General features: G+C 34.2%; 3 protein-coding genes across 9 annotated transcripts; all 3 read right to left on the bottom strand.

Moving 5' to 3' along the window:
* Window positions 1-27,498: 27,498 nt before the first annotated feature.
* On the bottom strand, window positions 27,499-106,450 carry Rhp (GTP-Rho-binding protein rhophilin). 5 transcript variants are annotated; one of them, XM_090115997.1, is made up of 15 exons: window positions 106,267-106,450; window positions 80,879-81,213; window positions 42,507-42,623; window positions 38,838-38,965; window positions 35,750-35,903; window positions 35,180-35,321; window positions 34,771-34,862; window positions 34,229-34,378; window positions 32,861-33,019; window positions 31,730-31,913; window positions 31,113-31,230; window positions 30,555-30,670; window positions 29,237-29,655; window positions 28,461-28,613; window positions 27,499-27,926 (listed from the first exon to the last, which is right to left on the bottom strand). In XM_090115997.1, exons 2-15 carry the CDS (start codon window positions 80,984-80,986, stop codon window positions 27,756-27,758), a joined length of 2,211 nt encoding a protein of 736 aa, XP_089972123.1. In that variant the 5' UTR covers window positions 80,987-81,213; window positions 106,267-106,450; the 3' UTR covers window positions 27,499-27,755. The 5 variants fall into 5 exon arrangements, with proteins under 5 accessions (XP_089972123.1, XP_089972124.1, XP_089972125.1 ...); XM_090115998.1 differs by lacking the exons at window positions 80,879-81,213; window positions 106,267-106,450 and adding exons at window positions 70,628-70,761; window positions 73,819-73,948; XM_090115999.1 differs by lacking the exons at window positions 80,879-81,213; window positions 106,267-106,450 and adding exons at window positions 70,628-70,760; window positions 73,816-73,939.
* A 1,000-nt stretch (window positions 106,451-107,450) lies between these two features.
* Window positions 107,451-112,587, bottom strand: LOC149897771 (uncharacterized). The gene is made up of 3 exons (XM_090116539.1): window positions 112,351-112,587; window positions 111,521-112,264; window positions 107,451-107,538 (listed from the first exon to the last, which is right to left on the bottom strand). Exons 2-3 carry the CDS (start codon window positions 112,189-112,191, stop codon window positions 107,451-107,453), a joined length of 759 nt encoding a protein of 252 aa, XP_089972665.1. The 5' UTR covers window positions 112,192-112,264; window positions 112,351-112,587.
* Window positions 112,588-113,516: 929 nt separating this feature from the next.
* Hasp (Hig-anchoring scaffold protein) lies at window positions 113,517-198,050 on the bottom strand. 3 transcript variants are annotated; one of them, XM_090116445.1, is made up of 31 exons: window positions 197,891-198,050; window positions 155,261-155,418; window positions 154,646-154,748; window positions 131,095-131,167; window positions 130,005-130,111; window positions 128,829-129,020; window positions 128,343-128,519; window positions 126,821-127,003; window positions 126,320-126,499; window positions 125,857-125,976; window positions 125,497-125,608; window positions 125,051-125,220; window positions 124,678-124,769; window positions 124,424-124,536; window positions 123,292-124,257; window positions 122,984-123,210; window positions 122,703-122,816; window positions 122,341-122,503; window positions 122,158-122,237; window positions 121,732-121,914; window positions 121,323-121,446; window positions 120,071-120,252; window positions 119,473-119,617; window positions 119,098-119,216; window positions 118,476-118,638; window positions 118,024-118,184; window positions 117,486-117,659; window positions 116,979-117,173; window positions 116,332-116,517; window positions 115,328-115,472; window positions 113,517-115,015 (listed from the first exon to the last, which is right to left on the bottom strand). In XM_090116445.1, exons 1-31 carry the CDS (start codon window positions 197,943-197,945, stop codon window positions 114,718-114,720), a joined length of 5,460 nt encoding a protein of 1,819 aa, XP_089972571.1. In that variant the 5' UTR covers window positions 197,946-198,050; the 3' UTR covers window positions 113,517-114,717. The 3 variants fall into 3 exon arrangements, with proteins under 3 accessions (XP_089972571.1, XP_089972572.1, XP_089972573.1); XM_090116446.1 differs by having other exon boundaries at window positions 116,347-116,517; XM_090116447.1 differs by having other exon boundaries at window positions 120,071-120,156.
* Window positions 198,051-215,543: the final 17,493 nt, after the last annotated feature.

Below are 215,543 nucleotides of genomic sequence, written 5' to 3'. Positions count from 1 at the left end.
TCTTTGGGATAAACTCGAAGCAACAGGAGTTGCTTACAGTGTAGCGCGTCTGTTGAGATTCTGGTACGGAAATCAAACAAATTATGTCAGATGGGGCGACTCCATGTCTAGCGGGTATAGGTTAGAATGTGGAGTACGTCAAGGAGGGCTAACCTCTCCGGACCTGTTCAATCTCTATATAGATGGTTTGATTGGCGAGCTCAGAGGAACCAGGGTTGGATGTCATCTTGGCGGCGTTTGCGTAAACAATCTAAGTTATGCCGACGACATGGTTCTGCTGAGCCCTTCAATTAAGGGTCTGAGAAAATTACTCTCAATATGTGAGAATTATGCTAATTCTCACGGCTTGAAGTATAACGCTTCAAAGACCGAATTGATGGTATTTAGATATGGACAGGGACCGGAGAGAATACCTGGGTTATTTTTGAATGGTTCTCCTGTTAAAATCGTGAGACAATTTAAATATTTGGGTCACAATTTAACGGGGGATCTAAAAGACGATTCAGACATAGAGAGAGAGCGCAGAGCCCTTGCAGTCCGAAGCAATATGCTGGCGAGAAGATTTGCCAGGTGCACTACCGACGTTAAAAATTGCTATTTAAAACATATTCTATGTGCATGTATACGTGTCAATTGTGGTGTAACTTCACAAATAAAGCGATTTCGTCATTGAGAGTGCAGTATAATAACGCATACAGACTCTTCATGAAACTGCCCAGGTACTGTAGTGCATCTGGCATGTTTTTTGAGACGGGGGTCTCGGATTTCAGGGCCATAATGCGATCTCGAATCGCAAGTTTTTGGGAAAGAATGAGACGCTCCAGTAATGGTGTTCTGGTGGCTGTCTGTAACTATTATGACAATCCTTTACTTCTTTACTGGTGCAATGCTCATGCATCACATTATGTAAGGGTGATCTATGAAGTCAAGGGAATATAAATGATGCTCTAATTGTTTTTAATTTTTAACTTGATTTTGTATACTTCCATTATATTATATTATTGTAACTTCCATATGGGAACACATGTCCTGAAATAAAACAATTTTATTTTTTTATTTTTATTTTAATCAGTCGCATCAACTAACGAGCGAATCAAAAAATACTTCAACTAACGAGTGCGTCTGAGACAATAAAATGTCTGTCAAATGCATATGTATGTCTTTTTTACACGCTTTTTATTAGCTTCACCTGTATGTTTGTATGTTTGTTTGTAACCGACTTCTTTGGGCGCGATTTTGACCCACTTTAAACGGCCAGATTTCGTTCAAATTCAAATCACAAACACGAACACGAACACGAACACACACAAATTCAAATTCAAATTCAAATTTGAACACGAACACGAACAAATTCAAATTCAAATTCAAATTTGAACACGAACACGAACAAATTCAAATTCAAATTGAAATCACAAACACGAACAGCGAACAGCGAACAGCGAACAGCGAACAGCGAACAGCGAACAGCGAACAGCGAACAGCGAACACCGAACAGCGAACAGCGAACAGCGAACAGCGAACACGAACAAATTCAAATTCAAATTCAAATTCAAATTTGAACACGAACAAATTCAAATTCGAATTCAAATTTGAACACGAACACGAACAAATTCAAATTCAAATTGAAATCACAAACACGAACAGAAAACAGCGAACAGCGAACAGCGAACACGAACACAAACTCTCAAATTACAAATTCAAATTCAAATTAAAATTCAAATTCAAATTCAAATTCAAATTCAAATTCAAATTCAAATTCAAATTTGAACACGAACACGAACAAATTCAAATTCAAATTCAAATTTGAACACGAACACGAACAAATTCAAATTCAAATTGAAATCACAAACACGAACACGAACAGCGAACAGCGAACAGCGAACAGCGAACAGCGAACGGCGAACGGCGAACAGCGAACAGCGAACAGCGAACAGCGAACAGCGAACAGCGAACAGCTAACAGCTAACAGCGAACAGCGAACAGCGAACAGCGAACAGCGAACAGCGAACAGCGAACAGCGAACAGCGAACAGCGAACAGCGAACAGCGAACAGCGAACAGCGAACAGCGAACAGCGAACAGCGAACAGCGAACAGCGAACAGCGAACAGCGAACAGCGAACAGCGAACAGCGAACAGCGAACAGCGAACACGAACAAATTCAAATTCAAATTCAAATTTGAACACGAACAAATTCAAATTTGAACACGAACACCAAATAGAAATCACAAACACGAACAGCAAACAGCGAACAGCGAACAGCGAACAGCGAACAGCGAACAGCGAACACGAACACAAACTCTCAAATTACAAATTCAAATTCAAATTCAAATTCAAATTCAAATTCAAATTCAAATTCAAATTCAAATTCAAATTCAAATTCAAATTCAAATTCAAATTCAAATTCAAATTCAAATTCAAATTCAAATTTGAACACGAACACGAACAAATTCAAATTCAAATTCAAATTTGAACACGAACAAATTCAAATTCAAATTCAAATTTGAACACGAACACGAACAAATTCAAATTCAAATTAAAATCACAAACACGAACAGCAAACAGCGAACAGCGAACAGCGAACAGCGAACAGCGAACAGCGAACAGCGAACAGCGAACAGCGAACAGCGAACAGCGAACAGCGAACAGCGAACAGCGAACAGCGAACAGCGAACAGCGAACAGCGAACAGCGAACAGCGAACAGCGAACAGCGAACAGCGAACAGCGAACAGCGAACAGCGAACAGCGAACAGCGAACAGCGAACAGCGAACAGCGAACAGCGAACAGCTAACAGCTAACAGCTAACAGCTAACAGCTAACAGCTAACAGCTAACAGCTAACAGCTAACAGCTAACAGCTAACAGCTAACAGCTAACAGCTAACAGCTAACAGCTAACAGCTAACAGCTAACAGCTAACAGCTAACAGCTAACAGCTAACAGCTAACAGCTAACAGCTAACAGCTAACAGCTAACAGCGAACAGCGAACAGCGAACAGCGAACAGCGAACAGCGAACAGCGAACAGCGAACAGCGAACAGCGAACACGAACACAAACTCTCAAATTACAAATTCAAATTCAAATTCAAATTCAAATTCAAATTCAAATTCAAATTCAAATTCAAATTCAAATTCAAATTCAAATTCAAATTCAAATTCAAATTCAAATTCAAATTCAAATTCAAATTCAAATTCAAATTCAAATTTGAACACGAACACGAACAAATTCAAATTCAAATTCAAATTTGAACACGAACAAATTCAAATTCAAATTCAAATTTGAACACGAACACGAACAAATTCAAATTCAAATTAAAATCACAAACACGAACAGCAAACAGCGAACAGCGAACAGCGAACAGCGAACAGCGAACAGCGAACAGCGAACAGCGAACAGCGAACAGCGAACAGCGAACAGCGAACAGCGAACAGCGAACAGCGAACAGCGAACAGCGAACAGCGAACAGCGAACAGCGAACAGCGAACAGCGAACAGCGAACAGCGAACAGCGAACAGCGAACAGCGAACAGCGAACAGCGAACAGCGAACAGCGAACAGCGAACAGCTAACAGCTAACAGCTAACAGCTAACAGCTAACAGCTAACAGCTAACAGCTAACAGCTAACAGCTAACAGCTAACAGCTAACAGCTAACAGCTAACAGCTAACAGCTAACAGCTAACAGCTAACAGCTAACAGCTAACAGCTAACAGCTAACAGCTAACAGCTAACAGCTAACAGCTAACAGCTAACAGCTAACAGCTAACAGCGAACAGCGAACAGCGAACAGCGAACAGCGAACAGCGAACAGCGAACAGCGAACAGCGAACAGCTAACAGCTAACAGCTAACAGCTAACAGCTAACAGCTAACAGCTAACAGCTAAAAGCTAACAGCTAACAGCTAACAGCTAACAGCTAACAGCTAACAGCTAACAGCTAACAGCTAACAGCTAACAGCTAACAGCTAACAGCTAACAGCTAACAGCTAACAGCTAACAGCTAACAGCTAACAGCTAACAGCTAACAGCTAACAGCTAACAGCTAACAGCTAACAGCTAACAGCTAACAGCTAACAGCTAACAGCTAACAGCTAACAGCTAACAGCTAACAGCTAACAGCTAACAGCTAACAGCGAACAGCGAACAGCGAACAGCGAACAGCGAACAGCGAACAGCGAACAGCGAACACGAACACAAACACAAACTCTCAAATTACAAATTCAAATTCAAATTCAAATTCAAATTCAAATTCAAATTCAAATTCAAATTCAAATTCAAATTCAAATTCAAATTCAAATTCAAATTTGAACACGAACACGAACAAATTCAAATTCAAATTCAAATTTGAACACGAACAAATTCAAATTCAAATTCAAATTTGAACACGAACACGAACAAATTCAAATTCAAATTGAAATCACAAACACGAACAGCAAACAGCGAACAGCGAACAGCGAACAGCGAACAGCGAACAGCGAACAGCGAACAGCGAACAGCGAACAGCGAACAGCTAACAGCTAACAGCTAACAGCTAACAGCTAACAGCTAACAGCTAAAAGCTAACAGCTAACAGCTAACAGCTAACAGCTAACAGCTAACAGCTAACAGCTAACAGCTAACAGCTAACAGCTAACAGCTAACAGCTAACAGCTAACAGCTAACAGCTAACAGCTAACAGCTAACAGCTAACAGCTAACAGCTAACAGCTAACAGCTAAAAGCTAACAGCTAACAGCTAACAGCTAACAGCTAACAGCTAACAGCTAACAGCTAACAGCTAACAGCTAACAGCTAACAGCTAACAGCTAACAGCTAACAGCTAACAGCTAACAGCTAACAGCTAACAGCTAACAGCTAACAGCTAACAGCTAACAGCTAACAGCTAACAGCTAACAGCTAACAGCTAACAGCTAACAGCTAACAGCTAACAGCGAACAGCGAACAGCGAACAGCGAACAGCGAACAGCGAACAGCGAACAGCGAACAGCTAACAGCTAACAGCTAACAGCTAACAGCTAACAGCTAACAGCTAACAGCTAACAGCTAACAGCTAACAGCTAACAGCGAACAGCGAACAGCGAACAGCGAACAGCGAACAGCGAACAGCGAACAGCGAACAGCGAACAGCGAACAGCGAACAGCGAACACGAACAAATTCAAATTCAAATTCAAATTCAAATTCAAATTCAAATTCAAATTCAAATTCAAATTCAAATTCAAATTCAAATTCAAATTCAAATTCAAATTTGAACACGAACACGAACAAATTCAAATTCAAATTCAAATTTGAACACGAACAAATTCAAATTCAAATTCAAATTTGAACACGAACACGAACAAATTCAAATTCAAATTGAAATCACAAACACGAACAGCAAACAGCGAACAGCGAACAGCGAACAGCGAACAGCGAACAGCGAACAGCGAACAGCGAACAGCGAACAGCGAACAGCGAACAGCGAACAGCGAACAGCGAACAGCGAACAGCGAACAGCGAACACGAACAAATTCAAATTCAAATTCAAATTTGAACACGAACAAATTCAAATTTGAACACGAACACCAAATAGAAATCACAAACACGAACAGCAAACAGCGAACAGCGAACAGCGAACAGCGAACAGCGAACAGCGAACAGCGAACAGCGAACAGCGAACAGCGAACACGAACAAATTCAAATTCAAATTCAAATTTGAACACGAACAAATTCAAATTTGAACACGAACACCAAATAGAAATCACAAACAGCGAACAGCGAACAGCGAACAGCGAACAGCGAACAGCGAACAGCGAACAGCGAACAGCGAACAGCGAACAGCGAACAGCGAACAAATTCAAATTTGAACACGAACACCAAATAGAAATCACAAACACGAACAGCAAACAGCGAACAGCGAACAGCGAACAGCGAACAGCGAACAGCAAACAGCGAACAGCGAACAGCGAACAGCGAACAGCGAACAGCGAACAGCGAACAGCGAACAGCGAACAGCGAACAGCGAACAGCGAACAGCGAACAGCGAACAGCGAACAGCGAACAGCGAACAGCGAACAGCGAACAGCGAACAGCGAACAGCGAACAGCGAACAGCGAACAGCGAACAGCGAACACGAACAAATTCAAATTCAAATTCAAATTTGAACACGAACAAATTCAAATTCGAATTCAAATTTGAACACGAACATCAAATTGAAATCACAAACACGAACAGCAAACAGCGAACAGCGAACAGCGAACACGAACACAAACTCTCAAATTACAAATTCAAATTCAAATTCAAATTCAAATTCAAATTCAAATTCAAATTCAAATTCAAATTCAAATTCAAATTCAAATTCAAATTCAAATTCAAATTCAAATTCAAATTCAAATTTGAACACGAACACGAACAAATTCAAATTCAAATTCAAATTTGAACACGAACAAATTCAAATTCAAATTCAAATTTGAACACGAACACGAACAAATTCAAATTCAAATTGAAATCACAAACACGAACAGCAAACAGCGAACAGCGAACAGCGAACAGCGAACAGCGAACAGCGAACAGCGAACAGCGAACAGCGAACAGCGAACAGCGAACAGCGAACAGCGAACAGCGAACAGCGAACAGCGAACAGCGAACACGAACAAATTCAAATTCAAATTCAAATTTGAACACGAACAAATTCAAATTTGAACACGAACACCAAATAGAAATCACAAACACGAACAGCAAACAGCGAACAGCGAACAGCGAACAGCGAACAGCGAACAGCGAACAGCGAACAGCGAACAGCGAACAGCGAACACGAACAAATTCAAATTCAAATTCAAATTTGAACACGAACAAATTCAAATTTGAACACGAACACCAAATAGAAATCACAAACACGAACAGCAAACAGCGAACAGCGAACAGCGAACAGCGAACACGAACACAAACTCTCAAATTACAAATTCAAATTCAAATTCAAATTCAAATTCAAATTCAAATTCAAATTCAAATTCAAATTCAAATTCAAATTCAAATTCAAATTCAAATTCAAATTCAAATTCAAATTTGAACACGAACACGAACAAATTCAAATTCAAATTCAAATTTGAACACGAACAAATTCAAATTCAAATTCAAATTTGAACACGAACACGAACAAATTCAAATTCAAATTGAAATCACAAACACGAACAGCAAACAGCGAACAGCGAACAGCGAACAGCGAACAGCGAACAGCGAACAGCGAACAGCGAACAGCGAACAGCGAACAGCGAACAGCGAACAGCGAACAGCGAACAGCGAACAGCGAACAGCGAACAGCGAACACGAACAAATTCAAATTCAAATTCAAATTTGAACACGAACAAATTCAAATTTGAACACGAACACCAAATAGAAATCACAAACACGAACAGCAAACAGCGAACAGCGAACAGCGAACAGCGAACAGCGAACAGCGAACAGCGAACAGCGAACAGCGAACAGCGAACACGAACAAATTCAAATTCAAATTCAAATTTGAACACGAACAAATTCAAATTTGAACACGAACACCAAATAGAAATCACAAACACGAACAGCAAACAGCGAACAGCGAACAGCGAACAGCGAACACGAACACAAACTCTCAAATTACAAATTCAAATTCAAATTCAAATTCAAATTCAAATTCAAATTCAAATTCAAATTCAAATTCAAATTCAAATTCAAATTCAAATTCAAATTCAAATTCAAATTCAAATTTGAACACGAACACGAACAAATTCAAATTCAAATTCAAATTTGAACACGAACAAATTCAAATTCAAATTCAAATTTGAACACGAACACGAACAAATTCTAATTCAAATTGAAATCACAAACAGCAAACAGCGAACAGCGAACAGCGAACAGCGAACAGCGAACAGCGAACAGCGAACAGCGAACAGCGAACAGCGAACAGCGAACAGCGAACAGCGAACAGCGAACAGCGAACAGCGAACAGCGAACAGCGAACAGCGAACAGCGAACAGCGAACAGCGAACAGCGAACAGCGAACAGCGAACAGCGAACAGCGAACAGCTAACAGCTAACAGCTAACAGCTAACAGCTAACAGCTAACAGCTAACAGCTAACAGCTAACAGCTAACAGCTAACAGCTAACAGCTAACAGCTAACAGCTAACAGCTAACAGCTAACAGCTAACAGCTAACAGCTAACAGCTAACAGCTAACAGCTAACAGCTAACAGCTAACAGCTAACAGCTAACAGCTAACAGCTAACAGCTAACAGCTAACAGCTAACAGCTAACAGCTAACAGCTAACAGCTAACAGCTAACAGCTAACAGCTAACAGCTAACAGCTAACAGCTAACAGCTAACAGCTAACAGCTAACAGCTAACAGCTAAAAGCTAAAAGCTAACAGCTAACAGCTAACAGCTAACAGCTAACAGCTAACAGCTAACAGCTAACAGCTAACAGCTAACAGCTAACAGCTAACAGCTAACAGCTAACAGCTAACAGCTAACAGCTAACAGCTAACAGCTAACAGCTAACAGCTAACAGCTAACAGCTAACAGCTAACAGCTAACAGCTAACAGCTAACAGCTAACAGCTAACAGCGAACAGCGAACAGCGAACAGCGAACAGCGAACAGCGAACAGCGAACAGCGAACAGCGAACAGCGAACAGCGAACAGCGAACAGCGAACAGCGAACAGCGAACAGCGAACAGCGAACAGCGAACAGCGAACAGCGAACAGCGAACAGCGAACAGCGAACAGCGAACAGCGAACAGCGAACAGCGAACAGCGAACAGCGAACAGCGAACAGCGAACAGCGAACAGCGAACAGCGAACAGCTAACAGCTAACAGCTAACAGCTAACAGCTAACAGCTAACAGCTAACAGCTAACAGCTAACAGCTAACAGCTAACAGCTAACAGCTAACAGCTAACAGCTAACAGCTAACAGCTAACAGCTAACAGCTAACAGCTAACAGCTAACAGCTAACAGCTAACAGCTAACAGCTAACAGCTAACAGCTAACAGCTAACAGCTAACAGCTAACAGCTAACAGCTAACAGCTAACAGCTAACAGCTAACAGCTAACAGCTAACAGCTAACAGCTAACAGCTAACAGCTAACAGCTAACAGCTAACAGCTAACAGCTAACAGCTAACAGCTAACAGCTAACAGCTAACAGCTAACAGCTAACAGCTAACAGCTAACAGCTAACAGCTAACAGCTAACAGCTAACAGCTAACAGCTAACAGCTAACAGCTAACAGCTAACAGCTAACAGCTAACAGCTAACAGCTAACAGCTAACAGCTAACAGCTAACAGCTAACAGCTAACAGCTAACAGCTAACAGCTAACAGCTAACAGCTAACAGCTAACAGCTAACAGCTAACAGCTAACAGCTAACAGCTAACAGCTAACAGCTAACAGCTAACAGCTAACAGCTAACAGCTAACAGCTAACAGCTAACAGCTAACAGCTAACAGCTAACAGCTAACAGCTAACAGCTAACAGCTAACAGCTAACAGCTAACAGCTAACAGCTAACAGCTAACAGCTAACAGCTAACAGCTAACAGCTAACAGCTAACAGCTAACAGCTAACAGCTAACAGCTAACAGCTAACAGCTAACAGCTAACAGCTAACAGCTAACAGCTAACAGCTAACAGCTAACAGCTAACAGCTAACAGCTAACAGCTAACAGCTAACAGCTAACAGCTAACAGCTAACAGCTAACAGCTAACAGCTAACAGCTAACAGCTAACAGCTAACAGCTAACAGCTAACAGCTAACAGCTAACAGCTAACAGCTAACAGCTAACAGCTAACAGCTAACAGCTAACAGCTAACAGCTAACAGCTAACAGCTAACAGCTAACAGCTAACAGCTAACAGCTAACAGCTAACAGCTAACAGCTAACAGCTAACAGCTAACAGCTAACAGCTAACAGCTAACAGCTAACAGCGAACAGCGAACAGCGAACAGCGAACAGCGAACAGCGAACAGCGAACAGCGAACAGCGAACAGCGAACAGCGAACAGCGAACAGCGAACAGCGAACAGCGAACAGCGAACAGCGAACAGCGAACAGCGAACACGAACAAATTCAAATTCAAATTCAAATTTGAACACGAACAAATTCAAATTTGAACACGAACACCAAATAGAAATCACAAACACGAACAGCAAACAGCGAACAGCGAACAGCGAACAGCGAACAGCGAACACGAACACAAACTCTCAAATTACAAATTCAAATTCAAATTCAAATTCAAATTCAAATTCAAATTCAAATTCAAATTCAAATTCAAATTCAAATTCAAATTCAAATTCAAATTCAAATTCAAATTCAAATTCAAATTCAAATTTGAACACGAACACGAACAAATTCAAATTCAAATTCAAATTTGAACACGAACACGAACAAATTCAAATTCAAATTCAAATTTGAACACGAACACGAACAAATTCTAATTCAAATTGAAATCACAAACACGAACAGCAAACAGCGAACAGCGAACAGCGAACAGCGAACAGCGAACAGCGAACAGCGAACAGCGAACAGCGAACAGCGAACAGCGAACAGCGAACAGCGAACAGCGAACAGCGAACAGCGAACAGCGAACAGCGAACAGCGAACAGCGAACAGCGAACAGCGAACAGCGAACAGCGAACAGCGAACAGCGAACAGCGAACAGCGAACAGCGAACAGCGAACAGCGAACAGCGAACAGCGAACACGAACAAATTCAAATTCAAATTCAAATTTGAACACGAACAAATTCAAATTTGAACACGAACACCAAATAGAAATCACAAACACGAACAGCAAACAGCGAACAGCGAACAGCGAACAGCGAACACGAACACAAACTCTCAAATTACAAATTCAAATTCAAATTCAAATTCAAATTCAAATTCAAATTCAAATTCAAATTCAAATTCAAATTCAAATTCAAATTCAAATTCAAATTCAAATTCAAATTCAAATTCAAATTCAAATTCAAATTCAAATTCAAATTCAAATTCAAATTCAAATTCAAATTTGAACACGAACACGAAGAAATTCTAATTCAAATTGAAATCACAAACAGCAAACAGCGAACAGCGAACAGCGAACAGCGAACAGCGAACAGCGAACAGCGAACAGCGAACAGCGAACAGCGAACAGCGAACAGCGAACAGCGAACAGCGAACAGCGAACAGCGAACAGCGAACAGCGAACAGCGAACAGCGAACAGCGAACAGCGAACAGCTAACAGCTAACAGCTAACAGCTAACAGCTAACAGCTAACAGCTAACAGCTAACAGCTAACAGCTAACAGCTAACAGCTAACAGCTAACAGCTAACAGCTAACAGCTAACAGCTAACAGCTAACAGCTAACAGCTAACAGCTAACAGCTAACAGCTAACAGCGAACAGCTAACAGCTAACAGCTAACAGCTAACAGCTAACAGCTAACAGCTAACAGCTAACAGCTAACAGCTAACAGCTAACAGCTAACAGCTAACAGCTAACAGCTAACAGCTAACAGCTAACAGCTAACAGCTAACAGCTAACAGCTAACAGCTAACAGCTAACAGCTAACAGCTAACAGCTAACAGCTAACAGCTAACAGCTAACAGCTAACAGCTAACAGCTAACAGCTAACAGCTAACAGCTAACAGCTAACAGCTAACAGCTAACAGCTAACAGCTAACAGCTAACAGCTAACAGCTAACAGCTAACAGCTAACAGCTAACAGCTAACAGCTAACAGCTAACAGCTAACAGCTAACAGCTAACAGCTAACAGCTAACAGCTAACAGCTAACAGCTAACAGCTAACAGCGAACAGCGAACAGCGAACAGCGAACAGCGAACAGCGAACAGCGAACAGCGAACAGCGAACAGCGAACAGCGAACAGCGAACAGCGAACAGCGAACAGCGAACAGCGAACAGCGAACAGCGAACAGCGAACAGCGAACAGCGAACAGCGAACAGCGAACAGCGAACAGCGAACAGCGAACAGCGAACAGCGAACAGCGAACAAATTCAAATTTGAACACGAACACCAAATAGAAATCACAAACACGAACAGCAAACAGCGAACAGCGAACAGCGAACAGCGAACAGCGAACAGCGAACAGCGAACAGCGAACAGCGAACAGCGAACAGCGAACAGCGAACAGCGAACAGCGAACAGCGAACAGCGAACAGCGAACAGCGAACAGCGAACAGCGAACAGCGAACAGCGAACAGCGAACAGCGAACAGCGAACAGCGAACAGCGAACAGCGAACAGCGAACAGCGAACAGCGAACAGCGAACAGCGAACACGAACAAATTCAAATTCAAATTCAAATTTGAACACGAACAAATTCAAATTCGAATTCAAATTTGAACACGAACATCAAATTGAAATCACAAACACGAACAGCAAACAGCGAACAGCGAACAGCGAACACGAACACAAACTCTCAAATTACAAATTCAAATTCAAATTCAAATTCAAATTCAAATTCAAATTCAAATTCAAATTCAAATTCAAATTCAAATTCAAATTCAAATTCAAATTCAAATTCAAATTCAAATTCAAATTTGAACACGAACACGAACAAATTCAAATTCAAATTCAAATTTGAACACGAACAAATTCAAATTCAAATTCAAATTTGAACACGAACACGAACAAATTCAAATTCAAATTGAAATCACAAACACGAACAGCAAACAGCGAACAGCGAACAGCGAACAGCGAACAGCGAACAGCGAACAGCGAACAGCGAACAGCGAACAGCGAACAGCGAACAGCGAACAGCGAACAGCGAACAGCGAACAGCGAACAGCGAACAGCGAACACGAACAAATTCAAATTCAAATTCAAATTTGAACACGAACAAATTCAAATTCGAATTCAAATTTGAACACGAACATCAAATTGAAATCACAAACACGAACAGCAAACAGCGAACAGCGAACAGCGAACACGAACACAAACTCTCAAATTACAAATTCAAATTCAAATTCAAATTCAAATTCAAATTCAAATTCAAATTCAAATTCAAATTCAAATTCAAATTTGAACACGAACACGAACAAATTCAAATTCAAATTCAAATTTGAACACGAACAAATTCAAATTCAAATTCAAATTTGAACACGAACACGAACAAATTCAAATTCAAATTGAAATCACAAACACGAACAGCAAACAGCGAACAGCGAACAGCGAACAGCGAACAGCGAACAGCGAACAGCGAACAGCGAACAGCGAACAGCGAACAGCGAACAGCGAACAGCGAACAGCGAACAGCGAACAGCGAACAGCGAACAGCGAACACGAACAAATTCAAATTCAAATTCAAATTTGAACACGAACAAATTCAAATTTGAACACGAACACCAAATAGAAATCACAAACACGAACAGCAAACAGCGAACAGCGAACAGCGAACAGCGAACAGCGAACAGCGAACAGCGAACAGCGAACAGCGAACAGCGAACACGAACAAATTCAAATTCAAATTCAAATTTGAACACGAACAAATTCAAATTTGAACACGAACACCAAATAGAAATCACAAACACGAACAGCAAACAGCGAACAGCGAACAGCGAACAGCGAACACGAACACAAACTCTCAAATTACAAATTCAAATTCAAATTCAAATTCAAATTCAAATTCAAATTCAAATTCAAATTCAAATTCAAATTCAAATTCAAATTCAAATTCAAATTCAAATTCAAATTCAAATTTGAACACGAACACGAACAAATTCAAATTCAAATTCAAATTTGAACACGAACAAATTCAAATTCAAATTCAAATTTGAACACGAACACGAACAAATTCAAATTCAAATTGAAATCACAAACACGAACAGCAAACAGCGAACAGCGAACAGCGAACAGCGAACAGCGAACAGCGAACAGCGAACAGCGAACAGCGAACAGCGAACAGCGAACAGCGAACAGCGAACAGCGAACAGCGAACAGCGAACAGCGAACAGCGAACAGCGAACACGAACAAATTCAAATTCAAATTCAAATTTGAACACGAACAAATTCAAATTTGAACACGAACACCAAATAGAAATCACAAACACGAACAGCAAACAGCGAACAGCGAACAGCGAACAGCGAACAGCGAACAGCGAACAGCGAACAGCGAACAGCGAACAGCGAACACGAACTCAAATTCAAATTCAAATTCAAATTCAAATTCAAATTCAAATTCAAATTCAAATTCAAATTCAAATTCAAATTCAAATTCAAATTCAAATTTGAACACGAACACGAAGAAATTCTAATTCAAATTGAAATCACAAACAGCAAACAGCGAACAGCGAACAGCGAACAGCGAACAGCGAACAGCGAACAGCGAACAGCGAACAGCGAACAGCGAACAGCGAACAGCGAACAGCGAACAGCGAACAGCGAACAGCGAACAGCGAACAGCGAACAGCGAACAGCGAACAGCGAACAGCGAACAGCGAACAGCTAACAGCTAACAGCTAACAGCTAACAGCTAACAGCTAACAGCTAACAGCTAACAGCTAACAGCTAACAGCTAACAGCTAACAGCTAACAGCTAACAGCTAACAGCTAACAGCTAACAGCTAACAGCTAACAGCTAACAGCTAACAGCTAACAGCTAACAGCTAACAGCTAACAGCTAACAGCTAACAGCTAACAGCTAACAGCTAACAGCTAACAGCGAACAGCGAACAGCGAACAGCGAACAGCGAACAGCGAACAGCGAACAGCGAACAGCGAACAGCGAACAGCGAACACGAACAAATTCAAATTCAAATTCAAATTTGAACACGAACAAATTCAAATTTGAACACGAACACCAAATAGAAATCACAAACACGAACAGCAAACAGCAAACAGCGAACAGCGAACAGCGAACACGAACACAAACTCTCAAATAACAAATTCAAATTCAAATTCAAATTCAAATTCAAATTCAAATTCAAATTCAAATTCAAATTCAAATTCAAATTCAAATTCAAATTCAAATTCAAATTCAAATTCAAATTCAAATTCAAATTCAAATTCAAATTTGAACACGAACACGAACAAATTCAAATTCAAATTCAAATTTGAACACGAACAAATTCAAATTCAAATTCAAATTTGAACACGAACACGAACAAATTCAAATTCAAATTGAAATCACAAACACGAACAGCAAACAGCGAACAGCGAACAGCGAACAGCGAACAGCGAACAGCGAACAGCGAACAGCGAACAGCGAACAGCGAACAGCGAACAGCGAACAGCGAACAGCGAACAGCGAACAGCGAACAGCGAACAGCGAACAGCGAACAGCGAACAGCTAACAGCTAACAGCTAACAGCTAACAGCTAACAGCTAACAGCTAACAGCTAACAGCTAAAAGCTAACAGCTAACAGCTAACAGCTAACAGCTAACAGCTAACAGCTAACAGCTAACAGCTAACAGCTAACAGCTAACAGCTAACAGCTAACAGCTAACAGCTAACAGCTAACAGCTAACAGCTAACAGCTAACAGCTAACAGCTAACAGCTAACAGCTAACAGCTAACAGCTAACAGCTAACAGCGAACAGCGAACAGCGAACAGCGAAAAGCGAACAGCGAACAGCGAACAGCGAACAGCGAACAGCGAACAGCGAACACGAACAAATTCAAATTCAAATTCAAATTTGAACACGAACAAATTCAAATTTGAACACGAACACCAAATAGAAATCACAAACACGAACAGCAAACAGCGAACAGCGAACAGCGAACAGCGAACAGCGAACACGAACACAAACTCTCAAATTACAAATTCAAATTCAAATTCAAATTCAAATTCAAATTCAAATTCAAATTCAAATTCAAATTTGAACACGAACACGAACAAATTCAAATTCAAATTCAAATTTGAACACGAACACGAACAAATTCTCATTCAAATTGAAATCACAAACACGAACAGCAAACAGCGAACAGCGAACAGCGAACAGCGAACAGCGAACAGCGAACAGCGAACAGCGAACAGCGAACAGCGAACAGCGAACAGCGAACAGCGAACAGCGAACAGCGAACAGCGAACAGCGAACAGCGAACAGCGAACAGCGAACAGCGAACAGCGAACAGCGAACAGCGAACAGCGAACAGCGAACAGCGAACAGCTAACAGCTAACAGCTAACAGCTAACAGCTAACAGCTAACAGCTAACAGCTAACAGCTAACAGCTAACAGCTAACAGCTAACAGCTAACAGCTAACAGCTAACAGCTAACAGCTAACAGCTAACAGCTAACAGCTAACAGCTAACAGCTAACAGCTAACAGCTAACAGCTAACAGCTAACAGCTAACAGCTAACAGCTAACAGCTAACAGCTAACAGCTAACAGCTAACAGCTAACAGCTAACAGCTAACAGCTAACAGCTAACAGCTAACAGCTAACAGCTAACAGCTAACAGCGAACAGCGAACAGCGAACAGCGAACAGCGAACAGCGAACAGCGAACAGCGAACAGCGAACAGCGAACAGCGAACAGCGAACAGCGAACAGCGAACAGCGAACAGCGAACAGCGAACACGAACAAATTCAAATTCAAATTCAAATTTGAACACGAACAAATTCAAATTTGAACACGAACACCAAATAGAAATCACAAACACGAACAGCAAACAGCGAACAGCGAACAGCGAACAGCGAACAGCGAACACGAACACAAACTCTCAAATTACAAATTCAAATTCAAATTCAAATTCAAATTCAAATTCAAATTCAAATTCAAATTCAAATTCAAATTCAAATTCAAATTCAAATTCAAATTCAAATTCAAATTCAAATTCAAATTCAAATTCAAATTCAAATTCAAATTCAAATTCAAATTCAAATTCAAATTTGAACACGAACACGAACAAATTCAAATTCAAATTCAAATTTGAACACGAACAAATTCAAATTCAAATTCAAATTTGAACACGAACACGAACAAATTCAAATTCAAATTGAAATCACAAACACGAACAGCAAACAGCGAACAGCGAACAGCGAACAGCGAACAGCGAACAGCGAACAGCGAACAGCGAACAGCGAACAGCGAACAGCGAACAGCGAACAGCGAACAGCGAACAGCGAACAGCGAACACGAACAAATTCAAATTCAAATTCAAATTTGAACACGAACAAATTCAAATTTGAACACGAACACCAAATAGAAATCACAAACACGAACAGCAAACAGCGAACAGCGAACAGCGAACAGCGAACAGCGAACACGAACACAAACTCTCAAATTACAAATTCAAATTCAAATTCAAATTCAAATTCAAATTCAAATTCAAATTCAAATTCAAATTTGAACACGAACACGAACAAATTCAAATTCAAATTCAAATTTGAACACGAACACGAACAAATTCTCATTCAAATTGAAATCACAAACACGAACAGCAAACAGCGAACAGCGAACAGCGAACAGCGAACAGCGAACAGCGAACAGCGAACAGCGAACAGCGAACAGCGAACAGCGAACAGCGAACAGCGAACAGCGAACAGCGAACAGCGAACAGCGAACAGCGAACAGCGAACAGCGAACAGCGAACAGCGAACAGCGAACAGCGAACAGCGAACACGAACAAATTCAAATTCAAATTCAAATTTGAACACGAACAAATTCAAATTTGAACACGAACACCAAATAGAAATCACAAACACGAACAGCAAACAGCGAACAGCGAACAGCGAACAGCGAACAGCGAACACGAACACAAACTCTCAAATTACAAATTCAAATTCAAATTCAAATTCAAATTCAAATTCAAATTCAAATTCAAATTCAAATTCAAATTCAAATTCAAATTCAAATTCAAATTCAAATTCAAATTTGAACACGAACACGAACAAATTCAAATTCAAATTGAAATCACAAACACGAACAGCAAACAGCGAACAGCGAACAGCGAACAGCGAACAGCGAACAGCGAACAGCGAACAGCGAACAGCGAACAGCGAACAGCGAACAGCGAACAGCGAACAGCGAACAGCGAACAGCGAACAGCGAACAGCGAACAGCGAACAGCGAACAGCGAACAGCGAACAGCGAACAGCGAACAGCGAACAGCGAACAGCGAACAGCGAACATCGAACAGCGAACAGCGAACAGCGAACAGCGAACAGCGAACAGCGAACAGCGAACAGCGAACAGCGAACAGCGAACAGCGAACAGCAAACAGCGAACAAATTCAAATTTGAACACGAACACCAAATAGAAATCACAAACACGAACAGCAAACAGCGAACAGCGAACAGCGAACAGCGAACAGCGAACACGAACACAAACTCTCAAATTACAAATTCAAATTCAAATTCAAATTCAAATTCAAATTCAAATTCAAATTCAAATTCAAATTCAAATTCAAATTTGAACACGAACACGAACAAATTCAAATTCAAATTCAAATTTGAACACGAACAAATTCAAATTCAAATTCAAATTTGAACACGAACACGAACAAATTCAAATTCAAATTGAAATCACAAACACGAACAGCAAACAGCGAACAGCGAACAGCGAACAGCGAACAGCGAACAGCGAACAGCGAACAGCGAACAGCTAACAGCTAACAGCTAACAGCTAACAGCTAACAGCTAACAGCTAAAAGCTAACAGCTAACAGCTAACAGCTAACAGCTTACAGCTAACAGCTAACAGCTAACAGCTAACAGCTAACAGCTAACAGCTAACAGCTAACAGCTAACAGCTAACAGCTAACAGCTAACAGCTAACAGCTAACAGCTAACAGCTAACAGCTAACAGCTAACAGCTAACAGCTAACAGCTAACAGCTAACAGCTAACAGCTAACAGCTAACAGCTAACAGCTAACAGCTAACAGCTAACAGCTAACAGCTAACAGCTAACAGCTAACAGCTAACAGCTAACAGCTAACAGCTAACAGCTAACAGCTAACAGCTAACAGCTAACAGCTAACAGCTAACAGCGAACAGCGAACAGCGAACAGCGAACAGCGAACAGCGAACAGCGAACAGCGAACAGCGAACAGCTAACAGCTAACAGCTAACAGCTAACAGCTAACAGCTAACAGCTAACAGCTAAAAGCTAACAGCTAACAGCTAACAGCTAACAGCTAACAGCTAACAGCTAACAGCTAACAGCTAACAGCTAACAGCTAACAGCTAACAGCTAACAGCTAACAGCGAACAGCGAACAGCGAACAGCGAACAGCGAACAGCGAACAGCGAACAGCGAACAGCGAACAGCGAACAGCGAACAGCGAACAGCGAACACGAACAAATTCAAATTCAAATTCAAATTTGAACACGAACAAATTCAAATTTGAACACGAACACCAAATAGAAATCACAAACACGAACAGCAAACAGCGAACAGCGAACAGCGAACAGCGAACAGCGAACACGAACACAAACTCTCAAATTACAAATTCAAATTCAAATTCAAATTCAAATTCAAATTCAAATTCAAATTCAAATTCAAATTCAAATTCAAATTTAAATTCAAATTCAAATTCAAATTCAAATTCAAATTTGAACACGAACACGAACAAATTCAAATTCAAATTCAAATTTGAACACGAACACGAACAAATTCTAATTCAAATTGAAATCACAAACACGAACAGCAAACAGCGAACAGCGAACAGCGAACAGCGAACAGCGAACAGCGAACAGCGAACAGCGAACAGCGAACAGCGAACAGCGAACAGCGAACAGCGAACAGCGAACAGCGAACAGCGAACAGCGAACAGCGAACAGCGAACAGCGAACAGCGAACAGCGAACAGCGAACAGCGAACAGCGAACAGCGAACACGAACAAATTCAAATTCAAATTCAAATTTGAACACGAACAAATTCAAATTTGAACACGAACACCAAATAGAAATCACAAACACGAACAGCAAACAGCGAACAGCGAACAGCGAACAGCGAACACGAACACAAACTCTCAAATTACAAATTCAAATTCAAATTCAAATTCAAATTCAAATTCAAATTCAAATTCAAATTCAAATTCAAATTCAAATTCAAATTCAAATTCAAATTCAAATTCAAATTCAAATTCAAATTCAAATTCAAATTCAAATTCAAATTCAAATTCAAATTCAAATTCAAATTCAAATTCAAATTCAAATTTGAACACGAACAAATTCAAATTCAAATTCAAATTTGAACACGAACACGAACAAATTCTAATTCAAATTGAAATCACAAACAGCAAACAGCGAACAGCGAACAGCGAACAGCGAACAGCGAACAGCGAACAGCGAACAGCGAACAGCGAACAGCGAACAGCGAACAGCGAACAGCGAACAGCGAACAGCGAACAGCGAACAGCGAACAGCGAACAGCGAACAGCGAACAGCGAACAGCGAACAGCGAACAGCGAACAGCGAACAGCGAACAGCGAACAGCGAACAGCGAACAGCTAACAGCTAACAGCTAACAGCTAACAGCTAACAGCTAACAGCTAACAGCTAACAGCTAACAGCTAACAGCTAACAGCTAACAGCTAACAGCTAACAGCTAACAGCTAACAGCTAACAGCTAACAGCTAACAGCTAACAGCTAACAGCTAACAGCTAACAGCTAACAGCTAACAGCTAACAGCTAACAGCTAACAGCTAACAGCTAACAGCTAACAGCTAACAGCTAACAGCTAACAGCTAACAGCTAACAGCTAACAGCTAACAGCTAACAGCTAACAGCTAACAGCTAACAGCTAACAGCTAACAGCTAACAGCTAACAGCTAACAGCTAACAGCTAACAGCTAACAGCTAACAGCTAACAGCTAACAGCTAACAGCTAACAGCTAACAGCTAACAGCTAACAGCTAACAGCTAACAGCTAACAGCTAACAGCTAACAGCTAACAGCTAACAGCTAACAGCTAACAGCTAACAGCTAACAGCTAACAGCTAACAGCTAACAGCTAACAGCTAACAGCTAACAGCTAACAGCTAACAGCTAACAGCTAACAGCTAACAGCTAACAGCTAACAGCTAACAGCTAACAGCTAACAGCTAACAGCTAACAGCGAACAGCGAACAGCGAACAGCGAACAGCGAACAGCGAACAGCGAACAGCGAACAGCGAACAGCGAACAGCGAACAGCGAACAGCGAACAGCGAACAGCGAACAGCGAACAGCGAACAGCGAACAGCGAACAGCGAACAGCGAACAGCGAACAGCGAACAAATTCAAATTTGAACACGAACACCAAATAGAAATCACAAACACGAACAGCAAACAGCGAACAGCGAACAGCGAACAGCGAACAGCGAACAGCGAACAGCGAACAGCGAACAGCGAACAGCGAACAGCGAACAGCGAACAGCGAACAGCGAACAGCGAACAGCGAACAGCGAACAGCGAACAGCGAACAGCGAACAGCGAACAGCGAACAGCGAACAGCGAACAGCGAACAGCGAACAGCGAACACGAACAAATTCAAATTCAAATTCAAATTTGAACACGAATAAATTCAATTTCGAATTCAAATTTGAACACGAACATCAAATTGAAATCACAAACACGAACAGCAAACAGCGAACAGCGAACAGCGAACAGCGAACACGAACACAAACTCTCAAATTACAAATTCAAATTCAAATTCAAATTCAAATTCAAATTCAAATTCAAATTCAAATTCAAATTCAAATTCAAATTCAAATTCAAATTCAAATTCAAATTCAAATTCAAATTTGAACACGAACACGAACAAATTCAAATTCAAATTCAAATTTGAACACGAACACGAACAAATTCAAATTCAAATTCAAATTTGAACACGAACACGAACAAATTCTAATTCAAATTGAAATCACAAACACGAACAGCAAACAGCGAACAGCGAACAGCGAACAGCGAACAGCGAACAGCGAACAGCGAACAGCGAACAGCGAACAGCGAACAGCGAACAGCGAACAGCGAACAGCGAACAGCGAACAGCGAACAGCGAACAGCGAACAGCGAACAGCGAACAGCGAACAGCGAACAGCGAACAGCGAACAGCTAACAGCTAACAGCTAACAGCTAACAGCTAACAGCTAACAGCTACACAACAGCTAACAGCTAACAGCTAACAGCTAACAGCTAACAGCTAACAGCTAACAGCTAACAGCTAACAGCTAACAGCTAACAGCTAACAGCTAACAGCTAACAGCTAACAGCTAACAGCTAACAGCTAACAGCTAACAGCTAACAGCTAACAGCTAACAGCTAACAGCTAACAGCTAACAGCTAACAGCTAACAGCTAACAGCTAACAGCTAACAGCTAACAGCTAACAGCTAACAGCTAACAGCTAACAGCTAACAGCTAACAGCTAACAGCTAACAGCTAACAGCTAACAGCTAACAGCTAACAGCTAACAGCTAACAGCTAACAGCTAACAGCTAACAGCTAACAGCTAACAGCTAACAGCTAACAGCTAACAGCTAACAGCTAACAGCTAACAGCTAACAGCTAACAGCTAACAGCTAACAGCTAACAGCTAACAGCTAACAGCTAACAGCTAACAGCTAACAGCTAACAGCTAACAGCTAACAGCTAACAGCTAACAGCTAACAGCTAACAGCTAACAGCTAACAGCTAACAGCTAACAGCTAACAGCTAACAGCTAACAGCTAACAGCTAACAGCTAACAGCTAACAGCTAACAGCTAACAGCTAACAGCTAACAGCTAACAGCTAACAGCTAACAGCTAACAGCTAACAGCTAACAGCTAACAGCTAACAGCGAACAGCGAACAGCGAACAGCGAACAGCGAACAGCGAACAGCGAACAGCGAACAGCGAACAGCGAACAGAACAGCGAACAGCGAACAGCGAACAGCTAACAGCTAACAGCTAACAGCTAACAGCTAACAGCTAACAGCTAACAGCTAACAGCTAACAGCTAACAGCTAACAGCTAACAGCTAACAGCTAACAGCTAACAGCTAACAGCTAACAGCTAACAGCTAACAGCTAACAGCTAACAGCTAACAGCTAACAGCTAACAGCTAACAGCTAACAGCTAACAGCTAACAGCTAACAGCTAACAGCTAACAGCTAACAGCTAACAGCTAACAGCTAACAGCTAACAGCTAACAGCTAACAGCTAACAGCTAACAGCTAACAGCTAACAGCTAACAGCTAACAGCTTACAGCTAACAGCTAACAGCTAACAGCTAACAGCTAACAGCTAACAGCTAACAGCTAACAGCTAACAGCTAACAGCTAACAGCGAACAGCGAACAGCGAACAGCGAACAGCGAACAGCGAACAGCGAACAGCGAACAGCGAACAGCGAACAGCGAACAGCGAACAGCGAACAGCGAACAGCTAACAGCTAACAGCTAACAGCTAACAGCTAACAGCTAACAGCGAACAGCGAACAGCGAATTCAAATTCAAATTCAAATTCAAATTCAAATTCAAATTTGAACACGAACACGAACAAATTCAAATTCAAATTCAAATTTGAACACGAACAAATTCAAATTCAAATTCAAATTTGAACACGAACACGAACAAATTCTAATTCAAATTGAAACCACAAACACGAACAGCAAACAGCGAACAGCGAACAGCGAACAGCGAACAGCGAACAGCGAACAGCGAACAGCGAACAGCGAACAGAACAGCGAACAGCGAACAGCGAACAGCGAACAGCGAACAGCGAACAGCTAACAGCTAACAGCTAACAGCTAACAGCTAACAGCTAACAGCTAACAGCTAACAGCTAACAGCTAACAGCTAACAGCTAACAGCTAACAGCTAACAGCTAACAGCTAACAGCTAACAGCTAACAGCTAACAGCTAACAGCTAACAGCTAACAGCTAACAGCTAACAGCTAACAGCTAACAGCTAACAGCTAACAGCTAACAGCTAACAGCTAACAGCTAACAGCTAACAGCTAACAGCTAACAGCTAACAGCTAACAGCTAACAGCTAACAGCTAACAGCTAACAGCTAACAGCTAACAGCTAACAGCTAACAGCTAACAGCTAACAGCTAACAGCTAACAGCTTACAGCTAACAGCGAACAGCGAACAGCGAACAGCGAACAGCGAACAGCGAACAAATTCAAATTCAAATTCAAATTCAAATTCAAATTCAAATTCAAATTCAAATTCGAACACGAACAAATTCAAATTCGAATTCAAATTTGAACACGAACACCAAATCGAAATCACAAACACGAACAGCAAACAGCGAACAGCGAACAGCGAACAGCGAACAGCGAACACGAACACAAACTCTCAAATTACAAATTCAAATTCAAATTCAAATTCAAATTCAAATTCAAATTCAAATTCAAATTCAAATTCAAATTTGAACACGAACACGAACAAATTCAAATTCAAATTGAAATCACAAACACGAACAGCAAACAGCGAACAGCGAACAGCTAACAGCGAACAGCGAACAGCGAACAGCGAACACGAACACAAACTCTCAAATTACAAATTCAAATTCAAATTCAAATTCAAATTCAAATTCAAATTTAAATTCAAAGGTGAACACGAACACGAACAAATTCAAATTCAAATTCAAATTTGAACACGAACACGAACAAATTCAAATTCAAATTGAAATCACAAACACGAACACGAACAGCGAACAGCGAACAGCGAACACAAACTCTCAAATTACAAATTCAAATTCAAATTCAAATTCTACTAACTAACTAACTTTTAAGATAACTTTTAAGTACATATTTTAATACAAAGGTACTAAAAATAAATATGGACATGGACGCCATTAGTTAAAGTGTCATCTTGGGAGTTTTTTAAGAAATCTCCTTATTGCTTAGACTATGTTTGTGTTTTCAGTTTTCCAAGTAACCCGAACATAAAAGAAAAATGGATCGATGCAACGGGACATAAAGATTGATTGATTGACAGTTTCATTGCTTTCTTTCGATGGCCTCTCTAGTACGTGTACATGGTAACTCAATGGGCATATGTAAGAAAAAGCTAAAACACATTAGTTTACTTGTTAGAATATTAAAAGGTTTATAACTTTATTTTATCATTCCTCTGTCTATGGTAATTATCATTTTTCTGTCTTGAATCGATTTAGATTACGATTCATTTATTTGACTACCTCTTAGACATAGATCTAGTTTGATCTGATTTCTTTCGATTTACTTCGATGGGATAGGACGATACTAGAATCGCCGCGCGAGTGGCGTCCTAATCGATTTAGCGTAAAATGAAATTACCATCACTAAAAAGCGCTCGTGACGTCATAACGCGTCAAGGTCAGTACAAAAAATATGACACGCTTGGTTTTCACACAAATCGCCGTACTTGCGTTGTCTACTTAATACATGTCTGTGGGTTAGACTAATAAACAACGCACGAGCCGAGCGAGCAAAGCGAGCGTGCCGCGGCAGTGGCCGGCGAGTGCCAGAAGCGAATCGCTATTTAAAAAAGAAACATTTTTAATAATATAGTAGGATATATAAAATATATAGTTATGTATCGGATTTTAGACGCATTTTTTCTTCAATAAAATTCAATTCATGAAATGCGACCATTTCACGAAATGATCTATCATTTCATGAAATGAGCAAATCTACGATATGAACACGACATACATAGGTATCAAGTATAGACTTGACTCTTGTGTTGATAATTATGTAGGTAAAACAATGAGTACAGAGACATAATGAGACATAGTGAACGCACGAATAGCGCAAGATACAAGTTGTGACTAACAGGTTGCAATGCAGAACCCTACCCGTCTCTCTAGATATTTACTTATTTCTAAAACCTAGTTAAGTGCATCAACTATTTTAAAACCTTATTTAATGTCTGTGTCCGGAGACTTGCTAGATTTTTGTATTGGTTAAAATGATTTAATTTGAAGTGGTCACAAAGAGTTACGAGTGTATGGTACCAACACTTACTAGGAGCTTAAATATTATTACACATACAGCTGCAGCTGGTGTTTTTGGTGTCTTTTTAATATTGTTACAACTGAGGTATCTATTGTTTGAAGCGGTTAATGATATTTTTAGGTGTCATATGTCTACTTACTACATTTACTGCGACATACTGAATGAAAAGGATCATTGGTTATATTTATATTAAATTATTGTATGACCTAACTTATAGAGAAAAAATATTTCGTCTCTTGCAGATTCAGGATGAAGAAAGGGAATTAGGTAAATGAATAAAAAGCAGAACAATTTCTTTTAACAATCTTTATTTACCACAAAAATTTATACAGTGATAATTTATACAATTCTCAGTATACTTCATAATATATTACAACGATATACACTTAAATTAAATATAAGTAGTGTTTTTTGGGTGCGATCAATGCTTTACAAAAATAAAACTTTAATATCGATCACATCCAAAACATATTACATTCCATTAATATTTTTAAAATAACAAAACAAATAAAACCATATTTCTCTTAAAATTTAAATTGATATGTGAACAAACTGGACATACTGGACACAGCTATTAGAAAAATAAGTGTAAAAAAAAAAATACAAGCGCGCATTTTTTTTACATTTTATTGCATAGACAACGTAAAAGGACTAAGAAAGTTTTGGAAGAAGGGTATTTGTAAGGATTGTAGAAACAATAAATTAAAATAATATTGCAATCCTAGAATAGCTGTGTCCAGTAAAAATAATAAATAAAATATAGACTGCCTCGCAAAACAATAAATTCGTTTTTCGGCAACTGTGCACGTCTTAAATGAAATAAAGATGCGACAGTTGAAAATGAAAAAGAGAAATTTTATAAATTCATACCATTTAAAAACAACTACCTAGATATTAAAAATAACATAAGAATATTAAGTACAACGTGTTTCATTATAAAGCAAAAATAATAGGCGATTATTTCTTACGTTAAATAACCGACTTTGGATTTTCATAGCCATTTCAATTTCTAAACGATCTTTTTAACAAAACATTAATTATACCAATCACAGAAGTTAATTAACCATTTATAAATAAAATACAATTTTATTACACACATTCCAAAGCTGGCTCAGTTCTTAGGAATATAGTAAAAATTTTAACAAATTAATAATTATTGTATACATTATCCTTTTATATGTAGACATTTTATGTAAAGAACTAATATACATACATTAGAAATTTGTAATTACATTTCAAACGTAAATTTTTATTATATTTGGATTCTTCCTTTATTTCTGAAAGATAACAATAAACTATATTATATTTATACAATTGTTTTGGTTACTTAAGCTTAGTATTATAATATTCTATGGAGAATATTAAATTCCAACGATTTTTTACAAGTTATGTCTTAATCTATGTTACCGTAACGTTACAACAAAATTTATACAATATATTTCGAATTATTAAATTCTGATTTCAATAACATCTACTTACTTCATTAGTTTATTCCGAGCAGTTTTAACATAATCATGAAAAAAAAAAACATATTTCATAGATTTGATATTTATGTATCTCAAAAAATATATTTTTGTTGTATTAAAATATTCCCGCCAATTCTCATATGTGACAACATTTTTTAACACAAAATTCCCGCCAACTCAACAGTCACTTGACAGTTGACAGTAAAAATTGACAACCTACATTTTTTTATCCCGCCAGCTGAACTGTCACTTGACAGCAAAAACATCAATTATATTAAATTCCCGCCAAAAACTCTCACTTGACAGAAACAAAAATCGACACATATTTTTTTTATTCCCGCCAACTATCACTTGACAGCTACATTTTTAATCCCGCTGTCACTAGCCAGCAATAAAAGACGACACAGTTTTTTTTTTAATTTATTTCTATCTGAATATGACATTAGTGTGCTGGTCCCTCGCGGAGTGTCGTCTGAAGGGGTTCCAGGAGGGCAGGCGCTTGGAGCGATTTGTGGCTGCGGTTGAACCGCTTGATGTGGAGGCCGCGGATACTGAGCCGTTGGTTGAACTGGACTGTCTGCTGGTGTCGGGGGACGCCTGATAAAAATAAATAGCTCAAAATCCCACAAAATGAATTGAAGTATCTTGGAGAATGAAGATAGGGATTAGATTACGTCTTATAGATAAAAATATAATGTTTATTAGCCTCCAAAATACACAAAATTTGTAGGCATATTAGTAGATTTAGGAACCGTTCATTTATTTATTTAAGAATCGCCAATATAAAGGACACAGGGATTAGATTAGAAATATAAATAAAATAAACACAGATTTCAGAAGGAATGTGTTGATATCAACATTAAGCGTATACGACATTCTATACAAATGCTTGTTTTTCGATATGACTGAACCAATTTCAAAAAAGCAACATACCTATATGAAGAAAACATAGGTCTGAAAAGTTAATAAAAGACATTCGAAGATACTGTAGTTATTGGAACGCGACGGTTTAAAATTTTCAGAAAGCAAACATTGTATTTTTTACTAAAATATGTCCCATTTTTTTGCTGAATTTATGTATAAAAATTGGCGAATAATACACCATAAAACTGTATAAAAAAAACACAATACCTTAACAGCATTCTTATCCATAGGCGTAGCTAGCCGCAAAGTGAGCGAATCCTCCGCTTGTTGTATCAATTGAACAACTTCCTCATGTGAACTCCACTTTACATCCTTATCCCCTATTGAGATTATGAAGTCGCCTTCTCGCATGCCGGCCATCTGAAGAAAATAATGATAAAATTATCAATAAAATAAATAAATAAATATTTCAGGACAATTTTCACACACGGCACGATCTGATCCCATACTAAGCTTTCGCTTGTGTTATGGAAACCAGATGGCTGATAAACATACATATATAATTTTAAATAAATATAAAGATAATTAACACCCAGACACAGAGCAAACATCTATCAATAAATACACACAGACATATTAATAGAGATTTTACTATCAATATAAACTGAATTAAAATAAATAAAACAAAATAAATATTTACAAACGAAATATAAAAACTTGGTATTTCATTTTAAAACAAGTAAGGTGATATAAATTTGAAATGAGAAAAATGAGGGTAACAGCACAATAAAGAGCGTTTACTTTACATCTTAATATATATAAATCTCGTGTCACAATGTTTGTCCTCAATGGACTCCTAAACCACTTAACCGATTATAATAAAATTCGCACACCATGTGCAGTTCGATCCAACTTGAGAGATAGGATAGTTTAAACATGTAGGTACCACGGGCGAAGCCGGGGCGGACCGCTAGTATTGTCTATATTCATATCTTGATTTCAAAACTTCTTATGTATATTTTTACAATTAAAAATATACTCACATCAGCCAACGAATTGGGTTCCACCGCCGCTATAACAACCGGAGCTCCCCCCCTCACAGAGAACCCGAACCCCTCCTCACTAACATTATATTCACTCGCAACCCGCCTCAACTCCCTCCTCCCCTTATATTCCATAATCTTTGGATAATCCTCAAAACCATTGATATATACGCCATTTTTTTTCGTCACTTCGTAGTCCTCTCTATTATAGTAAGTACTATTATCTTCAGATCGATCGCGTTTTTTTTGTCTGTCTGTTCGTCTGCGTTCTGTGTGTTTTTGTAGTTGTAGTAAACGAGGGGCCGACCAATGTCGTTTAGCTGAGAATATAGCTATGGGACCGAGGGTTTTGAATAGATCGTCCACTCGGTGGAGGGAGAAATCCGGGGGGGTCAGCGCCAGTTGGAACTTTGAAGCCGCTGTAAAGATAAGGTTTGATTTAGCGTTTAGGTTATTAAGTAATGAAAAATGTAGGTGGTGGGTGGTGTAATGAGATTGGTTGAATTTATTTATTTATATTCCTTATAGTACATATACGAAACAGAAATAAGCAGCTACACTATAATTAGATACAATTTAAACACACGGCACATACGTACTAAAAGGCGGTCTTATTGCAAAGCAATCTCTTCATGAAAGATATATGTAGTGTGATATTTTTCATGCGACGTGTGTTTGTATTCTACTGTGTAATGTATATTATGTACTCGTGCAATGTACATGTACTCATGTAATGTATATGTACTCGTGTCATGTAAATGTATTCATGTAATGTAAATATACTCATGTAATGTATGTGTACTCGTGTAATGTATATGTACTCATGCAATGTATATGTACTCATGTAATGTAAATGTAGTCGTGTAATGTATATGTACTCATTCAATGTATATGTACTCATGCAATGTATATGTACTCATGTAATGTAAATGTACTCATGTAATGTATATGTACTCATGCAATGTATATGTACTCATGTAATGTATGTGTACTCGTGTAATGTAAATGTACTCGTGTAATGTATATGTACTCATGCAATGTATATGTACTCATGCAATGTATATGTACTCATGTAATGTATATGTACTCATGCAATGTATATGTACTCATGTAATGTAAATGTACTCATGCAATGTAAATGTACTCATGTAATGTACATGTACTCGTGTAATGTAAATGTACTCGTGTAATGAAAATGTATTCGTGTAATGTAAATGTACTCGTGTAATGTAAATGTACTAGTGTAATGTAAATGTACTCGTGTAATGTAAATGTACTAGTGTAATGTAAATGTACTCGTGTAATGTACTGCACTCACGCAGTATGTCGGGCACGTCGAGCAGCTCCGCGAAGTCGGGCTCGTGCTTGTCGCGCGCGGCTCGCTCTCTGTGTGCGCACACCACTAGCGCTAGCGCTTCTTTATCGCGGAGTTCACTGTATAAATATATAAAGGAATTTAAATTAATATGTTGTTTTTTTGACATTTATGGTATAACCACAAAACAATTTAAACACAGTCGAACTTTAAATCTGTCAAATATGTTATGACGATTCAAAAGTGCTTCTAGAAAATGTCTAATTGAACAAATAAATGTTCAAATCGGACCAGTAGTTCCCGAGATTGGCGCGTTCAAACAAACAAACTCTTCACCTTTATAATACATATTATCAAAAAAATGTTGTGTGGTTTTATGAAACCACGGTAAAAGTGAAACTGTTCGAACGGTTCCGAACACTGCTTTGTGTAGCGCATGTCGCGTGCCGAGTAGGTATACCTACTCGGCAGCCGCGATACACGCGACATGCGCTACACAGACCAAAAAGTTTGATACGATGTAATAAAAGTTTCACTTTAAAAAATAAAAATCCCACTTACCGGCACATCCTCTGCAATCGCAACGCTTCGTCATACAAAGCTAATGCTTCAGCCGTGTGTGCTCGACCTAATGCCACGTGGTCTATGTCCTCGTCGTACTTGAATGTTGAGAGGGAACCTGTAATGGTTTGTATTTATTAATTTTTGTGTTTTTTTTTTGGAGGAATAACAGCTTATTGGATGGTTTCGAGTTATAATATCATAAATTTATTGTGTGCGTGTGTTTGTGCACCTCCTCAAGAGTAAAAATATGCGGTAAGCAATGTACTTATCACATTAGATAACTGTTAATCTGAAATTAATAATAAAAACAACATATAATAAATAAACACAGTACATTGTAGGCATAAATTTCGAATTAACTATTTATTTTTGTCTCAAGTGAGGGTAGTTGTAGGTATATAGCAATTCTGGTGGTGGTCGCGTGTTAGAGTCCCATCCCACAATATTATTTCCCACTAAATATTTGTCACACGTGAGTGTAGCCGTATATTTGTTTTTTTTTTGTCACAAGTGAGGGTAGTTGTATTTTTTTTGTCGAAAGTGAAGGTAGCCCTAATTTTTTTTGCAATTTTTTGTTTTTTTTTGTCACAAATGAGGGTAGTCGTATATAATACCGTTCTGATTGCAGTCAGTCGCATACAGTGCAGCCAGGCGGTCACGTGCAAGGCTCGGAGTGTTTGCATGTAAGAGTCCAGTCCCACAGTACTGATGGGCTAATGCTTTGTAGAATTCTGACTTCACGTGAACGAGGGACACCCAGGAGTAGGGCACGTAGTTGAATACGCCGTCTGTTTGCATCTGCAAGTAATATTTTCGTTAATGTCGGGAGGTTTTAAATACTATTAAATACGTAATATTTTAATTAAATACGAGCTGGCAAAGCGCAGTTCATTCATAGCAGCGACTCAGTGGCCAGTGCCCTCTCTATCCGCTCGAATCCACGTAATTCATATATAATTATTAGTAGCGTTAAACGCGACCTATTTACACTGACCGCTGAAGTAAAATGTACATCATACAAAGATTAATGCTCTGAAAATGAGGTAACTCACAATTAAATAATGAGCTCTTTATTAATTGGAAATCTGTACCTTATAAAATGTACTCTATTTTAAGAAGTTGTAAAATTGGACTTTACATTTTAAAATTGTCTTTAAATTAAATAAATAGTAAACGTTACTTTCTCTTCAATTGTACGTAGTGTATTGTAATTGTAGTAGTTCTGTTGCAGCACAGCTCTCAATTTGGCAACGACTTTTGTAATTGGAAATTTTCTCTAAATTGCATGAACTCTATAATATTTTAAGTTTATTTCATCTGTAGAATCTTTTTTATATTACCCTTACCTTATCATACAGCTGTCTATAAGTATGTGCAAGTTGTGCACTCTCCTGTGCTAAGTCAAGGCACATGTGCCAATCGTCATTCGTCACGTAACTCCCTTCTGGAAAAGGCTCTATGAACATATAGAGCTCTAGATTACCCTTACCTTATGATAGAGCAGGCGCCAGATGGCTCTCTTATCTTGTAGAGCTGGTATATAAATCTCATCTTATCACAGAGCTGTAGCTCTATCAACATACAGAACTCTACATTACACTCAGATAGCTCTATTACTACATAGAGCTCTACATTACACTCACCTTATCATAGAGTTGGTAGACGGCGACTCTATCAACATACAGAGCTCGATTATACCAGGTAACAAAATAATGCCTTCTCTCCTAGAGCTCTATAACCCTTACCTTATCATACAGCTGTCTATAAGTATGTGCAAGCTGTGCACTCTCCTGTGCTAAGTCGAGGCACATGTGCAAATCGTCACGTAATTCTCTATCACGGCCACTACAAGCTTCACGAGCTTGTAGTTGTAGCTTCTCGAAGAGACATTCGCGGGCTTGTGCCTGCAAATGATTATAAGATTGAATTAATGAATAAATAATAATTATGCATACTATATAGGACATGATTTAAAACTAAACAGTATTATCTAAATCTATTTGTACATAGAACGGCGTGTATAACGGTAGAATGGTAGAGCTGTAGAGTGATAGAGCGGTAGAGCGATAACGCGGTAAGTGATATAGTGGTGAAGACTGAAGTTATCATGTATGTGTGTGTGTAGAGCGGCGTGTAGAGCGGGTGAGCGGCAGGGCGGGATAGCGGTAGGGCGGGAGAGCAGTAGGGCGGGATAGCGGTAGGGCGGGAGAGCAGTAGGGCGGGATAGCGGTAGGGCGGGAGAGCAGAAGGGCGGGATAGCGGTAGGGCGGGAGAGCAGTAGGGCGGGATAGCGGTAGGGCGGGAGAGCTGTAGGGCGGGATAGCGGTAGGGCGGGAGAGCAGTAGGGCGGGATAGCGGTAGGGCGGGTATGAGTAGGGCGGGATAGCGGGAAAGCGGTTTAGCGGTAGGGCGGGATAGCGGTAGGGCGGGATAGCGGGAAAGCGGTTTAGCGGTAGGGCGGGATAGCGGGAAAGCGGTTTAGCGGTAGGGCCGGATAGCGGGAAAGCGGTTTACGGTTAGGGCGGGAGAGCGGGAGGACGGGAGAGCGGTGTATGTGTGTATATAGAGCGGAAGAGCGGTGTATGTGTGTATATAGAGCGGTGTATGTGCGTATATAGAGCGGTAGAGCGGTGAATGTGCGTATATAGAGCGGTAGAGCGGTGTATGTGTGTATATAGGACGGTAGAGCGGTGTATGTGTGTATATAGAGCGGTAGAGCGGTGTATGTGCGTATATAGAGCGGTAGAGCGGTGAATGTGCGTATATAGAGCAGTAGAGCGGTGTATGTGTGTATATAGAGCGGTAGAGCGGTGTATGTGCGTATATAGAGCGGTAGAGCGGTGAATATGCGTATATAGAGCGGTAGAGCGGTGTATGTGTGTATATAGGACGGTAGAGCGGTGTATGTGTGTATATAGAGCGGTAGAGCGGTGTATGTGTGTATATAGAGCGGTAGAGCGGTGTATGTGTGTATATAGAGCGGTAGAGCGGTGTATGTGTGTATATAGAGCGGTAGAGCGGTGTATGTGTGTATATAGAGCGGTAGAGCGGTGTATGTGTGTATATAGAGCGGTAGAGCGGTGTATGTGTGTATATAGAGCGGTAGAGCTCACAGTCATGAGCGTGCCGAGCACGAGCAGCGTGTGCGCGGCGAGGTCGACGGAGGGCGCGTTGGTGAAGTTCTCGTGTATGTAGCGCAGTGTGCCCGCTGCTCGGAGCAGAGCGTCCACTGCTCCGTCCAGACCAGCGCACGTTTGACGGTCCTGGGACAAACATTAAAACGTTGTAATTGACGTTACTTGACCAGAATAGCAACTGTTTCCCTCGACCAAGCCATGCCTATACAGACCGAACTGCTTTGCGCTGCAATTGCATTTGATTGACTCGCAACACAGCTCGATCTACGTGGATCAGCCTAATATTAGGTTTAATATGTGTATGGTAAGTTTTGAGCACCTTTTCACTATGACAAATTTAAAAAAGGATGGAAAAAAATTATTTGACGAAATAGTGTGACACAAAAAATGTTAATGTATTTGATACAGCAGTGGCAACAGTCAGTATTGAACAGTGTTTAGATATAAATTAAAATTTTACAAATTAACTGCATTTTTAAACTAAATGTTCTAGTGTGATACAATAAAACATTAAATACCTGTTTAGCTCCAATCTGTGTGTATATTCCTGCAATGTTGAAAAGTACGCATGCTTTTTCAAATGCCACCGTCCTCTGACATGAGGGTACTCCTGAAAAAAGATTATATTTTGTTATCAAAATGCCTAAGGTTTAGGTTGCCGTCATACTATGTAAAACAAAAAGAAACATATTCATTTCATAAACTCGAATAGAAAACAAAATTTTAAAAGGACATAATAAAAGTTGGATACATAATACGGTAATAACGGACATCTTTCTTATTTTGAATATGGGTAAACTTTTCCGTTTCTTACATAATTAGGACATCCTCAATAATTCCTAATTGAATATGGGGAATTATTACCGCTATATCAATCAAAAAATTTACTGTAAATAAATCGCATTTTAAATCCGTTATAACCATTACCTGTCAAAGAGTCGAACCACTCGAAGTAAACGCCCAGAGATCTATCAGGCGGGAAGAACCGCCTCTCGATATAGTACAGCTGGTTGTAGTATTTGAAAAGTAGAGCTACACCCGCTGTTGAACGGACTGGGGTTCTTATAGCCTGGAAATTTATTTTATGTAAGTAGGTTCTTTTTACAGGAATCTCGCTGATTTACATTGAAGTAAAATAAATGAAGTCCCTCATGTAACAACAATCTGTAGTATAAGGGATGTAACGGTAGCTCTCAACAATTCTGAACTTTTTATTATATTACTATAATAACTATAATAATGACGAAACAGATGAACAACAACTTTAAATAAATCGATAGAATGTACATATTATTAAATTGAATAAATTGAATTGAAATAATAACTAAAGTACTAAAGCACACTAAAATAATGTAAATAATTCATTAACAACAGGTTAATTAGTTTTCCAAATAACTTGAGCTTTTATGTTTAAAATTTCTATAACCAAACCTCGAAATCAGAACTGAGATGTTTTAACCCATTCCCTCTTAAAATACAAACAGATTTCTCATATACCTGTCTCATATCCATAAAATCCGAGATGGCATCTTCATAAGTAGCTGCATCTTCACTATAATGTTCTAAAATGAAGTCTTTAAACGGCTCCCTGAAGTCCACTTCTTTTGTCTCCTTCAAGCCTAGAGGTATCATTGGCATGACGCATTCTTTGCTGTGAAGAAAGTGGTGTTTATTTATTTGTTATTGTAGGGGTAAAAACGAAATAATTATCAATTATTTGATCAAAATATATGGATGTTTCAAAGGAATATTTTAGGATTATATTAGAGAATCTTAACATAAAATATTATGTATCTTCACCGTGTGTGACGCGCGTCATCAAAAATAATATTGTGTAAATAGCTGAACAAGTATTAGGAATATATGCTATGTATATTATTACCCCGTATTTTAATACAACGGATAAAGTTTCTGACAGTTTCAATTTCTCAAAACTTTTAACTTCAGTTGTAACAGAATTCCCAAATCTTGCATGTCTTGCAATCTTGTGGACTTCTTCTTCCACGCTCATAGCAATGTTTAAGACTAACTTCAATTTAGATAGAAAACAAACTTAACCACCCCAATTAAAGGTCAGACCAGCCTATAACAGCTTGACAATACTGCAATCTTAAAAATATAACACCTTCATTACCAACATTACATTACCATGAATCACAAATCCTATTACATAAAGACCACATTGCCCCTAAGTTGTTACGGCACATTACGTTAAGGGAATTTAATAAAAACAAACCCTGTTCCAAGTACCTATTACATGAGCATTGCTCGGTTTTTGCGACAATTACTTTTAACAGCCGCTTCAAATTGCTTAAATTACATAAATACGGTGTAATATCTTAGTGGTTCACACGAAATAGGTAGAAAGTTTGTAGTGGTATGTATCTTGGGGTTTTCAAAGGGTTTTCCCAATTTGCCAATAAGCTATAACGATAATTTTGCCCAACACTATCTTCTAAACTAATAAAAGCCCTTATACATAGAAACTGGGCAGAAAAGTACATAAATAAATCACTGCATTCAATGAAAATAAGGTTTGAAAAATTGAAATATGAAAATGCCGTGTCTGTCTGACCAATTTTACAACAATAGGCAGTAGAAAAATAAAAGTTCCATCACTTGGTTGCCTAGAAGAGATCGCTGTATTATCGATAAGGCCGCCTTTTTGTACGTATTTCTATTGTTTGTGTTTTTGTTATTATTTTGTTACTGGTGCAAATGAAGTGGTCATTCATTCATTCATTCATCACTTACTGTGTTCCCGCTACGGGATTGAACCCGTCCTCTGGCTCAAACCACTGAGCCTCAGGATCATGGAGGAAAATAGAACCCCATTATTCTACAATGTATCTTATTGACACTATAACAGTGATTATCCACGGTGTAATATAATTGACGGCAAGTAAAGGACATCCACAATTACCTTTAATGGCAGGATTATTTATGTTTGAGCATGGTACAATCATTATCTAGGTGGATGTTTCTCAAACTGTATTAGTTCAGTTTAAATATCAGGATACATTTATACATGACTAGTTTTCTGTCCGCAGATTCGCTTTCTATTGGAATGAGTTAAATAACAAATATAATGCTTTTTAGGGTTCCGTACCGAAAACGGAACCCTATTACTGAGACTTCGTTGTCTGTCTGTCTCCAGGCTGATAAACCGTGATAGCTAGAAAGTTGAAATTTTCACAAATAATGTATATTTCTGTTGCCGCTATAAAAACATAGAAGGTACGGAACACTTCGTGCGCGAGTCCGACTCGCACTTGGCCGGTTTTTTTATCGTTCTTTGGTTTAAATATTGATTATTATTTATTTGTTATTAATTTATTGGCGTATTATACACGATTAAGATGCATTTAGAATCAAACTAATTATAATAAATCAAATGTGGCGGAAAGATGCACATAAAATTCTAATTTATTTTAGTATTAACATAATACACTCTGAAACTGGAAATGTTTTAGAACGTTTTAGTTTACAATTTTGTTAATAAATCAAGATCATTATAAAATATTCAAAATTCTGAACTAGAAATTAATTTTTATTAATATAATAAATATGAAGGATTAATAGTTATAAAATACTATCTGAGTTAGGTTAATAGGTTTCACCAGAACAAAACCATGGGAAAATCTTACATCTTTCAATATTTTAGGTGTTGATATTTGAAAAAAGAAAACATTTAATTATCCTGCCTTATTTTGATTCCAAATTACATTCTAAACTTAAATAAGTCCAGACGTTCCAGAGATTAGCCGGAACAAACAAACAGACAGACGAAAATTTGAAAAATTACTATTTTGGTACATAATATATACCGTGTATACATCCATATGCATTTTGTAAAAGGCGGTTAATATATTTTAATTTTACAAACAGACACTCCAATTTTCTTTATATACATATATGTATAGATTGAGAAGCGATGTCTTAAATTACACATCATCGTGTCAAACAGGTCGTGTTTGATATGAAATGAACTACAATATGTGGTTTATTTAATTTTACGGCTTCTTTAAGAAATTACTATGCTATTACTTTGTTTTATTTTTTATTTTTTCTTTCTGGACGCTGATTGGTGGATGAAATTATATGTATTTGTATGTTTGTTATCGTGGTTAGCTGGGTTTCTGAATTTTTTGTTTTTACCTAATTATATGAGGTGCTTTTGGATTGTTGATTATAGGGTAATTCCTATAATATTAATTTAACACGTAATTGGTAATTTTTGAGATAAATACGATTGCTATTATCAAACATGAACCTATTCAAAATTGTCTCGTTGATTCAAAAACCTGTATTTTTCTATTGGTCAAATAATTTTTGAATTTGGTTAAATAGTTATATGTCCTAAAAAAATATTTTAATTTTATAGCATTTAAATGCTTCATACATTTTTAAAGAATTATAGCAAAAATTCGATTGTCGTCACCCCAGAATGGCAAAAGACGCGGGTTCGAACTTCGAATCCCATCTCGTGATCGCATTTTTTTATTCTTAAAAATATATAATATTGGTACCTAAAAAAAAAATGTTATAGGTACTTTTAATAATACTAGTATTTCTAAATACGTACCTATCGTTTTGGTATAATTCCACAGATGAGTTCAACTCAGCCAGTTGCTCCTTCAGCAGCTGTAAGTTTGAGTTCACGAAGCTAAGCTCCAAGGCGACTGTCTCACGCAGTTTTCTGTTCGTTGTTGCCTGCAAGTGAAAATTATTATTATAACTGCAATGCAGTATGTACAAAAAATTGTATAGGTGATATACAAATTAATTGGTTTTGCATTTAATGGCTCTTTGTCGTAATTTGAATACGCATATTTTAAATTGTAATAAAATATAATACATATTAACATATGTAGGTCACTATATAATTGGTTTTCTAGCCGGTCCTATTTTTTATCGAAATTGAGATATAATATCCTATCTTTTAATTTAGAAAAAACTGTACACAGTCTGCAAAATTTAATTAAAAGCGGTTCAGTAGTTTAGGAGATCTTAGTGGACAAATCACAAACATCGTGACAAAATTTATTAAGATAATATCTAGGGAAGTCTTATTTAAAAACCACTAAAAGTTAAGTATCGAAAGTCACAAAAAAAAAAATATTAATTTTAAAAAGATTCAGATTGTTCACCATCAATTGGATACGGTTTTCACCGTTTTATCGCTTGAAATATAAGTTAATCGGGACTATATTTTGTTTCTCTTGTTTTGTTGGGTCATCTAATAATCTTCTTATATATAAAAATGAATCGCAAAATGTGTTGGTAAGCGCATAACTCGAGAACGGCTGAACCGATTTCGATAATTCTTTTTTTATTATATTCCTTGAAGTACGAGGATGGTTTTTGTGTAGAGAAAACGTAAATATGTACCACGGGCGAAGCCGGGGCGGACCGCTAGTCTTATATAAAAATGAATCGCAAAATGTGTTGGTAAGCGCATAACTCGAGAACGGCTGAACCGATTTCGATAATTCTTTTTTCATTATATTCCTTGAAGTACCAGGATGGTTCTTATGTAGAGAAAACGTAAACATGTACCACGGGCGAAGCCGGGGCGGACCGCTAGTCTTATATATAAAAATGAATCGCAAAATGTGTTGGTAAGCGCATATAACTCGAGAACGGCTGAACCGATTTTGATAATTCCTTTTTTATTATATTCCTTGAAGTACGAGGATGGTTCTTATGTAGAGAAAACGTAAATATGTACCACGGGCGAAGCCGGGGCGGACCGCTAGTGTAAAATACATATAATGTATCTGAAAAGACATTATATTTTACAATTGACAAACAAACATACAGGTGAAGCACTATAAGCGTGTTAAAAACGTGACTAATATAAGAAAGTTTAAAGTTTCATGTCAACCGTTGTAACTTAGGTTCAAGTTACGCCATAATGACTTATTTCCTGTATATAGCTAGCCAAGTGTGACCCGCCGTGCTCTGACCTATGACCTTCACTTGTCATGGACTCATGAGGGGGACATCTTGAACCTAGTCTTAAGTGTCTTTTAATATAACAAGAACTAGCTCTTCCCCGCGGTTTCACCCGCATTGCTCCGCTCCTGTTGGTCTTAGCGTGATATATAGCCTTCCTAGATAAATGGGCTATCCAACACCGAAAGAATTTTTCAAATCGGACCAGTAGTTTTAGCGGGTTCAAACAAACAAACGAACAAACAAACTCTTCAGCTTTATAATATTAGCTGTGATATTAGTATAGAGGTAGATAAGATGCAACAATATCTTTGGATGGAACATGGTAATTGATACTTTATGTTTTCAGAAGTATTTCGTTTTATTAATACCTACAGTTTGCTTGAGATTATCTTTGAAGATTCTTAATTCAATGTAGTATTTTATTTAGATTGCAACAGTTTTTATTGTCTCGTGTCGGTAGTAAGTAATTATAACAATGTAAGCAGTGTAAACATTTTAAATATATTAATTTGTACATTCAATTTCAAAACAATACTGATTTATAGAGCAGGCTCCAAGGAGATGTTCGTTTGCAAAAATAGCGGACCTAAATCTGACTTCTGATATATATTGTATCGATCCCAGACATCCTATAGACAGATGTTGCTAACCAGTTTTGTGGTCCCCCTCTCCCCACCCCGGTAATTAAATATGGCATACAAAGAAAAAAATAAAAATTTCCAAAACATGCCGTGTGGGGTATCAAATGAAAGAGCTTATTGAGTAGATCACGAATTTTTACACGAATTTCACTGTACGAACTATTGAATCGTAAACAATGGACTATTGTTAATTATTTAAAATAATAATTTAAAAAATATATTGATGAGTTTTCAATCTATAGTGGTTTAAAGTTAACTAAAAAATGGATCATTTTCGTAAATTTTCTAAAAAATCTTAGAGAAACTGTAAGAAATGTTATAGTATGCTATATATTCGTGATCTACTCAATAAGCTCTTTCATTTGATGGGCATGTTTTGGAAATTTTTATTTTTTTCTTTGTATGCCATATTTAATTATCGGGGTGGGGAGAGGGGGACCACAGAACTGGTTGGCAACATCTGTCTATAGGATGTCTGGGATCTATACAATATATATCAGAAGTCAGATTTAGGTCCGCTATTTTTGCAAACGAAACTCCACTGAGAGTCCGGTCTATTATGTAGTTTTAATAATATAAATCAAAATATAATAAATAGTGATAGTGCCAAGTAATAAATAGACTAGAAAATCGATTGGTCCAAAATAAAAATGTTAAGGTTCTAATAGCCGCGAAAAATTAATGCAAGAGACGCCATGACTGAAGAAATTTTCGTCACAAATAATTGGATGGAGTCATTATTTTAAACGAAGCCATTTTCTATTTCATCGATTAATGTCGCAATTTAGAAGTAATTAATCTGTATTTTATAATATTTAAGATATTTTATAACTTTATGAAATAGTTATTCATGAATTCGTTTGTAATAACTAAGTTTTTATCGCAACAGGTGTGATATTTTTCGTTACATTGAGAAAAGTATATGAGGAGGGAAAAAATTAAAGGGTTAATTAAAGAGGTGGCATGCTAACTGTGTATACAGGGTGTCCCACTGTTGGTATACTACGCTCATAGGAGGTTATAGTTTTGCATACGCTGAGTACGTAAAAAATGCTTATAAAATTCCAGACGCATTTTTTTTCAAATAGATGAATTCTTAAAACTCTATGTGTACACCCCTAACAGGCAACCCGCCCATTTTTGCCACCAGCACGTAAGCTATCGTTTAAGATTCTATTTTCATAGACAAAATTCTCACATTAGAGACGTTTTTCTCGTCATATACCGCTGTATATGACGGCTGCGCGAAGCTAGAGCAGAAAGCATGGATTTTCAGGAAAAATTTAGCAAAAATTTTTTGACGTAATTTTGTTGTTTAAGTATGTGTTTTTTTACGTGATCGGTGTATGCAAAACTACAAGTCCCTTCGCGCTTAGTATACCAATAGTGGGACACCCTGTATAGAGAAAAGCTTTAAGCTCTAAACCTACGTGTTGCCCACAAGGCAAAAATAAGAGGGTTATAATCAGAGGACATAACATCCTAATAAAAATTAAATTACTAAGACAATTACATGGCCTTTGCTCTTATTACTAACAAGATTCTCAGCGTCGGTCCATAGCCGCAGTATTATTGATTACACAGTTCAAAGGTATTGGTACTTTAGATTTATGCAGCGTGACGTCACATGACCTTTAATCCTTATTCCTTACCTTAAATAAATTCTCAGCGCCAGCCCTCAAGCGCAGTTCCTTATTAATCTCCTGGTTGAGTTGGCAGCGGCGAGTCTGCAGCCGGCCGCGGCACGTCGCGATGCGCGGGTCGGAGCCCTGGGGACAAAGCAAATTATTGGTTATTTATGAGTTACAAATAATTGAGTAAGACAGGAAACCTACAGGAGCAGCGAATATAGGTTATTTGAGTTTATTCAATACTTATACGTTACCAGTCAATGAATTTAAGTTGTTAGGCAATCGTTTCTATTTGATAATCTTTCTGATACTTTTCATAATATTAATTTATGCTTGTATTGTAGAACTCTGTGGCTTATAAATTACCTATAAACTGTGAAAAGGCGTGAAAAATATGTAGGTAAGTATAATCATTTTGTAACTATACAAATGGCTATAGTTAATGGATTGTTCTGTTTAATTGTTTTCAATTAATTCTACATAAATGTTTTTTCATTTTCATTTTCAATTAATAACCTAATAAATTGTACCTGCCCTATAAACTTAATTTGATTTTACCACACCATGTCATCACAGAGATGAACATCGATGCGCACGCGCCGGTCGCATACCGACGTCGCAATTCGATCTACTTTCACTGTTTCATACATTTTCATGCGATTATGACGATATTGACAAATTGCAATGAGACGCAATTGGACGAGTTATGTAGTTTCTATCTATAAGTTCTCGATAGTGTTATTACGATTTACTAGTGTTACTTATTTCAACGTTTCTTCCACGCATCGCCATCATACATATTATTAAAGATGTTTTTTTGTACAATGCAGAGCGTTAGATAAGGGTATGAAACAAAAATTCGGTTTAGCTTTAGACGTAACTAGCTGTTCTCTGCGATTTTGTCAGCAGTGCTCCGCTCCTGTTAGTCTTAGCGTGATGATATATAGCTTATAGCCTTCCTTGATAAATCTAACACCGAAAGAATTTTCCAAATCGGACCGGTAGTTCCCGAGATTAGCGTGTTCAAACAAACAAACTATTCAGCTTTATAAAAATTCTTACATTACATTGAGTCCTTGAATGTGAATAATATACGATTTTAACACTTTCACGTGATTAACAAATAAGTAGGTAATTATAACCTATAATTAGAGATCTAAAACAATGAACTGATTTTCAAGAAATAAAATTATATCTAGCAAAACGCTGATTGCACGATTTTTGTGTACAAAAATTTACTTAGTTATAAATTAAATTCTTTTAAAATCAAAATTTAGAAAAAATAAAACTATTCTAAGTCCATCATTATGTACGTATGTCATCTATTTAACACATTCTTTGATATTATAGCCATTACGCAAAGCCGGGGGCATCATCTCGTTGTAATTAATTACGGGCTATTCCACGATATTTAACAACACTTAAATATTGCTACAACACAATTATAGTATAAACTATATTTTAACAAAATATATGCATTAATAACAAATGTTTCATTTTATATCATACACATAGGTTTGATATAAGTGAAGCCGCGGGCAAAGTCTTGTGATAATTGATTATTTCATTACGCAATGTATGGAGAAAATATACATATCTCATACCTAATTATTATGTATATTTTACTTTACCTGTTTCCTGTGGTTTCATCCGCAAATAAAGCTATGGACAAAGACTTTCATTCCCTATTTAAGCTTTTTAGGTGTTAATATTAATATTACTATGTTTGAGGCTGGCTCTTGAGCTTTTTTCATTTTAATTTTTATTCAATTCGGTGCACAGATAAAAAGACGAACTTTTGCATTTAAAATATTAGTTAACTTATAGGTATGCCTTGGTCAAGAGCTGTTGCTATTATGGTGGTAATATACCTTGAACCAAATTGTTATTTGCAACGTCGATCGCGGTCGATAACATTAATTTTAATAGTGTAATTGTATGTGTTTCTTATTGTTTGAAATAGTTTGATGTCAAAATTTAAAGAAAAGGTTTGATAAAGATACTTTGGCTGAGAAGAGGATTTTTAATAGAGCTTAAATAGAATCAAATATACATCTTACTAGATATGCGGCCGCGGCCTCGCCCAAGTTTTCCAAGAAAATCCGCACAGTTCCCGTTCCTGTGGTATATAGCCTGGATATATATCCTGGATAAAAGCCTATGTCTTATTCTGAATCTTCCGCTATCTACATATCAAATTTCATTGTTATCGGTTCAGTAGTGTTTGCGTGAAATAGTATCGTGAAAAACATTCTCATTTATAATATTAGTAGGAATTTTAGTACGAGATAACCAAATCTGTTGAAATTTGTCATTTCTAGTTATTTTCTATCCGTATATTATAAACTTAAGCATAATCTGTCAAGTTATTAGGCTAGGGTTACTAAATAATATTATAAGAGAGCATAAAACTTTATTACAGCCTTATTACAACTTTATTTCAGCTTTATAATTGTTTCTGTTCAATTAATAATTCACGTACTACGTGAATATAAATAAAATTAAGTTGAAACTTTATAGTAATTTAAAAAGAAGTTTATGTTAAATACTCATTGATATTCTTGTCATGCACAATGCCGAGGTTTTTGTATTGTGCGGTTTCTTCTAAGGAATTATATTACTTACTTTATAACATTTAAGTTTTTATTACGGAAATATAAAGAGGGAAGTGTAATCCATACTAATACATATTACAAACTAGATTTCCGCCCGCGGCTTTGCCCTCGTTTGCAAAGGAAAACCCGCATAGTTCCCGTTCCCGTGGGATTTCCGGGATAAAAACTATCCTATGTGTTAATCCAAGTTACCATCTATATGTGTGCTAAATTTCATTGAAATCGGTTCAGTAGTTTTTACGTGAAAGAGTAACAAACATCCATACATCCATCCTTACAAACTTTCGCCTTTATAATATTTATTAGATTAGATGCTGTATATGGACGTATGGTATGTATTCGTTTTCACGGCTAAACCGGGTGGTTCAGGTATTGGAAATGAAAATGATTGATTTTGTTTACTTAAAATCTAATTTTAATATATATTTAATTGTGAAATTAACTGTTGATATGTCTGCCTGTCCTTCTTGTGTGTCGTACGCCACTGGCATTTCTTCTTATTCCCCTACTATAAAATGATTTTAAGCTTTTGCATAACTTCTACCGCGGGCCTTGAGCGCGGGGACCAAATCGAGAAATTCCGTAACGAAAAAACCTCACGCTCCCCACTCCGACGGACACGGAGGTGTGGCCGAATTTATAAAGCCGAAGAGTTTGTTTGTTTGTTTGTTTGAGCGCGCTAATCTCAGGATCTACTGGTCCGATTTGAAAAATTCGGTGTTAGATAGCTCATTTATCGAGGAAGGCTATAGGCACGCCACGCGGGTAAAACCGCGAAGCGCAGCTAGTCAATAACATTACTCCATAAACACCACTAACACAATTAACAAATAGAAACCGCATTACAATCAAAAGAATCTGTTTTGCATAGTACAATAAATTACAACGCATATAATTTACGGAGCATGTCGATTGCGACACGACATGTAGGTATGTATGCTATTGGGCATTGATTGCTTCATGACTTTGATTTTTGTATCTATTAGAGTATTAGAGCGAAAATCAGCCAATATATGGTTTTTTCTAGTGTTTAATTTTACGTGAGCATTATACATTTAGAAAATAAAGATTTTAACCGATTTTAAACGAGATTTATTAGCACACTTTGCAGCGAGCGTGGTCTCCCCGTGACAAAGTGTGCGAAATGTCGGGTATATATACCTAGGTATCCATACTAATATTATAAATGCGAAAGTAACTCTGTCTGTCTGTCTGTTACTCAATCACGCCTGAACTACTGAACCAATTTGCATGAAATTTGGTATAGATATATTTTGATACCCGAGAAAGGACATAGGATAGGTTTTATCCCGGAAATCCTACGAGAACGGGTTTTTCTCTGAAAACGCGGGCGAAGCCGCGGGCGGAAAGCTAGTAATGAATAAATCGCGTTTAGAATCCAATGTATGGTTGCTGTATGCAGAATTGAAAAGGTAGGAAATCTCTTAGATAGTTACATAAAGGTATAGGAATTTCTGCGAGTAAAATTGGTAGGATCGTCGGACACTAAAAAACTAAAATTCGTCATCATTGATCTCTTTTTACGTTACGATGCCACTGATGCCAGTGTATAGAACACTATGATTCTTATGTAAAAATAAGAAGAATGTAAAACGTTACATTATAACAGTTGAAGTATTATAATTAGTTACCCATATATTTCTAGACAATGCTATATTTAACTAAACGCCATGCTTACCTACCTGCCCTACAAACTGCAACACAAATGACAAAATTCTATTTCACATACTTCGATGTGTCATGTATTCATGTATGATGTAAGGGAAGACGAGAAAAAATGCAACAATAAGCAACAATAAGCAAAATGTGTTATGCCAATAAAGTTCAAGCTCAGAAACTCGAGTAGTCTATTTTGAGAAGCGTTATCGATCATATCACAACACTATTGTTCTCTGAACGTGATTTGAATCCTATGCCGTAGTTCACATGATTCTTATTGGTTCTTGTTAGCACTACACTATTTGTACCCCGCGGTTTTACCGGCATTGCTCCGCTCCTGTTGTTCTAAGAGTGATAAATGGACTATCTAACATCGAAAGAATTTTGCAAATCGGACCAGTAGTTCCTGAGATTAGCACGTTCAAACAAACTTTTCAGCTTTATAATATTATAGTTTAGATCTATCCCTATATCCCTATGTATGCTTAAATCTTTAAAACTATGCAACGGATTTTGATGCGGTTTTTTTTAATAGAGTGATTCTCGAGGAAGATTTTATTAGTGGTGGACAAAGCAGGAAAGCCGCAGGTGGAAAGCTAGTATTGCATTCTAATACGATTCTAATACTTTAGAACAAAAATTTTCAGGATTAATAGGTTTACGGTGATAAAAGGTAAAACTATGTTATGGCGATTCATAAGTGCTTCTACAAGAGGTCTTATTGAATAAATAAATGTTCGAGTTTAAGTTTATCATGTTATTGCACGCCTCATAAGCGAAGCGTTGAGGTGGGTACTACTGTCACTTCGCGCAAAACATCTGATTTTTCAAACTTAAAATGTCTTTATGTATCATACATTGCACTTGTAAGATAATACATACACACACATATTAAGAAAAAACACTATTTTTAACGTTTATGATATTTTTGATGTCATTTTTGTTATTTAAACTAGTTAAAAAACAGTTTAAAAAAGTTCTGTCTTGGACGTCCGTGTGTCTGTATGTGCGGATCCTTTTTCTTGTTAACACGATAGCGACCGAAATACTTTACTAATCGAGTCTTTTTTTTTCTCTTACGCTTGAGTATGCTCAGGAATAGAACCCTTTCATTTTTCAGGGTCTGATTCGATGTGGTTTAATTGTTATTAAATAAACAAAAATAATAATTATTTAAAAAAAATTATGAGGCGTGCACTTTTGGATTTTCCAAACTATTTAATTGTAGACCTATGTTTAGAATCGGTTAAGTAGATTTCCAAAATTGTACGGTTGTATAACAATTTTAACCATTATATCAACGATGTAATTAATTTATGTAACACAAAATTAATGCCAGGCACGTGAAAAAGAAACCTACATACAAATATAAATTACACTCTATTAATAAATTGAATTAATGCAAATTACATAAAAATATTGCACATTTTGTACCCGCATATTTTTCAAAGCACGCCTACATTTAAAGGATAATATTAACTTTGTTTGAGCGTATCATTAAAAAAGAATTTCGCTAAGGTATGGAAAATAAAGAAATGTAATTTGCCATTCGCCCGTGGCGGTACTTATTTTAAATGGCCCTAATGAGCCATTGCGTAACTCGGAACGTCCTTAAAAAAAAGTTGAAATGACAGTTGACACTTGACTCGAGCTGTCACAATGACAGATATAAATGGCGGCAATTTCGTTTTATTGCGGTTTTACCTCAGGGTTTTATGTTCGTGTAATATGTTATAGTTTTTTATTTATAAACATAAAACGTTTTTGGCGTGGAATTGTAAATATTATTTAAAAGAGAATCGGTTGTTTCTGTTATCGTGAATTTGAAAAATAAACATTTATGATAGGTAGTCTTCGTGGAATGACGTACCTAGTTGATTGGAATGATAGAATCGCATCAAGATGCATTATTAAGTTGTATATACTAAACTAGCGGTCCGCCCCGGCTTCGCCCGTGGTAGGTACATATTTACGTTTTCTCTACATAAAAACCATCCTCGTACTTCAAGGAATATAATAAAAAAAGAATTATCGAAATCGGTTCAGCCGTTCTCGAGTTATGCGCTTACCAACACATTTTGCGATTCATTTTTATATATAAGAGAAGAAGATGTGTAAAACTGGTATACTTCTGAATGAGGTTATTTTACCGTTTATTGAAACAAAAATATTTTATGTGACTTCTTACCATGACGTTCAAAAATATAACGCATACAAATCCTTACATTTACGGCAAGTTTTACATAAATCAAATTACATGTAATTAATATCCATGTTTTCTTTTCTTTTCGAGAAATTAAGAGTCCATTAAAACTTTTACAAATATTGATGTTAAAATCACTTGCACATTAATATTTTTCATCAAAACTGTCAAGTTACGCAAATAAATGACGTCTTCGCGCCAAAAGTAATAAATTACAGATAATATATGGTGAGAATAGATAACGGCACACGAGCCATAGATAAAAAATAGAACGAAATGTTTCGCGGTCGTGAGTCGTGACTAGCCCGTTAATTTAATCGCGATAACGTGTTATTTAATAAACATAGTTTTAATCTTGTCTGATTTTGTTTGATACTTTCACGATGGCGTATTTCATAATAAGTTGATGATACGTTTTTTGTTAATTACGGGATTAACCCTAGTCACGCTCTCAGCTGTTTAAAAAATAGTTATTATAGGTAATATTACAATCTGCACACAGTTTAGCAATTTCACAGTTACCTAGTTTTCCTTTTTGCGGTATGACCATCTTAATATGTTTCCATAGCTCATGTATAACCTACGTTCCTGTAAAGTTTCATCCAAATCGGTCCAATAGTTTTTACGTGAAAGTAACATCAATAAAATCCATAATATTTACTTTCAAACTTTCGCGTTTATTTTGTACTAGCTTTCCGCCCGCGGCTTCGTCCGCGTTTTCAAAGAAAAACCCGTTCCCGTAGGATTTCCGGGATAAAACCTATCCTATGTCCTTTCTCGGGTATCAAAATATCTCTATACCAAATTTCATGCAAATTGGTTCAGTAGTTAAGGTGTGATTGAGTAACAGACAGACAGACAGACAGAGTTACTTTCGCATTTATAATATTAGTATGGATTTTAATTTCACTTTATATCATTGTTAGGCATAAACTAGTTTAATCATACCTTACCTCGTTATTTGTGTGGACCGTAAACATTTACCCATAGGCCACACCTCAAGTTGAAGGTACAATTGTCATGCAGTGAGGCATCGTATTTTCTCTTCTTTAGAAATTTACCAACATTCGAATGTACTAGTATTCCATCTGAATTATTTATTCTGTCAATTTAATGTGCTAATATGGATAGCTGTTTGCAATATTGATGCGAACAGACAGACGAAAGTAAACGTGATTAAGAGAATTTATTTTGTATAGGAAACAAATGAAAGTGAAGTAAAACTAATTCGAACATTTGTAAGTATGTTTAGGTACATTACTACATAGCATGTTATTTGGACTTCTTTAATCGACTTGATAAAGGAGGAATGAATGAATTTATAGGACAGTTGTCGCATACCTATATCATAAATTGGACCATACCTAACGCAAAAGGACATTAATTATTATCTACTTACGTGATTTTTTCGTGTCGATAATTACGATAGAGGAATTAACGAATAACTTAATATTTTAAATAGAAAGAAAGAAACATTGAGAAAATCTCTTCATTTCTATATTATAACAAATAAGATAGTAATAAAAAGTTCTACAACACTAAAAAAAAGTATGTTTAAACTTAACACCGATGCACTAATGTCTTAAATTCACAATCGTACGTAGATACTAGAAATGCTCACAAATGATCACAATAGTTTTCTTATTTAGAGCCAATAACTCGTAGTGCACTTTACATAATATACCGTAACGCGGAAAACAATTTCTTCGGCCACTAATTGTTGCTAGCCATAGCTGCTGAGCCTAACGGGATTTGAACTCCGCGCATGACTTCGTTTGTAAAGTAAAGGGTAAAATACTTGATACATATAGTAGAGTACAAACTCAAACATTTATTAGGTAACTAGCGGTCCGCCCCGGCTTCGCCCGTGGTACATGTTTACGTTTTCTCTACATAAGAACCATCCTCGTACTTCAAGGAATATAATAAAAAAAGAATTATCGAAATCGGTTCAGCCGTTCTCGAGTTATGCGCTTACCAACACATTTTGCGATTCATCACTACATAGTATAAAACAAAGTCGCTTTCCCTGTCCCTATGTCCCTATGTCCCTATGTCCCTTTGTAGGGGAGACCGGGGATGGTTGACTAACTTTTGACTTAAGCTCGTATATCTCTGATGTTTAACTGTATATAACAAAAATAGCAGTTGATACAGATAGAAGAACTATTCAGGTACCTAAATTACTAATCTTTAACCTATATATTTATCATTATAATATTTATTTAGTCGATTTTCTAAACCCCTGACGCTTGGTCAACCTACCCCATGTCCGGGGTAAGTTGACTATAGGCATGGGGTAGGTTGACCTAGGCAGTAATTAGTGTAAATAAAGAGGATTAGTATAAAATAAAACATTAAAATGTACTAAATGATAGAAACTTTTTATTTAATTATAAACAAACTTAAATTTGAGATCCATTCTCGGTTAATAAAGAACTTTATTAAAGGTAAAAGGTAGTTTGTGGATACAATGAGGGGGAATGACAAAACTGTAATCCCATTGTTTTTGAAATAATCCAGCACCTCGATTGATAAATGTGAGTCGTGGTTGTCCAAGAGCAGAAGAATAGGCTTTTCTTTACTGGGTTTCACGTGTTTCACAAAATGCTTTGCGTACTTTATGAAATTTTCTTCTTTCATCCACTCAGATGGGTTAGCGTCATCTTCTGAACCTATAGGACCCGCCTTAAGAAAATGCTCCTTGAAATGTACTCTTGGAAAAACAAAAAACGGGGGAACCATGTTGCCGAGAGCTGAAATTGCTACTGCAATTGTCACTAAAGTGCCTCTTTCAGCCGAAGTCATTTTACCCAAATTTTTAATACCCCGGCGAGCTATGACTCTATTAGGCACATGGACTGTTGTAAGTCCCATCTCATCAACATTCCAAATATCACCTGGGCTTAGATTTAATCGTTCGTAAACTGTTTTCAAGTTAACAAAGAACTCACTTACATTTTGTTTGTTGAACGACGTAGCTCTAGACAGGCTTGTAGGTTGAGGTGATCTTATTGATAACGAGGGATGACGTTTTAAGAAATTACCAAGCCAATCTTCGCCAGCCATTAATTTTGTATTCCAAGATTCAGGTACAGTTTTATCATTCTTTTTTGCGTATTCAAATGCAAACTTGCGTGTCTCATACGATGTTAATCCATAATAAATGTCAGCAGCCGTCTTCAAATAAGCTACCAGTTTATTTTCTTCGTCATCGCTAAATACCTGCCTATTTTTTATGTACACCGCCGTGTCCAGGGTCAAATCAGCTTTCCCGAGGTTCGGATATTGTTCTAGCTTTTGTTTATGTTTATTTTAGTCACATAACGATGCAACGTTTTGTATGGAATTTGGTATTTCTTTAATGTGGCGTTGATGCTATTATTATCGAAGATTACTGCGTGGCAAGCTCTTTCTATGATATCTTTTGGTACATCACCCCTTTCAGATTTTCTTTTGTACGTCCTCATTTTCTGTAAAGATACAACTGTAATTTAGTATGTGAGAGAAGACTATAATAGTGTTTACATTGATGATGCACATTAGCCCACACAATTCTTTAAATAAATGATAAAATGTTATACTTATTATAAAGGGGTTGGTTGTCCAATTAGTCTACCTACCCCGAACAAAATTAGTCAACCAACCCCTGACGCCATTTTGAATTTCATCTGCGTATCATATGCAAACTCTGGCACTAACATAGAAGCAATACTGTGTAATATAGAATAAAATTATCATATTTACATTTGACATAACAACAGCATTGTTTCTAATAGATCCAAAGACACAATAACAAAAAAAGTACGAACGAAAAAAGTTACTTACCGAGACCAAAAATACAACATGTGATGCCACTCACGAACGCCACGCGACTGCGGCGGTTCACTTCACACAAGTTAGCGGGTCGTAGGGAGGCATCGTCGCTCGTGATTGGTTGATGAAAAACACGTGATGGTGGCGAGTTATTGTTGTTTAGTCTACCTGCCCATATAGCCAACCATCCCCGGTCTCCCCTACGCTTAAATCTTTGAAACTACGCAACGGATTTTGATGCGGTTTTTTTTAATAGATAGAGTGATTCAAGAGGAAGGTTTATATGTATAATAAGATCCATTAAGTAGTGGAGAAGTACTGTTATTTTTGAGGTTTCTAATGTGATGTCGTAAAAAATTACATTTATTCCGCTTACATTGCAAACGCAGGCTGAACCCTACGAGTTTTATCAAAATAATGTACTAAGTACATATTATACACATTGAAAAGGTCTACAGAAAAGTCCGCGATGGTATATGTCTATCTCTTATGGATAACCCACAATAACTTTTTTTTGTCATTTACTTTTTACGACAAATAATGGCTAATTTTCGAAGCGATTTTAACCAATACAACATTAATCCTTAAGCAATTAAATACCATGGATACATTGTTCATTTAATATAGATCTATATGGCCCTTTACACCGCATGATTTAAGTGAATATTTTCGAAGATATTACAGATTTAAAAATTGCGGGACGTAGCGTTTGCGGCCGCCCGGCTATGTTTTTATACCCGTGCGAATTGCGATGCCGGAGCGGGCCGCTATATTTTTATACCTATACAACGTTCACAATTTTTCTGTAGTGTATTTAGTATCAGCATTGCACCCGTGCGAAGCCGGGGCGGGTCGCTAGTTTTTATATATAAGAAGATTCAAATAGACTTTGTTTAGAAGCGCTTTTGAATCGTCAAAATACAGAAGAATAATAATTTACCACCGATTCGGAAAGCAGTTTCAAAAAGAGAAGAAGCGGCAAGAAACTTCGCATACATTGGGTAGTATATAACTGCATATTATAAAAACTCCTCGTGATAATCTGGAAAACTACTGCACCGATTTATTTTGATTCTGTTTTCACCAATGTTTAGCGAGCTTTTTTGTTGAGTGTGTTATTGTCGGGAGGAGGATTTTATTAAAGAATTTTGCGCCAAAAGTTTATATAATTGATTGGTTCTTAACCAATCAATTATATAAACTTCAGGCTTTGTGGCAGGTCGCGCGAAGACTGGACAACGTCTGGCGAATCAGCATTTGATTTTATTGTAAACTAGCAGTCCGCCCCGGCTTCGCCCGTGGTACATATTTACGTTTTCTCTACGTAAGAACCATCTTCGTACTTCAAGGAATATAACTAATAAAAAAAGAATCAACGAAATCGGTTCAGCCGTTCTCAAGTTATGCGCTTACCTTTTGGGGGAGTTACGCTTGCATTTTGGGATTCATTTTTATATTATAGAAGATAGATGATTTTACAGATCTTACTCCATAAAATGTTATTTTCTTCTTAAATTGTGTAAAAGATCGTGTTTGATTTAGAAATATGATTTGAATGTTTATATTTCCAAGCTAACTAGGCTCTTACATATCTACTTATAACATTTTTGGTACAATGGAAATAAACACTTCACTATTTGAAATAAAACAATGTAATCTAAATTGATGTAATCATTAGTAAAACATTACGTCATTGTATATCTTACACTAGCTGCTCCGCGCGGTTTCACCCCCGTGGCTCCACTCCTGTTGCCCGTAGCGTGATGAAATATAGCCCATAACCTTCTTCGATAAATGGGCTATCTAACACCGAAAGAATTTTTCAAATCGGACCAGTAGTTCCCGAGATTAGTGCGTTCAAACAAACAAACAAACAAACAAACAAACAAACAAACTCTTCAGCTTTATAATATTAGTATAGATGTTGGATGCATTTGGTTAAGACAAATCTAATACATTTTACTCATTTGGTGAATTAACATGTAAGAAGTCACGAGTGTTTATAATTAAATTAATAATGATTAAAAGTATTAAATGAGGTGAAATTCAGCGTAAAATTAACTTTTAAATACCTAGACCGTAAAAAATTAGGTTATCGTTAAAATATTGAAACATATTGCTTGTCAAATCCAATTAAAGATAAGCGGACATAAACGTACGGAAACTTTATAAATCTAGGTATACTAGTATTATAAAGCTGAAGAGTTTGTTTGTTTGAACGCGCTAATCTCAGGAACTACTGGTCCGATTTGAAAAAAATCTGTCGGGGTTAGATAGCCCATTTATCGAGGAAGGTTATAATAGGCTATATATCATCACGCTAAGACCAATAGGAGCGGAGCAATGCGGGTAAAACCGCGGGGCACAGCTAGTATACCTATAATAATATATACCTATAAAAGTATTTTTATATTTACGAATATCAAGTTGCTATATCCTAGTTTTTACTGAACCAATGTTGCTGTTAACAAATAAATGAATATACAAATCAATAAAATAACTCGCAAAGTAAATGCATGAAAATTTATTTAAGTAGGTAATGTTTTCTTGGCAGAGAATTGCGTGTCCAATTATTATTATTACTATGGAAACAAATAACAGGATATTTATTACTAGCTTGACCCGCGGCTTCGCCCGCTTTGTCTAAAACCTAATAAATTATATACTAAAACCTTCCTCTTGAATCACTCTATCTAGTAAAGAAACCGTTTCAAAATCCGTTACGTTGTTTTAAAGATTTAGGCATACATAGGGACATAGGGAAAGAGAAAGCGACTTTGTTTTATACTATGTAGTGATTTACCACAGAAGTTTGTAGAGTAAGGCACATTTCATAGTAAATTCATTCCTTGATTTATTTTCTTAACGGATAAGTAGGTGTTCTGCTTTTTGTGCCCAACAGACTGGGACTTTATTTTGACTTTGGAAATTTTCTAGCGAAAATAAAACTTTTAAGTAAAATAGACGATGATTTTTGTGAGAAATGGCTGTCATATCATAACATAAAATGATCACAACGGAGGGCAATGCTGCTATAAAATTAACATAATAATATTATATTAAACACAGATTTCCGCCCGCGGCTTCGCCCGCGTTTTCAAAGGAAAACCCGCATAGTTCCCGTTCCCGTGGGATTTCCGGGATAAAACCTATCCTATGTGTTAATCCAAGTTACCCTCTATATGTGTGCTAAATTTCATTGTAATCGGTTCAGTAGTTTTTACGTGAAAGAGTAACAAACATCCATACATCCATACATCCTTACAAACTTTCGCCTTTATAATATTAATAGGATAGCTTTGTATTATGTTTAAACTTTCTTTTCAACGTCAAATCAAGTTTATGTAACCAGATGACTCATTATTTTTATCAGGAAATGTACATAAAATACTAAATTTGAGCTAGTTGACCTCTCATTAGTGTCTGATTCAAAACCCGCTTCGACTGTTATCGCATACATGGTGTGATCCGCGGTTTTACCCGCATTACTCCGCTTCTATTTGTCTTAGAGTGATGATGTATCGCCTAAAGCCTTCCTGGATAAATGCGCTATCACACTAAAATATTTTTTTAAATCTCCGTTTTATTCTAAGTCAGGTCAAACCACCAAGTAACTTAATTTTTTGTTAATCTTTATTGTTATAAGGCTTTCTTACGTAGGTACTCTTACAAGATTAATTTACTCTTAGTTTTAAACTAATTTAAAAAATTTGAAAAATCCAAAAGTGCACGCCTCATAATTTTTTTTTAATAAATATTTATTAATTATTATTTTTGTTTATTTAATAACAATTAAACCACATCGAATCAGACCCTGAAAAATGAAAGGGTTCTATTCCTGAGCATACTCAAGCGTAAGAGAAAAAAAAAGACTCGATTAGTAAAGTATTTCGGTCGCTATCGTGTTAACAAGAAAAAGGATCCGCACATACAGACACACGGACGTCCAAGACAGAACTTTTTTAAACTGTTTTTTAACTAGTTTAAATAACAAAAATGACATCAAAAATATCATGAACGTTAAAAATAGTGTTTTTTCTTAATATGTGTGTGTATGTATTATCTTACAAGTGCAATGTATGATACATAAAGACATTTTAAGTTTGAAAAATCAGATGTTTTGCGCGAAGTGACAGTAGTACCCACCTCAACGCTTCGCTTATGAGGCGTGCAAAAGGAGGTTTCATTTTAGTGGATCTGTTGTGTGCTCATTCATTTCATAGATTTCTGCGTCAACCGTACACCGATTTTTCTTAATGTTTCAACTGAATTATATTTCATTGTTTTACCAAATCAAGGTTGTCTTACATTTGAAAGTTTTACATCTCGTAACATATAATACTAAATCGATGTGCGTGTTACAAAATCTATTGTTTGCGGCAAGTTGCGTAGAAGTTAGATTATTTGTCTGTTGTTTCCGATACACTTGACTATTTCTTAACTATTTTTCTTATGAATTTGATAGGACGTTTTCTTTTAAAGGGCTATGGGAGGGTTCTGTGTGATCAAGGTTTGGGAAAGCTTATGTAATATACAAGAAAATATTTAAGCAGCATAGCATCAATTCAATCAATCAAGATTGATTGCACGTTTTGTAATAAAGCGGGCTACTCAGTACTCACTACTCACACACCTGCCGCAGGGACAATCTCGGTTGCACGGCGGTCGGAGCAATTTCAGCTGTTCTCTGAATTGCCTCTGTGAGTAGGTATGTGAATAGCCCGCATTGTTTTATTTTGATAATACCTATATATAACAAACGGAATACTTTCAGTTTCATGAATTTTTTTTTAAATTAAAGTGTGTCAGTTTTTCTAAAATATAGAGTTGTTGCAAATATAGATGCAGTTACAGTCTTTGCACTACATGTTATATAATAGATATTGTGTGGAGAAATAAATCTTATTAAGTTATTATGTTCATATCACTGCACTGCATAAAAATATTTCGTTTACTCACTGTTTTTTACTATATTACTTATACCTAAGTCTCAACTAAATGTTCACATAATTGTTAGAGAAATGAGTAAATTCTTTCTTATTATATTTTCGTTAGGTATCAAGGAATATTGGGTTAAGATATAGTCCATTTAAGTTCATAAGTAAATAGATATAACAGTTAATAAATATATTATAGAAAATACTTTGTATACTTATACCTATTTTAAGGCCATAGAGAGTGGTAGTTACGAACATAAACACCATGACAAGATGTTTTTAATTAGATATCTATAGACTAGACCTTTCACTGCGGTAATTACGTCTTCCCTTGTTAGTAAAACGCGATTCGACACGAATCAGAACTTGTTAGAAATATTCCTGATATAGTCGCAGAGCTGGTGGATAAAGCTTAGGTTGTGTGATGAACATCGATGTTTGCTGTGTCTGGGTGTTAATTATCTGCATAAATATTTATTGAAGTGAAACTTCTTTATCGGGGTTGGAAAAAATTTAGTGTTACATTTTTTCGTTACACGTGACATTTTTCCGTTACGCGCCATCTTGTTTTTATCCCTACCACGCGTGATTCGACGAATTTCTGTTAAGTTGCATATAGTAAATTATTTTTTGAAAAATAAGGTCATAAAGAAGTTTCACTTCTTACGTGTGTACACTAGTACACGCACGCATTTTTATTTAAAAATTATATATGTATGTTTATCACTCATTTGGTTTCCATAACACAAGCCAAGACTAAGTATGGGATCAATTCGTGAAGTTTTTCAAAAAAAATGTCCTGAATATATCTTTTCTTCAATAAATTTATATCGGAATTTGACTGGGGGCACGGTAGTGCCTTCGCCAAGTCGAGCAAAAAAGGCCAATATTTCTATCATTCAGTGAAATCTGTAAAAATATCTATAACGAAATGATGTGATTATTTTTTTATTAGGTACCTATAATTATTTACACTCATAAAGTTGTCATCAGCTCTCAAACTAATACCTTGCAGTACTCCAGTACTTTCTAAAGTACGACTGCCTTAAATGTACATTTCTCGACTTTCCCCGCGAATCTAATTACGGGCCGCATTTTAATTGTATGCAAGTATTTAAATTTGCTTTCTTAATGAAGAATCACTTTGAAAGTTATCTTGATTTAAAGATGGTGATGTTAAGATTTAAATATAATGTGTCAAAACTCACCATTTTGTGAGCGTGTGCATACGTGTCAGAAGTGAAACTTCTTTAGCATGATTCACAGATACCAAAATCGTCACCTGATTCCATGACGGGACATAGGAATTTTACTCTTAACTCAAACTCTAAAGATGTTTTTCACTTCAATTAAATAAATCCATAATATAGTATAAAATATAGCCTGTTACTGTAAAGCAAAACTTTGTATTGATACAATATTTTTGTTAAAAATATGTCTTCATCTACATTCTAGTTCTACAAGGTATATTATTAAATATAAATATTATAAAGGCGAAAGTTTGTAAGGATGTATGGATGTAGGGATGTATGGATGTATGGATGTTTGTTACTCTTTCACGTAAAAACTAATGAACCGATTACAATGAAATTTAGCACACATATAGAGGGTAACTTGGATTAACACATAGGATAGTTTTTATCCCGGAAATCCCACGGGAACGGGAACTATGCGGGTTTTCCTTTGCAAACGCGGGCGAAGCCGCGGGCGGAAATCTAGTTAAATATAAATATGTTATTTCATCCATATGTTATGTGCTCATATTATAGTGTACATAGTTATTTCACCTCTTAACTATCGTAACAAACTTAGATTAATTATAATATTATAACAATTTTAACTTTCAACACGTTTACGTTTGTTGCGTAAAAATGTATTTAAAAATTAATTTGTTTTAGCGGGAAATCAACAAATTAGATGAACATATTTCACATACAAATCCTAATAAGAAAAAAATGTAAAAACGATTTGAATAAAATTTGATAAACGTATAAGAATAAGCGATTTTCGCCCGCGGCTTAGCCCGCTTTTTCAAAGAAAAACCCGCATAGTTCCTGTTCCTGTCTTATTCTGGGTCTTCAGCTATCTACATTTTAAGGTTCAGTAGTATTTGCGTGAAAGAGTAACAAACATCCATCCATAATAAACTTTAGCATTTATATTATTAGTAGGATTTGTAACGAAAACTACTACATTCAAAATTGTGTCATGGCAGTGTGTATGAACGTACTGTGTAGTATAGTCACATCATAACACAACCATAAGTACTACTACTTATGGTTGTGTTACCTTACTTTCCTATAAACATATGCAAATGTGTGCGTGTGCATAAAATAAACAGTTTTGTAATTATTATGTTACGATTACAAATAACATGCCAGCAGTTACAACATATAAAGGTCAGTTAGCGAAATCGGAACGTTTTAATATTTATTTAATGCAACCAGTTGCATGATTTAAAAAGTAAAACCTCCCTTGACCACCGCGTTTTTATTATCTGTGGAATTGTGTCAAAGTATTTACTATCCGTGCTTTTACCCGCCCAAAAACAAAAGCTATAGTCCTAGATTGTTGTAACCTGGCCTATATGTTTCTGAATTCAGATATTCTGTAGATATTATTAAGGATACAATAAATAACACTAGATATAATCTATACTTAATATTATAAAGCTGAAGAGTTTGCTTGTTTTAACGCGCTAATCTCAGGAACTACTGGTCCGATTTGAAATTTTTTTTAGGTGTTAGATAGCCCATTCATCGAGGAAGGTTATAGGCTATATATCATCACGCTAAGACCAACAGGAGCGAGGGACGCGGGTAAAACCGCGGAGCGCAGCTAGTAAATAATATGTATCGTTATCAGATCAGATTATTTCAGCCATTTTGCGTAACTGAGTCAACATCGTCGTAGTAATTACGATAAAATTCGGAGTAACTTTTACATAATAGTTATATTTTGATCTTATATTTATGTGTTAATTGGCGGTTTTTAATTAATTACATTGACTTCGTTGATGTTTGGTAATATGTCGATGGTTTCAATTTCAATCTGCCCATTCTATCTCATTTTTAAGTATATTAACTCCTCCTGTATATAACTAAAACTATACTTAAAGCTTAGGGTGCTTTCCCACTAATAATGTGCGAGGAATGTGTTTGTAAAGAACCAATCATATCTCTTCATTTAATTTGAAGTTTGAAGCGAGCGTTTGAAGCGACACTATTGGTTATTTACAAACACATATCTCGCTACACATCCTCGCACTTTATTGGTGGAAAAGCACTTTTTTGAAAGAATATAGTCTGGACACTTTTGGGTGGTCTTCAAATAAACAGCGTAAATAATAAATCCAAAACTTTTATGCAATACTTATATCCGTTTGTACTCTGATGGCTGCTGAACACGAATCGATCATCGAATAGAAATCGATGTTTCGTAATATCGATATCCGATTAGTAATTGGACATGAACATTGAGTTTTATGGAGGCAAATAAATGTGGTTATTGTTTGATTTTCATATTTTTATGTCTTCCAAAATTTGGTTATTGGTATCTTTGTTTTGTTTTACGTAATATCTTTGGAAGAATTGGAGATTCTAGATAGTTTTATACAATGTGAAATTAGCATAGCTTAGTTCTAGACCTTGATAAAAGACTTAATAGCATCTACAAATAATTCGAAAAGATTTGATATGATTTATGATCTAAAACAAAACACATGTGCAGAAATAATCTGAAATGAATACCTATAACTAAACGAACCAAAGTTTCAGCAATTACTTACATAATAATGTAACTCGAAGCTTATACAGTTTTGAAAGACAGACATTTAATCATAACGTAATGTTTGTGGTGTAACTTGACTGGGAAGTAAAGTGTAGGAAATGTTGCCACAGTATAAGAAAGTATTGCAATTCAAAATTATAACTATTTCTCGACAGTATAATTATTATATACAGTATATTTATTAGTAGTTTTAGTTTCGAGATATTTTGAAATAGCAGTTACGAATTAGGAAATATTGAGAAAATGTATGTTATGTCTTGAAGTTAACGGTGTAACATTTAATTTTAGTACTCCGTCAACTTGCCTTTCTCTGCGTTTAAGTTTTCATAATGTCGAATTAAATTTATCTAATGAATAAAATTGAGATAATTGTACAAATGTAAGTAGAACATGAGATAACTCTAAACTCTTGTCTATAAACGTTCAGCAGTATTTTTTCTTGTATCATGATTGCTTTGAAGAATAACGGCCTTCATAGTAGGTACTTATACAATAAATTGATACTTACATAAAATATGCATAAAAATATATAAATTAAAGAACACTTATTATACAGCAGACTGAAGAAGAACCTAGATATTATTTATAATATTAATATGGATGCTGTATTATTATCCAATTTAAATTCGCATTAGACTCTGAAATTATACTTATTACTGTAATTTATATGAGTTTTTATTTAGAACCAAGTCAGGTGACCTAGAAATGATTATAATTTTCTAGCGATCTCTGTCATTATTTTATTAAGCTATTTTTATAAGATTTTTTACTGCAGTTAATCATATACTTTAAAGCATTATTAATCTCGCGTTTAGCTCTTCTAGTCCCCTTAAAGACTACATTTATTATTCAATTAAACTTAATCATAGGTTCTGCTAATCCCTATATTCTATTTTAAATTTGATAATATGTAATACCTGCATGAGATTGAATATTATGAATTTTTAAAACTTAAACACTTCTATGATATTTACTTTAAATATAATTGATTCTACGCTACATCTAGAAGACACCGGTAGTGCTTTTATATTTTGGTTAATCTTTGAAAGAAGTCATTAAAACGTTAATAAATGGCTTAAAACAATGGAAAATGAAAGGAATCTTAACTAATATATTTCCTGCGCTTGACAGTTTATCTGAACACGGGAAGTATGTAGTCACAATTTTAAAATATAGGCCTATTTCGACTATTTTCGGTCCAAAAACCAGGAAAAACTAGTTTATTTCATGAACAATAGCAAGAATGTGATTAGATAACTTGTTATGAAATAGATCATTATATGATTACGGGAAATGCACACCATATAGACAGTCATAAGCACTGACTATTGAACAATGTTTCTATAATAGTGTAGTATTATGTGACAAGGCTTAACGTTGATGGTAAAGTAATCCAGCTTTTTATAGAGTTACGCATTATTTCTCTTTGATTTTTCTTATGCAAGTGTTACGAATAGAAAAATACTTCCAGTAAGGATGTGAAGTCTTCCTCTATATAGTGGGTATTTACTATAAGTAGAGTTTAAAGCAAGTAATTCATTATATTATTGGTAATTAATTCCGAAACAATGATCACTGTGGACGACTTCATGAGAAGATTAGATTTAAATATTTGTACGGGGTTGACAGCTTGATAATATATTCTGATTCGCTAAGGTATTTGTCAGTTAAAATGACAAATAATGTATGAAAATTTACGGAAAAATGAAGCCGTGGCACAGAATCCATACTAATATTATAAATGCGAAAGTAACTCTGTCTGTCTGTCCGTTACTCAATCACGCCTAAACTACTGAACCAATTTGCATGAAATTTGGTATGGAGATATTTTGATACCCGAGAAAGGACATAGGCTATCTTTTATTGCGAAATATGTACCACGGGCGAAGCCGGGGCGGACCACTAGTACTTAATATAGTAGCTAACGCTAGCCGTGGGTTATGTCGCATTCCTACCGACCAAAACCCCACTGTGTTCTGTCCAGCCATTTCAATGAGCCACGAGTGCTGGTAGAATTCGTCCGCGATCTCATCAGAAGAAATATACATACCTATGAGTATGTAGTATGTACACATATTCACAAAATATAACCGTTAGCGGTTATTAAATATAAGATAGTTCATTCCAATTACCTTCGCCATATCCGGGCAGATTTACGAAAGAGTATGTTGATCCGTGAAGGCTGCTAGGTTCAAGTAATGTATGATACATTGCGTGTTATGTACGTGAGTATGTAAAACATAACCTAGCTAAGACGCAATGTATGCCGTATAGTATCTACGTATAGTTAATTTGTAGTTTAATATTTGAGTTCGAGTAATGTATAACTGTGTGGTTTGTAGGCGAGTATGTAAAATAAAGCATACCTAGCAAGCAATGTATGTCATACATTGATATGATTATACGGTTGGTTTACAAATATCATCGTATATAATAAATAATAATGATAATGGTTAAGAAATTCGTATTGTTATGAATGCACAGTTACTTATTTTAAGCAATTGCAAATTGGTATTCCTTTTGCATGCACAATTTTCGATTAAACACTGAATATAGTATTTTTATGTATACATAGATAGACAGGTATGTATGTAATAGAATACATATCACAAGTTTATGTAAACTTTGGGAACATTAAATACCATCAAAATAAGTTCAGTAGTTAAGAAGGTAACTAGACCAACCACTGACACAGATTTTTATAAATGACAAAATTTTTGACGTTATCTATGGATGAACTTTTCATGCTTTTGGTAGCCCTAAAATGGCTGTAATAAAAACGATGTAGTAATAATTACAAATCGAGTGTACCTAAAGGCCTTGTTTTAAGTTTTTGAAAGTATATATGAAAAGATAATTTATTACACACTTGTTTTCTTGTATTAAGCCCAAGTAGATATTAAATTAAATTAGCAAATTGCAACGGGATATAAAATCCAATTTATTTTATGTTCGTTGAAAACTAATAGCAATATTACATACATGTTATTACATATTATAAGAAAGTTGTCTGAATAGAAATAAATTTATTGTACTTTTGTACTAAATATACTACAAAATAACAGAATTTTTGTAAATATAGGAACTCAACTAGGAAAATAATTTTAATAATCCATAAAACCGCAAATACTAGATACATATTATTATCTGTAGTAAAATGATAAAGAAGACTTTGGTTGCTTGAACGCGCTAATCTCAGGAACCACGGGTCCGATTTGAAAATCTATTGCAGTGTTAGATAGCCCATTTGTCGAGGAAGGCTGTATCATCACGCTAAGACCAATAGGAGTAATGCGGGTAAAACCGCGGGGCACAGCTATATATGTAAGCTACTTTTACAATCCCGTTTTAACAAGATGCCATATACGGATGCCAATCCACTCCAAAAACCACGCAACAGATTTTGAAGTTATGAACATTCTGTAGATAATTTATTATTATGAGGTTAAAGTATTTGGTGAGGTTAATATATTCATTTGGTTTAAATTTGAATGTTTAAATAATAAGCCGTGCTTTGGAAAATTTATGGTGGTTTTAAATGCACCTATGTAACGCTTGAGTGAATATCTATAGTTTTTGAAGTGAAAAGCTCTTCAGTCGCTTTGAACACTTTTTGATAGGAGAAAATGTTATTGTGGGTTCGCGTTAATATATAATTTATAAATAATAATAAGAATAAGAATAAAATACATGTATTAGAATCACCAAAGTACCATCACCACATAAAAAAAAAACAATAACAAAAGCACTCTTAAAAACTATAGAAAATAACAGAGATAAAAAATTAAGAGCTAAAAATCTAATATAAATATTTGCGTGGCGACTGGTGAGTTGGTGACCTAAAGGGTAAGCGTTACCAACATGCGTGAAATTTCGTAACCTTAAGCACGAAATTTCACACCTTCGTATTTTACTTAGTTTACGTAGCTCTTACTTAAGTTACTTAAGTTAACTATGGGTATATATAAGTCTTCATTTCTCCATAGGTACTTCATGAAAACTTATATAACTTAGACTTCAATAAGCATTCATAGAACTTCTTATGTCTTTATACAAGAGCACATAAGCTGCAGTCATAGAATTTCTTACTTTTTTATTAAAGAGCACAGATAACACAAATAGTTTGGAAAATCCAAAAGTGCACGCCTCATAATTTTTTTTTAATAATTATTTATTAATTATTATTTTTGTTTATTTAATAACAATTAAACCACATCGAATCAGACCCTGAAAAATGAAAGGGTTCTATTCCTGAGCATACTCAAGCGAAAGAGAACAAAATAACCATGAAAATGACACCCATGACGAAAATATGTAAAATTTTCGTCAGCGCCATCTTGGATTTTAGTTTTGACCTCATATTGGTTAATAGCTACCCCAATAACCATGAAAATGACACCCATGACGAAAATGTGTAAAATTTTCGTCGGCGCCATCTTGAATTTTAATTTTGACCTCATATTGTTTAATAGCTACCCCAAAAACCATGAAAATGACACCCATGACGAAAAGATGTAAATTTTTTGTCGGCGCCATCTTGGATTTTAGTTTTGACCTCATATTCGTTAATAGCTACCCCAAAAACCATGAAAATGACACCCATCACGAAAAAAAGTCAAATTTTCATCAGCGCCATCTTGGATTATAGTTTTGACCTCATATTCGTTAATAGCTACCCCAAAAACCATGAAAATGACACCCATGACGAAAAGATTTCAAATTTTCGTCGGCGCCATCTTGGATTTTAGTTTTGACCTCATATTGGTTAATAGCTACCCCAAAAACCACCCACATTTGCAAATGTGTTTGCTACTTAGGAAAAGTTCAGATTTAAAGATATAAGTAGGTAATGTGACGAATTTAATTTATTTCATTCCGACTGTTTCTCGGAATAACATACATTTACTAAGAATTGCATACAATGCCGGTTTTAATATATTGCCGGTAACATAATATTATGTATGATAATAATTCTTAAAAAAGTATTTTATACATTTCTTAAAAAGCTTCGATATTGTATACAATAATACAATTCATATTCAAATTGTTGTAAAATAGTCACACTTTTTTAAGTTGGTTGAATACACTAAAATACTTATAAGGATCGTACCTACTAATAAAAGTAACAAAATGAATTTTTAAAGTTCCCAGTAATCTTCTGGAATCAATTTCAATAAAAATATAAAAATTCACTTCAAAAAAAAAAAAAAAAACATCCGAGTTTTTTTTTGTTTATTTAATAACAATTAAACCACATCGAATCAGACCCTGAAAAATGAAAGGGTTCTATTCCTGAGCATACTCAAGCGTAAGAGAAAAAAAAAGACTCGATTAGTAAAGTATTTCGGTCGCTATCGTGTTAACAAGAAAAAGGATCCGCACATACAGACACACGGACGTCCAAGACAGAACTTTTTTAAACTGTTTTTTAACTAGTTTAAATAACAAAAATGACATCAAAAATATCATGAACGTTAAAAATAGTGTTTTTTCTTAATATGTGTGTGTATGTATTATCTTACAAGTGCAATGTATGATACATAAAGACATTTTAAGTTTGAAAAATCAGATGTTTTGCGCGAAGCGACAGTAGTACCCACCTCAACGCTTCGCTTATGAGGCGTGCAAAATGTTAAAACAAACAGACAAAGTGGATCCCACGGCCGGTTCCATTGACACCGATTCTGTTAACGGAACGCTTCCGATGATTTGGCTATTAAATATAACGTGTTTGATTCATTTGGTTTTTAATTATTATTAACTAGCTTCCGCCCACGACTTTGTACGTGCATCCCCGTTTTTCCCCGTTCCCGCAAGAATTTTGGGAAATCCTTTCTTAGCGGATGCCTACGTCCTAACATCTACCTGCATGCCAAATTTCAGCCCGATACGTCCAGTGGTTTGGGCTGTGCGTTGATAGATCACTATTTATTTATTTTTATTTATTTATAATTCTTTATTGAACAAAATATGAGAAAACAATAGTATGCAAAAAGAAGTAGAAATACAAAAGCATAATTTGCCCAAAAGGCGGCCTTATTGCTAAACAGCAATCTCTACCAGGCAACCTGGCAGGAGAGGAAATGCAAGAAGATATCAGTCACCTTTGAGTTTTATATCTTATATATAAAATTCTCGTGTCACAATGTTAGTCTGCATACTCCTCCGAAACGGGTGGACCGATTCTCATGAAATTTTCTGTGCATATCGGGTAAGTCTGAGAATCGGCCAACATCTATTTTTCATATGTACCACGGGCGAAGCCGGGGCGGACCGCTAGTATATGTATAGATGTATAGACTAGCTAGAACCCACGGCGGCACTCGCCTGGTACCGGAATAAAAAGTAACTTACGTTTTAATCAAGACTATATATTTCTATCTATCTCTACATCACAAACAGATCATCCTTTTTTGCCTTTGCCTTTGTTTTATACAAACATACATACACGAATGCTAGCAAACTTTAAAATATTATAGCAGGAATAAGCTACTCTTGCCGAATCCGCCTGAAAATATTTTATTGTAAGTTTTTCAGTTATATAGCTTCTCGATGTTCAGTTTAATAATTAAGTTTTTTTTTTTAATTTTATTTAAGAGACTCAGGAAGTCGTGAAACCTTTAATCATTTATTTAGGTTTAATGCAAACAATGTTGCGTAGATTTTGGGATTCATGATGTAGTGAAGGTCCCAGGTTTTAGATCATGGATGGTTGGAATACGTAAGATATGTATGATAAACACTTATAGCATACTAGCTTTCCGCCCGCGGCTTCGCCCGCGTTTTCAAAGAAAAACCCGTTCCCGTAGGATTTCCGGGATAAAACCTATCCTATGTCCTTTCTCGGATATCAAAATATCTCTATACCAAATTTCATGCAAATTGGTTCAGTAGTTAAGGCGTGATTGAGTAACAGACAGACAGACAGAGTTACTTTCGCATTTATAATATTAGTATGGATTATAGCTAATTAATACTTTAAATTCCGCTTACGCAATAGTACCTATACCTAATGATACAAAAAGTTAATATATTTCCGCCAATGGTATAACAAGTCCGGACTCGGAGCTGGACTATAAATCGATTGAGTCGTTATTATGCAATGGAGAACGACGACCCGGACAGAGGATGCGTGGAGTCAACGGGGTTTTTAAGTGCGATTTTTTTTGGATCGTGTTGCTTGTTACTTTTTGAGTTACGAAATTATTTGTTGAGTGAATGCTTAAATTGATGCAATTGAAGATACATACCTAAAAAGATAATACGGGTAAAGAAGTGAAAGAACGTATAAAATTAACTGTGCATTAATTAAATGATGTGCTATATATTACGTGTATTATACTCATACACAAGGCGAAAAATATTAATTAAAATAACTCGAGAGGTGTTAAGGGCACCCGGATGGAACGAAGGTAGTTACTAAAATAACTTGCTTTCTATGGGATACAGACTTAGGCCCTGCGCAGACGACAGACTATCCGTGACGCACTTTTTAGTCTGTGAAAATAGAACCTATGAAATTATATGCAGTAGCGCTCACGACGCGCAAAAAGTCCGGCACACAAAAAATCCGTGTAATTCGGGCAGAACGCACCGCGCCGCGGCGCGCCGCTCCGCACAAAAAGTGTGTGAAAAGAATTGAACGTTTGCTTCAACGCGCGCTAACGCAGACTACGGCGCACACTTTAGTCGGCAATCTGCATTTGCTAGGGGTGGACGTAACGACGAAGATGTGCGTCGTGTGCGTTGAGTCTGTGAAAAATCCGCTACCGACTTTTTGCGCGCCATGCAGACTTTTTGTGCGCCGCAGACTCGATCGCACAAAAAGTGTGCCGTCTGCGCAGGGCCTTAGGGAGACAGACAGACAAACACACACACGCCGCACGGCTTACAACTATGGCAAAAAGTGCAGTCGTTACAACTTTTGATTTTAATTCCGTTTAGCCCCCTTTCGCAAGGTGCGATAACGAACTTTGTTCACATAACAGCGACTCCACAGTTTTCCGCAAAGTTCATTGCCTGTAATCTATTTATTTACGTACAGGGAAGGAACCTCGCGCCTGCGGTGTCACTGCAACTGGTTTACTCTGATTCAGGAATAAACGCACGCGCAATTAAAAGTGCCTACTTATGTGATTTTACGTTGAGAAAATGTTATTAAATTATTTTAGTTTTTTCATTTGAAATTGTAAAAATCGTAATAAAAATAATAAGTACCTTCCCTGCCCTGTTAATAAAACAGGAGGCACCAGAGTTCAAATAAAAAAACAATCATCAATATCTGCTCACCCAGTCGAAAGTTCAGAGGTACCAAACCCAAAAATACATTTGTATTGACAACCTTTTTTTGAAGTCGATGGAAAAAAGTTTAAAAACAACAACATATTGCATCATACTAGAACCCGATATTATATAATATTACAGATGCTATTTACTACTATCTAATACATAAAAGTGGCCCATTGATGGAAAATTTAGTATAGATTAGTCGTAAACAGCGGTGGCACACATTTTAATGATGTGCTCGTAAAATCCATAAAAAATTGTTGATTCCAGTTATTTACAGCAAAATACATTTGAATGTAGAACGTTTATTTATTTTTTTTAATTATAAGATAAAAAAAATACGTAAATAAGGAAAAAGAATTCTTTTTTCGGCTTTACTTTCGATAAATCCGTGAGTTTTCAACCGATTTAGGTTATTTTTTATGCCTTTAAGAGAATAATTGTCATTTTAGTCACATTATTAAACAATTTGGAATAGTAGCACACACCCCAGGAAGGCCAGTGACCTTTTTCTGTAGAAAATATTTATTTACCAATAATATGTTGCAATGTTTGTACCTACCCACAGACGTACCTATAGATCGACATTTGACTTGTTTTAAATAAGTCTTACTCGAAATACTTGTAGTAGACGTGTCAGAAGTGAAACTTCTTTTGGCAAGACTCAAAGATACCAGAATCGTTGCCTTACTCCATGACGTGACGGTATTGCCATGACGCGACCTTGAAATTTTACCGTCAACGCGCCTATAGAAGTTTCACTTCAAAAATTAAATATATTTTTAATTTAAGTTATAACTTATAACTAAAACTTACCATAATCAAAGAGGACATTTTCATGATGTTTTCGTTAGTCACCATCACAAGTTACACTCGTTTATTGCACTTCCATAAAAACTATAGAGTCGATTTGTGTGTCATTTATTCGTGTTTATAAGTCAATATAATACCTAAAGAAATAAGAAAGATTTAAAAATAAGATTTTGCATTTTTTTTACTTATATTTTTCACGGTTTTTAAACGACACATATATAATTGTTTTTATTTCGTATTCATAGGAATTTAATTGAAGAATTTAATTTATTTATTGTACACTTTTAGGGTTTTATGTTTTTTTTTTGTTTGTTTTAAGGCAATATTGTTTCGATGTATCATGTATTAGCGTGGTGATATATTTTATCGAGAAAAATTTAAAAAATATCTTGTACTTTGAATTATATTTCTTATTTGAATAAGTCAATAAATTTAACTTAAATCATCAAATTTACAAACTCGTAGGAAAGTTTCTTCACTTTTTAGAATAAGTACGCGGGTTAAGCAACGGTAAGCACGGTCACTTTAAGGATGTACTGCAATTCGGTTTCGATTGTTAGAAGCCGATAAAACCAAACAAATAATTATAAACCAAAGGGTGCAAGGGGAAAGGTTTGTGCTAGATACTAACCAATCTTTAACCAAAGGTTTAAAATTTAAATGTTTGTGGTCTGCTAAGGCTTTGAAAACATCAAACACCGTCATTAAATAAAGAACCGTTAACACCATCTCGAAAGTGTTACCAATAAAAACAAAACGTAAGAGGCACTTCGAAAAGAAAGTGTTTTCTCTGAACGCCTGAAGCGAAAAAACGACCAATTTGATGTTGTAATGTAGGTTGTTAATGCATCGAGTTAGAACCTGGGCTTACCATCTTAAAGCAGTATTATTTCCAGTGCAGTAAAATAGGTTGTCTAACGCCATTATAGTGCTGCTCTGGAAATAATACTGCTATACGACATCATGGTAACCCCCTGTGTGGGAACGCGACTTAATTTAAACCTCGGTTTTATGGGATATCTTATAAAAACGTAGATTATAGTTAAGGGCGGTTTCAGTGCCTATGGATATTATGCTCTGTTTAGCTTATCTGTCCTTGTCTATTATATTAAAATGGTGATTTGAATTTCCTAGCAGAATTTTAAATCAGTCAGAATGATGGCCTTTAATCTGTTTCAAGACTATTGCCTTCGAGTTGCAATCTCGTGGTTAACAGTACGCCAGATTGAACTGTTATCAAGATAATATTGCTACAAAATAGATAATAGGAATTATATAAAAAATTGCAATGCCCTGTCGCCCAATAGTATCTAGACGAACAGTAGCTATCATTTCATAATCTTCTTTACGGAATTTATAAAATGATTCAGAATTTTTTTCATCCATCGTATTTTTTTTATGTGAGCCAGAAGGGCTTCTACATCTTGAAGGTTCACCCTGGTAGCGACATGCGGGCGGGCGTCCCCCCTTGACGGGGATCTCGAACAGGAGGCCGGAAGGGCCCTAGTCGGACGGGATATCTATCTTAGCATACGTGCTAACTTACGCATTATTATAAGGCAAGATTATCTAAGGTAATTTGTTGAGCTTGTTGAAGTTACTTATATTAATTATAATGTAATATTATTAATGGTGTTTAAACATCTAGTACCCATTAACGAGTGAGTGGTTTTGTATGTTTGCTTGCTTTTTAATCAGGACTGTTAGTTAGTCTATCATTTCTCTTGAATCTTTGTGGTAGATTTAACATTAATAAAATGAATTTTGCATACAAAGAGATATTGTGAAGTCCAAACTGGGTTTCTAAGTATTACGTTATTGTATCATATCATAAATAATATTGACCATAAATTCTATTCTATAGCGGGACAGAAAATGCTCAAAAAAATGAGAATGAATGTGCCTATAGGTACCTATACTTATTCTCATCAAAAGTCGAAGTTAATTATTACATTTATTTTATTAAATTTTTAGATATTAATTTTAATATATTAAATACACAGGAAACTCTGTGTGATTGGAGAGTCAGATGTTTCAACTCTTTCGGAATATCTATAAATTCAATTTTATACCTATGTTTGGATCTATAGATAAGTGTTGATCTAAATTTCCGGTTACCATGAGTGAAACCGCGTGTTTCGGTTAGTGAATATAGGAATGTCATAAACCGCGACCGTAGTCTTGCGAAAGTTAAATAACGACCAATATGTATTGTCCAAAAGCTCGAGTCATTGGTCAGTAAGAAAGTATGAAAAGTGATGAATAATATGACCTTTTTCTTAACATTTTACTGCTTTTTATCCAAACAATAAATTACTTTTACCAGATTGGATAATACTTTCGTTTTAAAGTTGTTGCGTAATTCATCAGAATGAATGAAATTTTGATTAATGGGTAGGTAGATTTTATATGCATTAAAAAGGCGGGTATCTTTTTGTAATTTTAAGTAATTTTTATTTGAGAACTAGTTTTCGAAATTTTATTTGCGTGTTTTCGGAAATTTTCGGATAAAATAGATTTATTTATTTATTTATTTATTTATTTAAATACAAAACCATTCCTACCATTACAGTTTACCCAATGCGATAGGGAGGTCAAATTTACAATACAATTTTTCATTAATACAAAAAGAAAAAAAAAAATTACATTAATTAAGATTATAATAAACAACCGCTACAATTATGTTTGAAATTCTAGTCAAATATTATAATGATGATATTTGACTAGAATATTTAATATTGTTAACTGTAAAGGTTATAAATAACTTCCTAATATGTTATACTAAATTAATTCTACATTCTATTTATAGATATTATGTTAAATAGATACGACTAAATATTGTTATTTCAAATTCAAAAGGGCAGTGGAGCGTTGAAGTCTTTTACTAGAAATCAATTCTTGGTTATTTCCTGTAGTTTTTATGTTATTTATTCTATTAATTAAAGTTATATATTTATTTATGAATGAATTTACCTAGTGCAAAAAATTCGTTTTCACACCGTATGTGGAATTATTTTATATTATATTAAAACTGAAAAAACCTATTGAGAAAGCTTATTATTTCAAAATTTTGTTTAGGGTTATTTTTTTTTGACCGAATTTCATTTCCACTTTATTTTCCTTCAAGTGTATTTATTGTATTGATTTTTTTATGAATTTTGTTTTTTACAAAAAGCATCAAAAAACACAATTACCACAAGAAATCACAAATCACAGACACAAACAATCACTTCACAAATAATAATAATATTATTTATATAAATCCGATGCGCGTGCGCTGAGCGTCGCGTCCGCGCGGGAATGTGGCTTCCAACTGTGGTGCGTTTACCGTGACTTGATTAAGGCGAAGCTGTTTGAACTTTGAAGCGCTTTGAAATTAACGTATGAGCTTTTTATGGAAGTTTTGATGGACGGAATTTCGGAAACCAAGATAGGCTATAGAGCATAAGTATGATCTCCGACATTATATTTTGTATTTATGCGCGTAATTGGTTTATCAACTGATAATGATTCTGTATCCTATGTATTCATGTAAACTCAATCTCAAACTCAAACATTTATTTATTCAATTAGACTTCTTATAGAAGCACTTTTGAAACGTCATTACATATTTTTACCCGACTACGGCAAAGCAAAAGGAGGGTTATGATTTTGACAGGCTATGTATGTATGTATGTATGTTCATCTGTTCCCTCGTAACTTCTAAACTACTTATCAGAATTCGACAAATGACATATCATTAGAAGCGTCTTAATTGTCCGCTGGTTATAGGCTATATGGGGTTTCACAAAATCTAATGTGGCGCCTTCTAGCGGACAAAACATACAGAGTAAAAAATAAAGTTAAGATAAATATGCCGTGTTTGGTATCATTTGAAAGCTTTTTACTTGCACATTTTGAATATATATATATTACTAGCATTTGCTTGTGACTTTACCTGTATTCATGGGCTGATTGCATATAATTCACATCTTTTCGTTCATAGCTTCTTTATTAGTTCATCAATTTAACTTTTGTTTTATACTTTTTCAGCGTCGTTTTTTGTCGTAGTTGGGTTTTAGTTGTTTTACTTTTTATCTTGTTAACATTTACCACCGTTTCTGAAATCAGTATCTACGGAGAATAAACGACAAGAAACTCCATAGTTGCTCTTGATGAATTTCATAAGATAATGTTAAGCTATTGCATAGCTTCTATCGCGGGCCTTGAGCGCGGGGACCGAATCTAGAAATTCCCTAACGAAAAAAACCTCACGCTCCCCACTCCGACGGGCACGGAGGTGTGGCTTGAAGGCATGCTATGCAATAGCTTTACCGCGGCAGTCCCCGAGTGCCACACGTCTTTTTTATCTTATTAATCATCAGTAAATCCATGAGGCAGTATTATAGACATTGAAATATTCAACAGAAACATAGAAATTACATAGTACTTACACTTACAAACAATTAACTTAGATAAACAATACTTAATCTATACATATAATAAATCTGTAGAAGGGTCAATTCTGTACATTGAAAATATTGAAAAAATAAATAGCAGGGGGTGTTACTGGATCGATACCAAACCCAAATATGTATGTGATTAAAAAAATTTTTGTCTGTCTGTCTGTCTGTCTGTCTGTATGTGAAGGCATCACGTAAAAACTAACGGTTCGATTTCGATGAAACTTGGTATAGTTATACCTTATTATCCTGGGCATAAAATACGATACTTTTTATCCCGGATAAATACGTAGAAATAAATAAATCTTAATTTTTCCGCGCGGACGGAGTCGCGGGCGGAAGCTAGTATTTTATAAATATGTACTATTGCATTTTTAAAACACAGTTACACATTTATTAAATTAATTATCCTTCCTATAATAGAATATTCCTTTCTTGCATATTACAACGAAATCACTGCGAAATATTATCCGCGCGGATATTTCACCAACCAAGTTGCGGTACTTCCCCTTAAAGCACTGAACACGGAAGCCGCGCGCCCATCTGACCGATACGACCGCTCCTGCGTCGAGCGTAGAACTTTGTAGGGAACATAGATTTGTTACAGAAAGAAAGAAAGAAAGATTGGTGAATATATCAGAAGATACAATATGATAACAAATAGGTACGTTTAGTGTGTACAAATTAGAATTAAGTAAAAACTAAATGTATAAATAATAATTACGATATATAGGTTTGTACCAGAGTGAAATTAAGTTTATTCTAAAATTATGCAACTAAAGAGCATAATAACATAGAATTGTTACATAATATTTTAAACTAGTGTTAAATTACTTAAAATAAAATAATTATTATTTACATAAAGTTATATTAAATTACTGTACCTATATATTTAACGTAACGTTGTATTTATTTAACGGATGTGTAGGTATAATTTAATTCGATCGAATAATACATAAATTCCAATCGATATAATGCTTGTGAATATTTAAATGGAAAATTTTATGCGCCTACTAGAATTACTTAGCAAAGTTTAGTTTAAATGAATTGCTGTTATATTTTTGTAAGGCGGATAAGTTTTCATTGCTTCCTACTACATAATATTAGTAATAACGTAGTTACTATTTAGTTATCTAATAACAATAATACTTAAACTTAAAAAATGTGAACTATTAAAATTCTTACAATACCTCAAGTTGATATCGATTGATACAGGTTATTTTTTGTTGGTTTTATCCCGGTAAAACCATGGCGATGCCGGGTCAGCGACTTGTTAATATTGAATAGTTTTTAAAAAATAAAAACAATAAATACAGTGTATTTTCATACGTTAACACGTTAGAACACACCGTACACACCAATAAGTTGAAAAGAAAAATATAATTTATTAAAATTGTATTTATTTATACAGCATTAGGTAGATACCAATAAATGATAATAACAAAAGACCTCGCGGCCGACCTCAATGTACCTCAGATGGGAATGCGATGCCATTTGCATATTATTGTATAGCTTTATCTTTACAATGAAAATTTAATATTGGTAGAGACCCGACTTTACCTACGTTGTGTTTGTTGCGTAAAATATATGTTAAAAATTTGTATCTGAGAAAATAATAAGTTATGGAAATATTTTGAAATAACCGATAGTAAAAGTTTAATCGGTCCCAAAAACTAAGGTTTTCATAATATTCCTACATATGCAAATGGAATAAGATGCATAAAGATTGTTTTTTTATTATGATTACAGGTTTATGTAATTTTTTGTTTTATATGTATAGGTAAACCTCTCCTAAACAAAACAAAAATCACACTGAAATTTCTAATTACATTGGGAGTCACGATGCCACACAGATTACAGATAACAATTTTTCGTATTATTTAACCAAAATTAAAACTTATTACCGCTACACAGTCCCCTTCCATCATACCACAAAAAGCACAGCTTTAAAACCTTTCAATTATGCCATATTATAGCACTTTTGGCCAATCTGGGCGTAATTACTGCGTTCCTGCCTAAACACGCCACTAACTTAAAAACATCAATTTGTCATAAAAGGATGCAATGGAATTTAAATCACATGTACTTGTATATAGAATGATAATTTGATTGATCAATAATGACGTTTATACACCGATGGGATAATAAGCTTTATGTTGGTTACTTAGGGTATAAATTTGTGTGGACATGTGTGTCGGTTAGGATGGTATGGCATTTCAGGGTACAGGTAGGCTTGGCGCTTGCAAAACTCGATTGAGGTCAACTTAAATGAATTTACGAATGAATGAGTGAGTTCAAAAACCTTGTAGAGTAGGTGTGTATAGATGCTGCATATTTAATAAGTATTTATTATAAATTAATGTGCAAAAATAAAGTTTAGGACCCTTGCCTATACCTCCCCATTTTTATTTGAAGAAAGGTTCATTTTTGTGTTAGAAATTGTTCTCTAGTGATATTGCAAGATTGGTGCCATAGAATAATTAAAGAATAGGTTCTTCCTATTTTTTAAGAGATATCGAATTATAATATCGATGTATATTGTACAAATATTTAATAGTATTTATAAGCACAAGGAAAATAATTTATAAACTACCAAAGCTTACGTATCTCAAAAAGAAAACTCCTGAAGCGTCACAAATTTCCTAACAAAAATACAGAGTAGGTAGACAATCTACCAGACGGTATAAAAAATTTAATTTGAAAAGTCTCTACATTTATTTACTCTGTGTAAGTGCTACGAATTATCTCAAACGGGGCACGGAGCAAAAAATACGATTACATCAGACAGCAGTCTGAACTTTTTGAAGTCACCGTACTGGTGGAGTAGTTGTGTGCCGTGGCGTCGCTTGGGTTTAGTAATTTTTTGCAGATTGTATGCGATTATTAAATCAATAATTACGATGCTGCTTGTTCATAAATTTTCCTTATAAAGTGACAATTTTTAAAATTACTCTATATCGCTGGTTTTAAATCGATTGATAAAACTTGTATAAGTTTACATTTCGGAAAGTTCCATATAAATAAATAAGCAGAAGTTTACAAGAATAGAAAAGTTTTAAATTCGAGATTTTTCATTTAATTTCGTTACACAGTTGCCGATCTTTTGATATAGATTTAAAATTATCTGATCTGCTCTTCGGAATTGAGAATCATCCAGCAAATTATTAAATCACATGGGTAAATGGTAAATTTCTTGATCTAGATATTCTGGATACTGAAGAGCCTTTTTTGATAAATTATTATGGGCATTGCAATTTCAAAGAATGCACTTTTCTAACAAAAAAATTGCAAGTGAAAGTATCGATGATATTTCGTAAGAATTTAACAGCCTCGTTAATGTAATGTGGGAAAAATAACTTTCTAGCGGATAGACAATGGTAACACAGACTCGTTAAACGCCGTGGCGCAAGCTTATAGTTGTATGTGGAGCGTTGTATGGTACTTATAGGTAATTTTGGTGTTCAAATGGACCAGATGGACTGTATTAAATTTATCACCATTTAATAATATTATAAGGGCCAGATAATCAATATTAAAAACTAGCTGTGCCCCGCGGTTTCACCCGCATTGCTCCGCTCCTGTTGGTCTTAGCGAGATGACATTAGCCTATAGCCTTCCTCGATAAATGGGCTATCTAACACCGAAATAATTTTTGAAATCGGACCAGTAGTTCCTGAGCGTTCAAACAAACAATGTCTAATTATTCACATAATATGTATTAAAATGTAATCTTTGATTGTCTGTGACCTTAATTAATATTTGGAAATTGAACTAAGCCACACGTTATAAATTAGAAATAAGGCTTTTAAATTGAGTTTTTACTGATTATCTACTCAAATAAAAGAAATTAGCATATTATTTTATTTTACCTTAGAAATACGTTTAAATTAAATATTTATAGATGACCAACCATGTGGGATTATGGGATAAAACAACATTCATTTCCGTTTCCTCAAAATCAACAAACCACTTTCTTAGATCCTAGAAGGTAGTGTAGAAAAACTAGTATATGTGTTTCCTGTCTTGACAGGTAGCCATAGTGTTCCTGTAGTGAAGAAAGTTAAAAAATGGCGGGAAATACTTTCTTCCTATGTTGTATAATTACTATGGTTTCAGACGAAGTTAACAAGTATTTAGTACATATTTATTATATCCTTACTTCCTAACTAATATGTATTACATATAAACTAATGGTCCGCCCCGGCCTCGCCCGTGATACATACCTCGCCCGTGATCCTCGTACTTCAAGGAATATTATAAAAAAATAATTAACGAAATCGGTTCAGTTGTTCTCGAGATTTGCGCTTAGCAACACATTTGGCGATTCCTTTTTTTGGAAGTAAGTAGTAACGAAATTGTGCTCGAACGGTAAAGGAAAGCATCGTGAGGATACCGATTACCGACATGTCGAAGAATCAAAAATTCGACGACATGTGACTTCTGCCGGCCCGCACTTGGCCAGTGTGGTGGATTATGGCCTGTACCCTCTTAGGTGGCCCGTGTCCCAACGGGAACGTATATGGGCTGATGATGTGTGCTTGTTTGTCTTTCTTTCAAGTCACAACGGATGATGATTTATGTACCTAACTGTTTAGTGAGCAAGCTAGAGAGTGACATGGCCCATGGGATACTTTTGATATATTGATTTTTTTTGACCATGCGGATAAAACTACTATCTATATAGCTGCTGAATGAGTTTTATTTCTCAGTACATATATAAATAGATTAAATGTTATCTAATATTTTATCAAATCTAAACGTTAACAAATATATGCGTTATCTAGATACTTTCCCACGATTCTTATCATTACTTCTATTTATATAAATTCACATCAACAATAATATTTAGATTTTTTTTTAATTTTAGCGCGTTTTTTTAGCTTCATAAGTATGTTTGTATGCGACCGACTCCCTTAGACTGGATTTTCACCTAGGTTCTTTAAACGGACAGATTTATTTTAAACTTTGTACACTTATGATCACAAAACAATAATTTCATGAGTTTATCTTACTACAGCGTACTTTTTAGGTTTTTTTAATCATTTGTCAATTAGCATAAATGTAGGTTTTTGCAGGTTGATGGAGTATTTAAATTGGTCCAGTACTTTTTGAGTCTATTCCTGACAAACATTTTAAAGTACAAATCAACTTTTTAATATTAGCATGATACTTATAGCTATATATACTGGCGGTCCGCCCCGGCTTCGCCCGTGGTACATATATGAAAAATAGATGTTGGCCGATTCTCAGACTTACCCGATATGCACAGAAAATTTCATGAGAATCGGTCCACCCGTTTCGGAGGAGTATGCAGACTAACATTGTGACACGAGAATTTTATATATAAGAGAATATCAATGTAGATTAACTTAAGAATCAAATATGTACATGTAAATAATTATATTATAACAATACAATCGCGGCACACAGACCTACATGCATTTACTGGGAAATTGCACAACTGAAGATATGATGTCGTGACAAACGGACATGTTTCATATCTTTCTTGTAAATCAAATGTTACCTAGTACCCTAGTAATATTGTTGATGAGTTTGGATGTTTGATTCTCGATTGTGTAGAAACGGCTGAACTGATTTAGATGAAAGCACAGAATGCAATTTGACAGTACCTACCTACATATCCTAGATATTTTTTACTGGTGTTAAAAAATCAAAATGTAGGTACCTTATTATGAATAATCATTTACTACTAAATGATTAGTCATAAGGGAACAATTTCAGAGATAACTTTAGTAAGTATATATTTGCATCTTTTAGTATGATAAAAAATGTATATCACAGCAATACATACCCGTATAAAAGGATTCCTCTTTGGCAAGTCATGGTCAACTTCGTCCCTCGAGCTGTCGTCAGCTGAGTTCACCCGAACGCAGGTCTTATGTATGGTTGGCTCACCCATACTCTGACATTATACACACACACGCACAATACACTAATAACTGTCAAACGAATTTGTTTTTAACTAAAAAGTTTTCATAACACTATTTAAAAATAGATTTTTTTTTCAAACTGGCACACAACACATTTTTTTTTTCAAACTGACAGCACACAGCACAGACTATAAAATCGAACACTTTTAAAATGAAGCGAAAGAAAGAGGTTGCACTATCGCCGCTCCGTTATTATCTGAAACAAAAAAGTTGAAACAGTTACAGTGAATGAGTTATGTTTGTATTATAATGATCTCATTGGCTTGTATCGCTATCTGATTAAATGGGTAAGAAATTGTTTAGTAATTGAGCTATGAAGGTGACTGATAAGTGGCGGCCTAATTAACAGTTTCATAATAACTTCTATTCAATTTATTCACTTGATAAAAGTTATGGTTATGTTTTAATCAAATTATTGTTATTGTTCAGTAATATTTATTTTCTGAAAATTTGCAGGTAAAGTCAATGCGCTATAAGAATTTATTGCACCACTAATGAAGAACCAGTTAATTTATGAGTCATATGTAGTATGAATAAGTTCCTGCAGCCCTTACTCAGCCTTATTTACGACATAATATACGACACAGGTAAGCAAAGAAGCAGACGCGTCATCTAAATGTGTAAGCGAGTCATCCTAAATTTATCAACGGTTGGTATGGTTTTACAAAATCGGATGTTTTAAAGCGTATGGTTTTTTATTATTTTTTTGTTATCAGGTTTTGTTCAATACTACAGAAAATAAGATTTCCGATTTTGAAAAAAAATTATATCTACCTATATACCGGCCGAATTGATAACCTCCTCCTTTTTTTTTAAGGCGGTTAAAAACGAGAAAGTCGGTAATCACTAAACACATACATGTACTGCAGAGTGTAAATGTCCAATTTCATATACATATAGTAAGTATCTACAAGTATTCTTTAATTTCTAAGGTTAGTCATACAAATAAATTAATTATCTACCAACATGATCAAATTAAAATTGTTTTAGGTTCTCTAGTACCTAAGACTATCGTATTATAGAAATGTACAATAACATATGATTATAAAAAACAGCAAGTGATATTTAATAATGATCAGTAAGAGGGTGGTAATAATAATAACACGTCACACTGCGTGCGCGCATGTTGGAGAAAAGTGTTGCAGGAAGTAGGGGAAAGTTGGCAAATTGAATGGTGACTGGGAAATATTAAATAATACGTATAAAGATATTTTAAATGCTTCAGTTTTTACTGACTTTGGTTGAGCCAACTTTCAAGTGTTCCTTTTGTATTTTATAAATAATAGTGATTAAGCTTGAAAATCGTGTTTATTTTAAACAAATACTAAATAATGAATAATTTGCATAAATTACAATTTAAAACATAATTATGTTTGTTTACCTTCTTTAAGTTAATTCATCAAAAAAAAAAAATGAGTTGCATCGAAAATGTCGTATCTCATAAGCATAGCAAAATAAAATTCAGAGAGTGAATTTATGAGAAGCCCGTATTCAAAAGTTACGTAATTAAAACACCAAACCACCAAAAAAACTCATTACTCCCTCCTTTATAAAATAGTTAGCTAAATTTGAACTTAAATTAAACAACACACAACAAAGCATTCAATGTTCATTGCAGGAAACCCCACAGGATATTTATCAAATCAATCACATTGTCACTTTATGAGGAAGCCGGTTGTATCAATATTTTGTTTTGTTTACGTATCGTTGCGAATGGGATTACGATCTGGTTGATAATGCCAGTAATTAATAATGGTAAGTCATTTATTTTTACGTATTTTTTTTAAATACCGCAACTGTAACACACACAAATTTATATAACCTGTTCCTAAGTAAATGTATGGATAGATATTACATCATATTATCTTTATACTTTCTGCTTCCTGTTTCAAATCTATAACATATCTTTCTATCTATAGTTATCTATATATATAATTAAAAATCGTACACACACGTCACACATTTGTTATGTGTTGTTTATTGTACCTAAATATAAATCACAGATACACACATCCTTGTTTTCTAGGATTTTAAAATGTCAATTTCCAAACACAACTGTAGCATCATGCTCCAATTCCTTTAACTTCCAGCGAGGCCGGTCCGTTCAAGGTTGGAATTAGTCGTAATGTTGTTATGTTCTATTCAATTACAGATATCTACTGTTCCTTAAAACCTGTGAACTAATCTATAATACTGGCCCGAGTTGGTTAAAACGTTTGATCTATAATACTAGCTCTGAAACTCTCTAGACTGGGTTCTAGTTGACTAAAAGGTTAACAAAATGATTGTGTAGCTAAGATTTGACCTGGGATCGAAACAATCAATACAAATATTATAAAGCTGAAGAGTTTGTTTGTTTGTTTGAACGCGCTAATCTCAGTAATTCTTTCGGTGTTGGATAGCTCATTCATCGAGGAAGGCTATATGCTATATATCATCGCGCTAAGACCAACAGAAGCGGAGCCACGCGGGTGAAACCGCGGAGCGCAGCTAGTATAAAATATAGCAGATAAATCAGTCAGGAAGAATGTAGATATCTTTGGGAATATGATTGTTTTGAATATCGGTCCAGTAGTTTCATTCAAAAAACAAACGAACATAGAAAATATTTCTTATGAATTATAGAGCTCGGGTCTATAGAATATTGAATAAACTTTACGTAAATCCAATGCACTCTTTTTATACATTCGAAATTAAACAGTTATAATTTTTAACCGACTTCATCATAGACATAGATAATTCTTGATCCGAGGCCATAGATATCAAAATTATGCGCTTCAAAAAACTTATAGTCTAGACATGATCTGCGCCCCTAGACAAGTGGCTTTCTATTAGCGTAAAGTTCAATAGAATAGATTATGAATGTATGAGATTGACGTAATCAATCGTCGTCGTCGTCGTAATCAAACGTCAATCTCATACATTCATAATCTATTCTATTGAACTTTACGCTAATAGAAAGCCACTTGTCTAGGGGGGCTGTGCAGTTTTGAAAATCAAGGCTCAACTCAAACGTTTACTTACCGAATTAGACTTCTAAAAGTGCTTCTGAATGGATATAAAGTAGTTTACTATTTACTACCACAGAGTAGTTTGATTTGAGATAGGTATGTACGATTATTCTGTGAATAGAGTAATTAGACCTAACATGAGCACTGTGAAGTGAGAGTGATAAGTAAAATTAAGTATTTACGCTCTGTATATTTTTACTCTATAGGTATTATTATATGTACTAGCATGGACTAATAAAAAAATATGAAGAATAGATGAATATATTGAGTATATTTGTCTATGGTACTAGTAATCATTTTAGTTTTTGAATCGAATTGCGGATCTTCCTTATCTATAATTTTGTACTAATATAGAAAGGTAAAGCTAAAAATAAAATTCACTTAATGAGAAAGACTATTGAATTATTATATGTTACTCATAATTATATTAACATTTAATTAATTTGTTTTTGATTATGCTCATAACAATTAAATACTTTTAGCGTGATATTCATTTAAATGAAAACTGTCTAGCACTCGAATTTCTCTTTGTCTTATGTAATTAAACTAAAAAGTAGTTACATAATCGTGAAAATAAAGTTTGTCTGTAAAAATCTTTAAACCTACTACTGTTTTAATCATAAGAAATAAAAATCACTATCTTGGCATTGGGTTCGATTCCAAGTAAAAAAAAAATGTCAACACAGAAGGCTGATCACCTATTTGCCCGTAATAAAAATGGATAAGTTAAACATATTAATGTTAATGAGCGACGCTCGTCAAATCAACATTCAGCCTAGCCATTCAATGAAGGCGCTAGTCATTCAATCAAATGGCAATTTCGAACAGATGACTGCGACATATGCATCTGCCTCTGCCCATACCCCACAAGGGGACACGGTACTTCACATTAAGAAAATTGGTACTTAACTTATTAGACGACTTCAAAAAAAGGAGGAGGTTCTCAATTCAACTTGAAAAGTATATGACTCGAGCGTTAATTTAATATACTTTAAAGTAAGGTACAAAAGTAGGAAGTAGGTATCAGTTTTGTTTTTGCGGTACATTTTAAGTTCAATACAAAAAATATCTTCATGAAATCGTGACTTCAATGTTAATTAATTTCATATTAGAATCAAAGTATTAATTGAATATATTGTTTCGGCTTCTAGCGATTTGATAGCAATATATCTATAATTATAGTTATGAGATACTGTCCATTTAAATTAAATAGAAAATTTATAACTTAGATACAACTAACTACAAACTAACACAATTGATAAAAATACTATTCAAAAATATATGGTTTATTAATTAGATTTGAAATAATCTCTGTAACAAATAAACTATAATAAAAATTAACCGATGGATTTCATACGTAGGTATGTCTTTCGCTTTTTGGTTTAAAACTTCGAAATTACCCGATTTTTTTTAGATAGGTAACTGCAAAAATTATTTTAGAACTAGATTTCCGCCCGCGGCTTCGCCCGCGTTTGCAAAGGAAAACCCGCATAGTTCCCGTTCCCCTGGGATTTCCGGGATAAAAACTATCCTATGTGTTAATCCAAGTTACCCTCTATAAGTGTGCTAAATTTCATTGTAATCGGTTCAGTAGTTTTTACGTGAAAGAGTAACAAACATCCATACATCCATACAAACTTTCGCCTTTATAATAGTATTAAGATTAAGATATTAGATATAGATGGAAATAAAATTAAGCATAATAACAAATTTTAAGGCATAATGTTTTCAGATACCTATACCTATTTCGTCTAATAAATTGTATTAGTCATCGATCGATTTATATGTTGAGCGAGAAGGCCATATAATCACAAGGCTGATCATTTTCCCGTATTCCTTATCTTTGGGACTTTCCGTTGGTAGAATATTAATTGCTTCCAAATTGGTGTGACGCAGTTTAATGATGCCTTCTATTAGGTTTATATATACTTTATAATCACATTACCGATTAGGAATTTAGTTCGTAGTGTTAGAATCTGGTTTTAAAGCGCGTCACACACGTTGAAGATACTATAATATTTTATCTTAAGATACTGTAATATTTTATATTACAGTATCTTAAGGTATCCGGTATCAGCGTTCTGACCATCATTTTTCTTTTTGTCCCCTGAAGACCCCTGTAGAACCGCCATCCTGTTACAAATGACCCGAAATTTTGTGGGTCAGGGGTCTTAGTACGCAATGACAAAAAGAAAAATGATGGTCAGAACGCTGCTACCGGATACCTTAAGATACTGTAATATAAAATATTACAGTATCTTAAGATAAAATATTATAGTATCTTCACCGTGTGTGACGCGCTTTACATATTGAATTATGTAAATTAAGAGAGTAGCGTTATATTTTTCGGTGCATGTGACCAGTTATTTGGATATAAGAAGTCGTATTTTTGCAGTTTTTGGGTAGGATCGGTCTTTTTTGCTTTTAAGTAATTTGACAAAAATAAAAATGATAGTAATGCTAACTGCTTACTAATTTAAAGTATCAAAATCCAGTATCTCTAAAATAATATGAAAATATCTTAGGGTAGGGTTACTTAGTTTAAACGATAATTAAAGGCAAATCTTAACCAATCACATGATACTACCATAAGCTACAGAGCGGGGTAATAGCCGGTTAAATAATAAATTATTCCACTGCCATCTCAGGAAGTGTGAATTAATATTCATAAATGGAGAAGTTACATGGATGTAAAGCTGTGGATGGACATTGGGCAGGTACCATTTTTGTGTGTTTGATTTTACGCGAGTACTTATTCTATCTATCATTTTGATATTAAAAAGTTTTGTACGAATTAAAATGCGATTTTTTCCTTATATTAATTTTCCAGATATTTCGAAAACTTTACAGCGAGCGTAGTCACGGCGAGACTGGATGTTGGAATGCTTTGACTTTTGAATACGTTACTACTTAATAATATGTATCGATAAACGCACACTATTGCGGTTATATACCTAATAAATAAGTTGATCCGTAAAATACTATTCTTTCTTCGCGATGTTTCAGTACAAGTTAGGTTCTGGAATTTTACAATTTCCTTATATTTTTTATGGTCAATTTTGATGCAATAGATACTGATTGATGTAGAGTACTTTTATCTTATTTCCCCACTATAAAAAAAAAAAAAAAAAGAGTACTTTTATCTTGGTGAAATATTTCATTCCGTTGGGTATTTCCTTTGGCCACGCGGGCGGAAAGCTAGATGTTAGTAATATTTTCAGTGTCACATCCAGTTCTCTATAACCTATGTAGAACGGTATCTGATTGTACGTATGTATGTATGTATGTAGCACGATTCGTTCCAGCTAACTGGCGATAGCGGTTGATAATAGACGCGTGGTCGATCCCGGAATGTTATTTCAATTCTGCATATTATGCCAGTTATTTATCATTTTATGGCTTTGAAAGTTACGTTGACCTTTGGAAGTTCGGTTGAAACATTTGGATCGATTTTTACTAAGTATATATAGCTAATTATTTAATCATGGCTTGAGTCTTGATGTTTATTATGTGCTGCAACAGTGTGTGGATTCTCTCGCATTGTATACGAATAAATTAAAAACTAAACGCTTGCCGTGGCTTCGCCCGGGTTTACAAAGGTTAAAATTTTTAAAAATAACCTAGAAACTATGTTACTCGGTAGAGATGGAGCTTACTTAAATGTTTGTTTAAAATAAGTAGAGCAGTTTTTGAGTGAAATTGTTAAATAAATAAATAATCATTCCTTTTTTTAATATTTAGGTATAGTAGGTGTAGGGTAGGTAGGTGTTTAAAAGTTTAGACTTAAATACACTAACAATATTAAAATATCCATGATTATGCAAACACCAATCGGGTTTTATAACTGTCGACTTATTTTTAGAATCAATCTGCTTGTAATGAAGCAGATTTATTATAGGAATTGATGCATAGGTATCGTAATATATATAAAACTAGCTTTCCACCCGCAGCTTCGCCCGCGCAGTCAAAGAAAAACCCGCATAGTTCCCTTTCCCGTGGGATTTCCGGGATAAAACCTATCCTATTTCCCGGGGTAAAAAGTAGCCTATGTCCTTTCTCGGGTATCAAAATATCTCTATACCAAATTTCATGCAAATTGGTTCTGTAGTTAAGGCGTGATTGAGTAACAGACAGACAGACAGAGTTACTTTCGCATTTATAATATTAGTATAGATATTGAAGTATACTTTAAAATTTGCCGATTCACATCATAGACTCTTGTTTCTAACTTAAAGATAACTTTAATCATACCTAATATATTCCATTTTTAAGCCACAGGCTGAACCAAGGACCTTAACTAAAAAAGTCGTTTTCCCGAAAATTCAAACGAAGGAAATTTTCCGAATAAAACATTTTCCCGACGATGAAAATCACTGTTTAAAAACCTTGTTACTCTTTAAAGAAATGAAATGCAGCTCATTTATTTTGGCATGTTATTTTCAGTACGCAAAAACTGTTATCTTCAAAAAGCCAATTTCCTGTTACCCGAATTGATGTTTTTATCCAACACAAAGCCTTCGTAATAACCTTGAGCTAAATGTATTATTTATTCTTTTGTTTATAGTGTTTAGATACTAATTGTCTATGATTTAAGTAAGTAGGCAGACTTTGGGTGTATAATAAATTAATAATCACATTCTTACACCTTCGTAATAACATTGTTTAAATATAATTTATTGAATACTAGCGGTCCGCCCCGGCTTCGCATACTTATATTAACGTTTTCTCTACATAAAAACCATCCTCGTACTTCAAGGAATATAATAAAAAAGAATTATCGAAATCGGTTCAGCCGTTCTCGAGTTATGCGCTTACCAACACATTTTGCGATTCATTTTTATATACATATATAAGAAGATTATCTAAAAATATTTATAATGTTAATAGAATAATTAGAATTCTCTTTGTTATTCTAAACTAAGCATGAAGGTGAGCACTTAATAACACCGTAGACTCCGCAAAATTGATGAATCCCTGAGAAATAAAGATTTCTGAATTAAAATAATAACTGAAATTTTCTTTTGATGTGTTAATAATATTATACAGTATTTTATGAAATACTTGAAAGTACATTTTCACGATCACGATACCTACCTAAAATACACATGATGTTCTTTGACTTTATGTCTGTCTGTATGTTATGGTTAATTTCCGGAAGGACCTATTTTGTCAGAACCTTCTGATGCAAACTTGGGACAACATTTTGTAAAACAAATTTTAACATTGGTGTCGTGGTGGAGGTTGTGAGAGCTGGTCGAAGCTAATTTAAGAATGAAGCATCGTATGAATAAAGTACGATTTTGATTTTTGTTTGCTTGTTTATAAAGGTTATTCTAACATTATCATTACATCTTCACTAAATGCTATATTTTATTTGCATTCCGGTTCAAAGCAGTGCAATGCTAGTTTTGTAGGTATGTAATATGTATAAAAAAAAATATATATTCAAAATTCAAATTAAAAAAATACAGTAACCTAACCTAAATATCATACAATAACGGTTTACCCCAATGAAACAGTTTCCATTCGACATTAATATAATTTATCATTATTGAATTATGCACTTTTATGCGATAAGAAATTGTTTGAGCGATCACCTGTGACTGGACAGTTATGTGCGAGCGAGATAGTTGCACGGGTGCAAGCGGGATGGATAGAGTGGTGGTGGAATAGGGTTGTCGAATGGAGTTTTAAAATTTTTAATTAATGTATCGATTTTATACTAAACGACTAATGCAGTAGGTTGGTAAGAAATATAATATTTAAGAAGTAAATTTAATTGTATATTCAACATCTAATGTAGGTAGTGGACTATATTGTACTAGATTTCCGCCCGCGGCTTCGCCCGCGTTTTCAAAGGAAAACCCGTTCCCGTGGGATTTCCGGGATAAAACCTATCCTATGTGTTAATCCAAGTTACCCTCTATATGTGTGCTAAATTTCATTGTAATCGGTTCAGTAGTTTTTACGTGAAAGAGTAACAAACATCCATACATCCATACAAACTTTCGCCTTTTTTAATAGTATTAAGATACTTATGCTGAATTAAAAAGGATGATTTTTTATACATACAATATCTATAACAATAAGTTGAATGCATAATGCAAAAGAAATCACCTAGAGAATCAATTCTTAATTTTTTTACGGGATCGAGTTAAAGATCTACGTACAATGTAGGTACATGGTAAAATCTCTTTTTTATTAGTTTCTATGTTAATAAATTGTTTTTTTCTGACCGACACTTTCATTTGTAGATTGTGCACGTAACTGTTATTACTATTTGTACAAGCTTAGGTACTTTATTGTGCCCTATTATTATCCATAATCACAATGTTTATTGGCAACTGCGCAATTAAAATTTGCTGGCGTTTGATTTAACGTTATTTAGTAATAAAAGACTTGACGACGTATAAAACAATTATATTATTTAAACTGACGTTTAATTAACCTGTCGGCTGTCTGTCTGTATCCACGCTTGTTATGAATTAGGTGTTAAGAAACGTCGATGTAAATAATATCTAAAAAATATATTTCAAATCGGTAAAGTAAAAAATTGGACTTATTTTGTAAATACTTTCACAAGTAGAAAGTTACTATTGCCGAGAAAATGGATTTTTTAAGTTTTTTAAAGTAATAATCGCGATTAAAACCCGTCGAGATTTTATTTTTGAGCGATGAAGTTTTTAAATAGAGTAAAGTCACTGAGACTTTTGTTAATTGAAGTGAAACTTCTTTATCGGGGTTGGAAAAAAATTTAGTGTAACATTTTTTCGTTACGCGTGACATTTTTCCGTTTTATAAATATATAAATTCTGTAAAGTTGCATATAGTAAATTATTTTTTGGAAAATAAGGTCATAAAGAAGTTTCACTTCTTACGTGTGTACACTAGTTCACGCACACATTTTTTTTAACCCAAAAAATGTCTTATTTAAACCTAGGAAGGTTTAAAAATACAACTTGTTCGATGTCACAAAAACATTAAGTTCAGTCTGCATAGTCAAGTTAACGTATATTCAACTTTTAAAATAATTGAAAAGTTACTTCAAAATAAGTGTACAATTCTAACTGTAGATCACACATGTTCTTCGATATCTATATTATAACATAATTTAAAACTTTAATTCATTTAAGATTAATTAAATTGTAACTTTATATAATCCTTATAAAACGTATTACAACCTTCGTTAGCGTTTACAAATACGCTGCAATTTGCACTTTATTATTATTATGGGTATAAAAGAAGTTTTATAAATGGCCCTTTTCCATTCTCCACACCCCTACGAATGTATGACGCATAGCACGTATGCCCGCTTCCTGTATTTCTATGGTGTCCTGGTACTCACGGGAGCTTATGCGCGCTTCATTGGACATAATAAAGGGTTTTTAACAGTTTAAAACGGAAGGAAATCACAAAAAATCTGCGCTTAGATTCTACGGGATACAGGACGTTATTAATCTTTTTTGAAGGTCTTCTACAAAACTTTATTAAAAATATTCTATGTCTATATGCTAGACAAAAGCTTCTGTATTACTTATTATAGGATGTATTTTATATGTTTCAATCCCAATTAAAAGCGTACTCAAAGAAGGGGCTGTATTTATTACTAAAAACTGCAAGTTTCGATCAATATTGGTTTAGTTTTTAACGCTTCAGTATAATAACTAAACGGAAAATTATAAAAAAACGTCTCGGTCTGGCAGATTATGAATGTCTGATCACGTACTTGTGACGAAAATCTATCAGTGAACCCCTCGTTTGGACGGTGAATTCGAATGTAAATTGTTACGTGTTTCCTGAGGTCAAATAATATCGATTTTGTCTATAAACTATAAAGTACAATGGGGAAATGTCTTAAACACATAAAAAAGAGCGTGTGTGCCCGTGTCAAAAGTGAAACTTCTTTGGCAAGATTCAAACTAACTCCATGACGTGACGGTATTGCCATAACGCTACCGCTTGAAATTTTACTCTCAACGCGCCTAAATAAGTTTCACTCCAAAAAATTTAAATTACAAATATGAAATAATTGTAACGTATCTGATAGCCTTTATTAGGCACCTTAATACATAAAAAAACGACTTCCTAAAAAGAGAAGGTTCTCAACATTGTTGTTAGGGACAAAATATATGGCATAGTACATTTTTGAATATTTATAACACCTGAGATGGTACTCGCAGCACTTAATTTTTATGATGCCTCATAACAGTTTAATGGCAGCCATTTTGTCTGTATGTAATTTATGAGGACATTTTTATTCTGGCATTGTAATGTTTATTGTTTCGTTATACGTTTATTGGATCGAGTTTATTTTTATAAAGCGATTAAATTGCTAATTTTATAAGGCGTCGTTTTAAGAGCATCTGATGTCTGAAGAAAATAACTTTACCTACTACACAGCTTTACTACAATGACTCTCATGAAATAAATTCTCGACGTGTATAAAATCACTATTCAGACAGTTCAATGAAGTTATTCGAAATTAAACTAACATTTCTTATAATTGCCCGTATTTGACAGTTTACAGGTGAAATTTTAATATTATCATGTAATAGGTATAGACTACAAGCCCGCATAGGACAAAAATATGGGTCAAATGAACCACCAGGGGACATATCTAGAACGATAGCAGAGCAAAAAATAATAAGATTCATCACTATGCCGTCACTTGTAAGCTGTCCAACTGAGTGCAGATGAAAATTGAAAAGTACAGGTAGACTCGGTAAATTTTGGTCATATATTTTTGTACGGCATTCTTAACCATCGATAGATCCATTAAAAATAATAAGAAACCGCTCAGTGCCGTACAAAAATGGTGGTCCACCAAGTCGGAATTTTTATTTAATTTCCGAGAGTTACCGGGGGTAAATTTGGTCATTTGACCATGTACGGCATCTGTGTCATACTATTGCTATACTGCTTTTAATCCATTATTCCGCAACGCCGTACAAAAATCATGGGGACAAGGGGAAAAAATCGAGAGTTGCAATCCCCTCTCTTTCCCCACTCCAGGGGGTCATTTGACTAAGTACGGCTTCGGTTCCAAAACATTATCTAGCACTCAAAAGTACTATTAAAAGCAATGCCGTCAAAAAATAATTGTTCTTTAAAATGTATACCAATAATCATCTTAATTTCATCGAATTCTTGATATAAAGAGCTGTAAGGTCATTTGACCCTGTACGGGAACTTTTTTTTTAACATGATATTGTAAAATTCAATTGTTGTATAGTATTGCCGTTCAAAAGAAACCGTTCTAAAAAAAGTTATAGAGAAATGCAAAACCAGAAATTTTGTTAAAGTTTAAACATCGTAGATTAATGAAATATAATAGTTTTCTACACTTTATTCGTTGTTTTAAATAGTATTAACATAGATAAATTAGGAAAAAACGATGCCGTACATTTTTGTGCAGACCACATCTTTTAGGCTGATGAAAGCGACGAAAGCTACAATTTTAAGGGTGCTTTATGGCCATTTGATACAGTACGGCAGTAACATATTTTTACCCAACTACGGCAAAGCAAAAGGAGGGTTATGGTTGTTTACAGGTCATGTATGTATGTTCATCTATTCCCTCGTAACTTCTAAACTACTTATCAGAATTCGACAAATGACATATCATTAGAAGCGTCTGAATTGTTCACTGGATAACCAGCGACCAGCTAGCTAAAGGCTATATGGGGTTTCACAAAATCTAATGTGGCGCCCTCTAGCGGACAAAACATACAGAGTAAAAAAATAAAGTTAAGATAAATATGCAGTGTTTGGTATCATTTGGAAGCGCTTTACTTGTACATTTTGAATATGTATATATTACTAGCATTTGCTTGTGACTTTACCTGTATTCATGGGCTGATTGCATATAATTCACATCTTTTCGTTCATAGCTTTTTTATTAGTTCATCAATTTAACGGAGTCCATTCCACCTGACTCCGACTTTCCAAGGTGATAATTAACCACCTCGAGCTTCTTAATATTAATGTATATTTATATTTTATTATCAAAATATAAAGCAAACATTTCGTTATATGGATTTTTTTCTTTTTCAGATTTTTCCCCTTTGAACCAACGAAAATGTACGGCACATGAAAAAATATTATCTATGCATAAAATACTTTAAAAATAAATTTATTTCGTGTTGTGTCAAATGACCCCCTGGAGTGGGGAAAGAGAGGGGATTACAACTCTCGATTTTTTCCCCTTGTCCCCATGATTTTTGTACGGCGTTGAGGAATAATGGATTAAAAGCAGTATAGCAATAGTATGACACAGATGCCGTACATGGTCAAATGACCAAATTTACCCCCGGTAACTCTCGGAAATTAAATAAAAATTCCGACTTGGTGGACCACCATTTTTGTACGGCACTGAGCGGTTTCTTATTATTTTTAATGGATCTATCGATGGTTAAGAATGCCGTACAAAAATATATGACCAAAATTTACCGAGTCTACCTGTACTTTTCAATTCTCATCTGCACTCAGTTGGACAGCTTACAAGTGACGGCATAGTGATGAATCTTATTATTTTTTGCTCTGCTATCGTTCTAGATATGTCCCCTGGTGGTTCATTTGACCCATATTTTTGTCCTATGCGGGCTTGTAGTCTAGTACGGTGAAAAATCGGCCCTAAAACATTATCCTTATTCGAAACTGCTATGTATATTGTTCTAATCGCTTATCAAATCAAACTTGGCTGAACCATAATTTTCCTGTTGGATGGAAAATGGAAGTGCTTCTGGTTGCATCAAGATGATTTCCTGTAGATTGTAATTCCAATCTGTGAAGCTGAAGGATATACCTAGGTCAGGTGCATTGCGTGATAAATTGATATTTTCAATTTAATTTTACTGCAAATCCATTCGTAAGCACTCACGAGCTTTTGATTGAAGTCAGTGATCTTTACCACTATAGCTATGTCAACTGCTTCATATTTTTACGCGATATCATACCTAGAACTCACTTCAATTTTGATATTTTAACCCATTGAGCCCCGAACGGCCAGATCCGACCGCGACACAATAGATTTTTAATTGTGCCTGTGATTCCGGGGCCTGATGGATTAATAGCACTATCAACTATGTTATTTATAGAATATATTTGATAATTTATGATGTGTTAATATGTTGTAGTACCTAGTCCAGTAAAGTGACCCCAGGCTCCCAAGATAATAATAACTGTTACTCATATCATGTAAGTATGTACCTACTTCAATTTTCAAAAATCATTTAACTAAAATTATTTAACTTATCTACACAAATACAATAAAAACAACTGTAGGTATTATTTCATTGTAATGAGGCATTTCGTACCATCATGTACGGAAAGTGGTAATTTCGTTCAACAACAAAGTCAAGGTTATGCGACATTACTTAGTTTACATAGCAGTTATGTAAGTACTGATCTGAATATATTTAGTTCTCGACACGTGTTTATAATTGAGAATTTGCGATAAATACATAAACAATAATGACTATTGCGCAGTATTGTTCTAAGCAACTTTTTTGTTTTTTTCAACTACCCACATTTTCTTTTCATGTTACACTTACTATAAGACCTTGTACTATGTCTGTAGTTTATCATTCGTTTTTAAAAGCAGTAACGAAACTTGCATATTTATAAGTGGCGATGCGATCAATACAACAAAATTTCGTAACATCGTAACATCCTGCTAGCAGACATATACATATATTGTAGGTAGGAATGTAGTATGTACTTTGAAATTTTATTATTCATTTAAATTATATTACTTACATCCAAATTCAGACGTTATCGGCTAGCGATTACAAACACGGCGTGAAGAGGAAACACCAAGGTCACAGCAAGGTCGGTGCGCTGGCCGTGACCAAGGCGCTCTTCTTATTACCTAGGAACTTCCCGTAACGTTGCCCGTTGGGATGGCTGATACAGGACTAAGGTTTGTACTTTGTTTAAGGATAGGGTTAGTTATTATAGCATAGACAAATATAAATGGTTATAGTATCCTAATATTATAAATGCGAAAGTAACTCTGTCTGTCTGTCTCTTCTTCACACTACTGAAGTGGAAAGCTTGTATGTTCCTTGCGGATATGATAATTTTGTTTAGCTGGGATATTATGTTTCTGCGTTTGGCTGTTTGTGTGGTCTTTAGCCAAGTAGAATGGACATATACTTTTGTTTGAGCACGCTTTTCTTTTTCAGCAAGTAGACTTACTAGTAAGTAAGTTTATTCAACACAAACTACTACTTTACGCTTTAAGCTCCTTTAAGTATCACTTCTAAATCATCATAATGCATAAAAATTACTTTGAGTAACCGGTTTTGTTGCTGCAGTTTTTAGCAAGTAGACTTGTCAACTTATATTCAAGCTCAAACTGTTAGTTATTGAACTGGACACCTTTTGGTAACGGTTTTGAATCATAATGCATAGACTTTTCCGCCGGTTCGGAAAGCAGCTAGCAAGAAATTCTGTACTTACACATTTGAAATAATATCCATTTGTTTATTGTAGCGTATAGGCTTATAATACAACGGAAAGTAAACTAAATACAGATTAAAGTAACGAATGAGAACGAAAGGCTTCGGTAATAATTGTAGAACAATTGAATGGCTTCAACAATTATCCCCTTGGCACCGAATGGAATACGTAGAAATACGTTAGTTCTATATAATTCAGAATCTACTTAACGCTATGGTTAAGTAGATTAAATTATTAGTATGTTTATTGGAAGGCTTTGTTTGTGTTAGTGTGTGTGCGCCGTGCGGTTATTGGGACGTCCTTTTATTAGGAAATATAGGTCTTTCAGTCTTCTTCACGACTCGACCACCGAACCGATTTTGATAAAAGTTTTATACCGGAAATCCCACTGGAACGGGTACTACGATGGTTTTTACTGAGATAGTTACGCAGGCGGAAATGTAGTAAGATAGGTATGCAAGGTAATATATTTGTTTGTCCCATTTGAGGCTAGGAATTTAAATAAATTCTGTTAACACAACATAATAGAATTTTTTTATTTAATGTGCCTGAAATAAGTAAACCGAGGTTTTTGTGTAATAAAGGATCTTGAAATGTGTGGTTTATATGTTGACTATGGTATGTTTTTTTTTATTACAGGAAGGCAATTAATGGCGGTCTAAATTACAGATATATTTAAGTGTCTAGAAAACATAACAATATGTTACGCTTCGTCGGTATTTACGAGGCTTGGATGGTGAGTATATAATATTATGTATGCGAATAATTACATTCGTTTATATTACCAGCAACATTTTCTTATGCTCATGTGATACTTGCATACAAAATAGGTTGTAGACGATCAAATAAATTCGTTGCGTATGGGCAAGATAAATAACTGTTAATTGGCACATTATTTGAAGCAATTATTGTATCGAATAAAATTGTTTACCTATATTTTTAAATCTAGATCTAACAAACAGACCATAACTTCTAGTCTACTAAGCTTCTAATATTTTATTTTTATTTCGAGTTATCTAAATATTTTTAGCCGCCAACATAAAAATTAAAAACTATACTGAACTATATTTACCTATAAATTACTAGTAGTGGGTTAACTTAACTTATTAATTAGCTAGGTATATAGTTAATACTTATGCTAACAAGATTATTTTTTATAGTTTTACATATACATATTAGTACAATCGTATTTAGGTCTTCAAACACAAATGGCAAATACACTTTTATGTGAATTCTAGCAAGTTATAAAAACATGATTTCACCTTGATGCGGACACGTGAATTGCAAATGACTGATTGAGTTAAATTATAAGCAAGAAAAACTATGAAAATTCATACATTAGCAGGAAAATTGTGTCGCATAGCGCACGGTATAGGAAACGTGATGGATGTTATGATAGGCGCAACTGCGCAAGTGTAATAATGTAGTTATTTGTAAGACTATTTGATTTAAAATAATGGTAGGTATGTTTGTGAAGGTAGTAAGTAGGTACCTATTCTAAGTAAGTAAGCATGGAAACTCAATTATTTTTAGTAGGTAGGTAATGTAAAGTTTTACATGTTTCATGTTATTAATTCTTTCTACTAGGTACCCCCGATTACGAATTATAAACTTGTAAGTAGTTAGTAGGTACCTATTTTAGGAGGTATTAAAAATAAATAAAATAAATATTTTCAGGACAATTTTTCACACACGGCACGATTTGATCCCATACTAAGCTTTCGCTTGTGTTATGGAAACCAGATGACTGATAAACATACATATAAGTATATAATTTTAAATAAATACTTAAATATAGATATTCAACACCCGGACACATTATCAAACGCCAAACATCTATGTTCATCACACAAATATTTGCCTCGGGTGGGAATCGAACCCACGACCTCTGACTTGGAAGTAGGGCATGCACCCGGGTTTACCCGGTTCCGAAAAACCCGGGTAAACCCGGGTTTTTTGATGATCTTGAGAACCGGGTCTGAATAGTATGAAACCCGGTTCTCCCGGTTCCGACCAAAATATTAAAATATAAAGTATTATTTATATTTTGCTGCATTATTTTAACAAATTTATTGTATCTGGCAACGTCAGACTCACGTGCATCGCGAATTTTCGTGCCACGCCTCAAACGTGGCTCCGATTGGTTGTCTAACCTTAGATGCTATAAGTTTCCTACGGTTGTATTACCAAAAAAAATTAGGCTTCGAAAATGACAAAAATTAGGCTACAGAAATATTTTTATTAGATTTCTCGTGAATTTGAAAAGCTGTTAATTTTACTGATTCATATTTAATGATCCAGTCATGTTTTTGTTTTTGGTATCAAGCTGAAATTTATATCGAATACTCAAGTCTTCGGTCCCTTTTATGTGAAAAAGTCGAACTCACAAGCCAACGCATCAAAAGATACAGCCGTAAATGCTGAAAATTTTCGAAAATTTCGACATTCGCATGGGACTCAAAACCTACAGCTGGGTACTTTTCATGTTTTTATGTGATATTATGATAACAAGAGCGCCGAGACAACCGTCAAAACGCTAAGGCGCGGGACATATACAAGCGGCGCGGCGCGCATCGGGCGCACCGCGGGCGCGCCTGCCGGCGCGCCTCGGGCGCGCTGCCGGCGCGCCTCGGGCGCGATGCTGGCGCGCCTCGGGCGCGCTGTTGGCGTCCGAAAATGATATTTATATAGAGTGGTTAAATGCATTTTCTTCATGCATAATTTAGTAAAATTATGTTTTTTGTGCTAAAAGAGTTTAACATTAATTTGAAAGTAACGATTTTGTTTTGATAATTCCTTGTAAGTAAATAGCGAGGATAACCCCACGATTGCAAATATATCTTTGTTGGAAATGTTGGAATTTACTTGGAAAATTTTATAGTACTTTTAAAGTAATTTTAAAGTAGTACTGGTGTAATGATGGAAGAAAAGAAGGTTAAAATAACACAAAATTTATATTGTACTAGCGGTCCGCCCCGGCTTCGCCCGTGGTACATATTTCGCAATAAAAGGTAGCCTATGTTCTTTCTCAGGGTCTAAAGATTATCTGTGCCAAATGTCATCAAAATCGGTCCAGTAGTTTATGCGTGAAAACCATACATACATACAAACCTTTCCTCTTTTATTTATAATATTAGTATAGATAAAATATGGTTTTCAAACACAGGTTTACATTTAAACCATATAAATCTTATCATTAAAATCTCAGTTCAAAAGTATTTACAGTACTGATCATTCCACAATATTATTACAATTACAAATAAATAAAAAACACAATCAAAATCAGGATTATCTTTATTTCTGACATTGTAAATACATGGGAACTTTCATTATGCTCTTCTTCATTTTCACTTTCCCTACTGCCATCACCTGTGTAAATCATTTCATCGATTAATTCAATTCACCTTTAAAAATAAAACGAAGAAGGGTATGTAATAGCAGCTCTATATAATTCCACACAGAGAGAACACATTTTTGACTGACAGGCTACCGTCTCCTACCACCCGATTTGTTTTTGATTGTGTATGACCGTGAATTGACCTCTATTTGGATGCGATGGGGGAAGCGCGCCTGCGGTACGCCTGCGGTACGCCCGCGGCGCAACCGTGGCGTGCCGCCTCGTCGCCTTTCCAAAATTCTTTCATACAAAATGTATAAGAAGGACGTGGTGCAAAACAGATTCAAGAGGTGCGCTTATGGCACGCCCGCGCCCGCGCCGCTTGTGTTTGACCCGCGCCTAAGGAATAGAATATGCTATCGATACAAATTGACATAAGCGTATGATGTTTTGCCTAAGGATTCGGTCACACTACCAACGACGACGACGACCACGAACAAAATTTTCATCCAGTCGAAATTAAATAAATTGTGCAAAACACAATTAAAAAAATTTTTTCGAGATCAATGGATAAAAAAATAGTTAGGTTTTTCGTAGAAACGGTAGCTCCTAGAAAAAAATGTATTTAATGTTTTTTATAGATAACTAGCGGTCCGCCCCGGCTTCGCTCGTGGTAGATATTTCGCAATAAAAGGTAGCCTATGTTCTTTCTCAGGGTCTAAAGATTATCTGTGCCAAATTTCATCAAAATCGGTCCAGTAGTTTATGCGTGAAAACCATACATACATACATACACACATACATACAAACCTTTCCTCTTTATAATATTAGTATAGATTTTATGATGTACAATTTTGGTTCTAGGTGATTGTATGATAAACTTGCCGTCTCGGCGAAAATCGCAAAAAAAAACTATTTTTTTATTAATTGACCTCGAATTAATTTTTTTCCGAGTACCGTAATGACGGGAGATTTAAATATTTTATTTTGAGTAAATTTTGGCAAGATTTAAATTTTGGTCGTGGTCGTCATCGTCGTTGGTAGTGTGACCGAACCATTACCAAAATATCATGAGCTTAATGCTTATGTCAATAATTAGCGTTAGCAATTGCTATTCCTCGCCCCTCGGCGATACTAAGGGCTAGGTACTTTTATAAGACTGATAAATAAAGAGAAGTATTGAAATTTTGTTTCTTTATTAATTTTATAAAATAAGCCGCGTAAAATAAAGGCCTATCAGGTACTTTTACAGTTACTTTTGTTTAATTTCGTATTTTTTCCGAAGTATTATAAAAGAACCGGGTAACCCGGTTCTACCCGGTTCTGAGCTCGATTTGGAACCGGGTTTCAAAAACTTGGAACCGGATCCGGTTCTGCATGCCCTACTTGGAAGGCAGGGCCACTACCAACCAAGCCAATCGGTCAGTCTATTCTAGGATAATTTGGTTTTTATCAATTATTGATTTTACAGTAAGCAGATCGTCGATCGATCGACCTATACCTATTTTGAGAAATCGATAAAAAGCCTTGTAAAGAATATAAGTAATAAGAAAATAAAACTACCTAGGTACCTACCTAGTTCACGTAAGTTTTCTCATAGGATTCAACTTATTATTCAGTTGTCTCCTAGGTTGATATATTATACATGGTGTACCAAAAAGTAGTGATGAACGGAAGCTGAGAGGTAGAGGACCTAGAGGGCTATCCGAATCACCCCCATGTATGTTATGCGATTTTTCGTATTTTCGGAGTTATGACGATTTTTTCAATTTTTCACCGATCGCCGAGTACGATGATATTTTCACTCATGCTGACGTCAATGATTGCGGAAGATGCTTGATTTTTTTTGTGTGCTAAGCTGAAAGATAGGCCAATTCAGTATGGTAACATTTACTATCGTTAGATCTTTGAATGGAATAAAAAAAACAATTAAATGGCAAGAAAGATAAAATTACCCAGTATGTTCACCACTTCAAGGGCCCGTAAAAAAATAAAATCACATAAAAAAAAATTTCCGTTTGACTTTTAAAAACTTGCTCTATCTATCAGATAGCTACCCTGAAAATTTCATTTTATTATTCAGAAGGCTTCAATCGAAAAATTTAAATCTAAATGTGGTAAGTGCAAAAATTGAATTAACAATATGATGATCATTAAAACCAATAAATAGGTGTTTAATTACCAGAAATTTTTAAAATAACCCCGCTGTTGCTCAATGCAAGTGCGACATCACCGTAAAAAGTTGTCTTTTAAATGTCTGAATGCCCTTTTATCATTTTTAATGGTTTCTTCTGTTACTATGAATTTCCGGGTTATTTCGTCTAAATTGTGGCATTCTCTCAAGTAGCCGAAGTCTTTTTAATATTCCCATTGAAACAAATCAATGGGGTTTAGGTCGAGGGACCGTGGAGGCCAGGCTTTAAGGCAGGCTTCACCGGCGCATGCGCAGGCTGCAACGACCAATCCATCTTTCAGGGTATCTTGGCCTGGCCTGCACGGTCCCCGGACATAAACCCTATTGATTATTTTCCGTGGGGATACTACAAAGACGAGAGACTGCCACAATTTGGACGAAATAACCCGGAAATTCATAGTAGCAGAAGAAACCATTAAAAATGATAAAAGGGCATTCAGACATTTAAAAGACTACTTTTTACGGTGATGTCGCACTTGCATTGAGCAACAGCGGGGTTATTTTAAAAATTTCTGGTAATTAAACACCTATTTATTGGTTTTAATGATCATCATGTTAATTCAATTTTTGCACTTACCACATTTAGATTCAAATTTTTCGATTGAAGCCTTCTGAATAATAAAATGAAATTTTCAGGGTAGCTATCTGATAGATAGAGCAAGTTTTTAAAAGTCAAACGGAAAACTTTTTTTATGTGATTTTATTTTTTTACGGGCCCTTGAAGTGGTGAACATACTGGGTAATTTTATCTTTCTTGCCATTTCATTCTTTTTTTTATTCCATTCAAAGATCTAACGATAGTAAATGTTACCATACTGAATTGGCCTATCTTTCAGCTTAGCACACAAAAAAAATCAAGCATCTTCCGCAATCATTGACGTCAGCATGAGTGAAAATATCATCGTACTCGGCGATAGGTGAAAAATTGAAAAAATCGTCATAACTCCGAAAATACGAAAAATCGCATTACATACATGGGGGTGATTCGGATAGCCCTCTAGGTCCTCTACCTCTCAGCTTCCGTTCATCACTACTTTTTGGTACACCCTGTATACCTATTACGATTTAAGATTATTTTGTATCAATAGTTCCTCTTTATAAGTAATAATTAGGGATGTAACGATACATGATTTTGCCGATACGATACCGATATTTTTAGTAATGTATCGGCGATACCGATACCGATACCGATATCGATGGCTTGGTAGAAAAATAAATATGTAGTGAATTATGCATAAAAAGTTACCAACATTTAATAGAGACAACTGTTAATCGTATTCTTTTAAATAAAAATGCCAAATCAAAAAACAACAAAACCATTTATTTTAGTATTATTATTTTACGAAGTCAGTTAAACTTTAAGTAATACACATACAATCAGTACCTAATAAAAGTTTACTATTCTGCCATCCTTTAACTAGAAAGCCGTTAAGCCCACGAAGTGAGTTTCGAGTAAATGGCAAAAAACACGGAAATCGTTATTTCTTAAAAATTATGACACTTACAATAATTATTGTGAGATACATCGATCGACATTTAATTATATATAAATATTAGTTTTTACCCAGAAACTGTTATAATTTATTTTTAAATTCACTTTTTCTCGTTTAGTTCAGCATATAATCTGAAAATTTTAACTATTTACTGGACAAGCGTAACCATAGCGACTTTTTAGCTAAGTAATTTAGTATTTTTATTTTCATTTTGTGATTTATTTTATTTAGTAATAAAATGCTTACCTAAAACGTCGTTAAGCTACTATAACTACTTTTAAGCTATGACTTTCGTTTTAATTTAAATTTCAAAAACTTTATAATCAGCGTTTAAGGGTTTTTGGATGCTTTTGTACTATGATTCTATATAGTTGTACTAAATTTTAATCTTACTAATGTTAAAAATTTGCTGCTGTCTGAGGCTTTGCTCTCGGGAATTACATCCTCTAGGTCAACCAATGGAAAGGAAAAGGATCAAAAGCTTTTAGGTTTAAGTATTAAGGATTTAAACACTATCTAAATTAATGGTTTTAGCGTCTTATTGTGAGTAACAAGTATTTTAAACTCTTTTACTAAATTACTATTTTAAGTTTTCGATAAAATTAACCTTTATTTCTCGTCATGTTCACGTTTATTTCATTACAGTGGCTCATTAAGGGGTTAAGATTGAGATAAATCTTCTCGCTTTTCTTTTTTGGAACCGTATATTCATTTAGAATTGCAATTTTAACGTTATTATATAAATATTCTTCTGCGAAGCCATCATACGAGTCACGGATATGTGAGTACATATAGAACCACAAACAATGTAAACATAAATCGTTTCCTGAAAAAAAAAATTAAGACTTGTGCACAAGGTTTTTGAAAAAATACACCCTGGTTTCAATAGGGCTTCAAGCTCTTACATGTGGGATGCTCTTAATAAATAATGTAGAACCGCTTATCAAATGATTAGAAGACTCTTTCATCCACATTCAGAAAATATAATATACCAGAATATGTGGAAAATAGCAGGAGGTAGAAAACTTTTTATTTGCTACAATGTAAAAAATACAAATCTTAATAATCTAATACATATAAAGATAAGAAAAAATAGCAATAGTTGCAAAATGGACTCCCCGTCAGCGGGTCAAAGGTAGTGTACTCCTAACAATTTTTGTATCACCATCTCTAGTACATTGCTTGACAGTCGATTACTAATTCCACCCAAGGGGTAAATTACATAATTAATAAATAGTTTTAAAAATTAAATAGTACAGACTGTCTTTCTTCTCTTTCTCGGTTACAGAGACAAATCAGAGTCTAAACAGAGAAGTACGATTGAAAGTTCGCACTGTCGTAACCATTACCTACCAAATTTTCGTAACTTTGACTTGTTATATTTTCCGTAATTTAGCTGCTAGATTGTTTAAAACTTAGTAAACCTGATCAGAAACAATACGTTTTGTAAAAGAAAATCAAAAACAATCGGTACTCTGCTTGGGAGCGACATTATTTCATCATCACTCTCATCCCCAAAACTGATGCATCACCAGAATCGGATAACTGCCTTTTAGCTAAAAAATGAGGGTTAGCTGCTTTGTAGCTAAGCAAAAAAGTGTTATTAGAATTTTTCCTAAATAAAATTATTTAACTAAAAAAGCGTTAAGGGCGAGTAACTGCAAATAAGGTAAGGATTTACATTGGAATCGTTATATGAAAGCATATCATATTTAAAAACGTTATCACGTTAAAAATTAAAAAAATTCAAAATTATTTATTTCTTTCCTTTACATAAACAAATTTGTGATTGGAACACTCCTAGTAAGCAAATAAAATGCTTGTGTCAGGAGGTTCCGCTCTTCCTTAAAAAAATATCGGTATCGGTTGATTTATTATCGGCGATACCGATATATCGGCTTGCCGATATATCGGCCGATATATCGGCATCGGTATCGGTATCGTTACATCCCTAGTAATAATAATTATTGCGACCAACTTTTAACCCGTGATTCTGTGTGTCTATTTAAAAGCTGTCGAACGAAAAGAAATGCCGAGCGTTTGTAGGTAAGTTGACAAGTGACAACCGCGCCGTTTGTAATTAGGAAAATTAGATATACAATTTGTCTGCGACATAGGTACCTACGTACGTAGGTTACAGGTATGTATTAAAAGTATAAAAAGGTAGGTACGCACTACGCACGTCTACTTCAATTTACTAATAGGTAGGTATATGCCTAGAAAAAAATACATCCAGTACCCAGCTGCTACTGTTTGGATAATTGTGTAACTAGGTAGGTACCTATTATTATTATTTTAATTTTATAATGTCGGTGTAATGTAATGTACGGAATGTACCTAGGTATGTGGTGTGACCTTAAAAGTTAAATAACTTTGTAGTTTGTACCTACCTAATCGTTATTAAATATCATTGTACCTACATAACTAAAATGCTAAAATTATCAAATATGAAATAGGTAGGTAATGAAGTTTTATCGTCTAAGCACTAAAACAATTCATTCCCATTCAGTCACATCGAATATACTTAACCTTAAATTATGAAACGTATTAGAAGTGTATTTAGAAAACTAGCACAAAAACACGACTTAAATTGCTGCATTGTTTCAACAAGATACAAAAACTATTATCGTTATAAATGTCATCTGTCGGCTTACCGAAACTAGTGAACGCAAAAAGGTGTATTAAAACAAAGCAAAAGAATGTTATCTTAATTAGAACTAACGTGTAAGTTATGAGTTAACGATCAACCTACCTTCGTTGTTACATATTATTTATTCCAAAAACACACACAATTCAACTAACACCAAAGTTATTTATTCTTCTCAAAAAACAAAACACTACTTTTATCTGTATCAATTTTTCGCGGTTTATTAATTTCCGTCGAAAAACTTTTGGCGCCAAAACAAAATACGCGTTCCGTGCATAGAAGAGCGCGCGTTGAACTGAGGCATTCCAATTTAGTTCGTTTGACGTTTCTGAACGCAACGGTGCATTGGCTCCGTAGCATTCGATTTGTAAGTTAACCATTGCGGCTTTGTTTGGACAATCAAAAATACTACGCAAGCAAAGCTAGCGATGTATGTTGAAGTAGTATAATAGTCATGTTTGTGTTGTGTATTGAATTGAAATTGAATTTGTGATTGACAGGAACGTAAGTAGAATGCGCACGAGCTGTGTTGGAGACCGAAGCCCATGGTAACGATGGCATTAGAAAGAAATAGTGCATTGTTAACTCGAAAATGTAGGAACCGCCCACAATCCTACGAGTTCCGTATAATATGATTTTGTATGCCTTTGTTAGGGTTCCGTAGCCAAAATGGCAAAAACGGAACCCTTATAGTTTCGTCATGTCCGTCTGTCCGTCTGTCCGTCTGTCCGTCTGTCACAGCCGATTTACTCGGAAACTATAAGTACTACAGTGATGAAATTTGATGGGAATATGTGTTGTATGAACCGCTACAAAAATATGACACTAAATAGTAAAAAAAAGAATTGGGGGTGGGGCCCCCCATACATGTAACTGAGGGATGAAATTTTTTTTTTCGATGTACATACCCGTGTGGGGTATCAATGGAAAGGTCTTTTAAAATGATATAAAGTTTTCTAAAAAACATTTTTCTTAAAGTGAACGGTTTTTGAGATATCAGCTCTCAAAGTCGTAAAAAGTATGTCCCCCCCCCTCTATTTTTATAACTACGGGGTATAAAATTCTAAAAAAAATAGAGGTGATGCATGCTAATTAACTCTTTCAACGATTTTTGGTTTGATCAAAGTATCTCTTATAGTTTTTGAGATAGGTTGATTTAACTGTAATTTATTATATTTGCTGCTACGGAACCCTTTGTGCGCGAGCCCGACTCGCACTTGGCCGGTTTTTTTTTATGAATATACATTCTTGTTCACTAGGTCAAGTATTTTTATAATACATTTTTATTATTAATACAATTTAAGTATAATATTTAATTTGTTTACACTATATTTATGTAATGGTGAATTATAGAAACAAAAAACCAAAGTTGTTGCTCTGTAACAAGAGATTTATTTTTATTTTCACAAAACACAATTATTTTACAATTAAACATTTAATACAAGTTATACTTAATTACTAACCTGTAACAAGAGAAACAACATTAAAAGCTATTGCTTCAAATAATGTTTGCTCTTAAATATTTCTTTATAAAATAAACCACGTTGCTTAATCACTTTAAAAAACCAGAGAGTATAAATTTTAAGGAATGAACCATAACGAGCAGAGCTGTCACCACAGATTAAATACTTTAAAATTAATAAATGTAAAAGACAATGTTATTCAAAATGCAATGAAGTAGGGAAAGAGCTTCATTTCATTTTACATCTCCCCCCCTAAAATGTTATACAGCTAAATAATAGAATGACATATTATGTAGTTATTTAATAGAATGATAATGCTATTTAGACAGTGGTATAAGCTTGGTAATGTGAAACAAGTTAGATTCAAATTTTTTGTAACCCGTATTTACTTTATAAATAGAGTTAGATAATTTTTCCAAAATTTCATAAGGTCCAATCTTTAATTCGTCAAGTTTTTTCCTGTTTAACCGATTGCCATTTTCCACATAGACAAAGTCTCCTGCTTTCAATTGAATATTTTTTCTATTTTTGTCGAATTGTTGCTTATTATAATTATGTGATTTGATAGTTCTCTCCAAAGCGATCTTCCTATCTTGTAATAAATCATTTTGTGTTTTATGTTCTCTCAATTCGTCAGGTAACATATTAATAACTCTTCCTTCCATTAAATATATTGGTGAAAATCCGGTCACAGTGTGTTCAGTTTCATTATATTTCCGGGTACATTCATGGGCAATAGTTGTCCATGCTACTTTATCGTTCTTTTCATTTATTTTACACCTTATCCTGTTCACTAACGTTTGGTTTAAGCGTTCATTTATTCCATTTGAAAACGGTGCATTTACTGCGGTAAAGACAATAGGTATGTTTTCTTGTTTTAAGAAATTTTTGAACTCTTTAGAATTTATTCCTGGGTATTGATCTGATAGGATCATCCCAATTTTATTTTCAGGAGTAATTTTTTTTACAAGTTTTATAAAATCATTTCCGCTTTGAGTTTTTGATGTCAATATGTAAGCATACCTAGTGAAATGGTCAATTAAAAGATGTAAATAGGTCTTAGTAGAGCGAGAGCCCCCAAATCCACCAATGGTATCTATTGAGACTATTTCAAAGGGATACGAAGCGGGACCCAGATGAGACATTAGTCCATATTTAAATTTAGTTCTGGATTTATTTTTAATGCATATTTCACAATTATCACATATTTGTTTAATATTATGTATTAAATTTTTTGCTGTATAATATGGTTTGATTTTATTTTCTGTTTGTGTTCTTCCTATATGACAATATGTATGGTGTATGTTTTTTATTAATTTTTTACTAAATTCTTCGGTGAGTATAATTTTCTCTTTTTTTCCTATTTTTTTTAAATATATTTTATCTTTTAATATAAGTTTATTTTTATATAGTCTTATACTTTCATTGTTCTCTTGATCATTCTTGATGTCTTCTATATTAATAAAATTTACTGTTTTCAAAATTTCATCCTGATTTATATGTGGTTCTAATACAGGGTTTCTGCTTAAACTGTCTGCTTCTAAATTATTCTTTCCCGGTGAGTATATAATTTCAAAGTTAAATTGTGATAAGTAATATGTAAGATCTCCAAGTTCTTCATCCGTTCTTGCCTTTATATTCATTTTTTCTAACGGTTTATGATCTGTAAACACTTTAAATTTTTTTCCTATGAGCCAATGTTGCCAGTATTTTACGGCTTCTTTAATCGCTAAACATTCAAGATAAATAGCTTTTTTCCGTTTTTGACTTTCATTTAATTTTCTCGAAAAATAGGCGCATGGCTTTTCTTCTCCATTTTCTTGGAGTTGTTTCAAAATAGCTCCTATACCTTGTATGCTTGCATCTGTATAAATATGTATGGGTAAATTTGGATCAAATATTTCTAAAATAGGTTTCATGCAAAGCAATTTTTTTATGGTATCAAAAGTTTCTTGACATTTTTCTGTCCAATAAAATTTTTGATCTTTCCTTAATAAATTATGGATTGGATCTAGCATGATAGATATATTTGGTATATATTTACCATAGAAATTTATTTTTCCTAAAAACTGTCGAATGTTTTTCTTCGTTTTTGGAATCGGAAAATCTTTTATAGCTATTAAATTGTCCTTGAGTGGAGAAACTGTGTTATTTCTTATTATGTGACCTAGATACTTCACAGAATCCTGAGCAAAAGTACATTTAGAGAATTTTAATCTAAAGCCCTCCTTTGAAATAGCTTCTAATAATAATGATAAATGTTTAATGTGTTCAGCGAATGTCTGTGAAAAAACTAAAATGTCATCAATAAAATTTACTGTAAAATTGGATAGTTGATGTTTTCTAATAATGCTAGTTAGTATTCTTTGGAAAATTGCAGGAGAAGTTTTTAAACCAAATGGTAGACAGGTCCATTGAAAGTGATTTTCCTGAGTAACAAACGCTGTTTTTTTCCTGTCTTCCACTTTTAAAGGAATAGACCAGAATGCAGAATTTATATCTAATGTAGAGAAAAATTTACAATTTCTTGTTTTAACCATTAAATCCTCTATAAGCGGAAATGGTTGAGACTGAGGAACCACTATTTTATTGAGATCCCTGAAATCTATGCATAATCTAGACTTTCGGCCTTCTTCTTTTTTGTAGGCTAATGTTACAGGGGCCGCAAAAGGACTATAAGATTCTTCAATTAGGTTTTTCTCTAACAATTTTGAAACTTGTTTTTCTATTTCTTTTTTATCCTCAAAATTGCACCTATATGGCCTCTTGCTACAATATGTGTCGACTAGTAAATCTATATGTGCTTCATAGCCCTGCACTGAACCTACATCATATTTATCTTTTGCAAATAGTGTTTCATATTTGCTAATTAAATCATCTATTTCTGACCGTTGCTGAATGTTCAAGTGATTCACTGAGATATTAAAGTTTTTGACTTCTATGTGTTCATTAAAGTTTACTTTATATTTATTATTCATAAAAAAATTATTTGTTACTTCCCTATCCTTGTTTACATCCATGAAATATTGTTTGTTTTGAATCTTATCCCCTGTTGAGTCAGAAACATTCTTGTTTATTTGACTTATCTTGTCAATTGATTTTTGTGTAATCTCTAAATTTTCATTTTGAATCAGTTGAAAAGATTTAATGCAATCCAATCCAATCAAAAAATCATATTCAAAATTTTGTTCATCTATGACAAACACAGGTATATTTTTTTCCATTTCAAATATTTTAATTTTTAATGTTACTATTCCTGTTGACTTTTTTACACCATTAATCGTCCTTAAATTTGCCTGACAACTGCTGTGGTTGTTGGGGTTATTTTTTTTTGCTAATAATCTTGAATTAATTAAACTTACATTTGAACCTGAATCATAAACCCCTAATGTTTCCACAGAATCATTTATTATTAACTTAATTTTGATTAATGGTGGAATTAACAGTTTTTTGGATCTATTTCATTTAGACTTAATTCTAATTCAGAATTGTTAACACTTCTAATAAGTTCTTTTTTTGAGCGATCACCGTCTTTATTTTTGTACCAACATACCGATTCAGAATGATAACGAGTAGCTTTCTTTTCTTTCTCACAGATCCGACATGGTCGGTCTTTTAAATTATCTTCTTTAATTTTTTTCGGGTCGACTCCCTTTTTATCTAAAATTTTCTTATTTATTAAATGTTCTAAGCCCCGAATACTATTAAACAAATCCTCAGTCTCTTTCAATTGATTTCTATCAATTTTATCAGCAATAAAATTAGGTAACCCAATTACAATTAAATCAATTAAAGTAGGTTTATCTATTAATTTGTTTATCTCTAATAAAAGTCTTTCCTTCTTTAGAGCATATTCTAACAATGAGCCCTGCCTATATTTAAACAAAAAAGCATACCTTATTGGTGTCCAGCCCTTGGTCGCATAAGTTTCACAAAAGTTTTTTTTCCAAATATACCATTTTGAACTTATTGTATATTTTATAAGCATAGAATTATACCAATCTTGACATGAGTCGTCCAAAAATAACCTAAACACTTGAATCTTCTGAATATCTTCATCGATGCCTATACGAGTACACTCAGCTTCAAAGATGTCCATCCACTGTGTTACACTTGATGTTCTTTTTGTGAATTTTTCTATTACAAACTTTTCAGATATTGATTTCAAATTAAACTGTTTAGAATCTTTCTTCAATTCCGAGAAATTTTCCAAAATTCTTGTAAGAACTTCTGTTGAAGGTTCATTCGTAAATACCTGCTGTTGTGCTTTTTCTTCCAGAAAATACCCTTTAAATTGCATGTTTCCATCTTCGTCCATATAAGCATCATGTAACTCGGGTGTTAGTGCAATCCATACGTGTCTTTTTTCGTGCCTTCTTTGCAGCGTGGCTTTTAATTTTTGAAAATGTTGGGTTTTTATTACCACGTCGTGTAATCTCACCGGTTGAAATTGTTCCGGAATGAGGAAAGTGTGGTTATCAGCGTCCATAATTGAGGTTATGCATATTACATTTGTTTTTGGATCCTCGCTTTGTTTTACGGTAAATTCGAATTTTAATTTCTCCATTGTTTAAATATTAGCTTTGTTAATGTTGTTTTGTAATGGTGAATTATAGAAACAAAAAACCAAAGTTGTTGCTCTGTAACAAGAGATTTATTTTTATTTTCACAAAACACAATTATTTTACAATTAAACATTTAATACAAGTTATACTTAATTACTAACCTGTAACAAGAGAAACAACATTAAAAGCTATTGCTTCAAATAATGTTTGCTCTTAAATATTTCTTTATAAAATAAACCACGTTGCTTAATCACTTTAAAAAACCAGAGAGTATAAATTTTAAGGAATGAACCATAACGAGCAGAGCTGTCACCACAGATTAAATACTTTAAAATTAATAAATGTAAAAGACAATGTTATTCAAAATGCAATGAAGTAGGGAAAGAGCTTCATTTCATTTTACATTTATTTAACGGTTTACGTTCTGTTATATTGTTTAAATTAGAATAAATGGATTTGGTAATATTTTTAAACGGTATTATTTTTAAACGTTGTTCGAGTACAAAAAATATCCAAGAAAAATATCAATCTTTTGAAAAAGAAAATAGAATTAAAAACTTCGCAATTCGAAATCCAAAAAAACAACTTTCTCCCACGTTATTTTATTAAAAAAATTTTTTATACATTTTAAGAATAAGGCTCTTTTTAAATTTAATTTAATCCTCATTACTTACGTACGTAGTTTTCTAGCATTTATTTAAAAAATTAAAATAAAATAAATCTGTATTCTTTGAACTGGCTTAGGCCTACATAAAAGCAATAAAAAAATACCTTCGAATAGGAACAATTATACAGTACCGTCTAGGTACAGATAGTAAAAAGTGTTTTTTTTTTAACTGAACATTGCAGACGAAATCCGAAATTATAAGGAATATTCAAAAATATGTACATACAGTACAAACGAAAGCATCATCAGATTACAAAAAAATCAATATTCTTAGCCAGATATCAAAACAGTTGATTAAAAAAATCTTATTAAGTGTACACCAATCGACTATATCTAAGTACTTATTACTTTTTTATGTAAAATAGTTTCATGTATAACGGCATTGTTTGAAATTTATTTATTCAAATTAAGTATACAAGATTGGAATGCTCTTAAGTTTCAACCAATTTGGGTTATCAATTTTAACCTATGAGTTGTGTATACAGTGTGTGTGTTTATATTGTTTGTATTTATTTGCTTTTTTGTTACATGTATATTACATATTATATCTGTGGTTACAACTAAGTTCTGTTGCTGATCTGAAAACCAAAAATTACTTAAGTAACTAAAAGTTTAAAGAACTCCTACATGAAAAAGGAAAAAGGTAATAAAAACAACATATTCGATTCCTTATTCGTTTATTCACAATAATATCAGCACAATAAATAAGTTAGTTTAACAAGAAAAAAATGTATCTTGCTATTTCTTAATCATATAGGATATGAATAAATTTGATATGCATGATAAATCGACTCAAGGAAAGGGGAATTCCATTATTTTTACATAGCTTAATTGTAATATTACGAAAAAGTAAACACAAACGAATAAATAAATAAACACAGATAATTAATTTAACATTTAAAAAATGGCGCGTAATTCGACTGACATAATTATTATTTTATTTTTTCCGCGCGGTGTTACCAGTATTTGCGTACTTATTACAAACTTAAAAATAATAACATTTCATTTTATGATAATTAACTATTAAGTAAGTACGGATTTTAAACAATTTCTCCTATATCTATACTAGTAATAATAATATCATGGATATTGACTGAGAAAATTAAGTGGATCGGTACATATGATGTTAGATAGTTCATATTTTAAATAAAAATTAAACAATAAAGATTGATTTGTGATAATTGTTCTTGAGCCGATTAGATAACAGATAAAAATTTCCAAAATTTTGAGCAAACTATTAGATATAACAATTTAAATACTAATTTACCTAATAATTAGGTTACAATATATAACTACGTAATATAATTTATTGGACTATTTTAATACTTAAATAATTAGAGAGTTATCCTATTTCTTTGGCGTATATTTACATTTTATGTAAATTATATAAATAATTGGTACCAAAGGAAATAGTTATTTATTGGATCGTACTAATGTAGCTTATTTAAATAAATTATACTATTAATTTTTATAATATAAAAAAAAACCCTCTGCGTTCTATTTTAATAAATAATCGATAAGTTTCAAAGTCTTATATTATCAAATCCTTACAAATATAACAAAAATAAAATTTCTACTTCATTTAATAAATACTGTATACACTTATAAGTAAATATTTATTCTTGGTTAAGTTAATAAATAAATTTTCAATTAAAAACGCCTGCAAGACTTTAAAAGCAAGAACGTTTAAACAATGGTTGCTCAAACTATTTAGGCATATTTCTTTATTACTTAGGAAACTTCGATGCTGTATTACAGCTATAAAGAAAATTCATCACTATGACACTTCGTATTTTATGGACACGACGATTTTCTATCAATAGAATTTAAATATCAAATCCAAAATATGTGTGAACGATAATTATCTTCCAGTTTCTCGCCTCAATATCCTGTTGACTCTGAAAATTCTATTTTTTATTGTTTCTAAAGGTGATCTGCGTAAAAATCGTGTAGCTGCAACACGCGTCATGGCCGCGTTGATACTTTCTTTTGTCAAAATGGCGGGTGTTTCGAATTTGGATCGAGCTGTGGAGAAGATGGCGCCGCGGCCGTCAGACAACATGGCGTCGATGTCGCCGTTCAACATTGCGATGGAGTCGGATGAAGTGTAGTTTGAAATTGGAGTGCACAGCGGTATTGCGTTGGACCATTTTCTGTTCCTAAAACAAGACAAATTGTAAATGAGGTTAGTTATTTATTCATACTTAAAGTTGAGTAGATTTTATTGTACCAGTTTTATTGACCAGATCAAGTGTTTTCATAATGGTAGTCGTATTATGCGATCCTTTATTTTTTACGGTCCGACTTGGTGAAATTTAATAGTAATTTAATTTTACGAATGTTTGCATGCTTAATTTCGCCAGGAAACTATATTTATTGACATCTCTCTTGTACCATATTTAAGCAAATAAAAGATGAATAAATGTATCTTTTTTATTTTAGTTCATATTTATTCCACAAAGTATACTTACTTCAAACACCTCAGCATTGGCGCTCCTTTGATCCTATATCCAGGCTCGCAAGTGAACGATACAGTTTCACCAATCTTGTAGTAGAACTTTACAGATGACATCCGACCCGATATGGTCGTACCCGGGTAGGTACATGCTTGAGCACCTGTTCAAATAGTTCAGTCTTAGTATTTTTTATATTCGAAAATGAGGAAAAATGTAAAAATGTATCGTGAAAATTGTAAAGTATGGTATGGAGTTTACGTTTAACAATGAAAATGAAACAGTAGATTAAGGTTTTAAGTAGAGCGGGTGTTTTATAACTTAATATTTTAAAGCTTTTAAATGCGATTTATAATACTATTTCATAAAAAGTTAGTTATAAGAATAGTGTTAAGTGTAGAAATGAAAAGAGGTGTAGATTTGTACATTTTCATCTTGACAAAATACAAATATTTAAGAAACAGACATACACAAAGAACTGAATAAACGTGCGTTTTTTGTCAGTCGTCATCTTTATAAATATTTTATTAAAGGATATTTCAAAGTTAAGTACATTAAGCGTCAAAAGCAGAGTTTGCAGTTTTTCTTATTGCATGGAGTCCGATACCACAAATATGAAAATTGTTTTCGAAATTATACAGTTAAACGTTGCAGGTAAAGAAGGATAGAACAAAGACCAGTACATAAGGAAGATGAAATTGTGAGATAAAGAAAGAAAAGCTTTAGGTAATATATTTTTATAAAGCGTTAATAGAAAGCTCGTCCGTTAATCACGTGATAAAAATGATCGTTTCGTACCATCTCATAAATATCTGGTTAAAATTATAATAATTTCCCGGCAGCATATTTTATTGTCCGTTTGCGATAAACTAAAAGATTACTGAACAGTTTTCAACAAAAAAAAGAAGTGAAGTTTTTCATTTAAGAAATCTTATGTTCAAAACTACGAAGTAGCTACGTTATCGATCAATTTCCACCACGTGACCAACACACACACGTACCTTCAGCGAAGCGGTACTTACTGTTATTATACTTACAAGTGGGGGGCTTGTCACTCCACCTGCCGCTATCCTGGCAGACGAGGATCGGCCGGCCGTGCAGCGTGTGCTCCGGGTTGCAGTGGAACTGGAGCACGTCGCCCGCGCGGTACGGCGCTCGGCCGAGCACGTAGCCCGATGCGGGGGGAGGCAGTGCAGGGCATGATACTTCTATATAAGAGATTATACCGTTTTTGTAGCTTCTCTATTGATAGGTTCACACAAAGTGGGCAGATTCGTGAAGCAATAGCTACGCGAACGAAGCATTGGTGGCTGGCCAATGCTTCGCGGGACGGCTCTATGTCTATAGGGTCTTATTAGAATTATTATCTTGCATGACCATGGCGTACATGTACTGCGAAGCGCAAAGTCTTCAAAGTTTAATAATTTAGTGACTCTAGAGTGAAATGGAAATACAGTGTTATGGCGGCTCCACGTTAGTGCCGCGAAGCTCCGTGGACGGACGTGAATGTAGCCAGTTTTCGCGGTGATCACGTGTTCCCCGTCCAGAGTCGATATTTTATCCCGCGATAATAGATTCGCGCCTCCTCCATTCATCCAACGACACATGACACCATTGAAATTAGCAGCTATCCAATCTAAATAGCGGCGTATCGTGTGTGCATACATACCTCTGCACACGGGGAACGGCTTGGCCCAGTCAGCGGCTGGCAGGCACACGGTCTCCGCGGGCCCGCTGAGCGCCCAGCCCGCGGGGCAGGAGAACGCCGCGCGCCCGCCCACGCCGCGCGACACTACAGACACGCGCGGACGTTTCTCGCCGTCGTTTAGTGGTGTGTCGTGTGTCACTTCGCCGCATTCTACACCTGTAAGTGCGTTAATTTTAATGTATTTTCAAAAAGAAAAATCTTTTTTTAGTAAAGTGTTTTTATAGCAAAGTTGCACCAAGTGAAACTTGCCATGACTATTCTGACTGTGTAAGGAAAATGCATTTATAAAATCAAGTTAAAATGTACGCTGGTTTGGTTATAATGATAAAGATTGTTGTAGTATGCAATATCATAATATTTACAGCTTTAACAAAATTAAAAATTCAACGTACCTATCTAAAAATGTCGTAATTTTGCGTAGGGCGCAATTCTATTTATGCCACTAAATAACAAATCCTTTTCACTTACTCTCACAAACAGGTAACGGCGCGCTCCAGTTGCCCGAAGCTCGACAGTACAAAGTGGAAGCTCCCAGCAGAGCGTTCCCATTGGCGCAGGAGAACGTGATCTCGCTGCCCAGCTGCGTGTCCAGACTGCTGGGGACGAGTCCGCGACGGATGCGAAGCGGTGGACAATGAACATCTGGAATAGGAAACAGGTGACTTGTTAGTTAGTTAGTAGTAGTAAACAGTGAAGTTCAACTAGCAAGGAAGCAACGTCATTAGCTGTAGTGTCCACTGTATTTGTAACAACTTCGCTTTTCTTCTTTCATTTAATTTATTTTAGGATGCAAGCTTCAGGCATTTGAATTCTAATTCTGATCGACATAGTATTTTTTCTTGATAGAGAATTCGAATCACAAATATTTCACTAAATACTGATGGGTTAACCTAACATTTTTGAAATAAAATAAATCTCAGATATCTTTCGCCTCTTCCTCTGTACCAAGACTTACAATAAATTATCTTAACTTTACGTACAACCCTATATGCATTATGTTACCTACCTTCAACAATAATTTCCACTTGATGGCTCTGTCTAGCAGGTGTCTCACATCGGTAAATCCCCGAGTCCTCCTTCTCCGCGTTCATGATGCTCAACCTGTACTCTAGCTGACTGTCCCGTCCTGGGTCTGTTGTCCATCCTTCTGTGTATTTTCTTTCGGGACTACGTTGAAGGAAAATAAAGAAAGAGATCATACCCATCATCATCACCATCTGGTACCACATAATACGTGAAAGGGACTCGTGAATCTACTTTGATCTATTCTTTTATCAGATCTCTGATTATTTTAACTTTTAAGCATTTGAAAATTTTATATTAGATAACAATTAGGGACCACTGGTTCTAAATTATCATCGTCAGCCGTGTATGAAAGAGCAGATCCGTCAAACTATCGATTGCATCAGGAAAATTCGTATTTATAATAGTAGTAGAATACAACTAGATGCCACTCACTCTGGATTATTATGTGTAACGTTCCATTTCGGGTTGCCAAACCTCCTCATCCACAAACACTCCATGTGCAGAACAGCCCCAGGATACACTAACAGCTTTCCATCATTGGTCTGTGCTATCGGCCCTTGCGAGTGTCTGAAGAGAATTGTTGGTGGTTTCTCCACTGAAATAAATGATAATGTTGATTTAAAAGAGAAACTATGGAGTTTCTTGCCGATTCTTCTCTCATAGATACTGCTTTCCGAATCGGTGGTAAATGTTAAAAATATGTATTGACGTTTCAAAAGTGCTTCTCGAAGAAGTCTAATTGAATAAATAAATGTTTGAGTTTGAGTTTGAAAGTAATAAACTATCCTTTGTAAACATTATACTCAGTGTTATATTCGAAGAATTCGCTCAAAAAATAATTTATTTGCATCACTTTATGAAAAAGAGTCCGTAATTACAAATTAGCTTTAAAATACACTAGATCATCTAATCTTTACAAGGTCTGTATTTTATATAATTTTTAAATTGCTAGCGTACCCAATGCCATTCCAAGAAATACAAGCGTGATTGATTAAATCCAGACGTATTTACATTTAAAATAACTAACAGAACTATTTGTTTTCATAATACTAACTGGCGTAATCATTTTCCTGGTTCAGCCCAAAGCAGGTCGGTTTCACTCCATCCCACGTGCCACCTATACATCGCCTAGTCTGTGATCCTGTCATCGCATATTTTCCAATATCACTGCATCTGTTGATGAAAGTATAAATTGCAACAATGAATTTTCAAAGTATAAATCGTATCTACCCATTTGGCCAGATTCTACTGTACAAGCTGTACCTAGTAGTTAGGGAATAGATGGCATCATATTAAATGCCCAAACAAATATTTACCTCATAAGAAGTAGGATTCACCACCTATGTTTTGTAAAAGCCTAATTAAGATTCTTATAGAAGAATAAATTCGGGTCTTTAGTCAAAAATAAAACGCTTTTTTCGGCCTTTACCTTGACACAATCGTAGATCCGGATGGAAATTCAACAGTTTCAGTAATCTCCAAATCGTTAAAGAACGACACAACATGCGGTTCTTCGTTACGGAAGGTGCACGTATTGTTATTTTTCAATTCTTCACTTTGAGCATCCAGTTCCTCTGTAATAAGATTGTCAAGTTATTTATATGTTTCAACGTAGGTTTTTATTGCGCACTTCTCTGGATAAGTAAATTTTCTTCTTTTTTTTATCTTGGTATGGATAAGCGACTAGTTAATTTATTTTTAGAAAATTACTTAATTATAAAAACATAGCTAAAATCGCAATGGAAAACCACAAACAGAAATGTATAAATTTATTTTGAACTAGCGGTCCGCCCCGGCTTCGCCCGTGGTACATATTTACGTTTTCTCTACATAAGAACCATCCTCGTACTTCAAGGAATATAATAAAAAAAGAATTATCGAAATCGGTTCAGCCGTTCTCGAGTTATACGCTTACCAACACATTTTGCGATTCATTTTTATATATAAGAAATGACATGCAATAAGTTATTGCGATATAAGTTAGCCTGTCCAATCACCTATTTTATTTGTACGAGTATCATACTTACCACAATTAAAGCTTTTTCCAACCCAGTTCCCATTCTCGCATATGATCTTCCACGTAGTCTTCTCACCCATAATGGACGCAATGCAACTGAAGGTAATTTTAATACCGTGAGGATATGTATCGGATATATCATAGGTTTCGTTCACCTCAGTCCCGTCCCTATAGATCAATGTCCCCTGAACCCTACAATAATTAACAAATTTTATAGCTTGAGTATTTACCTCCAAATCATAATAAAAAACCTTTAGGATAAACGAACGTTTCTCGTAAAATTATTTACAGCATGCACTACCACACTCGCAAAAAATTGCAACGTAAAGTAAGCTCGGCCAAGACAGAAAGGAAAAAGCCAAAACTGTCCCGTTACAATATTTGATCTAAGCCCTGCCTTCTGAGGATTTTGAAATCGTTTCAAGTGAAACTAAATAGAAAGATTAATCGAAGAAAATCAGAGAATAATCACCGGATCCGGCGATGTTGATGAAGATGACTGCATTGACGTAGAACTACTTTTATCGAAGGTTTCTACCAAATTCGTATGGAATTAGCTATGCTACAACTTCTTCTTTTCTATTTTATTTATTCGATGAAATAAGTTCCCATTTAATAAGATGTCAGGTAACTGTGGTTCTACGTCGATGACGTGATGGCATAGGTAACCTACGCCCCATCCAATCTTTGATGATCTAGGATTTTTAATGATTAGAAAGATGATAAACTTTATAAAAGCAAAAGTCCGAACCTAGAAGGCTCTCACCAGGGCTTGGCATCCCTGAACGCCTGTGTTCCCTTCAGTCTTTCCAGCCAGCAAATAAGAAACGCAGACTTTGCAAAAACATTATTTTTTGTTGCTTCCCATGTTCCTGGGGTACATTTACAAGCAAAGTGCACCCACATAGATACTCTGAGTGAGACACTATGAGCGCAATTTGCTTTTGCTTAGCGTTAAGTCCGCAAAATAAAACATGAACAAAATTGGGTGAACTCAAAACCAGGGTATTCCAATCGTCAATAACCACACATTTTAATATAATTTTGATTCATTTGTTTGGATATAATAAACAAAATGAACACCAAAGCTACAATGAAAGCGAGTTTACAATATTGACATAGCTAAAGAATCTTTTCAGAAGATTTATAATTCACAATGTTACAAAGAATTTTCTAAAGTTTGAGTTGAAAAGATTCCTTGACTGTTGCATATTTTAATTTCATCCAACACACCCCTTATAATTTTTTTGGAAATTTTATACCTCTCAGGTGGTGCACAAGGAATAGCTCCTTCTTGTAAATCTGGTTCCAGTTCAGAAATATCTTCTCTAACTATATCTGAACCACTCTGGAAATTTGATCGTATCCATGGCCGTGTTACATTTACTGTAAAAGAACATTTAAATGAATATTCCTTTGCCTGCTTACATGGAATCATCAATCAATAACTAAGTAAAACCTATTCCCTCTAAACTAGATAACATAATATAAAGAACAAACATATAGTTAAGAATAAATATTATAGAGACGAAATGGTTACGAAACATGATAGTCATACAATAAACAACATTTTATACAACATTTTTCCATTGTACACACTGTTTAGAATACATGAACCCCTTGAATTATAGACATACAAGTACATCAACTACATAATAGAATACAATTTACCTAAAGGTCTACAAAACTCATGTACAGTCGGTTGTAACCTTCCCAGATGGCAGTTCAAAGTGGCTGGTGGAGACCGACCAGCTTCGCAGGCAATATCCACTGATGATGCGTGTGCGACCGTGAGACCAGCGCGGTAACCAGCTTCGTAGGTGGCTCCAGTGAGTTGAGGCAGTTCGCAGGGTGCTGGAAGGGGTATAGATGGTGAGGATATTTGGAACATATTTCAATTATCAGATAATATAGACCACGTTTAATCTCTTGTTTCAGGTTTAGTAAATGTTAATATGTATATTTAGTAGAATCTAGTCAGATTTTAAAAATTAATTTTATGATGCATATATTTACAAGATACAAAGTTTAATTATTCTAAATATACAGAGTTAAGTCCTGTTTAAGATAAGGTCTATAACGTAGAAATTGTATAACCTGCTACACATTCAGGCATACTTGTGACTGCCCACTCGCCAAGCCAACATCGTAAATTTGTGGGTCCTTGCACATTATATCTAAAACAATAAAACCATATTAATCATTAACCAATTAATTTAGGATAAGAATAACGTCAAAATTTTTTTAATTGTCAATTATTAATATCGATGAAAAACTTACCCATATTCACAAGAAAAATGCACAATTTGTCCATTAGGAACCGGATCTGTTTCATTCAATTCTCTTTCATCATCTCTATTAGGTCCTGCGATAAGACTCCCTAGGTTTCCATTTGGTGACATCGTGTATATCCCGTATTCAGTTGAAGGCACGTGACAAGGTACTGTAAAAAAAAGCTCATATTTTTCTCCAATATTCGAACAATTTTAATAATTGGAAAAGATCCAGAGGAAGAATAGTGTTATGTGTTTGAATTCATTGCGTCTTCTATAAAATGCTCAAGTGCTGGACTGGCTTACTGGATCTGTTTGAATGCAAGGGTCATGCAAGTTCTTTTCATTCGTTGTATTTAAATTACTCACGGACTTCGCAAACTGGTTTCTCCGGCTTCCACCTTCCTCGAACACATTTGGCTGTAGCGTTTGCTTCTAGGTTCAATCCGTAGCCCTTGCCACAAGCTACTCTGACTATTGTGCCTGAAATCATGTTTTAACTTGCCATGTTAACGCAATTAGGAATAAATTTTATTCTTTTCCAAAATTAAACAAAAAAAAAAAAGTTCAAAAGTAGCTGGAATAATTATATTGTCGTTAAGGCAGTTAGAATTTAACACTTATTATTTTAAAGATTTGTTTTAACTTACCGGAACTAAAAGTGTTATTTGGGTCACGGCCATATTTAACAATTTCAACGTTAATATATGGTTCACTCTCTATTGGTTCGCAAGGACTTTTCGGTCGTCCTTTCTTACCACCTTTTTCATTTGATGTTTTATTACCTTCAACACTATCTGAACTTTCTATACTAGCACCTTTCTCGTCGCTTTTGCTATCAACTTGTTGACGATTTTTACCTTTACCTTCTCGACCCCTATTATAAGATGCATTTATTTTAGTATTATTTGTAAAGAAAATATAATCATTTTATTGGTATCAAAGAAATGTTACTCACGTTTTTGGAACAGTGGCTGTAGTTTGGTTTAGTCTGTCTGTTTTTCGACTAGTTCTTTTTTCTCTCTTATCCAATATATTTACAAATTCAGTTGAATTTGTACCAGTATGCTGTAAAGGAATTACCACTTTTTCCTTTTCGTGACTTTCATTAGATTTTATATTTCGTGAACTAGTTTCTAACGGAATAACTTTAAGCAAATATTCATCTATTTCACTTGATGGTATTACTCCCTGAGTTGGTGTTATAGATACACTATGAGTTTCATATTCTTCATAGTTAATATTTCGTTTTTTTCTTGACTTAGCCTTTGGTGTTTCTGTTATTATTTCTAAATTACTCCCACCTGTTTCAATTGCCGTATCATTTTTATCAGTCTTTATACTTAAAAACCTCTTTCGCCGTTTATCCACGTATCTTTCGAAATATTGGTGTTTTAATTTATTTATATTATCTGCGACTTCGTTACTTGGATCTAGATCATGATCGGGGAAAAGACCACCTTTTAAAATTGTTAGGTTGGAATCATCAAATTCTGCCGATTCACCGTAGTCAGAAGCATCTTCGTGGTGTACTATTTCGTCGTCTTCTGGTTCATAAACAGGTTGATAGGAATAAAACTTATGTGCTATAGGCTCACCATGAACATTGTATACTGTATAAACTGCAGTCGGTAAATTCCCATCATCTGGACCTTCTGGTTCTAGCATGTCTTCATCGAAATCGAGATCAAACTTCTTCATTAGTTTGAAATTTGCATGCCGTAAAGTAGGTTTTTCTGTGTTATGATTGTATTTCTCGTACAATTGATCCATGCTTTCTTGAGATCCATCTGCGAATGCTTGTTTGCGTAGGTTACTGTAATATTGTCGAAGGTATGCAGAACGTCTGTGACGAACTTCTGTATCTGAAATGGAGCGTCTTCTACGGCTCCAACGTATTCGTGGATGTCTAAATAGGGTACATCTGGAAATGTATAGAATTAGTTGGTTACTTTATCGATGTCAGAATATAAAAAATGTCGTGTAGCATGATTAGAACCGTTGAGTTTCAATACATAACTGATAGGGGTACTGTAGTTCAACGCAAAAAATATAATAAAATAATTATTTATCATGCAGTTCTTACTAACTTAGGTAATTCTCTGGGACTCCAATGCCCTCCTACACAGGTCGCGCCAGGTGGTCCTTCAGAGAGCACATACCCTTTATCACATTCGTACATGATTTGCTTGTTGTTTACTACCTAAAATTATTTAACTGTTGCATCAATGACGAACAATTTAGGAATTTCTTAACAATTAATATGCACTTTTGTAGAAATTGTAATATTGAATGAAAATTGAGTTGAGACAATATTATAAAGTGCTTGAATATTCAAACTAACCTTTTTGACATAAGGGCGATAGTCGTACAAGCCCATGTTGCCGACAAGAAGAACTTTGCCGTTTTCAACGTAACCAGGAAACGGACAGAACACTGAAAAAAATAATTGGATGAATTATGGTGACGATTACTGTCTCCTAAAAAAAGGTCAATAACGCCTCAATAAATTATTAAATTAGATCGCTAGTGTATATGTAATTTTTCTTTAGAGTGTAGCCTTTTATTAAGTATCTTATTACTTGAAACAACTATTAGTGAAAAAATGGGTTTCAATTACACTATCCTCTGTATCGTGTTTTTAGCTTAGGAAAAATATCGCTTCGGTTTAGTTTTAATCCTGATAATATCAATAACATTATGATTATTTTACTCACATTCTTCACATTTCGGTGTCTCCCCACTCCAAGTTCCAAATGAACACACAACTATAGGGTTTCCTTTTAGTTCAAATCCGTCTTTACATCTAAATCGAGCCTTCATCCCATGTTCTGTTTTTGGCGCTATCACCATTCCGTGTCTGGGAAATTTGGGCATTTTCTTGCATCTGAAAAAATGCACAGTTTAAAATTTGCTCCGTAAGATGCTTGTTCCGTTACTATAATTAATATTAAATAAATTAATATAAAGTTTAGCAATCTGTACATCAACCTATAGATAGGAATCAAATTTTTTCCATCTCCTAAGGTAAGTATAGATGATTTTTATTTTTATTATATTATATTCTTTCCATTCATTTGTATAGTAAACTACATTTTACTAATGAAGAAGGTAAGTAAGCATGCATTTTGAACTAAAATTTTTAAGGATATTTTAATTTTACCTAGCTGGTTGACATCGCGGAATTTGTGTCCAAGTACCATTGTTACATGTAATCGCTGCATTCATTGATGGAAATTCATAGTCCTTTTCGCATTCCACTACTATCATTTCACCTAGAAACCGAAGATTATTTTATTATTAACATAAACTTTTTGTTGTAGTCTTCAACCTAGCCTTGTTAGTAAGAAAAAACAATATCATCCATATAGGTAAGTATCGTTTTATTTCTTTTGTTTTGTCGTACATCAACAATTTAAACTAAGCACTTCTTGCATTTAAAGAATAACGAATAATAACTGTCTGACTGACTATTAATGACGAATTAGTATAACTTTAGTGTATTCTACTGTTTCATACTAACCATGTTGTACCATAGTGGAACTTCCAACTATCTGCGTGTGATCTTGTGTATCATTCTCACTGGTTTTATTTTCCATTAAGACTACTCTGCCTTGAGATACGTGTGGAACCACGCAGGGTGCTGAAAGTGAAACAGATTTCCATGATTAAGTTGTAATAACTTATGACTAGTGATAGTAGGTAGGTATATTATGCCAGTTATTTCCTAATAAATATTATGATTTTAACTTGTTTTACGAAAATTTAATTTCAAAAGGAAAATTAGTTTTGCGAAGTTTCATCACTGTTGTAATAAATTAAACGAAATTAATTTAACAGGTTTACAGTTCAATCTTCGAATACGTTTCCAAAGTTCCAGTGGGAGTTAAAATGACGTAGTTTTATCTGAATCATAGTTAATATTAAAACAATTTTGTTCATTTCTATAACTTACAACAGAGAAAGAAATGTTTAACAATGTATACCTAAACACATCGGTAACGGGTGACTCCAAGTTCCATCGCTCTGGCATATAGCAGAGCCGTTTCCTTCCATTCGCATGCCATCCTGGCATCGGAAGATGATGGACGCTCCTAACCCAGTACCAGAGGATATGTTCTCCAGCCAACCGTTCCATAGCTGTCCCGGGTGACCGCAGTTTATTTCTGAAATGTTTCGCAGTTATAGTATAGTTGGGTGCTTTCAATTATTATGTAATACTTACTGTGAATATGAATAAAAGCTTGCAGTAACAATAATTGCGTATTCAGTGATCTAAATATTTGCTCCGTTTGTAATTGATTTATTTAATTCCAAAAAAATTAAAAAGAAACAGCCATCTTAGTCCTGCTCGACGAAAAATTTCCAATTTTTAAACATGTTAACGACGCTTCTTTAGTTGTTTAGGAATAGGAAGATACTACAGTAAATATATCAATACATACATATTTAATATCCATAAATATTTAATTAAATATCTGGTTTACCTTTACAAAGCGGTTGCGTCCCAGACCACTTCTTATCAGCACCACAGCGTCTCGTAGAGTCCCCCACCAGCCGGTACCCATACTTGCATTCGTAAGATACCACAGAGTTATACGCGCAAGACGTGTACACAGCCTTCCCGTGGCGCGGCGCCTCGGGCGGAGGGCACTGCACCTGCGTCACCACTAGATGGCGACACGCGTCGCGTTAACACTACTTCTCAATAGATGGCGCTTTAGCAAAAAGCTGTTACACTTCAAAAGAACAAAAAGCCGTAATAAAGGAATAACTTTGAAATAAACAGGATTAAAATTGTAATATAAATTTTGTCATGCATGATTAAAAAAACATGCGTATTAAATAAAAAACAGATTATTTGTATCACCTTTATTTCACTACAACAGTAAACACTTCGGATATGAGAGATAAAATTACATAAATTCTTGCATCGACAACTCCAAAACTACGAATTTAATCTACATAATACTATTTTTTAGGCGAGAGGCAGTTAAAAATCGTTAAATTTTACCATGGCCATAATTCATTTTGAATGACACTAGTATTAGAATTTTTAATTTTTAACAAATCTATAGACTCAACAACTACATTATGTAATGATTGATTCAAACTGTCCCCTTCTCTCCTTCTGTTCAGCAGCAGGAAAGGAGAAAAAAGAAGGTTTAAAAAATTATTATTAAACACAATATTCTTTTGGATATCCCACTTATGATTGGAATACCTTTATCATACGAATAAAAAAATAAGAAAAATAAGACATCATTGACAAAAATGTAGAAGATGTTTATTAAACAGACGATAACCTAATATTTAAAAAGATACACAGTATTAATCTTCATGTTAAATTCAACTATATTGCAGACGTTATAAATAGTAATCAAGTACCATAAAACAAAGTCAAGGTATTCAAATCAGTGGGAAGTCCCGATCAATTGCGTCATGACAATGATATTGCTGATGATAGCCATGATAAGAAAGGAAGCGCCATGCCAACTAGTCACCGAAAACATGTAGATTTAATTTGAAAACCATGCAACATTCCAAATGATACACATTGAAATCGGCAACTACATTGTCACGAAGCAATGCCAAATAATCAATTCCGATTTAATGATGAGCCAGCAAATGAATTTGCGCTATTCCCAATTATTGTTGTTTCTTAAACAATAGCAATAAGACCAGCTTTCATGCATGTTATTATTTCTGATGGTTATTATTCAATATTCGTTCAGTCTTTTGATCATAGCTAAATTTTTATGTATTCCAAATTCAAACTAACCATTTTATCGATTCAGAATAATTCCAGTATTTTTTTTTCTTTGTATTTTACGAAAGCATTTTCTGTACTGTTAGTATCTCTAATTGTTTAATCATTTAAAGTTAAATTGCTAGATTACTATTTGATCCAAGAATAACTTCCAAAGGACGATCAAGTCTACCCCATCATTCCGCCAAAGCAGCTACGCTGGACTCATCACTAAATCTGTCATCATCAGGGATACTCACGGACACAAGTGGGCAGTTCCTTCGGCGCCCAGGCCCCGTCCGCTTGGCAGTAGCGCTCCGCTTTGCCGACGAGCTCGAAGCCCTGGCCGCATTGGACTACGGCTCGACAGCCGAAGGTGTGGCAGTCAGCTGTCACCCACCCATGGGGAACGTCGCCTGGCTCGCCGCAGGAGCGCGCTGTGGAAGTTAATAAATGGAAAATATTATTTCAAAGATGTTTTATATGGTATAGCATTCAAGTTTTGGTCGAAATTAGGTTCAGATTGAATTTCTTCGTATGTAATAAATTTTATAATGCGGAGGAGCTGGCTGAAGGCTTAAGCTTTAATTATATTCATCATTGATTCAATGGAAAATTACATTATTCATTAATATTGTATTAAATGATAGAGTCGTAATGTGATATATCTTATGCACCGACATTTTAATGTTTTATATGTTTTATTTATCTTATCCTGTAATTATTGCAAACTACAAAATACTCACGCTCGCAAGTAATATCAGGCCCGTACCACGACGCCTGGCCATCAATGGCCAAGCACTTGGCCCTCGGGAAGCCATTGGTGACATAACCAGTGTGACAGTTGTACTGCACTGTGGCGTCCAGATCGAAGGTCGCCTGTTCTGGGAGAGCGGAGTGGCGCGCGTGCTCTATTGTTGGTGGTTGGAGGCAGTAGACTAGAAGAGATAGTACAATAAGAAAGGGTAGGTGTAAAAAGACGACACAGTGTGGGTCGGAGGCAGTAGACTAAAGGGACAATATTAAATATAGTATAATAAGTCAGGGAAGGTTTGTTTAAAAAGTTGGTAGTGTGGGATTTCGTGGCAGTCAAGTGGCAGTAGACACTAAGGAAAATATATAGTAAATAAGTCAAGGTTTTTTTAAAAAGAGACAGAAGGGAAGTCGGTGGCAGCGGACTATATAAAAAAACTATAATTCTGCTAATAAGTAGAGATAGAGAAAATACTGGGATCACTCAAAAGAAGGCATTGCAGATAAACTTAATAATTCTATCACTGCTCTACGTAGAGCAAGACAATTTATAAAAAACTCATATATTTAGTATATTCAATTATATTAGTATATTCAAATATAGATTAAACTAATAATAATCATATAATTTTACTGAAGGTTGAAGTTCGCTACATATGAGGAAAGATTTCAACTTTCCAGGGTAACCATAAAACAAAAGCACCTGATTATTCTAACTCATTTTCTAACTGTAATTACGCTTAACCTAATTATGAGTGCGTCATTTCCGTGATCCGTCGTTAGATTGACATTTGACATTATAGATACACCTACTCGTGTGTATATTGGAACATTACACAATAGAGATATGAATTTATATCTACGAGAATGATAGTTATTTTTAGGTCTTTTAAAGCTTTCACGAGTAAAACTTTGAATCGATTTTAATGATCTATTGTTAACAAAATAAGGAAAAAAATAGCGTGATATTCTAAATATTATAGAAAGTATATTAGTTACTACTGAATACTCAATTAATTATATTATAATAGAAATAGTGGTGGTATATTAGAAGAACGAATTATTGCTTAAAGCTTAATCGTATAAGAAATTATTTTTTTGTCATAACCTGAAGTTGGTGTACTAAAGTTTTAAAATTAATAGTTATTCTACTAAAACACTAAACTTACTGTTCTCTTTGCAAGCCGGTGGCTGTCCAGCCCACTTGCCATCCGCCTGGCAGTTCCTGCTCTGCAGACCGACCACGTGGTAGCCGTGCGGACAGGAATATACTGCCCTGGGAATTATAAGTGATATAAGTTAAGGTCTATAAAATTATAAATAATAAGTGATAAGTGATATAACTCATATAAGTAAAGGTCTATAAAATATGGAAGCGCTTTGGTAGATGAGAAAAAATATATTGTGTTTTGTAGAATTTATTAATATCATAGTCCGGAATGAAACACAATTGCACGCCTCATAAGCGAAGCGTTGAGGTGGGTACTACTGTCACTTCGCGCAAAACATCTGATTTTTCAAACTTAAAATGTCTTTATGTATCATACATTGCACTTGTAAGATAATACATACACACACATATTAAGAAAAAACACTATTTTTAACGTTCATGATATTTTTGATGTCATTTTTGTTATTTAAACTAGTTAAAAAACAGTTTAAAAAAGTTCTGTCTTGGACGTCCGTGTGTCTGTATGTGCGGATCCTTTTTCTTGTTAACACGATAGCGACCGAAATACTTTACTAATCGAGTCTTTTTTTTTCTCTTACGCTTGAGTATGCTCAGGAATAGAACCCTTTCATTTTTCAGGGTCTGATTCGATGTGGTTTAATTGTTATTAAATAAACAAAAATAATAATTAATAAATATTTATTAAAAAAAAATTATGAGGCGTGCACTTTTGGATTTTCCAAATTTTTTACTATTTTATTGCTTAAAAATATTGGGAATGAAACAATAGAAGAATTCCTATAATAGTTGTTATTTTAGCGTCAAACGTCAGCAGCATCATGTTCATTATTATGTAACGGTGTATTTACATCAAACGAGCGAATGCTCATTCTAACACCACTATGTCAAATTCTTTTAGTATAAACAGGCGTAGACCATTCTTTCGTTGTTCTTATACTGAACAACACTGAATACAAGTTTTCGTTTACATAAAAGATCACGAAATAATGCTCTTACTCTAGCTCTATCTAAGGAAAAACTAAATTCACGTATATGTTTTCAAGAAAACCAAATAATTAGAAACTCACTTGTCTCCAAACAAACGGCCGGTGAGCGACACTTTTCCGATCTCCGGCTGCTCCAGCTCAGGACATTCGCGATCTGTAGCAAGTAGAAACTTATTGAGATAGAAAATAAGTTTTAAAGACGAAGTTTTGAAACTATGCTTTGATATATATTATCACATAGCGCCTTGAAGTTCGAGCAGAAGTTTCAAATTGTAACTATCTACTTCTGTTCTCTTAAAAATTGATTTAGAAAATTTTGATAATATTACGTAATGAATTTTAAGTTTATATTATTATGTAAGCTTTGTATGATGCCTTGCCTCTACTCTTACTCTTCGGGATTACCTAATAGGTAGATGAATGCCCTTATTGTCCAGAATAAAATTAGATATATAGGTATTTATGTAAAATATTTTGGCCAAACATCTAATCTGACACATATAATATACATTTTTATGAACAAATCAATTAGATTGAAATCAAGCGCCTTTCAAGTAGGTACAAGCGCTATAAAACCACACGTTTAACATAATACCATTTCAAAGGTTAAACCAAAACATAATCACACTAAATACCACACCATCAAATATAACAAACGCACCCAAAAGGTGTGATATTTGTCCAACCTCAAAAAGTTAAATTAAAACGCGTGGAGGCAAACCGAATTGGAATTAATTTTCCAGTTATTAATAAATGCTATTGTTCCCACTTCACAGCCTGAAAAGTTCACGTTCAATTTGTTTGCAGAAAAAGGCTGTCTTTTATAAAATTGGTACGAATTATAGGGTAATATTTGTAAAATAAACTAGCTGTGCTCCGCGGTTTTGCCCGCAGTGCTTCGCTCCTGATGAGATGATATAATATAGCCTATTATAGCCTTCCTGGATGAATGGGCTATATCCAACACCGAAATAATTTTTCAAATCGGACCAGTAGTTCCCGAGATTAACGCGTTCAAACAAACAAATAAACAAACTCTTCAGCTTTATAATATTAGTTTAGATTTGAATAAGTAGTGTTGTAATATGAAGGTATTGAATATGATATCATTAATTTGAATAATAAAGTTCCAAGATGGATCTCCATTAAGTAGGTATAATATTCGCAGTCATATTTGCCTATGTGGATAATTTTTTGATTCTGTTTCAGCATCATCATCGTCGCCATAATCATCAATAACAAGTGAAGCAGATGGCAGATCAAATTTTAACGAAGGCTGATTTAGACGGATTAGCTGAAAGCCCCGCCCTTCGTCCGATTATATTTCTTTATCTTAATGGTTATTGGAATAATTATAAGACCATAATTAATTCATCATATCATAATAATTGAATAGGAATTGTGTATGTATGTAAGTTTGTAGTTTTGCACAACAACCGCAAAAGACAAACTCAAGAAAGTTCTAAAATAACCTAATTAGGAGTAACGTATCTAAGTAAATGTTAAGAGCCTCTTGAAACATTGCACAAGGGCTACGGAGCAATATAATTGAATATTTAAACAATCTCATTGTACCTACGTAATAAAATAAAAGGGTTAGCAACCCTACCTCACTTGAACAACTTCGGATCTTCCGAGTTGTCCAAAAGTTTTCAGGAAATTGCAGCTAAATAATATTTTCTACGTGAAACATAAAATGATCCAACTTTACTTATTCAGAGTGAATCAGAACTGTGTGAAATTGAATTATTTTATTCATATTAAATTTTGTTCTTTCGTTAAATGGAAACTTTCCAATTAAAATAAGGAAACTGGAAAAAGGAACTTCCTTGTTCAAATTAATGGTAGCCTGGAAGAGATTGCTGCCTAGCGATAAGGTCGCCATTTGTACATTCTTGCATCTGTTTGTTTTTGTTTCTTTGTATTTTATATGTAAATCTTGTGTGTGTGTGTGTGAGTGCAATAGTATTTTCTATCTATCAATCTAAACTGAAGGTTTATGTAATTTAGTGCCATATCACACTAGCGGATTGCGAGCGGTTTCAAAGCGGAGCGGGTGCGCAACGAATACGTTGCGGGCGCGCAACGAACACGCCGCGGTTGCGCAGCGAATTCGTTGCGGACGCGTCATTTTGTATACTCTCGCACAAAAGCCAGCCCTTCCGCCTTGCCTAACTTCCATTCAATATTTCCATCGTTTCTGTAGCACTCAATTTTTTAACCGTACTGTGGAAATGCACTTACTTAACAGTTAACTAAAGATGTAATAACAACTGGAGTTGTTAAAAAAAGGTGCTATAAAATTGAATTACTAGGACTTTTAGAATGTACCATACATTCCAAAAGTATGTAACGACTGACCAGTATAATCTCTCCCATAGCAACGTATGTTATAAAGAGATTTTGTGAACCTAATTATGAGCAAAGTGATAGTGAGTTGCTGGTTGCTTGATAAAATTTTCTATTCACTGCTATTTATCTAATAATAAGATAGCCCTGTTTTAGTTAAGGAGCTTTAACATTTATTTCACTAATGAACTTTCTTAATGAGCAATTAAGTTATCTGATTGCATTTCGACCAAGATTTAATAGATAAAACAATACCCTAAACATTAACATGTTATGAAACTCGTAAAAAATAATGATCTCATAATTATTATACTATCACAAGTTATAAGTAACAACCAGCACGGATTCCATTTTGTTAATGAGTGTACATGACTGCGACGTAAACGTTGCGCATCTGCCACGCGTCCGCAACGAATTCGCTGCGCAACCGCAACGTATTCGTTGCGCACCCGCTCCGCTTTGAAACCGCTCGCAATCCGCTAGTGTGATATGTCACTAAGACTAACAGGAGCGAAGCCACACGAGTGAAACCGCGGAGCGCAGCTAGTCAATACATAATACGTTGGAACTTTTCAACCCTCTAGAGAAAACTTTCTGACAATGACACGGATAAATTGCCCAAAGCGTTGAAAGTATAAATTTAATATGAAACTTAAATAACCATTATCATCAGTCTCGTTTGTAATGTCTGATCTAATACGGGTATAATTGAAAACTCTAGATGTACTAACTACTAAGTAATGTGTATAGTACTTTAGGGTATTTGCGAATGTAGGTCAATTTGGAAAATTTGTGAATTCCATAAATTGTTTGACATAATAAAGATACAACATACATGTAGTATACACAATACACATGTATCATAATATTATAACACTGGCTGTGCCTCCCGGCCTCGCCTAGCATACAACTATTGAAGATCGATCGTACCAACTCAGAAACCTTCGTAGGCTCATACACAACATTGCTGAAAATCATCACATGATCAAATGCATAGTTTACGATTTTATAAAGGACAAACAGACAAATTTTCATTTCTAGATATTGGAATTACCAGGCCATTCAAATTTATTCTAAACCATTTCGCTACATCTTTCTTCTTATATATAAAATTCTCGTGTCACAATGTCAGTCTGCATACTCCTCCGAAACGGGTGGACCGATTCTCATGAAATTTTCTGTGCATATCGGGTAAGTCTGAGAATCGGCCAACATCTATTTTTCATATGTACCACGGGCGAAGCACGGGGCGGACCGCTAGTTTTTTTATAAATTGTATTAAATCTTATTATCTCGTCAAACTTAAAATGGAACATTACAAAGCGGATTCTAACTAATTAAAATTAATTAGAAAACTCATTTGAGAGTGAAGTATACTGTATATTTTATTCTCTTAAAAAGTTCTTTGAAAAGTATGTAATTAACAATATATATGTCACGGCTAAAGGTAGGTGAGAACATAAACTTAAGATTAGCCGGCTAAACTTAGGTTTATTTTCGACGAGGTGTTAATGTTAGTTTGTTCTATCTTTAGCCGGCTAAACTTAAGTGTAACCGCAGGCCCGTGGCTAAAAATGTCGGGGTGGGTAGATTTGGTTAGCGCCGGGCCGGTGGAGGGCTTGAGGGGCCCGCACAGTGCCAGAAAACACTCGCCCTGTTCCTTACATGTATTATAGTAACCAAATCTACCCACCCCGACTCAGGGCAGAAAGCTGGTGGCTAGGTTAGGTTAGGTTAGAACTCTTAAGACCCGCACGAGCCGAGCGAGCGCAGCGAGCGTGCTGCGGCAGCAGCCGGCGAAGTGCCAGAAAACACTCGCCCTGTTCCTTACATGTATTATAGTAACCAAATCTACCCACCCCGACATTTTTAGCCACGGGCCTGCGGTTACACTTAAGTTTAGCCGGCTAAAGATAGAACAAACTAACATTAACACCTCGTCGAAAATAAACCTAAGTTTAGCCGGCTAATCTTAAGTTTATGTTCTCACCTACCTTTAGCCGTAACATATACACTTTATACTTGTGTTGAAGATGAATGTTAATTAAAGTTTTTAATCAAAATGAATATACGTATATTCCAAGCTTTAGGTACTACCTACATAATATCAGCTCGATTACGGATTAAGTATACAGGGTGTCCCACTATTGGTATACTAAGCGCGAAGGGACTTGTACTTTTGCATACACTGATCATGTAAAAAATACTTAAACAACAAAATTACGTCAAAAATTTTTTGCTAATTTTTTCCTGAAAATTCATGTTTTCTTCTCTAGCTTCGCGCAGCCGGCATATGCCGCTTCTCTAATTTGTGAGCATTTTGTCTATGAAAACATAATCTTAATCGATAGCTCACGTGCTGGTGGCAAAGTTGGGCGGGTTGCTTGTTATGGGTGTACTCAGAGTTTTAAGAATTCATCTATTTGAAAAAAAAATGCGTCTGGAATTTTATAAGTATTTTTTACGTACTCAGCGTATGCAAAACTATAACCTCCTTGGGGCTTAGTATACCAACAGTGGGACACCCTGTATAATAGGTATAAATAATTAATTATAATGCTTTTAATATGAAAGTAACTCCGTCTTTCTGTTTGTTACGTTCATGTAAAAACAGTGGAATAAACTCAAACTCAAACATTCATTTATTCAATTAGACTAATATTTAGTAGCACTTTCGAATCGTCATTACATAAGTATTTTTAACATTTACCACCGATTCGGAAAGCAGTATCTATGGAGAAGAATCGGCAAGAAACTCCATAGTTGCTCTTTTAAAATCATGTCAATATTACATAATATAATTTGGAAAATCCAAAAGTGCACGCCTCATAATTTTTTTTTAATAAATATTTATTAATTATTATTTTTGTTTATTTAATAACAATTAAACCACATCGAATCAGACCCTGAAAAATGAAAGGGTTCTATTCCTGAGCATACTCAAGCGTAAGAGAAAAAAAAAGACTCGATTAGTAAAGTATTTCGGTCGCTATCGTGTTAACAAGAAAAAGGATCCGCACATACAGACACACGGACGTCCAAGACAGAACTTTTTTAAACTGTTTTTTAACTAGTTTAAATAACAAAAATGACATCAAAAATATCATGAACGTTAAAAATAGTGTTTTTTCTTAATATGTGTGTGTATGTATTATCTTACAAGTGCAATGTATGATACATAAAGACATTTTAAGTTTGAAAAATCAGATGTTTTGCGCGAAGTGACAGTAGTACCCACCTCAACGCTTCGCTTATGAGGCGTGCAATATATAACTTATATCTAACTACATAGATACTAATAGATTTTCATAAAAAAGATATATAGATATTCATAAAAAAGATATACATCACACAACTAAATTTTTCGTGTAAATGACCAAGTTTTAAATAGAGACGAGAAACTTTGAACTATTTTATATTTTTATTATTTTTTTCGATGTCAAAGTAAACAAATACGAGAAATTTCAAGACGAAAATAAATCCAGTAAAATTTAAAAGTTGTATATTATAGTAAAGTCGGATCAGAAGTTCGCGAACTCACATCGAGAGAGTTTCAAAAACTTTTATTGGAAGATGGAATCGAGACGTTTACTCCAACTTAGTTCAACTGTAGTATGTCAAGTTAACTTTTAGTGATTTATTGGCAGTATGGACTGCTATTTTCGTATGTTATTTTTGTAGCAATACGTTTTTAGAACGGTTTTATGTTGAAAGATTTGCTGATCATTACGTGTGGGGAAAAAATTTCATTATCATTTACCACAAAATAAGATAAGTACTACTCCGTTTTTAACACGCAGAATTATTACTATTTCTGTATTCAGGATAATATTTACACACACGGCACGATCTGATTCCATACTAAGCTTTCGCTTGTGTTATGGAAACCAGATGGCTGATAAACATACATATATATGATTTTTAAATAAATACTTACTTATATAGATAATTAACACCCAGACTCAAAGCAAACATCTGTGTTCATCACACAAATATTTGCCCCGGGTGGGAATCGAACCCACGACCTCTGGCTTGGAAGGCAGGGTCACTACCAACCAAGCCAACCGGTCAGTCATGTAAATTTTAAGTACCTAACTATCAAGTGTTATTAAAAGTTTAAACTAGGGTTTGCTTTTACAACATTCTTAAGATTTAATGAATTTTTAAAAACTATCTAATCTAACCATTAATAGGGGATGAAAGCTTTTTCCCTCAATTTTATTCTCATGAAAGCACGGAGCACAATTATTCAAATAATCGTGAAAAATATGTTTTCGTTTACATTTTTACATTTTCGTTTATATATGTGAAGAGATCATCCAATACGACGAATGAAAAGCGAAGTAAGGGCGTGCCATACACTTCACAATAGCATGTTTATAACAGCGTTGCCGAGTAAAAAGCTCACTCTCAAAGAGAGAAGCGTGAACAATGAGTAATATAATATCTAGGGTAAGCCTGTCTAGGTAATTAGGTCGTCTATAGTAACGAGATAGTCGGTAATTAGATGTCGCCCGCATGTGCTTCATTAGTACTAACAATGTTTCATTTCAATTAAGTTTTATATTATTTTTATATTAGGTAAAGGCGTATTATATACAATTTTTAACTGAATTTTAAGACATTTCTCATAGACTTGTTTCTGTATGCTAGATTGGGCAACATAGCTGATGATTCGCCTCATAGAATGCGATCACAACCACCACTCACCGCATTTCTTCTCAAAAAAGGTTTTGCATAATAGTTTTCTTTGTGTTTGATGTTTTATTTTAAGGCATAACAACAAAAAGCCTTACTTTCGTCTTGTATGTTATATTCGACAGACAATAATATTATGATATTATTTCTTCGCTATTATCACACAATATAATTATACCTAATATTATAATATGTGTGATAATACAATAAGCTACTAAGATAGCTTCACATTAACTCTTACGCAACGTAAAATTAATAACAATTGAAATTATTTCTAAAATTGTTTCATCAGTAGGAATTAGGAAACTAGAATCCTAATTGGCATGTGCTATTTGTGTGTTTAAAGTCGGATAGAGCCGGGGTAAATAGCTAGGAATTATTACAAGAATAAAATGGTTTTAAGTTTAAAAATGCGATAATAATCATAGCTTTAAATCTGACTTTTTAAGTTATACTTAGAACAATAGAACTATTCCTCGCAGTAAATTAACTGCCATTGTCCGAAACTTTGGAAGTCGTTTTATCGCGGCGTAAATTTCAGAAATCCTTCCTTTTCTTTGTTAGAGTTATTTATTGTTTCAATATTATCGCTTGCTTTACCTATGACTTGTTCTGTTTTGCACAATTGCTGTTTTGTAAAATATTGCATAACTTACATTAATTTATGGGTGAGAAATCATTTTTGTGCTTTTTGAAACAAAGGTTTCATGTTTTTTTTTCGTTTTAGATATAACTAAACTTATTTATTTATTACAGTTTATTGCACAAACTAAGTAGAACAAAACAATAATGAACACAAAAATGAATAGTTCGTCTATTATAAAAAAGGCTTCGTGTGTACAAGAGGATGCCTTATTGCTAGACAGCAATCTCTACCGGGAAACTTAGTAGAATTTAGGAAAGGTATTAAGGTTAAGCTAAAAATAATAATTTTGGTGATATTGCTTTGAAAATGTAGCGTGCATTGCTACCAGATATTAAATAGTTAATTAATTTCTACACTCTTTGAGCCAGTTGAAGTCAATTTTAGGAAATATAATGAAAATGTTCTGAGAAATATTTTGTCCTCGAAAAACAGCTCAAAAGGTTAGAAAGGCTGAAATTGGGAGATGGAATTTTGTTCGACATTATAATTTTACAATATAAACGAAATTGAAGTGTCTGTCTGTGATTTCAAATAGTTTTTTTCTAAGCTAGTCTCATGCTGCTGTAACGATTTTTATGAGACTTTTCCACGAAGATAGATAATTTTATTTAAATTATTAGATGAATTTTATGAAATATTTCGCCGGATTTTTGCGAGATAATAATTGTTGTTTTCGCAAGGCTTATTAATCTAATGGCTTAACAGATTTTAATGGGATTTTTACCAAAGATAAAGAATGTAATGTCATTTTAGTTAATAGATTAGTTTTCTTTAATTACACACGGATAAAGATTAATGCGAAATAAGTCCGTCTTAGCAACTTTATGTCACCTAATTCCCAACCTATAAAAAATAAAGATATCCAAAAACATTTCACTTGTATTACCGTTTTGTAAGAACCGGGTAATCATTGAAAAACGATAGAACATCAGGCCCATAATATATTTCAGATGAAGTGGACCCTTGAAGGGTTCAATCAGAGTTACAAATGGAAGATGTCGGACCCAAGTTATTGATAGCTCTATTTATATGAAAAAACTAATAAACTAGTATATTTATTTTAGCCTGACCTTATTTGGATCGCTTATTTAATTTTGTGTTTGGCAAACGTTTTTATTTGGTGAACTAAACGTGATCTAAATCGTAACTACGTAAAATAATAATTTTAAATTGAATCCTAGCTGTGCAGTTTTTTTTGTATATTATATTTCTATAGTTTATTAATCTGATACATAAGCTACATCACTGCTTAGTATCGGTCAATTAAGGAAAGCTGGCATGTTCACAGTACTCACACTTATGCAATTTCACTTACAGTATGTTCAAAAATAAATGCGACTCTAGTTTCATTTTAGACTTGAATTGTAAAATGGGTGCGTTGTAGATAAATATATATGCAAATATAATTACATACTTATGAAAGCTCTCATAATTTACCTGTAAAATTATAATTTAAAAGTAACTCAATTGATGAAGTTAATTATTTATTCTAATAATAATCAATTGGATAAAAGTATTAATAATCATTCAATTATCAAATAATAATTAAATTTCAGGTCATAAAAACAATACAAATAACACGTGCGCTTACTCCCAACACACGGATGGTTGTTTTTGATAATGATTTAAATAACGGGCGTTTTTTTAATAATGTGATAACTCTAATTATTAATTAGTAATTTGATTTTTGAAAAAAAAAATTCCGATTTTAGTCAAAATTTATATTTTTCTAACAAGATCCTTATCATTGAAAAATTGACATTTCTAATGAAAATGAACAAAAAATTAAATGATTTTATTAAATACTGTAAAATAGTCTATAATTCTTCCATTTACTGTATCACAAAATTCTTCATAGATTTTTAGATATTCGTACTACACCAATTACATCACCCTGTATTTATAAACAATTGCAAAATATGACACATACATAGGCCGGGAGATACTGACACAAAATTTCGGGTCATTTGTAACAGAATGGCGGTTCTACAGAGGTCTTATTACGCAATGACTAAAAGAAAAATGATGGTCAGAACTCAGAACGCTGGTACCGGTGGACTAGTCGCGTGGGCGTTAGTCGAACTCGTCGGATAAATAGCGAAAGTCAAACGATTTGTAACACAAAAATTTTAGAATTCACCGATAGCCCATAAAAAAGATGTAGGCGGTAGTGTCATGCCATACTTTTCCGGTGTAACTTACAGCCCCCCATACCGACGCGATGCGTTGATTAAAAAAAAAAACAATTCAAACATTTGTACCAGGCTAACTTTTGCACAGGTAATCATCATCGTGCAGGCATTTACGAAAATCGCCATGCCATACTTTTCGGACGATTCCAAATGGCCACCATACCGCCGAAAATCTGCAAAAAAAAATTTTTTTCGCCAAACAATTTGTACCAGTATTGCATTTGGATTTTTGGAGAGTATTTGATAAAATGTGACCATTATTATATTTGCCATACTTCTAGTAGGGTCCCCCTAAAGTGCTGCCATACTTGAAAATTAATTTATTCGTCACGTTTCAAAAATACGACTGTACAATACGTAAAATAATTTTTTACAGTATGGGATCATTATATTCTGTTTGTTTGTATACAATTCTACCTAGAAAAAAATATCTCAGATTGCAAACATGGGGCGGATGATTGTAAGCCAAAACGTAAAAAAAAATGAAAAGAATTGGCGATTTGTACCAGTACGGCATTTTTGGAAAGTATATGATGCAACGTGACCATTATTATATTTGCCATACTTTTAATAGAGGGAAAAAATAGTGCCATACTGCTACAAATCGTTCAAACTACGAATAAAATCTTACAATAAGAAAAAAATCTTATACACATTCGCCACCTCTCACAGGTATGGCATTATCACACTTCTATTTATAATCATTCAGGAGTTGTTGAAAAAAAAATGTAGGGTGGTACAAATCGTTTGGCGAGAAAAAAAAATTCAAAAATTTGCAGATTTTCCGCGGTATGGCGACCATTTAGAATCGTCCGAAAAGTATGGCATGGCGATTTTAGTAAATGGCTGCACGACGATGGTTACCTGTGCAAAAGTGAGCCCGGTACAAATGGTTGAATTGTTTTTTTTAAATCAACGCATTCACGTCGGTATGGCGGACTGTAAGTCACATCGTAACTGTATGGCATGACACTACCGCCTACATCTTTTTTAAGGGCTATCGGTAAATTCTAAAATTTTTGTGTTACAAATCGTTGGACTTTCGCTATTTATCCGACGAGTGTGACTAACGCCCACGCGACTAGTCCGCCGGTACCAGCGTTCTGACCATCATTTTTCTTTTTGTCATTGCGTACTAAGACCCCTCTAGACCGCCATCCTGTTACAAATGACCCGAAATTTTGTGTCAGTATCTCCCGGCCTAACATGTGCAATGTGTAAATGTGTTGACGTTCCAGCTCTTCTTAATATACCTATATCATTACGATTCCTTCAGTAGTTTTCGTGCGAAAGAGTAACTAACATACATCCATACATTCTTATTTAAACTTTCGAATTTTTACTATCCTACAATAATATAATATGGATAGGATTCCAATTATTGTCAAAATTAAACCGAAGAAAATATATAAAACTTCTGCTATCAATAAGTTTTATCTGCCTAGACTACACTTGCAGTAAAAACATTAGTTTAAAATTCGTTTTCAAATTCTAAAATACTCGGGTATAGTAAAACGCGAGAAAACAAAGGTCGTGTTCAGTCTGGCGAGTGCTGGAAATTTTGCTCCACTGGTCTTAATTTTTGTTTTATTAGCTTCAATGATGGATGATTTACAAGGTAAAAGTATAAAAATTGGAAAAAAATAATGGCAAATACGACAAGGATAATATTGATGTGGTTATTTGATTGTTCTTTTATTAACATTTCAGTCTATTTCATAAAACATAGAGCTTACTATGACGTACCTTTAATAATATTCTTCATTATTTGATCTATCAAGAGATCATTCCTCAGACATCTAACATTATGGATATTGCATACAGCATAATATTTTTTATTTGTACTAAATAATTCCTAATATCTTTGTAAAAAAAGGTAGCAGAAGTTTCTTACACAGTCGCTTCTTATTTGTGTTCGGTTTTCCTTCCTCCTACCTACGTATATTTTACATGTCAATATTCCCTTCCTCCTCTGTACCTACATAGGTATATTATATACGTCAATATAACGCAAATATTCTAATACATTTAGAATGGTTTCCAACACCATTGAAACCTCAAATACGCATGAATATTAAAATTAGAGCATATCAAACGCGGGCCGCTTACAAGACGGGCCGGTATGAATAATTCAAGTTGATATCATTTAAAATTATGATCCAGTATTATAAATGGTTCACGAAACTTCAGTGTTGATAACGTTGTGTTTAGTTTGCTTTGATAGTATACAGGGTGTCCCACTGTTGGTATACTAAGCTCGAAGGAGGTTATAGTTTGGCATACGCAGAGTACGTAAAAAATACTTATAAAATTCCAGACGCATTTTTTTTTTCAAATAGATGAATTCTTAAAACTCTATATGTACACCCATAACAAGCAACCCGCCCAACTTTGCCACCAGCACGTGAGCTATCGTTTAAGATTATGTTTTCATAGACAAAATGCTCACATTAGAGAAGCGGTATATGCCGCGCGAAGCTAGAGAAGAAAACATGTATTTTCAGGAAAAATTTACCAAAAATTTTTTGACGTAATTTTGTTGTTTAAGTATTTTTTACGTGATCAGTGTATGCAAAACTACAAGTCCCTTCGCGCTTAGTATAACAACAGTGGGACACCCTGTATATATAGAACTTTTAGGGTGCTTTTCAACCAATAATGTGCGAGGATGTGTAGTGAGGAATGTGTTTGTAAATAACCAATAGTATCGCTTCAAACGCTAAACGCTTCCAACTTCAAACTAAATGAAACGATATGATTGGTTTCTATGATGATGATGATATAATTTTATTTAAAGATTTACAATTTTGGGAACAAAAATGCGTAGGCCGTAACGAGGTGTGTTATTTATAAATTAATCACTAAGTTTTGGGTTAAAGTCCACGCGATTCTGTCTTTTTATGCTTGTGAGGCAAAATGTACGCTTTAAAATACATAATAATGTAATATGTACCAGTCTGTTAAGCCTTCTATTGTCAGCCAGAAAGCATACTTTCATATCACTTTACCAGTAGACAGTTGAATACCTAAAATATGTACTTACATTACAATAAACATCGTTGTTTCATATGAAATTTTCAGTACCTCGATAGTGGTAATATTATAACACCGCCCCTGTTTCACTAGTCCATTAATAAGATGTTTTAAGTGCTTAAAATTTATCCTATGAAACCATTGAGGTATTATTACTACGTATAGAGAGGACACCACGAACAAAATCTGTGCGACAATCGCGGCGGTACGGGGCGCGCGTGGGGCGGCTAGTTAGTCAGGTACGTAAAGCTGGCGATGAAAAATTAGCGAAATTAAAAAAAAACAACACCAGAATTTGTTGCTTATTTGTTGCTAATTAGTTGCTATAATGACGATTTTGTTGCTCAACCCGTTCGCTGAAAATCAGCAACAGTTCTAGCTTAACGTTAAGGTAGCGTGAAGAAATCGGAAAAAGGGATGGATCGTTGCAAAAATGCAGGTGAATTTGTTGCTAATTTGTTGCTGCATAAAAACAGTGAAAATTTTGAATTTTTTTCATTGGCGCCAAAAATAACACTGGCCACGTCAACTTAATTGTCGATTTTCGGTAGTGAAACATAAAAAAAAATTTGTTGCTCCTCACATCGTTCACTGGCACAGTGTGCAGAGCCAGCAACAAAATAGAAAACGGAAGTAGAGTTAATTTTGAAACCGGTTTGCTAGAAATTCGTCCACGCCAGCTTAACTGTCGATTTTCGGTAGTTAAACATAAAAAAAAAATTTGTTGCTCCTCACATCGTTCACTGGCACAGTGTACAGAGCCAGCAACAAAATAGAAACCGGAAGTAGAGTTAATTTTGAAACCGGTTTGCTAGAAATTCGTCAATTTATTAACTCTACTTCCGATTTCTATTTTGTTGCTGGCTCTGTACACTGTGCCAGTGAACGATGTGAGGAGCAACAATTTTTTTTTTATGTTTCACTACCGAAAACCGACAGTTAAGCTGGCGTGGACGATTTTCTAGCACACCGGTTTCAAAATTAACTCTACTTCCGGTTTCTATTTTGTTGCTGGCTCTGCACACTGTGCCAGTGAACGATGTGAGGAGCAACAAATTTTTTTTTTTGTTTCACTACCGAAAATCGACAGTTAAGCTGGCGTGGACGATTTTCTAGCAAACCGGTTTCAAAATTAACTCTACTTCCGGTTTCTATTTTGTTGCTGGCTCTGCACACTGTGCCAGTGAACGATGTGAGGAGCAACAAATTTTTTTTTATGTTTCACTACCGAAAATCGACAGTTAAGCTGGCGTGGACGATTTTCTAGCAAACCGGTTTCAAAATTAACTCTACTTCCGGTTTCTATTTTGTTGCTGGCTCTGTACACTGTGCCAGTGAACGATGTGAGGAGCAACAAATTTTTATTTTATGTTTCACTACCGAAAATCGACAGTTAAGCTGGCGTGGACGATTTTCTAGCAAACCGGTTTCAAAATTAACTCTACTTTCGGTTTCTATTTTGTTGCTGGCTCTGCACACTGTGCCAGTGAACGATGTGAGGAGCAACAAATTTTTTTTTTATGTTTCACTACCGAAAATCGACAGTTGAGCTGGAGTGGACGATTTTCTAGCAAACCGGTTTCAAAATTAACTCTACTTCCGGTTTTTATTTTGTTGCTGGCTCTGCACACTGTGCCAGTGAACGATGTGAGGAGCAACAATTTTTTTTTTTGTGTTTCACTACCGAAAATCGACAGTTAAGCTGGCGTGGACAATTTTCTAGCAAACCGGTTTCAAAATTAACTCTACTTCCGGTTTCTATTTTGTTGCTGGCTCTGCACACTGTGCCAGTGAACGATGTGAGGAGCAACAATTTTTTTTTTGTGTTTCACTACCGAAAATCGACAGTTAAGCTGGCGTGGACAATTTTCTAGCAAACCGGTTTCAAAATTAACTCTACTTCCGGTTTCTATTTTGTTGCTGGCTCTGCACACTGTGCCAGTGAACGATGTGAGGAGCAACAATTTTTTTTTTTATGTTTCACTACCGAAAATCGACAGTTAAGCTGGCGTGGACGATTTTCTAGCAAACCGGTTTCAAAATTAACTCTACTTCCGGTTTCTATTTTGTTGCTGGCTCTGTACACTGTGCCAGTGAACGATGTGAGGAGCAACAAATTTTTTTTTTATGTTTCACTACCGAAAATCGACAGTTCAGCTGGCGTGGACGATTTTCTAGCAAACCGGTTTCAAAATTAACTCTACTTCCGGTTTCTATTTTGTTGCTGGCTCTGCACACTGTGCCAGTGAACGATGTGAGGAGCAACAAATTTTTTTTTATGTTTCACTACTGAAAATCGACAGTTAAGCTGGCGTGGACGATTTTCTAGCAAACCGGTTTCAAAATTAACTCTATTTCCGGTTTCTATTTTGTTGCTGGCTCTGCACACAATGCCAGTGAACGATGTGAGGAGCAACAAATTTTTTTTTATGTTTCACTACCGAAAATCGACAGTTAAGCTGGCGTGGACGATTTTCTAGCAAACCGGTTTCAAAATTAACTCTACTTCCGGTTTCTATTTTGTTGCTGGCTCTGTACACTGTGCCAGTGAACGATGTGAGGAGCAACAAATTTTTATTTTATGTTTCACTACCGAAAATCGACAGTTAAGCTGGCGTGGACGATTTTCTAGCAAACCGGTTTCAAAATTAACTCTACTTCCGGTTTCTATTTTGTTGCTGGCTCTGCACACTGTGCCAGTGAACGATGTGAGGAGCAACAAATTTTTTTTTTATGTTTCACTACCGAAAATCGACAGTTAAGCTGGCGTGGACGATTTTCTAGCAAACCGGTTTCAAAATTAACTCTACTTTCGGTTTCTATTTTGTTGCTGCATCTGCACACTGTGCCAGTGAACGATGTGAGGAGCAACAAATTTTTTTTTATGTTTCACTACCGAAAATCGACAATTAAGTTGACGTGGCCAGTGTTATTTTTGGCGCCAATGAAAAAAATTCAAAATTTTCACTGTTTTTATGCAGCAACAAATTAGCAACAAATTCACCTGCATTTTTGCAACGATCCATCCCTTTTTCCGATTTCTTCACGCTACCTTAACGTTAAGCTAGAACTGTTGCTGATTTTCAGCGAACGGGTTGAGCAACAAAATCGTCATTATAGCAACTAATTAGCAACAAATAAGCAACAAATTCTGGTGTTGTTTTTTTTTAATTTCGCTAATTTTTCATCGCCAGCTTTACGTACCTTAGTTAGTCATAGATATATAAGCGATGTTTGAGACGCTTGGCTGTAACTCGTGTTACAAATTGTGTAGTAGCGATGCTCTCTAGTAAGTAGTACATAGTAACTCAATGTATGAAACCTAAACTTAAATTGTGTATCTAGTAAATTACATTCGTCATTCTTTTAATGTAATAAATTTAGTGTTTGAATTTGATAATTTATTGGCTTACATCCCTAAGGATCCACTTGATTCCCTGAAAATCTCTTACTAATAAGAATACCTACTTACTAATAAGAGATAATTACTATACGTAGGTATGAAACCTAAACTTAAATTGTGTATCTAGTAAATTACATCTCTAAGTATCCACTTGATTCTCTTAAAATTTCTTAGTAATAAGAATAGACGTATATTCTTCCTCTTCCACTATAACGAGAAATTGTTAAAGTTTCAAACTTTTACCACTTAGTGAAATCTTCAAACAGAACTTGTAACAAACCGCAGGTTTTAAAAGGAGGATTTTTTTGAATTATGCGAAAGCGCGATCTCATACAAAATTTATAAGATGGCGGCATGAATGTCGGCAGAATGATCATTACTATGCTGTGGGTCATCATTTTATACCAAGTGTATGAAAACCTTGACATTATAGCGGTTTCAGGATGTAGGTTAGGGTATGGAGATTTTAAGATGAAAAAAATGTATATAAAATCTTATATATAAAATTCTCGTGTCACAATGTTAGTCTGCATACTCCTCCGAAACGGGTGGACCGATTCTCATGAAATTTTCTGTGCATATCGGGTAAGTCTGAGAATCGGCCAACATCTATTTTTCATATGTACCACGGGCGAAGCCGGAGCGGACCGCTAGTACTTTTATAAATTAGAGATTTTTAACCGACTGTGAAGTGTGCGAAACGTCGGGAAAATAATATAACGAACAAATCGCGTTTAAAATTCGTAAAAAAATCTTTAATTTCTAAATGTATAATACTCGCGTAAAATAAAACACTAGAAAATACTTATTTGATTAAAGCTTTACTCCTGTACAATCTTCTTAATATATATAAATCTCGTGTCACAATGTTTGTCCTCAATGGACTCCTAAACCACTTAACCGATTATAATAAAATTCGCACACCATGTGTAGTTCGATCCAACTTGAGAGATAGGATATGTTTTATCCCGGAAATCGGGGTTGCGGAATGCGGGGTTTTCTCTGAAAACGCGGGCGAAGCCGCGGGCGGAAAGCTAGTTTCCTATATATTTTATTATCCTTTATCATATAAGAATTTTATTTTATTATATAATATAGGAATTGGTTAGCTACAATAAATTTTAGAGCCTACTTATGATGTACATTAATTCAATATATTGTACCCATTTTCCAACTAGACACGTCATTTCTAAGTTAAGGTCTGTTTAATTTCAACAAAAAAAAAATATATATATATATGGAAAAATCTAACAAACGGAAGGACACATTTATTAAAATTCTTATGTATACTATAACATTGCATCTATATATATCCACTGAAAACAGCATAATCGACATAAAAACTTGTATGAAATGACCTTTATTCTACCCCACTTTCCCCCTAAATGTCAAATCTCTAAACCACGGATTTATAACCGTTTCAAATGTTAATTTATTCCGAGTGTCAGTGTCCTACAAATGGACGAAAAGCAGCAATCTAATTTATTTTAGATGTAATAACGTTACGTTTTTTATTGAAAAGGCAAATCGAAGTCCGAGTTGTATCCAACCTAAGCTTAATAAATTCGAAGAAGCTTAGATTCATAGATTCTTGATTCTCCTATTTTATAAGAATATGCATTCTAAATTAATTTTCCACCACGCATTTTAAATTTGTTTTTTTTTTATGTTATGGGGAGGCAAACGAGCGGACGCACTGCCTGGTGGTAAGCAGGTTGCGTCGCCCATAGACCATAACAGAGGTTATGGTTGTTGCCTACCAGGATTAAGGGATTTGGAAGGAATTAGGGAAAAAGGGGCGAAGATGGGAGGGATTTCGGATAGGGGAGGAGAGGAAGGGTAGGGGATAGGAAGGGATGTGGGCCTCCGGCTAAAATCATATTCATATTCATGCATAGATAGATAGAGTATTAAGAACAGCTTATGCATTTTTCAGAAGTGTATTTAGTATTGCAGTTTGTAAGAAAATTAATGTGTGATAAATGAGGCTACTTTTGTAATAAAAAAATCTAGTAGTATAGTATCTCATGTATAACATACATTCATTCAAAAAGCTCTTAGTATGTTTTTATTTACGACTTAAGTTTAATTAAACACGAATATCATCAAAGTTGTTTCATACGAAATTAGAACTATATTCTAATCTATGAATTTTTTACAGAAACACACACAAAATAGCAGTCTTTTCATGTTTCAATGGGCTGCTGGCAATGGGCTAGCTAAATAAACAGGTAAGGTCGAGAGGGTCAGTGTGGGCCATGGCTGCGGTCGTGAAGGTTGAGCGTCGCTCGCTCGGGTCTCCATTTGGATGGGTGAAGGGATGCTGTGTTAAAATATGTGTTATGTATTTAGGATTATCATCTTGTAAATACTGATAATATAAATAAAGATTGTTTGTTTATGTTCATTTTGATTTATTTAAAAAGTCCTTTGTGTTAATTTATTGCAAGTGTTAATTTATTAAACACCATTCATAAAGCATAATAATCCTTTAGTATAAAATTATGATCGATAGGTATCCCAATATTTTAACAGGATGATGATAATTTGCTGCATTGTAGACGTAGATAATAATATCATTCGTAAGTATTTAGTCTCCGAACTTCAATAAATTTCACATCTTATTAAAGCGCTTTACTATTCTCGTTTTCCATTTTCGCTGAATACGTCTGACGATTCATTAAAATTCCAGAGCTCTTCGGAACTTGATGAAAATTGGCACAAAGGCAAAAAACTCTTCAAAGTAGACACATTTTATTGATCAATTAGAGCTCCCATCCATTACAAGTTATGAGATCTTTTATTAGAAGCTCCGAGTGGCTTTATGATTCTATAAAACTGGAGATATTGCCAAACAGCCTTGTGGAGTCAGTGTTAATGTGGGGCCCTTATTTTATTACTTTGTGTATTCATAAAACAAATCTATAAGATTAATCTGAAATCACGTATGAAAGATGTGTAAATGTTAGAATGCAGGTTTTAGAATATAAAAATATGAGAATGCGTTGCGATTCTGTAGCGTCGTCTGTTCCTTTAGGTATATCAGAAAATCTGATATGAATAGTTTTACAGCGGTGAATTTACTCTACGCGAACCAAGCTCATGCTTACTCTGCTTATTTATTTAGTTTTATGCTATGTATAATAGCTCTTGAACTGGACTATCACTTAACGTTATGTCCACAGATTTTTATATGATGTGACCCCTAGAGTGAAAAAATTCATAAAATCATACCTGTTTTACTTATCAATTGTCTTTATGTAGAAATTATTATTAACACAAAAAAATTTATAGATTTTAGTCAGACAAGAATATTATTTGTAACTCAACCTTATTCCCAAACAAAATAACTCATGTCCTACGCAATTCCTTTACAAATATCTCGTTTGAAGAATACATCCCTGGGGCCCCATAATCCTAAATACGCGCCTGTCTACAGACAGACGTGCGAATCGTTATCTATTAGTTTTCCACAACACGTGAATCGGGTCAAATGTAACGCACAAATGTAATGTAACACACGCTCACGTAACTTAGAGATTTCTGTTTTCTTGTGATATTGACTGGTGCCTCTTCACTTGTATGTTTATACTTGGAAAATGGTATAGTCACATATATAACTAGCTGTGCTCCGCGGTTTTACCCGCATTGCTCCGTTCATAATGGTGTTAGCGTGATGATACATAGCCTTATAGCCTTCCTCGATAAATGGGCTATCTAACACTGAAAGAATTTTTCAAATCAGACCTCTAGTTTCTGAGATTACCTCTAGTTTCAACCAAACAAACAAACTCTTCAGCTTTATAATATTAGTATAGATACTAGGTTTAGATTGAAAGACGAAGCTCTAGTATGGTTGATAGTCACTACAAAGTCGCTTTCTCTGTCCCTATTTCCCTATGTCCCTTTGTATGCTTAAATCTTTAAAACTACGCAACGGATTTTGATGCGGTTTTTTTTAATAGATAGAATGATTCAAGAGGAAGGTTTTAGTATATAATTTATTAGGTTTTAGACAAAGTGGGCGAAGCCGCGGGCGGTAAGCTAGTACGTTAATAAGACTTCTGTACGTAAAAGTATAAGTTTATAGCCAGCAGTATGGCTACAATGTATTAGGTTTTATACCTGAATTTTATAAGTATTACATTCATAATTTTTTCACATCATATGCGCACTTATACTTTGTTTATCTTCACGATATTTTGGGTTTGATTTTTAGTTGTTTAATGAGATTATGACAGTTTTAATTTGTGAAAAATCGGATGTAAACTGTATAATAGAAGTGTAGATATTTTTTTATACGTTGCATTTATCAAAAACGCTTTTATTCTTTCATAATTTATCTCATCAAGCTTTGCTTGGTAATTATTTGATTTGCTAAGCGCAACGCTCTATATTAAATGCTCAATTAATTATTAAGCTTCGCATAGCACATTAATATTCTTTATATGATAAACTAAACATAATTTTATTGCACATAGGATAAATAATCTTATGAGGTTGAGGTCAATTAATAATAGGAACCAGATAAATTTGCCGGCGTTGTAAAAAGAAAATCCATGGAAGGCGACTTTTAGGCCGCGGTAAACTATATCCCGACAAAAAAATCATACTTATCATAAAATCATTCCGTCGCAACTTGAAAGAAAGACAAACATACAAAGATACTTTCCCATTTTATATATTATAGTAAGAGTGAAGATTTTCCATGTAGAGTATCATAAAAGGATTATAGACTACAAGCCCACATATGAAAAAAATATGGGTCAAATGAACCACCACGGGACATATCTAGTACGAAAGAAGAGCAAAAAATAATAAGATTCATCACTATGCCGTCACTTGTAAGCTGTCCAACTGAGTGCAGATGAGAATTGAAAAGTACAGGTAGACTCGGTAAATTTTGGTCATATATTTTTGTACGGCATTCTTAACCATCGATAGATCCATTAAAAATAATAAGAAACCGCTCAGTGCCGTACAAAAATGTTGGTCCACCAAGTCGGAATTTTAATTTAATTTCCGAGAGTTACCGGGGGTAAATTTGGTCATTTGACCATGTACGGCATCTGTGTCATACTATTGCTATACTGCTTTTAATCCATTATTCCGCAACGCCGTACAAAAATCATGGGGACAAGAGGAAAAAATCGAGAGTTGTAATCCCCTCTCTTTCCCCACTCCAGGTGGTTCATTTGACCCATATTTTTTACATATGCGGGCTTGTAGTCTATTAGTATTCTCTCGATAATTCGGCCAGGCGATAAGCTCCTTGCTTCAAGGCGATGTAAGTCTGCTACGAAAACGACTTGAATACTTGAATAGATAGTTGCATGGACTGGAATAGTCTTGGGAATATCCTGCTTCAACTATTACCATAGATAATATAATACTAACTATTACTAAGCTAGATGCAATAAGGGAAACTTTGATAGGATGGATGGATGTGTAATAAGCCAGGATATGGATGAAATCTATATCTTATCTTTATATTAAAATGAATCGCAAAATGTGTTGGTAAGCGCATAACTTGAGAACGGCTGAACCGATTTCGATAATTCTTTTTTTATTATATTCCTTGAAGTACGAGGATGGTTCTTATGTAAAGAAAACGTAAATATGTACCACGGGCGAAGCCGGGGCGGACCGCTAGTTTACTATAGATATGTATATTTGTATTTTACTTTACGTATGTAGAGACGAAGATATTTTGATTATATTTTCTGGTATGTGTCACATATTATTCACTTTTTGCGAAGCAGTACCATCTTTATAGTTATAATAGTTTAATGTAATGGGTACATATTTCAAAGGCTCTTATGACTCCAATAAAATAAGTTCAAAGCTAGAATTGTTTGTAGGACAGCAGGTACACAATAGGTACATAATATATTATTTGCCTTTTGTCTAATAGGTATGTCCTATTTTCTTTGTTGTCTCAGGTAAAAGATTTACATTGAGATTCATCCAATCGTAGATATGTACCTAAGCTGAAATAGAACGTACTAATAGTAAATTTTTGGATAAAGGTGACCTTTTTTTTTTTTTTTTTTTTATAGTGGGGAAATCTTCTTAGATACCCCCGGCTCCCGGGGATGGAGCCGTGGTTATGTCGGATTTCTACCGACTAAAACCCCACTCTGTTCCATCGCGCTGCTTTGGACGGGACTGCGGGAACGGTTACGACTCTACCGCGTGTCCCGCCCAGCAGATGCCCGTTTCCAGGCCCACCACTAGAACCCCCCTCGCTGGTGGCTGCTGGAACGAAGGCTTACGCCACCAACGCGCAGACAATGGATCTTTCCCCGCTCCATCATCCGCGTTCCCCCGAACCCCCGACCCCATCACCGTCCGGCCGGAGGGTGCACGCCGGAAGGTCCTCCGATGTGTGAAATACACGTCGGGGGACCCTCCGGCGCACTTTTATAGAGATTACCTCGCAGCCCCCACCTCACCAGAGGTGGCGGCCCTCGGTCCGGCCCCACGGACCGGATTACGAGTTGGCAGACGGCCGTTTTACAGCGGCCGCCGCCCCACACCTCTCTGCAGGAGTCTCCGCGCGTCATCACAATGACGCGTCGGGATCCCGTCCTCCGCTGCACGGCGTGGCTTGCTATACCAGCGAGCCCGCCGCGCCGCGACCTCTGGCCGCCATCCACCGCCGCATAAAAGCCGGCTCCTCTCTGGCCCACAAACAGGACCTCTGCCGTCGGGTCAGTCGAGGCTTCCCAACCCCAACCGCCGATCAGCGCCACCTTTGCCTAGTGGACACGGGGTCCGCCAAGCCACGACCTCTGGCCGCCATCCCACGCCGCACACAGCGGCCGCTGGGCCACACCTAGCCCTGGCCGTCGGGCCGGTCGAATCTCCCCGACTCTAAACCAGCCGTTCAGCCCCTCGCTGGTCCAATTTCGCTTCACTCAGAGGGCCATAACTCTGAGCTACTGAGCCCCTCCGCCGCGACAAGGCCTGGACCGTTGGGGGGGGATAAAGGTGACCTGGCTTTGGTTATTTTTCGGTATTGTGTAATTCTTCTTTGTGATACAAAGAAGAGCCGGCGATAAACTCCGTAGTTGCTCCTTTGAGGTCATGTCTATTTTACATTTTAATTTTACATAATATAAAGTACATATTATAATAATGATGCCAAAGAACTGTCCTATGGTTCTTATGCGACAACATTTCTTGGATTTTCATACATGGAGAAAATATAGAGAGGTCTCATTATAGATAACTTTTTCAATTGTTCTTTGTCTAAAAAATATTAATTCTAATAAAATTAAGGTTTTATTGAATAAATAAGATTCTAACCTGGCTTGATGCATGACATGCCACATGCTCCATCGCACAAGCATTTCTTCTTCTTACTTTTGCAATCTTCATCTGATGAACACTTCCGAAGACATTTCTGGCCCTGGGAAATATTTAAATTATGTATTTATGGTTTAAAATATATTCATTCTAGATGTTTTCAATATCTAGAATGAAAACTCATCGTAAATGTATGAAACTTAGATATTAGAATTTATTGTGTAAAACGTTTTGTTTTTTTTTTTTTGCAAATATTTCAACATAGTTTTTCAGTATAGGTAGGAAATTTTGTTAAATAATCCTTAACCCACATAAATAAAACTGCTAGTCGCTTTTTGTAATGTTAAATTAAATTTTAATATTTAATCATTAAACGGAACCCTATAATCCATTCTAATATTATAAATGCGAAAGTACTGTACTCTGTCTGTCTGTCTGTTACTCAATCACGCCTGAACAACTGAACCAATTTGCATGAAATTTGGTATAGAGATATTTTGATACCCGAGAAAGGACATAGGATAGGTTTTATCCCGGAAATCCTACGGGAACGGGTTTTTCTCTGAAAACGCGGGCGAAGCCGCGGGCGGAAAGCTAGTATACATATATACTTACTAATAAAGTAGCCTGCTCTTCATCTCTAGGGCACTGTGCAGAGGGAGAATTCCGCGGGTTCTTATAGATCCGACCGTCGTCGTCAGCGTCCGCACGACTCGGTGTGGTGTCATCCTCGTCGTCGTCGTCGTCTGTCGTGGGGGAGGGGAGGGCGGATACTGGAAAAAGAGACTTTAGTTTAGAATTTGATGATTTTAATTAAAACGTGTATTATTAAGGATGAATATTTTACGTAATAACATTTAATATTACTCTACACCTCTCCATTAATACATATAACCTCCATCTCTATTTAATACTACCTATAAAATATATATTTAAAAGTAACTTTGTATGTAACTTTTACGCCTAAACTATAGGAAAGGACGTAGTCACTAGTTTTTTTTCTGACACTACTATTAATTATTCTCTGTCAAAAACAATAATTTTAAACAAGTGAATAACGAAATGAAAATATGTAGAGCTGTCGCGCGATAGCCAGAAATGTACGCGAGTGAAGCGTGTAAATTGTACCTATGGATAATACGTACATAATCTATATATATAAAAATGAAACCCGTTTTCCTTGGTCGCGGCATCACGCGTGAACGGGTGGACAGATTTCGATAATTCTTTTTTATTATATTCCTTGAGTGGAGTGGAGAGAATCGAGTTTCTTGCCGGTTCTTCTCCATAGATACTGCTTTCCGAATCGGTGGTAAATGTAAAAATATGTATTGACGTTTCAAAAGTGCTTCTCGAAGAAGTCTAATTGAATAAATAAATGTTTGAGTTTGAGTTTGAAGTACGAGGATGGTTCTTATGTAGAGAAAACGTAAATATGTACCACGGGCGAAGCCGGGGCGGACCGCTAGTACTATACATAATGTATATAATTAATGTATAATTACGGTTGTATAGACTGTAGTTATAATACCTGAGGGGGACAGAAATCATGCCCTTAAATTCTTGTTTACTTTTGAAATTCAATGAACCTTCAGTTAAATGGTTTATCTTGTAGTAAAATGAGTAGGCCTAAATCATTGAAAGAAAGAAGAAAAAAGAGTGATGTATTTTTATGAAGTTTCTGTGTATTCGGCGCATCTAATAATAATTAAAGAGGAGAAAAATAAATATAAAGAGATAAATAATAATAATATAGGTCGTAAACTATTTTATACCCCTAAGTGATAAGGGTGTAAAACCTGCTACGTCAGCGGTCAGCAAGTAAATCTCTAATAGTTAATAACTTGCTACGAGCCGGGTTGATCATAAATACAATAATTTATCGTTTGGCAGGACACAGAAAACCACTCTAAAACTCGTAAAGTTAACTAAGTAATAAGTTTATGTGAATTAACAAGAACAAAGAGTTAAAATAAAATTTTGTGTGCATTTGTACATATGTAGGTTAATCGGCTATTCAATTAATAGCCTACCCTCTTCATTAAATCGCGTCAATCAACTTAAAATTGAGTAAATAAAGTAAGACCACATAAAATAGGTTTAGAGACATTTATTTCAAAAAATATTTTACAATTCACTTATTCTAATGTTTTAACATGACAAAAAAAAGATATTTATTGCGGGTGAGTGTGCGGGTAAATATGTTATAATACTTCCACTTTTCTAATTTTATTACTATCTACCTTTAACAATGTTATGGAACCAATTTATCTTCCTTCACACTCAAACTCAAACATTATTCAATTAGACTTCTTCTAGAAGCACTTTAGAATCGTCATTACATATTTTTAACATTTACCACCGATTCGGAAAGCAGTATCTATGGAGAAGAACCGGCAGGAAACTCCAGAGTTGCTCTTTCTTCAAGATCAGCTTAAAAGCAAGCATAAAATACATTATTCCTTTATTCAGATATATGGTTCCTTTGCACTATTAAGGCTTAATACATAATTAATAGACGCTCTTAGCTCTATTGTTATTTAAGTCTAGACGAGGTTGTGTACGGCTTCTGTCTTCAGTAATATTTCAGAGTTGCTAGGTTCCTTGATTGAATCATGTCGTAGAAATTTGATTAATTTTGTCAAAATTTGGTTGTGTGTGTTGTATAATACATAAATATAGTACCTATAAAACATGTTGCTATCATATTTTTATTGATACAATAATTAAACTTATTATTGTAATGAGATATCGATATATTATATTCATTAAGTAGGTACCTATATTCATAAGAACAGAAATCCGGCATTAAACCTAAAGATGAAAATTTTATTCTAGAACTTTGTAAATGCCTTACTTATGATTAATAATTTGTAAAATATAATATAACTAGCTTTCCACCCGCGGCATCGCCCGCACAAAAGAAAGAAAAACCCGCATAGTTCCCGTTCCCGTGGGATTTCCGGGATAAAACCTATCCTATGTCCTTTCTCGGGTATCAAAATATCTCTATACCAAATTTCATGCAAATTGGTTCAGTATTTAAGGCGTGATTGAGTAACAGACAGACAGACAGAGTTACTTTCGCATTTATAATATTAAGTATGGATGTAAGTAAGAGATGTTTCATTTGAAATGCATTTAATTAGCAAGCAAAGCCACGTGTAAAAGCTAGTATAATGGAATTAATTAGGGCACAAATGTTGTCATATTAGAATTGATCAATAAAAAGATGTGCTGCGTCGACATGCATTTGATAAGGTTGCGATATTTGTGTCGAAATAAGCGATTAATTAAAAATTATTAATTATATGTTTACAAATTTTGGTACCTACAGCTAATTTCTAAAGCTTTTAGGTATATGCTTTGAAACATTTAGATAATAGAGATGAACTCTAGCTCTTATAAAAGTTTGGTTTTCATATCTTTTCGGTACAATAATATATTTAAGATTAATTTGTCACATAATAAATGTTAATAGGCTTCATTCCCCTTGGCGAACGTAACTGTAGAAAGTATCTTAACTGCTGCTCTATTCAGAAAAATAGAGCTTTTAAACTGTCTTTTTCATTGAAGTCTAAACTTCCATAGTAAATCTCCATCCATGCAGTAGAAATAAATAAAGCGTGATGCCCATACACTTAACAAATATTCTTAAAGCCTAAGACATATTTTATGTTTAATACAAATAATATAAAATCGCGTCGCTCATCACACAATCATAAGTGGAGTGTGCGAACCACTTTTACCCGGAAGGCGATATCGTCACGCTATTCAGACTAGATAGGAAAACTATGTGTATTTATAGCTTTATCATATGGTATATAAATATAATGGTATATTTAATAAAAATTATTTAAATATTTGAACTTTTTTGTTATGTAAAGCAAATTTTGTTTAACAGAAAATTAAAAGAAAAACTGATAATTTCGATCAGATTAACAGATTTAAATAAACAACAGAGAAGTTTTATAATAACAGATGCAAAAAATTGACAACTTTAAAAAAGAAGCAACCTCCCCACATTCACTTTTAATCAACTTTTAATTAATGTTAAAACAAATATGATACTAAGGGCCGATTTTTCAATGCTTGGATAAAAGTTACACGATAATATTAAAATGTCACGTAAACTGTCAAATACGGGCAATTAGAATACGTTTTTAAAATGGTAGTTTTATACATTATTCGACGAATAAGTTTTATCCAAGCATTGAAAAATCGGCCCTAAATTAAACACCTGTTTTCATGCTGTGAAAAATAATGGTGAGCATAACGTTCGAACCAAAGGAGTCTTAATTAAAAGATAAATATAAAAAGGAATGGAAACTAATAATGCCGGATAATACTTTTTACTTATTCTTCAGTTATAATTTCGCCAACGCAGCTACCCACAGAGTCAATTTAAGCTATTTTTAAACATCAGCAATAACGAAGAAGGTAGATATATTAAAATTGCTAGCAAGATTGATTTTCTAGAAGTTTATCGAATATTATATTTTTACATACGACTTTTCACACATTACTTTTATAACGTTTATCAACTAGCTTTCCGCCCGCGGCTTCGGCCGCTTTGTGTTAAAATCTAAAACCTTCAAGTATTGATTACTGGAACACATTTACATACACGCAGAATATCTTGAATTAAATAATCCTATTTTTAATACTATATAACATTGTAATATATTGTAATAACTTTTATAATATTATGTACAAACGTCGCAGACGACATCTAGTTATGAATAAATAAATAAATAAATAAATATTATAGGACATTATTACACAAATCGACCTAGTCCCACAGTAAGCTCAATTAAGGCTTGTGTTGTGGGTACTAGGTGACGATAAATATAATATTTAATAAATACATATATACATAATAACACCCAGACCCAAGAACAAATAATTGAGTTCATCACACAAATATTTGCCCTGACCGGGGATCGAACCCGGGACCGTCGGCTCAGTAGGCAGTTGCTTTACCACTGCGCCAACCGCGTCTACCACCATACTACCACCATAGTTATTAAACCTCTTATTCACCCGAGATTTTCATCTGAGAAACAAAGCGAAACACGATTTATTATATTTGCTCCGTACCTTAAATATTTGTGTGAGAAACTTTTAATATTGTACAGATTCACAAACTTTATTTATTCATAAGACTTCTTTCTCATAGTTCTAAAATCATAGCGAATTTGTAATATAAAAATGAATCGCAAAATTAAGCGCATAACTCGAGTACGGCTGAACCTATTTCGTTAATTTTTTTTTATAATATTCCTTGAAGTAAGTTCTTGGAGAGAAAATGATAAACATGTACCACGGGCGAAGCCGGGGCGGACCGCTAGTGAGGTATAAAAATTGATAGAGTTAGAATTGTTGCCAACTTATTAAATTTAAGTGGGTTACTCTTTAACCCATTTAAATTTACTGTATATTGTAATTAAAAACAAAGAAAATTATATTTTATAAACTGATAATATTTATTGAAGTAACAAGATTACGCATAGATTATAAAAATAACAAGATTACACATTTATTCAGCATCTTTTTTCATACTTTCAGGCCACATTTTAAAAGCAAGAAAATATCTTTCAAAGCTCGAACACGAAATGTTAAATGCAAAATTTTCACAGAGAGTAACACTCCCTCTAATAAAGCCGTGAATGAGCCCTCTGTGAGGACTGGCCTTGAAGTCAAGAACTAGTTAAGAAAAAGGTTCTACATTTTTATTAAAACCTGGCGTTCTTTTAACCTTTAGTGTTTCAGGTTATTCTTTTAATTATTAGAATACTAGCTTACCGCCCGCGGCTTCGCCCGCTTTGTCTAAACCTAATAAATTATATACTTAAAACTTCCTCTTGAATCACTCTCTCTATTAAAAAAAACCGCATCAAAATCCGTTGCGTAGTTTTAAAGATTTAAGCATACAAAGGGACATAGGGAAATAGGGACAGAGAAAGCGACTTTGTTTTATTATACTATGTACTTAGTGATTAATAGATTACCAATTTAATATCTATATCACTACATAGTATAAAACAAAGTCGCTTTCTCTGTCCTTATGTATGGTTAAATCTTTAACACTATGTAACGGATTTTGATGCGGTTTTTTTAATAGATAGAGTGATTCAAGAGGAAGGTAAATAATTTATTAGGTTTTAGACAACGCGGGCAAAGCCGCGGGCGGAAAGCTAGTTTTTTATCACATTTGTATAAAAAGATTATTACTATCAAAAGAAGTTAAGTTTTACGACGGTAAATATCTGTAATTGAAGAACAAATTGGAAAAGTTATAGTCTAATTATACTCGTAATACAAATATCGTAAAAACTCATAATTTTCTTTCGATAACAGCTATAATATACTTTGTAAGATTTCTTTTGTAACTAATATTACTCAATAGTTTGATAAATTACATTATGTAGAGTATATATAGATATTTATTATTAGTGGAAAACTTTTCCAATTTAAACAGTATAAATCTTATATATAAAATTCTCGTGTCACAATGTTAGTCTGCATACTCCTCCGAAACGGGTGGACCGATTCTCATGAAATTTTCTGTACATATCGGGTAAGTCTGAGAATCGGCCAACATCTATTTTTCATATGTACCACGGGCGAAGCCGGGGCGGACCGCTAGTATGTCTATAAAATTACAGTATCCAGTCGAATTTAACTTATTATAAAATTATAGTAAAAGAATTTAAATTTCCTAATGGCAACCCTGACGATAGGAATGCTGCCAACGCGGTTCAAATTTAAAAAGATTTAAATATTGGCAATATTCGGAGATCGTTCTAGAACATTTTAAATTCAAATCAGGTAACGGAAAAACGGAATCAATTCAAGTTTTATGCGTTTTATCGAAGATTCTCAATGCATCTTGCAGCTCCCTGACGATTTGAAACGTGTGCAATGGAATATGCATTTATTGTAAAAATATTTCAGTTGAGGCTTTTTAACCGATTCCGTTGGAAAGATATAACTATTAAGTGTTTTTCTTAATTTCGTATATCACAATTTGTTTCTTTTCTAATTCTGTTTTCTTGTAAATGATATTTGGGATAGGTCTAAAATTGGTGGAAGAACATTTATGTGTATTGAGAGATTTTAAAACTATAATGGATTACAGTCAATATTGTAGTTTAAATATAAATTACGCAAAAACTATGCAATTCCATTGTATAAATAAACATACACTCAAAAAATCTGCATTGTAACTAAAACAATGGTATATCTAGATTTATATCAACATACACAGAGGGAGCACTCTAAAACTACGCGCATACATAACAAACCAATAAAACCACAGAATAGTTAATAGTACAGGATATATAACTCAGTAATGTAGCTTTATAGTTTATACTGATGAAAAAATTGTTAAAATCGATTGAGTATTTTTTAAATTTATCTATTACAAATATTACAATGCCTTTATCCTTCCTATCCTACTAATATTATAAATGAGAAATTTGTGAGGATGGATGTATGTGTATGTATGTATATATACAGGGTGTCCCAAAAAGTAGTGATATACTGAAGCTAGGAGGTAGAAGACCTAGAGGACTATCCGAATCATCCCCATGTATGTTATGCGATTTTTCGTATTTTCGGAGTTATGACGCTTTTTTCAATTTTTCACCTATCGCCGAGTACGATGAGATTTTCACTCATGGTGACGTCAATTATTACGGAAGATGCTTGATTTTTTTTGTGTGCTAAGCTGAAAGATAGGCCAATTCAGTTTGGTAACATTTACTATCGTTAGATCTTTGAATGGAATAAAAAAAAGAATTAAATGCCAAGAAAGATAAAATTACCCAGTATGTTCACCACTTCAAGGGTCCGTAAAAAAATAAAATCACATAAAAAAAGTTTTCCGTTTGGCTTTTAAAAACTTGCTCTATCTATCAGGTAGCTACCCTGGAAATTTCATTTTATTATTCAGAAGGCTTCAATCGAAAAATTGAAATCTAAATTTGGTAAGTGCAAAAATTGAATTAACATGATGATTAATAAAAACAAATTAAAACCAATAACAAGGTGTTTAATTACCAGAAATTTTTAAAATGACCCCGCTGTTGCTTAGTGCAAGTGCGACATCACCGTAAAAAGTTGTCTTTTAAATGTCAGAATGCCCTTTTATCATTTTTAATGGTTTCTTCTGCTACTATGAATTTCCGGATTATTTCGTCCAAATTGTGGCAGTCTCTCGTCTTTGTAGTATCCCCATGGAAAAAAATCAATAGGGTTTATGTCCGGGGGCCGTGGAGGCCAGGCTAAAGGGCAAAGATACCTTGAAAGATGGATTGTTCGTTGCAGCCTGCGCATGCGCTGGTGACGCCTGCCTTAAAGCCTGTCCTCCACGGTCCCTCGACCTAAACCCCATTGATTTGTTTCAATGGGGATACTAAAAAGACCTCGGCTACTTGAGAGAATGCCACAATTTGGATGAAATAACCCGGAAATTCATAGTAGCAGAAGAAACCATTAAAAATGATAAAAGGGCATTCAGACATTTAAAAGACAACTTTTTACGGTGATGTCGCACTTGCACTAAGCAACAGCGGGGTCATTTTAAAAATTTCTGGTAATTAAACACCTATTTATTGGTTTTAAGTTGGTTTTAATGATCATCATGTTAATAAAATTTTTGCACTTACCATATTTAGATTTCAATTTTTCGATTGAAGCCTTCTGAATAATAAAATGAAATTTTTAGGGTAGCTACCTGATAGATAGAGCAAGTTTTTAAAAGCCAAATAGAAAACTTTTTTTATGTGACTTTATTTTTTTATGGGCCCTTGAAGTTGTGAACATACTTGGAAATTTCATCTTTCTTGGCATTTAATTCTTTTTTTTATTCCATTCGAAGATCTAACGATAGTAAATGTTACCATACTGAATTGGCCTACATTTCAGCTTAGCACACAAAAAAAAATAAAGCATCTAGCGCAATAATTCACGCCACCATAAATAAAAATCTCATCGTACTCGGCGATAGATGAAAAATTGAAAAAAATGTCATAACTCCGAAAATACGAAAAATCGCATAACATACATGGGGGTGATTCGGATAGCCCTCTAGGTCCTCTACCTCCCAGATTCCGTTCATCACTACTTTTTGGGACACTGTATATGTTTATTACTCTTTCACGCAAATACTACTGAACCGGTTACAATGAAATTTAGCGCACATATCGGGTTTCTCCTTGAAAACGGGAGCGAAGCCGCGGGCGGAGAGCTAGTGATATTATATAGAGCCTTGTTTTTACTTGCGGACGAAAGCACAGGCAAAAGCTTTAGGTTCTCTACCTTTAGAGATTTATCACTTTAGAGGTGAAGAAAAGAGTTTGGTCTTCAGCTATTTTCATCGGCAATCTTTGTACGTAACCGAGTTCCTTAGACTCGATTTTGACCCACTTTAAAAAGGCAGATTTAATTCAAACTTTGTACATCAAGGATCAGTGACAATACAATAATTTCATGAGTTTAAGTGTTTTTTAGTTTGGTTAAACGATATTTATTATTATAGTAATAATATCCTGAATATTACTATAATTTTACACAATGCACACGTTATCAATACTAATCACGGTTGTTGACCTCATTACGTGACATCCAGGGCTAAATAAAGAATTTAATAACATGGAGTATGGATGGCGCGGGAGTGCTGTGTGCTTCGTTGAGCGTGAACATCGGGGAACGTGACCTCCCGACTGGGCTAGACCAGGAGCTGGCGGAGTTTTTCCTTGATAACTTTATTATAGATACACGTAACAAATATATGATAGGGCATGACATATGTAATGGCAAGTGATGTTTTTTAAATAAATAAATAAATGATTTCTAGCTGTGCATCATGGTTTCATTCATTGATTTATACCATCTATTTAGCGTAAGTTTAACCGTTTAAGTAATATTAATATATGAATATGTCTCCTTTGAAACAGTCTTGCATGTTTTTGTATTCTGCTCCGCCCAATATATGACCGCCTCCTTGGTACAGTGGTTGACGCGTGAGCGTAGAACCGAGGGGTCCTGGGTTCGATTCCCGGTTGAGATGAAGAAAAAAAAATGTCTTGGTCTGGCAGGACACAGAAGGCTGATCACCTACTTGTCCCTAAAGATAATCGATCAGTGAAACTGATGAATGCATAATGCATCTGCCCCTTACCCCACTTGGGGACACGGGACTTCACTTTTCCGCCCAATATATGATTATTATGTGCAACACAAACGTAACTTTTCAATTTGAAAAAATATGTTAACAAACCAACAAACATTTCATCTTCGTATGAGTTGACATTATGATAACGTGTTGGGTTTGTCTAGAAATGGAAGGTAGTATAAATATGATTTTAAAATGTTACATCTAATCTAGAAGTAAGCTCTCAGACTATCTATCGAGCGCTGGAGTGACTGAAACCGCTGAATTTCGTGCTCCAAATGATGAATTACGTAATTTGATTATCGATATCGACTCTATGCTAACGGGATAAAGAGCATTTTCCTTTGAACGTGTCACAAATCCAGGTTTTATGTTTATCGCAAAAGCTGAATGATTGTTAAGTTCGTTTTTTGAAGAGCCTTTGTTGAGTTTATCGCTTAAATTTTGTTATAAAAGGTTCAGTTATTGATTAACAAACCGTGTTCAAGTATATAGTTATTTTTATGTTAGGATTGTTATTTTTAAGGGTACATGTAATATCATCATTGTTTGTTAGGAAGAGCAAAAATTATTTCGATAAATTTATGTTAGGATTTGTTTTATTTTGTTTGTACACGGTAGTTCGTAAAACGTTGTTCTCTTCAGCATTATTTAAATGGGTTTCTTATTAACCTGTAGATGATAATACAAGATAAAATGTTTTACAAAAATCAAAAATAATTTTAAGAAAGATAAGACTTGCTTACAGCTACAAAAATATGTGCTATTTTTGCAGTAGATATACATAAATATTTATTTTAATTTGGTGACAAATAAAGTTTAGTAAACTTCAAAAACTTTTAAATTAAGTATATTGTAAAGATTGTCGTAATGATACTAATTAATTTGAGTTATATATAGCACTAGCTGCACCCCGCGGTTCCACCCGCGTGGCTGCGTTCCTGTTAGTCTTAGCGTGATGATATACAGCCTATAGCCTTCTTCGATAAATGGGCTATCTAACACTGAAAGAATTTTTCATATCGGACCAGTAGTTCCTGAGATTAGCGCGTTCAAACAAACAAACTCTTCAGCTTTATAATATTTGTATAGATAAGTATAGATTGGAATTCATATTACAAACGCGGAAACAATAGATAGTAGAGCAATCATTAAACTTTCGCTAATAAGTTATCGGAAATGTAGAAACTATCATTTCCTACATTTAGAACAATACACATTCCGAATGAAATGGAATGTCTATAAAATATGTAAATTTATATGTTGTTTGTTTGGATGTTTATTGATCAATATCATAAGGTTGTTAGATATCGTAATAAAGTAGAACTATTTCTAGAATCTTGAACTTATTTATTTAATTAGTACTTTTGAATCGTCATAACATATTTAAAGTGAAACTTTTATTACATCGTCTCAAACTTTTTGGTCTGTGTAGCGCATGTCGCGTGTATCGCTTGACGGTCGGCTGCCGAGTAGGTATCCGACCGTCAAGCGACATGCGCTACACAAAGCAGTGTTTGGAACCGTTCGAACAGTTTCACTTTTACCGTGGTTTCATCAAACCACACAACATTTTTTTTTTACATTTACCATTATTACAATTATTTTATCAACTTTTGCTATACTTTCTCTAAGTATTAACTTGGGTTTTGATTCAGCAATTTGTCTCTTTAACACAGTTCAGATGCATGATTTTCAGCACTTTAAGATATCTAGATAACATTAGCCTTTAAATAGATAAACAATATTCAATATAATCCATTCGTTAAAAAGTTAAAAAGCTTTAGACGCATTCCTTTGTTTCCATAACTATCATCAATTATTATACTAGTGAAGATCTATTCTTAGACCTACAAAATACACACAAATATATATAACAATCAGTTTAACGTTTTCAGAAGAGTTTTGTTACAAACACAATTTTATATACGTAGAGCCGTTTTTTCTTCAATAGTATTATATAATATTATTCAACGCATAATTTATCCAATCAGCTATGTAATTACAAACAGCATAGCCTATTTAATATAATTACTATTGCAATGTAAACAGAAATCAATTTCGGTCCTCTGGGACCAAATTGTGCAGGACAATGAGACTCTAACGACCAACCATTGTTCTAGGTATTTCCGATAAAACGGGCTAAAATTAACATTTCGGATATCCGTACTATATAGTATATAAGCTACTAGCATGCCGCCCGCGGCTTCGCCCGCTTTGTCTAAAACCTAATCAATTATATGTACATATACTTAAACCTACCCCTTGAATCACTGTATCTATAAAAAAAAAACCGCTTCAAAATCCGTTGCATAGTTTTAAAGATATATGCATAGGTACATGGGTACATAGAGACAGAGAAGGCGACTTTGTTTAATACTATGTAGTGATTACTGATTAAATTATCCCTATAGTGATCTTTTGTTTTATATTTTTTACCCTGGCTGAAAGAAATCACTTATAAGTGATAAGGCCGCCAATATACATTATACAATATAGGTACATAGTATCTACACTATTTTTTTGGAAATTTGTAAAATTTGGTACAAATATATTGAAATTGAAATCTGAGAAAGGAAACAGGATGGGTTTTATCGCGGAAAGCCCACGGGAACGTGAACTATGCGAGCTTTTATTTGAGGAAGAAGCCGCGGGCGAAAAGTAGTTTTTATTTGTTTGTCCTTCTTTTATATTGTGATTCTACACGCATGTAAATTATAAAAAACTCTAATAACATCTTTAAATTAATATGTATTTTGTTAACATTTAGTATAACTAAAGCAGCTTAAAGCGCTTTCTCATAAGCACTTTTGAATACTTATAATAAGTTTTTTTTGTTAAAGACTATAACAACGTAGGTCATATAGTCCAGTCTGTGGGGAAATGTAAAAGCCTCTGCTCTACAAAAGGTGGCGTAGAAAATGTTTTGAAACAATATTGTTTAGGTATGAAAGGTTAATAAAAATCCGAGTTTTCGACCTTGACGGACCCAGGCGCTAGCCGCCATCTTGAATTAAAGGTGCTAAAATTAGGTATATTTTAAATAACTTCTCAATTGTTTACTAAATCACAAAAGTGTCTATCAGGGGTTCAAAGAAGACAAAATTACCTACATTTTTTTCATACATGATTATTCTGTAAGTCTTAAAGGTAAAAAGTTACAAGCGACGGAAATAATAATATTTACAGAAATCATATAATTTTAATTTTGTTTAAAAATTGTGCAGCAATCTTTTTTTATTCTTTTTGATGGCCCGGGCTGGTTAATGGTGGCTTCTTCATTATCGTCGCTGAAATTTTCTGTTTCATTGTCTGTATTTTTAGTTTTCAACCATGAAATTTCGTCGATTAAATTTACTTTTTATTGATAACTTTACGAATCGTTCATATCGGATATCTTCTAAGGATTCCTTATCCATGTCCCCTCCGTAAAAAGTTACTAGAAAGCGTGCTCCAGCGTCTTCGATTTCTTCTGGTCATGATTACGAAATTTCATGGTTGGAAACTAAAAATACAGACAATGAAACAGAAAATTTCAGCGACGATAATGAAGAAGCCACCATTAACCAGCCCGGGCCATCAAAGAGAATTAAAAAATGATAGCTGTACAATTTTTAAACAAAATTAAAATTATATGATTTCTGTAAATATTATTATTTCCGTCGCTTGTAACTTTTTACCTTTAAGACTTACAGAATAATCATGTATGAAAAAAATGTAGGTAATTTTGTCTTCTTTGAACCCCTCATAGACACTTTTGTGATTTAGTAAACAATTGAGAAGTTATTTAAAATATACCTAATTTTAGCACCTTTAATTCAAGATGGCGGCTAGCGCCTGGGTCCGTCAAGGTCGAAAACTTGGATTTTGATTAACCTTTCATACCTAAACAATATCGTTTCAAAACATTTTCTACGCCACCTTTTGTAGAGCATAAATACCTACAGACTGGATTAATAAGTAAAGAAAGCCAAAAGCATGAAACAATTATAGGTCATTTTACTTCTATAGTTTGTAGGTGTATCTAATCGAATTCATAGGTTGGTATCATCATAATAATTATCAGTCCATATGGCATATAATATGTTCTCACTGCTGCACGTCCTCCTATGCAGGTACAGACCATAAAATGAGTTATCGAGTGCAAAATGATTTAAATCCAAATATATCAGGTTAATCAGTTAAAAATACAAATAAAAGAACTAAAAGCAACAAAAACAGCGCCAAAAGAGCCCGTTTCGTTTCGTAACAAAGTCGGAAGTTGAAAAAGATATACAATACCAAGCGATAATGTGTTACGTCGTGGGAATGTAATTCATTGATTTGATCTTACTGGAATACAAACGAATGTACTGGTTCCTACGTATTGGCTTGAACACGCTATAGACCTCGTTAGCATAGTGTTTATTTTATAGTGTACTAGCTGTGCTCTGCGCTTATAGCCTTCCTCGATAAATGGGCTAATAATTTTTCAAATCGGACCAGTAGTTCCCGAGATTAGCGCGTTCAAACAAACAAACTCTTCAGCTTTATAATATTAAATATAGATAGAGCTGAATAAAAGATAAAATTTGACGTTTCTTATTATGTAGCAATATGGAGTAGTATTTAAATAACCCTTTGCGGCAGAAAGCCGGCAAAGCTGCATATTCTGCCCTATCGCGATAGGTATACTAGTAATGGTTTTAAACTTACGAATCATTTTTCACCAATACATTATATTATCGAAATTAAAGTACATAATATAACGTAAATACAAAAATGTGGCTTATTCCAAATTCACTTTCAAACGTTGGTGATTTAAACATATAACATTTCTTCGTCATTAACTCAACCTTTTTCTTAAAAGTTTGCATTTTAAAAAGTGGTATTATGAAAAACAGACCAAACGCACGGTTGGTACCTAACTGTGAGGTTGGAAAATAAATCAAAATTATATGATAAGTTGGCAAATGATTACTTATTCGGCGAAATAAAATTCTGCGAGACGTTGGTTGGCAAGTAAAAATCTGGCAAACAATTTTCCACGAAAAGGTAGAGAACCAGCCTACATCACTACATAGTATAAAACAAAGTCGCTTTCTCTGTCCCTATTTCCCTATGTCCCTTTGTATGCTTAAATCTTTAAAACTACGCAACGGATTTTGATGCGGTTTTTTTAATAGATAGAGTGATTCAAGAGGAAGGTTTTAGTATATAATTTATTAGGTTTTAGACAAAGCGGGCGAAGCCGCGGGCGGCAAGCTAGTACTATCCTAAAGTATAACATACTATCCAAAAGTATAAAAAGTCTAGTCTTCAAATAGAATCACGTAGAAGATAAAACTCGAAAAGAAACTTCCCGAATTTTCTGGCAAACGGCACGTGCGTCGCTTAATTTCACTTGGCACCGAATAGTGTTAATCTATCATCATTTATCTAGTTTTTCATTAGCTATATTTATTAAAGGAAATAAAAGAATTTGTTGACTATATCATGTATTATAGCTTTCCGCCCGCGGCTTCGCCCGCGATTTCAAAGAATAACCCGCATAGTTCCCGTTCCCGTGGGAATTCCGGGATAAAACCTATCCTATGTGTTAATCCAAGTTACCCTCTATATGTGTGCTAAATTTCATTGTAATCGGTTCAGTAGTATTTGCATGAAAGAGTAGCAAACACACACACATCCTCACAAACTTTCGCATTTATATAGTAGGACTTTACCAGGCAATATTAGAGCTTTTAGTTTGGTATTATGTTTCAGTATCTTTAGCGTTATCTATTTCTTTTTCAATGTGATTTTGCCAATAATTCATATCTATTTAAAATTGATCGTGTTTGGTTTTACGGAATATATTTAAGTCACAGACCTTTTAACAGTCAAAAAACACGTTTTATTTCGAAGTTTTGAACATTATAACGAGAGGGGTTTAAAGCCGTTAAAATATTTCATTTCGTAATTAATTTAGAGCTCTTTACCATTCTCAGGAAACCGAATTTTCCCTTGATTGATTGTTATTTAATCGGCCCTTACGAAATCCATTATGCCATTAATTACTTTATGAGGCTTGTATTTTGTCAGAAATAAATCATTATTTATTTTATAAGACAGATTAAAAATGTAGGAAATTTTATGATGTGATTTTAAGACCTCTTTGCTTCGACTCCCTATGAAAGCTTACGTTTTTTAGCAGTAAAAATATTGATCTGCTATTAGATATGAATTGCATGTTGTAGCCAATTGAGTTACTATACATAAGGCGTATATACATATAGGTATCTATACTAATATTATAAAGCTGAAGAGTTAGTTTGTTTGAACGCGCTAATCTCAGGAACTATGGTCCTATTTAAAAATTCATAATACATATAATATTATTTCATAAGGCATATAATATTATCACGCTAAGACCAAAAGGAGCGGAGCAATGCGGATAAAACCACGGGGCACAGCTTGTCATGAATATATGAATTAGCAACCAATTTGTCATGTATTCCACTAGAGAGCCCAAGGCTTAATGTAACGGGTAAATTAATTTAGTATAGACCCAAGCATTAACAATATATTTATACAAATACTTCGTTAAAACTTTAATCAACACAAACTGGTTTAAGACTTCACAATTATCGAAGTTGTAAACATCTGTAGCGAACATGTGTATTAAACGATCAAATAATACGACTTTGTAAGCTTTATAACTTTCCGGTCTCAGTACAGCTCCTTGTAGCACTCCTATACACTTACAGTGTTATTTATTGCTATAAATACAAAGTATAGTTTGAATAATTCTTTGGATTAAGTGTTTCTTATCCTATCCTATCCTACTAATATTAAAAATGCGAAAGTTTGTGAGGATGGATGTATGTGCAATGTGCATGTATTTACATTTGTTACTCTTTCACGAAAATACTACTGAACCGATTACAATGAAATTTAGCTTACATATAGAAGGAAATTTGGATTAACACAAAGGATAGGTTTTATCCCGATAATCCCACGAGAACGGGAACTATGCGGTGTTTATCTTTGAAAACGCGGGCGAAGCCGTGCGCGTGGGCGGAAAGCTAGTCTCACATATTTTCACATTAATTTAGATGGATGGATGGATTTAGATAGACTGAAATGGAAAGATAATTAAAATATGAATATTTTATACGTAACTAGCGGTCCGCCCCGGCTTCGCCCGTGGTACATGTTTACGTCTTCTCTACATAAGAACCATCCTCGTACTTCAAGGAATATAATAAAAAAAGAATTATCGAAATCGGTTCAGCCGTTCTCGAGTTATGCGCTTACCAACACATTTTGCGATTCATTTTTATATATAAGATTAAATCAATAGCCACGGTCAGTTATTGAAGTTAAGCCAACCTTAAAATTAATGACCGTAGAGTCTAAATTTAGAATTTAATTTAGACTTCAGCGAAACTTAATCTTCATATTTAGAATTTAGGTTAAGTAATTTAAAACAGGAACGGAAGCGCAAACAAGGTTAAAATATATTTTTTATTTTGTTTAAAAATTTCCCGCCCATCAATATATGCACGTCAGAATGTTAAAAACACGAACCGTTTCATTTCACTCATAAAACGAGAACAAAACCAAAACAATCATTTCAAAATAATGAAATACGCTTTGGAAAAAATGCACAGCATTTCGTAAATGATTACGCAAACAATGAAAGAGCCGTAACGTTAAATCCGTAAATAAATAGAAATTGCGACAAAAGAAAAAAGCCAAATGTAATAAAGCGGGTGAAATTCACTGCGTTTCAGTTCTGTTTTTTTTAGATGTCGGTCAAGAAGAATTGTGGCGCGAATTTTAAAATTGTTTTCTTTTTTTTCTTTTCATGCCAGTGCGTGATACTTCCTTTGAGTTTTTTTTCGTTTCCGTAACAACGACGAGGGTTTTATATGATAGAATACTTTTAGTTTTCTAGTTTTAACTGAGTTATAAGCAATATTTATTTTAGTAGAAATATTTTCTGGAAATAAACACATAGGGCTAATAATTTTCCCGTTGATAATGTTCCGCTGAAAACAAAAAAATGTTGTGTGGTTTTATGAAACCACGGTAAAAGTGAAACTGTTCGAACGGTTCCGAACACTGCTTTGTGTAGCGCATGTCGCGTGTCGGTCGGCTGCCGAGTAGGTATACCTACATACACGCGATACACGCGACATGCGCTACACAGACCAAAAAGTTTGAGACGATGTAATAAAAGTTTCAGTTTAATAAATTACTAAACAAGCCCCCAAGCCACAGTAAAAATCAAATCTTTCTTCTATTAGTACATATTACATAGTCATACTGTATATTCTTTCTCAAACACTTCATAGAACTTAGTCAAACCAGAACCAGATGCTAAATATCTAACAAAAAAGCCTTTCATTCCATCTTTCTACACAAAACTCAGTTTATAAAACAACAATTTGTTGTTCAATTACGTAACACCCCAAAAGACAGATTGTACCCGGGAATATAATTACTTCCTTTGCCCATTCTGCTGATAAATATTTATTTTGGACTGAATTAATTTCAGTTAGATTCATTTCGCTCTTATTAACCAAAGTTTTATGCTAAATGTTGATGCATGAATTTCAAACTGCAATCAAAACTTTGAACAGGGTTTATCTAGAGACATCTCTAGGGATGTGTGTAGGTACTTTTTAATTGAATATTTACATTGTTTAAAAGAGCTTTAATTAGAGATATTAACTTGATTAATATGGCAGTGAATTTTGTGATATTTATTTGAAATAATTTTTGTGTTTATTTTATTGTTTAGTAGCCTGCTTTGTAAGCTTAACAAATTATATAATAAAGCCTTCCTCAATAAACTCTCTGTGTATTAAAAACCTGATCATAATATGTTAAGTAGTTTTAAAGATTTAAGCTTACATAGTGACGGAAAGACAGTGAACAGAATTTATTTTATTTTATGTAGAGACACACTAGCTGCTACTTATGTGAAGAAGGAATGTTCATTTCTAAATCTAAGGTACTGTGTATTAACTAGTGTAATTTAGCACACACATTCGAATATATTTTCATACGCAAAAAACAACTTTTCTACAATAATTATGATCCAGATCAATTACGTTTTACCACAGATTAAATAAAAGTAACTAGTTACGTAAGTTACCTAAATTCACTAGAACGAAAAACAATTCTGCTTACGTACGAAATTCTAATTTAAAATTCTTACAGTTTCACGTTATTTGGATTCCTTGCAACGGTATGCACTAATTTACTCTCTATTTACCTCTAAAGCACAGAGACTAAATCTGCTTCACGAGAATCTGCAGCTTGCATTTCTTTTTACTTCAATTTAACATTTATTTTCTGGTCTTTTTAACACGCTTTATAAGGTTCACCTAGTGTTAGTATGTAATCAACTCCGGACAGAATTTTGACTGACTTTAAACGGACAGATTTAATCCAAACTTTGTAAACAATAATGCATGGTGATAAAGCAGTAACTTGACGGTTTTTTTTAGTATAATATTAGTAAACTTCCGTGAACTTAAAAATTACATGACATACTAAATATGCCTATAAAATCGTCGTATATAATATACTAGCAGTCCGCCCCGGCTTCGCCCGTGGTATATATTTACGTTTTCTCTACGTAAGAACCATCCTCGTACTTCAAGGAATATAATAAAAAAAGAATTAACGAAATCGGTTCAGCCGTTCTCAAGTTATGCGCTTACCAACACATTTTGGGATTCATTTTTATATTATAGATTTAGTTTTACAATTTGCTCTACAAATCTCTGTAGATACTTGTTAATTTTATTCATCAAAGTTTTATATAAAAAGCTACCTATACTGATTCTATAGATAACATAATTCTTTCATCCACATATTTTTTTTTTTTTTTTTTTTTTCATTTATTCAATTAGACTACTATTTAGTAGCACTTTCGAATCGTCATTACATAGTATTTTAACATTTACCACCGATTCGGAAAGCAGTATCTATGGAGAAGAATCGGCAAGAAACTCCATAGTTGCTCTTTTAAATAATGTCAATAAATTTACATAATATGTAACTTATATCTACCTAACTAACTACATAATATGCCAAAGAACTGTCCTGTGGTTTTTACGCGACAACCCTCCATGGGTCTTTATCGTCCATAATTAAACCTTATAAGTCATTAAAACAACAAAAAACACTTTTTTCATAACGTAGTTAATTCAAGTAAAAACTACAAAACTTTTGTAGTACATGCCTACAGAAACGTGAACATTACGTCCAAATGTTGGCAACGGATGAAATTTGAATATTATGCAAACAAAACTTTTGTGCGAGTGCATTAAGAATTCCGTTTTTCGTACTTACAAGTTTTAATAATGTTTCGTAATGTTGGTACTATGCAAACTAGGCCTTTCTCAGAGTTAGTTTAAAGGAGAGAGAAGTAGAGGCTTTCATAATGCTATTTAAATATGTAATGAACTTAAAAAGCACTACATAGTATAAAACAAAGTCGCTTTCTCTGTCCCTATGTATGCTTAAATCTTTAAAACTACGCAACGGATTTTGATGCGGTATTTTTTAATAGATAGAGTGATTCAAGAGGAAGGTTTCAGTATATAATTTATTATGTTTTAGACACAGCGGGCGAAGCCGCGGGCGGAAAGCTAGTATTATATAAAACTTAAAGAACACCTTTTGCATTTATCTATGGTAAGCACTATTGCTTAATATTTTTAATTAAATGACCTATTTATTTGTGCATTTTTTTACCATACCGAAGTTTTGATCCCTTTAAAGTTCTAATGAAAATACAACGACACATACCTACATACATACACACGCACAACTCACAAGCCACAATCAGTTACGAAGTTAGAAATACACCAACATGACACTATAATAGCTTTCATAAAAAATAATAATAGATTATCGGAAATATTATAAACATTATATAATTAACAGGAAATCTATATACTAAAATGTGTAGGAAACGTTATAACTTATAATAAATTGTTCAACGTTTCCTGAACTATTATTTACTGATATAATATTTAATAAATACTGCTAAAGTAAATTCTGTAGTATTTTTATAGAGACGTTACTCTACGCTTTACTATCCGGGATTAATTATCATTTAATTAATTACCTATACTGTATACTTAATGGATGATAATTTCGTAACGCAGATGACGTACGTTTAAAAACTTATTGTTATTATAGTCTAAGATCCCACCGCAGGATTAGTCCGATCACAGTTTTTTTTGCTAAAACAAAATGCGGCCAAATTTTGACTGGCAACCTAGTCGATATATATTCTCCTAATTATAAATGTACATAAAATTTTGGTTTTAGCATAAAAAACTATGAACGCACTAATCCTGCGGTGGGATCTTATATACTATTAATATCATAATAAGGGTATTATTATAGTACTTTTTAACAAATAATCAGTTCTCTGACAAATCGAAGCAGGAAAGGAAATATTTGTCAATCCCCTGGGAGATCTGGCTCCAGGTAGTAAGACAATTTTGATTCAATGAAGTCACTTGCTCTTATTTTATCAATATATTTTTATTACGAACTAGCGGTCCGCCCCGGCTTCGCCCGTGGTACTTACGTTTTCTCTACATAAAAACCATCCTCGTACTTCAAGGAATAGAATAAAAAAAGAATTATCGAAATCGGTTCAGCCGTTCTCGAGTTATGCGCTTACCAACACATTTTGCGATTCATTTTTATATATAAGAAGAAGTACATCTTGTACATCAGTTGAACCTTTTTTTTTTCATGAAAATGGAACATACATATTACACATGCATTACGAGATGTATATGAATTATAAATCATAAAGTAAAGATTTTATCGTTTGCAGAATACCTTTGCACAAATATATCTCATCTTTATTATTAGGATTGATTTTTATAACACGAACTACATAAAACTAAAGTTATTTCCCCGGTTCAAGCGACGAATGAAACATAAAACGCTTATCTTAAGATAACGCTAGTTTCCAAAAATGGAGATTTTTAAAATGGCCACCAGACACATAGCAAGCGTCCCAATTCCCCGAATGTTCTGAAACTGAAATTTCGGATAAAGCTTTTCTGTGAAATGGATTGCAGTGTTTTACATTTTTGCTACATGTCTAGAGAAGACTGGCTGAATAACTATTTAAATAACGTTTTTCTATTGGGCGTTCTTTGTTGTGGCTATTCGTTTTTATTTCAAAGTTTACAAGGAAAAATAGACCATGTAATGTAAAGAGTTTTGTGCCTATTATAGAAAGTTTTAGAGATGTTAGAGAGAATGACAAGATAGTCATTTTTTTTTAAGAATGACAACATCAATGTTGCTCTTTTATATTGCTCTATATTAAAGACGTATTTAATAAAAACCTGTTATTTTTACTTAACATATAATGATTACAATATAATCTAATGAAAATTGGTTTACAGAAATGGATATAAAAATCAATTTTCCAAGAGTCGTTTTCAATAACAAATGTAAAATCAATTACAGTCCCCATTAAATTTCATAACCGGATAAAAATCCGATCTCATCAAATTTTATAACCGGATATAGATACGATACAGCTATTCTATAGATACAAACAAACATACAAACATCAATGGAGTCGTATCCGTTACAGCCTGTATCTGCAAAAGATTTTACGAATGACGTCGGCTTTTCCTTTTTTTTTTTCGAATCATATTAACTTTCAGTTCGTTATTCAGACTTCGTCAAATTAAATTTCGAGAGGCTTAAGAGAATAGATATTAATTTATGAGGTGGAATACCAGCATTTCTTTTATTTAATTACGTTTAAAATTTAATTATTTTTTCGTTATTTTGTTACTTTTTATATATTAAAGACTTTCTCTTAGCTTTGAAGTAAGCTTTAAAATGTGTGTTTTGTAACATTTTTAAATCCGCTTTTCAAAGTGAATTCAAACCGCTAAGCTACTCACGTACTCACCTCCGTAATTGAATTTGTTCTACTCTTTCTATTTAAAAGAATAGAGACACTCTCATATATATTTATCATTTAAAGAAAAATGTTTAAAAATAAGATTGTCGCAATGCAAGTTCGATTTAGTGGGTGGTGGTAAGGTGTTCTAAATTTAATTTAATATCCTTGTATGTATCTGTCGCAGCGTGTTAAACCAGCGGTTTCATTAATAGACTAGGCTATTTATTAAACGGCGCCGTTAAATCATAACTAGGCTATTAATAAAATGGAAGATTCAGCCTGTTTGCTACGACATATCCCCTTTTTTTACTTCCAACTTTTTGATAAGGTTAAGTAAGAATCCAATATATAGCCAAAACAGATTACTTAACACGTCGATAGAAAGGGCATAGAGTATAGACCATAACTCAGCGGGGTCTCACCAAGAAATTGTATCCATAAAGCTAGCAATATATCCAACTACACAAACCCATAAATTCGCACACACTTGGCGTGACATACGACCCGGATAACCGGGTGAGAATGTACCGGGCATCCATCACGGCGTACCGGTTGTATAGGGTTGCTAGGCGAATAACAGGTTTTTCCACTATTGTGTGAAGACCAGTAGTAAGTTATAATAACCCGATATTTTATTGTTATTGTCTGTGTAAGTATGTTCCAATATTTAAGTCATGCGTATGTTTAAGTGTATGTTACCGTAGAATTGTAAAAATCGTTAGATTGCAATCTATCTCGCAAAATAGCAAACTGTTGAATCCGTAACATCTGCTTACAATTTAATTAATTATGTTTCGACTGATTATTATCTATCTATCGAAGTGATAGTACACAATAAAAAATGTCATCATTTATTACTATTTTATTTTCGATTCCTCTCATGTAACAAATGGCTCTATTTATTTAGCATTTCTCAATAAAATTCTTAACCTAATAAAAAATAATATACAAGCCAAAATCTCCCACAAATCATGTTATCCAAGCATTTACGAATCTGGCAACCCTATCTCCGGATTAGATTTATCCGTACCTAGCTTGGCTAACGTCCAAGGCGTGCAACGGACCGTGCTCGTCTGCACCGGGCTAACCCGGTCAGAGCCCGGATAAAATTTTTATTGCGAATTACCGAAGTTTCAAATTTGAAACGGATTTTCACGTGATTTAAGAGACCGTTTCACGCTCCGTTGAGATAATGTTTTATTGTAGTTTTTTTTTATTTTTATAAAGTAGGCGTGGATTTTAATTTGGAGATTGCAACACTGTTACAGCTTTTAACGTACAGCTAGATGTTTAATTAAGTAGTCTCTTCAAAATTTATTTTTTTTATGTTGATAGAAATAGTTAAATAAAACGAAAAGTTACTTTTTAATGTTAACTTAATTCTTACAACATTTTTATATATTGTATTGATACTATAAACACCATTAAAATATTGTTAAAATTACGGCTACAACGCATAGTAAAATACGGATTTGTTTTATGGAGAACTGTGTGAAATATCCATCATTTATACAGTCTGCACTGTCAGTGTGACAATTTGCCATTTCTCTCCGCCATTTTTATTATTGCGAAAAATATTACAACTGTCTTTTGTAACATTAACAATAAAATGAAATGTACTTATAAATGAATATTTTCTCTTTGATAAGAGATATTATGTCGAAAAATGACTAATCAATTAGGGAAAATGCGTGGTAAAAGTTGAGAAGTATGTCCTCTTGATGTTGCTATAGCTTCCTATTTAGGTAGAAAATAATTAATATGACCTATATAACATCTGAAGAAAATATATGTATAAAAACCTTTGATATATTGCAGTAGATATAATAAGTCTATAACAAACTAGCTTTCCGCTCGCGGCTTCGCTCGCGTTTACAAAGAAAAACCCGAATAGTTCCCGTTCCCGTGGGATTTCCGGGATAAGTCCCTATCCTATGTGTTAATCCAAGTTACCCTCTATAAGTGTGCTAAATTTCATTGTAATCGGTCCAGTAGTTTATGCGTGAAAACCATACATACATACATATATAATTACAAACCTTTCCTCTTTATAATATTAGTATAGATAATAATAAGTTACTTATAGGACTCTATTTATTTTACAAGAACATTTTTTCTGTATTATTATCGAATTAAAATTTCCTCAGATTTTAGTTTGTCTCCTGTAACTGAGAAATAAACCTACAAAAAACGTTATATTAATAAAAAATTGACATCCCAAGGAGAGTTGAGACCTAGCTATACTCCTTTACATTGTATAAACAAAGGCTCTATACAATTCAGAACGTCCTTTGTTCTCTTAATTAAACAAAAATAACACTTTTATACTTGAATAAAACGTTTTGTGAAAGAACCTCAAAGTGTATAATAATGACTGTTACAGTGGGTCAATAAAAATATTCTAAAACACTTTATATAGCTTATTATACGTCGAATATTATAATAAAATTAACAATAGTATCAATTATAGTATAATAATAATCTTATTTGAATACATACTATTCAATGGTTTAATTAATTTCATCTAATTTAAAAATAATAGTTTAAATCATAATATGCTTCATTTAATCACAAAATACCTACTTTTTTCATATATATTTCCAAAGGTCTTAAAATTTCCCGATACTATATTTAGAATACCTTAAGATACACACAAACACATATTTCGTGTGTAGGAGCGATTTATGCGAACAATATAGACATAATAGGACCCCTGGGTACATTGCAATGTATGTCCCCTGCAATGGAATAGCTATTCCAGGGGACATACTATATTAGTCGGTATGTAGAGACAGCATTAATTTCTGACATACTGTGGTGGACTATTGTTATAGATAAACTTAAATATTAATTATCCTTTAGGAAGCACTTTTCCATTGAAGAACTAATTTATTGTTATAAAAATTAGAACGTCTGCGTCGTAACGTAGAGTTTTATAATTTTTTTTCTGTATGAATATAAAGAAAATTCTGTTTTTCTTGTACTAAAAATTATTGACAAGTAATGAATGAATTTTGGCAAAGACAATTATACTCTGCCTACAAAATAATATTACACAGAATTAATCAGATAATTATGACAATAAATTATATTTCTATTATTATTTGTTTTTATTTAAAAATATCTCATTGCTTTTGTTCTAATATCTAGACTGCAGATCCAATGAATCTTAGACGAATTACCCCGTAAATTTTAACCTGACCCTTATCTAAAGTCGAATGATTAACTAACATTTTGGCGGCAATCTCTCGGGTGCTCAAATATTAACGTTAGCGTCCACAGACTATATTAATGCTGTACAATTTATAACGGGATGATCCCGTAGCTCATTAGTTACTTATAGAATTTTAGTGTAGTGTGGCAATTTGGACATGTATTACAGAATTTTGGTGCAATAAACCGCTATAGAGTAAGAGAAAGTATAATTATGAGTTTTTTTGTAGTAGGAATAATTCTTTTTTTGACTTCCTTTTTCTTGTACTTGCTTTTACAATGAAGTTTTAGAATAAGTTTTTAAAAATTATTTTAAGGACGTATTATCTTTGAAATCGTGTTGAAAAATCTATTTTTTAGAGTAACACAGTTCTATTGTTTTTCTGTTCACCATCAAATATACAAAGACCATTATACTTAAGTATTAATCAAATATATGAAATTTCATTCGATTCAGCTTCAGCAAGTTGAAAAATGCTTTTAAAATATTATTCGTAAATTGGGTCATGGAAAAAACGAAGCGGCTTAATTAAAATTTATTTGTTTGTTGTAATAAATGTTTACGACGATTTTTAAATCATTTTTATTGAAATTAATATGGTCCGGGAGCCAGCAGCAGATTTTATGACCAAGTTCCTCTCAAGCGGTAATTAGTAAAATGCATCAAAGTATAGTATTATGAAGCCTCGTGAACGTCAGCTGGAGCTCGGTTGGGGGGAAGAGCGGTTGTAGCCTCCCGTATCAGCTGACGGTTTTTCCACCAAGATACAGCCAGCTGACATATATATTTATCCACAGTTACATATAAGCTATCATCAGGTAAATTTTTGTTTGAGAGGAAATAACGGAAAATAAATTTTTCTTTAAATTTAACTTTCATGTTCGAGACACCAGCTGACGTATAATACACCATGTTGTAACCAGCTGACTATTTTTTTTCGTTGAGATATTGGGTTAGCTACAATTTGACAAATTTTTAGCTGAGAGGAAATGAATGAATGAATGTATTTTTTTTCCTATGTGCGTGGGAGGCTACAACCGCTCACCCCCCCAACCGAGCGCCAGCTGACGTTCACGAGGCTTTATAATACTATACTCTCATGCGTCTGACGAATTATCTCTTGAGAGGAAATAGTTAACCAAATTTGCACCTGGCTCCCTAACCAATATTCGTGTGTACATTTTTATTGAAACCGAAGTGTCGAACAAACGATGTATAAAAGTTACTTCGTGATTTGTCATTTTTTTTGTCGCCATCAAGCAATTTTTCATAATAGATGTTAAAACATCTTTTCGATTTGTCAGTACACAAAATAATAAATAATATCTACAGTACGAATATGTATTCATATTGTGGATAGTACCTAGTAAGTATTGTTATTATATCTATAGTACTAATTAATGTCTTGTGGTATTAACAATGCGTAGACGAACTTTTTAATTGAAAATTAATTTCACAAGATAAAATGAATCGAGTGGTCCTGGATCGCACCCCGGTGTAAATTCACAAAATCTTAGCTATCAAAATCAAACAGATACGAAATACACTAATTCCCCCACACGATAAAATCATTATGCAAACTTTTTTACTCTTTACATTTTTAATTGGTTACCTACTTTACAATGTAACCTTATTACAGCAAACATTTAAAAAAACTATATAGTTAGTACTACCTGCAAAACAAATTACATTCGCTACAGCATTAAAACGTCATACAATTTTAAAACCCTCTACAAAATACGTCCAAATTCAATTACACTAAATGTTTATTGTTGTACGTTGGCTAAGCTCCAAACACATCTATCTCCCGGTTAGACACCGTCCGGGTATCCGGGTAAACCCGGATATATCCGGTTATAAATATGCTGGACAGTGACATTGATTGATAATTATAACAGTTTTATGCTTATACATGAATTAGTCCGGGATACATCGACCATTTTTGTAAGTGATTACTATCAAGCTAATTTTTCGTGAGTAGCTTTATTTTGATGAGACGACCAATAATTTCCTGTACGAAACTCTCGATTGTGGTAGCTTACAGAGTTAACAAGGATAAAAATTTTTGATGTGACGGTTCTCAAATATTTATTACGCAATTTGTAGGACAATATGTCTGTTGAATTATATAAGTATTAAATAAGTGAAAATAAAAAAATCTGCTGGTTAGTAATCATTTATGATGACTTCGTTATCGATACACATTGGAAAGGGGGACTCTTTGATCAAACCATAGATTTTGTAGGACAAATATTTTTTCGAATAATTTAGATAATTATCTTGAGATTGAACAAAAAAAAAACATTCAGTTAGTAATTAATATTTGAGAACCATCAAATCAAAATATTTTATCCTTGTTTCCTCTGGTAGCTACCACAATCGAGAGTTTTGTACATGAAATTATTGGGCATCTCATCAAAATAAAGCTACTCACGAAAAATTAGCTTGATAGTAATCACTTGCAAAAATGGGCGATGTATCCCGGACTAAATTGTAATAAATTGTAATAATAATTAAACAGATGTATAATGCATCTGCCCTTTTCCCCACTAGGGGACATGGGCCTTAACTTACTTACTTAATACATGAATTAAAACCGCATGTACGCTATTTGAGACTACTAAATAGTTACTGTAATAAATTTTTGTTCAAAATCATTTATGTTGGGAGAGACTAAGCTGGGATTATCTTTAAGACAACGTGTAACGATAAAAGTATATTAACAAAGTACAGTGTAGTAAATATAATTCTATGATAATAATTCGCCGCAAATTTTATGTAATTATCAATACATCTAGATTCTAGATAAGTAGTAAGCAGTGGGTCACCTTCAGTTTTTTTCTGACAGAGAGAGCAAAGGAGCAGGGCACCTCATTAAAGTTGTCATCATCGCCTATGACCACTAGCAACACTGGTGGCGTTTAGATAATTTAGTGTAGTTTTTAATTAATATTTCATACAATATGTATCGTGGAACACGTGCGAGTCGTCACGTAAATAAATCATTATTATTACCAATCCCCAACGGTGCATTTCAACGGTGCATTTCACATAGAGCTAGGGCTAGAGCAAGCGCATTCTTTCGTCATGTTTTAGTGTAAACAAAAACTCTTATTCAGTATTGATCAGTAGTAGAACATTGCATAGAATATTTTCGAACGCACTAATAAGTATTTTGCTTCTACCTTTTAATAAAACACACCATTACATAATGCCCAAACATTTCATTTATTACTGCAAACACTAATTGAATACAGGCTCATTGTTACCTCGTGCCTCGCAAATACTGGCCAGTTTCCAAATGCACACCGCATTGCCCGGTTATATCCGGGTTTGGTCTATCCGGGTTATCCGGGTTATTAATTGAAATGATGTATCGCTGATGCTCTAAATAAAATAATTAAGAATGGTCGATCTATTTTCTATGTAGAGCTGAAAGTCTAACATAAACAACGTGTAATAAAAAATCTTTATAGAAAGTATTATCAAGTACAATTTGTTTGTTTGCGAATATAATCTCAAAAACTACTGCACGGATTGCAAAAACTTAAGTACTATTGGAATTTGGAAACCTATAAATTATTCTTATTCTCTAAATTATATTATTTTTCTTACATAAATCTTTTAAATAAGCTTCTTAACCAGATCGCTGCAGGTAATTTATAGCTAGAGTGGCTCTACTTATGCTTCAATGAAGCTTCGTGAGGATTGCAACATTGTATTAAAGTATGTTTTTACAAAACATTGATTCTATTGCAAATTTTTAGATAGGAAATTGAATAGAATGCTAAGATTGAAAAAAAAATAAAAAAATAATAAATAAATAAATATTTCAGGACAATTTTCACACACGGCACAATCTGATCCCATACTAAGCTTTCGCTAAATAAAAGAGGGTGTGTGCCGAGCACACGTGTCAGAAGTGAAACTTCTTTGGCAAGATTCAAGGATACCAAAATCGTCGCCTTACTCCATGACGTGACGCTAGTGCCATGACGCGACCTTGAAATTTTACTCACAACGCACCTAAAGAATATAGATTCAACTAGAACAAGATTCACTTCAAAAATATAGATTTTCTGAACGGTGAATAAATAAACACGAAATATTCTGATAAAATAGAAAAAATCATTCGGAAAAACCAAACCGCATACATTGATTCGTTAAAACACATAAAACCATTTGCGTTTTTATTCTGTATCATATTTTTATACTGAATTTAGTATTCTGCACATTTGCTACGGTTTCATCATTTTCATTCATTTGTTTTTCGACTTTTTGTTATTTGTCAGTGTTGAAACCCTGTGGTTGAAACGCTATGAGATCATATACATTACTCTTCTTTGATAAAGTGGAGAATTAAATAATTATGTTAAATGGTCTTTATGTTTTAGACAAATTCGTTTTAATTTTCAAGCAACGACAATTATAAATACCACCATATTAGATATCCGCCACGGTTTCAAAGAAAAATCCGCAAAGTTCCCGTTCCCGTGGGATTTCCGGGATAAAACCTATCCTATGTGTTAATCCAAGTTACCCTCTATATGTGTGCTAAAGTTCATTGTAATCGGTTAAGTAGTATTTGCGTGAAAGAGTAACAAACATACAGACGTACATCCATCCTCACAAACTTTCGCATTTATAATATTAGTAGGAAGGATAGAAAGTAGGATCATTAGGATAAAATGTATATGAAAACCCAACTAACATAAGTTTTTCTGAATGACAATATTAAAATAGTGATTTAAGTAGTCCAAAAACGTGGCTATTCAACTAAAAAGCCATTTATCAGAGAATAATGTCGAAAATCCATACTGTGATGTACGAAACGTGAAAATAACTTTGTCTGTAAATTACATTTTCACACGTGAATGGATTTGGATATACGACAGGTATATTGACGGATTACTATAATGGGAAATTTCGTAGGCTTTTGTTGGAAATATACCTACGGACATATTTCCAAAACTAAATAGGAGGTGAAAATTGGAGACGTATAATATGAAGTGACGTAGAAAATAAAGCTATCTACACTAATAACAAGTTGAAGAGTTTGTTCTTACGTGCTAATCTTAGGAACTACTGAACCGATTTCAACTATTTCACCGTTCGTTATGTATTAATGTATGTGATCGCTGAGTGCTATAGACATATATATTATGTACCACGGGCGAAGCTGGGTGAAAAGATATAATACAATAACACAGCAATAATCAGTGATATTATAAGTAAATAATTGTAGATATGTTCAACACAACATTCTATCTCCAAAAACGCCACACTAAAACACACGATTAGACGTCAATGAAGTGTGAATTCAACAATACGCGAAAAGAGACTGAAGTAAAATGTGGCTAATTGGCCACAATTCGACGTGCCATTAGCCACCTTTTTACGCATAACATTGGCTATAATGAGAATGATATCGTTTAATTAAGCTCTTATAACTCAATTTGGATTCCAATTTTGGCGGTATTCATGTGATGGATTGCCGTGGTTGTAACTTATTATCGATTGAGGTACATCACCAATTTTACGGTTGATTGTATTTTGGGAAATATGCTATTATTTTTATAATAAATGTTACGGTCCAAAGGATTCTTGTTGTTTAAGCTTTTTATGAGCTTTATTTTTAAAAATCATAACATTTCTTTGATTCCTTGAAATAGTAAAAACTACAAATTAATATTAATTATATTAAATTCAGTTTGAACGAAAAAAAATTCTTGTATTTTTATTTTCTATACTAATATTATAAAGATGAAAGGTTTGTATGTATGTATGTATGGTTTTCACGCGTAAACTACTGGACCGATTTTGATGAAATTTGGCACAGATAATCTTTAGACCCTGAGAAAGAACATAGGCTACCTTTTATTGCGAAATATGTACCACGGGCGAAGCCGGGGCGGACCGCTAGTATTTTATAATTTACATGAAACTATTACAACATTGGAAACATGCATTATAAACCCTTTTCATATAATTAATTAATGTTACCTAGTGTACACCACTATTCTAACATAACATCTCTCATCTTATGATTACATAATCTGTGACACATGAACGTTCCCGCCAAAAATGCACAGATAGAACAAAGACCACCATTTGCATTTCATTACACGATGACATACTTTACATGTCTTGACCTAAATTAAGGAACTGGGCTTAATTAGACATCAAGAATTTAACAAACAAACGGTACAATGAGGGTGCTTCAAATGAAAATGGTTGAGAAAGGTGCACTTGATTTTAAAATGGATGCCGTAAATAGATTTAAGGGTATGATTGGAGTATCTGTTATGTTGGCAAAATATTTTATTTAAAATTACGTTATTGTTTGTAAGAAAAAATAGAGTAGAAAATATTATTTACTGTATGTAATCGAGTAATTTGGTTAATTTGGCTAAAAGTTAGAGCTTGCGTAGCCAACTGTTATTGACTGAATATTTTTTAAAACAATAACTCATTTGTACATGAAAATATTATTATTACTGAAAGTTCGCAATTATCGACTATATCAAAAAGCTTTCCTTTCAAAAAGAAACGTATCATCATTATAATTTAAGGAAAACTGGAAAGGTTTCTTAGTCATAAATAAGAAGTCATAAGGGTCAAAAATACGCTCCGTTTTGATGTCACAAAGCGAACAAACCTTTGGGTTTATTTTCATTATAAATTTGTAGGACACGCTTCAATTTTAATTATTAAACGGGTTTATAAATGGACAGAATACGGGAGTAACTAATAACATCTTGTAAGTTGTAACGTAGTTTGCTGGAACAAGCCCTGAGGGACCCTACTAACTTGGGAGAGTAATGTCGTAAGTTTTATTTCTAAAGAATTGCTTATTCCGTTTCCACTTTATCAAATTAATGTAAAAGCACTGATAAGAATGCAATTTTTTAGCTTATTTCGTATGAAAATTTGACAAAAATTTTAAAATTGGGGACGAGTTGTCAAGTTTTCTTATTACTGTTGAAAATTTGGTCGATAAGGCAAAATTAGTGACTTGTTTTGAAAATAATACTTAATCATTAAACTAGGTATTTACCTTCTTGTTGTGTGGATTAAAATCATCAGATTTATAACAGCAGTTACATTTCAAAATTATCACAATAGGTATAATAGAATATAACGGAATAGAAGAGGAGAAATCGGTGTTCATACATAAAAAAAATATACCGGCCGATTTGATAACCTCCTCCTTTTTTGAAGTCGGTTAAAAAATAAGCCTAGATGCATTATGCAAGTAAATTTTGTGAAAATCAATGAACAGTGTGTATCACTAGGTTGAAGCATAGGTAAAGGATCTACCCTTACTCTCTACCTACTTATTTTATCCATCTTTGGAAACAGTTTTAGAAGTTCCATACGCTAGGGACCGAATTACTAAGAAATATTAATACGTTTTCTTTGGCCAGTATTACTATAGGACAAAGATGTAGCTATCTATAACACAGCCTTTGGGTCACTAATTTAATTTCGTCTAGCGTCTAACTGCCTAACATTTATTTTCTATTATTCTTTATACAAGTCTTCCAAGTCATTAAAGTCAAATTATTCCATAAACACATAGATCTTATATATAAAATTCTCGTGTCACAATGTTAGTCTGCATACTCCTCCGAAACGGGTGGACCGATTCTCATGAAATTTTCTGTGCATATCGGGTAAGTCTGAGATTCGGCCAACATCTATTTTTCATATGTACCACGGGCGAAGCCGGGGCGGACCGCTAGTCTTTATATAAATCTCGTGTCACAATGTTTGTCCTCAATGGACTCCTAAACCACTTAACCGATTATAATAAAATTTGCACACCATGTGCAGTTAGATCCAACTTGAGAGATAGGATAGTTTAAACATGTAGGTACCACGGGCGAAGCCGGGGCGGACCGCTAGTTATTCCATAAATACATAGAAATAAGCTATATTTTTCGGTTACACCCGCGCGCGTGAATGTGTTTGTCCTTTTAATCATAATGTTCCTGTGGTTAATCGTTATTAAAAATAGCCTAAGTTACTCCTTATAACAACATCTGACAGTGACAGTCCCATCAAAATCGGTCCAGACGTTCCTGAGATTAGCCTGAACAACCAGACAGACAGAAAAACAAAAATATTAAAAATTAACATTATGTACAGTGCATATGCATTTAGCAGAAATCGGTTATATCAATATTATAAACAGACACTCCAATTTTATTATAGGTATAGAAAATAGATTATAAATCATAATATTATTTTACTAGCATGTTGCCACCTAATGATACGTGACAGAAACCACGTGTAAGCAATAGCTAGGACCCTTCAAAGATTAACGGATCAAAGTATGACGATAGGGTCGGGGTTTGGGCTCAAACTGATAATGTGATGATACGTTATCATGCTTATCAAGTGACCTCCGAGGGTTTTTAGTGTGGTAAGGGAAATTATTGGTGCAGGAAGGGTGTATAAAATTGCGCTTGTAGTAGAAATGGAGAAAGCATAAAAGATTTATGGAATTTAGTGTGTTTAATAATTATTGTAAGTATATATGTAATATAAATAATAAGGAAATAGTCAAATTAAAAATGTATTATTATTATTTTCTTTACGATAGGTATCATCTACTTACGGGAATCGAACGAACTAAAAAAAGACGTGTGGCACTCGGGGACTGCCGCGGTAAAGCTTTTGCATAGCATGCCTTCAAGCCACACCTCCGTGCCCATCGGAGTGGGGAGCGTGAGGTTTTTTCGTTACGGAATTTCTCGATTCGGTCCCCGCGCTCAAGGCCCGCGATAGAAGCTATGCAATAGCTTAAAAATGTAAAAATTTATATTTCTATATACGATATAAAAAATACTTTCACTATCATAACGATTATCTTTTGCCTTCAACATGAACAGTTCAAGCGAGTAGTTAACTGCTAAAGCAAATGGTTCACTCATATCACAGAACTATCCCTTTGGTACTGACCTACATACAGTCGGTTAGCCCAAATCTGATTACCCTAGTTACATGCAGTGGCGGTGCTATGGTAGCAATAATAGCAATTCAGGCCCCGCGCAAATGGGGCCCCGTATTTTTAAACCTCACACTTAACACACCAGGGGCCATATGACCTCTTATATCCAGACAGATTACGCTGTGAATTGAACTGACGGGCAAATTCATATTATAATCGCAATAACCAGCTCGCATGGTTAATTATGGTATAATATGAATTTGCAAGTCAGTTCAATTCACGGCGTAAATTGACATGGAATAAGAGGTCCTGAATTATTGTGAGTGAAGCATATTAATAAGGAAGAGCAATTGTTAGCTTATTAGCAAAACTTTATACTTAAGTAACCATAGTAGATCAAGGGCCCCTGAAAGAATTTGCTACGGGCCCCGCGCTTGCTTAATTCGGCGCTAGTTACATGTACTCAAACCTCATGGTAGTTTAAACAAAGTGGATATTTGTCCTTTTATTAAGTCGGGGTCAAACGGTAGTCCCTTGATAACGCTTACCAGATTTCAGCCTAGCGAAGGAAATATAGAGAAAATGGTAACTATAGTAAGTGTATAAGATTTGAAATTTATTTTGGTTCTTTTGACAGCACGGAATCTTTTTCCTGTTTGTATGTTCAGTGTTTATGAGGATATATTTTTTTTTTGTAGTTCGTTACTTAAAATTGTATGGATGCGCTGAATAATTTGTTTTTTTTTATTTTTTATTTTGAAGTTCCTTTAACAGATAGGGTTTTATTTACACTTGCTTTTTATAAAAATCCACCTCATATAATAGTAGGAAACTATTATAATGTAAGTCCTTAAATTTATGAGAAAACTATAGAGCCGTTTCCACGTATATCCGCGGGCTAAAGTTCGTAAAGTAGATATACATACTATACAGAATTCTCTCTAATTAGTTTTACCTTGTTTAATTTCGAAACAACACTTGTATCACAGATAAGACAAACACACAAACACAAGTTTCACACAAAACTTACACTAACTTAAACATGAAACAAGTTGCACAGATGTTTATAACACAAACCAATGAAACTAGAAGTTTCTAGTTGACAATAGTTAATTAATAGAAATACTAGTTATCTGCTGCGACTTCATTCGCATAAAATATAGTATCGATTTAGGTAAAAACTGACGCGTTTTCAAACATTCTCTATCTCTTTTTTTAATAAAGTACTTGAATTATCTCCCATTAACTGACAAATTTACAGTCCTGCAATATTTCAAAAGTACCTACGTAGGTAATGTAAGTCAATTAATAGTCAGTTTTCCTTTCAATAGAAAGAGATAGAGAGAGAGAGAGAGAGATGTAGAGTATATTATAGATTTTATAAATGCAAGTTTCACCCGCGGTTTCAGTCACGTGTTTCCAAAAAAATGATGTAGAATATTCTAATACATATTATCTATTCCAAACCAAAATATAGAGTCCATCCATTTGTTTGCATCGTAAAAACAGGGAAAAGAGTGTGAAAACACAAACATAAAACCTACTCCTTTTTTGAAATCGGTTACAAGCAGAAAGAGTACAAAATATTCCATTAACAAAAAGGCAATCTAATTTAAAAAATAATAAAAGCTTAAAAAGTTTTTTATTTGAACGTATTTCAATTACTTAGTACATTGTTTGTTCACCTCACGCAAACTATGAATATAAAATATACTGTTATTTAAAAGTAGAATTTATTCAACATTTTATGTTTGCGCTTTTAAAATAAAAAAGCATTTCTGTATATTTTATTTATTGAACTCAATCATGAACCAAACTAAGCAAACTTCATGCATAAAGTAAATATTACTTTAAAGAAACTTTTTTATATCCTACTAATATTATAAATGCGAATGTTTATGATGTATGTATGTTTGTTACTCTTTCACGCAAATATACTACTGAACCGATTACATTGAAACATGGCACACACCTAGAGGGAAACTTGGATTAACAAATAGGATAGAATTTGTCCTGGAAATCCTACGACAAAGGGAACTATGCAGGCTTTTCTTTGAAAACGCGGGTGAAGCCACGGGCGGAAAGCTAGTTCACATATATATACTTATAAAAACACAATAATTATTATTAGTTTTACCCTACTATTCTTTAGTATTATAATCTCTAACCATTGCGCCAATGGCAACATTAAATCAAGTTATATCAATACATTAGTAAATACTGAACATAACTGTCGATTTTTCTACTATGCTAAAAATCCAAATAAAAAAATATTATTACATATAATATTTCGATATACATTACATTCCGATAACCAAGGCGGAAACAAACAAACATACAAATATTTGCATTGCGTGATGTAAGAATCATTCGATGGATGAAATGCAAAAGATTCGATTTATGGTGAAGCCATTGTGTATAAATAATTAATTAGTAATATGATCGCATTTACAACAAACGATTTGGTAGTTTTATAGCATACGATATCTTGATGCGACACGATATCGTGTTGAGATGAACCATTTAACTAAGTGATTAGCGAACGAATAAATAACAATAAATAAGTTATTTTTAATATTTTTTACTTCACAATTATTAAAATACAGAATTGTTTTAAAAGTATACATTTTTAATACGTAGTAACCTACTAGATAAATAAATCACTAGGTATTTTAAAATGCTATATTAGAAATGTAGACTAATTTAATCACTAACATAGTAATGTAGCTTTTTCGCATCTGCTAGAATGCAAGTTGGTCGTATGACTTTCTCACGCTCGTAATTCAATCTCTGGGATAGTATTAATTACTGACAGATTTATCTTCTATTATATAAAAATGAAACGCTCAATTTGTTGCTAAGTGCAAATCTCGAGAGCAGCTGAACCGATTTCGTTAATTCTTTTTTATAATACTCCTGGAAGTATGAGTTCTTATGGAGAGAGAACGGAAACCCGTACCACGGACGAAGCCGGGGCGGACTGCTATTTATGTATAATCTAAGATTGACGCAATCCAATTAATTAATAACATTTTAATAATAAAGTAACATAAAGTATCCTAATTGTTATTTTTGTAATCTGGGGCCTTAGACAAAGTAACAATTAAAAAACGATAACGAAGTTAGAAAAGGCAAAAATGTATGGGATTGACATACGCCGCGTTAGATCACGTGGTCTATCTAATGTCAATCCCATACATTTTTCCTTTTCTAACTTCGTTATCGTTTTTTAATTGTTACTTTGTCTACGGGCCCTGATTATTCGAAAATTTAAATGTATGTGATAATATTATGATGTAATTTTAATATAATATGATTGTATTGTAATACCTGCATAAGGTTGCTAATATGTAAAAATGTATTTGTATGCAATAAATTATTTGAATTTGAAAATTTGAATTTAAAGTATTGAAATATCTTCATTCGTTTGCTAATCACTTTAATTGTTCATCTCAACACGATATCGTGTCGCATCAAGATATCGTATGCTGTAAAACTACCAATCGCGTGCGCGTGCGTTCCTGAATAGTTGACTGGCCGACACCGGAAGAAATAGGGAAATACATGGTATTGTCTTAACTCGGAAACGATGTAGTGTCGTACTGTGTAAAGTTACATGATTCCGTAATTATATATTATAGTAATAAATTTTATAATAATTGGTTTTAAAATAATTAATTTAATTGCAAATGTCGAGTATGTTTGTCGTAATTTCTTTTTATTTTACTAATTATATATTAATTGATTTACTGTATATTACCTACTTTGAGATTATTATTTTCGATGACGTCATTAAAGATGCAATGGCATTTAGGATTTAAATAAATAAATAGCTTTAACATGCCTATGTGTATCTTTTAAATATATATGAGCGAATCGTGTAAAAAAGTCTTAAATATAAGTTAAGCACTATATGACGATCCGCTGCGTAATCATATAAAATTTTGTAAGAATTTATACAGAAGAGATTTCGTTATAAATTATATATTATCTTCTCAGTATGAGCTGTCTTCTTGTAACGAATTTGCAAGTTTATTAAACTACTAGAGATATGAAATCCGTTGAAATTTCCATTAGATATTTGATACAAAGATTGCATGTCAATTGAAAATTGAAATATATTACGTATCAGTATATGTATATACGTAATATATTTTTGATTATTACGTAATATATTTTGTATACTTTAAAGTTTGAACAATTTCAGTAGTTCAATTTATTAAGCTATTGCATAGCTTCTATCGCGGGCCTTGAGCACGGGGACCGAATCGAGAAATTCCGTAACGACAAAACCTCACGCTCCCCACTCCGACGGACACGGAGGTGTGGCTTGAAGGCATGCTGCAATAGCTTTACCGCGGCAGTCCCCGAGTGCCACACGTCTTTTTTTTATTTCATTTTAAAAATAATACCTACAATAGTTGATATTTTATGACGAACGTGGTTCAAATAACTTCATCAATAGCGTTATTTTTATAAAATGATAAGTTTAGCAATTAAAGATTTTAACGGATTTAAAACGTGGTCACAGGGAGACAGACAGACAGTCTCCCCGTAACCACGCTCGTTGCAAATTGTGCGAACGTCGCGTTGGGATAATAATATAATGAATAAATCGCGTTTAAAATCCGTTAATATCTTTAATTTATAAATTTATAATACTCGACAATCAAACACAAGAAAATAAAAGGATGAGTGTTGGTAGAGCCCTCTTCTACTAGTGCCTTCTTCTCCATAGATACTGCTCTGCGAATCGGTGGTAAATGTTTAAAAATGTTATGACGATTCAAAAGTGCTTTTTTAAGAAGTCCACAGAAGAAGTCTAATTGAATAAATAAATGTTTGAGTTTTAGTTTACTCTGACTTCAATATTCAAATTAAAAATTTCAAATTCACGCAATGAAATTTGTCATAATAATTTTTGTAATAATAATTAACACATAGGATAGTTTATATCCCGGAAATCCCACAGGAACGGGAACTATGCGCGTTCTTTGAAAATAAGGGCGAAACCGCGGGTGGAGCTTATATCCCGGATATAAGTAGGAACAAATAGGATGATAAAAATGTACCCGACATAATATAATATGTTACCCTTTTATAAACACAAGCTGACTCAGCAAACGGCACCCTTATCACTTAGGGGCATAAAAATAGTTTACAACCGATTCTTAGAAACAGCGAATATACATAAAATATTCTTCAGAACAGTTTGGTTACAAATAACCGAATTTTATATGTCACCGTAATATTGTAAACACGGTTGGATTATAATATATCCCGCGAGATTTTAATTTGTCGAGAAATTTTGAATTTTTATTACCACAGCTATTACATACTTACAATTTAACACATTTGAAAGTCGATCGATTTGATATCGTTAAATTGTAAAACATAAAATGTTGTAACGAAAAATAATACGTTATATTGCAAGCTAATCAAAATTTTTTCGACAGTTCGAAATCTTTCAAGTAATTAAAGTCTGTCCGTCTCTTGTTCACACCTAAACCACTGTACCAATTTTGATGAAATTTGGTACAAAGATAGTTTGAAATATTTTTCTTAGGAAATTCCACAGGAACGGGCACTATGTGTACGTACGCGTACGAAGCCGCGGACGGAAAGCTAGTTTAAATAAAAATAGAAGTTACAATAAATAAACATATGTCGTATTTTTTAAAGTTAGTAAAGTTAAGTCAAGTATAAAATTTAAACGTCACAAGTATGGCAAAGCACTATTTTACCCGAGTTAAGTGCTTTCCTCTTTTAAATAAATTCTTTATAATACAAGCCTGTCATGTTTTTTTTTTATTTTATAGCGTATAGAAATTGGTTTAAGTTGTAGTTTTATATACGATACATTTTTAGGATATATATTTTAGGATAGAATTAGGTATATATGTATTAAAAATTAAAATCACAATATAATGTAAGCTTGTAACTGGATTTGCGCTGTTTCGGTCGAGTATTTTGCACGCCTCATAAGCGAAGCGTTGAGGTGGGTACTACTGTCACTTCGCGCAAAACATCTGATTTTTCAAACTTAAAATGTCTTTATGTATCATACATTGCACTTGTCGTTCAAAATTCAAATATATTCTGTAAGATATATGAAAAACTATAGTTCAATCTATCTCTACGCTGAATTTTATCCACATATGTGACTCCGTTCTAACATGATTGAGTTGCGATAAAAAACGACGAAAGCAGGGCAATTTGTTTTGTCAAACTGCATTACTTACATTCCAAAGGATTAGTACTTAATTGTCTTCTTTATCTTTACCTAGATAATTCACCCCTATTGTAAAGTTGGGCGACGAAATTCATTTTTTATAATGTGAAAATTCTCAGTATCAGTAAGAAGAAGAAAGAAAAGTTGAAGAAAAGTTGAAGAAGAAAAATTTCCTTATTCCGACTTTTTAGAGTTTGATTTATAGATCAATTTCTAATAATATAGGGATACTAGCGTACTACATGTTTAAACTATCCTATCTCTCAAGTTGGATCGAACTACACATGGTGTGCGAATTTTATTATAATCGGTTAAGTGGTTTAGGAGTCCATTGAGGACACGAGATTTATATGTACATATATTAAGATTTCTAATAATATAGGGATATAAATACATAAAACGTATAGAAAATAGCACATATTCTAGCGCAGTCGGTTATTACTCTTTAGAACACTGTTTTTACACAAAATAGAGAGTTTTCATTTCAGCTGAATTTTGCAAACTGTCAAAAAATTCACAAGCCTCGTTTAGCAATGTAGCGACTTTTAAAAGGAGTATTTTTACCTACGCAGCGGTTATCCACTTTGTTTGTTGGAAAAACACGTGTATTTTAAATACAAAAGAAAATTTGTTGGGAGAATAGTAATTAATTTAATTAGAAAAAATGAGTGTGTATGCTGGCACACGTGTCAGAAGTGAAACTTCCTTGGCAAGAGTAATGTTAAACATTACTCTTAAAATGACTGAAATGCGTAAATTTATAATATTTTTAAACTATTAGATAAACGTATATTGTAATGATTTAATACATATTAACAAAAAAACTCAAAACAATTTTTACAGAAAAAATTGAAATCGATCAAATGTTCAAAAATGTGAAAAAAGTAGAGCTTTTGTTTTTAATTTACGCGTATAATACTGAATAATCCACGTAATTTAATGAAATAAATAGTAAAAAGGAGAATTGCCAATACTCATACATTTTCAATACACAGCACCTAATAGTTAATTTACTTCTAATCTTGGAACAAATATATGCCCTGATCCCTAGTGATCAATCTATCCGAAAGGTAGACTAAATGTATCCCTGTACTGTATTGAAAATTAATTGCCTACAGCTGTACCTAACTAGAATTATATTGAGACATTGAGACTTATAAAAATATATAAAATTCTCGTGTCACAATGTTAGTCTGCATACTCCTCCGAAACGGGTGGACCGATTCTCATGAAATTTTCTGTGCATATCGGGTAAGTTTGAGAATCGGCCAACATCTATTTTTCATATGTACCACGGGCGAAGCCGGGGCGGACCGCTAGTAAAAATATAAAGATTGTAATTTACATTTTTTTAGATATTACGTTTGTTTAAATTAAATGACAAATTGCGTAAATTACATAAAAATCAGTTTATAAAATATTTTATAGAGATAATTTCTTATTATGATACGATGAACAAAAATTGTTGCGTAAATTCGTACATAATGTTTAATGAAAATACAATTAATAATTTCACTAATAAACTCCAGTAAATCCAATTGAATTCAATCAATACATGGCAAATAAACAAATGAAATTAATTTATTAAATCGACAGCCAAACCACATCCAATCAGTTTCGAGCTACGAATTTATAATATACGCTCTGATTGATTTTGAAATATTTTGACAGACGCTGTTGACCTTCGCGCGGGAAAACGTCACCGAATTAAAAAAAAAACACTTACCAGCAACCAGGGCCACAGAGAAGAAAAGAACTATCATTAACTTATATTTTGACATGTTTTTCGTTCACAAATACACTGGGTCTATAGCATTGCGCGCGTCTAGCCGCGTCGGTTCGTGCGAGCTGTGTGAACACCCCCTACCCCTGAGTCCCTAGTACAAGTATATTATATAACCTCTGTATATGCCCTCTCTAAATCCACTAAGACAAACTCGCGTTTGATACTGTGTATGTATTTGATTAATGGCGAAGTTGTGGCTGCATTGTGTTAAATGGAAAGCTGAAATTGATTAAGTATATATTTTTGGGGGGTGTGTTTGATGCCTGTAAAAAAATTGTATTGTAGAGAGTAATATCTGAATTTTAACTAAACCATATTTTGAATGTTAATAAACGTTATTTTGATCTGAATATGTTAGTAAATAATACGAAAAAAAAATACTCAACACATTAAACAATAACAATTAAATATGGCTATAGAAAAATATTTGAAACGATTTTTATATTTAACCAAACAAAGTTCAAAATTAAGCATTAAACTGTATTATTAAGTTGTTATAAATATATAGAGTTGATAAGTAGTTTGTTAAAAATTACTCTCTTCAATTATTACTTCACAAATTAAATATATATATTTTTTTTTTTATACTAAAACCGACAAAGGAGCGGGCGGTGTACTGATGAAGGTGATCACCGCCGCCCATAGCAATTGCAACGTTAGGTAACCTTGCGATTGTTTTGCCGGCCTTTGAGGGACGCGTAGGCTCTTTTTTTGCTCAAACTAAGTTTGTTATCTTATTGTGGAATATTCACATAAAGATAACTTAAACTCTACTACTATTTACTTTCACATCAAGAAAACTTGGTGGTTCGTGAAAATGACAAGAGATGGCGTTGTTAACACAAAATAAGATTTTCCTTTTTACTAAGTACAGAAACTTGTTTTTTTTTAATAAAGTTATTAAGTTATTTTATTTAAATGAAATTATAGTAGGTATTATATATATTATAGTATTATATATCAATATTGATTACTAAAATGTTGTTGTTTTTGGTCCATTCGTCGGTATAAAATTTCAACAGTTCCAAGAATTGTCGCTAGGTGGCTCTTTATTCAAAATAACTTAGCACTCTACAACAAACGATGTACAATATTAAAAAAAATCAAGAATTACGTAATGATTTTGAAACTTCTTAAAACGTACTTTCGTTACTAGATACCCCTTTTTTCATATTAACAAGAAGATTAAAATAATAAGTTTTTAGTTAAGTGAACATAACTTTAATCCATACTAATATATACGTAGTTTAATATTATTAGTCTGTGCTAATATTATAAATGCGAAAGTAACTCTGTCTGTCTGTCTGTTACTCAATCACGCGGCACGCCTAAACTACTGAACCAATTTGCATGAAATTTGGTATGGAGATATTTTGATACCCGAGAAAGGACATAGGCTACCTTTTATTGCGAAATATGTACCACGGGCGAAGCCGGGGCGGACCTCTAGTACAATATAAATTAAAAATGCCTTGCCCCCAAAATGTGTAAGCGTATATATAATAAGTCTAAATGCGTAATAATCAAACTAAAATTGTTATGTATTCATCTCACCTCTTATAAACTGCGATGTTTGTGTTGAGACATCTTGTAGTTGCGCTTTTGAATATTCATTTCTTTGCGACTTCCATTTAATCTTATTTGGAAGATGTAATTTGAAGTAAAGCTGAATGTTGTCGGGAAAATATAAAACTAGATTATGTTGTACTTTGACTTTTTAATATTAGAAGAAAGTTTAAGCTTCTGTCGTGCTTTAACAATATTAAAGAGAGTTTCATTTTTACGAGTGTATTTAAACTGTTTTGTTGGATGAAATAAAATCGAACATATTTTTGCTATAGGAATAGCTATAATAGTCTATGCCTTGTATTAGCTTAAATAAAATTCATGTTTTGTTTCAGGACATTGATATTCTGTTCAAAATACTTTGGTGCAAGAGGAGATGCACGAAAGCATTATACTTAACTAGCTATGCTCCGCGGTTTTACTTGCAGTGCTCCGCTCCTGTTGGTCTTAGCGAGATGATAGCCTTCCTCGATGAATGGGCTATCTAACACCGAAATAATTTTTCAAATCGGACCAGTAGCTCCCGAGATTAGCGCGTTCAAACAAACAAACAAACTCTTCAGCTTTATAACATTAAGTATAGATAATATAATACCTATATCACGAATATATTTTTACCATACCAATTTTACATGAAATAAACTGATTATGAAACCTCCATTATTATTTTTCTTCTTCCTATTACCCTCCTTCTATCAAAATATGTAGCTATAATGTTATGTTCGATTAAACTTTAAAGTAGTCTTAAATATATTCGATTACATTTCATAAGACAAATTTTCCAATTAACATTTTTATTCGTATCTATATTCTTGCTCGAACATACAGGGGTCAATGTACCGGAAACAAACGGATCTATACCAATCACGTGGCGGGAAAAGGTATGCCGTAAACATATACCCTTGCACGTGATGGTGACCTACTTTGTTAATGGGTATGTACTTTTTGGTTTATTTTTACAATTTTTGCAATAAGTCTATGTATGTTATATTATGTGGATAGATTTGTGAATCTTTACCACATATCTATACTTACTATACTAATATCATAAAGCTGAAGAGTTTGTTTGTTTGAACGCGCTAATCTCGGGAACTACTGGTCCGATTTGAAAAATTATTTCGGTGTTAGATAGCCCATTTATCGAGGAAGGCTATAGGCTATACATATATTATCACGCTAAGATCAACAGGAGCGGAGCAATGCGCGGCGCAGATAATTGTATAATAAAAATTATAACAAAATATAAACATAGTATGGATTAAAATCGATTCATGTTTATGACACATTGAATTTAATAAATATAAACGTTTCAATAAATTTCAAGGAGTTTGAATCTCTCAATTCTTTTCATTAAACTTTTAATACGAAATATTAGATATTAGAGGAAGAAATAAGAAAAGGCTTCTTATTTTCAGACTAGCTGCACCCCGCGATTTCACGCGCGTGGCTCAGCAGTCAGATCCTGTGGATCTTAGTGTGATGATATATAGCCTATAGCCTTCCTCGATAAATGATCTATCTAGCACCGAAATAATTTTTCTAATCTGACCAGTAGTTCTTGAGATTAGTGCGTTCAAACAAACAAACTGTTCAGCTTTATAATGTTAAGTATAGATAAGTTAATAAATTAGGAAAAAAATACAACAACAGTGACTCATTCTATAGCCGATACTTACTCTTATGGAAATCATAACAGAAAAACACATTAAGATACTAAATAATTGTCACCCAAATAAAAATTATAATTGTAATACAACTGACAAATTGCTTTAATGAACCGATAAAAGAATGAGTCAAGTATGAATCATTCAATTAGTTTAGTTGTTATTTATCCGTGTACACGACAATTCTATTCATCTTTATAGGTATGTGTTATTTGTGTATTTCATTATTTAAATACATTCAATGTATTACCACAGATAATATAATACTATAATAGTAACACAATATACAGATACAACCAGTAGGGAAACTACATACAACACGTTCGAAATGGCACACGCACACAAGCAAGCGTCTTTAGGAGACTGAGAATCACAATAATTGACAGATATAAGAATATCCTTATTTTCGAACGTGTTATATGAAGTTTCCCTACTGGTTGTATATCTGTATAATATCTATTTGTATTTGCAATTGCTGTGCAAAATAATAGCGTATTTCAAAGTGTTAAGACCTAATTTAAACATGTTTAGTTTTATTAAGTGTCCGCTAGAGGCGCTGTTGTTAAATGCATGACACGGCTCTATCGAAGCCATTTTGAATTTTATTTGTAAGAGATTATTAGTACTAGGTCCCACTGCTGGATTACTTCGTTCGTAGTTTTTTGATGAAACCAAAATTTTATGTATATTTATAATTAGGAGAATATATTATATCGACTAGGTAGCCAGTCAAAATTTGGCCGCAAGCATTTTTTATTAATATTCATAATCTTTGACAGCCAGCAATGTGCTATGCAGGATGATAATTTATTATATGCACACATCATAAGTGTGTTATCGTAATAAAACAAAGTTAAATGTTCCAAGGAAAAAATAAAAAAATATATAAAAAAGGATTTATTTTCTACACGTGCAAATTCGGGTCAAACGACAAGCAATATGAATCGCTATATACCTACTGTTTATTATTAGAATATTATTTATTATAATAATTCACCCATGAAAACTTACAACATAATTTCACATACCATTAAAATCTTGACCCTTGGAACAAAATATTGATTTTATTCGATTTGCACGAATTTAAAAAACTATTGACTGTAGGTATGCTATTTAAATAAATAGAAAAAAATTCAAGACATTCAGTTCGAAACCACTGCTTTCTAGCCTACAACTGTGCTTTTAAAATGGGTAAGTAAAATATACTATAAAACTGACCAGTTTATTTGTTTGTATGAACGCGCTAAACTCAGAAACTACTGAACCGATTTCAAAATTTTCTTCACTGTTGGATATGTACATATTCCTGAGTATATGCTAATCTTATTAATTACACAGAGATGTTATGGATTAATAAATATACAATCCAATAAGAAATCATCCGGGATTGATAACAGGGAAATTTATACATCCAATAATTCAGAATAGACTATGTTTAGCTCTCTTTTTCATATAAAGGTACAAAAATTTCCTCCAAATATCTACATTCTATCATAATTACGTTATCCATACTAATATTATAAATGCGAAAGTAACTCTGTCTGTCTGTCTGTTACTCAATCACGCCTTAACTACTGAACCAATTTGCATGAAATTTGTATAGAGATATTTTGATACCCGAGAAAGGACATAGGCTACCTTTTATTGCGAAATATGTACCACGGGAGAAGCCGGGGCGGACCACTAGTATGCTATGTTCATTATTTCCAACCTATGAAGATTTTTTATATGACTACACAAAAGGTAACGAGGAATTTTGACGCAATTTAAAATGTATTTCGCTTTGGTTTTCAGTGTGGAAAATGATAGAGCGTTATTGATATGGTCAGACGCGTGGCAAGCAACCTGGCAAGTAGCCAGGCAAGCAGCCCGTGCATTTAGGGTACAAACAAATAAACACGGGCACACGCACAAACAACATGTTTATATGCTTGTGTCCGTGCTTGTGCTCGTTGAATGTCACTTTGAACGCAAGCCTCTGAACCCACCATAATATAATTCGTGTAGCGTCATCAATTTTCCACACTGAAAATAATGTGCTTAAGCTAACCCGATTGATTCAGATCTCCTCTACCATAAATACGTGCATATTATACAAAGATAAACATTCTGATCTACAGGTTCCAAAATGTTCGCGCTCGTCTGTCTCCTCCTTATAGCGACGACAGTAGAATCCCGAATCTTCCGCGAACCCCGCCGACTTGCTGACCCAACCCCACCACCCCCTCCCTTCCAGGAAGTCACCAGCGAGAAATGCGATGTTTTCACGAATAACTACTGTGGTACACTTGACAATTCTAACCCGCAACATCAGTTTTATAATGGGAAGTGAATAAATTATATCGTGTAAAAGAAAGTTTTTTATTTCTCTAGAGTCAAGATAGTTTTCTTTGTGCGAAGTATGCCAAAAACAATTGATTTTTTTATTTCAATATCCTTCACTTAAATAAGAAAAGAGTGTGCGTGCCGACCACACGAGTCAGAAATTAAACTTCTTTGGCAAGATTCAAAGATACAAATATCGTCGCCTTAATCCATGACGTGACGGTATTGCCATGACGCGACCTTGAAATTCTACTCTCAATGCGCCTAAAGAAGTTTCACTTCAAAAGTATAATAAATAGGATTGAATAATATTTTATAATTTAATAATCTCTACTATTGCTACCCACATTTTATTTGATAAACAATTATTATTTACATACTCAAAATACATTTTATAAAATTGTTATTTATTAATCTCATATTTTTTAAACTGCACGTATTTACGTTGGGACATCTTGTAGTTTCGCTTATGAATATCATATTTGGGATATTCATAAGCGAAACTATTCATCATAATCATAATATCAATATTTGGGAGATGTAATTTGAAGTACAGCCACACCCCAGACGCTCCATACAAAATTACCGTTTTGACAGTCACACTGTAGAGACTGCAAATGTGTGTGTTAACGCTTTATGGTTGGCACATTTGTGACTAGCGTAAAAAAAATTCGCGTTTTTCTGATGAAATACATCCGTAAACAGCACAATACCTAACCATTTTCTACGAAAAACGATAATCACAAATCCAAAATAATAAAATTACTTTTAGTCAATTTGATTACTGTTGTCAATCTTCGTTGCGTATCGTCCTTGCAGAAAAATGTGTACCATTTTTAGCCTGATCGTGCGGGGTGAGGTAAGTGTTTAATTTTGGCGGGAGGCGGAGAGTGTCCGTTCTGTAGCGTTTAGCTACTACATATTATGTATTCTGTGGTACAGCGTGAGCATAAAGCAAAATTACCAATCTTCTATAAGATGATAGATGTAATATTCAAGACTAAATCTAAAAAATAAAATGATATGAATATGAATAAAATGATGATATTTTCGAGGATTCTGTTTGATCGATAACATAAAATATTAAAATTTACTAGATAAAAAAACATCACGAAGTTACCCCTTATTTTCACACTTTTACATATTTTACATTGAAGATTTTTTGGAAAATGAAAATGTTAATGAAAATCGGGGATGAGGATGAGCATGAAGATGAAAAAGAAAATCGAATCCGATCCAATTTCACTTTTGTTTTAGGATACATAATCGTAAACGTGTACCGTGTGAACGTGTAACAACTCAATAAGTACGGGCACTAGAAAAAAAAGTTTTAAACGAAATTTGTATGTAGAGAATAAAGTGATCTTCAAAAATGAATAGACGCATTTTATAAATTAATCCAATAATTTAATAGTTAAGTATGAGCCAATAATGATATATCTGGTTCATTAAATCCATACTAATATTATAAATGCGAAAGTAACTCTGTCTGTCTGTCTGATACTCAATCACGCCTAAACTACTGAACCAATTTGCATGAAATTTGGTATGGAGATATTTTGATACCCGAGAAAGGACATAGGCTACCTTTTATTGCGAAATATGTACCACGGGCGAAGCCGGGGCGGACCTCAAGTAGGCCATAAATAGTAAACGTTTAGTTTTACAAAAAAGTTCAAGGTATAAAACATAGAGATAAAAGATGCGAAATTCTACTTTTTTATAAATAAGTCGCAGTAACTTCTGCCCTAAAGTGGATAGTTTCCGAGATATCGGTGAAAAGCGAAGTATCACCTAGAATCTAGATCTATCAGTATTTTGTGTTTTTATGGTAATATGAACCTAAAATATTAATATAATATAAGTTGCTCCAATGTGTACGTATTTATTATATATTACACCCGTGACACTTACAACATAATTTCACATACCATTAAAATATTGACCCTTAACAAAAAATTGATTTCAATCGATTTGAAACAATTTAAAAAACTATTTACTGTATATTATTTAAATAAATGTAAATAATTCAAGACATTTAGTCCGAAACCACTGCATAGTCAACAACCGTGATTTAAAATGGGTAAGTAAATATAAATAAATAATATTATAAAGCTGAAGAGTTTGTATGTTTGAACGCGTTGAACTCGGGAACTACTGCACCGATTTACCTAATAATATTTATTTGTAACATGCTGAATAGATAATAATGATTTAACATACATTATTATATTTTTTAAGCTATTGCATAGCCTTGAGCGCGGGGACTGAATGTAAAAATTCCGTAACGAAAAAACTTGACACCCCCCACTCCAACCGGCACAGCGACGCGATGCTATGCAATAGCTTTACCGCGGCAGTCTTTGAGTTCCACAAGTTTTTTTTTTTTCTGTTTAAATGGGTCAATCAACTTTTTTACCGACACTGAAAATAGGTTAACATTTTTTTTCTGTGTTTTTTTATAATGGAATATTTGAATTATTTCAGTTATTTTCGGTAACACATTAAATGAATATGTGTTTTCCTAAAAAAGCAGCGAAGTTTATCGGATATTTTTCTTAAAATAGACTAAAATATCTACCCAAGTCATTTTTTTTGTCACTTGCGTTACTAAAAAATTGATCAATTTATAAATAAAAAGAAAATCATTTTAATATATTTTTTTAATGTATTTATTTTCTCATGCAAAATCACATCATTTGGCACCTATGCCATGGTAATCATTTTACCTGTTTTACCTTAAATTATAAACAACATGTATGCTGCGTTACCAACGTTACATAAACATGCTTATTTTCTCTATTATATCTTTTCAAGATACCGTAACTTGCTTAAATTTTCTGAGATCAAAGGAAATATTCAACTATTATGTATAAAATAAAATAACAATTCTTAGAAAATCAACAATACATTAATTATCATTACAACTGTTTATAAATTATGGGGACAAAACGTAACTCTAGAGACAAATTTGGTAACTCAGGATAATACTTACTGTGTTTATGTGTTGAACCATTAAAAATAAACCTTTATACCTCGTGAATAAGACTTAAGTATTATAACAAAATAGTTTAATCTACCTATCTTTGTCAATTTTTTGAAATATTTTTTGAAATCAAGTAGGAACCTATCATTTTTCAAAAACATCTATTGCTGTCTTAAACTCATAGTATGTCCTGTGACCTCTCTTGATAAAAGCAGGAGCTGGCAATATTTTATTGACATCATCGTTACTGATGTAGCCAGGGCCGTCTTAGACTATGCCGGGGCCCTTGGGCACACAAGAATTGGGGGCCCAAGGGCCCCGGCAATTGAAATATGTTCCATTTTTTTTATACATTTTACAAAAAAGTTACTTCTGACCAATCTTGTATTATATGGTCTTTTGAGGAAACTTTTTTTCCTTATTTTTTTTATATAATTCATTTGAAACGCTGCTGCTGTAATGGCGCTCCAAAGTTGACTTAAATTAAATTTAATTAAGAAATATTTTAAGAATTACTTTTTCAAATTACCTTTCTCTTTTTCAAATTTATCTTTTCAATTAGCATCTGGATTTTTTCTTTCGTAGCCGTTTCATATCGATCAAAATTATCGCGTGCGTTATTGACATAATTTATTCAAGGCCTAGGCAAATGGCAAAAGTCAAAACGCTTGTCATCTATTCGTATAGAAATGGTCCGGTGTGAACAGAGTTCACTAAATTCTAGGACCTTAAAAACTACAAAATATCATATCCAGCAGAAAATTAGTAAAATTGTTCAAAGGATTACTAATTACAAAAGGATTAATAAAATAAAAAAATAACTGTCATTCCGGTACGTGAATTAAAAAACATATTCCAGGTTATAAATAAAAAAAAAATAGGTGATTTCGCGATTTATACTGAAACGATACCTAAGTTTTATCATAAAATCATTTAGGTGTGAAGTGATTTAAGAAACGTGTGCATATTATAAGGATGGGATGAGTTTATAAATCGTTATATCTTAGAAAATGGTAGGAAGCTACATCTTAGGAAAATAATAAATAAATAATAAATAATAAAAATCTTTATTTATCCATACCTTCAATTGCACTGTGTATGCCACTCAATTTATACAAACACAATACTTAAAACTATGGACATTATCGTCTAAACTAGGCCGAGCCTGTATCTTAGTAAATAATGTAAAATTAAATAATGTATTGATTCTTTTGTATAGATAATTTTATGATCTACAATTTGGGTAAAAGTGGTTATATGATAAAACTTACCGTTTCGGTAAAAATCACGAAAAACCTATATATTATCTATTGACTTTTAGGAAAAATTTTTTCCTAGTAACAGAAGGTTGGGAAATTTTAATATATTTTAGGCGCGTTGAGAGTAAAATTTCAAGGTCGCATCATAATAACGTCATGGAGTAATTCAACGATTTTGGTATCTTATAATCTTGCCAAAGAAGTGGGCTATTTAGCACCGAAATAATTTTTCAAATCGCACCAGTAGTTCCCGAGATTAGCGCGTTCAAACAAAAAAACAAACTCTTCAGCTTTATAATATTAAGTATAGATTGTGTTTTTAATAATTTTACCAAATTTCGGCTGGATGGGAATTTTGGTCGTGGTCGTCGTCGTCCTTGGTAGTGTGACCGAAACATTAGCAAAACGTCATAAGCTTATATCAATTAGTATCAATAGCGGATTCTATTCTCTAGAGGAATTCTATTCTGCCACTTGTCTAGAGGCCCAGAGATTAAAGTTTTGTCACAACGCCCTTGTATGCTATTCTGTAATCTTAGACTTGTTATTTTCATAATTCCCAAAATAATTCAAGTAAAAATATATTATATTACGTTAATAAGTAAATAAATAATTCGAGTAAATGTCTGATAAGTTAATTATAATGGTGTTCGAATCACTCGAATTATTCCTATACATAGATGTTTTGATTCGAATAAATCTGAAATGATCTGACGTTCTGGCAACGAGAAAAGTGTATTGCTTTTTAATAAAATATTTTGAGATTTATGTGAGAAAAATTGTCAGTCCTACATCTCCTCCAGGGGGGCCCCCAGACGATGGGGGGCCCTGGGCACTGGCCCCCTGTGCCCCTATGGTAAAGACGGTAATGGATGTAGCAGATATCCATCTCATCCAACCTGAATCTTTTTGCGTCTTTGGTAAACTGGAAACTGGTGAACTGGAAGGTGTGGTGCCATAAGATTTTCTAAAGTTTTTTTGTTTTTGCGGATTGACGCTGTCGCAATTTCCAAATAATATAAGCATTACGCTTTTCTTTTGTAGTCAAGTCCTTAACCAGTCTTTTAGTTTTATGATACAGTTCTCTGTGCTTTCTTTTAGCCTCTTCGTATTTTTCTGGATTCTTTTTAAGTTTCTCTCTATATCTTTTCTGCTTTTCTGCCGCCTTTAACGCCATACTTAATGGATGTAATCTGAAAGTAATTACGTGATTTAATACCTCACCATAAACATAAAACACATCACAAATTTATTTACTGTCTCAGGAGTTACCAAATTTGTCTCTAGAGTTACCATTTCAGTAACGCAGCATACAAGTAACTCAGTAGACATTTTTTAAGTATCACCCGATTAAATAAAATTGTCGCATCATATGGTAAATTTATCCTGACCATTTAAAATTAAAACCCAACAACCTTCGAAGTTAATTTGATTATTATTAAAATATTTACCTCTTCATCGAAATAATCCGGTCACTCCGTTGACACCGAATAAACACACGCGCACTCCGCAGATAGATGGTCGGCAACTGGCGGCGTTCGGCTCACGTCAAAGAGATGCCACCGCGCCGACAAAGACTTTAGGCGACACGGGATTCTATTCGCGACGGCTAGCGACATCTAGCGTATATTTTCTAGTAGTTTTGGCAGGTAACTCAGCATACACATTGAAATGTAATAAATTAGGGACAGAACTTTTACACTTTTTAAAAATGTAATAGAATAAGATTGTTCCACTTTTTACCAACATATAATAAACTTTATTTAATTATGCAGAATATTCACGAATAACTATGAGCTATTCCATAGAATTTTTTTTCAGCATGCAGCAATAACTAACGTTACTTCTCTCTGGGGACAGCTCCGTTTTATATGGGAGGCGAGAAATAGTATACAGAGTTACCATATTTTTTCTGTAAATTTAATGCTTATTATCAAAATTGACTGTGCATTATAATCATTTAGGAATGTATCAACCTAAACGTAAATTATATTTTTAAGAAATATTTTAATTTTCTGTAATTTGAGACCTAAAGCAGCTGGGACATGGTAGTGTCGGTTAAAAAGTTGATTGACCCAAATATCCCATCTCCAGTATTATTGGCACCCACCCATTCACTCACTCCTTTTTTTATAAGGCTTGATCAGATAATATCAACGTATACGTCACTCTTGGAAAAACACCCTGAAAGACTATAACTTAATGGTGTTTTTCCACTAATAATGTGCGATTATTTTTCTCTGTTATTGTTACTATTTCTTGTTGTGATGTTTTCTTATTTAACTATTTCTTTATGTTATGTCTATGTGTGTGTGTGTTGTGATGTCCTTGATAAATAAATGTTTCTTTCTTTCTTTCTAATATCTGATCTTCAGGTTCCCGAATGTTCGTGCTCTTCTGCCTTCTGCTCATGGTACTCATGGCACAGAAGTGGAAACCCGAATCTTCCAACAAACCCTCCGGCGTGTTTCACCGACCATACCACATCCGCCCTTCCTAGATATGACCAGCGAGTAATGCGTTTTTACGAATAACTACTGTATACTTGACGATTCTTAGCAACCAGTTTTATAACAATGGGAAGTGAATAAATGACATCGTGTAATAGAACGTCTTTTATTTCTCCAGATAATTTTATGTGCCAATAAGAGTATTTTTCCACAGATAATTTGCGAGGATGTGTAGCGAGGAATGTGTTTGTAAATAACCCTTTATAAACACACTAGGTTTCCGCCCGCCGCTTCGCCCGCGCAGTCAAAGAAAAACCCGCATAGTTCCCGTTCCCGTGGGATTTCCGGGATTGCGTCATTTTCCCGGGATAAAAAGTAGCCTATGTCCTTTCTCGGGTATCAAAATATCTCCATACCAAATTCCATGAAAATTGGTTCAGTAGTTTAGGCGTGATTGAGTAACAGACAGACAGACAGAGTTACTTTCGCATTTATAATATTAGTATGGATTCCTCGCTACACATCCTCGAACTTTATTGATGGAAAAAAGCACCCTAACAATTGTTCTTGGTGGAATTTGAATTCAGTATTACATAGAAAGGCACGTATAACTTAGAGACATACCCTAAACTAAAACAATAGCGTTAAATAAAAAGTTCAATGGGATTGTTTAATATTTGATTATTTATAAAATTTTTAATTTTCAAAACAATTATTTGCATACACAAAATACATCTATCTATACATATAATAAAATCGTAGGAAAGTCAAAACTGTACATTGAATATTTTTTTAAAAGAATACATAATCCATGATCTATAATCGATATAGAAGCCAAAAACATAGTTTTTAGAATTTTTGTCTGTTTGTCTGTTTGTCTGTTTGTCTGTATGTTTGTCCAGGCTAATCTCGAAAAGTACTGCATAGATTGACTTAAAATTTGGCATGAATATTACTAACAGGTCGGGTGAGGCTTTTTTAAACATATTATCATGCTATCACCTCCGGGGGAGGAGCTGTGAACCTTTTTTTTTCTTACGTATTCCGTGTATTACGACAGCGTACAATCTAAAGACTCATGTTTAAATGTTGGTTTCGGGTAAGCCATGCTATTATCTAGCTTTACACAATAAAAACTATGTCATTTACGTAATTTGGGCAGAGAATCAGTTTAATGAATTTATTAGTATACAAATTTGAAACAGCGCCATCTATGAGATTTCGTAAAAATCAAATCAATTTACATGTTAACACTACTGAACACAATGTTAAAAATTAATAATTTAAATATAATTATGTTATTTATTTATTTAACTCTTTAGCCCATATCTTCCCTTCCCTATAAGGTGCGCTTATAATTCGTGTGAATATACTACATTTTTAAAAGTGAGGGTAGATGTTTATTATTTTAAGTCAAACTAGACACCATTACAGTTAATCTAATATTGATTGTGTTCATTGGTTACATTTTTAAAAATCTTCGTGTTTTAAAAATTCGATAACGAGGCGGGACTCGAACCAGCATTCTTTAGTGGTCGAATTTTTTCTATTCTTTATAAATTTATTGTTTATGAATTTATATTTATAAACAATAATACAAAAAGGATAGTTCGTTGATAATTATTATTCCTTCATCATTTACATGTTGTTAGTAAAAATATACTTTGACTGTTAATACTTTTGTTCAGTATTTACCTGTATGATTATTGCTTGGTAATTAATATATTTTCATGTCGTATACCTAATTAAAAACATAAGTTTGATGTGAAACTAGCTGGATTTATTTTTACACACTCACAGTCTTATATTTTGTGTTAATGTTAAAATAGTATCTATTTAGGTATAGTGTAAATTATAATATTTTTTCACAATTAAAAATAAGTGTTGGCATCGAGTTAAACCGCGCTGTCGTTTCGTTCACAAAAAGTGAAGTTATGAGGACCAAATATGTAGCCGCCTCAACTTACGGAAACGAGAGTAACCTGCGTTGTCTGTTAGTTATTGTATAGTCGAATTTAACGTTACATGGAAATTGGCATCTAATTATATGAATAATACTTATATTAAATCTGTAGAGGTCAATTCTGTACATGAAATATATTTCCTAAATAACTATCACGAGGTGATTAGCGATCGACACTGACGCCAAAAATTTTTGTCCGTCTGTCTGTCTGTATAACCGTTATAGAAACAAAAACTACTCGACGGATTTAAACGAAACTTGGTACGAAAATTAGTATGAAAGAAATGTTCTCCATATTATATAAAAAATATCTCCCGACATCATAATTAATGTCTATCTTTTATGGTTGAGCTTAGGAGTTCAAAGCTTTCTGATTATATTTGTCTACTAGCTGTGCCCGCGACTTCGTCCGCGTGGAATAGTGACTATGGGACCTATGACCATGGGCTCAGGGTGGGGCAACAATAATTGTTTTTATTTTCATGCTTCCACTCCCACGCCCACTCCCAGGCCCACGCCAACGCCCACGCCCACTCCCCTTCACAATTGGTACCTACCAGATCAAAGCCAGGGTAAGCGCCCCACCCAGCCCCACCGTGGCTACGCCCATGCTGAATTACTACTTAACATACAATTATTGAGTAAATACGTACTACCATAAATAATTAAAAGAATTGTTATTAAAATTTCTTACTAAACTGAGCTAAAAAACTTACGTACCAACTTATTAAAGAAAATCAAGAAATGAAATGCCTAACCTATACCAAATAGTTACTACATAATATTGTAATTAAAAATTATGATTAGTATAATATAATATCGAAAATCAAAAAAGAAATGCCTAACTAATTCTACGTAAAATTTCTTTTAAATTATGTCATATTATTTTTTAGGAACCAGGGGGGGAGAGGAGCAAATTCTATTTCCTTCCTTTCTTAAATGGATGTTTTTAATAATGTATGGTGTAGCCACTGATCAGCTTAATCGATACTCAATTTTTATCAAATCCAGCAACAAATCCAAATTAGATGTTTCCTGTCTCACGCACGTAACTAAAGGCTGAAGAGAGAGAGAGGGAGCACGTAACTTAACCGTTTAGACGAAGAAAAGTGTATAGAAAAAGGAATAAATAATTTCATAAACTTCCCAACGATCTTTAAAAATAAATTATTATATCATTTTTTTCATTCCCACTTTTACCCCTATGTAGGTATAATAAGTGGATGAACCGATTTCGATACAATTTATCTAAGAACCAGCGTCGGAAAATATGCTGCCTAACAAAAAAAAGCCGCATCTAATTCGGTTTACCTGTTAGCCAGCTACGGTGCCATAGACAGACACACACACACACACAGAAATACATAGCAGTCAAACACATAACACCCGTCTTTTTGCGTCGGGGGTTAAAAATATAATACGACATAATTTAAAGGACATTTTGTGTGGAAAATTTACATATTAGAAGTAACCATAATGTTAATTTGACCCCGCCCCCCCTACTACCTCAGCTTACCCCCAAACCCTTGGGGAATTTTGATATGATCATCTGGACATGTAAAGGAATAACTGTAGCGTATAACAGATAAATTACGTTTTATCGTACACTGTACAGTGTACAATAGAATGCCTTAGCAAATGTTCGCCGTGATTACTTATAAATTGTCATAACTTTTTTATTTATGAACCGATTGACATGAAATAAACACTAAATGTTAAATGAAGATTACCACAATACATTAGTGAAAACCGCATCTAAATCGGATAAGCCGTTTCTGAGATTAGCGTGCACAAACATACAGACAAACAGACAAAAAATTTTTTAACTACAGTTTTGGGTTCAAGATCGATTTAATAATAACACCTGCTAATTTTTTTCTACATATTTTCATTGTACAGACATCGCTTTTCCACAATTTTATTATATGTATTGATGATGATGATGATTGATGATTATAACACTCTCAGTCCGTTTTAACTTAATTTTTATTTACTCGCATCAGTGCCACCTAAAAAATCTTTATATCGAAATTCGAGCAAAGCTAAGAAAATGAGAAATAAGAGTTCTCAAGGATCGTTAGAGGTAAGAGGCTTACTATTGACCGAAAACAACATATTGTGTTATGCCGAGAACCTGAAACCGCTTCACAACGAGAATTGCGGCTCACAGCTGACCGCGAACGGCATGTACTATCCTGTGAGACCGAAACCTTCACTGAGAGGGTATAACGTCTCACAGCTGATCGCAAATGGCATATTTTATCTCGATAATCTGAAACTTTTATTCAATATGAAGACCGATTGACAAATGATAGGGTGCACCATAATATTATTCGATCTCTTGAAGATGAACATGAGCATAAGCAATGACTAGAGTAGGGACGCGAATATTACCATTATTTGAGACAAGATTATTTGAGACAAGTACGATTAATAAGTTTGTTTAATGAAAGATTAAGAATTGAAACACAATCACAGACTAATAATAATATACTACGTATATAAGTAGTATGTTCTTTTTGTAATGCTTTAAAGAGGAGTAAGGAGTCGGCTTTCGTTTGAAGATACACCAGAACCTTTGAAATCACTACTTTTAGAGGAACATGTGCAATCTAAACAGTTCTTAGACAATATTCGCTCTTATAGTAGTGCGTTTTAAATGATCCTTTGGTGCTCAACAATTATCAGAGGATCCTTTCATGCTTACTTTTAAGATACAAGGTCAAGTTTATCATTTGATAGGATCCCTTTTGCCTGAAGGCCAACCTAAGTTTCTTCAAATATATTTTGTATTCGACTACAACGAATAGTCGAATACAAGAAATCAATATTTCTCGAATTTAAAATATTACAATTTTTCCTACAGTAAGGCGACGAATGTATTTTCGCATAGTAACGGAGGGGAACTCGCGGGGGGTTAAGTGATGCGGGCCACGTACCACAAACATGCTTAGTTTGTTGTACCGAGCGCGAAAGAAAGTCATCGTGTTTTTAGTAAAATTACTATGTAAACTAACGTAATTTAATACTTAGGTACATATTATATAATGATGCGCTCAAACTGTTAATCTACATTTAATTTAGATTATTATTTGAATTACTAAGTAATGTAGAATTTAAATCAAATTCATGTTTTCCTCAGATTTTCGATGTCCTCCGATTTTAAGATTTTCTTATCAGAGTATTCAATTTTAATGTAGTTTATTTTTATAAGAGACAATTAAGAACATTCAAAAATAAAGTGTCACGTATTTTTTTTAAACGACGAATGACGAAAAACGACGTAATCGCGGACGAAGTCGCGGGCAACAGCTAGTAAATTATAATATTGAAATATTACGTTTTATTATTATTTTTATAAAAAGATCTAATATGTTGTT

The sequence above is a fragment of the Colias eurytheme genome, chromosome 25 (genome assembly GCF_061535395.1).
Source record: "Colias eurytheme isolate Ceu_HAF_F1 chromosome 25, ilColEury1 Martin Lab GWU primary, whole genome shotgun sequence".
Lineage (NCBI taxonomy): Eukaryota > Metazoa > Arthropoda > Insecta > Lepidoptera > Pieridae > Colias > Colias eurytheme.
The sequence above is the reverse complement of the archived record's forward strand: the minus strand, read 5'-3'. Positions and strand labels throughout refer to the sequence as shown.

Bases quoted from the DNA above. Each gene is read 5' to 3' on its own strand.
- Rhp (XM_090115997.1), bottom strand. From the start codon at position 80,986: ATGGGTGAGCCAACCATACATAAGACCTGCGTTCGGGTGAACTCAGCT. The intron at 34,379-34,770 runs GTATTTAATGTT...TGTTTGTCCCAG, and splicing joins CACAGATTGGAGCTAAACAG to GACCGTCAAACGTGCGCTGG. The intron at 31,231-31,729 runs GTATTATATACG...AAACCATTACAG, and splicing joins GACTGACTGCAATCAGAACG to GTTCCCTCTCAACATTCAAG.
- LOC149897771 (XM_090116539.1), bottom strand. From the start codon at position 112,191: ATGGAGAAATTAAAATTCGAATTTACCGTAAAACAAAGCGAGGATCCA. The intron at 107,539-111,520 runs GTATGCTTTTTT...CTCTTGTTACAG, and splicing joins AAGGGCTGGACACCAATAAG to AGCAACAACTTTGGTTTTTT.
- Hasp (XM_090116445.1), bottom strand. From the start codon at position 197,945: ATGTCAAAATATAAGTTAATGATAGTTCTTTTCTTCTCTGTGGCCCTG. The intron at 126,500-126,820 runs GTAAACCAGATA...GAAACATTTCAG, and splicing joins GACGCAACCGCTTTGTAAAG to AAATAAACTGCGGTCACCCG. The intron at 125,609-125,856 runs GTTAGTATGAAA...TTCGGTTTCTAG, and splicing joins TTCCACTATGGTACAACATG to GTGAAATGATAGTAGTGGAA.